The sequence below is a fragment of the Bacillus rossius genome, chromosome 2 (genome assembly GCF_032445375.1).
Source record: "Bacillus rossius redtenbacheri isolate Brsri chromosome 2, Brsri_v3, whole genome shotgun sequence".
NCBI lineage: Eukaryota > Metazoa > Arthropoda > Insecta > Phasmatodea > Bacillidae > Bacillus > Bacillus rossius.
The window spans coordinates 8,121,722-8,410,079 of record NC_086331.1 but is presented as its reverse complement, the minus strand read 5'-3'; the positions used below and the strand labels follow the sequence as shown (position 1 = coordinate 8,410,079).

Below are 288,358 nucleotides of genomic sequence, written 5' to 3'. Positions count from 1 at the left end.
TATAACACATAAGACAACATTAGTTCCATAGCAGTAAAAGTGTACTATAGTAAAATAATGAAGACGTGTTAGTGTAGTGCTCTTTGTTAAAAAAGTTCATAAGTGCTTATACCTTTTTATGTATCGTATTTCGTACTGGCCAAATACAGGAAGTATTTAAACAATGTATGTTAGGCTAGTTTTACACTTTGGTACAATGCAAACTTTCAAAATTGATATGCTGGTTAAGAGCTATTTACTGTATGAAGTATAAAAGTATATACTTCACAGCAGAAAAGGGATAAGTCCCATCACTATTAATTATTGTAAATGACTTATATCTATCATTGAAATGCATATTAGCCGAGAAATATATCACAATTCAAGTGTTCTTTAAGCCAGTAAATCTTGGTTCCCTAACTTTTAAAAATAAAAGAATTAATCAGTTTTTCTTTATTATCTCTAAAGTGAATTTTAGTGACTTAACCCCTTTCTGCAATGCCCGATTCATTTACCGGACACTTTTCAACCTGTACCGGACACACGGCAACCTGTGCCGGACACCTTACAACCTGTCCCGGACACCCTGCAATCTGTACGGACCCTGCAACCTATATCGGACACATTCAACCTATACTGGACACACTGAAACCTATATCGTACAGCCAGGGGTGGACGCATAGGGGCGATATATACCCTCCCTCTCCCCTTGGAGCTTATGAAAAAATTGTTAAATATCTGTGAAGACAGTATGTTATTGTGTGAGAAGTTGCGTTGTCTACGGCTTCTACTCTACGCCCACATGCCGGAGTGTAAATATCAATATTAATGTAGAGTTTTACTAAATACAGGTGTTCAAATTTTGGATAGTTTACATTTTATTTCAAACTTCCCCCCCCCCCTTCTCCTTAAACAAAAAAAAATTCCTGTATTCGCCACTGCAGACTTCTTTACAACCTGCTGGCATGGAGTCATGACACTACAACATATGTACATTGAAGTGAAACTTCTTACAGCCAGCAGTGCAAGTTGAGGTGATGACGCAGCAGAGCGTAACGAAAAGTGCAACACTCGGGAGTGGGGCGCTCTATGGTAGAAGAGGGGAAGGGATAGAATATTGAGTACCCCACTTCTCACTCTCGGGCAAACTTAGTGAATTGTCGCAAGAGACTTGAATTTTTCGTTACACTAGAAACTATAATGAATTTTGAAATAGTTTGGCTTCTTGGTTGTAGCCGTGTCCTTGGCGAATAATATACCGACGTTTCGGTTGAAATTGCAGTCGCCATCATCAGGGAGCAGTTACCTACTGAAGTAACTGATTCCTGATGATGGCGACAGCAATGTTGACCGAAACGTCAGTGAATTATTCGCCAAGGACGCGGCTACAACCCAGAAGCCAAGCTACTTCAGACAATAGCCGTGAAAGCCTGCGAACATTACTAACTGGCGACCGTTTTCCCAGTGAAGCGAAACAAGAGCGAAGCGAAACAAGAGAGAAGCGAAACAAGAGCGAAGCGAAACAAAAGAGAAGCGTAACAAGATCGAAGCAAAACAAGAGCGAAGCGAAACCAGGGGAAGCCTACAACTCACGTAGTTTCGGTTCCCTACCACGTTCGTGCAACTTCGGATTTATCTCAAAAATTGAAATTAAAAAAAAAATCGAAGGGTTAGGTTAGGTCAGGTCAGTCACAACATGCTTGTTTTCATTGGAAACTTCTGATTGAGCGGCTTAAGTGGCGTTTATACCAAAACGCAAAACTTCGGAAATCTTCGGAAATTCTTGCAGGGAACCGAAACTACGTGAGTTGTAGGCTTCCCCGAAACCAGAGCGAAGCGAAACAAGAGCGAAGCGAAACAAGAGCGAAGCGAAACAAGAGAGAAGCGAAACCAGAGCGAAGCGAAACAAAAGCAAAGCGAAACAAGAGCGAAGCGAAACAAGAGAGAAACGAATCCAGAGCGAAGCGAAACAAGAGCGAACCGAAACTAGAGCGAAGCGAATCAAGAGCGAAGCGAAACAAGAGCGTAGCGGAACAAGAGCGAAGAGAAACAAGAGCGAAGCGAAACAAGAGCGAAGCGAATCAAGAGCGAAGCGAAACAAGAGCGAAGCGTAACAAGAGCGAAGCGAAACAAGAGCCAGCGGCCAATCGGCGAGAGTGCGCGGCTGACGGACGCGCTGTTCGCGAAAAACACTGGCGCGTTTAATTATTTAAAACCCCGGGCGCGCATATTTGACGGCGCCAGGGTGGGACGGTGTCGTTAGCGCGCGAGCTACGAAGCGAAATGAATAAAACATCGCGCTGGCAGTCTCTCGCGTGCGAGAAAATATTTTGATGTCATTAGCATCAGATTGTGTGCCTGTGCAAAAGTGAATGACATTTTTTTTAATGTAATGAATTACATTTTATGCTTTCGGGAAAAAAAATTAATTAATCCCCCATTTCTTACCGTAACAGTATATGTTAATCCTAACGGACACGGAACAGTTCCAAAGCGGAAATACATTCGTGCAGTGTGTTGTGGGAACATATTATGAAAACTGTGGTCGTGTTTAATTTGGCAGATCTTGTACGCAAAATGGTCACGTGACCCATTTTGTCTAGATTTTTAATAGATTATATTACATGAAACTATTTTGGTTTTAGTTTCAAAGTGGAAGTTATTAAATCGTATAAGGGGAAAAAAAATGGCCAAATTTGGTCAAAACAGCCATTTTACCTCAAAGCTAAAATAATTTTAAATATTCCATCATTAATATTTTAGTCACCGCAATGGTCAGTGAATATAAGAAGCTCAGTTATGTTTTGTGGCAGTAAATCTTAATAGAAACGCAAGCGAGAAGTAATAACTGTATAAACTCTATAGGTAATCAAAAAACCCTCTGAGTTGGTACAAATAGGGCATTAGGCATTGAGTCCATTCCTTTATGCACGGACCATTTATACGGACTCTAGTGTCCAAGACATTGTGAGCATTGGACTGAAGTCCATTTAGCAAATATCAATTAAACCATCTTCAGATAACATATTTCAATGGCTAACTCAATTTTGTTAAATTGCATTTTTTTATGGACCCATTCATCTCGCTTCTTAACCTGAAGTGGTGCTCTGTAGCGCAGTGTTGCCATATCTCCCCGCTTTCATTTAACAATTGGAAAAATTGAAAAAAATAGAAAAAAATAAAACAAATTACTATATTAGATTCATAAAATTAATTAACCTGATAGAAAAAATAGATATGTGTTATAGCTTGCATGAATTCACGCTGATTAAGGCAATATACCTATTCTTGGAGCTAGATATAAGTATGAAAGTACCACATATAACCGAGCGAACAAATTATACTACAAATAATAAATACAGAAACTTATAATAGTTCACTAAGGATTTCCTGGACCCAGTATTTTTCTTCAGATACTGGTGGATCAAAAGAAAAGGGGGGGGGGGGCATAGTGGCATGCCCCCCTCACCCCAATAAACCTGAATAATTTTCTGATTTTCTCCAAATTACCTATCATAGTTTACAAAACTTACAAAAGTATTATTTTACTCCAGTGCTGTAGATAATAAGACGTTTTAAAACTACAAGTAAAATGTAATAAATATTTATATTTTAAATGTAATAAAATAGTATTAGAAAATTTAATTAGGCTCTGCCTTGACCATTAATCTGGTTCCGCAATTGTAGGAATTATTTTATCAAAATGTTTTGAGTTTCTGTACCTAAGAATAAAAGCTTTTGCTCGAAAATATTGCTGTCTATATTCTGTCCAGCAACGTTGAAGATAAGAATTTCGTTCTAAAAGCAAATTTTTTTCAAATAAGGGAAAGCACTGGGGAAAGTGTTGGTCCACTAACAATATCAGGATTTTGACTGGAAAACAAGCTGGTCAATGCTGGTTTACATTATCATTAAAGAATATTTACGTGCAAGTTAGAATTTTGAAATTGGCACCAGACAGACGTTAGATAAAATATACAGGAAGAGTCAGAATTTGACCGACAATCTCCGGTTTGGGGTTAATCAATAAGACATAACTTGAAAACATAGATGTATATGGCTTAGGTCTCATCGGTTTCTCAATTTGAAATTTTCTTTGAAATTGGAGCTGAAAAAATTGTTTATTGTAAAGAGTAGAGAAAGTAAGCGTCTGGGTAGTGTGTAATTGAACAAAGTTCTATAACCACTGCAAATCTTGTCTCTGTCGTAAAATTATTTCATTGAGATAATTTAACCCCTTTATTTTCCATACATTTTTCCTTATTTCAAAGGAAACAAAATCGGAAATGCACTGGTCAGATCGTCTGACTTATGTGTCGATGATCCAGGTGGTTTATTCACGTTGGTCGCGACGTTACAATGTGTCGTTACTCATTGATTATCGTTCATTTTGGACATTTACATATTTATAAATTCCCGCAACAGCATTACAAGCTATTTTTTCATAACGAGAGGGCTTGAAACTATCGAAACGAATATAGAATTTTATTTCTTCTTTGTAAATGAAATATAAAAGTGTTTTTTTTTGTACGTAACATTTCCACGGTGTCACTCACCCTCTAAAATCAAAAGAGAGAAAGGAAATCGAATAGTCCTAACTTGAAATAGTTACCTAGCAGGCACATTAAGTTCATCGTTACATCCACCTTACAAAATAGTTGTATCGATGACGTAATGACTCGATGAATGTAACCAGGTACGCAAATCTGTAGGATTCACAAGAGAAGGGTGGTGGGGCCACGGAAATCTGCAGAAAAAAAGGGGGGGGGATTTAGCCCGAGAGTTCTGCACGTGGGGTTACCCGACGCAAGTCATCTCTGGATATGGCACTTGTATGTTGTATGCTGCCCATATTTTGGTCCACGTGCATACAATGAGCAGAAAACTTTAAAATATACGGAACGTTTTCCCATGAGACATAGTTTTGATTGCAAGTGCAGACAGGCCCCACTCAGTGAGGGGCTTCTAGATATCGGAGGGGGGGGGGGGCTGGGGCACCCATTTTTCCCCTGGGATCTACGTCCAAGAATGTAAAGATAAACTTGGAACAAGAGGTTCGATTTCCGCTGGGGCAACATCCGGACTTATGCATGCGGATGTACTTTGTCGTTGGCCAAAAAGGTTTCCTAGGTGTGGTGGCCCCAACCCCTCCCTCCTTCACACAGAATGTACAACTCTAGGCCATTTCACACTCTCAGTTCGTGTCACCCTTCATTGAAGATGTGCACACGGAGCCACCAAGTCGGCGTCTGTTCACACTCGAAAGGTGATGCCTTGAGATTGTGATTCATCGAAGCAAATTAGACCTTTTATTGGACTTTAGTATACTTTTTAAATGTATTCTAAAAATTTGTTTAACCGCTGGATGTGTTCGGTTAAAAAGTGTTTCAGTGTTTTTACTCACTTGCTTGGTAGTAACAACGCGGTGACTGTGATACTGCACGCCCAAGAATTGCTTCAACAGCAAGAAGAAGCTACAGAGCTCTGAGAAATGTATTGACTCGAAATGAACTAACAAATTTTTCTGTAATAAGTAGACACCTGCAAATTTTCGCGTTATTTTTTGTGCCAAGTGTACAGAAGCGTGCATAAAAATGTAAATCTCAGGCTGCTTCCACATTTTACTTCATTCATGATTCGGTGGGATAATTTTTTGTTGTTTGTTATCGGCTTCTAGTCTATTAAGGAGTGTACTCCAATGATAGGAGTAATTCTGAGTACAAATATTTGTAGTTTAAACTATCACCAAAAAAAAAAAAACGTGAAATTGTGCAAAGAGTGATAAAAGTTAATAATGTTCGCAGGCTTTCACGGCCATTGTCTGAATTATTTTGGCTTCTGGGCTGTAGCCGTGTCCTTGTCGAATAAATCACTGACGTTTCGGTCGACATTGCAGTCAGCATCATCAGGGAGCAGTTACCTACTGCTCCCTGATGATGGTGACTGCAATGTCGATCGAAACATCGGTGAATCATTCGGCTACAACCCAGAAGCAAAGCTACTTCAGCGATAAAAGTTACATTTGGAAAATGATGCGAAGTGATGCCCGATCCTTGGAGCCGCCCGCGGTTAGCGCACCGAGGCGCTGACCTGGCAACACCGCTCTGCGACAGAGCGTGGTCGTGTTGGGAAGTGTGCTGGGGGAGGGGGGTTCTCCACCCTCGCAGACAGGCGCGGCGATGTGGACCCGGCGCTGAAGAGACCGGCGTCAAACCTGTTTCCCTGACGGAGCTGTCGCAACCGCGGTGAAAGCTTTGCGCGCACGTGTTGTAACGTTGTCATGTCGCTGCCGCGGCCGATGGCTTTTGAATAATCGGGCCGGCCAACGGTTCAACATAACTTCCCACCATCGAATGAAGAATTCAGCGTCGTCTGATGTCGAGGAGTCGTCCATCACCAACCACCACGAAGCAGAAGATCGTCTGGATCCAAAAAGAGAACACACGACTTTGTGTTTCGAGGAATGAGTCAGCAGGTTGTAAAAAAACTTTTCGGAGTATATATTACAATGTTTTTATGCAGGAGAGATTGTAGATTTCATTATAGAAGGGACTTTGTCCTGTATTTCACATATATGGATAGTGCCCATTTCTAGACAGATCTACATTTTAGTTACAATTTAGTGGTCTCCCATATGCTAAGAGCAAAAAGTACCTTGAAATTTCACTAGAAGTGGCAAATTTGTGCGTGAGTGAATGGGCTTAAACTGTTAACAGATAACACTAAGGACAACTATTGACTTGCACAATACCTGAACTGTTACAACTTCTATTACTTCAATCGCTCAAATCGTTGGATTAACTTACATGTATTACAAACATGTTACCTAAGTGGTTCTAGACATCATTTTTACACACTAAAAAATCCATACGCTGTACAGCATACAGACAATTAAATTTCCACTTGAATCTGTTGGGGAACATAAGTAAAAAGTTTCTAGTTTATAAATGGTTATTTCCAGTATTCTCAGAGAAAAATTACATTGATGGACCATTTCTGGGCTACTTTTACCTTCTCAGCAAAAAAGAAAACGACCCAAAAGAACTAATGATAATCATATATTTGTCTTACCTGCCAAGCCAGTTCCCTTAAAAAAGCTATATAAACACTCATTTGTAAGTCATGTTCAACATTTGATCCACGAGTGACAATGGTGAACATGTGGAAAACCAAGGTGACGACAGCTGTCACATAGTGTCATAGAGCAGCTGTATTATTGGGCTTTGTCGCACTTTTTTTTGTTTTCTGTTTATGCACGTGACGTGTATTCGTAAGTGGAGTTTGACCTGAGCTCGGTAAAAGGTCTTTAAGCAAGTACAGCAGAGTGTACAGTATCAGAGTTACAGTGTCACTGCTCACAGCTGGACACAATTCGTTGCAGTAATCTGCAACATGCACTCATTCGTGCCCACGAACAGCTTTGCTGTAATGTGTGGTGTGGGCCCGGGCAGGTTGCCACCACTAGCCCCAGGCTATACTCCACAAACGTGTGCAGAATCAAGTTGTTGTTCCGTGTTCATTGGCTGCAGCTACATTTCACCTTCTCTCCGGGTCGCACATGATTGGTCAGATGTTTCAATTCGTGTTTGCCGTTGGCTTCTGGTTCTTCAGGGTGTGTCAAGCATCACGTGATACAATGACAAGAGTTTTGAGTGTAGAAACCATTGCATTCTACGCTGCTGCCAAGTAATAACAAGAATTGTGCATATCTCTATTAATTTTTCTTGTGTAACTTAACAGCTAGCAGCCTCAGTAGAGCATTTATAATTTGCTTACCTATCACCTACAAGTTGAAACTCAGCCTACATCATTGCGTTATTAGATGAGTCGTAAACCCAGAAACTCTCTCTTCAAAGAGACTAATATTTAGAGGCCCGGAAATTTTGCGAATTCGTTTGGAGTCACACTAAAATTCATAGCCTTATGTTTGCTCCACCAATATTTACTTTTCCATTCGCAATAATATATAATAGTTCCTCCTGCTACATGGTCAAGGGTCTGGATTGTTGATTATTGACTGCCATCTTGGATTGTGACATATGACAGCCATATTGAATGATGACATCTTCATTGCACTATTTGTTATGGTCGCCATATTGAATTCTGACATAATGGCGGCCATCTTAGATAACCTTAACTTTGACCTTAACCCTGGCGGCCATATTGAATTCTAGAACTTTCCACCATCTTGGAATCTAGAACATTGCAATTTTAGTTACGACTGTAATCATGGATGTGTATGATGGCACTGTTGCACTTATCGTTGAGGCCACCAGTTTTAAATTTCATCAATATTTAGCTAGAAATTCTGAAAAAAATTAAAATTTATAAAAATATTAAATAATAAAATTTGAATAAGCAATCATTCCACCATTTTAAAAACTGTCTGCCATACTGAATCGATTATTTTTTTTAATTTAAAAAATCAGGAAATAGTTTGAATTTATAAAAAAAAATAATTTAATTAAATTTTGATAATAAAATGTATTACAAGTTACTGGGTTTAAAACCATGAGGTCATTCGATTAAATTTGATGAAGGGTACTTTCTCCAAGGAAGCCAACATCAGACTGACCCCTCACCACTAAAGCCAAGGTAGATATTACCTCAACTAGTACGATGTCATGGCAACCATATTTAGTCCGCAATTTTGTTTTCAGTAATCGATACAAGGAGCACTAGCGTCAGTTAGTACACATGCCATCTGCAAGAGGGCATTGTTGCCATATTAGTTTAGTTATTACCTGCTAGAGTGCAGTTTTATTTATTACCGGACATATTGTTAGCTGGCCACCATCTTGTAAATTCGTAAAAATTAAGCTATATATTAAAAAAAATCCAAAAATCATCAAATAATCACTTGTTAAAATAATGATTAATTCTATCATCTTGGTTCGAGCCTTGATCAATGCAAAAAAGCACATTTAATTACAATCACCATATAAAATGACAGGTTTAAGAAATAAAACAAAAATTACAAATATAAATTAATTGCATATTTTCTGCAAGTACAAAAAACAAACAAATCACTAGCATTTCTCGATTTCTACAGTCTTCTTAGAGTTCGAAGTGAGTCCTTTGCATGTTTTGAAATTCTTTCCAGGGCAGTTACACATGACAGTTGATTACCACACTTTTCACACAGTACAGAGTTCTCGTTTTCATTAAAAGAACAGTGTTATATTTCATGATACTCGCATGTTTTATGCATACAAAAATCTTTCCGCAGAATATGCAGTTTGATTCCGATGAATGCGCAACCAGTCTGTCCCAATTCATGATGTGTCTTTTTAATCTTCCATAGTGTATAAACCGACTACAACTTCTGTTGCACTGATATTTAATGCGTTCAGAGTTATTATTACAATTATGTAGTACATAATCAAAAATTTTCAAGTTTTTGATGCTGTCACAGTACGTATAGTCGGATGATGGAACACAATCATTTGTTGCCTCCTTGTTTGTTGATTTCGCTGCTGCTGAAGACACTACACGTATTAAAGTCTCCTCTAGTGCTGTCGGTAACGACAATACACCTTTAATTGGAATCTCTGTAGTTTTTTGCGCCGTTGCCATCAGAATATCCGTAGCTGTTGCTATCGGGATCGGCGTTGCCATCGACGTTGCTGCACCCAGGGTCCCCAACATTGATGAAAAAATTGTTATTGCTGTTATTGATGATGTTACCGATGTCATCGTGTTCGGTGTTAAAGATGGTAATAATGCCATCGAGGTCTTCAACTTTAAAGTTTGAGTATGGATCAACATTGATGAATAACTGTCCTCTTTCTTCCACAAAAAAAAAAAAAAGACGATCTGAGAGAAACAACCAAAGCAAGCTAGTTATACCTATATTCATACGCAACAGTCATGTGACATTGTGGAGTCAGTAAAATTTCAGTTTCCACCTTCACAGTATTTAGAATCGATTGCCAAACAGTCAGGGCATCGGTAAAACACACTACACTTTTCGCACTAGCCTACCAGCCTTGTAGCCTCGTAGTTAGTTGGAGCTTTGTAGACTTGCCTCCTTGTTAGCTTGTAGCCTTGTAGCTTCCTAGCCTTATAGAGAATGTCGTTGAAGCTGTTGAAGCCAATTACAGTTGGAGGCATTGTAGCCTACCGTAAATTGGCGTTTGTATTCTACCGAGATGAATGTTCGTGTGAATTTACATCGTTTTTGTTAAATACACATATTCATGTCTTTAGTATTGTATCTCTCAGATGAGATTGATTGTATCCTGCCAAGCTGAATTTTCGTACAAATGTGTGTCCTTTATGTCAAAAACGCTTCCTTTTTAATATACTTCCAAATGTGCTTATTTTTATTGTGCTTTCAAATGTGCTTCGTTTTTTGTTGTGGATAATTAAGTTTGTACTCAGGACATAATTGGCCTCTAGGTTCAGAGACTTCTGACCTAGACACCTGTTATTGAACATAACCTGATTAAAACTTTCGGCGAGATTCGACAAAAAATTCCTCTTGGTTCGAAGATGCTTAGTCACATGTCTGACTTTGTACATGACATGTTTGAAAGGTATTCCAAGTATAGAAATATTAGCCTCTGGCCAAACATATACTAGTGCCTGGCCAACCTCTCTGTCATGCCTGGCCACTGACTGTGCGTACCTTGCCACTAACTGACTTTTATCCTGATCAATCGACTGATCCGTCTGTACAACCCATCTGACTGACCTAGCCACAGACTGGAGGTGTCTAGCCAACAACTGGATGTGCCTGGCCAACAACAGGATTTGTCTGGCCACCTACTAAATTCGTCTGGCCACCAATTGGATGCATCTTACCACCTACTTGACGTGCGTTCCTGGTCCTTGTATATATGTGCGTGGCCACCGACTGGGCGTACCTTGCCACCAACTGGACTTTTATCCTGATCAATAGACTGATCCGTCTGTACAACCTATATGACTAGCCTAACCACAGACTGGAGGTGTCTAGCCAACAGCTGGATATGCCTGGCCAACAACAGGATTTGTCTGGCCACCTACTACATGCGTCTGGCCACACCAATTGGATGCATCTTACCACCTACTTGACGTGCGTTCCTGGTCCTTGTATAGATGTGCGTGGCCACCGACTGGGCGTACCTTGCCACCAACTGGACTTTTATCCTGATCAATCGACTGATATGTCTGTCCAATCCATCTGACGTACCTATCCACAGACTAGAGGTGTCTAGCCAACAACTGGATGTGCCTGGCCAAAAACAGGATGTGTCTGACCACCTACTTGATGTGTCTGAGTAGTATACGAAGGGGGCTCCAGGCACAGGTTTAGGGTTGAGGAGCTGGAACCGTGGTCAATTACCGATTGCTCTGACGTCACGGCGGCCATCTTGGATGGTTGTGACCTTGACCTTGAAATTTGACCTTCAAAATTCGCTAAAATTGTCCAAAATTTGTCCAAAATTCCTCAAAAATCACCAGAATTTCCATTTTTTTGGGAAAAAAATCCCGCCAAAAATTCTAAAAAAATTCCTGAATTCAAAAATTAGGATTCCGAAAATCCTCAAAAGTCGTTTTGCCTTAGAAACCACGAAAATTCCTAAAAGCGGCTCAAGCATCCTTAGAGCTAGCCGCTCTAAGCCGCCGAGGTTATGACCTTGAAAATTAGGATGTCATTACAGTTATCTTGGATTATGACGTCACCGTTGCAATTATCGTTACGCCCGCCATCTTTAACTTTTTTATTTATTATCCGATTTTAATGAAAAAAATTATAAAATTTATAAAAAAAAATAATTTAATAAAATATTAATAAATATATTTAAAAAATTTACTTCTACGACATGGAACTCGGAGTCCTCGGTTCGAACCCGGTGAGGGCAAAAAAAATAAAAATGGTGGCCAATCCTTCCCTCACAGTGGATGCTGGCAGACTGACCCCCACCACTTTCTACCATGCATATATATCGTCACCTAGTATGACGTCATGTACACCAACTTGTCTTCGTTTTCTGCAAGCCATCATTATTGTATCATCGGCTAGAGTGCGCTGACACCATGTTAGTTTAATTCTTACCCGCTAGAGTGCTGTAAGCATTTATTATTACTGTGACACCTGCCATCTTGAAATGTGGGCGCCATCTTGGAAATTCGTAATTTTATGCTAGAGATTCGGGAAAAATTTCAAAATTCACTAAATAAATTGGCAATAAATATAATGATTGATTCGATCGATTCCTGTCCTTGGTTCGATCCCTGGACGGTGAAAAACATTTAATTTTATATAAAAAATTATAATTTCAATAAACCATGAACAAAATTCTTAAAGTGACTTAAAATCAACTACTACCGTCATTCTATAAGCCATTACGACTACTATCTTGGATATTTAGATTTATTGACCCTTAAATTTATAAAAAAAAAATCAATCACTAATCCACCTATAGAATCGATACTTGGTTCGATCCCTGGGTGATACAAAACAACTATATTTTTAAAAAATTACCACAAAAGTGAGTGGTTTGAGAAAATTAAACACCACAAGTTCTTTTAAAAATCAAAAATTTTTAATACATAAATTCTACACTACTACAAGTACAAACAAAACACACACAAATTACTAAAGTTTTGCTCAACCTAAACAGACTCTGTACAAGATTTATTTCCACATTTAATCTTGTGCTGTTCAAGACACTGTATAGCTGTGAGTCCTGTTTTCCGCAGTCGATTAGCGAAATACTTAAAGCACATCTTACACACATAAATCTTATGTTGATGTTTTGTAACCTGGGGTCTCACAAGTCGGGAGAAGTTTTTGATTTAGCAGTAGTGTGCAGCACCGCTTTCATTTGTCACAAGCAACAAATTGAAATTATTTTTTTTTTCTTGTTTGGTTACCCGAATCGGACACACCTTATTATCCTCATTTAGCGCATACACATTAACTGAGACTTCAGGGTTATTTTTCTCAAAAACTTTTATTTGATTTAATGGTGGCGGATAGCACAGTCCATCAAAGTTGTACTTATTCTCCAAAGCATAATACCTCTTATCAACACGGTTTTGATGACTTCCTCCGACAAATCTTGCCAAAATACTCCATTTAAAACAAAACTGGTCCTTCAAGTTTTGACAATTGACTACTACTCTTTTGTTGACTATTGCCTTAGGTAAAGCAATAAATGAGGATGTCTGATGGTATGGAAGCATACTAGCACATGATTCTTTTCCTATGTACACAATCTTGTGACTATCCAGACTGTTACAATGCGAAAAAACCTTATCGCATTTGTCGCACTTATATGTCTCTCGAGAGATTGTCAGAGACCTACTGCAGGTTATTGATGCACCACAGTATTTGCATTTACGCAATGATCGCTCTTCATTAATTGAAGTTTTCAATGTTGCTGGCGAAACTTCAGCTGATGATGGAACAGCACGTATCGATGTCTCCTCTGCAGTCGGTACCGGGATCTCCATCAACATCGTTACTGCCATCGAGGTCCCCGCTGCTGCCGGTAAACAGTCTACCCCGGTCGACATTGGAGCAGTAACTAAATCTCACGAAACTTACTGAAGAGAGCAAGTCCGTACTGCACCGCGGCCAGAGGTAAACTGAGGGGCCACTCGTCTGAACCTCGCTTATATATACCCGCGGTCTACTGGAATAAGTACTACATGAGTCAAAATATTGTCTGTATTTAAAAATTTTTTATTAGGTACCTAAAAATCATAGGGAAAAAAACACACGAGTTCAAGTTTTACACATTTATTTATAAAAAGTACACAAATACATATTAGGTTAAGTAATCAAGCATTTTTGCAAGCAAAGTCTTTAATGACGCACGAACTGCCTCGTCGACTCCGGTTCCAACTGGTTCGCAGGCCACGGGATCAGGAACACAGGTTTCCAGCTGGTCATCTTCTGCGACGTCGACAACTCCGGCAAGACTTGGTCGATGTCGTCTGTGACCACGTCTGCGCCTGGGCTTTGGCTCAGTGATAGTTGGGACAGATTTACTGCCTGAACTTCGACGTCGAGACGTACGTTGTTTGACGTCTGCGTAGAATCATCACAGGTCGCAACAGGTTGCAACATGCTCATGTTTGGTGTTGCACGTGCAGTCGAGACGACTACCTTAGCGATGCTAGCAGGAAGAATTGTGTGTGGTCTCATGTGATAGACGGCACAGTTTTCAGGTTCGCAACAATCTAACAGCTGCTGAGTCAGTTCGTAGGACACAGGAAACTGCGCAAACCGCCAATGCTGAGCGCCTCCATCACAGGTTTCTGTATATGTACGTAGATACCCGGAATCCCAGTAGCTGTATTTGACACTGCTGAAGCTAGGTCTTACACTCACGTACACGTTAGCAGAATGAAACGTAAACATCGTCTTGCAGGTCGAACTACAACTGAAGGCACGTACGGATGTACGTCATTTATATATAAGCAGGCTCCTACTAACACTGTGTGTGCCATTTATGCATTAAGTGAGTTTGTACAGGCACAGACATGTTCAAACCTGTCGTTTGGCTGCTTAGCTTCGTATATTGTACTAAGCTTGCGCAGGGAAGGACAGCCGTAGTCGGTCTGTAGATCTACAATTTCAACAGGTGCTTCACACCACTTGCTCAGCCATTTCTTCTGTTCAGGTCCGGCAACGTAAATTATTTCGTTTTGAACTAGTAAATCTTCAATAGTGTTTTTCACTTGGTGGTACGGAATTTTTCCTTCGTCCCACTCTAGTCCGTGATAATATTTATATAGCCATTCGTTCGACCGTTTACTTTTTTCGTCTAGTAGTTTACAAGGATACGGAGGTCGGAAAGTGCGAGTTCGAGTTTTGTCTTCGGAGGTGACGCTTATTTCCTTGAGAACGAATCCATTTTGACTCTGGAAACCTTGCAGGTTGCAGTACATCTTGTCGCTAGCAATGCTCGGTCGTAACTAAATTATCATAGAAAACGAAACATAATTTATGTCAGAATTTTCACATGTTTGTCTCGACAATTGTACGATGCAAGCCGATCGTGAAGTATCAGACAAAAAGCATAGGTGTTTGGTGGAATATTTCCGCTAGTCGTTATCTCGATCCTACAGTCGATGATGATTGAATTTATTCGATCATCCTGTTTGGAAACGTCAAACACCATTAACGGAGCCTTGTTATTGAAACTGTCGGGACTCAGTATCGGTGACTGTCTACGCCCATAGTAAGCTTGCTGAAACTTGGCGTACATTTGATATGCGAGAAGAAATCTTCCACTTTCAAAATCCATGTTCGTGTCAACCTACGGATAACTTTAGCTGTTTAAAAATATTTTTACATTACGTATTTGACAATTATCGAATAAGGAGCGACTTACTCCTGCATTGAGCTGTCTTCCGGTCTGAAGCCCGACGATGATGTATCTTGGTTTTTCCGTAGCGAAGGTGGACTTTACTATCCAATTGATACGCTGACTATGAGGCAAGCCAGGATAAGTTTCCAGGCTCCAGGATCGGAATGGCACATCGAAGTTCTTGCCATTTTATATGTTCTTCAACATCTTGACTCGATCAACGGTGCTCACTTGGATGTGGGGCAGCATCCACTCGATAGACTGAAGTGTTAGCGAGACATCTTGAGGGTTTCCGGAACGGCGACAATTGCATTAATGTGCGTGTTGGCTAGAAGCAGTACGAGATCTTGTTTCGAATTAATGATTATATGCTTGTAGTCCTCAGCGAATCCAAGAAGTACGAACAGACGAACACAAACTTCGAACTTCCCTTCGGCATAAACTGGAAGCTTATATTCATCCTCGAGAGCCCAACCGACCATCTTTGCAGCAGACAGTTCATTTGTCGTGAGCGAAAGGTAATTTTTCATAGCAGATGTTACGCCTACATCTCTCGTCTGGTCTACCTCGACGCCATTGAGTACATATGATTTGCGCTCGATTAGGTGAAGAATACCATTGCAGGATACTGACGTCGTTGTCGGATGCGTACAATCAGCTTTTGTAAGCGTGCCTCTTATACGTAGAAATGACTGTGAAGGTAAAGTATAAATATCTTGGTGCTGTACAGCAATGCGTACTTCCGATGGTAGTGCGTACGGTCCGAGCAGGAAAGGCTGGTACTCGTGCAATTCCATTTTCGTAATGCTATCATCAAAAATGACCGGATCTTCCACGTTAAGGATTTCGTCTTCCATATTTATTCGGCACTTGTCCAATACTGAAAAGATACTTTATGTTGTCAGGTGTTAATGCACCGATGTCTGGTAGAGAACTGTTCTTATTCACGGTAATTCGATTTCTTTTATAACTGTTCGGTGTTACGAACTTTATGCCCATCGCTTCAAGTGCAGACGTAATGTAATTTCTTCGTCTTGAAAATTCACCAATCGTCCTCGCTGGTCAACGATTCTGACGACGACTTCGTGTGCGCACTTCACGACGACTGGAACGTAAATGATACTTTGCGGTACTTCGACCAGTTTATATCCTGGCGGGACCATTGGCGAAAACTCGTGCAGCATGTTGCTTAGTCTTCCTTTGAGATACGTTCCACTTGCCAAATTACAGTTTATTCTTATGACATTCACAGGCAAAATGTTTACTGCGCCCGTAGATTCGTACGTTCTTCCTGTATCATACACCTTTGATTCGAATCCGGGCATCGTACCTATGGACCCAGGTTTCGTAAAGTCGACATTTTCACTGCATGTAAGAATGATTTTTTTGATTGTTTGGATTTCCACGCAGTTGAAAGTCTACATCCTGTGGTAACATATGCCTGATGTAATTTGCAATGTCGTCAACTTCGTAAGAGCCAACAGGTAACTGTATTTCATGAGCGGTCACGTCGCTTTTCAGGAAGCATATCTTGCAATTTTCTTCGTCGATATGCGGTATTGCATTATACGTTTGAAATCTACGAGTCCGATACACCATTCTCCGTCTAAATCCAGAGGCGGGAAATGAACCGCCCGCAGCTCAGATGCGTGACCTGTCAAGGTAAGTGTTATCAACATGACTAATAAATTATCATCACTGCACAAACTTTAAGTAGCAATTTTTATTTGTCAGCTATTTTTTGTTTGTTAAAAAGCGAAGACACAAGTGTCCGCAGTTTGTTTGATCAGGCTTATGTTCGGTTTCGTAATTATAAAACAATGTATCGGTTCGGCCCAGGTACCGCCAAAGTTCTGGTGGAGGCCGTAAATTTCCAAAACTATCGTAGTACTCGGCCATTTTTCCAGTCTTTATGTACGTCACCCAGTGCGTGCCACGACCCAACGATGTATCTAAATTAATTATGGCGCACTCACGTGTCTTTGGCTTGCTGGGCAAAGTGTCTCGCATAAACACGCCGCGGAAATTTGGTATTTTCAGTTTGCGTGCGTACTTTATTAAATCTATGTTGGTGAGCGGTCGTTTCGGCAAAGAACTTAGGATTTTCGTTTCTTTTTCATGCCTCGGCCTGCCTTGTGAGGTTGCAAGTACAGTCCGGCGCCGTTTTTTTACCTATGGCAATGGCTTCCATGTTGGCATTGTGTCGCTGTGCTTCTTTTAACTGCTTGCGTTCATTCTTTGAAGTGTTGACTGCCCGCACTATACCGCTCGTTGCACCGATGAGGCCTACCGAGAGCACCCAGTGCAGGCAAAAGCAAAGGAAGAAATCCTCCTATAATCTTCTTTTCGAGAGTCTGTAATTTTTGCTTAGCTTTTTGCACGCCTGCACCAGTTTGCGTTTGGTCTTGCTTGAGTTAGTCTTTGACTTGATGGAGCTGGCTCGACGTGCACCCAGTCCTAATTCGGTCTTTGCCTTCATGATTTTGGAAACGCCCCAGGCCGCGATATTCTCTCCTAGTCTCGCGTTCGACGATTTACTTATATCTTCGGCTTCCTGTGCCAATATCTCATCAGCCCGGTGCCTGGATTCCAGATCCTTGCTGAGCGAGTAGGCGATATCGATTTTGTTTGCACTTTTCGTCAAGAGAATTAATATTCACGTCAACGCGAGCTAACCTTTTTGCTAGTTTAGTGCCGGGGCCGCAGAATCGGTAGCCGGGAATGTGTAGCTCGAATGGTAGATTGTTTATCAGCGAGTTCACGAGTCCTGCACCGATGTGTTTTTTGTTCTTACCTCTTCGAGTCATTCCGCACAACTGACTAGAAAGTATATAAATGTGTTTGATTTTATACAATTTCGTCAGTACAATGCAGGTCGTCAAGCAAGAAGTGTGTTTGCCCGTGCGCATTACGCAAGACGATGTATTTAGTGCGCGTGAATCACGACATGGCTTACTGTTGCCTTCTGCCATACGTTGCATAATGGCGGGTCCGTCCAACTGCGGCAAAACGTGCGTTCTGCTGACTTTACTGGAGGAACCAAACGGTCTTAGGTTCGAAAACGTTTACTTGTATTCCAAGTCGTTGCAACAGCCAAAGTACCAGCGCCTAGCTACAGTTCTGCAATCGGTGGATGGTCTGGAGTATTTTCCATCTAATGATAATGCGGATGTGGTACCTCCAAGCGAAACAAAAGCCAATTCCGTGTTTGTTTTCGACGATGTAATGTGCGAGAAACAAGGCATAATACAAGAGTACTTTTCCATGGGCAGACACTCCAAGGTAGACTGCGTTTACCTGTGTCAGATGTACAGTCGTATTCCAAAACATCTCCTACGAGACAACGCAAATGTCATAATACTTTTTCGCATGGACGAACTTAATTTACATCACGCTTATGATGTTCACGTAAACACCGATATGACATTCCAGGAATTCAAAGACGTGTGCTCCTTGTGTTGGAAAGAAGAACACGGATTCCTAGTTATAGTCAAAGACTGGCCTCTATATAAGGGCAGGTACAGACGAGGTTTCGATCAGATTATCGCCAAACATGAGTCATAGCATTTCAAAATTCGGTTGTAGCAGTCGAGACTTACGTACTGCTCTCAAGTCTCATGACGACGTTATCCGCAAATACATTTCGCTACTGGCTCAAAAAGTAGAAGGTGTGAAAAACGAATTACTATATTATCTCGTTGCCATCGACGGGCGTGTGGAAGTCTCGGATTCTCGCATTCGCGACATGATCGAAGTATCGAATGCATAAAGACGTGACGATTTGAAGACTTTTCAAAGTAGTCTGAAAGCGTCACTATCTCACTTGTCAACAAATTCAGATTTAGCCACACACAAGAAAGAAGTTTCTGCGAACGAATAAAACCGTATAAAAGGAGGTCTTGCAATATGTTTTCAGCCAATACAATGTCGGACCTGGCCAGTGACCTTCATCGAGCTATACAGTCTGTTCGTGAAAAAAGTCTACTTGCTAAACGAACCAGACTTGCACATGAAATGGAAAATGAGGAGATATTTAAACCAATCACTAGTCACCTCGACGAACTTAAAAACAAGGAAGAACCAGTCATCATTGTGAAGACAGAAGTTGAAGATGAAATGCCAACTGTAAAGAAGAGAAAGTATGAACCAGATCGAGAAGAAGAGGACTTAACAAGTACAGAGTCCACGCACAAGAAAAAAATACCGAAAAAGGGGCACCAAGTTAAATCAATGGTCCGGCCATACCTGATATCGTTTACGAGCCGGAATAATGACACGACCTACGGAGTGTACAGAAAACATAATAAGTGGTTCCTCGGTGCTAAAGAAATAGACTTTCTACCAGGAAATATCGTGCGCGTAGAAGAGTTCAAAACGCGCGGGACTCCGGGTCTGTACGAATTGCTGTTTCGCAGGGAGCCTAAAGGATATTCTCACAAAGACTTACAAAAGTACAAAAAACTGCTAGAGCTAACCAATGCACATTTTCGCGATAACGATCCAGAAAGTGGTGTATATAAAGATGAAGATCATGAAAAAATCGACATTCTCGCTAATCTCTTCAGTGAACTAACAATACATGGTAAAGGTTTAAAAAAGCTAGAAAGTGGTCAGATATTTGACTATGTATATTGGGACGACCCCAATGAATTAGTTTATCGTCTTAGAATTCTACATGCTTCGCTTAGTGTAGGAAACTATTCACACAACAACGAAATAGTCTCCATTCTTGAAGAACTGAGGGAATCCGGATAGCTACATACAATGAGTCAAACCGGAATCGCTGGCGAACTTCATGCTCTTGCTAGACGGAAATACCTTAGTCGCAAAGTCATAGTTCGCGGAATGGATGATTTATTCCAGGCGGACCTTGTTGAGAATACCGTATTCCCGATTGAAAAAAGGTTTCAAGTAGGTACATGTTGACAGTCATCGATGTTTATAGCAAGTTCACTTGGGCTAGACCTGTAAAATCAAAGACTGCAACTGAAGTAGCCAAGGCCATGGAAAATATTTTGCGGTATGGACGTGTACCATCACACCTGCAAACGGACGTCGGAAAAGAATTCTACAATGCAAGATTCAAGGCTTTGATGAAGAAGTTTGGCATCAAACACTACTCTACATTTAGAAACGTCAAAGCCTCCGTTGTCGAAAGGTTTAACAGAACTTTGCGTTCCAAGATGTGGCGGCAGTTCACGGCTAACGGAAATTACAAGAGGCTTGACATCTTGCCGAAACTAATAAGCGAGTATAATTCCACAGTGCATTATACCACGAAAATTAAGCCAAAGGACGTAAAGGACAATCGCCTGCTTCGAACAGTGTTTTCCAACACGAGGAAGAAAGATCCACGAAAGCTTAAAGCTAACGTCGGTGACATTGTGCGAATCTCCAAGCAGAAAGGTATCTTCGAGAAAGGTTTCACCGCGAACTGGAGTCCTGAACTTTTCCGTGTGACACATGTTTGTGAATCAGAGCCCAGGACCTACTACCTCGAAGATTTGGACCACATCCTATCCATGGCGGCTTCTATGCCGAAGAGATTCAGCCTACGTTGTATCCCGATACGTACTTGGTGGAGAAGATTATAAAACGAAGAAAAGGACGGTCCTACGTCAAGTGGTGGGGCTTTCCAACTCGCTTTAATTCGTGGGTGGCTGATGCAGAAATCGAGAAATCCACAAGACTTTAGTAATTTGTCTGTGTTTTTTTTTGTACTTGTAGTAGTGTATTGAATTTATGTAATACAATATATTTAAAAGAACTTGTGGAGTTTATTTTCTTAAACCACTCACTTTTGTGGTAATTTTTAAAAAATATAAATATCCAAGATGGTTGTCGTAATGGCTTATAGAATGACGGTAGTAGTTGATTTTAAGTCACTTTAAGAATTTTGTTCATGGCTTATTGAAATTATAATTTTCTATATAAAATTAAATTTTTTTCACCGTCCAGGGATCAAACCAAGGACAGGAATTAATCGAATAAATCAGTATATTTATTGCCAATTTATTTAATGAATTTTGAAATTTTTCCCGAATCTCTAGCATTAAAATTACGAATTTCCAAGATGGCGCCCACATTTCAAGATGGCGGGTGTCACAGTAATAATAAATGCTTACAGCACTCTAGCGGGTAAGTATTAAACTAACATGGTGTCAGCGCACTCTAGCCGATGATACAATGATGATGGTTTCCAGCAAACAAAGACAAGTTGGTGTACATGACGTCATACTAGGTGACGATATATATGCATGGTAAAAAGTGGTGGGGGTCAGTCTGCCAGCATCCACTGTGAGGGAAGGATCGGCCGCCATTTTTTTTTTGCCCTCACCGGGTTCGAACCGAGGACTCCGAGCTCCGTGTCGTAAAATTAAATTTTTTAAATATTTTTATAATATTTTATTAAATTAATTATTTATAAATTTTATAATTTTTTTCATTAAAATCGGATAATAAATAAAAACGTTAAAGATGGCGGGCGTAACGATAATTGCAACGGTGACGTCATAATACAAGATAACTGTCATGACATCCTAATTTTCAAGGTCATAACCTCGGCGGCTTAGAGCGGCTAGCTCTAAGGATGCTTAAGCCGCTTTTAGGAATTTTCGTGGTTTCTAAGACAAAACGACTTTTGAGGATTTTCGAAATCCTAATTTTTGAATTGAGGAATTTTTTGAGAATTTTTGGCAAGATTTTTTTTCCAAAAAAATGGAATTTTTGGCGATTTATGTGGAATTTTGGGCAAATTTTGGACAATTTTGGCGAATTTGTAATGTCAAATTTCAAGGTCAAGGTCAAAGGTCAAGGTCACAACCATCCAAGATGGCCGCCGTGACGTCAGAGCAATCGGTCATTGACCCCGGCTCCAGCTCCTCAACCCTGAACCCTGTGCCCGGAGCCCCATTCGTATACTACTCGTCTGGCCTCCCTCTGAATGAGCTTTGCCACCTACTGGACTTGCGTTCCTGGTCATTGAAAAAACGTGTTAGCCGGACCATCGAATATGTGCCTGGCCACTAAATATACGAGCTTGGTCACCGACTGGCGTACCTTATCACCAACCGGCTGTGTTAGCCTGACCAACCGATTGATGTGTCTGTCCAATTGACTGATTCGTATGGCCGCAGAGTGGAGGGTTCTAGCCAACAACTTGTCATGCCTGGCCACTGGTTGGACATGCCTTGCCACTGACTGGACATGGTTGCGTACAAAAGGATTGTGTCTGGCCGCCGATTACATGTCTGGCCACTGAATAGACATGCCGGGTTAATCGACTTTAAAGTAGAACTGCCCTGAAAACACATTCCTTGGCATGCATAAATACAATCTTCATTATCTAAGAAGGCTGCCGAAATGAGAAACGTTAGTAATATTATTTTTTTTTTGTACTTGTAGAATTTATATAATAATTTTTTTGTAATTTTTTGCTTTCATTACTTTAACCTGTCACTATAACGTTATTTTTTTTTTAATTTACAAGAATTTATATTCTTGTGTTGAACAAGGGTCGACCCAAACACTTTAAACCGTTAAGTAAATTGTTATTTAAAAAGTGATTCATTTGATAATTTTTGGAATATAATGCCAAATAACTATTTTAAATATATTAAATTTAAGATGGCTTCCCAGGTGGCCAACAAGATGGCGTATGCCACGATAATAAATACTACTTGCACTCTCCAGGAAAAAAAAATCAATATATCAGCATGGCCCTCTAGCAGATTATTCTATTATTCCTTCATATTTAAAAATTTAAAGTTTTAATATGTGTTTTATGTTTATATACCTTATTTAATTCTCGGTCTGGCAAATGTTTCGATGGCCGTGTGTTCGAAGGCGTGTGTTTTCCAACACAGAGATCCGTCCTGTCATGGTTATAAATTACTCTAATATACACATATAAAGACAACATATTTCGTAGTTGGCTTGGTAGCTACGCGGTCAAAGGCACAATGCTAATATCTAAAGGGTCACGGGTTTGAATCCGCCCTAAATCTAAAATATTTTTAACTTTTTAAAAATATTTTGAGGAACCTTCATAAGGTCTAATATAAAACTATTTGTACAAATAGGAGTAACCAATACTGCAAAATAAATGATAAATTATGACGTCTGGCGACCACAGTTAGCCTCGCAAGCGACACTAGCACAACCAGCGAACCAGGATTGGGGATGAAAAAGACGAATGTTAACGAAGATGGTCGATGAACTCCCGATCAAAGGCACCGAGAGGCGATCACGGCCGAACATATCCGAATCCTCACGACTGGCAAGCCACTAAGCCATCAAGCCATATTCCTTTATTAAATACATTGTTTTAGAACGTACCAAACTATTCTACTAATTTATTCATGAAAAAAATTAATAACATCACAGACTAACAAAGTGTGCTAACAGCGACGAGACAGTTTCAACAATAATAATTAATGCAAACAGAGCAAAAAACCTGCACAATGCAGCAAATATACGAACAAAACGATGAAAATAAACCAATATTATGAATTACACAACAAAAAAAACACCGCCAAACACAGTAAGTTTCCTATGAAAAAACTGTTGCAATTTTTTTTTGTCGAAGGAAATCCTTCTGTCGGTGTTTTCTGTAACATTATGTTTTATTTTTTGTTTCTTATGTTACGTTTATGTATTTTTCCCAGGACAAACATTGCAAAACTGCAATGGCGTATGTCCAAGAATTTGTATTAAATATTAACGTCCCATTGCATGAATCATTTAAGGAACAAGTGTTTATATGGCACTTCGAAGGGAACCGGTTTGACAGGCTGACAAATAAATGACTATCATTAGTTATTTTGGGTTGTTTTCTTCTCTGTAGCTAAGAAGGCAAAACTAGGCGAGGAATTTTCCGTCAATGTACTTTTACTCTGAAAATATTGGAAATAGCCAATTATGAACTAAAATTATTTTATTTTTGTTCCCCAACAGAATCACGTGGAAATGTTGAATTGTCTGTACGCTGTACAAACTATTGCTTTTTTGAGCGTGTATAAATTATTTCTTTGTAAATCACGTAATTTAATCCTCATATTTCAGTGATTCAACTCGTGCGATCTGAAAAACTGAACAGCCAATCTTGAAATATTTAACAAAAAAGACTGGGTGCCTATCTATGATGAGAAGGGACCGGAAAAATTCGTGGTTTTACTGACCTCCAGGATGGAATTTACAATCCACTGCACACTCGGACAAGTATATCTTGTTCATTGGCTGCTGACTTCTGAGACGTCTCAACTGGGTAACTTGTGGTTCGTTTACTCGTTTGTTGAAGGTCTGTCATTGGCCCATAGTCCTCCAACTTAAATTTGAGCCAATAGCAGAAACAGTACTAAGTTTTAATTATTTTAATTGTAGCGTATCATGAACGAATACGCGAATTTTTCCGGTCTCTAATAAGAGAAAAATATGCCTTATGACTAGAGACCTGCAAAATTCGCGGTTTCGATGGCTTTCAGGATAGACTGCACATACCCCTGTACTCTCGGGCAAATAACGCAAGTTCATTGGCTGCCGACTTGTAAATCGTCTCAGCTGGTTTGTCTGTGATTCGATCCTTCTTTGGTTGAGGGTTATTAACTGGTTGAGATTCGTCCAGATGAACAGTAAGCCAATAGCAAAATTATCTTAGAGGTATATGTGTTTAAATTCTAGCCTATCACTGAATGAATCCGCGAATTTTGCAGGTCTATACTTATGACTTATGAGCGTTTGCCATTCTACAAATTGTTTATTGATGTTAACGTAGGACTTACGTTGCATGGTTATAAGAACAATTGTTCACGAGACATTTGAAAAAAAAGGGTGCACAAATAAATATGTCCATGCCGAGGGCTTATATCTATGCCACGCCTTTTTTCTACCACATGAGGATTGCATTTTCAAAATTGCGACTACCAAAGACTCCGAAAGTTCCTGAAAACTTGTAGCAAATATTGTCTTCTTGGCAGAAAAAAATTAAAAATGTCATATTTAGTATATAATCCTATTTCACAATTTTTTATGAATCTGAATGTGTTTTATGCATTGAGTAGAGTACCAATGACTGTTCTGCCACACAATGCAGCATCAAATAGTTGCCTTCTGTAAGCTTTTAACTTTGACTTGACCTTTAATTTGACATCAATTGAAATTATATGAGTTTAGAAATGTATACCAGGTTTTTTTTTTTAATTCAAAAGCAATTAGTCAATTTTTTTTAGTTATTTAACGAAAATGGAATAATTGATCATTTTTGTGGAACTTTGACATTTGGCAGCTGCCTTCTTCAAAATAAACGCAGGCTACCAGAAAAAAGGTGTTAGTTTCAGCTTGGAAAAGGGGTTAGGACGCAGCGATTTAAAATCTTCATTTAATCGAGATTGATGCAGTAATTATATGTTCGGAAAACCGGTTTATTTATGTTCCCCTTGAGTGCGTTCGTGACATTTAGATGCAAAGTCCCTGTTTTTTTTTATCCCCCCACCCCTTCATAGAGTGTCTATAGGACTGACGAACCCACTTATTTAACATCAAGACGTAATTATAAAAAATATTAGTTAAATTTTATTGTACCCATTTTACTCTCATATTATTTAGTAATTGTTGGTACTTCAGTAGAATGTATCTATATATAATTAACTATACTTATATATTTTTTAAGAAAATAGGCATGCAATTGTAGTTTTAATAGATGTATTTTATAAAATTATATGAAGATAAAGTTGGCGAAAAGTCACGAAGGGGTTATAAATGTAAATAATTTTTTTAAAATTTATCATTAGTTTCCATTGATTTTTCACAGACTTAAAGACCAAGGATGTGAGATTGTTTACACTTATGTATGGAATTCTGTTCGTGATAACCTGTTTGGTGATTAATTATTCTTTTCTCTCTTCTTTTGTTTCGTATTCTGTCAGAGGAAGAACGGGAGATGACCATGGATAAATTCAGCACCGTTCAATGAACCATAATTGTGGAGCTTCACTTTGAAAATCAGAGGTTAATTTTCGGCCATCGCATCATCTCGAGAAACATAAACTGACCCTCCCGTTCACCTGAACTCACTCCGATGAACTTTTTTCTTTGGGGCTATTTGAATGACAAAGTTTACGTGGAAAAAAACCACAAACAATACAGCAGCTCAATGACAATATTCGTGCAGAAATGCGGACACAAACCAGAAATGATCGTCCCTGTCATTAAGGGCCCGCATCTGCGAAACCCATAATGGTGGACACGTACCGGAGATTGTATTCAGCATTCAAATGCAATCATTCACACATCCTTCATCTTTAAGTCTGTGGAAAATCAATGGAAACTAATGACAAATAAAAAAAAGGGGGTTGTCCGTAAAGTCGGTTTACGGACGATAATTTTACGTGATAACGTCATACGAAAACATTCATGAAAAATTGCATACATATTAATTTTCAAATATTAATTACAGTTTTTGCAAATTATATTTAAATATTATGTTTAAATATAATCACGAACAATTAGTTATAGAAATAAACTGTAATCAAATCAATGTCAATAAATGGTTAATTTGAAATGACGAAATTGGACAAATAAATCAAATTTTTTTAATTGCTGCTTTTAAAAAGCCCGCCTTAACCTGTTTGAAATTATAGAAGATTTTCTCGCACGGTGGTTGGCCAGTTCTTGCACGCTCGGCTCAGGCAGAACGTGACAATGAGTCATGCTTTTTCGTGAGTGCAGCAGGCGTTCATCGATTTATAAGACGTTTTCACGTCAAAAAATATTCACAGTTATAACACCTTCATGACTTTTAGCCCACCTTGCATAAGTTTATTTTTATTTAGGATTTTCCGTACCTTTCTCGACAAATTTGGAAAAAAAAAGGTAGTAGTATAGGAATGACGGTCCTGAAACAGGCTTCAGGCTGTGGTGCTGTGTGTCCTTTCCGCCATCTTGGATTGTGACGTCACGGCGGCCATCTTGGATGCAGCGTAACGGGACACAACGTAACGGGACACAACGTAACGGGACACAGCGTAACGGGACATAACATAACGGGACAAGTAGATCACGGCGGCCATCTTGGATCCGCCATCTTGGATCCGCCATTTTGGATGATGTCATTTTGTTTTCTCGAACATTCCGACATTTTGTTTTCCGCCATATTGGATGATGACGTCACCGTTGCAATTTCCGTTACGGCCGCCATCTTTAACTTTTTTATTTATTATCCGATTTTAATAAAAAAAATTTTTAAAAAAATTATAAAAAAATTTAAATAACATAAATTTAATAAAATATTTATAAAAAACAAACATTATCGACACGGAGCTCGGAGTCCTCGGTTCGAACCCGACGAGGTCAAAAAATTGAAAATGGCGACCGATCCTTCCCCCTGTGGTGGCTGCTGACAGACTGCCCCCCACCACTTTTTTCAAAGCATATATATCGACAGTGAGCATGACGTCATGTCCGCCATCTTGTCTTCGATGTTGGAAACCATCATCATTGTATCGGCGGCGAGAGTGCGCGCTGACGCCTAGTTAGTTTGATTCTTACCCGCTAGAGTGCAGTAATCATTTATTACTGTGACACCCGCCATCTTGAAATTTGGCCGCCATCTTGAAAATCCGTAATTTTAATGCTAGAGATTCGGGGAAAAGTTCAAAATTCATCAAAAAATTAACTTAATAGAATTCTGATTGAATAGATCGACTAAGGTCATTGGTTCGATCCCTGGCCGATACAAAACAACTTTAATTTAAAAAATACCACAAAAGTGACAGGATTGAGAAAATAAAAAACACCGCAAGTACTTTTAAAAACTTTTATTACATAAATTCAATACACTACTACAAGTACAAAAAATAATACACAGACATAGAACTAAAGTCTTGTGGATTTCTCGATTCAAACAGTCTTCTTATTGTATGGACTAAGTCCTTTACATGTTCGTAAATGTCTATTCAGTCTATCAGGTCGACATAATGGTACACCACAATTTTCACACAAAACCGAATTATCGACTTCATTAAAAGGACAGTGATATATTTCGTGTCGTTTTGCAATTTGAATATTTGCTAATGTTTTGTTACAAAATATACAGCTTGATTCTGATGAATGTACAGACAGTCTATCACAATTCCTGAGGTGACGTTTTAATCTTCCATAACGTTTAAACTTGCTTAAACACCTGTTGCACTGATATTTAATGCGTTCAGAATTATTATTACAATTGTGTATTACATAATCACGTAATTTCAAGTTTTTGATCTTGTCACAGTACGTACAGTTGGGCGATGGAACACTGTTGGATGCTCCTTCCTTTATCAATGACACTGGAACTGTTGACAACCATTGTAACACTGCTGTCATGTTAACTTCTGAAGCCGTTGAGGTCTGCTCTGCAGAAGATGTTGCACGCGTCGAAATCTCCTGCTGTGCGGAGAGAGCAGGTGTAGCTGTAGACGACGTAGTCATCATGGTCTGCACTGATGATGGTAGACCTTCGATCCAGGTCGGTGTTGATACTGGTAAAGACGCCATCGAGGTCTCAAGAACAGCTAGATACTGGTCTAATATTCAAGGCTGACTACCCGATGCGTTCATCACCGCAGCCAGAGACGGACTAAAGTTCATATCACCAGGGTCTCACTTATATATATATATTCTCATCAGCTGGTACAACACATGAGTCAAAACAATAACCATGTTCATTATACTTGCACTTAACTGTCTCGGAGCATTTTATATAATGACGATGTAAGCTGTCGAGGCGTGAAATTAGTTTATTACACTTATTGCACTGAAATTGTATTCGTTTCAGTAAATTATTCGGACAACTGCTTCTTTCATGTCTGCGAGCGCTTGAAGTTCTAGTAAATGATGCGACACAGTATTTGCACTGATTCGAAGTACGCTCTTCATTAATTGAAGTCTCCTCTGCAGTCGGTATCGAGATCTCCGCAGCTGTTGACAACGCAGGCATTGAGCTCTCCGGTGTCGTGGTCTCCTCTGCAGTCGGTATCGGAATCTCCGACTCCATCATCATTGCTGTCATCGAGGTCCCCGCTGCTGACGGTAAACAGTCTATCCCGGTCGACATTGGAGCAGTAACTACGAAATTTACTGAAGAGAGCAGGTCCGTACTGCACCGCGGCCAGAGGTATACTGAGGCTCCACTCGTCTGAACTTCGCTTATATACCCGCAGTCTACTGGAATACTACATTAGTCAAAATATCGTCTGTATTTAAAATTAATTTTTATTGGGTACCTAAAAATTGTAGAAATAAAAAACAAACACAAGTTCAGGTTTTACACATTTATTTATAAAAAAATTACACAAATACACATTAGGTTAAGGAATCAAGCATTTTCACAAGCAAAGTCTTTAATTCCGCACGAACTGACTCGTCGACTCCGGTTCCAACTGGTTCGCAGGCCACGGGATCAGGAACACAGGTTTCCAGCTGGTCATCTTCTGCGACGTCGTCAACTCCGACAAGACATGGTCGGTGACGTCTGTGACCACGTCTGCGCCTTGGCTCTACTGCAGTGCTAGTTGGGACAGATTCACTGCCTGAACTGCGACGACGAGACGCACACCGTTTGGACGTCTGCGTAGAAGCATCACAGGTAGCAACAGGTTGCAACACGCTCATGTTTGGTGTTACACGTGCAGACGAGGCGACTACCTCATCGATGCTAGCAGGAAGGATTGTGTGTGGTCTCATGTGATAGACGGCACAGTTTCCAGGTTCGCAACAGTCTAATAGCTGCTGGGTTGGTTCGTAGGACACAGGAAAGTGCGCAAACTGCCAATGCTGAGCGCCTCCATCACAGGTTTCTGTATATGTACGTAGATACCCGGAATCCCAGTAGCTGTACTCGACACTGCTGAAGCTAGGTCTTGCGCTCACGTACACGTTAGCAGGATGAAACGTAAACATCTTCTTGCAGGTCGAACGTCAACTGAAGACACGTACGTAGGTACGACATTTATATATGCAGACTCCTACTAACACTGTGTGTGCCATTTCTGCATTAACTGCGAGTTTGTACAGGCACAGACACGTTCAAACTTGTCACTTGGCTGCACATCGTATATTGCACTAAGCTTGCGCAGGGAAGGACAGCCATAGTCGGTCTGTAGGTCTTCAATTTCAACTGCTCCGTCATTACACAGATCTCGTAGCCATTTTTTCTGTTCAGGTCCGGCAACGTATATTGTTTCGTTTTGAACTAGTAAATCTTGAAGTGTGTTTTTCACTTGGTGGTATGGGATTTTTCCTTCGTCCCACTCTAGTCCGTGATAATATTTGCATAGCCATTCGTTCGAACGTTTACTTTTTTCGTCTAGTAGTTTCCAAGGATACGGAGGTCGGAAGCTGCGGGTTCGAGTCTTGTCTCCGGAGGTGACGGCAATTTCTTTGAGAACAAAGCCGTTTTGACTCTGGAAACCTTGCAGGTTGCAGTACATCTTGTCGCTAGCAATGCTCGATTGTAACTGAATTATTATCGCAAACGAAACAGAATTTAAGTCAGAATTTTCACAAGTTTGTCTCGACAATTGTATGATGCAAGCCGATCGTGAAGTATCAGACAAAAAGCATAAGTGTTTGGTGGAATATTTCCGCTAGTCGAAATCTCGATCCTACAGTCGATGATGTTTGAATTTAATCGATCATCCTGTTTGGAAACGTCAAACACCATTAACGGAGCCTTGTTCTTGAAACTGTCGGGACTCAGTATCGGTGACTGTCTCCGCCCATAGTAAGCTTGCTGAAACTTGGCATACATTTGATATGCGAGAAGAAATCTTCCACTTTCAAAGTCCATGTTCATATCAACGTACGGATAACTTTCGCTGTTTAAAAATATTTTTACATTACGTAATTGACAGTTATCGAATAAGGAACGACTTACTCCTGCATTGAGCTGTCTTCCGGTCTGAAGCCCGACGATGATGTATCTTGGTTTTTCCGTAGCGAAGCTGGACTTTACTATCCAATTGATACGCTGACTATGAGGCAAGCCAGGATAAGTTTCCAGGCTCCAGGATCGGAATGGCACATCGAAGTTCTTGCCATTTTCTATGTTCTTCAACATCTTGACTCGTTCAACGGTGCTCACTTGGATGTGGGGCAGCATCCACTCGATAGACTGTAGTGTTAGCGAGACATCTTGAGGGTTTTCTGCAGCGACGACAATTGCATTAATGTGCGTGTTGGCTAGAAGCAGTACGAGCTCTTGTTTCGAATTAATGATTATATGCTTGTAGTCCTCAGCGAATCCAAGAAGCATGGACAGAGGAACACAAACTTCGAACTTTCCTTCGGCATAAACCGGAAGCTTATATTCATCCTCGAGAGCCCAACCGGCCATCTTTGCAGCAGTCAGTTCATTTGGCGTGAGCGAAAGGTAATTTTTCATAGCAGATGTTATGCCTACATCTCTCGTCTGGTCTACCTCGACGCCATTGAGTACATATGTAACGCGCTCGATGAGGTGAAGAATACCATTGCAGGATATTGACGTCGTTGTCGGATGCGTACCATCCGCTTTTGTAAGCATGCCTCTTATACGTAGAAATGACTGTGAAGGTAAAGTACAAATATCTTGGTGCTGTACAGCAATGCGTACTTCCGATGGAAGTGCGTACGGTCCGAGCAGGAAAGGCTGGTACTCGTGCAATTCCATTTTCGTAATGCTGTCATCAAAAATGACCGGATCTTCCACGTTGAGGATTTCGTCTTCCATATTTATTCGGCACTTGTCCAATACTAAGAAGATACTTGATGTTGTCAGGTGTTAATGCACCGATGTCTGGTAGAGAACTGTTCTTATTCACGTCAATACGACTTCTTTTATAACTGTTCGGTGTTACGAACTTTATGCCCATCGCTTCAAGTGCAGCCGTAATGTAATTTCTTCGTCTTGAAAATTCACCAATCGTCCTCGCTGGTCAACGATTCTGACGACGACTTCGTGTGCGCACTTCACGACGACTGGAACGTAAATGATACTTTGCGGTACTTCGACCAGTTTATATCCTGGCGGGACCATCGGCGAATATTCGTGCAGCATGTTGCTTAGTCTTCCGTTTAGATACGTTCCACTTGCCAAATTACAGTTTATTCTTATGACATTCACAGGCAAAATGTTTACTGCACGCGTAGATTCGTACGTTCTTCCTGCATCATACACCTTTGATTCGAATCCTAACATCGAACCTATGGTCCCAGGTTTCGTAAAGTCGACAATTTCACTGCATGTTAGAATGCTTTTTTGAGTGTTTGGATTTCCACGCAGTTGAAAGTCTACATCCTGCGGTAACATATCCCTGATGTAATTTGCAATGTCGGCAATTTCGTAAGATCCAACAGGTAACTGTATTTCATGAGCGGTCCCATCGCTTTTCAGGAAGCAGATCTTGCAGTTTTCTTCGTCGATATTCGGTATGGCATTATACGTTTGAAAATCTACGAGTCCGATACACCATTCTCCGTCTAAATCCAGAGGCGGGAAATGAACCGCCCGCAGCTCAGATGCGTGACCTGTCAAGGTAAGTGTTATCGACATGACTAATAAATTATCATCTCTGCACAGCCTTTAAGTAGTAATTTTTATTTGTCAGCTAAATTATTTTTTTAGTTAAAAAGCGAAGACACAAGTGTCCGCAGTTTGTTTGATTAGGCCTCTGTTCCGTTTCGTAATTGTAGAACAGTGTAGTGGTCCGGCCCAGGTACCGCCTAAGTTCAGGCGGAGGTCTCAAATTACCGAAACTGTCGTAGTAAGTAGCTTTTTTTCCAGACTTTATATACGCTACCCAGTGCGTGCCGCGACCTGCAGTCGTGTCTAAATTAATTATGGCGCGTTCGTTGGTTTTTGGTTTGCTGGGTAAAGTGTCTCGCATAAACACGCCGCAGAAATTTGGTATTTTCAATTTGCGTGCGTACTTTATTAAATCTACGTTGGTGAGCGGTCGTTTCGGCAGAGAACTTAGGATTTTCGTTTCTTTTTCATGCCTCGGCCTGATTTGTGAGGACGTAAGTACAGGCCTGCGCCGTTTTTTTTACCCATGGCAATGGCTTCCATGCTTGCATTATGTCGCTGTGCTTCTTTTAACTGCTTTCGCTCATTCTTCGAAGTGTTGACTGCCCGCACTATACCGCTCGTTGCACCGATGAGACCGCCGAGAGCACCCAATGCAGGCAAAAGCAAAGGAAGAAATCCTCCTATCATCTTCTTGTCGAGAGTCTGTAATTTTTGCTTGACTTTTTGTATGCCTGCTCCAGTCTTGCGTTTGGTCTTGCGTGAGTTAGTCTTTGACTTGATGGAGCTGGCTTGACGAGCACCCAGTCCTAATTTCGTCTTTGCCTTCATGATTTTAGAGACGCCCCAGGCCGTGATTTTTTCTCCTAGACCCGCGTGCGTCGATTTACTTATTTCTTCAGCTTCCTGTGCCAATATCTCGTCGGCCCGGTGCCTGGATTCCAGATCCTTGCTGAGCGAGTAGGCAATATCGTGCTGCTTGCACTGATCGTCGAGAGAATTAATGCCCACGTCACCGCGAGCTAACCTTTTCGCTAGTTTAGTGCCGGGGCCGCAAAATCTGTATCCGGGAATGTGTAGCTCGAATGGCAGATTGTTTATCAGCGAGTTCACGAGTCCTGCACCACTGTGTTTTTTGTTCTTACCTCTTCGAGTCATTACGCGCAACTGACCAGAAAGTATAAATGTGTTTGATTTTATACAATTTATTTAGTACAATGCAGGTCGTCAAGCAAGATGTTTGTTTGCCCTTGCGCATTACGCAAAACGATGAAACTATCGGTCGCGAATCGCGACATGGCTTACTGTTGCCTTCTGCTGTACGATGCATAATGGCGGGACCGTCAAACTGTGGCAAGACGTGCGTTCTACTGAGTTTACTGGAGGAGCCAAACGGTCTTCGGTTCGAGAACGTTTACTTGTATTCCAAGTCGTTGCAACAGCCAAAGTACCAGCGCCTAGCAACTGTTCTATGCTCGGTGGAAGGACTGGAGTATTTTCCGTTTAGCGATAATACCGATGTGGTGTCTACCGACGAAGCAAAGCCTAATTCCGTGTTTGTGTTCGACGATGTAATGTGCGAGAAGCAGGGCATTATACAAGAGAACTTTTCCATGGGCAGGCACGCCAAGGTAGACTGCGTATACCTGTGTCAGACGTACAGTAGAATACCCAAACATCTCCTACGAGATAATGCGAATGTTATAGTGCTTTTTCGCATGGACGAACTTAATTTACGTCACGCCTACGACGACCACGTAAACACCGACATGTCGTTTCAGGAATTCAAAGACATGTGTTCCTTGTGTTGGAAAGACGAGCACGGATTCATAGTCATCGTAAAGGACTGGCCTCTATATAAGGGCAGGTACAGACGAGGTTTCGATCAGTTTATCGTCAAACATGAGTCATAGCATTTCGAAATTCGGTCGTAGCAGCAGACATACTGTATGCCCCGACTCTGATATCCACAAATATATTTCGCTACTGTCTCAAAAAGTAGAAAGTGTGAAAAACGAAATAATAGAGTATCTCGTTGCCATCGACCAGCGTGTGGAAGCCTCGGATTCTCGCATTCGCGACATGATTGAAGTATCGAATGCACAAAGACGTGACGATTTGAGGACTTTTCAAAGTAGTCTGAAAGCATCACTATCTCACTTGTCAACAAATTCAGATTTTGCCACACACAAGAAAGAAGTTTCTGCGAAGAAATAAAAAAGTATATAAGGAGGTCTTGCAATAAGTTTTTAGCCAGTACAATGTCGGACCTGGCCAGTGACCTTCATCGAGCTATACAGTCTGTTCGTGAAAAATATTTACTTGCTAGACGAACCAGACTTGCACGTGAGATGGAAAATGAGGAAATATTTAAACCAATCACTAGTCGCCTCGACGAACTTAAAAACAAGGAAGAACCAGCTATCATTGTGAAGACAGAAGTTGAAGATGAAATGCCAACAGTAAAGAAGAGAAAGTATGAACCAGATCGAGAAGAAGAAGACTTAACAAGTACAGAGACCATGCACAAGAAAAAAATACCGAAAAAGGGACATCAAGTGAATGCAATGGTCCGACCATACCTGATATCGTTTACGAGTCGGAATAATGACACGACCTACGGAGTGTACAGAAAACATAATAAGTGGTTCCTCGGTGCTAAAGAAATAGACTTTCTACCAGGAAATATCGTTCGCGTAGAAGAGTTCAAAACGCGCGGGACTCCGGGTCTGTACGAATTGCTGTTTCGCAGGGAGCCTAAAGGATATTCTCACAAAGACTTACAAGAGTACAAAAAACTGCTAGAGCTAACCAATGCACATTTTCGCGATAACGATCCAGATAGTGGTGTATATAAAGACGTAGATCATGAAAAAATCGACATTCTCGCTAATCTCTTCAGTGAACTAACAATACATGGCGAAGGTTTAAAAAAGCTAGAAAGTGGTCAGATATTTGACTATGTATATTGGGACGATCCTAATGAATTAGTTGATCGCCTTAGAATTCTACATGCTTCGCTTAGCGTAGGAAACTATTCGCACATCAACGAAATAGTCTCCATACTTGAAGAACTGAGGGAAGCCGGCTACATACAATGAGTCGAACCGGAATCGCTCACGAACTTCATGCTCCTGCTAGACGAAAATACCTTCGTCGCAAAGTCATAGTTCGTGGAATTGATGATTTATTCCAGGCGGACCTTGTTGAGATGATACCGTATTCCCGAATGAATAAAGGTTTCAAGTACATGTTGACAGTCATCGATGTTTATAGCAAGTTCGCTTGGGCTAGACCTGTCAAATCAAAGACTGCAACTGAAGTAGCCAAGGCCATGAACAATATTTTGCGTGATGGACGTGTACCGTCGCACCTGCAAACGGACCTCGGGAAAGAATTCTACAATGCAACCTTCAAGGCTTTGATGAAGAAGTATGGCATCAAACACTACTCTACATTTAGTAACGTCAAAGCCTCCGTTGTCGAAAGGTTTAACAGAACTTTGCGTTCCAAGATGTGGCGGCAGTTCACGGCTAACGGAAATTACAAGTGGCTTGACATCTTGCCGAAACTAATAAACGAGTATAATTCCGCGGTGCATTCTACCACGAAAATGAAGCCAAAGGACGTAAGGGACAATCGCCTGCTTCGAACAGTGTTTTCCAACATGAAGAAGAAAGATCCACGAAAGCGTAAAGCTAACGTCGGTGACATTGTGCGAATCTCCAAGCAGAAAGGTATCTTCGAGAAAGGTTTCACTGCGAACTGGAGTCCCGAACTTTTCCGTGTGACACATGTTCGTGAATCAGAGCCTAGGACCTACTACCTCGAAGATTTGGACCACAAACCTATCCGTGGCGGCTTCTATGCCGAAGAGATTCAGCCTACGTTGTATCCTGATATGTACTTGGTGGAGAAGATTATAAAACGAAGAAACGGACTGTCCTACGTCAAGTGGTGGGGCTTTCCACCTCGCTTTAATTCGTGGGTGGCAGATGCAGACATCGAGAAATCCACAAGACTTTAGTTCTATGTCTGTGTATTATTTTTTGTACTTGTAGTAGTGTATTGAATTTATGTAATAAAAGTTTTTAAAAGTACTTGCGGTGTTTTTTATTTTCTCAATCCTGTCACTTTTGTGGTATTTTTTAAATTAAAGTTGTTTTGTATCGGCCAGGGATCGAACCAATGACCTTAGTCGATCTATTCAATCAGAATTCTATTAAGTTAATTTTTTGATGAATTTTGAACTTTTCCCCGAATCTCTAGCATTTAAATTACGGATTTTCAAGATGGCGGCCAAATTTCAAGATGGTGGGTTTCACAGTAATAAATGATTACTGCACTCTAGCGGGTAAGAATCAAACTAACTAGGCGTCAGCGCGCACTCTCGCCGCCGATACAATGATGATGGTTTCCAACATCGAAGACAAGATGGCGGACATGACGTCATGCTCACTGTCGATATATATGCTTTGAAAAAAGTGGTGGGGGGCAGTCTGTCAGCAGCCACCACAGGGGGAAGGATCGGTCGCCATTTTTAATTTTTTGACCTCGTCGGGTTCGAACCGAGGGCTCCGAGCTCCGTGTCGATAATGTTTGTTTTTTATAAATATTTTATTAAATTTATGTTATTTAAATTTTTTTATAATTTTTTTAAAAATTTTTTTTATTAAAATCGGATAATAAATAAAAAGTTAAAGATGGCGGCCGTAACGGAAATTGCAACGGTGACGTCATCATCCAATATGGCGGAAAACAAAATGTCGGAATGTTCGAGAAAACAAAATGACATCATCCAAAATGGCGGATCCAAGATGGCGGATCCAAGATGGCGGATCCAAGATGGCCGCCGTGATCTACTTGTCCCGTTATGTTATGTCCCGTTACGCTGTGTCCCGTTACGTTATGTCCCGTTACGTTGTGTCCCGTTACGCTGCATCCAAGATGGCCGCCGTGACGTCACAATCCAAGATGGCGGAAAGGACACACAGCACCACAGCCTGAAGCCTGTTTCAGGACCGTCATTCCTATACTACTAAAGGTATTGAAAATGTTTGTAATTTTGGTAGTTGCGTTTCTAGAATATTAATTTATGACTAGGGACACCTGTATTTCGCGAATACATTTCCTGTCAAGGTATGTCACAAAACACTGTAGCTTTTTTTTAGAGTAATGGCTAGGGGCAGGCCTTTTTCGCGAAAAGATCTGCACACCTATTAGACTACAACAAGGTATACCCGCATCAGCGGTTTCTTCCTTGTGATTGGCGGCCGTCTGCGAGAGAAGTCGTTGCCTTGTTTTACCGAGCCATTCAAGACGCGTTTGCTTCCGCACTGAATTACTGTGATTGGTGTTGTTACAATGGACATGTACCTGGAAGAAACTCACCCAATCACGAAACACAGACGATGCTACAGTGTTTTAACTTTCAGCAGGTCTCAAAATATTTTCGCGAAATCTGCATGGCCCTAGTAATGGCGAATCGTGTGCGTGCAACAGTACGGTATCCACATTCCCATTGGCCCCGTCAAGTGCGGAATATCACCTCTCGCCGGCCACAGCCAATAACTACAAGAAAAAAACTACGGCGTTTTGCGATTTACGTAGACACGAAATGTATTCGCGAAATACAGGTGTCCCTATTTATGACTATTTAAATGCCAAGAGGTTTATGTATATTGGCAGGTCCAAGCCGTGGGTGCTGGGTGTAGAGCTTCATCTGGGTCAATGACCGGACCCCGGAGTCGACATCTTGGATGGCCTTGACCTTAACCTTGACCTATGGCCATGAACATTGAACCCTGAACCCAAAATCTGACATCTGCTGTGGAACTTGACACATCAGGTGTAATTTGTGACCCCAATTGCATTTTTATTCAAAAAACTAAAAAAAAAATTATAAAATTATTATAAAATGATTCAATTAAAAAAAGCACCATCGCCATCGAGTCCAGTGTCCTCGGTTTGAACCCAATTATGTCAATGTAATTTTAAAACTTAATAAAAATTTATAAAAAAATGTAAAAATACACAAAATATTTAAATAAAAAAAGAACATTCGTCACTGATTTCAGAGGAGCTGAGTTCGATTCTCGGTGAATCCAGGGTAAGGAGACACGACATGTCGCGGGTTCGAACCCCGAGTTCGAGTGTCCACAAATCGAGGTTTCACAAACAAGAAAAGGGCGGGAGTCGGCCACGTGACTCCACACTGCGTTCCGCCTGCGTCTGTGAGAGGATGGACTTGTGCAACGGGTCAAAGTTAGCAATCCCTGGTACTTGAATGAAGCATGTATTACAATAGATAATGCTCAGTATAAAAATACGCAACTTTCAGCAAAACAAGAGCGTCTAACACACACAATTACGTTAAGCGTGTTTCTAGCACCTTATACACATTTAAACGTCCTCATCACAAGACTGCTTACGAGTAAACCAGACCCACGAAAACATGGAACAGCAATCTAACGCCGTGTCACAAGAATCGTGAGCAATACTTGAAACGCAGTTAACTTGAGAGCGTTATAATTTCCATTACTTTCAGTTCCACGAACCTTTGCCTTAATGTAAGACGTGTAAAAACTCCTTTTAACGAACACGTGACTTGAAACGATAACCTTGTGTCTGACGAGTTGGGCATGCTTGTACTTAACATCAAAAAAATTGGTTGTCTATAAAGTCGGTTTACGGACGATAGTTTAAAGTGACAACGTCATAACAAAACATTAATGAAATGATTGCATACTTTTATGAATAAAATTGAATAATTATTTTTGAATTATCACTATTTTGTATGGATACAAAGGAGTGAAATGAAATCTACAAATTAATTGATAAATTTACTTTTATTTGCACTCATTAATTCAAATATGTTTATTACTTTAACGAAGAGATTGTTTTAACGATAACTTTTATACACAGAAGGAGTGAAATGAAATCTACAATTTAATTAATAAGTTTACTTTTATTTCCACTCATTAATTCAAATATGTTTATTACTTTAACGAACAGATTATTTTAACTATAACGTTTATACATGTTTGCTATTTAACTTCTTCCAATCTGTGTTATTCTGTTAAGGATAGGACGATGATAGGAAAAGTAGGAAACGAATGGGAGTGTTTCAAGTTTAATGTGCTTCGAAAAAGTCAAACCGATGGTTGTTCCAATCGAGTGGAAGATAGATGCGGCGCAAGCGTACAATGAGCGTAACGGGACAATGTGCGTAACGGGACAATGTGCGTAACGGGGCCATGTGCGTAACGGGACAATGTGCGTAACGGGACCTTTTTTCGTGCGTGCAGCCGGCTTTCATCGATTTATTGGACGTTGTCACGTCAAAAATCCACATGAGAAAAGCTTAACGCAGGCCACTGAATATCCAACAGTTAATCTGCAGCTGTTTACGACAACATTACACGCAATGAAGTTAAAACCCACTGTGTGTCTAGGAAAAATAGGTAATAAAGTACGTAAAACAATGAATACATTTAATTCGCTATGTCGACCACATCCCTGTTTACCCTGAACAAACGTAGTCCAAGACCAAAGCAACGACTAAAATCACCGCAACAGATGAAGCAATAAATTATAAGCTCACAAAGGCTTACAAACGTACTGGGCCATGCTAACCCACTCGTAAATTAGGCAAACAGGAAAACGACCTTAAATAAGCGAAGCAAATGCGTGTCAACAAGGGTCTCAACGCCCAAGCGTTCCAGACAGCCAACCGAGTAGTCCACAGCACAAAACTTACATTTCGGCCGGGGATGTTGGCGGTCAGCTAACAAAGAGCTGGCAAAGTTAACTTACGTGCGAGCCGAAACACCAAAAACTCATTGGCAAAGGTCACCAAGCTCGTAACCAGAGCAAGTGAAAATAAGCAAAGTCATCTTGGCACGACTAAATTAAAAGAGCAGTTAAACCCATCAGAAAAACTTGTCCAAGAGAACGGGTCAGAAAGAGAATTTATAAAACTGCAGCTCAAACTTAAAGACACGTACATTCCACAAAGTCGCCCTCATGATACAACAGCAGGTAAATTCAAATTTTATGCTTTATTCGAAGAAGAAAGCAGCTCATGGAACAGAACTCTAGTTAACACCAGTTTAAAATTAACATTATGTACAGGTGCGCAAAAATCTATTACCACCCTCCTCCCCTTCCCAAAAAAATTATGTAGGGGGATAAGGAGGGGAAATGTCTTTCGACCAAGCAAAATTTTCTAAGGCAAAGCATGGCGATTCAAATCCTGCAGGCCAAGGGTCCCACCACGGGCTTAACATTGAAATCACTATTTAAAAAAATCAATATTTACCGGGTGACAGACCCTTCCACCTCTGATACCAAGAAAAATATATTACTTCAGCCAATATGACGTCACAGCAGCCATTTTGATACGCCATGTTGGTATCTCTGGTTGTCGGCTACAGTATGCTGCCGCAATTTTTTTTTTTACCCGGACAAGTGCAGTAGGGTCAGACACAAAAATATCAGCTATTGCAGCGTCCGCCATTTTGTCGGCCATCTTAGCAGCCATATTGATAATTTGTAATTACCAACAAATAATTTTGTAGAAAAATTACCGAAAGTCATGAAAAAATACTGATTTTTTCAATCATTTACTGACTTTTATTTTGTCCTTCATGAGTGCTAAAATTAATTTAATTTTAATAATAATTACTAAAATTAATTTCTTCCATTAACTTTCGACAAACCTATTAATCATTCTCGCTACGAACTATGTTCAGGGCAGGTGCCCGACAAATGCAATATGTTACTGTCATTACAGCTACCATTTCGGACTGCCATATTTCATATTTATTTCGGTATTGAATATGGTGCAAATATTTAAAAAAAAAATATGTTCTTAATTAACGGAGGTTCATTAAAATTTTTAATAAATTAAATATGTTTACAGGAATGGAGATTCAAACCTGTGACCTTCAGCTTCCAGCTGACATCAAGGACACGAGGAAAACTGGAGTAAAGGACCTCTTGTAAGCGAACAACAAAATGCAATAATCTTTAATTTCTCGTATATTAAAAAAAAGCATTACATATTTACATTTAAACATATTGTCTATTATTTTGAATTTTTATTTTTTATTTTCAAAGTTGCTCGTTTAAAAACCATAAACATTTTTTAAGTAAATATTGTGTTAAAACTGTTTCAAGCTCGAGTAAAATCCACTTTTTGAATTTGAAATTTAGCGATCATTATAAAAAAATGAATATTATATACAACATATAAAATTATCATTTAGAAAAGGAACCAATAAAAATATTAATATCCCTATTTTAAGTCTAGACAAGATAATAAATCAAAAGTTTTTGTTTATTATCTTGTCTAGACTTAAATAACGAAGTTTAAAAGTATCCGACGAAACTAAGTAATTATGGCACTCACAAACCTTCCAATGAAATGCTCTATACAGTTTGAAAATTCTATAGGTACTGAAATTACAGCCATGCATTCGGAAGCATAATATTAGGATTATTAACGAGATTAAAAGTAAACCAATACTAATGTATCCTGTATGACCATTTGTTCTACTAAAAACATACATAAAATATGTTCCCGAATGTTCTTTGTCAATGCTAGTAATTTCAGACATTTTGTTAGATTCCTAGCTCCGGTACAACAGGAACTTTGTATTTTTGTCCCTGCTCATGCAGAAGATTGCCTACAAATACGAATACTTGAAAACCTTTTTCATGTAATATTTACTAAAAAAAAAGAAAAAAGAAAAAAAAATTGGTTGTCTTTAAAATCGGTTTACGGACGATAGTTTATCGTGACAACGTCATAACAAAACATTGATGAAATGATTGCATACTTTATGAATAAAATTGAATCATTTTTATTTTAATAATAAAAGAATAAATACTTGAAATTATACTAGTAATCAGATTTTTAAAATGCAAGAAAAATGAACCTTTATTGCCGAAATTGTTGTTGTAATAAGCAATGAAAACCACATTAACTTTTCACTTCACTTTATAAACAGTCGAGTGGAAGAGAGATAGATGCGGCGCAAGCGTACAATGAGCGTAAGGGGACACAGCGTAACGGAACAATGTGCGTAACGGGACACAGCGTAACGGAACAATGTGCGTAACGGGACACTTTTTCGTGCGTGCAGCCGGCGTTCATAGATTTATTAGACGTTGTCACGTCAAAAAAAAACAACCTAATTTCGAGCATGTGAGCCACAAAGTTTCAAAAGTGTCTCGAGGCCACACCGAGAGGTTGCCCGTGCAAGAGGACTTCAACTCACACGTGGGGTGTTGCGGGCTTGCAGAACGCTTCGCCTGCCAGCTGTTAGAACGAGGCACACAGTCCGACGCCCTTTGATATTGGAATGATAATACGCAATTAATATATTTTACACGTTAACCTAATTTCATGGCTGACATGCATCACCACATATTTTATCGCGCTCCAACCCGACACAATATACTGTTTTTATCGAATGAAACAATATTTATATTTAAATCTGAAGAAAAAAAAATTATGGCACATTCAGGCCACTAAAACAAGTATGGCATTGTCTGAAGTAGCTTGGCTTCTGGGTTGTAGCCATGTCCTTGGCGGATAATTCACCGACGTTTCGGTCGACATTGCAGTCGCCATCATCAGGGAGCAGTTACCTACTGTACTGTATTAATTGCTGTAACTGTGGGTAATTGCTCCCTGATGATGGTGACAGCAATGTCGACCGAAACGTCGGTGAAATATCCGCCAAGGACACGGCTACAACCCAGAAGCCAAGCTACTTAAGTATGGTATGACTTATCGTTATGAACCGAATCTGTGCTATTTCGTCTCATTTAGGGTCCTAAATGTTCGTGGTTGGTAAGGAGTCACCTTCATGAGACCTGCGTCGTGAGTGAGATCCTATACCCCGGAATCACTTAAGCTTGTTAGCACCGGTAATGAAGGTTCTTCGCCTCGGTTTATGCGCACAGCCGTGTGACACTGAACACTATCAAACTATCAGAACACATGCACGGACTCCACATTCAATGGGATTGTTCCATTGGTTTAGGTCAGTAAATTTTTGGCATGGCCTGGACCATACCCTTGGCTAACTTATTCTTTGTATGTAAATCACTACCTCGAATTTCTAACGTGCATTGTTTTATCGACGCCTCATAAATAATAATTAACAATCATAACTTGAACTTGAGTGGTTTGAAAGGTCATCCGTTGACCTACTTTGTTGGCAAGTGCAAGCGTTAGACATCGTGCAGCTTCAAACTCCCCACTGCGATTAGAAACCTTCCACCTGATTTAAATTAACTCATGAATTATTAATTACCCTTTGGGTTAGCTTGTATTTCAAGATTTTTATTTTTTTCAGAAATAACGATTGTTTTGTCAGTTACAGGGCGTAAAAATTTTAGTCGTTATACAGAATGTGTGGTGTTCCACACGGCATGGATCCAGATTAACGCATTGCACAAGATAATGGCACTAGCGACTAACATAATCGTTTCCGAGCCTATGTTCACTGCCATTAGTGCCTCCTCTTCATGTCCTCTACACGTATCCACAGTTCTAATGGGTGTTAGATACATTGTGAACACACAGACCAGAAAGAAAACCATACACTTTTGTGATGCATGTTATAAGTTAATTTAAGCCCTTGTAAATATATTAATATATATTTTTTCATTTAAAGCCTGAGCACAAATTAATTTGATACATGCAATGCAGGTATCAAAACAAGTTTTGATAGTGTTGCAACAAAAATCCGGAAAGAGCGACTGCCTGTACAACACAGCATGTGACGCCAACTGTTGCAAGAATCGGGACTACTTGCAACTATTTGCACAACGGGACTATATGCATGAGATAAATTAACTTTCGCTGCTGAATGGAGCTATTTTTGCCAGTTATAGCCTTGTAGACTCGTATCCTCATAGCCTGGTTACCTTGTAACCTCGTAGCCAGTTGGAGACTTTCTTCCAAATAAGCGTCCTTTTCGTTAATTGTGCTTCCTTTTTGTCGAATTTTTGTCCAAATTAGCATCATTTCCGTTAATTATTCTTCCGTTCTTAATGTGCTTCTTTCTTAATGCGCTTCTTAATGTGCTTCTTTTTTTAGTGTTCTTCCTTTTTTTGGATTTTGATTTGACTCGTGCATTATAGTAAATAGGTCTTGTTTTGACTAGCATATTATACGACCGGTCAGGGATATCTAAGCGAGTCCCAGAGACAGGACTTTCAGTTTACTGTCTACAACGGTTTAAGGATCACCTAGTTTGACTCGTCTGATACCTAAGCTATTCTCGAGCACTTGGCGACATCTCTATAAAGTCGAACTCGATGGAAGTTGTGCCATGAACGGATTGTGTGCCATCGACACAGCGGACCCTGGTGGCAGGGACGTCGATGGTAGTGGAGACCCCGACGTCAACGGAGACCCCGATGGCAGCGACGCCGATAGCAACGAAGAACTCGATGGAATGTGCATCATCGCCATCGACAACATTAGAGGAGTTTCCAACAGGTATGGTTCCACCAGTAGAAGAGAATTTAATACCTGCAGGGGAAACCTGGATGAGTGGTGTTTCGCCAGCGAAAGAGACTTCAATGGATGGTGATTCGTCAACAACTAACGAACATCCATGCCACTACTGTGACAAGATATTCTCGAAAAAAAACAGTTATGCTCGTCGAACGAAAAGAGAGAATGCGCTAAGAATCCTACTCGCAAATTCTTAAGATGTGAGAAATGCCATAGGCAGTTTGTCAGAAAAGATAATGTGAAAACGCTCTTGAAGACATGCAGAGGTCGAGCTGCATGACAGAAAGTAAAGATTTTCGCTGCAGCAATGATGCATCAGTGTGCATAAGAGTGCACCGGGAATTTGTTACGATTGCAGTAACACCAGCATCTGATTCGGGCCTGAAAGTTTCGTCCTCGTCGACAATACATCCTTGCGGCTACTGCGATGTGTCGTTCGAATTTTCCCATGATGCACGAAGACATGAGCGAAGTAAATGCACGAAGAATCCATCTCGTATGATGTTTCGCTGCGATAAGTGTCATGTTTGGATCTCACGTATTGATAGTTTGAGACGACACGCGAAAAACTGTAAAGGTGAAGTCCATTCGCCTACTGTGGAACTACCTGCAGACATTTAAACTCCTCGGTTTCGGTTGGAGACTTGTATGCTTATAAGATCCAATCAGATGGGCAGCAATCGATTGCGATGACGCCTGGACATGAAACTAAACACAATACTGTGCTCGGTGCATTACAGGTAAACGATAATGGATGCCAATTGGCGAAATCTGCGTTTCATGGAATGTTGAAAGACTATTATTATTTAAATACACTTAGTGAGTCAAAAAACATTTATACTTTTCTTGAAGATATCAAGCAGAACATTTTCAATCAACTTACTGATAAAGTTACAACGTATGGACCTTTAAAATATAATTTGTGACTTCACTTTGTATATGGTTAAACGTATCCGTGTGCTTTCAAGGGTATAAATGCTGCTCTTTACCTATTACTTGACGTGGAAGAGTCTGTTAAACACAGTTTCGAGAAAATCTTTCGTGAAGAGGAAGACTATATCAGTAAAGAATCTGGCTGGTCTCTGTCTTCATTTAACCATTTTAAGATGAGAATTAGTCATTTCAATACAATGAATAATTAAATCTTTGTTAGATTGCTAATTTTCGCATGTGTTCCTGTGGTAGAGTTGAATTTACATAATAAAATTTTTCTTTGTAATTTTTCTCTCGAACCTGTCACTTTATTTTGGTAATTTCAATTAAATTACTTTTTTCATAGATCAAGGATTGAGCCAAGAACCGAACCGAGCTGTCTAATCATCATTACTTTAACAAGCGATTTTGTGATGATTTTCGTAATTTTCTCCGAATATCTATCTTAAAAATTAAATATTTTCAAAATGGTGGCCAAAATATCAAAATGGTGGATGCCACAGTAATAAATGAATACTGCACTCTGGCGAGTAGTTGAACTAATATGGCGCAGTGCCCTCTAGGAGATGAAAACAATGTCGGCCGCAGCCTCCAGCAGACGAAAACAAGATGGCCGTCATGATCTCATACTGGCTGACATAATATCTGCCTTGGCATTAGTGGTGGGAGGTCAGTCTGCCGGTGGCTTGTGTGGAGGAAGGATCCGTCGCGATTTTTAATCGGTTGGCTTTGCCGGGTTCGAACCGTGGAATCTATGACGTAAGTACGATTTTTATCTAAAATTGTATTAAGTAATTTTTTCAAGATTTTAAAATTTTTTCGCGAATTTCTAGCTCAAATAGTACGGAATTTTAATATGGTGGAGGATTTTAAAATGGCGGAAAGTATTCTTATTATAATTTTTCAAACTAATTTTCTTTTATAATTTTAATATTTTCTCGTAAAATCGGTTAATATTTACGGATTTTCAATATGACGGCTATTAAGAAAAGTGCAACTATGGTGGCTTGATTTTAGGAGTAAGCCACTTTTAGGAATTTTCAAGTTGTTTTCATTTTTTCAGGAATTAAATGAGACATTTTCCCTCAAAATGGTAACTTTGCCCTCCAAAGAGGGAAAGCTTTAGGAATTTTGAGCAATTTTGAGGAAATTTGACACCAAGTTGGCTTCCGCGACGTCATCGGAGGTATAGGTTCCAAGACATCAGAATCCGCTCCCACATACCTCTCCCAGAACCCAGTGCCAATATGCCCAATAAGATACTACTCCTATTAAACTATGTGAATTTCAAATTCAAAACTTTCTTATTACCAGGCCTCGAGGGCGATCATGGAACTTGATAATCTTTTTTTTCTTTTTTTTTTTTTCGCAAATGTTAGTGGGTTGCATAGGCGAGAACTTGTTTGTGCCACGCCTGCGAGCACAACGGACTTACGTAATAGGTGGAGACCTGCAAAATTCGCGGATTCATTCGGTGATAGGCTAGAATTCAAACACATATAATTATATAATCAAATAATAACAGATAATTTTGCTATTGGCTTACTGTTCATCTGGACGAATCTCAACCAGTTATAAACCCTCAACCAAAGAAGGATCGAATCACAGACAAACCAGCTGAGACGACTTACAAGTCGGCAGCCAATGAACTTGCGTTATTTGCCCGAGTGTACAGGGGTATGTGCAGTCTATCCTGAAGGACATCTAAACCGCGAATTTTGCAGGTCTCGAGTCATAGGTGATGACTAGAGACCGGAAAAATTCGCGAATTCATTTCGCGATAGGCTAAAATACAAATAAGTTATACCTCAGTGCCGCCTCTGCTATTGGCTCACAGCTCACCTGGATGACTCTGGGCCAATGAGAAACACCTGACCAAAGCTTTATCGATTCACAGGCTGCTACGATGGGACGTCTCACAAGACATCAGCCAATGACAGTGTGACATTTGACCGAGTGTACGTAGAACTATGGAGTTCATCCTAGAGGTCATTGAACCCGCGAATTTTTCCGGTCCTTAATGATGACATTAAAGTACATAATTTAACGTTAATCTATTTAACGAGTACATCGAGTCAGTAGAAGAAATGACCACTTACTGCCACACTGGTTTGATTCGCCTAAGGGCTTCCCTGGACACTGAACCTAGCCTTTTGGTTAAATGCACGTAGATCGTTCTGATATAAAATTTTACGTGCGTTCTTAGGCGACTGTTACACTGTGTGAATCACGTTGTGTTACCAACCTGCTGTAACGATTTTTTTCGTTTATGAAGTTGGCTACCACGGCGAGTGCTTCGCGCAAATGAATGCAAGGACGAGTCAGCGCTCGCCATTAGCTGACGTCGCTGAGACTGAAGCTTAGAGACCACCAACATTATGTTAATTTAAAATTTAATATCGCATAAGGGCATGTATTATTTTCAAACTACATATTTTCCAGCAAACGTTTTACAGAAGAGTGGTTGCGAATAGAGCCTTTACGTTATTGGGTTTTGCAAACTGAGTAGTCCCATTTATGCTACCATACGTTTCTGTAAATGAAAGAGCATGTTCTTAACACTTGTTACAAATGTATTAAAACATTTTGATAAATTTTACGTATGCGCCAATGAATAGGGTGTTTCTACATTTCTGTACATATATTCTTGCAGTTAACTATCCAGGAAAATGGTTTTGATTTTTTTTTTTCTGTAAGCAAACCCTTTCGGCTAGATCGCATGGACATAGTGAGCTACTTAACCAAATTTATTTGGCCTGCTGATTTCGTGTTTGCCTGTGTAAATGGTGTGCAGTGTTTTTCTGTTAGCCGCCCGTGGAGACGCTTTTTTCTTGGCAATTGTGCTTTTCAAGCTATTTTAAGAAGTTCATTAAATTTGGTTTGGCCCACCGGGAGGTTAAAAAAACCAGCAAGTTGGCCCACAACGCGGCCCTGTCACTGCAGTAGCGCTGTAGCTTCTTGGTCCAGACCCTAGTGCAGTTGTAGTCTGACCAGCAAGCATGCGGGAGAAACAATTATTGTCGAGATCGAGACCTGTTTTTGACATAACAACGTCTAATAAATCGATGAACGCCAGCTGCACGCACGAAAAAGTGTCCCGTTACGCACATTGTTCCGTTACTCTGTGTCCCGTTACGCTCATTGTTCTGTTACGCTGTGTCCCGTTACACTCATTGTTCCATTACGCTGTGTTCCGTTACGCTGTCGGCGAGTGCAGTAATAATAGGTTATGTTAAAATTGACAAAAAAATTATGGTGATTCATATAATTGATGATAGATATTTGATTACATTTAATTTATATGAAAACTTGTTCATAATTATATTTAAAATTTATAGCTAAGTGCCCGTTTTAAAAATTAATTAGAAGTCATCTACACGTGAACTGTTTCGTCGACTGTTTATAAAGTGAAGTGAAAAGTTAATGTGGTTTTCATTGCTTATTACAACAACAATTTCGGTAATAAAGGTTCATTTTTCTTGCATTTTAAAAATCTGATTACTAGTATAATTTCAAGAATATATTCTTTTATTATTAAAATAAAAATGATTCAATTTTATTCACAAAAGTATGCAATCGTTTCATCAATATTTTTTTATGACGTTGTCACGTTAAACTATCATCCGTAAACCGACTTTACAGACAATCAATTTTGTAAAGCAGTTCTGGGCCCTACCGCTAGATAGTAGCTTTCATAATATATTGCTAACATACACAACTGAAATTTTTTTTTAGAAGTAATGCTTGAACTACTATCAGGCAAACAAACCAATGACAATTAGGTAATTTTCTTAATTTTGGTATCCACATATTTTGTGGTGTGACATACCAGAAAGTTTTTTATCTCCTACTCATTTATATAGAATATGACTTTTTTTATTACAAAACAACTTTTAGTGTTTTTCACACAGTTAATATCAACTTTACTAAGCAATTTGTCGTCAAGTAGATAAATTAACATTAGTAACTTAAAACTTTTGATTTTAACTTGTATCCCGAATTTTTGTGCTAGTATTTATGGGCCCACCCAACAGATGGCGTCACATGTCGCGCGAAAAATGGTTCCAGTTTCCATAGTAAGATTCGCACGTCCATATCTCCCTCCTTGTTCTATGCTAGTAAACAGGTGAGGCCAGGAAAAGAGCAGGTATTCGGGTGTCATTATTTCAAACTGGCATTTGGTTCCGGCAAAGGCTTTACGGTTGATTTTGATTTAATTATATTAGTGTGTATGAATCACAAAACCTTTCATTCCTGACTGTTTTAGTGCAAGAGTATGCTGTATGAATACCTATATTTTCGTGTTTTAATATAATTGCATTTGATATAGTAAAAAGACTATCATACAAATCAGCTTGAACGAAAAGCTACTGGCAGATTTACCTACGTGTAAGTACATTTATTCATTGTTTAACGTTTGTGAAACTGTAAGCAGATTAAAAATATTTGACGTTTGATATTATCTTAAACGGAGAATAAATCTGTAATAAGTAGCAGACTGTAGATATAAACTAGCTGCTGCTACCAATAGACTCTTCTTCTGGTGGATATTTGTGCTCGTTGTAGTCTTGATAATGGTCGTACTTAGTAGCTGAGAGAATTGCGAGAGCTCCGCCCAGTGAGACACAGCTGTTAGTAGAGGGAAACAGGTGGTTCCGCACCAAACCAGATCAGCCGCAGTTTCTGCAGCAGAACGACTCTGATTTAACAGTCGAGCATCTGGGACAATTCCACTGTAGCTATGGTGTGCAAGTGGTCTTGCACCAGAACATCGGTTTTTCACTGTAGGCCTGGGCACTTATGGAACTGACCGATTGTGACTCATCTGTGATTTTTCCGGGTACTGGAGACCATATTCGACTAACAGAGAAAATAACAGTTTGCCAAAAATTTATCAATTTTTATAGTAGTATCTAAAACTGAATACGAATTCATTTGTACAGTTTTACAGAATATAATAATATTGAGTAAATCACATTCACGTGGACTTATTGGAATACTTTTACTATTTAAATACTTACCTCTTGATCAAATCATCAGGATTTTTTCTACATAATAGTTTTGTGTGGTATGAGACTGCATTTTTTGCAATAGCATTGACTTGTTTAAGTAAATCTTTGGAATGGGAATTTATTACATCCTCTTCTGGAAAATGAATTGTAACATTACTAAAAAGTATTACATTAAGCATGGTATTTCTTGATTAACAGTTTTTTCATGTGGATGCATGAGGTTTGTAGAGTATTTAAGTGTCATTGTTTTGTTAATGGTTATATGCGCGGATGTATTGATGATGAATTGTGGGAAGACTGTTTCAACAGCTAAGGCCGGGCCAGATGGCGAAACCAAGAGCATTGTCGTGCGGACGACCCTAGGCTCGAGAGATTTATTTATTTACTGAATTAAAACCCAATACTGACAGTAGTTAAACAATTTATATTTCTTCATCTGACATCTAAGTCGCTGGAGTCCAAGTTACAGTGTACTTTCTCTCCCATCTGGGTGGAACTGCAAAGAGTAATACCAACATAAAATGTATTAAAAAAAGATAATTATCTTTAAATATTTGCTTTCTTTATTGAAAACATCTAAAAATTTTAAGATACTATTTAAAAAATTAATTAATCTTTTTATGAACCAGGTTCACTTTTGAATTGAATGACACATCCTTACAAATATTTTTTTACTGGATTAGAATGTAAGTAATCAATAATGCAGAATTCTAACCACAGAAAGATCATACTAACTAAAATCCTCTTTGTTTTTGAGAGTGTCTCATAAAATAACTTTGCTAAGTTTCGTTCGTATTCATAAATTTGCAATAATCATGAATTAATTTACTGGATTTAATCAATAGTTTATTGAAAGTTTTGTGTTTTTAACTGAAATTATTGTATAGTTATCAACAAATTTTTCAGTATAATTAAAATTACAGAAATGTTTACAATGTTACACTAAGATGTAGAAAAAACAACATCTCTTTAAGTTTAGAAATTAAAAACTAAAATTTGTTGATACCAAGTGTACCAATTGTAACTAAAAAAATTATAATCGATATTTATCACTGTGTCGTAATAGATAATTCTAATAATTTCGTAATATATATGATTAATAAAAACTATTAAGAATAAAAAGAAAAGAATTCTCTTTCAAAGTGATGACAAAACTTAAATGCAAAACACACTCAAATTTTATTTGAAAGTTCTTAAAATTATACGATACATGGTCCATAAAACATCAACCTGCATTCTGATATCATCAAACGACAACATAAAATTTACAAGAGCAATTATATACCATAAACTTCACATTGTTTAAATGCAATTTTTGGATTCGTGACATCTTCAGAGAGTGCTAAATTGATTGATCAATATTGCTTTCTAAGAAAAAAAAATGAGGTAACAATACATAGGTAAGACTTCAATACTAACAAATTTCCTAATATCCGATGTAATAAATTGGTTCTAGCATAATTACTATTTTAACAACTTCATTTATTCTTGGGAAATTAGTCCCGAAAATGTTTCCACATAAATTTTCCACCATATCCGTCATTTAATTTAAATACTCCCTTTAGTTAACTTAGAACATTTACATTTGATAAGCGAAAGATGTAATTAAAGAGCTAACATCAGAATTTCCACAATAGAGACATGTGTCTATTTCACAATTACTCTCCCTTTTGTCCATTGCAGAGTCATCGCTTGAAGTTCGGATCAAGAATGAGGTTATTTGGTAACCTCTCGTCAGAAACAGTACAGATGTTCCCCGGGGGAGACACGGCACACAGGGAAACACAGTCCACGTGACAGAGATCAGTCTGCTGGGGCGAGGAGTCGGCAGGTTACACGCTCACGTGCCTCTTCATGTGCAGCGAGAGGTGGTCGGAGCGCGAGAAGGCCCGCTCGCACAGGCGGCACTGGAAGGGCCGGTCGCCGGTGTGCTTGCGGTAGTGGCGCGTCAACTCGTCGGAGCGCGCGAACTTCCAGCCGCACCCCTTCCAGCCGCACTGGTAGGGCTTCTCGCCCGTGTGCGTGCGCAGGTGCGCCTTGAGGTGCGACGACTTGGTGTAGGTCTTGCCGCAGCCCGGCTGCGAGCAGGTGTGCGTGGTGAGCTTCTTGCGGCCGCAGCTGCGACGGCCGCGCTTCTGCCGGTGGTGGATGGGCGGCGGCGCGCAGTCCACCGCCCCCAGGAAGGCCGGGTGAGGGGGCGAGGCGCGCTGCTGCGGACAGAACAAGTCCACCAGGTTCGGCGACGACGGGGGAGTCATGATCTTGAGGGCGGGGGCGGGAGGTATCCTCTGGCGCGCGTCAGAGGCGGGCTGGGGAACCGCGCACTTGAAACAGTCCTGGTTCTCGGGGCTGGCCGGGGGAGATATCTGACCGTGGTTGTAGGCGACCTGCTGCTGCGCATGGGGACCCTCCATCACGACGGCCGGAGACTCTTCGTAGCCCGCCGGCAAGTCACCTAACCTCAGGTGCGAGTTGGAGAAGTCGCACGTGGGCAACGGGTCCATTTTCACGTTTTGAGGGATCTCGCCTTCGTTGTCGCACTTCTGGTTGAGCATTTGGGGAGCCGGCTGTGTGTAGAAACTGTGCTGTTCGGCCGCGAAGTTGATCAGCATGTCTAGATCGACGAACTCCTCTCCTTGGACGTTCAACTGTTGAGCCTCGGTGAATTCTGTGTAGCCTGGCGCGACCTCGTGCTGGGACGTCTCCATGCTGGACAGCTCTTCTTCCCTCTGCAGACTCCCGGACATGTACATGCTGACTGGCGAGGCCTGCGGCGGAGAAGGCTGGCTCATGAACATGCTCTCGATGTCTTGCCACATCTGTGAACACAACAGACACCCACGTCACATTGCTTTCGGCTCACCACCAACCTTCACAGGTCAACATGTCACTCAAGCAAATAGTTGGACAACCAGTGTGTTTTGCCATGTCAATTCTATTGAAATACGAACACCATCATTACAACATAGGCATTGAAGTGTAAATGTAGGCTAGCACAATGTAAAACAAACTTAGTTTATATGTACAACAGTGACCATATTTTTAGACACATGAACTTGTGGTTTATATAAATTTTGTTCCCCAAAATAACAATACGCCATTATGCAAACACGTATTAATCTTTTAAATGTGTTTCAAACTATGGCAATTGTTGCACTTATAAATATTGGTAATAAGATAATTAGTTCAAAATTTAAAAAAATCTATATTTTTAATCATTTTGTCAACTTATTGGTCAGTTTTCTCTACAGACACGGGTTTTAAGATTTTCAAAAGTCCATTGCCAAAATTTACACGATCACATCTACATCCATCAATTTACAAATAAGTAAATATTAGGTCTTCAGACGGTGGAAGATTCAAAGTATGGTGTTTTGCTATTACATTTAACTTTTACAACTGGCATCTGCCAAATTTACTTTCACCAAAGGAGTTAGTAAACTAACTCCTTTAGTTCTTTGAAATAAGTTACTATTTTCCATGTAGACGAATAACTCAGATATTTCTGCAAATATTTGTTATAAATAATTAAAACATTGTGTTATAAGACCAGACCTTGATGTTTTCAATCCATTGCCATCATAATTTATTCATAGGACATAAGTCACTGGTTGTTTAAATAACTGAATTCTAGATACAACCTGGAGACAGTTTAAAGAATAAAGTATTATGGCGAGCATGTTCTACATTGGACATTAGATTGTGCTCAGATTGTTTCACGATGCACCACCACCTAGTAGCACTAAGTATGTTTTGCAAACCCTTTTTAAATATAAGATGCCTCGATGCCTTTAGTACACTTCGGAACTTACTGTAATTTCTGCTGTGGCCTAGGCTAGAGGGGGGACGTGTGTTTAAGCAATAGCTGCTGTTTTATGAATATTTGAAAATTATGATGAAATGAAAATATTAATAAAGCTATCCTGCGCAATATTTTAAGGTATCAACTGAATTCACTAATATACCCATTACGAAACAGAAATTATAAATGCGTTGAAGTTTTACAAAATACTTATAAAAATATCTTAATTTTCAAACTATGGCACTGTAGTTTTGCTGTATGTCATGTGTTCGTTTTTGTTTTACATTATGTTTATATGATTTTGCTTAGTTTGTTCTTTTTATGGTAATCATGCTACCTGAACATTTTATTTCCTTAATATTTCTAACTTTGTAATTTTTAATTACAGTATGTTTGTATCGGATAGTAATATAACGTTTCAATGTGTTTTAGAAACGTTTTAAAGAAACGTAAATGTAACACCCAAATATGTTTGTATGTTTTAAATTATAATAAATATGATACTATTTACATCAAGACTTTAAACAAATAAACTAAAGAAAAATTGTTTCTTATAAACTGTTGATAATCTTTTGGGACTTCATAAATATATTTATTTTCATAATTGGTATTTTAAATAAGAAACTAGTATGGCACTAAATTGCAGAATGGTGTTGAGACTTAATTTTTACTTATGGTTGCCATATTTGTTACCCATTCATCTATGGGTGTCTTCGTTTGTCATGGAAATGGGGTGTAACTTTCTTTCAACCACGTCGGCCATGATGTAATGATCACATTTACCTCATTTATTTTATCCAACGGCTTTTAAGACATAATTATTTTTTCTGCCTCCTATTTGGTGAGTAATTGCCATAATTGCCCGAATATAACTGATCGTTTTGGCTCGGTGCAGATTTCGATGAGACTTAGGATACAAGTAGTTCAATCAAACGGTAAAATTGTCAAACCTATCAAAAAATGATGCCTCACGCGAAATTTACGAACAATTTTCTGTTAACTGAAAAAATTCAATACTTTGGTCGTACCCTTTTTTCACACGGTTTTATTCAGAAATCAATAGCATCAATGGTTTAATTTTCAAACAGAATATTTATAGTTGACTGAAAACCAAGCACAAATATGAATGTTTTCATAGTTTTAAAGATATATATTTAGCATCACTGCAATAAAAATAATCTCTAGTTCAAGGATATTACTTTATAGTTGTGCAAAAAAAATGATCGTCACCATATTTACAATAGTATTCAAGTGATTATATGATAAAGACCATGATGCTTTCCGCACTATAAATGGGACCATAGACTAAAAAAATATGAATATAGACCACTCACCCAAGCTGCGCAGTAGAAATGTTTTTAGTCCGTAATTGAAAGGGGTATCTGCCAATAGAACTTTCGAGATTGCGTGTGATGGGGGAAGCGGCTGGTACACTGTTGAGGTTATGTAATCTCGCGTACCGCTTTGTTTCACCAGATTTCCTTGCAGTTAGTGTTTAATGCTTCCTAACTGGTGAATTTCTGCATCTAATTACCTACGACTTGAATGGAGTTCAAGCAGAATTTCGTTTCGGGTCGTTGGGTCAAGAATTTGGGGGGGGGGGGGGAGAGAGGAGAAGAACCACTTTCCCGCTGTTTGTTTTCAATTTCTTTCCTTTAGTTGGTGGCAGAGATAGATTTTTTTAGGATTTCGGGCAGGAGAAGGGGGGGGGGTCATAACACCCAATACCCCTTCCCCATCCTTGCAGCTTTGCTACTTGATGTTTAAGGCCATGCATATTTCGCAAAAAGATTCCGAGACTAGCTGAAAGTTAAAACACTGTAGCATCGTCTGTGTTTCGTGATTGGGCGAGTTTCTTTCAGGTTCATGACGATTGTTAAAACACCAATCACAGTAATTCATTGCGGAACCATCAAATGCGTCCTGAGTGGCTCAGCCAAATAAGGCAACTTCTTTTTAGCAGACGGCCGCCAATCACAAGGAAGAAACCGCTGGTGCGCGTATACCTTGTTGCAGTCTAGTAGGCGTTCAGATTTATCCGCGAAAAATGCCTGCCCCTATTGATGTTGAATGATTTTAGCAAATCGAGAAGCACAGTTTCTGATTTTGACAGTTTGGTTGGCGAGTCGTGAGCCATCACGGAGAAGGCAATACGGCTGGGAGCTGCAGACCACTCTGAAACATGTGACTGTCGCGAGTTGGTGCCGGAACTCGAGAAGCCTAAGATGTCCATCAAGTTCTGTCCCTGCCCGAACACGCCCGAATATTCACATTCATCCAACCTCGGGATTTGTTTTATTTTTGCGCAGGAAAAATGAATTAAAATATTAAAAGTGGTCGGTTAGGTTAGCTACATTAAAACACTTTAAAACACTATGGACGGTTAGTTGGGTTAGTATAGCTACATTAAAATAAACAGAGAAATATAAATTAATATAAATAAAGCCGAGGTTGGCCGAAGGTGAATATTCGGGCGTGTTCGGGCAGGGACAGAACTTGATGGACATCTTAGGCTTCTCGCCGGAACACGGCCTCCCCGCACAGAAACAAAAGAGCGCGACCACAGCGCGCCGCGCGGCGGACACCCACACTGCCGCCACTTCCGGCTCGCGGAAGGTGAACCAGTTGGCAGCCGTGGGGGCAAGTCAGTCAGCGCCGTGGAACAAGGAGAGAGACACAGAACACCACGTGTTGTTGAACAACGACTGTTGCATTGGTTTGTAACCAACACTTCAACAATTCGTTCAATTAGTAGTAATTAAAATTCACCGGAAAGGAAATAGCAAACACTAATTGCATTGAAACTTGGAAGAACAAAGTGATTACATAAGGATTACATAACCTCAACAACGTACCAGCTACGCCCGCCATGACACCCACTCTTGACAGTCCTACTCATAGAACAAGGAGGGGTATGTAGAAGTGCGACTCTCACAGCGGAAAGTTAAACCATGTTTCGCGCGACATGTGAGCTCGGGATAGAAGTTAAAAACCAAAGTTTTAGGTTAATAATGTTAATTTATCTACTTGATGAGTAATTGCTAGAGACCTGTAAAATTCGCGATTTCAAATCCCTAAAGGATAAACTCCATGATCCTCTATGCACTCGTGCAAATTAAATCTTTTGATTAGTTACCGACTCGTAACACCTGTTGACTGGAATGATCGTGATTGGCTAATTCTTTTGTTAAAAATTTTTTCATTAGCCCAGAGTCCTTCAGATAAACTGTGGCCCAATCACTGAAGCAAAATAATGTCAAAAGTATTTGGACTCTATCCTATCGCGAAATGAAGCCGCAAATTTTACAGGTCTCTAGTAATTGCTTAGTAAAAGTGAATTCAACTGTGAGGAAAACACCTAAAGCTGTTATGTAATAAAAAAGGCATGTTCCATATAAATGAGTATGAGATACAAAAATGTCTGGTATGCCACACCCAAAATAAGTGTCTACCAAAATTAAGTGAATTAATTGTCACTCTGGTTTGTTTGCCTCATAATTAGAGACCCGTGAATTTCGCGGATTCGTTTCATGTTATGATAAAATTCAAATAATTATACCTTAGTGATGCTTCTGTCATTGGTTCTCTGTTAATCTGGAGGACTGAGGGCCAATTAGAGACCCTCACTCAATACAAGTGTCGAATCACAGGCCACCCAGTCGAGACGACTCACAAGTCAACAGCCAATGAACAGTTGGCATTTTCCCGAGTGTGTAGAGGATATTGGAGTCTATCCCGGAGGTCATTGAATCCGCGAAATTCAGGGGTCTCTACTCATAATAGTTTACACACTACTTCTCACAATCAATGTAGCTATGTTAGCAATATATAGGGACCGGAAAAATTCGCGGATTCAATGACCTCTAGGATAGCCTCCATTATCCTCTACATTTCTCAAGTAAACACGCGTGTTCATTGGGTACTAAATTTAGAGGCGTCTGCACTGGGTAGCTTGTGATTCGACGCTTCTTTGGTCGATAGTCTGTCATTGGCCCAGAGAGCTCCAGTTAAACTGCGAGCCAATAGCAGAACCAGCAGAATTGTACACATGTTTGAATTTCAGCCTATCACGAAATGAATTCGAGAATTTTTCCGGTCTCAAGCAATATACCTATTATGAATGCTACTATCTAGAGGTTGGGCCAGTCCCAGCAGCTCGAGTTACTCCCCCATGGTGGTTGTTGTTCGCGCCGCGCGGTTTGTACCGCGACCTTACGTCGAGGAACCTAACATTCATGGGAAGCCTTCTTTTCACAGACGAGAGAGCCAAACGCCCGATCGTGCATCTTCAGGTTTTTTTTTAGCTACATTATAAATACTTTAAAACATTGTGGACGGTTAATTTAGTTAGGATAGCTACATTAAAGATACTGTGAAATCATTTAAACGGTTTCCTAGCCCTGGATAGCTACATATTAAAAAAATATTTGCTAAGGAACCATAAAATGATTTTACAGTGTTTTGACGTGACAATGTCTAATAAATCGATGAACGCCGGCTGCACGCACGAAAAAGGATGACTCATTGTCCCGTTACACACAATGTCCCGTTACGCTGTGTCCCGTTACGCTGTGTCCCGTTACGCTCATTGTACGCTTGCGCCGCATCTATCTCTCTTCCACTCGATTGGAACAACCATCGATTTGACATTTTCGAGGCACGTTAAACTTGAAACACTCCCATTCGTTTCCTACTTTTCCTATCATCGTCCTATCCTTAACAGAATAACACAGATTGGAAGAAGTTAAATAGCAAACATGTATAAAAGTTATAGTTAAAATAATCTCTTCGTAAAAGTAATAAACATATTAGAATTAATGAGTGCAAATAAAAGTAAATTTATCAATTAAATTGTAGATTTCATTTCACTCCTTTTTATCCATACAAAATAGTGATAATTCGATAAAAATGATTCAATTTTATTTATAAAAGTATGCAATCATTTCATCAATGTTTTTTTATGACGTTGTCACGTTAAACTATCGTCCGTAAACCGACGTCGAACGTCCAACGTTCAGGGACTTCGACATTCATCCAATGGGGAGGGTCTCCATAAAATTTTACTGGTTCACCCTCTACTAAAAGGGGAAAGAGACATTCTTTTGCGCTGCAAGCAAGAAAACAACATAATTGTACTTGCGCATGCTCACATCTAAAACAGTTTGAAAAATATCTTTAATTGTGACCTTGAACCCAAACTCTACAACTCTCACAGTCGATACTATACAATTTTACAACTGGGACATTCTTTTATGGACATACGGTACTGTCTGATCAGTAGAGATTGGAAAAATTCTCGGATTCATTCGGTGATATGCTAGAATTCAAATACATATAATGATTTTGCTATTGGCTCACTGTTCATCTGGACGAAACTCAACCAGTTATAAACCCTCAACCAAAGAAGGAACGAATCACGGACAAACCAGCTGAGACGACTTAAAAGTCGGCAGCCAATGAACTTGCGTTATTTGCAGTCTATCCTGAAGGCCATCGAAAACGCGAATTTTGCAGGTCTCTAACCATAACTAGAGACCCGGAAAATTCGCGGGTTCATTTCGTGTTATGCTAAAATTCAAATAATTATACCTTAGTGCTGCTTCTGTCATTGGTTCTCTGTTAATCTGGAGGACTGAGGGCCAATTAGAGACCCTCACTCATAGAAATGTCGAATCACAGGCCACCCAGTCGAGACGACTCACAAGTCAACAGCCAATGAACAGTTGGCATTTGCCCGAGTGTGTAGAGGATATTGGAGTCTATCCTGGAGGTCATTGAATCCGCGAAATTCACGGGTGTCTAACCATAACCATAACTATAGACCTGCAAAATTCGCGGATTCATACGGTGATAGGCTAGAAATCAAACACATATACCTCTTAGATAATTTTGCTATTGGCTTACTGTTCATCTGGACGAATCTCAACCAGTTAAATACCCTTAACCAAAGAAGGAACAAATCACGGACAAACCAGCTGAGACGACTTACAAGTCGGCAGCCAATGAACTTGCGTTATTTGCAGTCTATCCTGAAGGCCATCGAAAACGCGAATTTTGCAGGTCTCTAACCATAACTAGAGACCCGGAAAATTCGCGGGTTCATTTCGTGTTATGCTAAAATGCAAATAATTATACCTCAGTGCTGCTTCTGTCATTGGTTCACTGTTAATCTGGAGGACTGAGGGCCAATTAGAGACCTTCACTCATAGAAGTGTATAATCACAGGCCACCCAGTCGAGACGACTCACAAGTCAACAGCCAATGAACAGTTGACATTTGCCCGAGTGTGTGGAGGATATTGGAGTCTATCCTGGAGGTCATTGAACCCGCGAATTTTCCGGGTCTCTAACCATAACCAATATGAATTCTAATATAAATAATAATAAAAGCTAATTTGTGCAGTCTTCATGTTTAAAATAATAACTGACCGATTATTTTATTGCTGCTTATTTACTACACGTCTTGCAGACCTTACTACAACCTTAACGTTTGTTTACACTTCAAATATTAGGGAATGTTGGTATACTTTAATATGTTGGACAGACGCAATTTCTGGTTAACACTGGTTGTCCTGAAGTGTTTTATATGCAGTTGCGTATGTCCAAAACATTTTATATAAAATAAATTTGAAATGGTGTTAATTTTTTTTGTGTTCCGTGTGTTTTAATTAACATAATTAAGTTTTGGTGTAAAGGTTCGGAAATGCACAAAATATTTTTTTTTATCACGCACGATTACGCATTACCGATAATTTAAATTTATTTTCATAGGAACGTTCCAGCTTTTAAGCCTGATAATGAACATTGTAATGTGTCATACTAATTTTTAAATACATTTGAGTTCTATATCCAACTTATATTTTATCTTCGTAAATTATTTTTACAGCCTTGATGTATTATAAGAACATATTGTTACGATTTCCTTGCGGGTTCGTAAGGATAGCCCAATTAATAGATTTTATTCCACACACAGTTTTATTTATTACCACTACTTGTCACTTACAATTAATCTTCTAAGATAGCAGATAATTAATTACATGTAAAGAAATGTCAATTCCCCAGTCACTCGTTTCACACACCTCGCTGGGCCGCACTTCCGGCGCAACTCTCGCCGCAGCACCCCTCGTGGGTCTCCGCCGCGGGACTCCGTCGCCGCACTCCGCCGCCGCCGTCACACCCTTCGCCGAGATCCCACTCGACGACTCGCTCGCAACTTCACTCGGGACTCCGCCGCGCCCGCGACTCTATCGCCCGGAAACTCCCGACTCCACTGATCTCACTCACTCCCTGCCCTGGAACCTTCGTCCAAGGACTTCGCCACTCTGCCGCACCCGCGGCACTATCGCCCGGAAACTCCGCCGCGGGAGAACTCCCCACTCCGACTCTCTCTCTGACTGACTCGAAGGTCGGCCCAACCTCCTTAAATAGCCCTTGGGTTCCCATCCAGAACAATCGGGCATGTCTCCGAGATATCGCGCGACCTTCGCCGTCGAAATGCCCAGAAACGCATCGTGAGTCCTCGAAGGACGCGGTGGCTGCTCTAAGAACGCCGATAAAGGCGTCTGAGTCATTTTATTCCGCAGTGCGGCCTCTTTTAAGTAACCCGATCTGAGGCAGGTGCGCGCTGCGACGGTCAGGATGTAGCGAGATAGTATGGCACGAGATACCAGGGAGAGGATGCGGGTGGAAGGGGGCGCAGACAGGCCGAACGAGTGCGGCGATGCCATGCACTGCAGCCAAGCGCGATCGTAACAATATAATGAAATTCGTACTCTGGTTATCAAATGTCCCGCATTAGGAGATAATCACTTCGGTGTGTGCTATTTCTGCATAATAGGTAGAGACCCGGAAAATTTGCGGGTTCAATGACCTCCAGGATAGACTCCAATATCCTCTGCACACTCCGGCAAATGCCAACTGTTTATTGGCTGCTGACTTGTGAGTCGTCTCGACTGAGTGTCTGTGATTCGACACTTCTATGAGTGAGGGTCTCTAATTGGCCCTCAGTCCTCCAGATTAACAGTTAACCAATGACAGAAGCAGCACCAAGGTATAATTATTTGAATTTTAGCATAACACGAAATGAACCCGCCAATTTTTCGGGTCTCTAATAATAGGCTACAACAAACTGTTAAAAAAATTTTAACTTTATGTTACGAAGATCGCTGGTTACAAACTATCCAGGGATCTTCATTAATTTACGGTTATCTTCTTTAGTTAACGGTTAATTATTTCAATCGGATTAAGCACGAATCCACAAGAATAATCTCGGTGTACCAACAAAAACATTCATAAACTCTTAAGTCCACAGCAAGAACTACCTTCTTCCTTACACCTGCATGGTTAACCTGTTTACAACAGAGCACGTAACTCCTAATTTGGAATACGCCGCAGCTTTTACGAAGATTCGACTATCTGAAAGTCCGTAAATTTACCGTATTTTCTTTACCTATTTGTAGGTACCGGAAAAATTCGCGGTTTCGATGGACTTCAGGATAGACTGCACATTCCCCTGTACACTCGGGCAAATAACGCAAGTTCATTGGCTGCTGACTTGTAAGTCGTCTCAGCTGGTTTGTCCGTGATTCGTTCCTTCTTTGGTTGAGGGTTTATAACTGGTTGAGATTCGTCCAGATGGAACAGTGAGCCAATAGCAAAATCATTATAAAGGTATATGTATTTGTTTTCTAGCCTATCGCCGAATGAATCTGCAAATTTTTCCAGTCTCTACCTATTTGTAATACGCGCACTCCTGCGAATGTGTTGTTTTTTGGACATCCGTGAAGAAGCGCTAAAGGCGACCCCTGCATGATCATCAACTGCGCAGTAGCCCTTAAGCACGAGGCAGTGAGGGTCACGCAGTCTTCTCGTCTAACCGTGTGCACCAGATACTTTAGGCGGGTGCCTCGTGGTTCATTTGTTGGTTGGTTTGAAACAAAGTTCAATGTGGTTTCGTAGATATTCAGCTGAAAGGTTTGAAGATGCAGCAGTGTTAACATACCCATACTGGCTTTGTTGGGAAGGGAGGGGGGGGGGGGGGCCTTAGAATAAATAATTATCAAGCGGCAGTTGTCTTGAAAGTACGCATACTTCGTAACCTAAAGTTTAATTTTTTTTTGTTTTACTTTTCGTGTGAAAACGGATTGTGAGTAGGCCTACGTTCATGATTTTCTGTACATTACTGAACTGCATAGATTTCACAGTTCAAATTTACGTCAGGTATGTGACCTAGTAAATAGTGTTCAGAAGTTAGAAATAAATAAATTCATACCTGAGAATCGTTTAAGATTGTATAGTATCTCCAAAATTGTAGGGGAAGTGTTTAAAAAATTTAATAAAATGACTGGAGGTATATTAAAAATACGATTGTAAAATATTAATTCAATCATTTTTAAAAATAAATAAATAAATACTGAGTATTCAATATTAATATGAACATGTGTATAAAATTAAATATTTAATTTAGTAAAATAATAGAGATAAATATGAATTAATTATGAAAATATATAAATATGATGATTTTTTATCCTAACTTATTAATTTTATAGTCTATTAAATAACAACGTAATAATTTATAATTTATAATGCAAATAAATTATAGATACAGGAACATAACCTCACAAACATTCCCATGAAAACTGCAAGGAGACTACTAAACCTTCCATAAATACATCCTGCCAGTGACAATGGAAGCTTACAAGTAACCTTACATTGTTATACATAGAGGAACATAACCTCACTTATATGAATATACTTGTAAATACACTTGAAAAAGTTTATAACCACAATTTATATCACTAATATTCAAAATAAATTTAAAAATTTTAATTATATAAACCAGTCCTCAATATAAATTATTAAAGTATATTGTTTAAAAGAACACACACATATATATTATTTGTATGTAGACTTTTTCATCCTGTCAATTTTTGTCGCATGCGGCGCGTGAATTGTAAAAATTCATTGCAATATTTTTTTTCATAACGCGCCTAAGGAAGTAAACGTAACCTCGTGTTACTGTTGAAAATACACTTTAAAGGGTTTACAAACACAACTTCTACCACTAATACTCTCAATAAAAAAATGTTTTTAGTGATATGGACCAGTATTCAATATAATCACTAAAGTATAATTTTTATTTGTATTTCGTTGCATCGTGCACGCGCATCGTAAAAATTCACTCTCATCATATTTTCATACCGCATCTAAAAAATTATAACTTAAAAAAAATCAACATTTACATATTTTTATCATACAATAATTGTGCAGCTGTATAATTGGCAGTAAACAGGAAAACCTAGAAAATATACAGAGCAACACACAACTGCTACGAATGTATCTCAGGCCTCAATCAATAAAACACTGGTCTGCAATCACACAACTGATTCGTCAGCAAGCTTAAAGGTCACTTGTTCACAGTCTCAAACATGAATCTGACGTAATGCAGGACGATTTATTGCCCTGTATTTTGCCTTTTTACTTTGCCGAGTCGTTAGGCGGGTGGAATAAGAAGCCTTAGCTTGTACCAAGAATATTAATTATTTCACTATCCATGCCCGATCCAGATGTTACTTCACGAATATGTTGCTTCTAATAGCTAAGATCAAAAGTGTACTATGCAACTCACATACATCACAAGTACGGAGTTTAATTCCAATAATTTTCCAACCCATAATTCCAGCACTTTCTATTCACCTAAGAACAATTAGATTTTATGACGGTCATAAAATTTGCTAAAAAAATGAATGAAATTAAACGTACCTTGTACTTACTTATTGGTAGCAACTAAAACAAAACTGCTCAGATTTTCTCTACGTCTAAATGTGCGCATTGAAACCAAAATATTACAATAATTTATCAACTCAGAAGAAATTTAAAAAAACTCGAAACTCGATACGTTTGTACTTTACGAATGTTTAACGGCAGGATATTTTACTTATCACAAATAAGAGTAGACCCACAATGCAGTAATATTAACAAAAGCTTATCACCTTCTTCAATATAAAGGCAATGTTTAACTTAATAGTAGTGGAGTCATAATAACGTAGTCTCTTCTCATACCAAATATTTTTATTTAATTCGCAACGGATTTTGAAGTAAGTTTGCACAGTACAAACTGCTTCTGAAAGAATGCAAAAACCTTTTCAAAATGACTTCCAGAATTTTTTTTTTTTTTCATAAAATTACTCATATTTATTGCACACAGTTGCACAGATATATTCATATAAGCGGTTTAGATCATACCCAATCAGTCGCCATTGGTGAAAGAGTTTTTTTTTCCACTACATAACTGATACTAAAAATAATGTGTATCTCATGGGTAGCAGCACATCAGTCGCGTGGGCTAACACCTGACAACCTCCGACTGCGTAGGGAGGCGGTCGGAAAGTGTGTCAATGCGTGGCATGGTCGAAGCATATAGGCAGCAACATAGTAATAAATTACTTAGATTTAGGTATAGGCTGGCTGGAAGCCTGGCGGGAAACGACAAAATGTCGCCCCCGAAACAACCAGCGCCACCCAAACTAAAGCGGACAACAATGTCCAAGCTCCCGCCCCTTGCTTGGTAGTGTATTTCTACTCTGTCCAACTCTTCTTCCGGAACCATCCTTCTGTTTCCTGCAATCAACCTGATTGTCATTAATGCATGAAATTTTGCATCCCGCATGTAAGTGCCCAGGGTTTTCCCTGTGTCTATGCAGGTTTTACCTAGGCCCGGGCCCAACTTATCTAGTTTTTAGTATAGTATAGTCAGTGAGGGAAGTTAGTCATGGCGCCAATCGCTGCCATGGCTGGCCAATCCCCTCCTAGCACATGATGCATGCTCCCTCTCCAGCATGGCTTAAAACCTGCATGATTAGAGCGTATAGGCTTCGGCCTGAGACGCACTTAGAGGCTTTCCCTAACCCGGTCCCCTCCCAAACACACTTAGTTTTTGGTTAGGTTAGGAAAAAATTAAAAACAAATCACCTGATGAAACGATAAAGCATTTTAGGCGCGACCGATAGATACATACCGCAAATCGAAGTGACTTTAAATGAAGCTGTAAGTGGCGCAGTAACGTAAATAATTACTAGGGGAAATGGGAGTAAATATCCTCGAGTAACCTCCCTGTTCAAAACCGCTACAACAAAATACCCAACAATGTTAAAACCAAGGCTTGATCCCGCTGTGAACCAAAAAGCGGATTTGTTTCTGTGGGAGTCGAGTAATCTGAACCCTACAATCGCGTTAGTGGTATTCCTAACTTTCCTTCCGGTGACCCACGGCTTGATAACATATCCATGAAACAAGAGCACAATTCTTATTACACGTTATTTTAGTTAGCTGTCGAATTATTCCCATGCCGTAGTTTCTTTCTCGCCGGTGCCATGGAGAATGTTATCCAACTTAGAAATAGAAAAAAAATTGGTTGTCTGTAAAGTCGGTTTACGGACGATAGTTTAACGTGATGTCATAACAAAACATTGATGAAATGATTACATACTTTATTAATAAAATTTAATCTTTTATATTTTAATAATAAAAGAATAAATACTAGAAATTATACTACTAATCAGATTTTATAAATGCAAGAATAATTAACATTTATTGCCTAAATTGTTGTTGTAATAAGCAATGAAAACCACATTAACTTTTCACTTCACTTTATAAACAGTCGAGTGGAAGAGCGATAAACGCTGCGCAAGCGTACAATGAGCGTAATGGGACACAGCGTAACGGAACAATGTGGGTAACGGGACACTTGTTCGTGCGTGCAGCCGGCGTTCATCGATTTATTAGAAGTTTTCACGTCAAAATCTATTGGATGTAATTTTGTGAATGTAAAAAAAAAAAATAGGCAGTCATAGGGACTGCCGACAGAAGTGAAAACTAAAAAATTTGTTTTTAAATGTGTAATATGAATATGACATTATTTCTACGCGAAATGTACGTAAGAAAATAATTTTGGTATTATATCAGTACGATGTCAGCATGATATCATTTATCATTACATCATTATTTAGTCACAAAAGATGTCAGTGGTATGTCAAAATTACGTAAAAATTCATTACCTAGCTATGACTTAACCAGTGATGTCATACCTAGGTCATGTGTTCACTGGAAAATGCACAGTATACACAAATTAAACTTTTCACGTGGTCAATTTAATTTCACTTACTGCTACTACAGCATGTGGGTGACGCGAACTCAAAAATTTTACCCATCCAAAAAAGAGTCCAACACGCACATGATACAGTCGAGTGTATACAATGTATTAGTGTATATAAGCGTATACATGTACACAGGCCGCTGCGATTCGCCAGTCTGGCGCAACACGTCACTAGCATGTCGGTGACGCGAACCCATCAGTTTTGCCCCCTACCGAAAATCTCTCAACGCGGCTAAAGAAGTTTTCACTTCAAAAATATCCATCATTACTAGAGACCCGACAAATTCGCGGGTTCAATGACCTCCAGGACAGACTCCAATATCCTCTACACACTCGGGCAAATGCCAACTGTTCATTGGCTGTTGACTTGTGAGTCGTCTCGACTGGGTGGCCTGTGATTCGACACTTCTATGAGTGAGGGTCTCTAATTGGCCCTCAGTCCTGCAGATTAACAGTGAATCAATGACAGAAGCAGCACTAAGGTATAATTATTTGAATTTTAGCATAACACGAAATAAACCCGCGAATTTTTCGGATCTCTACCAATCACATGAAGTCAGTGCGAAATCAAACGCGTCCTGAGTGGCTCGGTAAAACAAGGCGACGACTTCTCTCGCAGACGGCCGCCAATCACAAAGAAGAAACCGCTGGTGCGGGTTTACATTGTTGAAGTCTAGTAGACTTTCAGGTTTTTTCGCGAAAAATGCATGGCCCTACGACATACCTCACGCCAGCTGCAGAGGTTGTCAGTGGTCCGGACGAGACTACCGAAACTTAACTGTAACGGTCCCTTCGGAATGGTGGACAGTAATAATTGACGTACCGAGACGTGGTCACGGGCGCTGTAGTTCCCAGCCCGGTTGCCCCTGATGGTTCACTCGCTCCTACATGTCCCAGACATGAGCCCGTGGTAGCGCGGCCTTGAGCTCCAAGGACTCGCGACCGTTAGACGCCTCGCTCGCGCGTCAGACTAGCTGTGCCGCGAGCGGCTCGCAGTTGTCTGCAGCGGTGTAGCAGCTTCGCTCCGGCGGCAAACGACAATCACGGTAAAATCATTTTTGACGTGACAACGTCTGATAAATCGATGAACGCCGGCTGCACCCACGAAATAGTATCCCGTTACGCACTCTGTCCCGTTACGATGTGTCCCGTTATGCTCATTGTACGCTTGCGCCGCATCTATCTCTCTTCCACTCGATTGTAACAACCATCGATTTGACTTTTTCGAGGAACATTAAACTTGAAACACTCCCATTCGTTTCCTTCTTTTCCTATCATCGTCCTATCCTTAACAGAATAACATAGATTGGAAGAAGTTGTATAGCAAACATGTATATACGTAGGGGCATGCAAATTTCGCGAAAAGATTTCGGGACTAGATGAAAGTTAAAACACTGTAGCATCGTCTGTGTTTCGTGATTGGGTGAGTTTCTCCCAGATACATTTCGATTGTAACAACACCAATCTCACTGATTCAGTGTGGAAGTAAACGCATCCTGAGTGGCTCCATCAAATAAGCAACGACTTTTCTCGCAGACGGCCGCCAATCACAAGGAAGAAACCACAGGTGCGGGTATACCTTGTTGCAGTCTAATAAGTGTTCAGATCTTTTCGCGAAAAAAACCTGCCCCTATACATACGTTATAGTTAGAGACCGGAAAAATTCGCGGTTTCATTTCGCGATAGGCTAGAATCCAAATGTCTTTAACTTTTGGCTGCTTCAGTGATTGGATTACAGGTTGTCTGAAGGACTCTGAGCCAATGAATAATCCTCAACGAAATCAGTATCGAATGAAAAGCATTTTTGTTAATAGGTGTCACGAGTCAGTAGCCAACGGGCAGATGTAATTTGCCCGAGTGCATAGAGGATCTTGGAGTCTATCCTGTAAGTCATTGAATTTGCGAATTTTTCCGGTCCCTAGTTATAGTTAAAATATTCTCTTCGTTAAAGAAATAAACATATTTGAATTAATGAGTGCCAATAAAAGTAAATTTATCAATTAAACTGTAGATTTCATTTCACTCCTTTGTAGCCATACAAAATAGAGATAAATCAATTAAAATGATTCAATTTCATTCATAAAAGTATGCAATCATTTCATCAATGTTTTGTTATGACGTTACGTTAAACTATCGTCCGTAAATCGACTTTACAGACAGCCAATTTTTTTTTTTTTTTTAACGTTTTGACAAAAGACTCAACAGGCTGTGTTCCGTTCCATGTCATTATTTTATCTCTACTTTTGACATGGTTAAACTTGTTGACTTGTTTAATGGCCGAACTTAAAAAATAAATAATATATTGTTCGCACTGTTTGCATAGTTAGGTGGCGGGGTTGAAAGTCTAACAGTTATGTGCAGTATGGATAAGAGGAATCAAATAATATTAATAACTGAATTTTTTTGGGTTTAAAGGCAATGCTAGTGGCCACACGCGTGGTATGGTTTCCATTATTTCATAAAAAAATAAGTATTTAATTTTATTTTGCCTTTAAAAATCATAAAAATTCTGATTGTTATAAAAGGCTAGGAAAAATTAAATATATTTTTTTTCTGAAAGAAGTCCAACCAATTACAGTAAAATTTTCTTGAAGCCTATAAAGTTCCAGTTTATTTTTATTTCATTTCATTCTTTTTAAACACACTACACCAAAACGTTAATAATTCAAATTTGGCAGATAATTATGCATAAAATATGCTCGATATATATACTTTTTCTTTTTGTAGAGGTTCAGCCACTCATTAAGATGGCAATTTTAACCCTGTGGACTGAAATATAAGATAATAACCTGGAACGGGACACTACCTAACGCACACTCACGTACAAAGGTTCTATTAGACGAATAAACACAGCACACTCGCTGTGATTCAGGGTCTTGGGATCTCGCCAGCATGAGTGGAAACCGGTAGTTGTGTCGGACCCGGTAAAAAAAAATACGTTTACAGCCTTACGTAAGTCTCTTTATAGAACATGCGCTGTTTATATACAGGCTGCCCATAAAATAATTTTACAGTTTCAATGGTTTATTACCACTGTTTAATTTACACTATTCAGATCAAATGATACTTCAAATTGAAGGTAAACTAATTTTTTTTTACAAATGTTCAATATGTGCACCTTTAGGTATAGGCTACGGTACACATCAAATCTAAAGTCAAATTCTACCCACACTTTGGTTAACACGTCTGGAGTAAATGAAGCAATAGCTAGGGACCAGAAAAATTCGCGGGTTCAATGACCTCTAGGATGAACTCCATAGTTCTACGTACACTCGGTCAAATGTCACCCACTCATTGGCTGCTATCTTGTGAGACGTCCCATCGTAGCAGCCTGTGATTCGATAAAGCTTTGGTCGGGTGTTTCTCATTGGCCCAGAGTCATCCAGGTGAGTTGTGAGCCAACAGCAGAGGCGGCACTGAGGTATAACTCTTTGTATTTTAGCCTTTCGCGAAATAAATTCGTGAATTTTTCCGGTCTCTAGCCAATAGCTAGGGGCAGGAATTTTTTGCGATAAAACCTGAACGTCTACTAGACTGCAAAAAGGTATACCCGCACCTGTGGTTTCTTCCTTGTGATTGGCGGCCGTCTGCGAGAGAAGTCGTTGCCTTGTTTTACCGAGCCACTCAGGACGCGTTTACTTCCGCACTGACTTGTTGTGATTGGTGTTGCAACAATTGACATGTACCTGAAAGAAACTAACCCAATCAAGGAACACAGACGGTGCTACATTGTTTTGTTTTTTTTTCAGCTGGTCTCGGAATCTTTTCGCGAAATATGCATGTCCCTACCAATAGCCGCCTGTGTACATGTATACACATATATACACTAATACATTGTATATACTCGACTGTATTATGTGCGTGTTGGACTCTTTTTTGTATGGGTAAAATCTTGTGAGTTCCCATCACCGACATGCTGTAGTAGCAGTAAGTGAAGTTAATTTGACCACGTGAATACATTACCTAGGTCTGAAAACACTGGTAAGTCATAGCTAGAGACCCGTGTAATTCGCGGGTTCAATGACCTCCAGGATAGACTCCAATATCCTCTACACACTCGGGCAAATGCCAACTGTTCATTGGCTGTTGACTTGTGAGTCGTCTCGACTGGGTGGCATGTGATTCGACACTTCTATGATTGACGGTCTCTAATTGGCCCTCAGTCCTGCAGATTATCAGTGAACCAATGACAGAAGCAACACTAAGGTATAATTATTTGAATTTTAGCATAACACGAAATGAACTCGCGAATTTCACGGGTCTCTAGTCATAGCTAGAGACCTGTAAAAGTCGCGATTTCAAATCCCTAAAGGATAGACTCCATGATCCTCTATGCACTCGTGCAAATTAAATCTGCTGATTGGTTACCGACTCGTAACACCTGTTGACTGGAATGATCGTGATTCGCTAATTCTTCTGTTAAAGATTTTTTCATTAGCTCAGAGTCCTTCCGATAAACTGTGGCCCAATCACTGAAGCAAAATAATGTCAAAAGTATTTGGACTCTATCCTATCGCGAAATGAAGCCGCGAATTTTACAGGTCTCTAGTCATAGCTAGGTGATGAATTTTTACTTAATATTGACATACCACTGACATCTGTTGTGACTAAAAAAGATGTAAGGATAAATGATATCATGCTGACATCGTACTGATGTAATACCAAAATTATTTTATGTCGTACATTTGACGCAGAAATGATGTCATATTACACATTTAAAAACAAAGTTTTAAGTTTTCAATTCTGTTGCCAGTCCCCATGACTGGCTATTTTTTTTTTCTTTCTCAAGTTTTCGAGCTGGCCCTTAGCCCTAGAAGTCTTATCACGAATCCAACAGGTTGTCATGATACTACATATGCTCAAAGCATGGCTTACTTTTAAATGACTTTAAACCTCGGTGATGTCTATTGGCTGCTGCAAAACGCAAATTCGGTTTTTAAGATTGAATTTTATGCGTGTAGTAATATTATCGCGACTTTTTTATTTTTTAGTTATACTTCTTTAGGCTTTTTATGAAAAAAATGATAAGTGAATTTTTTACAATGCGCGCACATCATGCAGCGAAATTTCCACAGGATGAAAAGAAAAAAAAGGCACATACAAATAAAAATTATATTTGTACTTTTAAATTCTATACTTTAGTGATTGATATTGAATACTGGTCCATATCTATTTTCAAATGTATATGTGTAAGTGAGGTTAGTTATGCTTCTTTTTTTTTGTTGTATGTGCCAAGGTAAACCACACGGCCATAAAGTAATACTTGCTGACGCGCATGCGAAAGTTACGTTGAAGCTAAGAAGTTTGAGCTATGTAAATACCGACCGTATTTATAACACCACTCTTGTCATTTTATTATTTTATTTCTATTAATTATTTGTATGCTAAATTAAGTTAGTTTTTTTTTTACTACGCCGAGTAAGTTTAAATCTTAACGCAAGTACATAAGCACACACACCTTTAACTTTCGTGTGAAGCCTCGTCTACAACGACTTCATCATAGACGAATCTGCTAACACTTTCGAAGACGGGCATCATTACAGAAACCTTAAACTTCAGTGTTCTTTAAGGTTTGCTTGAAGTTATTTCTGGAGACTGTTCTCAGGCCATTGCTAGAGACCCGGAAAATTCGCGGGTTCATTTCGTGTTATGCTAAAATTCAAATAATTATATCTTAGTGCTGCTTCTGTCATTGGTTCACTGTTAATCTGGAGGACTGAGGGCCAATTAAAGACCCTCACTCATAGAAGTGTCGAATCACAGGCCACCCAGTCGAGACGACTCACAAGTCAGCAGCCAATGAACAGTTGACATTTGCCCGAGTGTGTAGAGAATATTGGAGTCTATCCTGGAGGTCATTGAACCCGCGAATTTTCCGGGTCTCTAGCCATTGCTAGGGACCTGAAAAATTCGCGGTTTCGATTACCTTCAGGATAGTCTACACAGTCCTCTGTATATATACTCGGGCAAATGACGCCAGTTCGTTGGCTGCTGACTTGTGAGTCGTCTCAACTGGTTTGCCCGTGATTCGTTACTTCTTTGGTTGAGGGTTTCTCATTGGCCCAGAGTCGCCCAGACGAACAGTGAGCCAATAGCAAAAGCAGCTTAACGGTATATTTGTATGAATTTCAGACTATCGCGAAATGAATCTGCGAATTTTACCGGTCTCTAGCCCTTGCATGGGCGTGGCCAGACAGTTGAGCCATTCTCCACCCAGGAGAGTCAGCTTGGGATGCAGCTGGCAGACAAAATGGACCTTATGGTCAGCTGGTGGGTTTTCTTGGAGTACTCCCTCTGCCCCACAGCGGCAGGTCTACCACTGGCTACACTCCACCGAATCTTTGAACCGGTGTGATCCACCCGTTAGCTGGTTACATGTTCGGGAAGCCAGGCTTACTCTTATATGAAGTGGGTATGATTCATTGATAGGGGCAGGCATTTTTCGCGAAAAAACCTGAACGTCTACTAGAATGCAGCAAGGTGTACCCGCACCAGCGGTTTCTTCCTTGTGATTGGCGGCCGTCTGCGAGAGAAGTCGTCGCCTTGTTTCACCGAGCCACTCAGGACGCGTTTGATACCGCACTGACTTCATGTGATTGGTGTTGTGACAATCGACATGTACCTGAAATGAACACACCCAGTAACGGAACACAGACGGCGCTACAGTGTTTTGACTTTCAGCTAGTCTCGGAATCTTTTCGCGAAATATGCATGCCCCTATTCATTGATAGAAGCTACCGTGGAGATGGTACTGTAATTAAGTTTCTCCTGTGCATGTTAAATTATTTCTCTTCTGGCTTACGAGACCTGGGAGATTCGTGGGATAATTCGAAGTTAAGTTATAGTTCAAACACTTGCTGCTTTCTAAAATTGGTTCGCATTTTAATACGAGCAAAGTTTGAAGAGGTTGAATCACATTTAGTCCACTCAAGACTAAAATGGCTTTTCGTGAGGACAGAAGCCAATGAACATGACACTGAGGTTCGAGCATGTAAACATGTCAGCATCAAGCATAGCTGGAGGCATGCATTTTTCGCGATAAGTAGAGACCTGCAAAATTCGCGGATTCATTCGGTGATAGGCTAGAATTCAAACACATATACCTCTTAGATAATTTTGCTATTGGCTTACTGTTCATCTGGACGAATCTCTACCAGTTATAAACCCTCAACTAAAGAAGGATCGAATCACAGACAAAACAGCTGAGACGACTTACAAGTCGGTAGCCAATGAACTTGCGTTATTTGCCCGAGTGTACAGGGGTATGTGCAGTCTATCCTGAAGGCCATCGAAACCGCGAATTTTGCAGGTCTCTAACGATAAGATTTCGAGACTAGCTGAGTTGTTAAACATTGTTGCGTTGTCTGTGTTTCGTGATTGGTTGAGTTTCTCTCGAAAAAATGTCTACCGTTGGCACACGCAAACCCGTCTTGAATGAACCGATCAAATGGGACCGCCAATCCAAAAAAGAAAAGGCTGGCACGGGCATACATTAGCAGTCTAATGATCTTTCATATATTTTTGTGAAAAAATACCTGCCCCTACCAATAGCTATAGAAATATGAGGATATAAGTGTTTTAAGTACATACAACCTCTTACCAAATGAACACAAAAAATCATCATGTAATCTATGATCATTATCAACTCGCGTAAATAATAACGTCCATTGGGGACTCTTTATCGCTATTAATTTAGTTGCCTTCTTATAAGAGTGGTTCGCCAACATTACTAGACACTTGCAATTTTCGTGTTATTTTTCAGTATCATGCTATACTCCAAGCACATGCATTGGTAGATGTCTTATTTATTGGCTGCTGCTTAGTACCTCATCCTCAAGGAGTTGACGAAATAAACATGCTTAGAGACAGTTTAATTACGCGGAATAGTTTGACTGCTTGTCAGACGTTAACATGATGGGAACATGTGCGCAAAGTTTCTCCCTTGATTGGTTAGGCTTCGGAACAATGAAGATACATTAGCTGCACTGTTAAACGTCGGGGATCGGTTTGAAAATTGCTGAAATATGTTAAAGAAAAAGGAGCTACAGTGTTATGACAAATATCTTGACCCGAAAAACTTTTGGCGAAATTCAACAGTCTTTTCGAGTGATTCACCGACAATGTGTGATTACTGTACAGTAGTCTGCAGATATAGTAAGACGGATGTGGCAGGTTCATGCAGTAGTGTATCGATTGAAGTGGGTGTATCGGTTGCAGAGTGCTGCACTGCCAGCAACACTGGCTGCGTCAGGAGTGTTCTCAGTGGAGGGCAGTGTCGGATTGCAAGTGTCGGATGGCGGTATATTCTGGCTTGCAAGGCTAGAGCACTCAAAGGCCTGCCTGCTATGCTGGAGCGGCATCTGTACACACGACCCCGTTCTTCAAGTCAAGTGGTAGAGTAGTTCGAGATCACAGCGTAACGAAAACAGAAAAGCACATCGTCCAGGAGTTATGGACTCTTCGATATTAAAAGGAGTGTGTGTGTGTGTGTGTGTGTAGGGAAGGGGCCTTGTGGAGAATAAAAAAAAAATAGTGCGTGGAGTCCCTCCGCGCGGAAGAAGTGAAACTTCGTAATGTGGAAATGAAAATAGGAAGGGGTAGAAATTGATTTTTAGTGAAATCATATTGTATCAAATCAAACTAAAACAATAAATCACGAAATCATTCAACGATAAAAGCTGTTTATTTAATCAAGCGGACGGGTTCGCCCCATGGAGAAAATTGACGCGGCGAGACCTCGTGGACATAGAGAAATGACACACACTCACTATTTATGTGTCTATGAAACATTATTTTTTCTGCACTCTAAATTGTAATATACAAAAAGGGTATTGAAAATTGAAACAAATATGGCGACACTACAAACTGTCAGGATCTTTATTTTTATTATCTTTGAAAGATTTGTGCAATGAGAGTGCATGACTTGATGTAAGTTTTTGGACATACGCCATTGCTAGCAATGGCGTATGTCCAAAAACTTACATCAAGTCATCTTTATTTTTTTCTTACTCTCTACTTAGTTCCTTACTCTCGCTCTGTCTCTTTCTATTCCCCCTCCCCAGGAGCGTTAAACGTTTAACGCAACCTTGTTGGAAGTCGCATTAGAAGTTTCACTTCAATTATAAAGCAAAGATTGAACAACTGCAAAACCTCTTGGAGATTTTTCATCATAAAGGTTGTTTTACTATTTTTGACATACAAGGTGAACTTCCGTTACGTTCCTACCTACTTTATTGAATGGGATTCTACGTATCATAGTTTAGAAATAAAATTACTTGCCTCGATGAAATGTTTCCACTATACCACACTTGCATACTTGCACACTCGTGTACTTGCACGCATTCTCACACACTCACTCACATGTGCACTTGTAGTTAAAATTGCACACTTGTGGACGTGGTTCAAACATTTGTGTGCACTAGAAATTCACCATCCTTCCGTCTGCGAAGTTTCACTTTTTACGTCATGGAGGCCGCGTGCCCATATTTTATTTAACTATAAATTTAACCAAAAATAGTTCCACCCCCTCCCCTCTTGTGTGACCGGATCATCGGTTTTTGATACGCCCCATGTGATTCTGGGTGTGGAAAATATTTTGCTTATGAGCTGCTGAAATTCATAAGCTAATCATACTAGACGTTGAACAGAAAGCATTGACTGTGAATAGCTGAACAGCTCTCGAGTACATGAACGGAAATGATGGAGCGGATGAAGTCTGAGCTTGAAACTGAAGACGCGAAATACATAGTAGATATAGACTTATTCTGATTTTTATAGATTTACTTCCTTTGATATACATGCTATTATAATCATTAATAGTTGTGAGGATGAGGGATTTGTATAGTAAAACCAAAGCACCATATCTTATAGCAGGTGCTTTTGCTACTTTGGTATTGCTTGCATCTGGGACACTCGCTGTTGCCCCTTTATGTCGAGTTCTTGTCTTCAGTTGCAGCCTCTAATGTTGCTGCTAATTGAATACTAAAATGGTGAAATGGTAGGTTATCTGGGCATCTGCGCATCATTAGGGATCTCTAAGGATACTAGACTGACAGTGTGGTCGTTAGACCAAGGCCCTAGAAGTGATTATTTCGGTTCCCAGGATATGCGAGGGAATGTTTCAGATCATAAACTTATTTTTTTGTGGTTATTCCTTGTTAGAACTGCGGGTGGTGAGAGTAAAACATTCAGACCTCACGTCTGGTTCTCTCTACAGATATCCACCGTCGCAACTATTCGTTGGGTTTAAACACGACTTTAAATTGCCCTGAGCTTCATTTTTATGACAACGCCTTCTTTTGCAAGACGCATCACTAGGGACACCTGTATTTCGCGAATACATTTCGTGTCAACGTATTTCACAAAATACTGTAGCTTTTCTCCTGTGGTTATTGGCCGAGGTCGGTGAGAGGTGTCGTCCCGCTCTTGACGGAGCCAATGAGAATGTGGTCACCGTACTGCTGCACCCTCACAATTTGCCATGACGAGAGACCGGAAAAATTCGCGAATTCATTTCGCGATAGGCTAAAATACAAATAGTTATACCTCAGTGCTGCCTCTGCTATTGGTTCACAACTCTGCTGGATGACTCTGGGCCAATGAGAAACACTCAACCAAAGCTTTATCGAATCACAGGCTGCTACGCTGGAACGTCTCACAAGACAGCAGCCAATGAGTGGGTGGCATTTGACCGAGTGTATACGTAGAACTATGGAGTTCATCCTACAGGTCATTGAACCCGCGAATTTTTCCGGTCCCTAGCCATGACTAGGGGCATGCGTTTTTCGCGAAATAATCTGGTCACTCGTTAGACTGCAACAAGGTATGCCATTGTTCCCTTGTGATTGGCTGCCATTTGCGAGAGAAGACATCGCCCTGTCTGGCCGGGCCATTCAAAACGTGTTTGCTTCAGCACTGGATGGCTGTGATTGGTGCGCCGACAGTAGACATACACCTGAAATAAACCCAGCCAACCACGAGTAACAGAATATGCTACAGAGTTTTAACACACAGCTGGTCGGAATATCTTTTTCGCGAAAATTACATGGTCCTAGCCCTGACTCTTAGAAAAAGCTACAGTGTTTTGTGAAATACCTTGACATGAAATGAAATCGCGAAATACAGGTGTCCCTACGCATCACCTCCAGTGCAATCTGCATAACTTGGAGGCCCTACTAGTTTGTCGTCGGGATGTCCTCTCGGTTGAAGCCCGTTCTTCTCTGGCAGTGACACAGCCTCACTGGTTCTCGCTGCGCCTCTGGCCCATCTCATCCAGGGTCTGACAGGTCAGCAGTGCTTCACTCATCGATGTGACAACACTGTCGCGAGTTACAGCAAACTCGCGGACGTAGATGAAGTGTTCTTCGTAACTTCAGATAACTGGACCTTCGCAAGAAACTGCGGCGTGTTTCAACTTCTGAATTCTGTTTCTCCGTATGGATCGTGTAAACACACTCAAAACATGAGAGTCTTAACCAGTTTATGAATGGTTTTTATGAACCAAGATTAATCTGGCGGGTTCGCGTTCAAGGTGGGTGAACTTTGTAACCAAAAAGTTACGAAGATAACGATACATTTATGAAGAACTCTGGATAATTTGGAACAAATTAAAATGGAAAATTTTAATAGTAAACAAAGTTGATGACTTGAGGCGAGACCGCCCAGCCTCCGAAAGAATGCGGTAAGTCTCGGGCAACTATCGGCAACCAGAGATCTGGGAATTTCACGTTTTTGTGGGAACATTTAAAAGTTTTTTATCACCACGGTGCATAATAGAGTTTCAGTCACTTTTGCTTGTGATGAGAATGTGTTTATAGAGGCAACGTTGTTAACAAATATTCAAATGTTATGAGTTCATTAGTTTTAAATTGTCATTAAACACCGGGTAAATGAGAAGAAATTGTTATTGTTTTCCATTAATTTTCTACCGTGATTAATGTTGATTCATGTGTAAATAGTTAATGCTGCGGACAATCTATAGAGACCATAATAGGCAAACTAATATCTAGGGTTGTGAAATAAAGTCAGTTTCCAAATCTTTTCGAGAAATATCACTACTCTTCTGAAAATGAAAATGAAAACTAAAGTATTGTTTCCCGCCTGAGGAAGACTCTACATGAATTGTATGGAGCTGACACTCATATTATGAGCCATGGTCTTATATAACGGCAAGGACCTTTTTTTTTTGTTTTTTTTGTTTGCACGTACATTGGCAATCCTATCGTTTAACTATAACATTTAAATACACGCATGCAAGTTTGGCAAATTTAATGACACGCAGTCTAATATTCAAATAATTGTGTTTAGTTCTGCAAATGCAGTTAAAATTAATTTACATAATTGTACTTGGTTTGACTCCAAGAGTGAGGCATAGTAAAATAACACGACATCATATTGCCAAAAAGCCAGCTAGCAGAATAACCCTCTTTAGCACAATAAAGGGTTATAAATAGAGAAGTGTATTTCACAGGTAAAATTTACTTTTAGGCCCCAACATATTGCGTTCGAATTTGTAATGTTATATTATGTACTGGAAACTATAGTGAGGTTAGTTATACCTCAGTTTGGAGAAGCAATGAGAACTAAGTTGCTGTACCATGCTGTATAATTCTTTTCTTCGTGGCAAAGAAAATTTTTTAATAATTATTATTGTTCAAATTAAATAAAAACAACATTAAATCGACAATTGTATTAATGAGTAAGCTGATTATTTCTGGTTATATATTGTTTGATGTATATTGGTTCATTAATTTGAGGTCAGAAGTTTAGCTCGTAACACAAAATGTTATATATTGCATTTCTACATTACGTCTTAAAATTCCCCCCCCCCCCCCCCCCCCGCTATTTTAATGACATTGCAATCTTGCTATTACTAGTCCTATGTATGAGTAAGTCTAAAGTGTTTTTTTACACTGTAAAATATTTGTGTGTGTATTATGAGGAAAAAGTTTGGGAAATAATTTCGAAATGATTTTCTGTACAACTGCAAGGAAAATAAAATAAATTTTGTAACACATTTATGTGGGACTAACAAAACTTATTAAATACCTAAATTTCTATCATAATTAAGAAGACTACAATATTTTTCACGTTATTATAAACCATTAATTTTTTACCTGCCACAGGAACGAACAGTACAATTTTCGCTGTTGTGGAAATATTTTGGCAACTGTTTTCCAAAGAATTTCTTTGCCAAATCACCAAAATAAATGTAAAGCGTATTTCAAACAACCACCAAAAGATTTCTCTAAACATTATTTTCTCTATTATTGCTCATGTTTATACTTGAGTCCGAATTGAATATTTTACTTTAAGGAACGTGTGTATTCATTACAGAGCAACATTTTATACTAAACATAAAAATAAACAATTACTAACACGGACGTTGAGCTCGCCGAAGACACGAAATAAGCAATAACTCAATAGTTATGCTCCGCTGAGCTCTATACCTTTATAATATTGCCAGTCTTAAAACTCAGTAACTGCTGTTTCTGCCGCTGTATTTTGAAAAGAAAAAAAACTGAACGTGTTCTTGCGCAGTTTCTTCACCACCAATCAAGCAAGCTTTATAAATAAAACATTCGCTGCTCCTACCACAGCAAGATGGCTGCCGAGCAGAGAACTACTCTCCGCTCGGCTTCGAATCAAGGTCACCGGAGTAAGTGAGCAGGTTTCACTGCGAGATCTTGACACTGGAAATAATGCTTTTTTTTTCTTTCTTCATGAGAGACCAATAATTTTCAAATTTGTGTGTGTGTGTGTGTGTGTGTGTAACACATGTAAAGTAATTGCAATGAAATAAAAAAAAATTAAAAGTTGTTTATGCGGCTATTTGAAAACATTTTCCTCTCTCGTTAATGCCAACAGCTACGAGTATATTTGTTATTCATGGAGCTGCGGACGTGAAGTAATTCCAGTTCGCAAACCGACCGAGTGCTCTTCTGTCTGGCAGCAGGAGAAGGGGAGGGGGATGGCCAAACACACATTTTTACAGTCCACGTTAAGCCGCAGCCAATCAGTGTGCGCCATCAGTAGAGACCTGCAAAATTCGCGGATTCATTGACCTCTTGGATAGACCCCACAATCCTTTAAATATTCGCGGAAATGACACCTGTTCATTGGCTACTGACGCGTGAGACGTCTCAACTAGGCTGTCCGTAATTCGGCACTTTCGTGGTTTAGTGTTTCCCATTGGCTCACAGTTCCCCGGGTAAAATGTGGGCCAATCGCAGAAGCGGTACGAAGGTATAGTTGTTTTGATGCTAGCCTATCGCGAAATGAATCCGCATATTTTGCATGTCTCTAGCCATCAGTCTGTCGCTGCTCCCTTACAGAAATTTTGGAACATGAACCGCACTCACAATTCTGCTTTGCTAAATAGGACAATGCGCTTTTCGCGAAAAGATTTCCAGACCAGCTGTATGTTAAAACTTTGTAGCATTGTCTGTGTATGGTGGTTGACTGGGTTTATTTCAGGCACATGCCTACTGTCAGCGCACCAATCACCGCCAGCCAGTGCGGAAGCAAACTCGTCCTGAATGGCCCGGTCAAACAGGGCAATGGCTTCTCTTGCAGACGGCCGTCAATCACAAGGAAAAAATCGCTAGCGCGGGCATACCTCATTGCAGTCTAATGACCGATGAAATTTTTTTTGCAAAAAATACAGGGCCTCTAGGTATAGAGCACCACGATTCACGTTAACTCAAAATCAGCTGGAATACGTTACACATTCGAGCGACATTTCATAAAGCACCGCATCACTGCTTTAAACTTGGCGTGTAGAAACGCGATGACAAGAAATGTCTAATAGATTGATATACAGTTAATACTGTCTATTAGTAGGGGCAGGCAATTTTCGCGAAAAAAAAAATCTGAAGGCCTATTACTGTAAACTGCAACAAGGTATACCCGCACCAGCGGTTTCTTCCTTGTGATTGGCGGCCGTCTGCGAGAGAAGTCGTTGTCTTATTTGACCGAGCCACTCAGGACGCGTTTGATTCCGCACTGAATTACTGTGATTGGTATTGTAGCAATCAAAATGTACCTGAACTAAACTCACCCAATCCTAAACACAGACGATGCTACAGTATTTTAACTTTCAGCGGGACTAGAAACTTTTTCGCGAAATGTGCATGCCCCTATCTACTGGGACCGGAAAAATTTGCGGATTCAGTGACCTCTAGGATAGCCTCCATTATCCTCTGCACATCTCAAGCAAACACGCGTGCTCATTGGTTACTAAATTGTGAGGCGTCTCCACTGGGTAGCTTGTGTTTCGACGCTTCTTTTGTCGATAGTCTCTCATTGGCCCAAAAAGCTCCATTTAAACTGCGAGCCAATAGCAGAACCAGCAGAATTGTACACATGTTTGAATTTCAGCCTATCACGAAATGAATCCGCGAATTTTTCCGGTCTCTACCAATCTATTAGTAGAGACACGTAAAATTCGCGGGTTCATTTCGTGTTATGCTAAAATTCAAATAATTATACCTTAGTTTTGCTTCTGTCATTGGTTCACTGTTAATCTGGAGGACTGAGGGCCAATTAGAGATCCTCACTCATAGAAGTGTCGAATCACAGGCCACCCAGTCGAGACGACTCACAAGTCAGCAGCCAATGAACAGGTGTCATTTCCGCGAGTATTTAAAGGACTGTGGAGTCTATCCTAGAGGTCAATGAATCCGCGAATTTTGCAGGTCTCTAGTTATCGCGGATTCATTTAGTCGCAAGCTAGAATGCAAACCTCCACACTGTCGCACTGTGTTCATGATTGGCTCGCAGTTGTTTGGACACGCCCCTCTACGACCGTGAGCCAATGATGCCCAGCTAGGAGAGAAGTAAGCGAATCAGGTAGTGCCAAATAATAAGGATAAAAATGTTCTCGCTAAGAAATCAACCAATGGGAAAGTAAACATGGGTCGAGCACACCTATAACTTTGAATTCTATCCTCAGGCCAGAAGAATCCGCGAATTTTCCGGGTCTCTAGTTATCGCTAAACGACGGTTCCCACGTGCGTGTCGAGGTACCTCGTGTCCAGTAGGACTGTTCCGTTCAACGCGCGCTTTTGTGGAGGACAGACCTGCTACCACGGAGAGCTGCTCATGATGGTGTTGATTCAACGCAGGAGACCGGACGCTTCAACGCGAGTGATGTGTCCGCCTTCAACGCGTACTCTGACGCGCATGTGTACCAGGCCTTACATTCACAGCTGTATTGTATTTCACACCAAGGAAAATAACCCCTCTTCGTACTTTGTGAAGAGCGAGAGCCGAGAAATAACACTACTGTAGCTACGGCTGTGTGGCTTGTAATTGCCCTTTGGCGATGGTGGGCAAGATATTCCCGCCAATTAGGCCCAATTTCCCTGGCGGAGATCAAGGACGTTTTTATCTAGTTGGAATATAATATCGTAATGTTATCTACCATGTACGTTTTACTACATGTCTCGATGTTTTCAGATAATTGTGTTAAAATATTTAAATTTAAATTTACCCTTTTGTAAAACAATTTTTTATCGGAATTAAGAACTAAACCATGAACAAAATATTAGAAAATTATACAGTTTTATTCTTGAAATGGAAATTTTCTATCACTTGTACACAACATTTTTTTGTTACTTTTAGACGCATTTATATACGTATTTAAAATAACGTGACGGCATGCATTAAAAAAGTATATCTATTTTAAAATAAGCCACTTTATTTAGATAAAATATTTCTTCAAAATTGGTTCACTATAAAATTTATTTATTTATTTTTTAATCATAGATGAAAATTTGGCCTAAACCACCTCTAGTAAACTCCTAAATTCTCAAACACTAAACGTAAAGGAAACCTAAACAGACTTTAATTTTACACAACGCTGGTACTACGTTGATAAATGTCGTAAATACAATTTATCATTAATAATTAAAAAAAATTGGTTGTCGGTTAAGTCGGTTTACGGAAGAAAGTTTAACGTGACAACGTCATAACAAAACATTGATGAAATAATTGCATACTTTTATAAATAAAATTGAATCATTTTTATTCAATTATCACTACTTTGTATGGATACAAAGAAGGAGTGAAATGAAATCTACAATTTACTTGAGAAATTAATTTTATTTGCACTCATTAACTCAAATATAATAGTATGTAAATGTATTATCTGGGACAGGCTTCAGGCTGTAGAGCCTGTGGAGCCGACCGCCATCTTGGATTGTGACGTCACGGCGGCCATTTTTGACTCAAAATTCCTCAAAATTCCTCAAAATTGACTCAAAATGACTCAAAATTTCCCGTTTTAAGAAAAAATTTCCCGTTTTCGAGGGAAAAATCCCAGCGGCTAGAAATGTCCTAGAAGAGGCTTAAGCATCCTTAACTCAAGCCTCAGTTAAGCCTCTATCAGGATGTGAATTTGACCTTTGACATTGACCCCGGCGGCCATTTTGGATCCGCCATCTTGGGTGACGTAATTTTGTTTTCTCGAACATTCCGGCATTGTGTTATCCGACATTTTGAATTATGATGTCAACATTGCAATTTCCGTTACGCCCGCCATCTTTAACTTTTTTATATATTAACCGATTTTAATGAAAAAAAATTAAAATTCATAAAAAAATCCATTTAATAAAATTTTTATAAAAATATTTTAAAAAACATACTTTTACGACACGGAGTTCGGAGTCCTCGGTTCGAACCCGATGGGTGCAAAAAAATTAAAAATGGCGACCGATCCTTCCCCCCGCGGTGGGTGCTGGCATACTGACTCCCACCACTTTTTTTTTTCAAAACATATATATCGTCACCTAGTATGACGTCATATCCGCCATCTTGTCTTCGTTGCTAGAGACCACCATCTTGTTTTCACCCGCTAGAGTGCGCTGACGTCATGTTAGTTTAGTTCTTATCCGCTAGAGTGCAGTAATCATTTATTACTGTGACACCCGCCATCTTTAAATTTGGATGCCATCTTGAAAATCCGTAATTATTTAGCTAGAAATTCGGGAAAAGTTCCAAAATTAATTAAATAAATCACTCATTAATTTACATATTGATTTGATCCGCTCCTATCCTTGGTTCGATACCCGTTCGATGCAATAATGTTTAATTTTATGTAAAAAATAATAATTTCAATAAACCATGTTCTTTAAATCCTCTACTACCATCATCCTATCAGACATCAAGACCACCATATTGGAAATTCATAATTTTATTGCTAGAGATTCGGGAAAAAATTTAAAAATAATTAAAAAAATTAACTAATCGAATTAAATAATAAAAAATCCTTAAAACCACCGTTGCACTTTTTCGTGACGGTAACCATCTTGAAATCACCCACTGGAGGACACCAACTTGTATTCGTCCGCTAGAGTGTGCTGATACCATGTTGGTATAATTATCTGGTCACCATACCTTTGTCCTCAACTGTTGACATTGAACTTTGACCTTGACCTTGAAATTTGACCTTGACCTTGAAATTTGACCTTGACCTTGAAATTTGACCATGACATTGAAATTTGACTTTGTCCTTGAAATTTGACTTTGTCCTTGTCGACCATCATGGATCCGACATTTTATGTTCAGTACATGCTACCAGGAGCTACCACCTGCCAGAGTACTCCATCTTGTGTGTGTACTTGTATTATGGAGTACATTTCCATCTGGATAATTTTATTCTAACCCGCTACAGTGCAGTAATCATTTATTACCGAGGTGCCCCCAGCCATCTTGAAATTCGACCGCCATCTTGAAATCATGTAATAATGTAGCTAGAAAAGCGTGAAAAAATCCAAAATTCATTAAATAAATCACTCATTAACTTACATATTGATTCGATTCACTTCAGTCCTTGGTTCGATCCCTGAATGATGCAAAACATTTAATTTTATATAAAAAATAATAATTTCAATAAACCATGTTCAAAATTCTTAAAGAGACTTTAAATCCTCTACTACCATCATCCTATCAGACATCAAGACCACCATATTGGAAATTCATAATTGTAATGCTAGAGATACGTGAAAAAGTTCAAAATTCATTAAATAAATTTGTAATCTATATACTGATTGATTAAATCGACTAAGGTCCTTGGTTCGATCCCTGGCCGATACAAATCAACTTTAATTTTAAAAAAAGTACCAGAAAAGTGTAAGGTTCGAGAAATAAAACACCTCAAAGTCTTTTACAAACATAATATTTATCACACAATTTCTATCATACTACAGAATCACTTGCGAAAGCCAGCAATCTTATAAACATTTAGCCCTGCATAGACGTGCATCGACTACTTCTTAGCTCCAAATGGCTCCAAATGCTCCAAACAGCCTTCAAATGGCTCCAACAGCTCCAACAACCTACAAATGCTTGACAGCTCCAAATGGCTCCAAATGCTTCAAAAGGCTCCAAATGCTCCAACAGCTCCAAAAAAAAAGGCTCCAAATGCTCCAATAACCACCAAATGCTTAAAACAGCTCCAAATGGCTCCAAATGCTCCAAACAGCCTCCAAATGCTTGACAGCCTCCAAATGCTTGGCAGCTCCAAATGGCTCCAAATGCTCCAAACGGCTCCAAATGCTCCTAATATCTCCAAATGGCTCCAAATGCTCCAAACGGCTCCAAATGCTCCAAATGTCTCCAAATGGCTCCAAATGCTCCAAACGGCTCCAAATTTTCCAAACGGCCTCCAAATGCTTGACAGCTCCAAATGCTCCAAATGGCTCCAAATGCTCCAAATGGCTCCAACAGCTCCAAAAGGCTCTAAATGCTTCAAAAGGCTCCAATTGTTCCAAGAGCTCCATCTTCAATTGATTCCAACTGATTCCAATTACTTTTCTTATCGAACTTGGCATGATTACTAACATGTCTTTATTAGTATACATTTTGACTGGCAGTGGTAACGTATTTTGCACCTTTAAGTTATAAGTTTTATTTAGAAATCGGATTTCGATAAATGGTAGATACTATTTGGAAAGAAAATATATTAATTTATCTTCAAGTTTATATACATACATTTAATTTAAGCCATTATTGTATGTAGCCAGCTTCCCTCAGTTCTTTGAGTATGAAGGATATTTCTTTAATGTTCGAATAGTTTCCTGCACAAAGCGATCCATGTAGTAGTCGTAGCCTGTCAACCAATATGTTAGGATCTTCCCATGAGGTATAATCAAACTCTTCTGCTGCGTTCATCATCCTTGCATGTTTATAATAAATATTATTATCTCTGGTGTCTATCGTTTTAACACCAACCTCAAGGTCACTTTCGTCATCGTGCCAGTGATTATCACAAGCTTGATCAGGATAATTTATTTTATTACGACGTTTCCATCGTTTTGGTCTCAAACCACCATCACAGTCTTCGCTCTTGCATGCTTTTGGTGCTTCAGCACAGTACTCAATCATGTCAGCCTTAGATGTGTCAGCACAGTCTTCGTTCACGCCAGTTTCTGATGTGTCACCACAGTCTTCAATCATGTCAGCACCACAAACTTGATCAGGATAATTTATTTTATTACGTCGTTTCCATCGTTTTGGTCTCAGACCGCCATCACAGTCTTCGATCTTGCCTGCTTTAGGTGCTTCAGTACAGTACTGAATCATGTCAGCCTCAGATGTGTCACCACAATCTTCAATCATGCTCGCTTCAGATGATTCATCAAAGTCTTCGACCTTGTAAGCTTCAGATGGTTCTCCATCTTTCTCATTTTCATGGAGACGACTAGATATTGGAGTAAATATATTTTCATTTCTAATGTGGTTACAACTTCCTTCGTTTGTTTTAAATTTTAAATTATTATCTTGATCTAGATCAGTAATTTTAGCATTAGCTTTTTCGCCTTCGTTCCTCTTCCGCGATGTTGTAGCCCAGTCTTCGTTATCTTTATTCATCTTAATTGTACAGGTCTTGTAATGTCTATCCAAGTAATATCTTCTACCAAAGGATTTCTGACACTGACTGCAATGAAATGGTTTTTGACAAGGACCCAAATTACACTCGCTTCTCTCATGTCGTTTAGCATTCTTTCTCAAAGTAAACACCTTGCTACAGTATCTACAGTGATGACGTTTCGATACAGCGTCAGATCCTAAATCGGAATTCATATTAGTTACCGAGACTAATGCCAGATGCAAACTAAGAGTTTTAAATTAGATATATTACTTAAATAGAATTTTTTAATTATTTCATCAGCGAGAATTAATTTATCTCATTCAAAGGTACTTGTTGCAAGTAGTTCTGCTTTTCAACAACAGATGTCGCCACATGTTACTTGCAGGTAAATAATATTTAGTTCTTTTATGCGGGATGCGGGATGCTCACTAACGATCGAAATAGAACGATGGCTTCGCTAGACTCCAAGGAGAAGGAAGTTCGTCCATCCTGTTAGTGCTTCTTAGATTTCTCAGAAATTATTTGACTGAGTAATGATATTTTTTTTAAATTTCCGCCTGATAAAAATATTACAAGTAATGATTGAGTAGCAGAAGTTCACTAATTATATGCAACCTTGAATAAGAAATGACATGCTTCATTAAGTAAAAAAATCCTTCATGCAGAGATAAATTCCTCATCAGTAACCAGAAGCACTCGGAGAAAACCATCAGATGTCTAGTCAGGAATAATCAGAAGCACCCAGTGAAAACCATCAAAATATTGTCAAGAATAATCAGGAGCACACGGAGAAATCCACCATAATACTGTCAAGAATAAACGGGAGCACACGGAGAAAACCGCCATAATATTGACAAGAATAATCGGAAGCACACGGAGAAAACCGCCACAAGTTTTCTTTGATATCATAAAATTTCAGGAAAAAATAAAAATAAAAAATAAAAATAAATTAATAAAAAATTTAAAAAAATAAAATAAAAATATACATAAAATTCTGGCTTGTACTAGAACTATATCTTTGCTCAACAATAAGAAGTTCACAAGCTAGCAGAATCTGTTTATGTATTTTTTTATTTTATTTTATTAAATTTTTTATTAATTTATTTTTATTTTTTATTATTATTTTTTCCTGAAATTTTATGATATCAAAGAAAACTTGTGGCGGTTTTCTCCGTGTGCTTCCGATTATTCTTGTCAATATTATGGCGGTTTTCTCCGTGTGCTCCCGTTTATTCTTGACAGTATTATGGTGGATTTCTCCGTGTGCTCCTGATTATTCTTGATAATATTTTGATGGTTTTCACTGGGTGCTTCTGATTATTCCTGACTAGACATCTGATGGTTTTCTCCGAGTGCTTCTGGTTACTGATGAGGAATTTATCTCTGCATGAAGGATTTTTTTACTTAATGAAGCATGTCATTTTTTATTCAAGGTTGCATATAATTAGTGAACTTCTGCTACTCAATCATTACTTGTAATATTTTTATCAGGCGGAAATTTAAAAAAAAATATCATTACTCAGTCAAATAATTTCTGAGAAATCTAAGAAGCACTAACAGGATGGACGAACTTCCTTCTCCTTGGAGTCTAGCGAAGCCATCGTTCTATTTCGATCGTTAGTGAGCATCCCGCATCCCGCATAAAAGAACTAAATATTATTTACCTGCAAGTAACATGTGGCGACATCTGTTGTTGAAAAGCAGAACTACTTGCAACAAGTACCTTTGAATGAGATAAATTAATTCTCGCTGATGAAATAATTAAAAAATTCTATTTAAGTAATATATCTAATTTAAAACTCTTAGTTTGCATCTGGCATTAGTCTCGGTAACTAATATGAATTCCGATTTAGGATCTGACGCTGTATCGAAACGTCATCACTGTAGATACTGTAGCAAGGTGTTTACTTTGAGAAAGAATGCTAAACGACATGAGAGAAGCGAGTGTAATTTGGGTCCTTGTCAAAAACCATTTCATTGCAGTCAGTGTCAGAAATCCTTTGGTAGAAGATATTACTTGGATAGACATTACAAGACCTGTACAATTAAGATGAATAAAGATAACGAAGACTGGGCTACAACATCGCGGAAGAGGAACGAAGGCGAAAAAGCTAATGCTAAAATTACTGATCTAGATCAAGATAATAATTTAAAATTTAAAACAAACGAAGGAAGTTGTAACCACATTAGAAATGAAAATATATTTACTCCAATATCTAGTCGTCTCCATGAAAATGAGAAAGATGGAGAACCATCTGAAGCTTACAAGGTCGAAGACTTTGATGAATCATCTGAAGCGAGCATGATTGAAGATTGTGGTGACACATCTGAGGCTGACATGATTCAGTACTGTACTGAAGCACCTAAAGCAGGCAAGATCGAAGACTGTGATGGCGGTCTGAGACCAAAACGATGGAAACGACGTAATAAAATAAATTATCCTGATCAAGTTTGTGGTGCTGACATGATTGAAGACTGTGGTGACACATCAGAAACTGGCGTGAACGAAGACTGTGCTGACACATCTAAGGCTGACATGATTGAGTACTGTGCTGAAGCACCAAAAGCATGCAAGAGCGAAGACTGTGATGGTGGTTTGAGACCAAAACGATGGAAACGTCGTAATAAAATAAATTATCCTGATCAAGCTTGTGATAATCACTGGCACGATGACGAAAGTGACCTTGAGGTTGGTGTTAAAACGATAGACACCAGAGATAATAATATTTATTATAAACATGCAAGGATGATGAACGCAGCAGAAGAGTTTGATTATACCTCATGGGAAGATCCTAACATATTGGTTGACAGGCTACGACTACTACATGGATCGCTTTGTGCAGGAAACTATTCGAACATTAAAGAAATATCCTTCATACTCAAAGAACTGAGGGAAGCTGGCTACATACAATAATGGCTTAAATTAAATGTATGTATATAAACTTGAAGATAAATTAATATATTTTCTTTCCAAATAGTATCTACCATTTATCGAAATCCGATTTCTAAATAAAACTTATAACTTAAAGGTGCAAAATACGTTACCACTGCCAGTCAAAATGTATACTAATAAAGACATGTTAGTAATCATGCCAAGTTCGATAAGAAAAGTAATTGGAATCAGTTGGAATCAATTGAAGATGGAGCTCTTGGAACAATTGGAGCCTTTTGAAGCATTTAGAGCCTTTTGGAGCTGTTGGAGCCATTTGGAGCATTTGGAGCCATTTGGAGCATTTGGAGCTGTCAAGCATTTGGAGGCCGTTTGGAACATTTGGAGCCGTTTGGAGCATTTGGAGCCATTTGGAGACATTTGGAGCATTTGGAGCCGTTTGGAGCATTTGGAGCCATTTGGAGACATTAGGAGCATTTGGAGCCGTTTGGAGCATTTGGAGCCATTTGGAGCTGCCAAGCATTTGGAGGCTGTCAAGCATTTGGAGGCCGTTTGGAGCATTTGGAGCCATTTGGAGCTGTTTTAAGCATTTGGTGGTTATTGGAGCATTTGGAGCCTTTTTTTTTTGGAGCTGTTGGAGCATTTGGAGCCTTTTGAAGCATTTGGAGCCATTTGGAGCTGTCAAGCATTTGTAGGTTGTTGGAGCTGTTGGAGCCATTTGAAGGCTGTTTGGAGCATTTGGAGCCATTTGAAGCTAAGAAGTAGTCGATGCACGTCTATGCAGGGCTAAATGTTTATAAGATTGCTGGCTTTCGCAAGTGATTCTGTAGTATGATAGAAATTGTGTGATAAATATTATGTTTGTAAAAGACTTTGAGGTGTTTTATTTCTCGAACCTTACACTTTTCTGGTACTTTTTTTAGAATTAAAGTTGATTTGTATCGGCCAGGGATCGAACCAAGGACCTTAGTCGATTTAATCAATCAGTATATAGATTACAAATTTATTTAATGAATTTTGAACTTTTTCACGAATCTCTAGCATTACAATTATGAATTTCCAATATGGTGGTCTTGATGTCTGATAGGATGATGGTAGTAGAGGATTTAAAGTCTCTTTAAGAATTTTGAACATGGTTTTTGAAATTATTATTTTTTATATAAAATTAAATGTTTTGCATCATTCAGGGATCGAACCAAGGACTGAAGTGAATCGAATCAATATGTAAGTTAATGAGTGATTTATTTAATGAATTTTGGATTTTTTCACGCTTTTCTAGCTACATTATTACATGATTTCAAGATGGCGGTCGAATTTCAAGATGGCTGGGGGCACCTCGGTAATAAATGATTACTGCACTGTAGCGGGTTAGAATAAAATTATCCAGATGGAAATGTACTCCATAATACAAGTACACACACAAGATGGAGTACTCTGGCAGGTGGTAGCTCCTGGTAGCATGTACTGAACATAAAATGTCGGATCCATGATGGTCGACAAGGACAAAGTCAAATTTCAAGGACAAAGTCAAATTTCAATGTCATGGTCAAATTTCAAGGTCAAGGTCAAATTTCAAGGTCAAGGTCAAATTTCAAGGTCAAGGTCAAAGGTCAAGGTCAAAGGTAAAAGTTCAAGGTCAAATTTCAAGGTCAAGGTCAAAGTTCAATGTCAACAGTTGAGGACAAAGGTATGATGACCAGATAATTATACCAACATGGTATCAGCACACTCTAGTGGACGAATACAAGATGGTGTCCTCCAGTGGGTGATTTCAAGATGGTGACGTCACGAAAAAGTGCAACGGTGGTTTTAAGGATTTTTTATTATTTAATTCGATTAGTTAATTTTTTTAATGATTTTTAAATTTTTTCCCGAATCTCTAGCATTAAAATTATGAATTTCCAATATGGTGGTCTGGATGTCTGATAGGATGATGGTAGTAGAGGATTTAAAGAACATGGTTTATTGAAATTATTATTTTTTACATAAAATTAAACATTTTTGCATCGAACGGGTATCGAACCAAGGATAGGAGCGGATTAAATCAATATGTAAATTAATGAGTGATTTATTTAATTAATTTTGGAACTTTTCCCGAATTTCTAGCTAAATAATTACGGATTTTCAAGATGGCGTCCAAATTTAAAGATGGCGGGTGTCACAGTAATAAATGATTACTGCACTCTAGCGGATAAGAACTAAACTAACATGACGTCAGCGCACTCTAGCGGGTGAAAACAAGATGGTGGTCTCCAGCAACGAAGACAAGATGGCGGATATGACGTCATACTAGGTGACGATATATATGTTTTGAAAAAAAAAAGTGGTGGGAGTCAGTATGCCAGCACCCACCGCGGGGGGAAGGATCGGTCGCCATTTTTAATTTTTTTTGCACCTATCGGGTTCGAACCAAGGACTCCGAACTCCGTGTCGTAAAAGTATGTTTTTTAAAATATTTTTATAAAAATTTTATTAAATGGATTTTTTTATGAATTTTAAATTTTTTCCATTAAAATCTGTTAATATATAAAAAAGTTAAAGATGGCGGGCGTAACGGAAATTGCAATGTTGACGTCATAATTCAAAATGTCGGATAACACAATGCCGGAATGTTCGAGAAAACAAAATTACGTCATCCAAGATGGCGGATCCAAAATGGCCGCCGGGGTCAAGGTCAAAGGTCAAGGTCACATCCTGATAGAGGCTTAACTGAGGCATGAGTTAAGGATGCTTAAGCCTCTTCTAGGACATTTCTAGCCGCTGGGATTTTTACAGAATAAAACGGGAAATTTTCCCTCGAAACGGGAATTTTTCCCTCGAAAACGGGAAATTTTTTCTTAAAATGGGAAATTTTGAGTCATTTTGAGTAAATTTTGAGGAATTTTGAGGAATTTTGAGTCAAAAATGGCCGCCGTGACGTCACAATCCAAGATGGCGGTCGGCTCCACAGGCTCCACAGCCTGAAGCCTGTCCCAGAAAATACATTTACATACTACTAAATATGTTTATTACTTTAACGAAGAGATTATTTTAACTATAACTTTTATACATGTTTGCTATTTAACTTCTTTCAATCTGTTTTATTCTGTTAAGGATAGGACGATGATAGGAAAAGTAGGAAACGAATGGAAGTGTTTCAAGTTTAATGTGCCTCGAAAAAGTCAAATCGATGGTTGTTCCAATCGAGCGGAAGAGAGATAGATGCGGCGCAAGCGTACAATGAGCGTAACGGGACACAGCGTAACGAAACAATGTGCGTAACGGGACAATGTGTGTAACGGGACACTTTCTCGTACGTGCAGCCGGCGTTCATCGATTTATTAGATCATGTCACGTCAAGAAATCTCTGAAAATTATAATTTGTATGTACTTTTTCAAACAAAATTAATATAATTCTAGTTTAAAATTATTTTTCAAAAGAGTAATTTCCCTCTACTAACCTAATTGACAATTTTTTCGTCCGTTTTTGACGCCTATCGTCTTCGGTCGTTTCACGCCCTTCATTAAACCGTTTAAACCACTCAAAAACTTTGTGTGCGGGATAAACATTCATTCCCGTAGACTTATTTCAACATTTCATAAGCTTCTGTGCCAGTTTTCCCTAGTTTCACAAGAAACTTGTGGTTAACCCGTTGCTCGGTCTGACCACTTGGCATTTTACCGACGCGTCACTAGTGCGTAGACTAATTCAATCAACTGCTACAGTCAAACTGGGTGCCCTGCTGGCTTGTATAGCGAGCTCAGGGTGGGGGAAGGACCATCAGACACTGTCGTGTTCAAACAGGTCGCGGCACGCTCGCATTTTGCTGGGAGCAGCATCAGTCTGGTTATCTAACAACCACACCTCGTATAATAAATGTAAACGTGTTTTGTCCGAGTGTGCCGCTATAACTCCAGAAACCCGCCCGCTCAGCCCCATGAAGGTTGTATGTAGAGACCGGAAAAATTCGCGGATTCTTTTCGTTATACGTAGGGAGACCTGTATTTCGCGATTTCATTTCATGTCAAGGTATTTCACAAAACACTGTAGCTTTTACTAAGAGTCATGGCTAGAGACCCGTAAAATTCGCGGGTTCAATAACCTACAGGATAGACTCCAATATCCTCCACAAACTCGGGTAAATGCCAACTGTTCATTGGTTGCTGACTTATGAGTCGTCTCGACTGGGTGGCCTGCGATTTGACACTTCTATGAGTGAGGGTCTCTAATTGGCCCTCAGTCCTCCAGATTAACAGTGAACCAATGACAGAAGCAAAACTAAGGTATAAATATTTGAATTTTAGCATAACACGAAATGAACCCGCGAATTTTCCGGGTCTCTAGTTATACGTTAAATTTCAAATATGTATACCTTGGTACTGATTCTACTATTGGCTCGCTGTTAATCTGGAGGACTACGGGCCAATGGGAGACCATCAATAAACGAGTAAACGAATCAAAAGTTACCCAGTTGAGACGTCTCAGAAGTCAGCAGCCAATGAACAAGTGATACTTGCCAGAGTGTGCAGAGGATTGTGGTTTTCATCCTGGAGGGCGATGAAACCACGAATTTTTCCGGTGCCTAGGTATATGGTATGGTAGCCCTCCATACCTTAGCCATGAAGAGGGTTTCGATTTGGAACTTCATGTGTTGGGTTCGAAGATATGAGTATCAAAAGAGGACATCGCACCAATGGACTTCTTATGTCAAGTTAGAGTAACAGCTGGGAATCGAGTGCCGAAGTGACCGAGACTGACCACAATGTTTCTGAATGTTCTAGAATGTTCGATGATGGTGGAGAATTTTTCAGAATCTTCTATAATGTTATATAATCTTCCAGAAGGTTCGATAATGGTATAGAAATGTCTAGAATGTTATAGAATGTTGGATAATTTTCAATAATATTCCAGAATGTTATAGAATGTTCTGGACCTTCGACAAGACTTCGTGTTCCGGAATGTTCTCGAATGTCCAGGAAACCAGGTAACGGAAGTCCAGAATATTTTGGAACATTCTCGGATGTTCCATTATCCTGTAGTGGTCGGGATACTTTCCAGCTCTGAAGGTTATATAAAGGTGATGGCGAGACGCATGCGTCAGTATACTTTTGGAAATCGATAAGAGCGGATCAAGGAAAAGTGAAAGTGATAGAAAGGTAAATAAATATAGCCCTAAGTGATTTTTTTTAAATGTTATTAGTGAAAGTGAATTGCTTAAGGTAGCTGAGTGGTATGGAGGATATGGTGGTTGAAGCAGTCAACCTCGGATATTATGATACATTTTATATAAAGTGTTCTAAAAATGTTCTGAATCTCCTATAATGTTCGGGTGAGTGGGCCTACGAGTTGACCAACGGTCACCGAACAGCTACCACCCACCACCCGTCATTGAATGTATCAGAATGTTCTCGAATGTACTAGGATAAACCGGCCACTGAAAACCTGCTACCGACCACCGACCATCAAACACACGTCATTCAATGCAATACAATGAGTGAGAATGTAATAAAACGAACTGGACCAGAATGAACTGCACAGGAAGAAAAATCTAGCGAAGCGCGGTGTCCTCAGCTAGTCGCTCATAAATAGGGACTGGGAAATTCCGCGGGTTCAGTGACCTCCAGGTTATACTTAACAGTAATTTACATATCAGATAGAATATTTTTTTGACGTGACAACGTTTAATAAATCGATGAACGCCGGCTCCACGCACGAAAACGTGTCCCGTTACGCTGTGTCCCGTTGCGTTCATTGTACGCTTGCGCCGCATCTATCTCTCTTCCACTCGACTGTTCATAAAGTGAAGTGAAAAGTTAATGTGGTTTTCATTGCTTATTAGGTTATTACAACAACAATTTCGGCAATAAAGGTTAATTATTCTTGCATTTTAAAAATCTGATTACTAGTATAATTTCAAGTATTTATTCTTTTATTATTAAAATTAAAATGATTCAATTTTATTCATAAAAGTATGCAATCATTTCATCTTTTTTTTAATGACGTTATCACGTTAAACTATTGTCCGTAAACCGACTTTACAGACATCAAATTTTTCATTGGTTGATGACATTGAGTTTCCTCAAAAATGTTACGTGCCAACTGACCATTCCTTTTGTCGCTGACCTACCATTGAATTTAAGCTCTCTACGGAATGTGGTAGCCTACAGCCTCAAATTTAAAATCACAGAAAATACAGTCATCTAAAATACTGTTAACTAAACATGCTACCTCATCAATTCGAAAAATTTTCATTTCCCTACATCGTGAATCAGTGAACTAAAGCCATTTAAGGAAAAGTTATAAATTCACAGCTTTAAAAATATGTTTGACCTAAATATTTTGATTGGGAGCAGTTTTAAATTCAGCCACGATAGTGGTTTGAAAACAGCTTTTAATTTAATCGGCAGAGGCACCAAAATGTCGTTTTTTTTTTTTTTTTTGTTCCAGGTAGATAAATGTAATTGAAGCACACATACATCTGCCTTACTGAAAATTCTTGGCTTACAGAACCTTTGTCACGCCCTGCGCACCCTTGATCCATAGGGGCATGCATATTTCGCGAAAAGATTCCGAGACTAGCTGAAAGTCAAAACAATGTAGCACCGTGTGTGTTCCGTGATTGGGTGAGGTTCTTTCAGCTACATATCGATTGTCACAACACCAATCACATGAAGTCAGTGCGGAATCAAACGCGTCCTGAGTGGCTCGGTAAAACCAGGCGACGACTTCTCTCGCAGACGGCCGCCAATCACAAGGAAGAAATCGCTGGTGCGGGTATACCTTGTTGCAGTCTAGTAGACGTTCAGGTTTTTCCGCAAAAAATAACTGCCCCTACTGATCCAGTAATAACGAAGAAGAAGAAGAAGAAGAAGAAGAAGAAGAAGAAGTATTGAACCAATGAAGTGCAACCTGCTCCTAAGCCCTTGACCTTGCCTTTAGAAACTGACCTTGCTGTCAACCAGTGAGCTCGACTTACGAAAACAACAGCTGAGATCAAGAACCCACCAAATGACCGTGGCGGAGGTGAACGCTGAAATTACGGGGGGGTTCTACTGTTTGCCCTACAAACATCGGCGCTAGTGTCGCACGCGGCAGAAAACATTGATCACCGGCGGCGAAACCTCTCCACAACAACCGTACACACAGGGGTTCTCGGCAGCTCCAATGACGAGCGCCCATTGGTGGAGGCGAGTGCCAAGGTCGGCTGGCTGTCGGCTCAACCCGCTTCCCCTCCCCCCCTCACCCAGCAACGCTGCGCATGGACCGTGTTCCGTTACTCGCTCGCAGGCATTGGCGTCGGTGTAGGGTTGCCACTCGTGCCCGGATTCAAGGGTACGGCAGTTTCCCGGGGACGCACCGCAACGCCGAAATACCACAACGCCGAACGTACAATAACGCCGAAAACCATAACGCCGAATGCCAAATTGACTACAAAGCCGACAGCTAGAAAACTGCTGTGTACCACAACATGGGCGTCGCAAGGATATATATTTTTGGGGGGGACTTCAATTACTTTATTTGTTGAGGAATATCCATCCCCTGGAAAAAAATCCCCGGGAAAATTTGGGATTTGAAGGTGCAAAAAGGTGGTTTTTAGGCATTTTTCTTTCCTAAATTTTCTAATTATAGTTGGTTGCAATATATAATTTTTTTTTATAAAAAATATTTTCAGAGAACAAATTTGTAAAAACACAGTTAACATATCTGCTGGTGCTATATCCACACAAAATCATTAATTTAAACATCAGGAGAAACTACGAAACTACGAAACTAAATATATTATTGGAGGGGACGAAATTGAAGACTTTTATTGTTGGGGGGGGGGGACGTGTCCCCCCGTCCCCCCCTGTTGCGACGCCCATGACCACAACGCCGAATTACCACAACGCCGAAATACACAAACGCCGAAAAATGTCATTGCACTACTGCCACAAAGGTTAGGATAGGTAAGGTTAGGTTTGGTTAGGCTAGGTTAGGCTAGCCTATTTTTCATTTTGCTCCTGTATCCCCCCCCCCTCCCCGCAGCAAAATGTTTCGGCGTTACTGTATTTCGGCGTTGTGATACACAGCAGTTTTCTAGCTGTCGACGTTGCGGTCAATTTGGCATTCGGCGTTATGGTATTCGGCGTAATTGTACGTTCGGCGTTGTGGTATTTCGGCGTTGTAGTATCGACCCCAGTTTCCCTGGTCGTTATCCCCCGAATATCCCGGATATTACAATGTTGGAAATTACAGCAAGTTTCCGGACCTTTTGAACGACGAATTCAACCTAAATAAACGAAGTTATCTTTGTAATTTAAAATAACTGTGTCCTTCGTAGAAATTGCCGCTGTAATTGAACTCCCGAGTTTCATTTATCGTTCTGAACAAAGGTAAAAACACGCGTGGACGAATTAAGGGTGTTCTTGCTGTATACTTAACCTTTTTTTGAAAGTTTTGCTAGTATACCAAGTGAATACTTTTGTGTTCATGTTCTAAACAAGTGAAATCAGTGTTCGTAAATTCAAGATGATGTTTGTAAATTCACGAAGATACCTGGGTAATTTTTAACCAGCGTTATTCGTAAATATAAGGTGAATTTTTTTTAACAGTGTGGATTCAAGTATTAAAATTTAACTTGCATAGTAAAATATGAGCTTATAATTCCGGCCATTAAGTAATCGCCGTCAATTTACGCAATGACCTTAATTCTAAAAGGGTATTTTTATGGCGCACCACCACACTGTAATGTTCTTTGTAAGTGGAACTAAAATTATCATGTAAAATTACAGCTGTTTGTAAATTTTCACCTTTACATGAAAGCAACTGTATCGCTTCAAAAAAATTGGTTGTCTGTAAAGTCGGTTTACGGACGATAGATTAACGTGACAACACCATAACAAAACATTGATGAAATGATTGCATACCTTATGAATAAAATAGAATCATTTTGATTTTAATAATAAAAGAATAAATATTTGAAATTATACTAGTAATCAGATTGTTAAAATGCAAGAATAATTAACCTTTATTGACGAAATTGTTGTAATAAGCAAAGAAAACCACATTAAATTTCACTTCACTTTATAAACAGTCGAGTGGAAGAGAGATAGATGCGGCGCAAGCGTACAATGAACGTAACGGGACACTTTTTCGTGCGTGTAGCCGGCGTTCATCGATTTATTAGACGTAACGTCAAAATGTTCGCATCACTTACAGGATTCGCATCGGATTCTTGCCCGGGCATTAATGCTTTGTGTTGTTCCAGTTCCTTCAATAGTTGAAGTTATTTGTAATCCGTTCCCTGTATAGCTATCCAGCATTAACTGCGCGCATTAAAAATCACGATAAAAAAAAAGGTCATTTGTTTTGTATTCGATTACCTTTCACATGGTTAAAAAAATATATTATTGTATTAAACATCAATCAACACTTAAAAAATTTTCTTAAGCAAGACTATAAATATATTCAGTATTATTAGAGACCCGAAAAATTAGCGGGTTAGATGACCTCCAGGATAGACACCAATATCCTCTACACACTCGGGCAAATGCCAACTGTTCATTGGCTGCTGACTTGTGAATCGTCTCGACTGGGTGGCCTGTAATTCGACACTTCTATGAGTGAGGGTCTCTAATTGGCCCTCAGTCCAGATTAACAGTGAACCAATGACAGAAGCAGCACTAAGGTATAATTATTTGAATTTTAGCATAACACGAAATGAACTTGCGAATTTTACGGGTCTCTAAGTATTGTTTATAAAAACGAATTTCATAAATGCCAAAATAACCATAGAAATGTGTTGTAAAAATTTACAGTAGTTTTCTTGTAGTATTACAAACTATTTATTTGCAACTGATTTCGAAAGGAATCGTTTTTAAAAATACAGAAAAAAATTTCTTCTGTGTCCAGTGCTGCTACTTGGTGGTAGGGGCAGGCATTTTTCGCGAATAACTCTGAACGCCTATTAGGCTGCAACAAGGTACACCCGCGCCAGAAGTTTCTTCCTTGTGATTGGCGGCCGCCTGCGAGAGAAGTAGTTGCCTCATTTGGCTGAGCCACTCAGGACGCATTTGCTGCCGCAATGAATTACTGTGATTGGCGTTTTAACAATCGACATATACCTGAAAGAAACTCACCCAATCATGAAACACAGACGATGCTACAGTGTTTTAACTTTCAGCTAGTCTCGGAATCTTTTCGCGAAATATGCATGGCCCTACTTGATGGGCATTATTACAAAATTTGCAGCGCTGTCACAGCTTTTGGCTTTGCTACAGAAGCATAACTGCATTATTTCTCAACGTAAGTATTTTTTTATGAAACCTTTAGAGATTCTAAAAAGTCTAAAATTATTAGGTAAATAAAAAAAGGACTTGTACATTTGGAAATAGTAAAAATTCCTTTATTAATCGCAATACTTGTATGAATTATGAATTTTCTAAAGGTTTTTGTAATTTGACGTAAACTTAACAATCATGATGGGACACTGTTACACATATTTGTTGGGGAACGTTTACACATTATGCTAACTCACCGCGGCATTTTTCTTGCCTCTTATACCGTTTGCTAAACGTTTAACAGACAATAAAAAAAATTTCATTTCACCAAGTTGATAAGCATGTGTATTTAAATATACTAGGCATACACTGGTCGCTCTGATAAGACTAGATAGAGTTTGCTAGATAGAGAATGGCAAATAGTTAGGGCCATGCATATTTTGCGAAAAGATTTCGAGACTAGATGAAAGTTAAAACACTTAAGCACCGCCTGTGTTTCATGATTGGGTGAGTTTCTCCCAGGTACATATCGATTGGAACAACACCAATCACAGTAGTTCAGTGCGGAAGAAATCGCGCCATGAGTGGCTCGGTCAAATAAGGCAACGACTTCTCTCGCAGACGGCCGCCAATCACAAGGAAGAAACCACAGGCGCGGGTATGCATTGTTGCAGTCTAATAAGTGTTCAGATCTTTTCGCGAAAAAAGCCTACCCCTATCGATGTTGAAACATCTTAGCTCTCGCTACCTATACGTACTGTTCGTGATAATATTTCAAGATTAGTTGAAATTCAAAACACTGTAGTAATGTACGTGTTTCGTGATTGGGTGTGTGGTTTTTTTTTTTTTTAGTTAAGTATCTTCTGTCAGCACACCTATCAACAGTAGTTCAGTGCGGAAGAAAACGCGTCCTGAGTGGCTCGGTGAAACAAGGCGACGACTTCTCTCGCAGACGGCCGCCAATCACAAGGAAGAAACCGCTGGTGCGGGTATACCTTGTTGCAGTCTAGTAGACGTTCAGGGTTTTTTTTTCGCGAAAAGTTCTTGCACCTAGCTATACGGCATTTAGTAGAATAATTTCGTGAAAACAAAACGGAAGTCGATGGACGGAAATGTGACACAAAGATGGCGGACCCACGTGTATGACATAAACCTGTATTAAGTCACTTTCGTAAATATTAGGGGACATACCAAACGTATTCGTGTGCTACATGAAACTGTACTATAGTGAAACTACCCTGGAATATATCTGGTAAACTAATATATTCATAATGAAAAGTAATCACAAGCTTTAAAATAACTTAGAAAACCTGCATTACAATTATTAGTTCATTACAAAGCATTTTTACTTTTAAATTCCCAAAAGGCTTACTTACACAACGTTGGAGAGACAGCTTTTTAACCTCAAGGGGCGAAGTGAAATCTTGTCACTGGGATTATTTTTCTGCATTTATTAATAACATTATAATATAATAATGTGGAATAAGATCAACAATGATTAGAGCCACGGAATTTTTGCGGATTCATTTCCCGATATGCTAGAATAAAATAATTGTATTTTAATGCAACTTCTGCCATTGGTTCGCTGTTAACCTGGAGGACTGTGGGCCAATTATAGACCCTCAGTCAAAGCAGTATCGAATCACGAGTCTCCCAATTGAGACGCCTCACAAGTCAGCAGCCAATGAAAAGGCGACGTTTGCCCGAGTGTTCACAGGATCGTGGAGTCTAGCCTGGAGGTCATCGAACCCACGAATTTTTCCAGTCCCTACTAATAATGAATGTAATGTTCTAATAATAGGTAGAGACCCGTGAATTTCGCGGATTCATTTCATGTTATGCTAAAATTCAAATAATTATACCTTAGTGCTGCTTCTGTCATTGGTTCTCTGTTAATCTGGAGGACCGAGGGCCAATTAGAAACCCTCTCTCATAGAAATTTTGAATCACAGGCCACCCAGTCGAGACGACTCACAAGTCAACAGCCAATGAACAGTTGGCATTTGCCCGAGTGTGTAGAGGATATTGGAATCTATCCTGGAGGTCATTGAATCCGCGAAATTCACGGGTCTCTAATAATAGGCTACTTTATTTCTGTGTATACAGCATGTGTGGAGACCTGTAAAATTCGCGGATTCATTTCGCGATAGGATAGAGTCCAAATACTTTTCACATTATTTTGCTTCAGTGATTGGGCCACAGTTTATCTGAAGGACTCTCGGCCAATGAAAAATCTTTAACAGAAGAATTAGCGAATCACGATCATTCCAGTCAACAGGTGTTACGAGTCGGTAACCAATCAGCAGATGTAATTTGCACGAGTGCGTAGAGGATCATGGAGTCTATCCTTTAGGGATTTGAAATCGCGAATTTTACAGGTCTCTAAGCATGTGTCTAAATTCGACTGACAAACATCAGTTACAGGTTCAAAACGAAAAAAATGTGTAGAGTACTTATATATGACTAATAGCTAGAGACCTGCAAAATTCGCGGTTTCGATGGCCTTCAGGGTAGACTGCACGTACCCATGTACACTCGGGCAAATAACGCAAGTTCATTCGCTGCCGGCTTTTAAGTCGTCTCAGCTGGTTTGTCTGTGATTCGATCCTTCTTTGGTTGAGGGTTTATAACTGGTTGAGATTCGTCCAGATGAACAGTAAGCCAATAGAAAAATTATCTTAGAGGTATATGTGTTTGAATTCTAGCCTATTATCGAATGAATCCGCGAATTTTGCAGGTCTCTACTAATGGCCTAAAGTGGTTCCCCAGACTTGTATAAGTATTTGAAGTTAGTGCTGAACAACAATTTTTTTTGTTCATTCTTGGTATTCTAGAATGACGGCATATTTGGCGGAAACATGCCATTAATTTGCAAAGCTGTAAAACCACTGCCATAAAATCAAACTGCTCAAAGTTGCACTCAATGGAATGCATGCCAGCTAAGTAATGAAAGCGCGTCATTAATAAACAGGTTTTTTAACTGCGAGAGTGAGTGAGCACGCGAGACTATATCCAGACACCCGGTACGTCTGCTATACTGCCGGCGAAAGTTATGAACGTCACACGCCTGGAAAACCCCAACTACAGTGATTTGATTACATGCTAACACTTTAATAAAAAAATAAGTTTGTGGGTCATTCGGATATCAAATCTTTTTTTTTCTGAAACATAGTAATTCATAGAGACCCGGAAATTTCGCGGATTTATTTAGTCGCAAGCTAGAATGCAAACCTTCACACTCTCGCACTGTGTTCATGATTGTACCGCAGTTATTTGGACACGCCCCTCTACGACCGTGATCCAATGATGCACAGTTAGGAGAGAAGTAAGCGAATCAGGTAGTGCCAAATAACAAGGATAAAAATGTCCTCGCTAAGAAATCAACCAATGGGAAAGTAAACATGGGTCGAGCACACCTATAACTTTAAATTCTATCCTGAGGCCAGAAGTATCCGCGAAATTTCGGGGTCTCTACTTATGACTGAGTTCATGGATGAGGAAGAAAGATCTTTCAGGACAGGATGATCCAACACACAGCTGGTCTGGAAATCTTTTCGTGGGAATCTTTCAGCTGTAGCTGGCGGAATCTCTGAAGTCACGCGTGTGTGTCCGTCGGTAAAGGCCTGGGGCTGGGAACTGCTCCGGTGAGTATGACGTCCTAGCATGCGTGGCCGCCGAGGTCCTTGGATGACAGGCAGTTCCGTAAGTACCACATTCCAGTGTCGCCCGAGTGCTCGGGACTGGCTGGAACCCATCCGCCCGAAGCAACAATCAGGATCGCTTGCAGAGACGCGGCCACTGTCCAGCCCAGAACCTACTTATAGTTCAACAACGCCATCCATTTCACGACTGTCCGCCAAAACTTTCACACGTGGATTCCCTAAACGCTAATAGTTCGGGACGGACATTTTTCGCGAAAATATCTGAATACTTATTAGACTGCAACAAGGTATACCCGGACCTGTGGTTTCTTCCTTGTGTTTGGCGGCTGTCTGCGAGAGAAGTCGTCGCCTTGTTTTACCGAGCCACTCAGGACGCGTTTACTTCCGCACTGAGTCACTGTGATTGGTGTTGTTACAATCGATATGTACCTGGGAGGAACTCACCCAATCACGAAACACAAACGGTGAAACAGTGTTTTAACTTTCATCTAGTCTCGAAATCTTTTCGCGAAATCTGCATGCCCTTACGAATGGTTAAGAAATGAAGCCATTTCAGTTAATTATGTGATGCAAGGAAAAATCAAATATGAACGCCATATGAAAGAAATAACATAAACAGCTTGCAAAATAATTTAAAAAATTGGCATATAAATGAAAGTATTTAAAAATTAACGCCACTTTTCACTTATTCTTCATTGTTGCCTCAGCATCCCTTGCCGTACCTAAATCTGAATCACTAACACTTCTAATCCATTCAGGCTTTAGTTGTTGCTGTTTAACCCCCCCCCCCCCCAAAAAAAATACTTAAGGGTCGCAGGGGAATAGTATACAGCGACAAGACAACCTTGTTTTCCACAATTGTGATTATCATTCAATCAAACACACTTTACAGTTGCACATTTTGAGAAGAAGGTAGTAAAAATTATCTTCCACTTCCTTTGGGTATGAAGTCCTTTTCGTGAAACAAACATAACAGGGGTATTAATTATTTTTCGATAACAATAACGTGTTATTATTAGATACATTTCTTTACTGAGGGCCTTATCTTAAAAGAGGCCGTCAACTATATTACAAGAAACGATTTCTCAGCCTATAGCATAATGACATAAATCTAGGTTTTCAACTTTGCCATCCATCATCTTTACTCGTCATGGTTAGAGACCCGTGAATTTCGCGGATTCAATGACCTCCAGGATATACTCCAATATCCTCTACACACTCGGGCAAATGCCAACTGTTCATTGGCTGTTGACTTGTGAGTGGTCTCGACTGGGTGGCCTGTGATTCGACATTTCTATGAGTGAGGGTCTCTAATTGGCCCTCAGTCCTCCAGATTAACAGAGAACCAATGACAGAAGCAGCACTAAGGTATAATTATTTGAATTTTAGAATAACACGAAATGAATCCGCGAAATTCACGGGTATCTAGTCATGGTATAACAATCATGAGCTAAATTCACTTCTTCGACGAGATGTACTTTAAGATATTCAAAAGGCCTAAAGTACTAACAATATAAATTGTTATTTAATGAACCATTCTATATTAAATTCCTTGAAACGTGAGACTTATCTTCAAATCTAACTTGAAATGATGATAGTGTGCACTCTGAATTTCACGAGAGGGCTCCTGGTCTCCTGTGGCCTGACCTTGCCTTATTCTCCACCGAAGGGTGCGGTTGGCATCCATACTTCTTTTGAGCAGGAATAAGTTTCAATTCTTTGCAAAACAAAACCTTAGCATTTCTACTTATCGTACCCAGGTTGTCCAAAGAGACGTAATCCGTATTCTTTCTGTCTCCTGACATCATCATACTTCGATGTTAAATATAATAAAGATATTTATCTCTATTTTAAATACTATTAAAAGACTGACAATTTTGTTCTTAGTCTATGTGTTTAGCCATTACAGTGATTTATAGAGACCTGTAAAATTCGCGATTTCAAAACCCTAAAGGATAGACTCCATGATCATCTATGCACTCGTGCAAATTACATCTGCTGATTGGTTACCGACTCGTAACACCTGTTGACTGGAATGATCGTGATTCGCTAATTCTTCTGTTAAATATTTTTGATTGGCCCAGAGTCCTTCAGATAAACTGTGGCCCAATCACTGAAGCAAAATAATGTTAAAAGTATTTGGACTCTATCCTATCGCGAAATAAATCCGCGAATTTTACAGGTCTCTAGTGATTGAGTTATGGAGACATGTGCAGACATTTCATTTTCCAATAATTCTCTGTGCCACCATATTATATTATATTTTGAAATAATAACATAAAGATAAAGGCATTATCGATAATTAATGCGCAAGATGATCGTTTAAAGAGACCTGAAAAATTCCTATATCAATACAGTATCAGGTTGAAATACAAATACATGTCTGTACTCTATTGATAGTTGCTTTTCCATTGGCTTTTATTTTGTGGTACACGTAAAGGTCTTATTGGAGGGCTGTTTTCTACTTGGTTACTATAGGGTATTATTATAACTGTTAGTAATTGGCTATTAGTCCTACAGGCACATGACAAAAAATACTAGGTACCGGAAAAAAATCGCGGGTTCAATGACCTCTAGGATGAACTCCATAGTTATACGTACACTCGGTCAAATGCCACCCACTCATTGGCTGCTGTCTTGTGAGACGTCCCAACGTAGCAGCCTGTGATTCGATAAAGCTTTGGTTGGGTGTTTCTCATTGGCCCAGAGTAATCCAGGTGAGTTGTGAGCCAATATCAGAGGCAGCACTGAGGTATAACTATTTTATTTTAGCCTATCGCGAAATGAATTCGCGAATTTTTCCGGTCTCTATGTATTATTATAACTGATAGTAATTGGCTATTATTCCTACAGGCACATGACCAAATAACTGTTACCAAATCATTAACTTAACGCAAAACAAAATTGCTATCGAATGAATCCGTGACGTCGTCATCACCACTGACTAAGTTTTTAAAATGGCCAGCCGTCTAAATGGTAACGCAACTTTTCCAAGTCCATAACTGAGATAATGAAAGCACCAACACTAACAGCGCCTGTGTAACACCCAGGTGGTTGCCGTAGAAAACGAGTTTCCGTGCATTACTATTCATTAGTTTGCTCGCCAGTTTCTCTTGCCAGCTCGAGTATCTCGAGATCGTTATTGCGCCTCTCAGGGGCACAACCAATGAGCGAATTATATTTTAATCGCGAGCAATCAAGCTACTTTTGCATCAGCCTTGATATTATTGAACTACCGTGCAAACCTATTTTTTTGACGTGATAACGTCTTATAAATCGATGAACGCCGGCTGCACGCACGAAAAATTGTCACGTTCCGCCTGAGCCGAGCGTGCAAAAAACCGGCCAAACACCGTGCGAGAAAATCTTCTATAATATCAAACAGGTTAAGGCGGACTTTTTAACTAATTGTTCGTGATTATATTTAAACAAATTATTTAAATTAAATTTGCAAAAACTGTAAATAATATTTGAAAAATAAAAAAGTATGCAATTTTTCATCAATGTTTTCTTATGACGTTATCGCGTAAAATTATCGTCCGTAAACCGACTTAACAGACAACCAAAACAGAAAAAAAAAAACATAGCTTCTACCCACCCGAATTTTTTTTTCTGTTTAAACTAAAACCCCTTCTTACATTTACATAAAGAACGCAATGAACACATGGCATTGCTTCGAGTGCACACAGGTTGTTGATCACACTACATCTTTCACTCTTTTTGTTGGCTTCAACAACCAGTTATTTTTCCATCACTTCATTTTTTAATTAATATTTTTTTCTACTTGAGATCATTAAGTCAGATAAAGGTAATGATTGATTTTGTTTTATACTAGAATCACGGATTGTTAGAAAAATATCTTATACACATGTTTTGAAAAATACTAGGCAATTTAAGTGTTTTAATTCTGACCAATTATTTAAAAAAAAACACTGACATATTTTTTTTAATGTAGCTAGTGGGTACTAGCTGCGAGTGAAGTTAAAATTTCCCCTTGTCTAAACACATCTGAAAAATCTTCGTAAATTAATTCAGTGCAAGGCTAAATTTAATTTTAAGGTATGAATTGCTCTCTAGTTGAACTGCATTTTATACAACAGGCACGGGGGAAATTGCAGCTTGTAATTAAAACTCAACAACAGGAGCACTCAACTGTACGTGATCCTGTTTGGTGTAAAAATTGTAAAACTCTCTCCGGCAGTGACGAACGAACTATTCATTCAAAATATTTAATTTCTAGGTTTTTAATTGCCCACCGAAAAGTTTGAATACACACGAACATTTCATATCATATGGCATTGATGTGTAAGTGGATTTAGACAGTCACTGCTGCTGCTATTTACGTAAACTACTATTTATCATTTGACCAGCTGCGAAGAGGCGAGATACTTTGACAATGATATGCCGTTATTTATGTGCAAGTGTAGGTCATAAATAGAGACCCGTAAAATTCGCGGGGTCAATGACCTCCAGGATAGACTCCAATATCCTCTACACACTCGGGCAAATGCCAACTGTTCATTGGCTGCTGACTTGTGAGTCGTCTCGACTGGGTGGCCTGTGATTCGACACTTCTATGAGTGAGGGTCTCTAATTGGCCCTCAGTCCTCCAGATTAACAGTGAACCAGTGGTAGAAGCAGCACTAAGGTATAATTATTTGAATTTTAGCATAACACGAAATGAACCCGCGAATTTTTCGGGTCTCTAGTCATAAACAAAGATAAATTTTGTTCCTCAATAGAATAAAACCATGCAACTAGTTTTGGAAATGTTTACTTAAGAAATGCTGCTTACGTAAGTCAACAATGAAATAAACCCACGAGTTGTATCTTTTTTAAAATTATTTTTGACAAGTAGGTAAAAAAACATAGTTCTTTCTAGGGATGCACGTAACTCGAAGATATTTTATGTAAGATAGGATATTTTAACATGAAAAGTTTCTGGTCGTAATATCTTTTTACTGCTTAAATATTTTATGACTTTATGGAGATCAATATTTTTACAGCACAGTTCACATATGTGCGCAAGAATCATGGCCGTATGTTCAGAGAAGCCGGACTATTACCAACCCAACCAAAACGGTTAATATATTCTGTCCTACATGCCAGCCTATAATGAAATAAACGTGAAATGTATGCAAAAGTGAAATATATTCATGCAACTACCTTTTACTCCATAAATTAAACCTCTAGTTATAACACTGGAAAAAATTTGGCAAAGCGCAAGAAGTGTCAAATCTGGAACATTTTCGCATAAATGAACGCGAGAAATAAATCACGCGTTTTTTGGAGTCGCGTGGGAGAACTCGCTTGGAAAGTGTGCGGCCGAAGTGCCTCAGAGCACAGAACAGACAGAGACACAGAAGCAGAATGAACAAGCACCCATCGAGATGCAGACGGAGGTCAGTGGCTCCACTGCAGTTGTGAAGTGTCTCGCATGTAGTGGTCAAGGGGCACTTGCTGCGCGTGGTGTTGTCGCCCTTATTGCGCTTTCCCCAAAGCCTAGGCATTGCACGCGTGGCACGGCTCCATAGAGTCAGGCCCCTTCAGAACAATCCTTCTGTTTAACATGTACTATGGTTTTAATGCTATGTAGTGCTAGAGCCTTAGTTTTGTACGGGATTCGAAGACCGTGGGGAACTGTCGCAAAGATGAGAAGCTGCAAGTATAGTCTCTGCTAACAATAAATGATCCCACGTGACCGCAAGGAACCCGCCTATGCTTCAGCTACGCAAACAGAAGACTCACGAAGAGGCGGACACCCCAGCACAGAGTACAGCCAGCATGAGCGAAGAAGACATTGATTGGGCTTGGAGGTATTTTTGTTGAGGTTCGCCTGGAAACACGGCACACACACGAACATTCTGACCGAAGTGTGGCCTACTTTCAGGCGTCTCTGCTCTCGGCCGTGATCTTTATGCGACTGGTTGAACTTGAATCGTTTAAATTACGGCTTCTTCGTGTGATTGGATTACAAGTTGTTTGAACTTTCCTGGATGCTTCTGAATATGTAATTATTTGATGTATCGTTTCCTTCGATAATTTTCTAAAATAGTTAAGAAAATGTATAGCCTTGGGAGTATCGTATATGAACTCAACTACAAAAATTGTCCAAAAATTATCCATTTAATAAAAGTCTTTTAATTGAATCGGATTTCAATAATTAAATGCGTGAATTACCTATAACTATGGACACTTGTATTTCGCGAATACATTTCGTGTCAAGGTATTTCACAAAATACTGTAGCTTTTCTCCTGTGGTTATTGGCTGAGGTCGGTGAGAGGTGTCGTCCCGCTCTTGACGGGGCCAATGAGAATGTGGTCACCGTACTGCTGCACCCTCACAATTTGCCATGACTCTTAGAAAAAGCTACAGTGTTTTGTGAAATACCTTGACATGAAATGAAATCGTGAAATACAGGTGTCCCTACCAAAAACGAAATTAATTAAAGGAAAGAACTGAAATGTGTGGAAATGTTTCCTAACTGTACATAGAAAAGTGAAACTACCGAAATAATATGAAAATGTCTCATGTAAGTATGTTAATCGTTTACTTTAAAATGTGAAACAAGACACTGCTGAAAACCCTTTAAGTTGGACAAAACACGACGAAAGGGTTTGCGCGCCAGTTCAATGCCTGCGCGTGCATAGAGGCGACGGGGCCATCGCTTCATGTGTCAGTCTCGCCCTTGTCGCTCGCTTTGCCCCGGGCCTTCTCAAGACTGTCTTTAGGTTTCTGAACAGACGGCTGTGAAACAGTGAAATGGTATAGTCTGCATTTTTTTCATCGCCATGTGTGTTATAATTGTGAGCATCCATTGTAAATATACGTTATTGAAGGCAAATTCATGTATCATATTTTAGCTGGCAAATCACTTGTCGGAAGCAAAGATGGCAGCACCAGCGCTTGACGGCATATTTTCACACTTGTTTACTACCCCAATCGGATGCTTATACGCATTCTTATGCAATCACATACTTGTACACTCGCCCGTAAGCTCGTATATTTGCAAACTTGCACGCGTGTTTCTTATTGTGTTCCCTTTTAATATTTTGAAGTTAGGTGCAGTATGAAAAAAAAATGGGAGTGAATTTTCACAATGCGCACGCACCACGCAACGGAATTTTCACAGGATGAAAAAAAGGATTTACAAAGTATACAAAGAATTATGGGCTTTTAGTTAATGATATAGAATACTGGTCCATATCAAAAAAATATTTATTGCGAATACTAGTGATATAAATAGTGTTTACAACATTTTTTAAGTGTATTTTTAAGTGTATTTATGTAAGTTGATTTGCTTTATAAATTATTACATTATTATTGAATAAATAATTAAAATAAATAAATTAGAATAACCATTCAACAATATATTCATTTTCTATAATAATTCAAGTTTATCTGAATTATTTTACTAAAAATATAATATATTTAATCATGTGTTAAAAATAATATTGAATACTCAGAAATCTTTTTTAATTTTTTTAATTTAAATGATTTTATACTTTACAAGTCGTATTTATGTACATTACCACTCCAGTTATTTTATGATTTTTCTATTAATTATTTGCATGCAAAATTAAGTTAGTTTTTATCAGTCCAAGTATGTATAACTTATAACGCGCGTACCCATTTTTTAAAATTATTTAGTTCTTAAGTTTCAATTTTAACGTGTAAGGTGGCACTGCACAAAATTTTTTAAACTTAGAAATTAACCTGAAATATAGAATTTTCTGCCCAGCCTGTTCTATATCGCTGACGCATTAACACATTTTTGGGTTTTCCTCATCACTTGAACATCTCTAAAACATTAATTTCTTTATCAGAGTGTTTTTATTTGTCCTTTGCGAATATTTACCTGCCGGAAAATTACAATGGACATTGACGATTAATGATTGTGACCCAAGGAAATTATTTGTAACCTCATTAGCGTATAACCGCACCAGAGTAAACAACTAGTATCAACTAGTGACTGCAGTTATATTAGTGACTCATAAATTAATAACCGTAGGGAAAGCACATTCGATTTACAATCAATACTTGTCCATGTTACGTTGTCTACGACAGAACATAAAAAATAATTTTTTTTCTCTGCAATTACAAATCCGGCCTACTACTGCTTTTCAGTTAGAATTGATTTGAACTTTCCTAAACGTATTCCACAAAGATTAGATTTATTAACAGTTGTATGAACTACATATTTTTGAAACTGTTTCACTAAGACTGACTGCAGCTGTCGGTATTCAGTTTCCTGCAAGGAAGTGGAGGTTAGTTTTTCATTCCACTCGAACGTGGCAGAGGTTCGAGTCTAGGCTTAAACAGCCAGGTTAGATAATTTTTATTTTCAAATTTCAAATATTTTCAATACGAACGCATTGTCCAGCCATGGAAACACTGAAAATAAACTTCTAGCTAGTGACCCTGACGATATTAGTCATTCAAAAATATTGACTGAATATTTGCTTGTACTTTCTGACAAATAGCAGACACCGTTTAGATGATTTCTGGCGTAAGAATTTACAACAAAAAACTCTTCAAATCTTATGTAGTGAAACATGATAAGAATTGCAATGAAACGAGTACGATGACATGGAAATTAAATAACACATCATGGCGGATAACTTGTGAACACATTGGAAATACTTGGCTACTGACTCATATATCATGAATGATGTAATACGTCAAATGCCGCCTTAAAGGTTTTTTTTAATTACCATAGAATAATTTGTATAAATTTTTAATGTAAAATTTTCTGTGGTGCCTTGAAAATAACTTTGTGTGGACCGTTATATAATTGACCATTGTTAGCTAAATTCAATCATCTCACAAAAAGAGTTTTGGGTACCTACAATATTATCTCGTTGTAAGCACTTAACCTTTTAGCAAGGGTTGATTCCCAAAAATTATTTTATGGATACCACAAATCTCGTCATTGCGAATACGGATAGTGTTTAAGGAAAACTTTTGGTAACAACTCGTTAAGCAGAAAATCGTAAACTCGTTTCCTACTGCTCCGGTTGAGTAATGTTTTCACTAAAAAAAAGTATCCATTAGCTCTTCCAATAACGGTTTGGAAAAAATTTTTTTTTAGTAATAATAAATATTGAAATAAATATCAAAATTATTTTCTGTCAGGCAATACTTAAAGTATAGCTATTGTTTTGCTATTTCACTTGATGTGACAAATGCTTTTTTTTTCGAATTTTCAGGTTGAGTCCTTTATCGCTGCAGCCTTAATCAGAATATACTTTCATTTAAAAGCTACATTCAGTTAAAAACTATTCATGAAAGTGTGTCCGAATTCTTTCGACGCTAACATAACCTGGTGTAACAACAAAGATTTTTTTTCGGCAGTCGTTTGTTTGCGTTTAAAAATGTTTCATTCTTTGTTCAGGTAATTTTAAGTTTTTACTTATTCAAGTTAGACTGTCGTGACGGTTTTACCGAACTACAGCGCCACAGTCTCCAGACACAAGGCTGCATGAAGCTTATGAGCGAATCGTCCTTTCGCGAAAGACCGCATCGGCGATTCTGCAAGTATCCTTCCATCTATTTGCAAGACCATTAACATATCTGAGATCCTTCAAGATGCACTTTTTAATAATAATTTGGGCTAAAGGGTGCTCTAAGGAGGTCTTCGCGAACAGCTAGTGGCTTTTACAGTTGAAAAAAATGGAATTATATCCATTGTAGTTAAGCAAGGGCTAAATTTCTTAAAAAAGAAGCAAAGACTCTGTGTTCAAAACTTCATTTTGCTACTATACAACTCCCTTAAGTGGATTTTGGATAACATTTCTATTATACCAGATCGTATGCTCAAGGTAGGTGGTACTCAAAGTTAATAATTAGATATTTGGTTTCATTCCCTAAATTTAATAGCAATACTCTAAAAATTATTATTTTAACTTTACGAATATTGAATAAACAAAGATATTATTTTTGCCAAGCCTTAGCTAACTCAGTCAGAGTGGTTTCCTCTGGGGTTGTACAAGTGGAGATAAAGAAACTAAAAGAAGACATGAAACAAATGGCAATCATGCGGGTATCAAACTACTACTCATCCTTACTAGTAATCGATTGATTATTTAATATTTGATTATAAACAAAGGGCCCTTCACTAGTGCAATAATGATGATATTGGAGTAAGACTTCAGTTTAAATAATTATAAATAGTAAAAATTTACAGTTCTACATATCTCAACCAATTGATCAACCTCATAGAAGGTCTTTTATATAACCAGTCCTTTGGTAGAGTGATCTCTATATTAATACCTGGAAACTTATACCGATGTAAGCAGTACACGAACACCAGATGGAACACTCCTGTAACACTTCATCGTACCTATGATGGCACAGTACTACCAGTAGTCGTCTGGTAGCTTCATCAATTCAACATTCATTCCGTATCTGACTCCGGCACCATTCTTCACGTCGCTGAATTATAAAGTTTGTCTTCAAGGATTTCTACAAATCCCAACTTCCCAAGCTATTTCAACAACTTACAATCCAGCAATTTTACCTCTAGTCACATCTATAACTTCATAAAATAAAATTATAATTCAAGTTTTTAAATTATTTTATATTCTCTACTTTTTATTTATTTTCTTTTTTTTAAAAACAACCAAACAACAACCAGAGATAAAACAAAACTAAACCACACGTTAAAACTCTTACATGACATTTCGTATGAAAGCTTAGAGAAAAACAAACATATTCCTTGAATTTAAATCGTTCATTACTCCTTGCTATTAAGAGTAACTTTACCTTTATACTACCAAAAATATCAAGACAAATTGTGTCTGTAGTTACATTTCTACGGTATTTATGTTGTTTAGAGCCAGCAAGGGTACTGAAGAGACTGTGATGACACAACACTAAACAAATATTTGCAACGTGGCGTGACGAGACAACTGCATTAGTCATGTTTTTTTTTTGCAGACCACAGAAAACTAGCAGCACCGTGCGATAATACGTGAACAAATCTGTCTAATCATAGTCACTTTTCACTGCTTGTCAAAACCAATCCAGGTTCCTACAAGAAATAATTCAATTTGTTTTTAAGTCCATTGAAGTATGACCAACGAAGAAACATTGATTAACATTAATATCATTCACAAAGGTGATTCATTAGCGCGCAACCTACAATTTGACGTTGTCGCTGACGGCATAGGGCAAGCATCGTGTTTCTCGGCGCTACTTTGGGGAAATCATTTTGTCAGTTTCCTGACCACGCTGTGTGAAACCCGGGTTCGTATTTGGCGCAATGGTACGCATTTCCGTCGAGTGGCCCACGGCAACCTCAATCTGCGCGTGAGGAGTCATGCGAGTAAACATCACCAGTGAGTCAACCTCGACAGTGAGTCAACAAAGCCAGTGACTCAACCTCGCCAGTGAGTCAACCTCGCCAGTTAGTCAACTCCGCCAGTGAGTCAACCTATACAATAAGTCACCCACCGCCAATGACTTAACCTCGCCAGTGACTCAACCTAGACAGTGAGTAAACCTCTCCAGTGAGTCAACACAGCCAGTGACTCAACCACTACAGTGAGTCAACCTCGCCAGTGAGTCAACACAGCCAGTGACTCAACCTCTACAGTGAGTCAACCTCGCCAGTGAGTCAACCTCGATAGTAAGTCAACCTCGCCAGTAAGTCAACACATACAGTGACTCAACCTCGACAGTGAGTCAACCTTACCAGTGAGTCAACCCCACTAGTAAGTCAACATCGCCAGTAAGTCAACCTCGCCCCAGTAAGTCAACCTCGCCAGTGACTCAACCTGGCCAGCGACTCAACCTGGCCAGTGACTCAACCTGGCCAGAAAATCAACCCCTCCAGTAAGTCAACCTCGCCAGTAAGTCAACCTCGCCCCAGTAAGTCAACCTCGCCAGTGACTCAACCTGGCCAGTGACTCAACCTGGCCAGTGACTCAACCTGGCCAGCAAGTCAACCCCTCCAGTAAGTCAACCTCGCCAGTAAGTCAACCTCGCCCCAGTAAGTCAACCTCGCCAGTAAGTCAATCTCACCAGTGACTCAACCTGGCCAGTGACTCATCCTCGCCAGTGAGTCAACCTCGCATGTGAGTCAATCTCGCCAGCGAGTAAACCTCGCTAGTTAGTCAACCTCGCCAGTAAGTCAACCTCGCCCCAGTAAGTCAACCTCGCCAGTAAGACAACCTGGACAGTGACTCAACCTCGCCAGTGACTCAACCTCGCCAGTGAGTCAACCTGGCCAGTGACTCAACCTGGCCAGCAAGTCAACCCCTCCAGTAAGTCAACCTCGCCAGTAAGTCAACCTCGCCCCAGTAAGTCAACCTCGCCAGTAAGTCAACCTCGCCAGTGAGTCAACCTGGCCAGTGACTCAACCTGGCTAGTGACTCAACCTGGCCAGTGACTCAACCTGGCCATTGACAACCTGGCCAGTGACTCAACCTCGCCAGTGAGTCAACCTCGCCACATAACCTCTATCACAAAAACTCATTTCATGTTTCTTGGCTGCCAAAATCGTAACAAATTTTAGAAATTTGAAATGCCAGGTAAAATTAATGAATATTTTCTGAAAGAAATTGAAACCATTTCTTGAAGTAGCCAGTGGCATTGCAGTTAAACCTAAGAAAAATCTCATTTCACCAAAAAAAAAAAATTAAATTCTCCTTATTTGTACAACTCAAAAACGTTAAAAATGAAACTTTTGCAGCTTATTATGCAAAAAGTATGCGCTGTATATATTTTTCATTTCTTGAAAGTTAAACAATTGAAAGAGTCTGCAAGTTGATCAGTAATTAATCTATACTAATCTATACTAATATTATAAAGCTGAAGAGTTTGTTTGTTTGTTTGAACGCGCTAACCTCAGGAACCACTGGTCCGATTTGAAAAATTATTTCAGTGTTGGATAGCACATTTATCGAGGAAGGCTATAGGCTATAATATATTATCAATAACATTAGGGATCCTTACTAAAAGTCCAATTTAGAATCAAATGCGTTGGAGGGGGTTAGATACAACATGCAGTACATGTACGAAGTGTGTGTTGACAATGCCGCAGGCGCTAGAAGTTTATTTCCTATTGCCTATTAACATTGTTGCCACACACTTGATGCCTTATCATTCTTAATTTTACCATACAATTAAAAAACACCCGTGTGATATTAACAACGAAGCAATCAGTACCCTCATAAGAGTTCAATTAGTATTTAAATACTTTTTATCACTTTAAATCGCAAACCTAAACTATTGTTTTTTTTCCTCTCTCTGTGTTTAATTTGTTTTAGATTGCCCTTTTTTTTCAAGTATATATATTTTACAGACTTGAAACTTCACTGTAATGTTCCTTATGTTACGCAGGATGACATTTTCCGAAAATTAGATCCCATGGGTGGTTAAAACCAGGCAACAGTGGGAACTTTGTCTGCATGAGAAAAGGATTTCGCATTGTTCATGCCTTCTGCGTCTCCATGGCAACGGGCATCGCGCGGCAGTAGCGTACCCACAAGGAGGGGCATGTATAATGAGCGGCGCAAGAGTGATCTGCCTGTAGACTGCAGTAGCGAAGTACGGGTACATCAGTTGTACGTTGCGTGCACGAGTCGGGAAACCATCGGTGCTATTCATTTTCTCTCCGGTACATTATACAGCATTGTAATAAATTTTCACTGAATTTTTTTTATTTACCATTACTGTAAATGGGAGATGTGGCTTAATTTTTTTCCATTAGTATAGCCGTGCGAAGCCGGGTCAAGCAAATAGTATAAATATAAAAATCATCACCTGAAATGGGAGGCACCCCCATAATATGTCTCCCGCGCACCGAGGGGGTCGTTACCACAACGCCGAAATACCACAACGCCGAACGTACAATAACGCCGAATGCAAAATTGACCGCGAAGCCGACAGCTAGAAAACTGCTGTGTACCACAACGCCGAAATACAGTAACGCCGAAAAATGTTGCTGCGGGGAAGGGGGGCCACAGGAGCAAAATGAAAAACAACTGAATGAATGTGTGTGCTAACCTTACCTAACCTAACCTTTGTGGCAGTCCTGCAATGGCATTTTTCGGCGTTAATGTATTTTGGCGTTGTGGTACACAGCAGTTTTCTAGCTGTCGGCGTTGTAGTCAATATGGCATTCGGCGTTATGGTTTTCGGCGTTATTGTACGTTCGGCGTTGTGATGCGTCCCCCGCACCGAGGCATGCGCACGGAGCAGGTAACGGAACAAAGGCGCAGCTGGCATGCGGACAGAGCGGGAGCAAGGTCGCTCCGCCGCTGCGGTAGGCCGTCAAGGTCACGTGGTGCGAGGGAGGGGAGGGGACTGGGAGAGGGGAGGCAGTGACCCCCCACCACTCACGGACATTTCCACACCGACTGTACCGCCCCAAGCGGCCAGAGCGCGCGGCAACGGAATTAATGCGTCCGACGCGGAGGAGAGAGATTGCGGAACGACCAGATATTTTCACCTTCGACGGCGGTGATTTCCGTCCGCAACGTCACACGGGCCACTGCCTGAGCCGACTCTTGTCCGAGAGTCACCGCCTACCGACGTCAATGTCGGCCACGTGAACTGGGCAGTTCGTTCTTTTGAAATAAATTATAGTTAGAGACCCGGAAAATTCGCGGGTTCAATGACCTCCAGGATAGACTCCAATATCATCTACACACTCGGGCAAATGCTAACTGTTCATTGGCTGCTGACTTGTGAGTCGTCTCGACTGGGTGGCCTGTGATTCGACACTTCTATGAGTGAGGGTCTCTAATTGGCTCTCAGTCCTCCAGATTAACAGTGAACCAATGACAGAAGCAGCACTAAGGTATAATTATTTGAATTTTTGCATCACACGAAATGAATCCGTGAAATTCACGGGTTTCTTATTATAGTTATAGACCGTTAAAAAACGCGAATTTATTTCGCGATAGACTAAAATACAAATAGTTATACCTCAGTGCCGTCTATGCTATTGGCTCACAACTCACCTGGATGACTCTGGGCCAATGAGAAACACCTGACCAAAGCTTTATCGAATCACAGGCTGCTACGATGGGACGTCTCACAAGACAGCAGCCAATGCGTGGGTGACATTTGACCGAGTGTACGTAGAACTATGGAGTTCATCCTAGAGGTCATTGAACCCGCGAATTTTTCCGGTCCCTAATTATGGTACGGACACAAATGCTGGCCAGAGCGAGGACAATAACCATAGCCAGGAGAGCAAAAAAAGGGGGGAGGGTTGTCTGTAACGTCGGTTTACGGACGATAATTTTACATGATAACGTCATAAGAAAACATTGATTAAAAATTAGATACTTTTTTAACTTTCAAATATTATTTACAGTTCTTGCAAATTTAATTTAAATAATTTGTTTAAATATAACCACGAACAATTAGTTAAAAGAGCCCGCCTTAACCTGTTTGATATTATAGAAGATTTTCTCGCACGGTGCTTGGCCGGTTCTTGCACGCTCGGCTCAGGCGGAACGTGACAATTTTTCGTGCGTGCAGCCGGCGTTCCACGATTTATAAGACGTTATCGCGTCAAAAACAGTTATGTGGTAAGTTGTTTGATTTGAACAGGGACACCACCTCAGTGACGTTATCAGAATGGTATTTTAGAGCTATTACTGCTTTATACAATCAAGCGGACGTTAAAATTGTCAAACGCAAGCTCCACACATTGCAGAACCTTGGTTGGTTCACTCTCATGAAGGCTCAACTCCGGGCAAATTTTAAAAATTAACTCTTTCAAAGAAATGTTTTTAAGTCAACATGAAACTTCTATTTCAACGCTGGCTAAGCTAAACTATCTTAAGAAATATTGAATATTTTCCAGATTAATTATCTTCTGGTCAGTTTTTTTAACGTGAAAACACGTTTAAAATGCTTCCATGGTATGATTTACCCAGAGTTTGCAATAAAACGCTTTTGCTGTCGCAAAAAAACAAAAAAATTAAGATATCTTATGACTCAGGGGGTTGTATCACCAAGTTTTGTATATATTCTGAAAACCGACCACTGTACGTTAGTCTACTGTTAGTGCACTTACGCCATCGCGCGCCTACGTCATTCAGCCGGGTGCAGGGGGGGGGGGGGGGGAAGGCGGTTGTAAAACAAACTCAAAATTAGAATAAGCCTTAAAACCGGAACGGAAAAGGTTACACGAATTTTTCGTGCTCTGAAACATTTATCCAAGCAGAGAAATAAAGAAATGGCCTTGATTTAAGCTTTTGGACATACGCCATTGCTAAGCACATGTTCAGAGAAATATGCATACCGGGTCCATACCGGAAATCGATATTATCTTTGAAAGATTTGTGCAATGGGAGTGCATGACTTTATGTAAGCTTTTGAACATACGCCATTAGCTAGAGACCCGTGAGTTTCGCGGATTCAATGACCTCCAGGATAGACTCCTATATCCTCTACACACTCGGGCAAATGCCAACTGTTCATTGGCTGCTGACCTGTGAGTCGTCTCGACTGGGTGGCCTGTGATTCGACATTTCTATGAGTGAGGGTCTCTAATTGGCCCTCAGTCCTCCAGATTAACAGAGAACCAATGACAGAAGCAGCACTAAGGTATAATTATTTGAATTTTAGCATAACACGAAATGAATCCGCGAAATTCACGGGTCTCTAGCCATTACTAAGCACATGTGCTTAGCAATGGCGTATGTCCAAAAGCTTACATCAAGTCATGCACTCCCATTGCACAAATCTTTCAAAGATAATAAAGAAGTTGCCGAGTGGAAAGTAGTGCCGGGTGGCAGTTTACAAAACGTTCTGAAACTGCTTGTTTCAGTAACGCCGGGCGGTCGCAGAGGCGGAGGGACAGGGTTCGAGCCCTCGTGCCGGTGCAAGAGCGCCAGGACTACCAACAGAGCGTGCGAGGCGCCTTCTTGAGCGCCGCAGACGTGAAGCTGCGAGCGCTGCCGCTTCGACCAGCGCAGAGGCTGGGGTGGATCTGTATCACTAGCGGCGGGCATTTTCCGCGAAAAAAAAATCTGAACGTCTACCAGACTGCAGCAAGGTTTACCCGCACCAGCGGTTTCTTCCTTGTGATTGGCGGCCGTCTGCGAGAGAAGTCGTCGCCTTGTTTTACCGAGCCACTCAGGACGCGTTTGATTCCGCACTGACTTCATGTGATTGGTGTTGTGACAATCGACATGTACCTGAAGGGGACCCACCCGATCACGGTACACAGACGGTGCTACATTGTTTTGACTTTCAGCTAGTCACGGAATCTTTTCGCGAGATATGCGTAGAGACCTAAGAAATTCGCGGATTCAATGACCTTTAGTATATCCTCCATTATCCTATGAATTTCTCAAGCAAACACGCGTGTTCATTGGGTGCTAACTTGTGAGGCAGCTCCACTGGGTAGCTTGTGATTCGACACTTCTTTGGTCAATAGTTAGGGCCATGCATATTTCGCGAAAAGATTCCCAGACTAGCTGAAAGTTAAAACACTGTAGCATCGTATGTGTTCCGTGATTGGGTGAGTTTCTCTCAGCTGCATGTCGATTGTTACAACACCAATCACATGAAGTCAGTGCGGAATCAAACGCGTCCTGAGTGGCTCGGTGAAACAAGGCGACGACTTCTCTCGCAGACGGCCGCCAATCACAAGGAAGAAACCGCTGGTGCGGGTATACCTTGTTGCATTCTAGTAGACCTTCAGGTTTTTTCGCGAAAAATGCCTGCCCCTATCAATAGTCTGTCATTGGCCCAGAGAGCTCCAGTTAAACTGGAAGCCAATAGCAGAACCAGCAGAATTGTTCGCATGTTTGAATTTCAGCCTATCACGAAATGAATCCGCGAATTTTTCCGGTCTCTAGATATGCGTGGCTCCGGTTATTGTCTTCGTGCGATAACACGCACGTGTGTGTATCGGCTGGCGACCACAGGCACCCACAGAAGCCCCCTCGTGCTAACCTACTTACGGTAAGCCCAGCTGTGCGGGCCGGGAACTTTCTAATGCTCCTTGTTGTAATTTTCTTAAAATTTACGACCCGGCAGAACAAGGGCCAGATATCGGTGTGTGATAATTATCTTGCGTAAATAGTCCTGCGGCCTCGCGTCTTTTACTAAGCGATTGGAATCTCAATTTTTCCCTGCGCATTTTCTCAAGGCGATAAACGGCTGGTAAAATTGGGGTTTTATGTCACGCTGCCTGTAACACGTAGGCTTTGTACGCTGATGACTGGGGAACTAACTCTTTACCTACCACCACGTTTTTCAACATTTTAAGTGAGTCACGTGTTACTTACCGAAAAATCAGTTTATCATTTTCTAAAGACCAAGGTTCACATGTGGCCCAAAGAAGTGAACGTCGCTGTAAATCAACATAGCAACAGCTGAATATAATCAGTTGCTTGAGACGGCAAAACGTGACATTTTCGATGATCTATGAGCAGCTAGTAGATATCTCAAATTGTGTTCGCTCGAGCGGCCAAAGGTTTTCCATTGGCTGTTGCCGCAGTGACGACAGTTTCTCACGCTTGCATGAGTTGGGCTCCCTGAAGTAAAGGGTTTGTTGTTAGATCATATTTGCACTGTTTCATAAGTGATACATAGAGACCCGGAAATTTCGCGGATTCATTTAGTCGCAGGCTAGAATGCAAACCTCCACACTCTCGCACTGTGTTCATGATTGGCTCGCAGTTGTTTGGACACGCCCGTCTACGACCGCGAGCCAATGACGCCCTGCTAGGAGAGAAGTAAGCGAATCAGATAGTGCCAAATAACAAGGATAAAAATGTTCTATATAAGAAATCAACCAATGTGAAAGTAAACCTTTGTCGATGTCGAGCACACCTATAACTTTGAATTCTATCCTGAGGCCAGAAGAATCCGCGAAATTTCCGGGTCTCTAGTGATAGATTATAGCTAGAGACCGGAAAAATTCGCGGTTGCGATGGCCTTCAGGATAGACTGCACATACCCCTGTACACTCGGGAAAATAACGCAAGTTCATTGGCTGCCGACTTGTAAGTCGTCTCAGCTTGTTTGTCTGTGATTCGATCCTTCTTTGGTTGAGGGTTTATAACTGGTTGAGATTCATCCAGAAGAACAGTAAGCCAATAGCAAAATTATCTAAGAGGTATATGTGTTTGAATTGTAACCTATCACCGAATGAATCCGCGAATTTTGCAGGTCTCTACAACGAAAAGAACTTTTGATAGTTTGGAGTCCAGTGAGGTAGCAGTCTGTTATATTCCGTGAGTTTTCAGTAGTATTCCAACGCAGTACTTCCACACTTGTTTGCAAAAATCGTGGGCAGACTTACAGCAAGTTATGTAATTTTTCCTCAATGAGGCATAACATTTCTGAACTTGCTCCACTTAAACTAATCGCGACACAGACACGGACCACCATCATTAAGCAAGAGCTAGGCTTGTTAGCGATTCTTGGCTTCACACATATACGCGATCACACGGTGTTTTGCTGCTAAGCTACTGGGTTGGTGGAGAGTTGTTTCCAATCGAGTAGGCGCTACTGAATGATCCGGTTCTGTACATTAGTTTAATTACTGGTTCAGGGTCCTCCGCTACAGGATGTGCAAAAAATTGTGGCTCCATCTCAGAAACTCGCCCATAAATAGAGACCGGAAAAATTCGCGGATTCATTTCGCGATAGGCTGAAATTCAAACATGTGAACAATTCTGCTGGTTCTGCTATTGGCTCGCAATTTAACTGGAGCTCTCTGGGCCTTTGACAGACTATTGACCAAAAAAGTGTCGAATCACAAGCTACCCAGTGGAGCTGCAATGAACACGCGTGTTTGCTTGAGAAATACAGATGATAAGGGAGGTTATACTAGAGGTCATTGAATCCGCGAATTTCTCAGGTCTCTACCCATAAATGCAAGCGTTCTAACGCCTAACCTGCTATAAAATGAACTCATATTGGTTTTAACTATACAATTATAAATTAAGAATAAATGCATGAAACAATTGAGATTATACAACTTGCTGAGCAGGGTATTTATACACGCAGGCGTTCATAAAAACCTAATGCTTTACAATTGCGCTAAAACATGATTTTCTTAATTAACGATTTTTCTGGTGACCACCACATCGCACGCATATTTCGCTCCCAAGACGCCATGGGTGCCGGCAAACCCAGTAACGCAACCATTTTATTTTCCTAAAGAGTTTAATCGAACGACGTTTTAAAAACGTGCGAATTCTAAAAATTAAATCTCGATACGTAACCGTGAGAGATTCAACATACACAAGAGCTGCTGCATCACACCGAGTCCATACGCTTGGAACTGGTAGCACCTGTCACCGAAATGATTGCCTTGGTTGTCATTTAAAACATGGATTTGCACTTTCCAGAATACTCTGTTTGACTCAAATTTTTATTAATGATTTTTATATTTCAATTTAACTAACATTTAAAAGTCTGCAGCAGCAGAAGATGGGATGAACAACAGATCAGACGTAAGTCACAATATAGGTAACCCTGTTATATGGGATGATTCTTCAACAGAAGGTGGTCAAGAAACCAGCAACGATAGTGATGGTCAAAGATCCCAGTGGCTGCTTCAATGACAGGCTTATTTCTCTCATAGGAGATTATGATGAAATTATCCTTGTGTTTGAAACATCCAAGAGAGATTCTCTGAAGGGTGCTACCAGGGATAAAAGAAAGCAAGGAAAAGCATTAATTCAGTATCAGATCAGAGATGACACATTCATTAAACACATTCCAATGAACATGTTGCTTTGAAAGACAAAACAAAGGCTGACCTGACAAACTATCTTGCTGCAAAGACTAAAAATAAAAAAAGAATCATTACAAAAACTTATCATCGTTTGTTTTTCAGGGCATACCAGGAGCAACAAAGGGTTACGTTTTGACCACAACAATCATGATGAAGCAGCCAAACTGTTGATCTAACAGGCTGTTCTGGCATCACAACTAAACCCACCGGATGTACGGATGGTTTTCTTCTCCCCAGTTACCGATGTCATAGTGTCAGTTATATCTAACTATGACCTCTTGCTGAAGAATACACTGGTTTCAATGGTCACTCGAGTTATCGCGATACAGCCAATAAAGAGAGCCCCCAGGCCCAGAAAATGCATCTATGCGTTAATCGGCGCTGACAACACTGGAAGGTTCTCTCGTATAGGCAAAGCAACCTGACTGCAAGCTCTCATGGATGCAACTTCAGATGCTATCAGGTCTCAGAAGATGCTTTCAACAAGCCAGAAGCGAACAGAAACTATGTTCTCAACTTTTGCTAGCTTCGTATGTGCAGCTTACTCCCCCAAAAGTATTTATGTCAACAATGTCAGCCAACTGCGAGTGCATCTATTTGGAAAACAAGCTACCTCCTACACTTGGAGCTCTAAAACTACATTTCCTCAGAGTCCACATCCAAGCCAGAGTGAGGGAACAGGTAAACATTGCTTTGCTGGATCCTCAGTTTTATCCCATTCAGAATGGCTATCATAGAGAGTTGGATGGCCAGCTGAAACCAACCATAACATATGTTTAGGGGCATGCAGATTTCGTGAAAAGATTTCGGGACTAGATGAAAGTTAAAACACTGTAGCATCGTCTGTGTTTCGTGATTGCGAGAGTTTCACCCAGGTGCATATCGATTGTAACAACACCAATCACAGTGATTCAGTGCGGAAGTAAACGCGTCCTGAGTGGCTCGGTCAAATAAGGCAATGACTTATCTCTCAGACGGCTGCCAATCACAAGGAAGAAACCACAGGTGCGGGTATACCTTGTTGCAGTCTAATAAGTGTTCAGAGCTTTTGGCGAAAAAAGCCTGCCCCTATACATGTTCTAACAGCTCCAAAGGCAATAATCGAGATGGTTATTTGTCAATTCAAAAATGATGTTCTTCTGTAAGGTGTTCTTGCAGAACAAATAACTTATCACTCAACAATATTTGACAGTGTGGCAGTGAGTGTATGAATGATGAGGACACACAGTCCCAGTATGAAACTAATGATGAAAATAAGAGTGATTATATTTAAGGTCTCTCTATTTGCTACAAAATTAAGAACACTAAACACTATTTTGTTCGTGTCAGGTAATTCGTCTAAACAGCAATTTGAAACAAAATAATCAAAATAATTTGCAGTTTAATCTAGATTATTTATATGTTTTTAATTGCATTCCTTGGCACTCAAAATTTATGTTTACCTGAAGATTATATTTTTATGTTATTTAGAATCTGAGGTATGAACGAAATGGGTTTTCACTTCAGCCAGTTTGTATAATCCAAAATGGTGGCCTCTTAGGACTCGTAGCAAATATACTATAGCTAGGGCCATGTGATTTTCGCGAAAAGATTTTCGGACCAGCTGTGTGCTAAAACTCTACAGCATTTTCTGTGTCTCGTGGTTGACTGGGTTTATTCCAGGTGCATGTCTACTGTCGGCGCACCAATCACAGCCACCCAGTGCGGAAGCAAACTCGTCCTGAATGGCCCGGCCAGACAGGGCGATGGCATCTCTCGCAGACGGCCACCAATCACAAGGGAACAATGGCATACCTTGTTGCAGTCCAACGAGCGAGCAGATTATTTCGCGAAAAACGCATGCCCCTAACTATAGCATTTACATAAATGTACATTATTGAAGTCCTTGGTAGATGTCGTCACTGTGGCGTCATACTCATGTATTGAGGGTCGGGGTTTGAGTGCCAGCTCACAGAAATACGTGTATAGTTCGTGTTCACTTAACCCCAGTCATCTTAAACCTTGGCGGAACCGTCGCACAAGCCTCTGTGCACAAAAGTGCGACGCAATTTCCTTTGATTACCTTAACTTTAACCAGCGTCCCGGATGACAAATGTCATTGTTTTAGACCTGGCGTATAAACAACGCAAGATACACAATTTTCAGCAACTGCATTTTAGAGTATTGGTTTATAACTTACGCAAGGCGCAGTAACGCACGCAAGTAATGTTCAACTTCCAACTTTCTCGCGTTTTGGCTTGTGTTTTCGACGGTCATATTTGAAGATAAATGTTCCGAAACCGTTTAGAGACGCATTAGTTATGTGCATGGAAGCCCACAATATTGGTTTTTACTACATACATCATGATTACACTTGTTAAACTTTCATACTAGGAAAAACAACTTATGAATCAAATTATTGTCAGTTGGTTTTGTTTTAACGACACGTATAAAATATCAACGCAAGCCAGTGTAGTATTATTTGACGTGATATCGTCTTATTAATTGATGGACACCAGCTGCACGCACGAAAAATTGTCACGTTCCGTCTGAGCCTAACGTGCAAGAACCAGCCAACCACCGTGCGAGAAAATCTTCTATAATATCAAACAGGTTAAGGCGGGCTTTTCTAACTAATTGTTCGTGAGTATATTCAAACAAATTATTTAAATTAAATTTGAAAAAACCGTAAAAAGTATTTGAAAATTAAAAAGTATACAATTTTTCTTCAATGATATCTTATGACGTTAACGCGTAAAATTATCGTCCGTAAACCGACTTTACAGACAACCCCCCATTTTTTTCCCTTGTTGTTTTACAATTTGAAGTTAGAGGGTTGGTGACGTCTTGCGTGCTTGAGCTAGGGACTGGAAAAATTCGCGGTTTCAGTGACCACTAGGATAGACTCCGCGCTTCTCTATTTAAGTACTCGGGCAACTATCACCTGGTCATTGGCTACCGACTCGGGACACATGTTTACTGCGATTCTTATGATTCGATACTTCTTTTGTTGAGTGTTTGCCATTGGCTCAGAGTCCTTCAGGTGAAATGCGGTCCAATCACTGACGCAGCATTAAGCTAAACGAGTTTGGATTCCAACCTGTCTCAAAAGGAAACCGTACGGAAAGGCATTTTTCGCGAAAAAAAACTGAACGTCTACTAGACTGCAACAAGGTGTACACGCACCTGTGGTTACTTCCTTGCGATTGGCGGTCATCTGCGAGAGAAGTCGTCGCCTTGTTTCACCGAGCCACTCAGGACGCGTTTGATTCCGCACTGACTTCATGTGATTGGTGTTGTGACAATCGACGTGTACCTGATAGAAACTCACCCAATCACGGAACACAGACGGTGCTACATTGTTTCGAATTTAAGCTGGTCTCGGAAACGTTTCGCGAAATATGCATGCCCCTAGGAATCCACGAATTTTTCCGGTCTCTAGCTCGAGCTGCTGCGTGGCTTACAAACCCGGCCTCGACATTCCCGGTGACCTCGAAGCGGGCGGGAGACGTGGACTGACCCAGAGGTCTGCCTCGCCGCGGGGGTCAGCGGTGTCGAAGCCGGCGTGAACCCGCGACCTCGCGAGCCGCGCAGGCACCCGCAGGTCTGCGATAAAGAAACAGCGCGTAAGAACCAGGGGCCTGGCCCTTTCGACCGCCAGGCGAAGCTCGTGCCGGAGCCTGCTCGAGGTGACTCATCACTAGGGACCCGGAAAAATTCGCGAATTCATTTCGCGATAGGCTAAAATACAAATCGTTATACCTCAGTGCCCTCTCTGCTATTGGCTCACAACTCACCTGGATGACTCTGGGCCAATGAGAAACACCTGACCAAAGCTTTTTTGAATCACAGGATGCTACGCTTGAACGTCTCACAAGACAGCAGCCAATGAGTGGGTGGATTTTACTGAGTGTACGTTGAACTATGGAGTTCATCCTAGAGGTCATTGAACCCGCAATTTTTCCGGTCTTGGCTTCGCACCAGGTCGGAGCATGTAGCAGAGACACAGGAACCCTGAGTGTTGATGAGGACTTGGCTTCGCACCAGGTAGGAGCGTGCTGCGGAGACACAGGAACACCGAGTGTTGATGAGGCCTTGGCTCCGCACCAGGTTGAAGCATGTAGCAGAGACACAGGAACCCCGAGTGTTGATGCCTTGGCTCCGCACCAGGTTAAGCATGTAGCAGAGACACAGGAACCCTGAGTGTTGATGAGGACTTGGCTTCGCACCAGGTCGGAGCGTGCTGCGGAGACACAGGAACCCCGAGTGTTGATGAGGCCTTGGCTCCGCACCAGGTTAAGCATGTAGCAGAGACACAGGAACCCTGAGTGTTGATGAGGACTTGGCTTCGCACCAGGTCGGAGCGTGCTGCGGAGACACAGGAACCCCGAGTGTTGATAAGGCCTTGGCTCCGCACCAGGTTGAAGCATGTAGCAGAGACACAGGAACCCCGAGTGTTGATGAGGCCTTGGCTCCGCACCAGGTTGAAGCATGTAGCAGAGACACAGGAACCCCGAGTGTTGATGAGGCCTTGGCTCCGCACCAGGTTGAAGCATGTAGCAGAGACACAGGAACCCCGAGTGTTGATGAGGCCTTGGCTCCGCACCAGGTTGAAGCATGTAGCAGAGACACAGGAACCCCGAGTGTTGATGAGGCCTTGACTCCGCACCAGGTTGAAGCATGTAGCAGAGACACAGGAACCCCGAGTGTTGATGAGGCCTTGGCTCCGCACCAGGTTGAAGCATGTAGCAGAGACACAGGAACCCCGAGTGTTGATGAGGCCTTGGCTCCGCACCAGGTTGAAGCATGTAGCAGAGACACAGGAACCCCGAGTGTTGATGAGGCCTTGGCTCCGCACCAGGTTGAAGCATGTAGCAGAGACACAGGAACCCCGAGTGTTGATGAGGCCTTGGCTCCGCACCAGGTTGAAGCATGTAGCAGAGACACAGGAACCCCGAGTGTTGATGAGGCCTTGGCTCCGCACCAGGTTGAAGCATGTAGCAGAGACACAGGAACCCCGAGTGTTGATGAGGCCTTGGCTCCACACCAGGTTGAAGCATGTAGCAGAGACACAGGAACCCCGAGTGTTGATGAGGCCTTGGCTCCGCACCAGGTTGAAGCATGTAGCAGAGACACAGGAACCCCGAGTGTTGATGAGGCCTTGGCTCCGCACCAGGTTGAAGCATGTAGCAGAGACACAGGAACCCCGAGTGTTGATGAGGACTTGGCTCCGCACCAGGTCGGAGCATGCAGCAGAGACACAGGAACCCCGAGTGTTGATGAGGCCTTGGCTCCGCACCAGGTTAAGCATGTAGCAGAGACACAGGAACCCCGAGTGTTGATGAGGCCTTGGCTCCGCACCAGGTTGAAGCATGTAGCAGAGACACAGGAACCCCGAGTGTTGATGAGGCCTTGGCTCCGCACCAGGTTGAAGCATGTAGCAGAGACACAGGAACCCCGAGTGTTGATGAGGCCTTGGCTCCGCACCAGGTTGAAGCATGTAGCAGAGACACAGGAACCCCGAGTGTTGATGAGGCCTTGGCTCCGCACCAGGTTGAAGCATGTAGCAGAGACACAGGAACCCCGAGTGTTGATGAGGACTTGGCTCCGCACCAGGTCGGAGCATGCAGCAGAGACACAGGAACCCCGAGTGTTGATGAGGCCTTGGCTCCGCACCAGGTTGAAGCATGTAGCAGAGACACAGGAACCCCGAGTGTTGATGAGGACTTGGCTCCGCACCAGGTCGGAGCATGCAGCAGAGACACAGGAACCCCGAGTGTTGATGAGGCCTTGGCTCCGCACCAGGTTGAAGCATGTAGCAGAGACACAGGAACCCCGAGTGTTGATGAGGCCTTGGCTTCGCACCAGGTCGGAGCATGTAGCAGAGACACAGGAACCCCGAGTGTTGATGAGGCCTTGGCTCCGCACCAGGTCGGAGCATGCAGCAGAGACACAGGAACCCCGAGTGTTGATGAGGCCTTGGCTCCGCACCAGGTTGAAGCATGTAGCAGAGACACAGGAACCCCGAGTGTTGATGAGGCCTTGGCTCCGCACCAGGTCGGAGCATGCAGCAGAGACACAGGAACCCCGAGTGTTGATGAGGCCTTGGCTCCGCACCAGGTCGGAGCATGCAGCAGAGACACAGGAACCCCGAGTGTTGATGAGGCCTTGGCTCCGCACCTGGTCGGAGCGTGCTGCGGAGACGTAGGAACCGGAAGCAGGCCGCAGCAACCCGTTGGCCTCGCGTAACGCCCGCCTGGGGGCCAGTTGCGTTGACATGCGACGGCTCGGACCCGCGAGGACATACTCCTAGTCTTCGTGGCAGTGTTCTCTGGATTTCCTTAACTTCTGATACACAAACATTCCACGCAATGTAACTGATGATAAATATGTTTTAGTTTTAGTGAAATCCTGCACTTGAAGGTTGTTATAGTAGAGGTTTTTATTTTGCTATTTGTGTGGTCTTGCTAATACCACACTGTTATTCATTTTCATCTTTAATTATTCAATTGTTCATGGATCTTCATAAATTTACGGACACTGAGTATACTTTATTTTTACATGATTCCAAAGAACATTAATGGTGTATCAACAAACCTTTCGAAATCTTGTTAATAACACTTCTATTTTGTCCACTTTTTTTTATAATGAAACATACAACTTGGAAATCAAAATACTGCATACTTTCTAAGGAATTGCTGTTATTTGAAATTACGCAGAACTCTTCGATTATTTGAGGTTATTTCTTCGTTGAAAAATCCGTAAATTGACTGTAATTTCTAACAGTGCAGGATGAACGCCACAGTTTTGCGCGCAATCAGATCCAAGTAATTTGTCCAATGGTCACTGTCGGGCGGTGGTTGTAGGCGTTTGAATCGCCTTCACAACTAAAAAGTAACTCAAACGGTTTTAGATAAGCGCGTGCGAAAATACTGCTTTCTTGTTTTCTCGCTTGCAGCGCGAAAGAATGGCTCTTCCCCCAATTAGTTGAGGGTGAATCTGTAAACGTTATTTGGCAACAGGTTGGAGCCCATCCCCATTGGAATCTCTTTAAGAGAATGGTTGAACTTCAAAGTCCCTGACCGTTGGATCGGTCGTAATGGTCAAGATGACAGATTTCTTTCTCGCTGGCCTCCACGTTTACTTGACATAACGCCATGCGATTTTTTTTTTCCTTTGGGGATCTATAAAGGATCGTGTCTACGTTTCGCCGTTGATTTGAGACACAGAATTGAAGACGTTATCGGTTCCATTGTTCCGGTCGTGTTAACCAAAGTGTGGGAAGAATTGGCAAGTGCCGTATAGCTAAAGGTGCACATATTGAACAATTATAAAAAAGAAGTTGTCTGTAAAGTCGGTTTACGGACGATAATTTTACGTGATAACGTCATAAGAAAAAATTTATGAAAAATTGCATACTTTTTTTTAATCTTCAAATATTATTTACAGTTTTTGCAGATTTAATTTAAATAATTTGTTTAAATATAATCACGAACAATTAGTTAAAAAATCCCGCCTTAACTTGTTTGATATTATGGAAGATTTTCTCGCACGGTACTTGGCCGGTTCTTGCACGCTCGGCTCAGGCGGAACGTGTAAATTTTTCGTGCGTGCAGCCGGCGTTCATCGATTTATGAGACGTTATCACGTCAAAAAAAATGTAGGTTATGTTACCTTCATTTTGATTGAAGTGTTGTGATGTACCATTGAAGTTGGGACGTTCTTCTCGGACTAGAATAGGTACTGGGATAGGTTGAAAGGTTCGGTTTGATTGGCCGAGGCTGGGTTCCGCGCGGGGCCTGGTCCAGTGGCCGCGCCGGACCGCTGGGAACAGGATCCATTGTGGCGAGCTGCCACAAGGCGAGCGCCGGCACCGTTGCGTTCCCAAGGCCAAGGACGATGACGTCACCAGCCGACAGACACCTCGCACTCTGAGCCAGGCCTGCCGAGCCGTCATACTCTGCCACCAACACCGACACTGGTGCACGCGGAGTAACAGTCCTGCAGTTCATTCGGACTTCTTTGGGCGAGACGGGAGTAGAATTTCAAGGCCAAACTCCAAAACAACCTTTTTTTTCGTGAAAAATTGTGTGGTGAAACGTCTGTGACGCTAAAAGTACAGAGAATATCTACTTGGCCAAAGCGATATGAAGAGAGCACTATGCTATGTACGTTTCTGGGCTCGTTTTCGTTCTCCTCTCTTTGTGCGATGATTCGTCCCCCGCAAAAATGAATATATAACCGAGAGAGAGAGAGAGATGAACGAAATAATAAGACAGAGAGTGTGTGCATGCGCTTGTTTCATAAAATGGATATAAGTATAATATGCAGTCAGCTGTGAATTCCTTGAATTTTATATTTGCTACCAGCGCGTTAGCGTGTCTCTTTGTTCAACCAGCAGCGTAGAGTGTGCTGTTGAGACAGTCCCTGCATTTACCGCATAGATAGCGCTACCTGTAATGAATTTCTTATTTCTTTAGAGATTTGGCATGTTCCAAATGGCATAATTGTTTGAAGAAACAGTAACACAAACAGTTTTTCATCATGGTGTAAGTATTTCGACATTGAGTAAAATTTATTGTTAATTATTCATTAGTAGAAAATTGTCATCTCTCTTTCTCTTCCTCTCTGCCATTTTAATCCTTACAATCTACTTAAGAGTCGAGGTTTGAATTGCCAGAGAAGTTTACTTTTCTCAAGTGTACTGAGTTACATATGCTCTTTTTTTTTTTGACGTTTTATTTATCTGTAGTAACGTTGGGAGATTGAAGAAAAACAAACTAATTTCGTCTAGTTTCCTGTCCTTGTAGCATAACATACACAGTGCGTATCAAACTCACGCAAAATTCACGAAAATTCCTGTCACTGAATGAGAATCCTTGCAGCTAGCACACCGGTCACTGTCATCACGCCCCGTTGCCTTATTCGTTTCGCCAAAATTTAATAAGCATTCTGTTTCTTATATTTAACAGTAACAACGTTGTGAAAGTTATGTCAATTTGAAACTGTATGCAACAAAATACTAGGTGTCTTAATAATAAGTAAAATTCAATAGCTTGAAAAGGGCATATTGCACCAACCAGTCATACTTTGTCTTTGAGTGAAAATATTGTTTTCCAAATACACAAAAATCGCTATTTAGCATCTTTAAATATTTAATAGTTCCACAACTATTTAGCTTCACGTTATTTAAATGAATCATGCGATGAGGAATTTCGATTTGATACAATTTTTTGGACATACTCCATTGCAGTTTTTGCACTGTTCGTCGTGAAAGAAACGCAAGATTACAAAATAAGGAATAGGAAACGTGCCGTGTTCGTCGGTGTTGTCGTCGTTGTGTGGTCCATAATAAAAGTTTATTTTCATCGCTGTGTTCGTATGTTTGTTGTCTGTCTGCATTTACTGTTATCACATTTGTCCAAAGGAGCAATGATTCAGAAGCAACCCAGTTGAGACGTCTCACAAGTACCAATGAGCAGGTGACATTTGCCCGGGCAGAGAAGGTCATTCAACACGCGAATTTTTCCAGTCCCTAGTGATGTGTCTTTCATCAAAATATTTTGCAAATATTCACCTTACCAAAAGTTAGTTATGTAGGCACGACGAAACTATTTACCTTGTCATAAATGTAGAAGTTTCGAGATTACCGGAAAATAATTTTGTTTTCACCTTAAACCAGTTCCCGCGTGAATAGTTGCAAAACATTTGGCAGCGCAGACTTCCTTTCAGTGATAAACTCCACAGTGTTGTTGGAAAGTATGCCTTCGGTTAACTTAATTCAACTAAACATCACTTCCTGTAAAGATAGTTGATTTCTCTCAAGGATCTTGTCGTGATAAAGTGCATAGCTTAGTCGGGTGAGCGGTGAACTGAGATTGTGAAGCAGGGATTGGTTCACAATATGAATACTCGTGGCGCAAGCTGAGAAGTGTGCTCGTAATGTACGTCAGCGAAACTAACCCATGTTTGTTTCATGGAGGCTGCTCACTAGGGGCATGCATAGGGGAAGGCATTTTTCGCGAAAAGATCTGAACACCCATTAGAATGCAACAAGGTATACCTTACCTGTGGTTTCTTCCTTGTGATTGGCGGCCGTCTGCGAGAGAAGTCGTTGCCTTATTTGACCGAGCCACTCAGGATGCGTTTACTTCCGCACTGAATCACTGTGATTGGTGTTGTTACACTCAATATATACCTGGGAGAAATTCGCCTAATCACGGAACACAGACGATGCTATAGTGTTTTAACTTTCATCTAGTCGCGAAATCTTTTCGCGAAATCTGCATGGCCCTAGGCATGCATATTTCGCGAAAAGATTCCGAGACTAGCTGAAAGTCAAAACAATGTAGCACCGTCTGTGTTCCGTGATTGGGTGAGTTTCTTTCAGGTCTTACATGTCGATTGTTACAACACCAATCACATTAGGTCAGTGCGGAATCAAACGCGTCCTTATTGGCTCGGTAAAACAAGGCGACGACTTGTCTCGCAGACGGCCGCCAATCACAAGGAAGAAACCGCTGGTGCGGGTATACCTTGTTGCAGTCTAGTAGGAATTCAGATTTTGTCGCGAAAACTGTCTGCCCCTATTGAGGACGTGTTTATTAAGCACAAACATTAGCTTGTGTTTTACTTTGTGTTTGTTTCAAAGGTTATGTTAAATATTTTAATAGGTAGTGACTGGTGAATTGCTTCGAACTTAGGCTTACTTATAATTCATTTGCTGTTGTGTATAAAATAGTTAATCGGTATTAGTTGATTTATTTTAGTTGGCAATTAACTATCCAAAATTTATTGAGTTCCGTATAGTTTCTCATATTACTACTTTTATATTATGTTTGTGTAAAGCAAAAGCATGAAAATCTTTATGAGAAGTATTTTTCGGGTTTTTTATCACTTACTTTGGTAAAAATTTGAAGCGTGGGATTTATTTTTGTGGACATTTTTGATTGCAGAATATTATTTAATAATTCTGTTCATTTTTAGAAAGTTCAGCTCTGTAAATTCTTCCATGTTAAAATACGGTGACAACACGTTGGGAAAAAAAACTAGTTGATTAAAAGTTTGAATATCATATTCTGTGAAAAGTTTAGAAAGTGTTCTTTACCTTTATATCATAGTTTCATAATTAACTAAAGAAAACTTTGCCCACAATATTCACGAAGTTGGGTGGGCCCAAAAATATTATTCCACCATCACGGACAAAGTTAGGAGATTCCCAGGACCTAGATTATGTGTGTTATCGCTGGGAATCCCATCAAATAAATATGTAACAAAGTATTTTTTCTTTACTGAAATCAAATAAAAAGGGTTTTTCTTAAACTGTTTCAATTAAAAATTCATACTGAAAACATTCTGCTTAGCTTTTAGGTTTTAAAGGGGACAAAATATAAGATTGATAATACTAGTATGAATATACTCGTATCAATACTTTTTTAAATTATGAAAATGATTCAATTATATCAAATATATTTCCGAGAACATTTCTCTTACACCAGTGACGGAGCTCTTACAAGCTGTAGTTTTAACTTATAGTTAAATTACGCTAGTTGCGTTTGAAGCAATTTAATAAAGACAAACAAAAGCTATCCATTCACCTATGATTCTAATGTTTTTGAATTAGATTTAAGTGTGAAAATTATTTGTATGATTTGATGCACAAAACTGTTACATGCCTGTTTCATAATCGAGAAACAGTTGTGTGAAAATTGTTTAAAATCAATTTTAATTTTAATATTACATGCAAAAATAACAACAAAACAGTTAGCAAAGTACACAAAGCACCTATTATAACATGCAAGATGATGTTTTTGTGGTTATGAATAGTAATATCGTTTTACAATCACATTTATCTAAAATAATTGCCTATATATTAATGTTTAATTTTCGTTGTTTCTTCAAGATAAAAAAATAATTTTCACTATAATGTAATGTTTACATTAATGTTCTCCGAAGACATTTACTGAATAGTGTTGTTTATATATTAATCTTTAATGTGTGTTTTTCCTTTCAGGTAGCAAATTAATTTTAGCATAAAGTTCAATTTTATTTAAATCTACTTTTTCCATAATACAAAATGAGTCTCCAAAATTTTGAATGATGGGAGGAAACAAGGTATATAACACATAGGAAAAAAGAATATTATATTTACCTAGGAATCAAATAATTTGGATATGCAGTGAAGTTGCACTCTAAAGAAACACGTTTACTGCGTATGCAAGAACGGCTAAGAATTGAGAAAAATGAGATAAGTCAAGAAATAAATTTTTTCGCCCTGATTAGGTTATTGATGTTTTGTAAGAAGCATGCAACCACGGAGGTGAAGTGTTTGCTGCGGAGAGAAACTCTCGTGTCACGTGATATGCCTTGCGCGCAGACAGGAGAAGGGTCTACTGGGGTTTCTTCTGTGTTATATATAGAGACCTGAAAAATTCGCGGGTTCATTTCGTGTTATGCTAAAATTCAAATAATTATACCTTAGTGCGGCACCTGCCATTGGTTCGCTGTTAATCTGGAGGACTGAGGGCCAATTAGAGACCCTTACTCATACAAGTGTCGAATCACAGGCCACCCAGTCGAGACGACTCACAAGTCAGCAGCCAATGAACAGTTGGCATTTGCCCGAGTGTGTAGAGGATATTGGAGTCTATCCTGGAGGTCATTGAACCCGCGAATTTTCCGGGTCTCTATTCATAAGTAGGGGTAGGCAATTTTCGCAAAAAAAAAACCGAATGCCTATTAGACTGCAACAAGGTATACCCGCGCCACCGGTTTATTCATTATGTTTGGCGGCCGTCTGCAAGGGAATTCGTTGACTTATTTGACTAAGCCACTCCGGACGCGTTTACTTCCGCGCTGAATTACCGTGATTGGTGTTGTAACAATCGATGTGTACCTGAAACAAACTCACCCGATCAATAGAGACCTGCAAAATTCGCGGATTCATTCGGTAATAGGCTAGAATCCAAACACATATACCTCTTAGATAATTTTTCTATTGGCTTACTGATCATTTGGAAGAATCTCAACCAGTTATAAACCCTCAACCAAAGAAGGATCTAATCACAGACAAACCATCTGAGATGACTTACAAGTCGGCAGCTAATGAACTTGCGTTATTTTCCCGAGTGTACAGGGGTTTGTGCAGTCTATCCTGAAGGCCATTGAAACCGCGAATTTTGCAGGTCTTTAATTATTATGCGTTTACTTGTGTAAATTTGTGTGTTTATGACGTGTAAAATAAGGTCCGTTTGAAATCCTTTGAAATAACCATGCTGGTATTTATGATTAAAATAATTTTAAGCTGGTCAGGCTGTGTGAATAAAACCATCAACCCCTGTGAATCGCAAACTTTTCGTTGTCTTTGGCAAAGGCGCTCATAGCCACGCCGGATTGATAGAGACGTCGTCGACTGCCAAGGGAGAAACGACTAGCGCAACTTGTAGCTTCACGCATGCACGGGGCACTGGTTGGAGAACTGGCAACATGTTCCGCTGACGCTTCGCTGCTGATGTGATCAGAAGGCAAACCGGGGGAGCCCACGCAGTCACGTCCTGCTGATCAGCGCGAGCCACTCAACTGTGGAGGCACGCCGACATGACATATGTGCCACTCCGCGTAGCATCACCCCCGAGCCATCGCGTCGAGTATGTGGTGGGTGTCGCCGACATGTTCTTCTTGGCGGACACACGACTGAAAGGCTAGCGGAAACAACCCAAAATAAGACTTTAGTAGGGGCATTCATATTTCGCGAAACGATTTCGAGACAAGCTGAAAGTCAAAACAATGTAGCACCGTCTGTGTTCCGTGATTGGGCGAGTTTCTCTCAGGTACATGTCGATTGTCACAACACCAATCACATGAAGTCAGTGCGGAATCAAACGCGTCCTGAGTGGCTCGGTGAAACAAGGCGACGACTTCTCTCGCAGACGGACGCCAATCACAAGGAAGAAATCGCTGGTGAGGGTATACCTTGTTGCAGTCTAGTAGACGATCAGGGTTTTTCGCGAAAAATGCCTGCCCCTAGACTTTAGTTGCCATCATCAAGGAAGAATTATGGGTAGGGACTAGAGACCTGCAAAATTCGCGGTTTCGATGGCCTTCAGGATAGACTGCACATACTCCTGTACACTCGGGAAAATAACGCAAGTTCATTGGCTGCCGACTTGTAAGTCGTCTCAGCTGGTTTGTCTGTGATTCGATCCTTCTTTGGTTGAGGGTTTATAACTGGTTAAGATTCGTCCACATGAACAGTAAGCCAATAGCAAAATTATCTAAGAGGTATATGTGTTTGAATTCTAGCCTATCAACGAATGAATCCGCGAATTTTGCAGGTCTCTAGTAGGGACCGGATAAATTCAAGGTTTCACTCCCGCCAGGATGGCATCCACAATCCTCTAGGTATCACTTGCTCATTGGCTGCTGACTTTAGATACGTCTCAACTGGGTACCTCGTGATTCGTTTACGCGTTTATTGAAGATCTCTATTTGGGCCATAGTCCTTCAGATATACGGTGAACTAATAGAAACAGTACCAAGGTATAAATATTTTCATGTTAACATAGCATGAAACTTATCCACAAATTTTTTTTCGTACTCTAATCATGCGTTACTAATAAATTTTTTGTTGCTTAACTATCTTCGGCTAAGTTTTCAGACATATTGATTAGAATGTAAAAAATTTCATTTTTCTAGTTTAACCACTTATCCTTAGTTTTATTCAATACAGCCTTTCTGTCCCCAAAAATTTGTGGGTTTTTTTCTCATCCAGAGCATGTAGTAAATCGTATGAGGGCTAGACGAATCAGTGACAATTCCTCGAACATAACCGGTTCGCGTGTTTATTACATGCTAATTATCTCCTGCTAGAATAGCATATACTCCCCTGTCGGGGCAGAACCGTTTTGCTGTGGGCTTCTAATCCATCGGAAAATGGATACGCAAAAACATCGCGGCCCGGAGTTGTTTGGAAAGGAACTATTATGAGAGGCTGAGGCAACACATCCCAACATAATTACCACCCACTTACCTCCCCCCTTAACAATTCAGCTAACCTATGATTGACTCGAAAAAGACCACCCATCCTGAGAGTGTCACAAGGCACTTATCCCAGTCTATCACATCTCTGGGACCCTTCAAACAACCCAGACAGTCTGCGATCCGACCAAGACATATCCAGCCTCAACCATCTGTCGCGGTGCTGTGTCACCACAAACCGCATACGTCAATCAACTGAATGAGGACTTCTTTAGACGTTCTCCGAGCGATAAGAGCTACTAAATGGCAGTGCGTTATTTCACCAGGTGACCCTGAGCCGATAGAGGGAACCTCAGCAGGGACTCCCGGAATCAACAGTGGGTCGTCCCGCACTACTGCCAAAATTCTTCAGCGCACTTGTGGGCTTGTGCTGTCTGTTGGTCCCAGAGCTAACACCGTAGCTGCCCCGGCTCAGTACACAGCCCCTGTGAATACCCCACCGGCTCCAGTTACAAGTCCTGGAACTTCCAGAGCAGGAGCTGTGCCCAGACTAGCCGACACCATCACGCCATGGGATCTGCACAGTGAGCCGAGTCCTCTGAGACCTGATGGCCTGAGGGCCCAGCAGTGCTGATACCCCTCTGGCCTTTTCCTGCAGAGAGGGCCTTCCCCAACATCTGAGGATGTCGAAGGTCGAGCACTCTCCGGCGGAGCTCGCTAATTACTAATCAGTGATAAAAGAGTACGGCTGTTTTGTGTAAATAAAACGAGTCAAAGAATCAAACCCAGTGCAGGAGATAAAATCAAACATTCTAGATGTCAGCAAATGTCTAAACAATGCGTACAGCAACATACACAATTTCCTCGGGAGAAAATTTCAAGATTTTTAACGACTTCGATGGATACACTTTGTCGCTATTTGAAACATTTCTATCATTATCGCCTCTGGTCAGCGCAAGAAGATCGTTCTGTGTTTAACTCAGCCAATGAGAGAACATACTGCAGTATACAATGTGTGTGGTATGTCCAAATTTCCTTTGACCACATAAGTAAGAATAAATAACAGTGTAATACATAGGTAACGACTTTTTGCAGGACATTTCTACATCAAATCATAATAATTAAATATGTTTTGAATTCTCACCAAAGCGTTAAGTTTACTTAGGCCGAGTTTATAAACTACGCAATGAATACGATGTCGCAATAACGCAACACATAAACAATGCAAGGAAATCACGGTCGTATATAAAGCACGGATGTCGCAATACTTTGCAACTATATTATCTTAAACTTTAAAACATTATAAATCCAATTTCTTCCCTAGTATTCGTTTGTAAATGCATATATATTGTGAGAACATGGAATTGTAAATAATTTGATTTTAAACTGTTATTTTCTTTCACTGTGTGAAAGTTTAACAAGTGAAAACGTGACGTATATTGCAAAAACAACATCGTGGCCTACTAAACACATAACTTCTGCGTCTTTTAATGCTTTTGGAACACTCCACTCCAAATCTGGAAGGCGGGAAACCAAGCCGAAACGCAAAAAGTTTAAAGTTGGCCGATGTTCTCGTTGCGTTTTTGCGTGTTGCATTATTTATTAACGAGTATTTAAAAACGGCATTGTTGAAATATTTGCGTGTTGCTTTCTTGAATAGTTTATAAACCTGTTCTTAAACCAGATTTATGGTAGCCATAAACACGTTAATCAACACATACCCGACCTAAAATATACATATATTTTTGACAACATAATAATTATGAAGTGTCCACGAAGTGTCTTATTATTATAGAATTTTCGCGGATTATTTTGGTAGTAATGTATACAGATAATTATATATACCTTTGCACTACATTAATTATTGGATGACTATTGTTCGGACACCCCCCTCCACAACTGTGGGCCAGTGACTACCAGCCAGCAGTAGAGTGGACGAATAACATCCACACACTCCAAAGAAGGGGAGGGTCTACAGTGAGAAACCAGCCAATAGAGAAGCATAAGTGGGTGGAGAATAAATTGGAATAAATAGCCTGACACCAAGAGAATCTGGGAAATTTTCAGGTCTATACTTTTTTGTTATCAGTAGGGGCATGCATATGTCGCGAAAAGATTCCGAGACCAGCTGAAAGTCGAAACAATGTAGCACCGTCTGTGTTCCGTGATTGAGTGGGTTTCTTTCAGGTACATATCAATTGTTACAAAACACCAATCACATGAAGTCAGTGCGGAATCAAACGCGTCCTGAGTGGCTCGGTAAAACAAGGCAACGACTTCTCTCGCAGACGGCCGCCAATCACAAGGAAGAAACCGCTGGTGCGGGTATACCTTGTTGCAGTCTAGTAGATGTTCAGGCTAGAGATTGGTGACTTTTTCTGTTTACCCGGGCAAATGTCACCTGCTTATTGGTACTTGTGAGACGTCTCAATTGGTTGCCTGTGAATCGTTGCTTCTTTGAACAAATGTGTCCAATTGGCCCAGTGACATCCAGATGAACTGTGAGCCAATAGCAGTCGCAGCACAACAGTATAAGCATTTGAATTTAAGCCTATCGTGACTTTAGTCGTCGCTAGTAAACTAAAAAATTACCGGTGAATATCAAAGACGGGGCTACATGGAGGTAACTATTGTTTGCGCGTGAACTCGAGCGACTCCCGGGTGACGTCACGGGGTGGTTGGGCGAGGCAGCGGCGGGAGGGATTGAAGCGTCGCCTGTCAGTCATTGCGCTCGCAACTTTCTCCCGCGCCTGGACCACGCCGCAGTCTTGTCTGGTCCGGACACAGAACAGCTGGCATTACAGAAGACCGCGCAGGCGACGGTCCTCAGCCGCGGCGTCAAAGTGGAACTTTCTCCGCGGCCTCTGGGGCAGGGAGTGGCGATGCCCCATGGGTAGGGCCATGAAAATTTCGCGAAAACATCCCGAGAGTAGCTGGAAGTTAAAACAATGTAGCACCGTCTGTTTTTCGTGATTGGGTGAGTTACTTTGAGGTGCATGTCGATTGTTAAAAAAACCAATCACTAGAGACCTGCAAAATTCGCGGTTTCGATGGCCTTCAGGATAGACTGCACATACCCCTGTACACTCGGGAAAATAACGCAAGTTCATTGGCTGCCGACTTGTAAGTCGTCTCAGCTGGTTTGTCTGTGATTCGATCCTTTTTTGGTTGAGGGTTTATAACTGGTTGAGATTCGTCCAGATGAACAGTAAGCCAATAGAAAAATTATCTAAGAGGTATATGTGTTTGAATTCTAGCCTATCACCGAATGAATCCGCGAATTTTGCAGGTCTCTACCAATCACACTAATTCAGTGTGGAAGCAAACTCGTCTTTAGTGGCTCGTGCAAACAAGGCAACGACTTCTCTCGCAGACGGCCGCCAATTACAAGGAAGAAACCGCTGGTGTGGGTATACCTTGTTGCAGTCTAGTAGGCGTTCAGATTTTTTCGCGAAAATTTCTCGCCCCTACCCATGGGTAGACCTGCAAAATTCGCGGTTTCGATGGCCTTCAGGATAGACTGCACATACCCCTGTACACTCGGGAAAATAACGCAAGTTCATTGGCTGCCGACTTGTAAGTCGTCTCAGCTGGTATGTCTGTGATTCGATCCTTCTTTGGTTGAGGGTTTATAACTAGGGGCAGGAAAATTTCGCGAAAAAATCTGAACGCCTACTAGACTGCAACAAGGTATACCCAAACCAGCGGTTTATTCCTTGTGATTGGCGGCCGTCTGCGAGAGAAGTCGTTGCCTTGTTTGCACGAGCCACTGAAGACGAGTTTGCTTCCACACTGAATTAGTGTGATTGGTTGTTCTAACAATCGACATGCACCTCAAAGTAACTCACCCAATCACGAAACACAGACCATGCTACAGTGTTTTAACTTCCAGCTACTCTCGTGATCTTTTAGCGAAATTTTCATGGCCCTATTTATAACTGGTTGAGATTCGTCCAGATGAACAGTAAGTCAATAGAAAAATCATCTAAGAGGTATATGTGTTTGAATTCTAGCCTATCACCGAATGAATCCGCCAATTTTGCAGGTCTCTACGGCCATGGAAAGTGAAGAACAAGGAAAATTGCAACTCTCAGTTGCGGGAAGTCGCGATGGAGGAGTCAGTTGGGGAAGGTAACAGCGAATGAAGTAGCAGGTTCTTTATCGCCATGCTTGGTGCAATGTATTGTGATCGCAATCCAATCAACTGCCGGAAATAGACCATACGTGGGCACTCGGAAACTTGCACGCATTATCACACACGCTCCTAGCAGGGCCTCGCTCTAGGCATTTTCTTTTCTGCGGCCCTTTTTGTCTAGTTTCTCTGAGGAAATTGAGGACATTACTGAGAACAGGAAAATTATCGTTTTTATTCGCATCTAATATTAAATTCCGATCAATAAATTTCGATTTCAATTGAGTTTTCATGAATTTACACAATAGACACCTTCAAAGATTTTATTGCCTCGTATAATCACGCGATTTCACCGAAATTTTATGGTTAGGATTAATAAAACTAACCGGAGTGTAATTTTGCTGGATAGGATATGAAAAATTTCTTAGGATAAAACGTAATTTTCAAGAGTTTATTATAAAAAAATTCCCTGTCTTTTTATTTTTAACTAAGTACCTGAAAGGCCCTCTCCATAATATTAGAACCCGAAAAAGTCAATTCCCCAGGGCCCCGCAAAGTCTGTCTGTACACTTGTACACGTGTTTCAAATGATTGTGTAGTCCTGCACGTTTCCTATCTCTCTGTCTGCCAAGTTTCACTTCTCACCAACATGGCGGCTACACACCCATTTATTTTTAAATGTGTTGACTTACTAACGTGTCATCGAACACGAAGTCCTTTGAGACAAACAAACACTGTACAAGTCAAGGAAACTTGGTAAGGTATCAGCAATGGCCTTGTAAGACACTTTCCCAGCTTTTGCCTGGAGTGATTCAGGGGAAAAACCGATATCAGAATGACCGTACTGTCTCACTACACTCAAAATAATATTTTTACTTTTACTAGGATAGTCTTTGTAAACAAAGCTGCCGACGATATCCTTGTGAAATTGCAAGGTAGAACTTTGTACCATTTGCAATTTTACAAAGCTCTGCCTTGCAGTTTTACAAGTGATATCGTTGATAACTGAGTTTCCATAGATTTTCCTTGTAAAATGTACAGAAAAATTTTATATCGTAATGAGACTACAGAGTTTTTCCACTGCACCTCGTAGAACTGATTAGTTGCTTTACTTTCTCGAAACTGTGCCCCTGAAAAGTGAGAAAAAATTTATGGTTTTAATAACATTTGATCGAGGAGTGAGTGGATAAATTTTTTTTATTGAGACAACTAGATACAGATTTTATTCTGCATCATCAGATGGATCTTAGTTGGGTTAACACAAAATGGGTGCGTTCAGTACGAATTATTTTATTCTTGGTAACAATGCACTCGTTCTGGGTATGACATTCTTATACTGGAGGTAAATTTTTGCTTGCCTCGTAAAGATATATATTTTTATACATATTATTTTACTTGGCGAAACGCATAAATCTGGTCGGGAAGTAAATTTGGGTTTACCCAACAGAGCTGCGTTTTCCAACATAAATACGAATTTTTTTAGTTTAAAAGAATCTACTTAAATGCAGATAACAATTAATCCAAAGAGACATGCTGTCACAGCAATAAGGCATTCGTTTCACCGTACATGAACAAATACTTATACGGCACAAAAACCACTTTCCTCTGTTATGCTCACGCAGAGTAACTTAACCCCACAAGGTCTTCGAGAGCTTACTAAGCGAGAAGTAAGCAACGGACACATATTCAACGTCACGAAAATATCGCCCAGTATAAAGTCTACAAAACGGAGATGTCGCCTGACAGCCAATGACACGACAGAGAATAAAGGCCTCAGTGCCACGCCTCTCTTGAATACTGAGTCACAACTCACTTCTTCTTGTGTGCATGGAAATGATACGTGTGACTCACTCAGCAGTATAATGAAGTGAGCACTCTGTACTCTGTTAGATTTAAAGGATTATTGAAATTCTCCAACCCGCACCCTCTTCAACTGTACGAAACTCAATGAAATATTTGTAACTACTAACAACACTATTACCCCATTAAGAGGCACTTGAAAGTGGCGCCTATTTACAATATGAATGGCGTAGTTTTTAAAAGTTCAAACAACTGACTTTTCCATATTCATTTTTAAGGCAATATTGACGTGATAACGTCTTACGAATCGATTAGCGCCGTCTGCACGCAAGAAAAAGCATGACTCATTATCACGTTCCGCCTGAGCCGAGCCTGCAAGAACCGGCCAACCACCGTGCGAAAAAAATCTTCAATAATATCAAACAGGTAAAGACGGGCTTTTTAAAAGCAGCAATTTAATAAATTTTATTTTTTTGTCCAATTTCGTCATTTCAATTTAACAATTTATTGACATTGATTTGATTTCAGTTTATTTCTATAACTAATTGTTCGTGATTATATTTAAACAAATTGTTTAACTTAAATTTGCAAAAACTGTAAATAATATTTGAAAATTAAAAAGTATGCAATTTTTCATCAATGTTTTCTTATGACGTTATCACGTAAAAGTATCGTCCGTAAACCGACTTTACAGACAACCCCCGTCCTTTTTTTAATGTATTACATCCTGTTAGAAAATGGTGACTTTAATAAGTTTCTACTTCTCCCCGACGAGGGTTGGTTAACAATTAGCTGCAGAAGCAGTCATTGTATGATTTAATACAATTTCTTGGACAAACTTCATTGCAGTTATGCATTTTGTCATTGAAAAAAGTCAAGAACGCAAATTAAGAAATAAAATTGAAAACCTAATCCCACAGAGAACAATCCTAAATCAGCTATGTCAAACAGACAAACCCAACAATGAACATACATCTGAAGTAGTTTCTACTTCAAACACTAATATCAAGTGCAAAATTATGTGTCACGATAACTGATAACGTAAATAGATTTTTCCACAGAAACGGTTTATGCCACGACTTTTAATGTTTCCGCGCATAAGTTTTACTGGTGCGAACTTCACAACTGACATGGGACGAATATTTTTTGAGCTTTGGCGGAGAAGAATGCTATGTGCAGCTTTGGTAGAGTCTGTCCTCGAACCTCAAAGCTGGAAAAAATATTGGCATTTTCCATATATTTAAAAAAAAAAAAAAAAATGTGGCGTGGCCAGTACGTACGTCAGAGCGATACTTACATTTCAATATTGCTATTTAAAGATAGAAGTAAGCAATAAATAACAGTATACAAAAAAACTTACAATGTGTCTATTCAAATTTCCACAATCCTAATTTAATTATATCTTTGACGGAAAAATCTTTGTCGTTTCCAGCCTAACATAAATGCAGAACTGTAGCGTCACTTCACAAAAGTTTTTTCCAGGTACTGACGAGTGGGGCGCTCAATATCTCTCCCCCTCTCCGCAAATCAAGCACCCAACTCATGGTCGTTGCAACTTTCGTTACTCTCTGATGAGTCATCGCTTCTACTTACCCTGCTGGCTGGAAAGAAGTTTCACCTCAACAAAAAAAATACTGAGAGCAGATTTTTTCCCTGGTGGACTGTGTTACCAGGAATAGATTTAAGTAAAAATTGCTGTTTTTTTTTTGTGTAGGTAATGCTTGGATTTGAGCCAGCTGCTACCTATGTGAGCTTGCGCTGGGAGTGGCTGTTGGGAAATGAGGTCGCAGAGTATCTGCGGAATGCCATCCTGTCGGAGCGGAAGTAGTCGCACCATGAGTAGACTCGCCACGTGCAGAACAAACGCCTGTCCACGTCTGGTGAGCAAGCCTGTGTACAATATAACTTGGAGGATGGGTCTGCAAGCGTGGCTCACCTAGATATCTGGGAAGCCTGTTGATGTGGCATGAAAGCTTTACGGAGGAAATAGGTATTAGCTAGAGACCTGCAAAATTCGCGGTTTCGTTGGCCTTCAGGATAGACTGCACGTACCCCTGTACACTCGGGCAAATAACGCAAGTTCATTGGCTGCCGACTTGTAAATCGTCTCAGCTGGTTTGTCTGTGATTCGATCCTTCTTTGGTTGAGGGTTTATAACTGGTTGAGATTCGTCCAGATGAATAGTAAGCCAATAGCAAAATTATCTAAGAGGTATATGTGTTTGAATTCTAGCCTATCACCGAATGAATCCGCGAATTTTGGCAGGTCTCTAGGTATTACAGCTAGAGCCAAGATTTTATGGTTCATATTTCAAAAAATTTCGTTTTAAAAAACTTAAGTCTTATTTTATATAGCTTTTATTTTTATAACGTTTAACATGTCTCTAGTATCGTATTTAGATAAAACAATCACTCAAATTGCGCATAAATTACATTTTATATATTATTGCTGCTACATAATTTTACACAACATTTTATCGGTTATCCATTGTGATTGCGTGGTTTTAAATTATTTTTGGTGCTGACATAGTTTCAAAATTTTATTTAAACTTTTGTTGTTTTATTCATACAATGCTATTAATATGAATGCAAAAAATTAATATGCAATGTTCCTTATGCAAAACCTTGTTATATATTAAATATTGATTGTTTTTATTTACTTAACATTTTTCACTATTTTTTTTTTTGCTTTATACTTTTCTAATATTCTTAAAAACACGCACACCCTCGAAACTAAATAAATTTTCTACATAGCACACAATTTGCTTAAACTATCAAAATAAACGTCCAAACGGAAGGTTTGCGAATGGCATTTTACATATCAAATGACAAAATCATGTATTTCAAGTGAATTTCGTTGAATTTCTTGTTTTGCTTTGCATTTAGTTGGGTTAAGGGTGTAATGATATACTTTTGTGTTAAAAGTTTTTTTTTTTTGTTTTATCACCTTATAATCTTTTCTCTAAATATTACATATTCATATTGTTATTGTACTTGTGATCTTTTTGGGCTTGTGCTTATACTTGTGCATGAGCTTGAGCTGGTACTTGTGATTGTGCTTGTGGTTGTGCTTGTGCATGTGCTTGTAATTGTGCTTGTACTCGGGCTTATGCTTGTACTTGTGCTGTAATTGTGCTTGGGCTTGGGCTTGTGCTTGTACTTCGGTTGTGCTTGTGGTTGTGCTTGTACTTTTGCTTGCAATTGTGCTTGCGCTTCGGTTGTGCTTGTGGTTTTGCTTGTACTTGTGCTTGCAATTGTGCTTGTGCTTCGGTTGTGCTTGTGGTTGTGCTTGTACTTTTGCTTGTACTTGTGCTTGTGCTTGTACGTGTGCTTGTGCTTGTACGTGTGCTTGTGCTCGGGCTTGTGGTTGTGCTTGTGGTTGTGCTTGTACTTTTACTTGTGCTTGTGGTTGTGCTTGTACTTTTGCTTGTGCTTGTGCTTGTACGTGTCTTGTGCTCGGGCTTGTGGTTGTGCTTGTACTTTTACTTGTGCTTGTACTTGTGCTTGCAATTGTGCTTGTGCTTGTACTTGTGCTTGGGCTTGTGCTACACCACGCGGGCACCCAGCACCAAGGCCACTCGTCCCGCAGCACCAGCTGGCCTTGGTGCGTGCACGAGGAAACACGCACTGGGAACTACTTACGCCGATTCAAGCGGGTATTTCCCTCACGATACGATAGCTTTCCCTGTCAGCTTTTCCCCCGAGAGCTGGGATTGCATGCAGCTGCGCGCTCTTACCAGGCGCCTGGTGTTTGGCGAGATGCTGCAATACAGTTGCTCTAGCAGGGACACGGCTAGCGGGAGGTCCCTCCCTCCCCGGATTTAGAACACAGGCCGAGACAGAGCGACTTAGCTATGAGGTTACAGAGAAGTTATTGGTAAAGGATTGAGGGCTACAAAGGGATGAGAGGGCTACAATAATGTATTTCCTCCCCCTTGCAACCCAATACGTCTTATACACAGAAACGGCCGGAATTGTGTTTCCAAGTATTCTATACGTAATGCCCGTTTGCACACGTGTTACTGTGAGCATGTCTTCTATACCAACTGGACATGTTCTTTTCATGTATTTAATAACATTAATATGTAGATGTATTTATGACTTTTTTTAACGAAATAAATATGCTCTTGATTTATGAACAAATTATTAAAAACGATTAAATAAAAAAGAAAAAAAACTAAAATTGTTCAGTAACCATTTCTCAAGCAAATTCATTACTTAAAACTATGTGTCCAAACCTTGGAGTTCTGAAAGTGTTCTATTTCTTGAGATTTTAGTGTGACAATATTTTTTTCTTTTAAAATAAATTATAACGGAAACTCACTCATAAGAATTTATATAATGATTAGAGAACCGTGAATTTCGCGGATTCATTTCGTGTTATGCTAAAATTCAAATAATTATACCTCAGTGCTGCTTCTGTCATTGGTTCTCTGTTAATATGGAGGACTGAGGGCCAATTAGAGACCCTCACTCATAGAAATATCGAATCACAGGTCACCCAGTTGAGACGACTCACAAGTCAACAGCCAATGAACAGTTGGCATTTGCCCGAGTGTGTAGAGGATATAGGAGTCTATCCTGGAGGTCATTGAATACGCGAAATTCACGGGTCTCTAATAATGATTATACGGAACCCCCTCCTTCATAATGTCCTGGCTCCAGTATCTCGGTGGTCCAACATGACGCTTCCTTGACTCACATGGCAGGACTAGAATCCAGTAACATTCTATAAAAAAAAAACATCGCTCAGTCACTGGTCAGAAGGTGAAACGAAACAGCAGCCAATGAGTAGGGCCATGTATTTTTTGCGAAAAAGATTTCTAGACAAGTTTTGTGTTAAAACACTGTAGCATCGTCTGTGTTCCGTGATTGGTCGAGTTTCTTTACGTTGCATGTCTACTGTCGGTCCGCAAATCACAGTCGTGCATTGCGGAAGCCAACACGTCCTGACTGGCCCGGCCAAACAGGGCGATGGCTTCTCTGGCAGGTGGCAGCCAATCGCAAGGAAACAATCGCTAAGGTTGACATACAATTTTGCAGTTTTATAAGCGATCATATTTATTCGCGAAAAATACCTGCCCCTGTCAATGAGTATAGACCAGGAAATTTCACACGTGCATTTGGTGTCAGGCCAAAATTCACATACACTCTACCCACATATGCTTCTCTATTGGTTGGTTTCCTAATGTAGAACCTCCCCTTCTTTGGAACGGTTCGATGTGATTCGGCTAATCTACTGGTCCACAGTTGTAGAGGGTAGCATGCAAACAATTATTGTGACCCAATCAACAAAGCAGTGACAATGTGTGCATATTTAAAGTTACATTGCGACCAAAGGATTTCGCTGAATTTCCGTGTCTCTACCAAAGAACGAATTAACCCACTTGACTATACGCAACTTTTTTGGAGTGTTTCATCCCAACAGAAACTGAAAAAGAAGCGATTTGTTTGGGCCTCTAGGTGTTAAAAAAGTGTTTTAGATTACCAGCTAGAAGAATATCTTAGCATCGTGTGGTCACCAATAAGTAGAGACCTGTAAAATTCGCGGATTCACTTCCCGATAGGATAGAGTCCAAATACTTTTGACATTACTTTGCTTCAGTGATTGGGCCACAGTTTATCTGAAGGACTCTGGGCCAATGAAAAATCTTTAACAGAAGAATTAGCGAATCACGATCATTCCAGTCAACAGGTGTTACGAGTCGGTAACCAATCAGCAGATGTAATTTGCACGAGTGCACAGAGGATCATGGAGTCTATCCTTTAGGGATTTGAAATCGCGAATTTTACAGGTCTCTACCAATAAGTGGGGACTGGAAAAATTCGCCGGTTCATTGTCTTCCAGGATGGACTCTAGTTATATGTACACTCGCGCGGATCACCCACGCATCAGCTGCTGTCCTGTGGGACGACCCAACGTAGCAGCCTGTATTTGGTTGTTTCTCATTGGTAGAGACCCGACAAATTCGCGGGTTCAATGACCTCCAGGATGGACTCCAATATCCTCTACATACTCGGGCAAATGCCAACTGTTCATTGGCTCCTGACTTGTGAGTCGTCTCGACTGGGTGGCCTGTGATTCGACACTTCTATGAGTGAAAGTCTCTAATTGGTCCTCAGTCCTCCAGATTAACAGTGAACCAATGACAGAAGCAGCACTAAGGTATAATTATTTGAATTTCAGCATAACACGAAATGAGACCCGCGAATTTTACGGGTCTCTACTCATTGGGCCAGAGTCCTACAGATGAGTTGTCAGCAGGGCCAGGCATTTTTCGCGAAAAAACCGGAACGTCTACTAGACTGCAACAAGGTATACCTGCACCAGTGTTTTCTTCCTTGTGATTGGCGGCCGTCTGCGAGAGAAGTCGTCGCCATGTTTTACCGAGCCACTCAGGACGCGTTTGATTCCGCACTGACTTCATGTGATTGGTGTTGTAACATTTGACGTGTACCTGAAAGAAACCCACCCAATCGCGGAACAGATACGGTGCTACATTGTTTTGACTGTCAGCTAGTCTCGGAATTTCTTCGCAAAATATGCATGCCTCTATGTAGTTGTCAGCCAACAGCAGAGGTAGCACTTTTACTGCAATTCGTTATCGTTTGTTTGTTTGCCCGTATAACTATTGGAATTTTAGCCCAATGCGATGTGAATCCGGGTATTTTTCTCTACCAATTAATAGAGACCTGTAAAATTCGCGGATTCATTTCGCGATAGGATAGAGTACACATACTTTGGACATTATTTTGCTTCAGTGGTTGGGCCACAGTTTATCTGAAGGACTCTGGGCCAATGAAAAATCTTTAACAGAATAATTAGCGAATCACGATCATTCCAGTCTACAGGTGTTACGAGTCGGTAACCAATCAGCAGATGTAATTTGCACGAGTGCATAGAGGATCATGGAGTCTATCCAATAGGGATTTGAAATCGCGAATTTTACAGGTCTCTACGTAATAATCATTTTTGGGGGGGCTGTGAGTTTTCGTTAATATGGTTATTTGTTGATTACCTCAATCAAATTTAAACTGCTGTATAGTTTCGTTTGTGTTTCTTGAATGTTAACATTTTTATTTTGTCATGTGTTGACTGCTCGCAAGTGAATAACCGTGAATGCCTGTTGGTAACATCTGGTTGGGAATGCTCCAGACTAAAGCTATCCATCAGCTGTTAAGTGCATTGGCATCGGAGGCACAGCCAGGGCATTCTGCCTCTGACGAGCTTTCATTTGCGTTGGTTCTGCGATCGTATCGCGGGGTTAAGTGGAGCGCCATTCCACTCAAGTTCATAATCTTGCTGGCAATTGTGTACCTGAGTTACGTTCAGAGTTTTGCGGGACTCTGTATACCTATAGTCTATACCTAGTATATCAAATGGATAGAGACCTGCAAAATTCGCGGTTTCGATGGCCTTCAGGATAGACTGCACATACTCCTGTACACTCGGGCAAATAACGCAAGTTCATTGGCTGCCGACTTGTAAGTCGTCTCAGCTGGTTTGTTTGTGATTCGATCCTTCTTTGGTTGAGGGTTTATACCTGGTTGAGATTCGTCCAGATGAACAGTAAGCCAATAGCAAAATCATCTAAGAGGTATATGTGTTTAAATTCTAGCCTATCACCGAATGAATCCGCGATTTTCGCAGGTCTCTACAAATGAATTTACTGCAATTCGTTATCGTTTGTTTTGTTCGCCCGTTTTTCTGGGTTGCCTGTGGCTTGTTAACTCACCATTGCAACACATACTGTTTCGTCATTTGAGATATTGTGATCAAACCAATTCAATTATGCAATTTACTCAAATCAAAAATTTATTTTGGTATAATTAACGACGTTAGTAAAATTTCCAAATAGAATATACAAAATATAGTTATTTACATAAAAGTATTATCGAAAATTTTTGATAATAGTTGCAGTGGTTTTTCAATTACTCTATCGGAAACATTATTTTATGGTTCAAGGAATAAAAATAGTATCATTCAGAAATGGAAAATTCCCAAAATATAAAAAAAAAATGTAGTTATTCACAGTAAATGATTCTTGAAAAGTTTTTAAAATATTTATGATTATTTTTCATTTTCTCTCTTGAAAATATTATTTTATACTTTAAGGTATAATAAAGACTATCATCAGGTAATCTGTTTACGCATCTGTAAATGTATTTTATAGTTATCGTTTTACGATCATCGAATTAAAGTATCGCACCAACGATTAAATCTTCCAAATTTTGAACATCCTAAAAAAATACAACACCGAATACTTATTTTTCATCGCCAATTGCCTACTGAGCTGCAATAAAATGTGCATACATGCATTTTTTATACTAAATATATGAATTACACATACTCAGTCCCAATGTATGTGAATAAAATAATTACTTTCTCATCGAATTTGGTATTTGGTGAGAAATTACGGACATAAGTCATTGCATGCAATTAGTAGAGACCTGCAAAATTCGCGGTTTCGATGGCCTTCAGGATAGACTGCACATACCCCTGTACACTCGGGCAAATAACGCAAGTTCATTGGCTACCGACTTGTAAGTCGTCTCAGCTGTTTTGTCTGTGATTCGATCCTTCTTTAGTTGAGGGTTTATAACTGGTAGAGATTCGTCCAGATGAACAGTAAGCCAATAGCAAAATTATCTAAGAGGTATATGTGTTTGAATTCTAGCCTATCACCGAATGAATCCGCGAATTTTGCAGGTCTCTAGCAATTAGTTAAAGATTGTCAAATAAAATACGTAAATATCTACAGAACATAGAAAACAAAACAATATTAGGTACTATCGAAAACAAGAAAATGAACAACAAACAGGATTCCAAAAAAATAATAAATTCAGTAAACCAAGTACTAACACCAACACGGAAATGAGCTAAGCGATTAATCAAATGTTCAAAACAACAAGGACTGACAACAGACTAACAGCTCTGAAATTACAACGGAGACAGAACGACGAACACAGCAGTGAAATACTTGATATTTACAACACAACAAAGACCACACAGGTCATCTCAGAGGGCTTATTACGACGAAAAAATTATGACGTTTCGGAAACGTAGATTCGTCTTCAACAACAGGCAATGAGAAAACTAAGAAGACTATGTTGTCCGCGATAGACCAGGGCATTGAAATTTTATTTATTATTTTTCGCCAGCTTCACACACTACCTGCAAAATTCGCGGATTCATTCGGTGATAGGCTAGAATTCAAACACATATACCTCTTAGATAATTTTTCTATTGGCTAACTGTTCATATGGACGAATCTCAACCAGTTATAAATAGGGGCAGTAAATTTTCGCGAAAAAATCTGAACGCCTACTAGACTGCAACAAGGTATACCCACACCAGCGGTTTCTTTCTTGTGATTGGCGGCCGTCTGCGAGAGAAGTCGTTGCCTTGTTTACACGAGCCACTAAGGACGAGTTTGCTTCCACACTGAATTAGTGTGATTGGTTGCTGTAACAATCGACATGCACCTCAAAGTAACTCACCCAATCACGAAACACAGACGATGCTACAGTGTTTTAACTTCCAGCTAATCTCGGGACCTTTTAGCGAAAGTTTCATGGCCCTACCGATAAGGCATGCATCATGCTTTCTGAGAACCAGACTGATATAAGCAGTCAGTAAGGAAATCAAAGTCGATCGGTTATCATTCTAATCTATTTTTAAAAAAAAAATTATTTCACGAATTGACGTTATAAGTATTATTTAATCATGATTCAGTAATGCATTAATGAAAATTACTTATTTACTAGGATAAAAAGTAATATTCGCAAGGAAATAATAATTGTAAGTAATATTATTATCAAATAAAGCTAGTGATTTATGGTTATTGGCTCTTGTTATCAGTATTACTTGTGAACCTACAACGTTTTTGTACAGAGAAAGTAGTCTGGTAGTGAGATAAATTGCTACTCTTTTTTTTCTGAAATAAAATTTTAGGGTCCTGTTGAAGTACTCTATCATGCTGTATCACTATGCAGACCACCCTGAATAAACAGTTTCTTGGCCGCAAAGAAATGGTTTAGTCAATGTACTACCTACCAAACATGTTTTGATGACTAATATTTTTTTGTGAATTTAACAAGTGCTTGTGTTGAGACTTCAAAAATATTTTACTGTCTTCACAAAACATTTGGTAGGTATGTAGTTCCTTGACACAATACTTACCTGTTTGCCGTCCCCCCCAAAAAAAATGCTTTATATTTTTTTTATTGGAGAGTCTAACATAAACAAGACAAATGGTATATTAAAATCAAAACGAGAAAATTTATTCTTCATTAATTTTTAAGTACACCCCTCGCGTCGTTCGTTTAAAGCTGCCGGGTGTGCAAAAAAAATTGTAGTTTGAAGCTAGTTCTTGCCAAGGTCGTATCACATTAAAGTCCGGTAATGTAATGTCGGACGAGTGTCTTGGAAACAAGAACTAGAGGAAAACACGAAGTTTATCGCTAATGCCCTGGAGTGTTGCCAACTACCACTTTTTCTTTAGCATTCATGCAAGCGTGGGTACGCATATGGGGTCCAGTAATCTTCGGTGGCGATAAACAAACCTCACAGGTAGGCCTATATAATTTACATTCACAGTGTGAGTCGGAATTCAACCTATTAACTTAGGTTGTAGGTTCATCACGAAGATTATAAGTTGAAAACATATATCATTTACGATCTTAAGTGTTTCTACGGCTGCTTGCTATACGCCATTTAAGCTGAAGCTGAACGACATTTTAATTGGAAATAATTCTAGACCGGAAAAATTCGCAGATTCATTTCGCGATAGTCTGAAATTCATACACATATACTTTTAAGCTTCTTTTGCCATTAGCTCACTGTTAGTCTGGGCGACTCTGGGCCAATGAATAGAGACATGCAAAATTCGCGGATTCATTTCGCGATAGGCTAGCATCAAAACAACTATACCTTAGTACCGCTTCTGTGATTGGCCCACATATTATCCGGGGAACTGTGAGCCAATGGGAAACACTAAACCAAGAAAGTGCCGAATTACGAACAGCCTAAATAAGACGTCTCACGCGTCAGTAGCCAATGAACAGGTGTCATTTCTGCGAGTATTTAAAGGACTGTGGAGTCTATCCTAGAGGTCAATGAATCCGCGAATTTTGCAGGTCTCTACCAATAATAAACACTCAACCAAAGAAGTAGGTAACGATCACGGGCAAACCAGTTCAGACGACTCACAAGTCAGCAGCCAACGAACTGGCGTTATTTGCCCGAGTGTACAGAGGACTGTGTAGACTATCCTGAAGGTCATCGAAACCGCGAATTTTTCAGGTCTCTAGAAATAATAAAGAATATTCTTAACATGGGATACCAAATTACTAGAGACCTGAGAAATTCGCGGATTCAATGACCTCTTGTATAGCCTCCATTATCCTCTGCATTTCTCAAGCAAACACGCGTGTTCATTGGGTGCTAACTTGTGAGGCAGCTCCACTGGGTAGCTTGTGATTCGACACTTCTTTGGTCAATAGTCTGTCATTGGCCCAGAGAGCTCCAGTTAAACTGCGAGCCAATAGCAGAACCAGCAGAATTGTTCACATGTTTGAATTTCAGCCTATCGCGAAATGAATCCACGAATTTTTCCGGTCTCTAAAAATTACTGTATATTGTTTTTTTAAACAGTTTTTATAAATAAAGTTCTTCAGCTCCAACTTCAGGCGCGTGTATCAGTCTTGGGAAGCACTTCAAAACAACGATCATCAGTTGAGGCATGCATTTTTCGCGGGGAAAAAAAACCTGTACGTCTACTAGACTGCAACAAGGTGTACCCACACCAGCAGTTTCTTCCTTGTGATTGGCGGCCGTCTTCAAGAGAGGTCGTCGCCTTGTTTTACCGAGTCGCTCAGGACGCGTTTGATTCCGCAATGACTTAATGTGATTGGTGTAATTTTAAGTTACAATTCTCATTACAATACAAGTAAAAAAATAAAGTTGTATATTAGGTATATAACTTTGGAGTATGCCTTATATATAGAGTCCCGGAAATTTCGCGGATTCCTCTGGCCTCAGGATAGAATTCAATGTTGTAGGTGTGCTCGACCCATGTTTACTTTCACATTGGTTGATTTCTTAGCGAGAACATTTTTATCCTTGTTATTTGGCACTACCTGATTCGCTTACTTCTCTCCTAGCTGGACATCGTTGGCTCACGGTCGTAGAGGGGCGTGTCCAGATAACTGCGGTCCAATCATGAACACAGTGCGACAGTGTGGAGGTTTGCATTCTAGCTTGCGACTAAATGAATCCGCGAAATTTCCGTGGCTCTACTTATATATAGAACTCTTTTTTTTTTCTTTACCACCTAATGGCTCGCTTCTTTTGTTATTTTATTATATTTGTATAAAACTGTTGATAAATTTTATTTGCTTTTCGGTGAAAGTCGACTATAACTCTATGGAACATTTTCGGTTATGCAGAACCATTGATTAACACAGAAAAATACTACAGTAACATTTCCAAACCCTAAATATGGTTTAGGTTAAAGTCCAACACGCTCAGCTATGTAAAAATTAAATCTTGCAACTGAAATTTTACACCATTTATGATCAATTATAGTAAAATTCCATCGCTAACTTTTTATTGACTTCATACCACCAGCTGATAGCCTACATACAAATAATGGCGCGGCCTCCCCCCCCCCCCCCCCAAAAAAAAAAATAGACTCGATAACTTGCCATGGTCTCGTGTTATGGGACCGGAAAAATTCGCGGGTTCAAAGACCTGTAGGATGAACTCCATAGTTCTACGTACACTCGGTCAAATGCCACCCACTCATTGGCTGCTGTCTTGTGAGACGTTCCAGTGTAGCAGCCTATGATTCGATAAATCTTTGGATGGTTATTTCTCATTGGCCCAGAGTCATCCAGGTGAGTTGTGAACAAATAGCTGAGGCAGCACTGAGGTAAAACGTTTTGCATTTTAGCCTATCGCGAAATGAATTCGCGAATTTTTCCGGTCTCTAGTTATGAAACGCTCTAATGTGTTTATAGTGAACATATATTTACAATTTTCTATCACATATATGATTGGAAAAATTATTTTAACACATCGCGTTTTTAAACAGGTAAATGTGAAATTGTTGACCGTCATAAACTGAGAATTCAAACGTGTAAACCTGTTATGTAAAGAAATAAGTTCTCTTATATAAGGCAGTCTTAAAAAAAGCCAATCTGGAGCAAATATTAAGCGTCTGTAAAAACTTCAAAGAAGAAACGAGATAATGGGACAAAATTACTAGTTGGTGTGGGTTAAATGCAAAACTTTATTATATATAAACTTGTTAAGCGTTGGAAATTCGGGAAAGTCTAGTTTTTTTAGAGAAAAAACTAACATCAAACACTCCCGTCAATATGTTTCTCCTTGAAATGGGTCTCAAAATTTTGATTTGATGTGAAAAACTCATCGAAAAAAAAATGTATTCTGTGGTCGAAACTCGATGATTTTGGATTAGCAACTTCATAATCCAAATATTTTGTGGAGACAAAAAAAAGGTTTTTGTATTTGTGGCAATAATTAACGTGTGTGAAAACAGTATTTTACAACTAAATAATAGTTTTGCTGTCACTCAAAGGTAAATATGGTTTGTTGTAACCACAGGGCATATTTCGCGAAAATATTCCGAGACCAGCTGAAAGTCAAAACAATGTAGCACCGTCTGTGTTCCGTGATTGGGTGAGTTTCTTTCAGCTTACATGTCGGTTGTCACAACACCAATCATTAGAGACCTGCAAAATTTGCGGTTTCGATGGCCTTCAGGATAGACTGCACATACTCCTATACACTCGGGCAAATAACGCAAGTTCATTGGCTGCCGACTTGTAAGTCGTCTCAGCTAGTTTGTCTGTGATTCGATCCTTCTTCGGTTGAGGGTTTATAACTGGTTGAGTTTCGTCCAGATGAACAGTAAGCCAATAGCAAAATTATCTAAGAGGTATATGTGTTTGAATTCTAGCCTATCACCGAATGAATACGCGAATTTTGCAGGTCTCTACCAATCACATTAGGTCAGTGTGGAATCAAACGCGTCCTTAGTGGCTCGGTGAAACAAGGCGACGACTTCTCTCGCAGACGGCCGCCAATCACAAGGAAGAAACCACAGGTGCGGGTATACCTTGCTGCATTCTAGTGGACGTTCAGGGTTTTTTTTCGCGAAAAATGCCTGCCCCTATTTATAACTAGAGACCTGTAAAATTCGCGGATTCATTTCGCGATAGGATACAGTCCAAATTATTTTGACATTAATTTGCTTTAGTGATTCTGATTATGCCACAGTTTATCTGAATGACTCTGGGCCAATAAAAAATCTTTAACAGAAGAATTAGCGAATCACGATCATTCCTGTCAACAGGTGTTACGAGTCGGTAACCAATCAGCAGATGTCATTTGCACGAGTGCATAGAGGATCATGGAGTCTATTCTTTAGGGATTTGAAATCGCGAATTTTTCCGGGACTCTATTTATAACCAGTGAATTGAAGGTGGAAAACTTGACAGTGTACACAGAGAGCTAGCGGTCACTTGAAGTCAGGAAATGACTGCCAGGACGCAGGTCCCGTGGCTGGGATGCAAGGCGGGGTGCGCGCAGTGGCCGCAGGGGTCGCGTGGTCTGCAGGACGGACGACAGCCGCCAGAGGCGCGTGATCTCCCAGCTGTGCGCAAGGTCACGTGGTGGTCGCCGTATTCCCGGGGCGGGGACGCACCTCAACGCCGAAATACCACAACGCCGAACGTACAATAACGCCGAAAGCCAAATTGACTACAACGCCGACAGCTAGAAAACGGCTGTGTACCACAACGCCAAAATACCACAACGCCGAACGTACAATAACGCCGAAAACAATAACGCCGAATGCCAAATTGACTATAACGCCGACAGATATAAAACGTCTGTGTACCACAACGCCGAAATACCACAACGCCGAACGTACAATAACGCCGAAAACCATAACGCCGAAAGCCAAATTGACTACAACGCCGACAGCTAGAAAACTGCTGTGTACCACAACGCCGAATTACCACAACACCCAAATACACATTAACGCCGAAAAATGTCATTGCAGGACTGCTACAAAGGTTAGGTTAGGTAAGGCTAGGTTAGGTTAGGCTAGGTTAGGCTAGCCTAGGTTATTTAAGGTTGCGGTATTTCGGCGTTAAGATACATTATGAAACACACACACACACATTCATTCAGTTGTTTTTCATTTTGCTCCTGAGGCCCCCCCTCCCCGCGGCAACATTTTTCGGCGTTACTGTATTTCAGCGTTGTGGTACACAGCAGTTTTCTAGCTGTCGGTGTTGCGGTCAATTTGGCATTCAGCGTTATGGTTTTTGGCGTTATGGTTTTCGGTGTTATTGTTAGAGACCCGGAATTTCGCGGATTCATTTAGTCGCAAGCTAGAATGAAAACCTCCATACTCTCGCACTGTGTTCATGATTGTCTCGCAGTTGTTTGGACACGCCCCTCTACGACCGTGAACCAATGATGCCCAGCAAGGAGAGAAGTAAGCGAATCAGATAGTGCCAAATAACAAGGATAAAAATGTTCTCGCTAAGAAATCAACCAATGGGAAAGTAAACATGGGTCGAGCACACCTATAACTTTGAATTCTATCCTGAGGCCAGAAGAATCCGCGAAATTTCCGGGTCTCTAGTTATTGTATGTTCGGCGTTGTGGTAACGACCCTTCCCGGGCCACTCTCTGAGCCCGCAAGGTGGATTTGAAACACCTGTATGTCTGCCGCACAGCCTTGGGCCAGGAACTACTAGCAGCACGCAATTTTTTTCCGCAAAAAAATAAAGAACTGAATGCTAGAGACCGGGAAAAAAAATCAGCTGATTGATAGGGGCAGGCCTTTTTCGCGGAAACAAAAACTGAACATCAACTAGACTGCAACAAGGTATACGGCCCCAGCGGTTTCTTCCTTGTGATTGGCGGCCGTCTGCGAGAGAAGTCGTCGCCTTGTTTCACCGAGCCATTCAGGACGCGTTTTATTCCGCATTGACTTAATGTGATTGCTGATTGGTGTTGTAACAATCGACATGTACCTGAAAGAAACTCACCCAATCACGGAACACAGACGGTGCTACATTGTTTTGATTTCAGCTGGTCTAGGAATTTTTTTTTCGCGAAATTTGCATGCTCCTAATTATCGTGAATCTTCTCATTCAAAATCTTTAGAGATAATCTTTTGGTCGATTCTGAATTTGCATTTTTACCTCTGCAGAAACATTTCGAAAGCCTACACTGACAAATGATTGTAGTTATTGGATAAAAAATTATTTTCCGCTGTGAATATTGTCGGTAGAGATTTTTGCAAAAGCTACTAGAGAAGATTACAATATATATATTCTTTTTTTCATTGAGGCTACTGTTATTTATGAATATACCGACAGGCAAACCTCGTGCATTCATAAAAAATAAGCAGCCTAAAGAATGTTTGTTTCGCTTTTACGATTACCGTCATTATAGCTTGTTTGACAGCGCCTAAGGAAACGTAAGTAAATGAATAATTTAAAACAAACAAAGCACTTAATTGCAACGAACACAGTCAGGGTAAAATATTATTTAACGCTTAGGGCCATGTATTTGTGTATACGTTTTGCGAAAATATTTCTAGACCAGCTATGTGTTAACACTTTTTAGCAATGTTTGTGTTTCATGGTTGGCTGGAGTTTTTTTTTTTCAGGTACATGCCCACTGTCAACACACCAATCACAGCCACCCAGTGCGGAAACACACGCGTCCTGATTGGCCCGGCCTAACAGGTCAATGGCGTCTCATGCAGACGGCCGCCAATCACAAGGAAACAATCGCAAGCCCTCCATGCCTCATCGCTAGAGACCGGAAAAATTTGCGCATTATTTTCGTTATACCTTAAATTTCAAATATGTATACCTTGGTACTGATTCTACTATTGGCTCGCTGTTAACCTGGAGGTTTACGGGCCAATAGGAGACCTTCAACAAACGAGTAAACGAATCACAAGTTACCCAGTTGAGACGTCTCAGAAGTCAGCAGCCAATGAACAAGTGATACTAGCCCGAGTGTGCAGAGGATTGTGGATTCCATCCTGGAGGGTGATGAAACCACGAATTTTTCCGGTGCTACTTATCGCAGTTTTTTTTTTCGCAAAAAAAAATATAGCCATAAGAATGTGGCAGCATTTAACGGACTAAGCAAACAGGTACAGGACGAGGATGATGGAAAAGCGAGCAAGCCACGACGAATGTCCTCGGGCAAGATTCCGTGATAGCTTTCTTGGTCGCGTGCAATAACGGAATATCCCGTGAAAGTTTATTTTCGTGAACGTTTTGTGTCCAGTCGCGAGAAATTATCTGTGGCCAGAAACCGGAAAAATCATCGGTTTAGTCGCCATCCAAGATGGAATCCACAATCCTTTGCACACTAGGGCAAGGATCACTTGTTCATTGGCTGCTGACTTCTGAGACGTGATTACGTAGTTTACTCGTTCGATGACGGTCACCCATTGGCCCGTAGTCCTCCAGATTAACAGCGAGCCAATAGCAGAATCAGTACCGAGGTATAAATATTTAAATTTTAGCGTATCACGAAAAGAATTCGTGAGTTTTTCCCGATCTTTGTCTATACTGTTAAGATGTGTGTACTTCTAACAAATAAAATACTAGGAAACTCAGTTTTCAATGATATCGCTTGTAAAACTTCAATGTAGATGTCTGTAAAATTGCAAATGGTACAAAGCTTTGCCTTGTAATTTTACAAGTGATTTCTATGGCATCTGAGTGTCCAATAACTATTATTGTAAACGTACATAAATGTTTTTAAGGGTCGGGTCTTTGGGAGTTTTCCTAAAAGGTGAACATTTTTATCAGTCTCAGGAGAACATTGGCATTGCTTTTTTTTACAATTCTGGACAGACATTTTAAACATCACCAGAGAGATTACATTTTGGCGGACTTTATTTTAGGCTTTGTAACCTGTTTTTTTTTATGTATTCTATAGTTAATCGATGCTTCAGAAAGTTATACACATAAATTGCATTAAGAATCACCACAGACTCATTCCTGTAGCTAGCCTAAGTAATCCGCGAGACTGCATTACTTCAAAAACACCCGCCGAAACGTAAAAGCAGAATTCTTAGCTATGGTCGTTATAGAATCCCCAGTCCAAAACATGTGAGAAACCTCTTCGACCTGGAATTTAACCTGTAGATTTATTTTTAATCCGTGTAGCGTAAAAGATATAAATTTATTGATTTATATTTGAATTTTTTTTTGCACTCTAGTTATCAGAATATTTTTTTGTAAATCTACAAATATATTAGTGTAAGGAGTGTGCATAAAATATATTAATACGGAACTACTAACTTTCCTGAGAAGCAAGTGTTCTGGTCTGGTCTCCTAAAAGAATTTTTTAGAAAATGTACTGAAATTGTGAAATTTTACTTGTAGCAATTTGGAATAATAATTTAGCTAGCAAAATTACAAAATAATTTTTGTTCGATATTTTTAATTTGTTATAGTCATATATAAAGACAGCTCTTAAGGAGGAGTTTAAATATAATTGTATTCCTTAAAAAAATAGCTCAGTATACCGCAAAAATAAAAAAGTCAAATTAAAACGGCTCGTTTTATTTGCCTCTTTGATTAAATTTTTTTTTAAAGTTACATTTTATCTTTAAGAATTTAAAATATCTTCAAAATACACAACTACAAGCTATACATGGAAGTAAATAAAAAGTAAATGCCGGAATAACGCCGAAATAAACAGTAAAATCGAAGAGCCTTGAGCCATAATACATATCCAGTTAGGTGACATGGGTCTTTCTTTTCCGATTCGGCCGTTATCTGGTGGTTAGCTCGACCGCGAGCTGACAGGCGCGCATCTGTCCGGCGCAGGGACCACGCCCTCGCTTCTGTTGCCGGGACGACGCGGTATAAATGGGCCTTCCCTCTCCGCCGTAAAGATCACCCTTCCCCGTCACCATTCCCCAATCCCTCCCACTTCCACTGCTATTAGCGCGTAGCGGCGCTCAGCACGCGAGCCCGCCTCGCGACGAGCGACGGAGACAGCCGAAGTAGCGGCGGCAGCACGCGGGCCCGCCTCGCGATGAGCGACGGAGACAGCCGAAGTAGCGGCGCTCAGATCTTTTTTTTTCTTTCCTAACCTAACTAAAACTAAGTGTATTTTGGAGGGGTCCGGGTTAGGGAGGGACCTAGGTGCGTCTCAGGCCGAAGCCTATATGCCTAGTCATGCTGGGATTAGCCATGCAAGGAGAGGGTCGCATGCATCATGTGCTAGGAGGGGATTGGCCAGCCATGGCAGCGATTGGCGCCATGACTAACTCCTCTCACTCTTAAATCTAGACTATAACTAGAGATAGGTTGGGCCCAGGTAAAACCTGCATAGACACAGGGAAAACCCTGGGCACATTCATGCGGGATGCAAATTGGCATGCATTACGTGTAGGAATTTACAGGAGACAGAGGATGGTCTGGATGAAGTGTTGGACAGAGTAGAAAAGAGTCTACCATGCGGGGGTTGGGCACTTGGACTCATGGTCCGCTTTTCCAGTTGTTCAGTACTGGATTTAGTGACCAGGGACGCAAGCGCCCCAAGCGGCGCTCAGCACGCGAGCCAGCCTCACGACGAGCGACGGAGGCAGCCGAAGTAGCGGCGGCAGCACGCGAGCCCGCCTCGCGACGAGCGACGGAGACATAGACTAAGGGTTTCCCCCCTTTTGTTTTGTTAACCCAGCGCTCTTAGCATACGCCTTACCGCCCTGGGGCCCCCACGGGCGTGGATGCGGATACGCCGCATACGCAACCAGGAAGAGCGTTAGAGCTTTTGGCTATGCAAAGGGACTGAGGCTACCCATCTCAGTTTATGCACCACCTCCGGCCCCCTACTCCACTCAGCTAACCAGCAAGTTGGATGCTCCCTTGCCCTCTGGAGTATCACTTCTGGCGCCTACCCCGGTCTCCCGCCTCACACTGGGACTCCTCAATCACCCAGCGAACCCGCGGTCCGGTGGAGGCCTACCCAACCTCTGCCAGCTGTCCAGGCTGGTTACCGGAGCTGTCCTCGTCGCTCACAACGTCGGTACTTCAATGGGCTAGGGAACCCTGATACCTGCCCCTAAAGCACTCGGGGCACCACTCCCAAGTACGAGTCCTACCTCACCAAGAATCCTGGGCCATAAGAAAACCTCAGCGGGGAACCATTCAAACATGATGGATTATTCCCGTACTACGACCAACTTTTGGTCTCGTCGGCAGACTGTTCGCCGGTAGTTTGACCAGACCACCGCGCTTCAGAGTGCAGCCACGAGGTGTCCTCGTCGCCTCGGAAAACCTTCCGACCCGCCGTACCTCGGCCCGGCGGGTTTACAGCCGATTAAGGCCCGGATGTGACCACACTCGTCAGGCGACGACCGCCGTCAACCCCAGCTGGAAAATGGCAACTACAGTGCCCAGGCAGGAGGCACCTGGGGGTTTCCTCAGTACCTCCACCGACTACAAGGCTAAAGGGGAAACCTCGCCGTGCAGTTTACAGCCCGTTTTTAGGCCCGGTCGCCCGACACCGCAACCACCATACCCAGTCGAACTCCTTTACCATGGGGCCTGATCCATTCACTATGGGGCCCTTTGGGACCGATGCACCGAGGCTCGGCCGTCGAACCCCCCGGAAAGGTTTCTATCGCATCTGCTGTTGCCCCCAGATTCAGCCCTTTCACCATTTCCGGTCTCATACATGCAATTGAGGATGCACTGTGGCAGAGTTAGACCCGGCAGCGCCCTCTTTAGTTAGAGAGGTGCTATGACCAGAGGTTGAGGAAACCCTCCCAACATAGTCACCACGATCCTCCCCCAACAGCGGTGCCAACGTGGAGGCAGAGGGTTGCCACTTGGTGTGGAGAGGCTATATAATCGCGTCACACACCCTTTCCGTGGACTTGATGGTTCATGTCTCGGATACTAGAACCGGCAACAGTTCCGACACCTCAAACGACAATCGCCTTCCTATCAGCCGTGGATACCTTAGAGCAGGCAGAGGAGACCTCGGGGTTGCCTGAGTCTCCTCACCGACTACAAGGCTAAAGGGGAAACCTCGCCGTGCAGTTTACAGCCCGTTTTTAGGCCCGGGTGCCTGCTCTCCAGCCCGCAGCCAGAAAGGCCAAGTCCACTCCCAGCCGAAGTAGCGGCGGCAGCACGCGAGCCCGCCTCACGACGAGCGACGGAGGCATGTTTTCGGAGGCCCGAAGGCCAACGCACCCTCCTTCCGCCCCTCCCAAATGTGCGCCCTTTAAGGGTAGATTGGGAGTCTGCTTTCATATCTGTATAGTCCAGGGCCCCTTCCTACTGAAACTACCAGATCCAGAAAACATGTCCCCTCCACCACTATGGAACCCATAGTGGCTTCTTAGGAACCTGTAGACTGAAATCCCCACATGGGGCTATATGCAGGTAAGGGTTCAAGTCAGGCGCATTCACAGTCCAGAAAATCCAACACCATAATATATATATATATATATAAGTCCATTATATGTCCTTTATATGCCATTATATATTGATATATGTCCATTACATGTTATTTATATATTGATTATATTCCTTATATTGATTATATCCATTATATATACCCATATACATATTACTGGACATGCTTCAGCACCTGCTACCCATCAGTCATCCAGGTATTGCCATAGATTGAGGACCATCCACTGAGGCCAGGTCCCCATTAGGGCCCTGACTAACCAGTGGGTAGTCAATGATCATGTGCGTGCCTTATCCAGGAGTACATAATCCAAGTATCTCAGTAGTAGTTGAATACTACTCCGCTGACAGTTGCAAGGGAGAATGCTCACGGAGCCAGTGGCCCAACTTCATCTGCCACTTGAAGTCTCACTATGACTCTCCGAGCAAATTCACGGAAGAGAACCCAACTCTCTTTCCGTGCCACCACATTTGCAAGGTCGTAGTCACACCCAATCAGACCCAGGTGGAACTTCAGCTGTTCACGAAGATCCTCAACTTTTTCGCAATCATGCAGCACATGCCTGACATCATCCACTGTGTGGCAAAGCCCACATAGCGGATTCTCTGCTAGACCAAATTGGTGTAGTTTGGCCTTGAAGTTTCCATGCCCAGTTAGAAGTTGAACCGTGGCCCGCGTCAGTTCTATATGTTTGCACTGAAGTCGATCTTGTACATTCGGGAAGATCTCATAGGTATGCCTACCTTTTTCACTTGCTTCCCACTTGCGCTGCCACTGCCCCATGGTCACTTCTCTGAGCCTTATGTGGTCCTCCGGCCTGAGGGTGCCCGCAGCTTTCAGGGCAGCAAGCTGCCCTTTTTCAGCCACGAGCAGATCCAGTGGGATCACCCCAGCGAGAACCTGCAGAGCGTCATTGGATACGGTACGGTAGGCCCCGGTAACCGCAAGAAGGGCAGCACGCTGCGCCGACTGCAGTTTCCTCCTCATATGTACCAGTCCTGAACGATGCCACCATGCAACTGCACTGTAAGTCATGATTGGGATGAACACCCCTCTATACAGACATGCCAGCGTAGGCGACGATAGGCCCCGGTTGGTCGGGGACAATCCTCGGAGGCGATGAAACATCACCACAGCCTTTTGGGAAACGTACTCTAAATGCTTAGCAAATAAGAGCCGATCATCCAGTAAGACTCCCAGATACTTATGAGTGGTGGTAAATTTCAGGCGCTCACCCCCCAGGCTCACTTGTGGGTAGTGAGCCCAGGCTCCGCTAAACTTGCCCTTTAACATCATACATCAGGACTTTCCCGATGAGAACCGAAGTTTCACCGAGTCAGCCCAGGATGAAATCTGCACCAAGATCTCATTACACCGCCACTCAAGAGCAGCTCTGGAACAACCTGAGACGAGAATAAGTCCATCATTAGCATACCCAAAGATCTCGCAACCCTCAGGCAGCCGGATCCGGAGGAATCCATCGAACAGTATGTTCCACAACAAGGGACCAAGCACGGAGCCCTGGGGGGAGCCCTTTGACAAAGTCTTTTCTACTTCCGCATTCCGCAATTCCACCACAGCTATGCGGTTGCGAAAGTATTCACACAACAAGGAGTAGAGGTTCTGAGGACACTCCAGCTCTCTCAGCCGGCTGAGGATCCCCGGCCACCACGCTGTGTCAAAGGCACTGGCGATGTCCAGGAATATCCCCATCAGGTATTTTTCCGTACATCGCCCCACACTGCTGAGGAGGTCATGCAGAGCGGTTTCCGTTCCAACACCCGATCGAAAGCCGTACTGACGGATGTGCAATCCCCCCACTTGCTCAAGGTGGTGGGTAAGCCGCCTGTTAACTAACTTTTCGAGAACTTTCCCCAGGACTGGCAGTAGTGTGAGAGGCCGGTATGATTTTGCATTAGCCGGGTCCTTCCCATCACCTTTGTATAGGGCTCTAAAGATGCCCTTTTTCCAGGTCTTCGGAAATTTTCCCTCAGCGAGGGATTTATTGTATAACTGCAATAGTTTTTCTGAAATCCTGGGGTAGACTCTCTTAAGTATTTCTGCCGTTATTTTATCGTGACCAGGGGCTTTTTTGTTTTTCATACTATTGACTGCATCCGTAAGCTCTTCCCTGTTAAAGGGAGGCGTGTCCTCCGCATGGTATGGTTCTAAGATGTTCATTCTGGTGTGCGTATGCGAGTTGCTCTCTCCGACAAGGGAGTTGTCAGGGAGAAGCATTCCCATCATCTCGACAGAACTCTCCACTTTATCCGTGCTGAACTGGTTACCTATGTTCAATCCATGCATCGCACTGGCCACTCGCCGTCTCTGAGCAGCTATTCTGTATACTATTCCCCAGGGGTCCCTGTTACCTTCAGTTTCCACAAAACTTCTCCATGACTCCAGTCTGACTTCCCTAACTCGGTGGTTATATTCATGGCGGAGCTGACGATACCGCCGCGAACCTTCCTCACGATCTGCTCCTTGCAGAGAGGACAGCCGACACCTAGCTGCCCTCAATCGTTTACGTGCACCTTCAAGTTCGCTTGACCACCAGGGATTACCAACGCGGTTATTTTTGCGTTTCCTCAGCACAGCTTCTGAAGTCTCCTGTATTATCTTTGTAATTGCTTGTGCTCTCACATCGACTGAGTCAGATTCCAGCCTCTCCTGATACACCTGCACCTTCTGCAGGAGTACTTCATCAAATTGTTTCCAATTTGTGTCCTTATGAATGTAACAGGTCCTAGGGACAGTATCAGTAGCGATATTAGTAGGAAAAAGGTATACATAGAATTGAATCATTCTATGATCACTTGAGGTATGGTCTGTTACCTCCCAATTTGTAATCACTCCCCAGGCATGTTCCGTGCATGCTGTAACATCAATAAATGTCTCGCTTCCTTGGGCCGAGACATATGTGGCCATCCTCCCAGGCTGGTTTACGATATGCATACCATGTGCCAAGAGAAACCTGTCTACCTCCTCTCCATTCCGATCTACTACAGGTGAGTGCCACAACTCTGATTTAGCATTGGCATCTGCACATAGTATTACTCGCTTATTTCCGATACTTCTAAGTATCCTATCCCAGTGGTCCAGGTGAACTTGGACATCGTCTGAAAACTTGAAGTAGGAGGAGACCAGGTATATCTCTTCTCGTGCAGACCCAGTCAACTGCACCACTATATGATATTTACCCGAGAGGTGGCCACATACCAGCATATCTAAGGATTCATTCCAGACTATTATCGCTGCCTGGGGGTGTTCTCCTATAAATACCTTTCTTCCTGTCAGGCCTGGCAGATTTCCGCCTACAGAGTACGGCTCCTGCACCAACGCAATGTCAATCTTATTTTCACGGCATACAGCTTCAAGCTCAGCCGAGACAACCGAAGAACCCCGCATATTAAGTTGTGCACACCTAACCATAATCTATGCGAGAAGCCTCTAAGGCGGTCATCTTGACCAGAGTTGGGCATGTGCGGGCAGTAACCTCATGATCAAGATCAGTGAGGTTCTCTCGCTTACAGTTGGCACAGCAAACCCTCGTGGCCTCGCACTGCTTATTAGAGTGCCCTTCCTTTCCACATCGACCACATGTTTGCGCCTGCTTGCAACTACCGGAAAGATGTCCATATCTCTGACATTTATAACACCTCAGTGGGCTCAGAAAATCTGCAACCCTACAAGAGGTGTAACCCAGATAGATCCTTCCCATAGAGATCATAGTACGTCTAGTTCCTGGATTGCATTGTACAACCAGATGGACCTCCTCTTTTTTCCTGTCTCCAATCATCCTCCTGATTTTGAAGTTCCGCTTAAATTCCTCACAGGTGCCATCAGCTGCGCTACAATTCTTACTATAGATTGTTTCAGCCACAGCTTCATTAGCCAGGTTTCTTGGCACATCATAAATTATGACCGAAGGAAGAAGCTTCCTTGGTTCATGTACTCGCACTTCAGAGGAATCCTTGAGCACAGTTCTTATGTGCTTCAGTGTGGCATCATCTCCGGCTTCTACCAGCACTCCACCTTTGGCGACCGGCCTAATCGCCTTTATCTTGACATCTTTTTTGGTTTTATCCAAACCACCAACCAAGGCTGCTTTGGTTGTTTTGCTTGGTGCAAGTGTGTCCACCGGATAGACTACCAACACTTTCTTGACAGGTTGGATGGGAACAGGTCCAGCAGAGGTCTTAACAACTCGGGACGATCCTGGTTGTGATACATTCATCCCCCGGGCTGCAGCTGCATATGAGTGCTGCTGCACAACTGGAGCCTCAACACATGCCTCACTCCTGCCTTCAAGACGGCCTGCCAGGAAGATGTTTGTATGGACCATGCGATGTATGATCATCTGGAGTACTTCAACCCTGCGACGGAGGCAGCCGAAGTAGCGGCGCTCAGCACGCGAGCCCGCCTCGCGACGAGCGACGGAGACAGCCGAAGTAGCGGCGGCAGCACGCGAGCCCGCCTCACGACGAGCGACGGAGGCAGCCGAATTAGCGGCGCTCAGCACGCGAGCCCGCCTCGCGACGAGCGACGGAGACAGCCGAATTAGCGGCGCTCAGCACGCGAGCCCGCCTCGCGACGAGCGACGGAGACAGCCGAAGTAGCGGCGGCAGCACGCGAGCCCGCCTCGCGACGAGCGACGGAGACAGCCGAAGTAGCGGCGCTCAGCACGCGAGGGAAAGCCTTCTTTATACAGACGAGAGAGCCAAACGCCCGATCGTGCATCTTCGGTTTTTTTTGTTCATTGTAAATAAATATGGTGGTGTTGATGAAAGGAAAGACCATAAACAAGGCAACGGTATTTATTTGTAATTGTTTTTAGAGGAGTGCCTGTGAATGTTTATTTTGGACTACTCATGATAACTAATGGTCAATTAGGTTAGGTTAGATACATTATAAATACTTTAAAACATTTTGGACGGTTGATTTGGTTAGGATAGCTACATTAAATATACTGTGAAATCATGTAAACGGTTTATTTATAATGTAGCTAACCTATGATGTATGTTAATGAATAATTTTAAGAATGACATCTTATAAATTAAACCCGCACATTTGGAGAATAAATGCCCGAGAATTTTTTTTCCCCAAATAAATACACTTGTTGTGGTACGGGTAAAAAAGCGAGTATGAACTTCGGGAACTTCGGGTGTGGCTCTCTCGTCTGTGAAAAGAAGGCTTCCCGCACGCGAGCCCGCCTCGCGACGAGAGACGGAGACAGATATATTTCGACCTTGCGGCCAGCATATTCTCTACGTTCCCCTCCCAATATGCGCCCTTGAAGGGTAGTGTGGGAGTAACTTCCAGTTCAGTTTAAAATCATTCCAGAGCTTTTATAGTACAGAACTGTTAGGGATCACTCCCTATTATTGATTGGGATGGTATTAGAGCTTTTGGAGACGACCATGGCAGGGGTCCCAAACCAGCATAGATGCCCCCTCAAACACCTCTACCATACTCAGCTGACCAGACAGTTGGCTGTGTCCTGTGCCCTCAGACTTTCTCAGCACTGCTGGCGCCTTCCCCAATCTCCCACATCACACTGGGACCACTAAAAACACCCAGTGAACCCGTGGTCCGGTGGAGGCCTAGCTGTCCAGGCTAATACCGGAGCTGTGTCGTCGCTCACCACGTCGACTCCGCACCAGGCTAGGGAACCCTTGGAGCCTGCTACAAGCGATCGGAGCACCACTACCAAGTACGAGTCCTACCCAATCAGAATCCAGGGCCTTGGAGATAACCTCAGCGGGACACCATTCAATCTTTCATGGATTCTTCCCGTACTACTGCCAACTTGGCATTGATTCGGCAGACTGTTCGCCAGTTGCTAACCGACTGCCACTCTTCCGAGTTACTCCACAGGATCTGCTCGTCTCCTCGGATTACCCTCCGACCTGCCGTACCTCGGCCCGACAGATTTACAGCCGATTAAGGCCCGGAAGTGCCTGAACTCATCCGGCGGCGATCGCAGGAAGCCCTGACTAGAATGACACCACAGAGCGGTGCGTATACAGGAGAGCCTCGGGGATCCCTCGGTACCTCCCCCGACCTCTGAACTAGGGGAACATATCACACCTAGTCGAGCGGTTTACAGCTCTTTTTTAAGCCCGGGTGCACGCAACACCACAGCGCCATACTCAGTCCTTACATTACCATAGGCCTGATCCATTCACTATGGGGTCCTTTGGAGCCGAAACGCCGGGGTTCGGCAGTCGAACCCCCCAGAAAGGTTTCAGTCGCATCTGCTGTTGCCTGCAGATTCAGCTAATCCACCATTTCTGGTCCCATACATGCAATTGAGGATGCACTGCAGCAGGGTTACGCCCGGCATTGTCCTCTTCAGTTAAGGCGATGCTATGACCAGAGGTTGAGGCTACCCATCCCAACATGGTCACCACGATTCGCCCCCAGCAGCGGTGCCCATGTGGAGGCAGAGGATTGCCACTTGGTGCGGAGAGGCTATATATTCGCATCCTTGCACCCTTTCCGCGAACCTGTTGGATCATGTCTAGGATACTAGAACCGGCAACAGCTCTGACACCTCAGACGACAATCACCTTTCCCGCAGGGTCAGGTCCACTCCCGCTGAGCGACGGAGACAGCCGAAGTAGCGGCGGCAGCACGCGAATAGACTCAGCCGTGAGTCAAGACCTCGTTCCTAGTCAGGCCAGGACCCTACTCAATTTAAAGGGAGGAGGTTAGTGGCCCACGGTTTTGGGAACCTCGTTTTTAAACAACACCTAGCAAAACGGAACTCAGTCAATGCTATTCTAGCCATAAATTAACAAAAACACTTGTCAAAATCCAAATAACCTTTAAGCTGATTATGATAAATCAAGACCCGAGCAAAATTGGCCCACTGCCTGTAAACAAATGAAACTCAGCAATCTCCTCCCCCCACCCCTTCGAAGGGCTGGAAATCCCACGCAATCATAGTAACTTATCACCGCCTAAGCATCTCGAGATTAAAAATTAACCTTACACAGTCACTTTGCATCAGGGCCATTTTAACTCACACACCTCTACGGAGCTGCTAGCCATGTTTCCTAAACCCCTTAAAAATCGGAAAAGTAAAATTAGGATTATCCCTGGAGGTTGTGGGCTGCAGTCCGCAACCTGGTGCTCCTAGCGGACCCTGGGATCGATGCCAAGTTCGAGCATTCGGCCCCCGGGGCCACCATGGCGATAGGGACGTCGCTGTCAGCCGGGCAGAAGTGACTGCCTGGGATTGCTTCATGAAGCAACTGATCTGAGCCACGTGAGCAGACCCCCGCAGGGCGAGCACGGTTCTTTTAAGGGCAGCCTTCTTTTCACAGACGAGAGAGCCAAAACCCGAAGTTCCCCGAAGTTCATGTTTTTTTTCCGTATCTTTAATGTAGCTTTCCTAACCAAATCAACCATCCACAATGTTTTAAAGTATTTATAATGTAGGTAACCTAACCTAATTGACCATAAGTATCCTTTTATCAACACCGCCCTATTTATTTACAATGAACCAAAAAAAACCGAAGATGCACGATCGGGCGTTTTGCTCTCTCGTATGTGAACAAAAGGCTGCCATTCTTTTAAGGCCCGTCACAATTGCAATGTCCTAACCTGTGTCCGATGGACACCGATCACTGAATGGTCCAAGTGACTCTCTGACGTCATGCGTGGTGTGGGCGATGGTCCGAATCTCCCTGGTCCGAATACATTGGTCAACTTGACCTTTTTCCCACCTTCATCTGTGTTCTTTGGTAGCATAGAATAATGAACACTTATGCTATCTGTTTCTGGCTCTTGCTTCAAAAGGTAAACAGAAAATAACGAATATTTATTAAATTTTACTTTTGCTTTACAAAATATTAATGTTATTGACCTCCCACAAATTTCACTTAGCTGTGTAAATATTTACAAAGCATGAAAATAGTAAACAAAAACAATAGAAAAACAAATGTTTTGGCGCTCTATATATACTGCGCTCTGGTGACCACTTTATAAATCAGTAGATTCGGACATCGGACATCGCAATTGTAGACTTGGCTGTTTTCCGTGTGACAATGTGACGTCATTCACATTATGATAAGGATACGGTCCGCCCACAGACTCCGAATGATGTAGACGGGCCTTCATATGACCCGTCTAAAGCATTTCTGAGCGTAGTTTGGAGGAAAAAACATTAAATTTGACGAGAATATATTATTTAACACTTTTTAACACAGTTAAATGAAAGAAAGACACGTGGTCGGCTGTATGACGGCGTTACGTGAACGTCGTATGTACGTCGTTTGACGCCGTAACGAAAGACGACTTTCAATCCATGCTCGCTGTTAGTGGCGAAGAGTCAAACTGATGCCACGTCGTCCTTATGACCGGAGAGAGAGAGAGAGAAAGAGAACCATTCGAGTGACGGAGACAGACACCGTGTAATTCCTAGGGACCGGAAAAATTCGCGAATTCTTTTCATTATACGTTAAGTTTCAAATATTTATACCTTGGTACTGATTCTACTATTGGCTCGCTGTTAATCTGGTGGACTACGGGCCAATGGGAGACCTTCAATAAACGAGTAAACGAATCACAAGATACCCATTTGAGACGTCTCAGAAGTCAGCAGCCAATGAACAAGTGATACTTGCCGAGTGAGCACAGGATTGTGGAGTCCATCCTGGAGGGCAATGAAACAGCGAATTTTTCCGGTGCCTACTAATTCCGAAAGCGAATACTCCTACGCAATTCATGCATATCCTTGCATCCTGCATGTCTGTGCCCAGGGTTTTCCCTCTGCCTATGCGGGTTATACCTGGGCCCATCTTAGCATAGTTTGAATTTATATTTAAGATTGAGTAGTTAGTTAGTCATGGCTAGAGACCCGGAAAATTCGCGGGTTCAATGACCTCCAGGATAGACTACAATATCCTCTACACACTCGGGCAAATGCCAACTGTTCATTGGCTGCTGAATTGTGAGTCGTCTCGGCTGGGTGGTCTGTGATTCGACACTTCTATGAGTGAGGGTCTCTAATTGGCCCACAGTCCTCCATATTAACAGTGAACCAATGACAGAAGCAGCACTAAGGTATAATTATTTGAATTTTAACATAACACGAAATAACCCCCGAATTTTACGGGTCTCTAGTCATGGCATCGATAACTGAATGGCTGACCAATCCCCGCACAAAGCACAGGCTGCATGCGACCCTCTCCCTGCATGGCTAATCCCAGCACGACTAGGCGTATAGGCTTCGGCCTGAGACTCACCTAGGTCCCTTCATGACCCGGATCCCTCCTACAAATACATATGGCCATGTATATTTCGCGAAAAGCTTCCCAGACCAGCTGAAAGTTAAAACACTGTAGCATCGTCTGTGTTTCATGACTGGGTGAGTTTCTTTCAGGTACATGTCGATTGTTACAACACCAATCACAGTAATTCAGCGCGGAAGTAAACGCGTCCTGAGTGGCTCGGTCAAATAAGGCGACGACTTCTCTCGCAGACGGCCGCCAATCACAAGGAAGAAATCGCTGGTGCGGGTACACCTTGTTGCAGTCTAGTAGACGTTAGGGTTTAATCGCGAAAAATTCCTGCCCCTATGCATGCCCCTAGCCACGGGGCACTTGCTGGTTGACGCAGCTCGCGGCGAAGTGTGTCACTGTGTCAGGCTGTGTCAGGCTGTGTCGAAGAGCGAGGTCTGGCCTGCTGCCGACACGGATCGCTCACGGCCGGTGTCAGACATGTCGGGAAATGGCCTGCGGCTGGGTTGGCAGCACGTCAGTTTAAAGAAACCCGCCCGACGTCCAATAATGAGCTGTCAGTCAGTAGCCACGCCGTCGGAGATGTTGGAAAGATACCCCGAGACCGTTAGCTGGTCCACCCGCCGAAACTACGCCATTCCGTGCGTCCGTGAGTCCCGTCGCTAAAAACAGAGCCCAGACATTTTTAATTTTTAAATCAGCTGTCAACATCGCGTGTACAACTTTTTAATGACCACAAACCACAATCCACTGTTTGAACAGTTCCTGGTACTTTTACGGAAAAGTTCTGATAAAAATTTCTCAAGAGACCTACGATAAGCTACAAAAAATAATCTGTGTAATTTATAAAAATTTTCGTAATTTTTTTTTAAATTATTTAATTGGGTTTTGGGTTTTAGTAATCATAATTTAGACGAATAATGATGTTTTTTTGAGAATAAAACTAATTCACAGTTTATAACCAAATAAGTAGTGTGGTTGGTTGTCTTGCTTCAACGATGACGATTTAAGGAAATCAGAGGGCTTTGTTCCAGTCACACACGTGAGTAGATTAAAAAAAATATATATATGGACAGTATTATTCACAACCAAAGTTGAATTATATTTCTTATCAACTGCTTCACAGATTGCTTCTAAGCGTGACTCGCTCCTTGGCATGAAACAAAACCAATTCATAATTATTAGCAGGGCCCGTCTAGGGGGGGGGGGGGCAAAAGGGGCATTGCCCCGGGCCTCACATTCTAGGGGGCCTCAAATTTTATTAAAAATATATATTATTATTTAAAGTGAATTCCATTTTATACCTGGCGTAATAATTTGTCTTTAAATTTAGATACCTATTTATTTTGTTTTGTAAAGCATGATTCCACAATAAAAGCACACCGTGCTGTAACTTGTATGGTTTTATTTATAACTACTGAGTAAGTCACCGACTTCGACGCCGGTCGCCGATAACTACTGTGGTGCGGACAAAGCGAGCGGATTCATTACATACCACAACAGCGATTGTGGCGCTACGGGTGCTATTGTTCGATTCGAGAGGTCGGTTAATGTATTGTGTGATTCGTTTTAGTTCCAACAGATGTCATGTAATTAAATACGCGTAAAACTTCTTTATGTAAGATTGACGAACAACAATCAATATCCCTGTTTTAATCTATTTGTGCAACTAAATATATTTTTAGTGAGATTTTAAAGCTATTAATTTTGTTTTTGCAGTAATGATTTCATTTCTTTTAATGATTTTGTTGGTTCATGAATCATACGAACTTGTTTATGATGTTCATGTTGGTAGTTGTGTTCAACAATAGAGAAGTCCATCAGGCGGGAATAATGTAAACAGACCTTGAAACTACACCAGAGTTTTAGTTTGATAATAATTGCTAATTGGTTGTGTTTTATAATAATGTCACAAAATGAGTGTACGTAAATTTGATAGTGGTGCTTCCAAACGTAAAGCAAAAAGAAGAGAACAAGAAGAAATAAACAAACTTCCAAAACTTACAGCTTTCTTCACAAAGAACCATGAACCTCCTCAAACACTAGAACCATGTGATTGTGATGGTAAGTTGCCTTTGACTTTACCACTTTCAAGCTCTGATAAAATTAAATAAAACACAGAAGTAACTAAAATAGATAATTGTAATCCCATTAACACAACTCCAGAAATCCCCATAACTTCTAGAAACTGTGCTAGGACTGAAAGAAGTGTAGAGTTTGATAGTGGTGTTAATAGAAGAAATCCAGCAAGATCCTGCGGCATGGCCTGGCAATATCACTGACGAAATGATTAGTTATTGTGTTGATAAGGGGCCGGACTTTTTTTAGTAATAATGATGGAGACTACACAGCTTCTGCTAGGCAATATCCAAATTGTACTCGTAAACTAACAACATCTGCATTTGTGAGAGTTCTTGAAAATGGAGAGCGACAGGAGAAAAAATGTTTATTGTACTTTAAATGTACGGGAAATGTGTTTTGCTTTGCTTGCAAACTTTTCAGTAATTGTACACTATCTAAATTTATAAATGGTTTTTCTAATTGGAAGAAAACAGAAGAAAAATTGAGGGAGCATGAAAACAGTATTGAACACAAAGCATGTTCCTTAAAATGGGTTTCAAGAAAAAATAAGAAAATGTCAATTTCATCACATTTAGATGCACAAGTGACTACTGAGACAAATTACTGGAAGAATGTTCTTGTTAGAGTAGTGGCAGTTGTAAAATTTTTGTGCAGTCGTGGTCTTCCTTTTCGTCGTGATAATCAGATGCTTGGATCACCTCATAATGGTAATTACCTAGGAATTTTGGAACTCTTTGCTCAGTTTGATCCTTTTATACAGGAACATTTAAGGATACATGGGAACAAAGGAAAAGGTCATGTATCGTATCTTTCTTCCGATATATGTGAAGAATTCATTGAGCTAATGGGTAACGAAGTTCGGAAACACATGCTAAATGAGATTAGACAGGCCAAAATTATTCACTGATAGTTGATTATATACCTGATGTTTCCCATACAGATCAGTTATCTTTTGTATTTAGATACTGCCTTAACGGTAACATTTTGGAAAGGATTTGTGTTTCATTCCAATTTACAGACACACAGGAAGAAATTTAAGCGAAGTTGTAACCTGTACTCTAAAAGACAACACCATTGATATCCATGATTTCCGAGGTCAGAGCTATAATAATGCAGCCAACATGTCAGGAAAATAGGAGGGCCTACAAGCGCACATTGAATCAATAAACAGTTCTGTGCTGTATGTTCCGTATTCAGCACATTCAGTAAACTTAGTAGGAAAAAACAGTGTTGGTGAATGTATTCATTCAACAAAACTGTTTCTGTTTTTAGAAATGCTGTACTCATTTTTCGCTGCTTCCACTCACAGGTGGTCAGTTCTTGAAGGAGTTATTTCGGAAAGCACAGGAAATAGCGGAAAGCCAAAAATCACTGTCAAGAGCTTGTCGGAAACAAGGTGGTCATGCAGAGAAGATGCATTGAAAATTCTCGTCAATCATTATGGTGAGATTTTCCGTGCATTTAATGATATGTTCAACGACAAAAATGAAACGCAAGTCACAAGGATGGAAGCGAACTCCCTCATGAAGAAAATGCAATATTTAGAATTTGCTTTTATGACCGTATTTTGGTACGACATTATGGAAAGATTCGGTGCAGTAACCAAGCATCGACAGAAGCCTGGACTCGATGTCATAACTGGTCATCAACTGATGAATTCTTTGAAAGATTTTGTTTCCGATTTGCGAAATAATTTTGATGAAATTGAAGTTAAAGCAACACAACTAAGCAACCATGTGTTACAAATTTTTGTAGATACTAGATCTTCCAAAAATAAAAAGTTTTTGGATGGAAAAGACGAACTTTCAACTGTTGTAACATCCCGCGAGAATTTCAGAATTTCCACATTTCTATTCATTGCTGATAAGCTCCGCATGGAACTGGAGAAGAGAGCTGCTTCCTACAAAGATATTGCCTCAACATTAGGGTTTCTTTGTATCTTAACTACAGCAAGTGAAGATGAACTAAAATCTAGTGCGACCGAGTTTGTCAGAAAATACAGAAAGGATCTGCAACCTCTTATTACAAATGAATTATTACACTTATCATCATTTCTCAGAGAGCAACAAGTTGAAGTCAGTGTTACATCATTCACTCCACAAAAGGTTTTGCAGCACTTATACAACAGTGATATAATTGATGTATTTCCAAATGTAGCAATAGCACTGCGCTTGTATTTGACACTAACAATCACAAACTGTGAAAGTGAAAGATCATTTTAAAAACTGTCAGTTCTGAAGAATCAATTCCGATCTACCATGTCACAAGAGAGATTAAACTCGTTAGCGGTGATTTCTACAGAACATGATCTTGTGAACAGCATTTCATTTGATGGACTCATTAACTTATTTGCTGCTAAAAAGGCAAGGAAGAAGTTTATTGCAAAGTGAGGTAATAAATATGTAATTTTGTTTAGTCGGGATCTGCAACTCATAAAATTGTGTAGACTTTCGTAAATGAAGCAGAGAAATATTGGGGGTGGGTGTTGGCTATGAAATATTACTCCATTTCAACTAGAAAATTTTTTGTTATACATTATTTTGTTTTCCCTGCATAAATATGTTTCATATTTCTGCGTATACAGGCTGCATTCCATTATGGTACTTCTTGTCCTTTTTTATGTTAGTTATTACATACATACATGTCAATGCAAATATGAGTTTTTCATATCTGAAAATTATCACTACAATAAAAAATATTGTTGCCCCAGGCCTCGCATTCTCATAAAACGGCCCTCATTATTAGCCACTGTTTTACAACACCAGAAGAAACGACGGTAAGCATAATTTAACCCAAGCGTTTTTATAAGGTTACACGTTTAAAATAGCAATTTATTTAAACACGGGATAGTGTATGTCGTTGTTTCAGGAAAAGAATCTAATTATGATACAGTCAAAAATCAATATTTAAAAGAGAAGAACAAGTACATAATTTTAAACAGTATATTACACCTTACTTAAATATCAAATAAATCTATTCATCAGTTAAATTGTTCAGCCAAAGATTGGCATAATTTTGTTTGAAACTAATTATTTTTTTTCCCTTGTTGTGGAGGGTGGTGTTGAGCTCCAAGACCGCACGTGGCAGCTCAGTGATTCCCCGCCAAGTGCGAGCGGAAGCATAGAGTCGTCTAGAACTATAGAGCGTCAGTTCCCGCTGCGGGAGAGAGACTCGTTGCGCGAGCAGCCAGCACTGGGTCCCGCGCGACTCTACTGCCGGTACGGCCGGTCATAGGAACGACGATATATCGATACATCGGAAATATCGTTATTTGAAAATACCGACAATTTTCAATTGATATTTCAGTGATTTTTTTTATATCGTGATTTTTTTCCGATGATAAAAAATTTGAGTAAAATAATATTTTTCAAGTAAAAATACAACTTCATTAAAACTATCTGTAAATAAATTGGGGTGAAAAAATAATAAAAATGGTGGACCAAATGCTTCGGAAAGGAAAATTGCTATTTTTAATTATTTAATAAAAAAAAATATTATTTATTGGTCATCATTATTTTTTTACATGTTTGTTTGCTTCTTTTTGCATAACATATTCAGAAGTCTATAACAGTAACAATCCATAAAAATTACTTATAAGTTAAAAACAAATTTGGGGAGAAATTCTATCGAAACATAATAAGAAGGTATAATAAAATAATTTAAAAAGTAAAAATTAGTTGTATTTACTTTTAACAGGAAGAGATAATCTTGTGTTAGTAAATCCTTTATATTAGCTTATACAACTCAAGAACTCAATACAACACACATTTAAATAATAATTTTATGATAAGTAATGTACGAGTAAAAATGTTTGCATATTATTTCACAGTTATATCGTAAATATAGATGTTTTCAGACCGATATTTTATCGGCACCGAAATCATTCAAGCGATATATCGAAAGAACGCTGTATCGATGTGTTCAAAAGTTTTGCCATCCGTAGGCAATGCACGGCTGACGCAGCTCATGCTTTTCATGAGTGGCGCGAGTTTTCTCCCCTTCTGGCCGGCGCGGTGGTGCACGGATTGGTGTTTATTGTTGTAGTGGCCTGCCTCGTCGGAATACTGCTGCATCGTCGGTGAGCCGTCACTCCAGGCACAGCACATCTTCAAACCGTCACTCGGTCCTCGACGAGCCGCGAACCCAACCGTCATTCCCGCCAGATGTTCCAACAAAACCCAGCTTCTCATCAACAGCTGAACCCTTGTCTTGCAACCCCCACAACAGGACGCGCGCGACTCTGTGCTCGCTGTGTACACAAGATGGCGTCATCTGCCCGCCCGGCAAGTGACTAGAACGTTCTGGAACCAACTCCCCTCTCCGCGAAGCTTCCCCCCTCTTCCAGCCGCGCGGCAGGCCGGAATGCTGCCTTCACATTGCTGGACTCAGTGTCGTTGCCAATCAACGCGCAGAGTGCACTCTCCGTGTCCGTTCACTGACTCGCGCCACGCCGCTCGCTCGGCGAGTACGCGGGCTCAAAACTGTAGGGAACCGGGCATTTAATGGAGAAAATTGAAGGTATTTTTTTTCAAATATTACCTAATAATTCTTATCATCAGAAATATATGGAAACAAACATTTTACATTTTGACAGGACATTGCTTGCGTTTATAAACTACGCCAGGACGCAACACACAACCAACGCACAAAAATCATTATCGTTTACAAAGCTCGGACGTCGCATGTCGTCACTTCAACTTGAATTTGCAGAACAGTGAATTTAAAATGTCAATAATTTCATTTAAAAAGTGTCTATTTTCTTTCACTGTTGAAAAACTTGTTGAGTGAAAATCTTATGCAAAAAAAATGGGTGCGTGGCCACCACACGCGTTAGAAGCGAAACTTCACACTTCGAAAATCATCTTGAACGATATGAAACAATATTCAGTAATCAGCTTAAGTGTTAAAAAAAATATACAATAAAAACCCAATCAAGATTCAAATTTTATTGTTACAAAAATGTCAACGAAATACCTGTTAAGAGTATTTCAATTGACTCCCTGTCCATTATCAATCTCCACACTTCTGTGCGTTGTTCTTTTCGTGACACTCTAATTAATTATCTCCTAGATTTACCATACTGCTTGAAAAGCCTTTTCAATTTTTAAAATAAGTAATCGTATTTTCACATTAACTTCTGAATCTTCAAATGTTTTCGGAAAACTTTATTTCAAATGTTGAAGGCAAAAAACACATGCTGAAACGACTCTAGAAGTTAATGATCGGCCAATGCTTGCGTTGCGTTTTCGCGTCTTGCGTGATTTGCATACGGATATTTAAAAGCTCGAAAATGAAAAATTTCGCAGGTTTCGTTCATCGCGTAGTTTGTAAACCAGGAATAGCTCTGGACTAGAGACCTGTAAAATTCGCGATTTCAAATCCCTAAAGGATAGACTCCATGATCCTCTATGCACTCGTGCAAATTAGATCTGCTGATTGGTTACCGACTCGTAACACCTGTTGACTGGCATTATCGTGATTCGCTAATTCTTCTGTTAAAGATTTTTCATTGGCCCAGATTCCTTCAGATAAACTGTGGCCCAATCACTGAAGCAAAATAATGTCAAAATTACTTGGACTCTATCCTATCGCGTAATGAATCCGCGAATTTTACAGGTCTCTACTCTGGACATATGCCCCGGTGTGGTCTCGATGCAGTTGGCTGTCCTGTCCGCCAGCTCTGCACACACGGCCGGACCACGAGACCGCTCCGACCTGATAAACCCGTCGCGCTATTGGCCGGTCCGCCTCGACACCGGCGGGAGCCATGGCGAATAACATCGCGAGCAGAGTCCCTGGAGCTACTGCGCGACACTCCACTGAGGTAACAGAAGCTCGCGTCATCCCGAATCAGGGAATTCAGGCTGCTACTCGACAATGGCACACACCTGCAGTTAGTGGTATTAATCTGGTACTTTTCCGGACCCTTCCTTGCCTGATTATCAAACATAAAAATACTTTCAACAGGAATATCAAATGTAAGAATGTGAAATGTCACTCGCCAGAAACCAGGAATCACTGCACTGAACTAAAAACCGACAGTAGCGATATGTTCTGAGTGAACTAGCAGCATCGGCAGCGCAGTAAAGCAGCGACCTGGCAGCCAAGGCAAACAACCGGAATCTACCCGGAAAAAGCTGAATGCGATCAGCTGACTTGGTGTCGAATTACGGAATGCCGGAATAATGATGTTTGCACTGTAGTAAAGAAATGACCCAGAATTTCCCCGCAGTGATTATAGGTATATTATTACTTGTTCGGACTTTTAATTCGTGTCGACGTAGATGCGAGTTCAGTGTGTTACCACTACGTCAGTTCGCTCCTTCGGTGGGTGGACGTAGTGTGATGAACAAAACATACTTCTCATCGAGTCACTGGCTAGCAAAAATGTATTGCATCTTCCAGCACTTGGAGCCTGCCACAAAAAGATGCCGTGAAATGCAGGGAGATCTGAAAAACATCCAAGTCTAGGTGGGTTTTGTGATATAGATCAGGCACCAGAGGGAGGAGGCACAGATAATTTACCCTCCGCGAGTGAACGTTGTAATAGTAATGCATGCTCCCTTAGTCGTTGGGAGAAACTATTGAAGGGTAGATTTGTTCAAACGATAGATTTCAGGTTATACAGGCGGTCGGCTGTGCCTTAATCGGGAGAGGTGTCTGGGTGAAGACATAAGGCGACATTATTGGTAGGTAAACAGTTATCATGATCCTTCGTAAAGGTGCAGTACCTTACATTCCTTACGAAGACGTTTCGAGATTGTCTGGTTCTTAACAAACCAGCTTCGTCGTTAATATAACATATTAAGTAGACATGATTACTTATTGAGGAAATGTTTCGTGCCTAGATAGTTTGCAAAATAATGTAATAAAAATTATCCTACTGTAAGAGATGGAAGAAGCGTTAGTACATAGAGGCATGTATTTTTCCGAAAAATCTGAACTCTCATTAGACTGCTAAGGTATGACTACGCCAGTAGTTTCTTCTCTATAGAAGTAAAATCCACTTCAAACTCTATAAAAGACAGCATAACTCAATTTCAGGAAAATAACCCTGGGTACATCAGCAACAATAAAAAGCATAGATGATGAAATCCTGGAGCTTATGAATGAAAGAAGGAAATATAAAATGAAAGATCCCATTAAATACAAAAACCTGTACAACGAAATACATACAAAATGAAGAGCAGCAAGGCATTCAGAACGCATTTGCTTTCACACTGAAAGACTGTAAATGTTGTGCCTGCTGAGAGAAACTCCAACAGTCACAAAACACAGACATCACAACAATGTTTCAACGCACAGCAAGTCTCCAATCTCATTGCGAAAAAGGTGTGCTCCTATAAAATACTTATGGCGAAGTTCTCATCAGACAGTTCATCAGCGTTCTGCGACAACAGATTCGTTTTCATTGGCCCAAAGAAGAGAGCGCGTGGCTTTATTCGACGATCGCTGCCAGAAAGGAAAGAAATGATGCAGACGTGAACAAAGTGTACTGCAGTCAGAAGCTCCCACGATAAGGTAGCTCTGTATCTCGTCAATGAAGAGGTCATTACAGGCAGACACATTACACTACAAGTCAAGGAAACTGCGACTGGAACCATACCATCAGCTGCCTGCAGTGATCTCACGAGACTATGGAAAACCGACAGGAAAGCATTAGTGTTAGTGAGGTGGGACGCTCTCTGGCGCTTCTAGAGCGGTATCATATCCAAGAGCAATGCTGTGGACTGGCGCGCAGTCTTCTAGTCCTGCATAGGGAAACTGTGAAATATGAGCGATAGCCTACATTATATGGCGGAGAAATGAAGACAAAGTTGTAATGCAGGGCCCTTGAGTGCTTTCAAGAATCTGTAGAGGATGTTTCGTGTCTACAAATGATTCTGGAAACACGCATTTTATCCCTTCTTCTCTCCTAAAAATACAGTTTCGGAACGAAGTAGGGAAACAACAGGCGCCACTCGGATATCTTGAACAGTTTTCAAATTGCGTGGTTTTTCTTGTGTGCCCAAGTAGGTGGGCGGGGCCTTGAGGTGACGAGACATCGAAGACCAGCTAAACTTGAGTGGTCTCCGAGCCCCCTGGAAGCGACCCAGTGCTCACAGCGAGTCAATACGGGGGTTGGACTTGAACCGTCAGCCTGGCGCCTGCAGTGATGGCGACCTTGGGCGGCTCGCGTCTCGAGTTCCAGCGCGAGAGACCGCACTGCCGGTGCCAGCGACGCCGACCGGTCCAAGAACCACATTTTCTCATGCAGACTGGGAAAAAGAAACTGGGCAAGAGAAAACATTACTGGTGGGATCGACCAGTATTGAGGTGTTTTTAAAAGTTAAAACAAGTTATTGTATTGAACTTCTATGACTAGGGACACCTGTATTTCGCGAATACATTTCGTGTCAAAGAATTTCACAAAATACTGTAGCTTTTCTCCTGTGGCTATTGGCCGAGGTCGGTGAGAGGTGTCGCCCCGCTCTTGACGGGGCCAATGAGAATGTGGTCACCGTACTGCTGCACCCTCACAATTTGCCATGGCTCTTAGAAAAAGCTACAGTGTTTTGTGAAATACCGTGACATGAAATGAAATCGCGAAATCCAGGTGTCCCTATCTATGACTTTTTGAACAAGCTATGCGACTGTCATCACGATGGTGTGAAAGCGCTGTTCATAATAAAAATAATAATGATCATCGGCCTTCACTTCCATTGACTGAAGTTGCTAGGCTTCTGGGTCCCAACCGAGTCGAAGGCGAAGATTTCACTGACTTCGCAGTCGGTAACTGCTGCCCTGAAGATAGAGACTGCAAGGTCGACCGAAAGGTCGGTGAAATTTTCGCCTTCGGCGTGGCTATTACCCAGAAGCAAAGAAACTTTATAATGGACATACTTTTCTTTTTCTTACACTTTTTTTTTCTTAAAAAGGTACGCAGATTAATTTTTACAGTCATTTTTCTAGTTACTAAGAGTATTTTAAAATTTTAAATATATTCTTGATAATTCGCTTCTATTAACTCAAAAGGCGCGAAGGGACAAAAGAAAGCGAATGGTAATTTTAGCTAATGGTTATGACAAACGGTTAAATAATATTGCAAAAATTTCCGGGGTTGTGTATATTATGTTCCAAAAGTGAAAGTTTATTAATCTGCGATCAGGCGGCTGTCTGATCAAGTCCGGTACTCGATACAGTCAGCAGCTTAGCGGGTGAACTTTCTCCTTCGAGCACGGAGAGACGAAAAAAATGCGTGAGCTCAGTTCGCCTCAACCTGTACTTGAAACACGTGTACCTCCTGCGTGCTTTTGCTAGTGAAACTTTGTGTGTTCACCTCCGAGAGAAACATGAGTCGTAACCAACTCCGAATTGGAAAATGCATAATAGAACCATTCGGAGTCCAAATGATCGAGAAATTGTTTCTTAACAAAGGCAGTGATTACGTGACTTCCGATTGGAGCAAATTTTCGCTCGCTGCGGCAGCTTCAAAACTGTGTCACGCACGACATGATGAATTTTTAATTTTATCCGCCATTGCTTTTATTTAAGGGGTATTTCTAAAAAAAATGTTATCTCCATACCACCCAAGCATTTTCTGTTCTGCCACACAATAATTTCCAAACGATATTACTTAGTGTAATATCATGTGTATAAAAATGCGCGAAAGTCTTCGTAAGAATCGTCAATTGCGTGAATTATTTAACTCCCATGATGTTGCCAATATTTGTGGAATAACAACAATTGCAAAGGATGTATCGAGTAACAGTTTTATAAATATTTCAGTAATGACAAAAACCTAAAACAAATTAATATGACGTGGAGACCGAGCCTTAAGAAGGCTGGCGAAATTAAAGCTAGTTATTGTAATATTGCTGCCCAACCGGCTACGCATTTTTGTATAAAGATCTAGCTAATCGAACTGATCTAGATGATCTAGATTATATAGCTGATATAGATGATATAGCTGATATAACTGATGTAGATGTCCTAGCTGATATAGCTGACCTAGATAATCTAGATTATCTAGCTTATCTAGATGATCTAGCTTATCTAGCTGATTAAGCTGATCTAAATAATCTAGATGATCTAGCTGATCTAGATGACATACTGATCTAGCTGATCTAGTGCTTCTATCTGATCTAGTTGAACATCTGACCTAGCTGATCTGGTTGATCAGCTGAGCTATCTGATCTACCTGATCTAGCTGATCTAGCTGATATAGCTGAGCTAGCTGATCTAGTTGATCTATTATATCTAACTATCTAACTATTTAGATGATATAGCTGAGCTGGCTGAGCTAGCTTATTATCTAGCTTATCTAGATGATCTAGCTTATCTAGCTGATTAAGCTGATCTAAATAATCTAGATGATCTAGCTGATCTAGATGACATACTGATCTAGCTGATCTAGTGCTTCTATCTGATCTAGTTGAACATCTGACCTAGCTGATCTGGTTGATCAGCTGAGCTATCTGATCTACCTGATCTAGCTGATCTAGCTGATATAGCTGAGCTAGCTGATCTAGTTGATCTATTATATCTAACTATCTAACTATTTAGATGATATAGCTGAGCTGGCTGAGCTAGCTTATCCCGTTGATCTAGCTAATCTGTTTGATCTAGCTCAGCTAGCTGATCTAGATAATCTAGCTCATAAAGCTGATCTAGTTGAACAGCTGATATAGCTGATCTATTTGATCTAGGTGATCTAGTTTATCAGCTGAGCTAGCTGATCTACATGATCTAGCTAATCAATCTGATTTTGTTGATCAGCTGAGCTAGCTGATCTAGTTGATAAACTGAGCTATTTTAGTTACCTGGTCTAGTTGATCAAGTTGATCATCTGAGCTAGATTATCTAGCTGATCTAGATTTTCTGGATGATATAGCTGATCTAGCTTATCTTGATGATATAAGTGATTCAGCTGACGTAGCTGATCTAGCTGCTTTAGCTGAGCTATCTGATATAGCTGAGCTATATGATATAGCTGATCTAGTTGAGCTAGTTGATCTAGCTAGTCTTGCTGATCTAGATGAAATAGCTGATCGAGCTGATCTTGATATAGCTGATCTAGCTGAGCTATCTGATCTAGCTGATCTAGTTTAGCTAGCTGATCTAGCTGATCTTGTTGATCTAGCTGATTTAGCTATTCTAGCTTATCTAGCCTATCTAGCTGATATAGTTGATCAGCTGAGCTAGCTGATCTAATTTTTAGCTGAGTTAGCTGATCTACCTAATCTATCTGATGGAGCTGATCTAGCTGATCTAGCTGAGCTATGTGATCTGGTTGATCTAGTTTAGCTAGATGATCTAGCTGAGCTAGATGATCTAGCTGAGCTAGTTGATCTTGCTGATCTAGCTGATTCAGGTGATCTTGCTGATCCAGCTGATTCAGGTGATCTTGCTGATCCAATTTCGTCACAGAACATTCTTATGCTTACAGCTCCGTTAACATCTGTGAATTAATGGAAACTAATGTAATGTTGTATCTATAACTGATAACTCACCGAAAACCAAGGGAAAAGTCAATTCACTCATTTTTATACCTTTTCTTTGCAAATGTTTGTCTATATTACAGAACATTAGGGTTTTTGAAAATAAAACGTAGCTTAAGTCTATTGGGAATAATGTAGCTTTTCAACAACGAAATATGTTTTAAAATAGGTCCAAATATTTTTGAGTCTATGCACTACAAATATATAATAAACACATTCTCCCTTAGTATAATTAGCATGGATTAAGGTAAAGGTTTGAGTCCAACATCAGGAATAGTTTCTTTATGATAAGTCATTTCATAAATAATCTCTATTAACCCCTTAGGCATAAGCCGGAGATTTAAAAATCTTACACGATAAGATTAATTAATCAAAATACCTAGAAAAGTACGTATTAATAGAGACCAGAATTCGCACGGTCCTTCGGTTATGTGCTAGAATTCAAACAATTTCACCTATGTGCTATTTTACTATTTGTTCACATTTGAAGTATCAAATCACTGATTATCAAGTTGAGAAGTCCTTCAAGTCTGTCACCGACATGAACATGAACATTTTTCCGAGTATGCTGAAGACACTGGGGTCCATCCTAAATGTCCATGAAACAGCGAAGTTTTCTATTCTTTACTTATTAGTAGGGACTGGAAAAATCCGTGAACATTTTCTTCCGGGCTCTACACGAGAGGATTCACTACATCAACAGGAAATCACAACTAGACTGCTGAATAAACTTAAATAAAACAATAATAAACAGTCTTGTGAAATTTCGATCTATAAATAAACTGTCCAACTGATGTAGAAGAGAGCTGTGTTCCATTACCAGGGACTTGCAGAATCGTAAAACTGCCAACAGAGTAGACGTTAACTGGTTTAATAAATTCTAAAAGCAGGGACTGGGAAAACTCTCGGGTTCATTGACCTCTGGGGTAGACTCAGGAGTTCTCTGTTTACCCGGGAAAATGCCACCTGCTCATTGGCTACTGACTCGTGAGATGTCTAAACTGGGTTGCCTGTGGATCGTTGCTTCTTTGGAAAAATGTGTCCAATTGGCCCAGTGACATCCAGATGAACTGTGAGCCAATAGCAGAAACAGCACAACAGTATAAGTATTTGAATTTAAGCCTATCGCGAAATGAAACTGCGAAATTTACCTGTCTATTCGACAAGGGAATTACTACTTTGGCAAGCCCTGCAAGACCAGAAGTCAATAACAAATTTGCGCAAAATGTGTGACACAGTTATGTGTGACCAGCCACACGGTTCTAAGTTACGTGGTTTGGCGTTGTGTGTTTCAAAGTTAGGTGTTTCTAAGTTACGACAGTTGTGTGTTTCTTAGTAATGATAGTTCTAAGTTACGAAGTTTCTAAATTTTGTGTTTCTGCGTTATGTGTTTCTGAATGTTGATCGATCTAACTTATGGCGGTTCTACATTATGTGGATATTTTCGAGAATTCTAAGTTATGACTGTTCTAAGTTTTGTGTTTCTAAATTGTGTGTAGATCCACTGTGTGCTGCCGCGGACTGGCATCGGGCTGGCAGTTGCGTCTCTGCGCGGTTGTCTGCTCTGCGCCCGGACCCAGTCCGCGCGGACGCAGATAATGCCAGCGATCGGCAGGTCGGCAACTGGTTTGACGGCCCGTTGTTCTGTTACACACACACACTCTCTCTCTCACTCACTCACTCTCACTGACTCTCTCTCTCTCTCTCCCGGGGTGTGCGCTGCCTGTCACGTCACGAGGCCAGACACTCGCAGGCACCACCTACTCGGTTCAGACTCTGCGAGCAATTCTCTTGAAACCCATTCCTCACAACACTTACTAAATGTAGCTTTACATATCTCACAGCAGCCCACTTTTGATTTTCCGATGGATCTAAAAAAGGATTATTTTTTTAAGCATGTGTGAATTGTTCAAAAAATTAATAGAGACCGGAAAAATTCGCGAATTCGTTTCGCGATAGGCTAAAATACAAATAGTTATACCTCAGTGCTGCCTCTTCTATTGGCTCACAACTCACCTGGATGACTCTGGGCCCAATGACAAACACCTGACCAAAGCTTTATCGAATCACAGGCTGCTACGATGGGACGTCTCACAAGACAGCAGCCAATGAGTGGGTGACATTTGACTGAGTGTACGTAGAACTATAGAGTTCATCCTAGAGGTCATTGAACCCGCGAATTTTTCTGGTCCCTAAAAATTAATAATAAAGCAATGTCATCGTTTTTAAATCTTGAGATAGACGTGAAATTTGTAAAATAATGTTTACTTATTTTAAAGTCGAGAGCAGCACGAGGACATAAGAACTGGTCATGTGATTGACGCTTTCTCCAAGCGCGCTAATGTCAGGCGAGCAGTTCTCTGATTGGTCGCACACCTGAGAGCATATGTTACTGGTTGGTTTTTTGTTGCGAGGTTTGTTGGTTTTTTAATTAAATATACTCATATATGTTTTATTTAATTTAATACATTTTTTAACTAATAATATTTTTATGGTTGACAGTAAAGTTGATTCCTTTAGTTTCCTTTTACTTGGGTGTTTTTCCTGTTTGAGTGGAGAAGCAATGCCCCACAGTATTTTACGACTGCTGTCACAGTCATGTTGGCAAGTCTAGATTTTTGAGTTTCAAATTTCTTTTACGTTGCTGTTGAGCGTGTTGGAAGGGCTCGGCCAGTTTCTCCAGTTTGCATGCATCTCGTCTTCAGCACACACTTTCGTCTGTGCTGTGATGCATTTCAGACACTCCTTCCACCTGAATTCTCTGCGCTATCTATGCATTCACACGTTTGCCATCGGCTTATTTGGCCTTGGTTTTTCTGTGTTTTTTGCAGTCATTTTTCTTGTACATCATTTTTTTTGTATACAGTATAAACCATAAATGTTGTCAGTATGTCCATTAATAGTGACCGTAAAAATTCGCGGTTTCACTGACCTCCAGGATGGAATCCACAATCCTCTGCACACTCGGGCTAGTATCACTTGTTCATTGGCTGCAGACTTCTGAGACGTCTCAACTGGGGAACTTGTGATTCGTTTACTCGTTTGTTGAACATCTCACTTTGGCCCGTAGTCCTCCAGATTATCTGTGAGCCAATATCAGAAACTGTACCAAAGTACCTTCAACAAAACGAGTAAACGAATCACAAGTTACCCGGTTGAGACTCTAACAAGTGATACTTGCCCAAATGTGCAGAGGGTTGTGGATTCCATCCTGGAGGTCAGTGAAACAGCGAATTTTTCCGGTGCCTAGTTGTGGGCTAAATCGGACCAAAGGGGCACAAATAGGTAGAGACTGGAAAAATTCAAGGTTTCAATAATCTCTAGGATAGACTCCACAATCCTCTATGTACTAGGACAAATTGCACCTGCTCATTGGATAATGGCTCGTGACACGCGTTACCTGGGATGCTTGTGATTTGATTCTTCTTTTGTTGAAGGTTTTTCACTGGCTTAGAGACATTCAGGTAAACGGTGGTCCAATCACTGACTCACAATGAAGGTGAACGAGTTTGGAGTCTAGCCTACCGCGAAATGAATCCGCGAATTTTTCCGGTCTCTACAAATAGGGACGTTTACGTAAAAACATAAATGTCATTTTAACTCCATTTATATAACATGTATCGTATACGTTTAAAGGTATTTTTTTAGGGTCATGCATTTTTCGCGACTATGTTTCGAGATTAGCTTTGCGGTAAAATATTGTTGCTTTATTTGTGTTTCGTGATTGGCTGAGATTCACTCAAGTAGATGTCTGCAACTAGCACGCATTCAGTGCGAAAGCAAACGCGTTCTGAATGGCCCGGCCAAACATTGCAGTTGCTTCTCTTGGAGACGACCGCCAATCGTAAAAAAGAGCACGCTGGCGCCGGCATACCATTTTGCAGTCTAATAATTGATGAGGTCTTTTCACGAAAAAAAAAGTCCTTAGTTAATATAAATCGTAGGAAATGTACCGCAAAGTTTGCTCAAAATAAATTTTTGTTACAAACAACCATTACTGCAAGAAGTGGAAAAATAGGTGTTCACGGACAAAAATATGTTGGACTCCTTTAGTATGTTCACTATCGAACCCGTTCGAACTTGCAAACCTTCTGAATATTATCTCAAACTTTTGTTCAAAACCAATTTTATCATGGTTTCCCACCTTGTCGAGGACAGTGAAATGATTATCTGAGTATAAAGTCAATTGATACAGGAGTCTAGAAACCTTTTCACGAGAAAACTTAAGAACTGTTTCATGCTATAGAGAAGCTACCAGTGCAATTTTTTTTACGTAAGACAGGAGAAAATTGTATGTATTAGCATGTCATTTATACATTCGACACAATAATAACTTTTTATAGGTGGGTTACAAGATTTAAGAAATCATAAATAAGACTGCAGGTTTTTGAATAGTAAATTTTCTCTCACTCATTTTGGCAAGTATTTGACAACCAGGAAATATTTCATAAACGTAACCGTTTTACAGGCGAAATGTGACAGGAAATTGTCAGACAGACGACAAGACATTTTTCCGTATCTGTTGACACTGTGAAATCTGTTCCTCATATAACTTACACGTGTACAAAATTGGCGTTGCAATAATGACAAATTTTTTATATTTGTTTCATAAAAATTTTGAGCTGACAGGAAAATTTCGACAAATATGTCACTTATTAACTTATACATACTATTCTACGAAGTACGCGTTTGACACTGCTTGTTAACATATTTAAGCATTTTTATATATTGAATGACAATAATTGATAAGTAGGGCCAATGATTTTTGCCAAAAATATTTCTACACAAGCTGTGTGTTAAAACGCTGTAGCATCATCTGTGTTTCCTGATTGGTTGAGTTTATTTGTGGTGCATTCACTTTCGGTTCACGAATCACAGCAATTCTGTGCTGAAGCAAACGAGTTCTGAATGGCCTGGTCAAATAAGACGATGACTTCGTTTGGAAACGGCACCCAATCAAAAAGCAGAAATTACTTACGCATGAATACCGTATTGCAGTCTAGTAAACGAACAGATTGTTTCGCGAAAAATTACTGCCCCTAGTGATGGACAACCATTACTGACCCTAGTGATAGGCAACCCTTACTGCCTCTAGTGATATGCAACCATTCCTGCCCCTAGTGATATGCGACCATTAATCTGCCCCTAGAGATAGGCAACCATTACTGCCCCTAGTGATAGGCAACCATTACTGCCCCTAGTGATACGCAACCATTACTGCCCCTAGTGATAGGCAACCATTACTCTGCCCCTAGTGATAGGCAACCATTACTCTGCCTCTAGTGATAGGTAACAATTACTGCCCCTAGTGATAGGCAACCAATACTCTGCCCCTAGTGATAGGCAACCATTACTGCCCCTTGTGATGGGTAGAGACCCGTGAAATTCGCGGGTTCAATGACCTCCAGGATAGACTCCAATATCCTCTATACACTCGGGCAAATGCCAACTGTTCATTGGCTGCTGACTTGTTAGTCGTCTCGACTGGGTGGCCTGTGATTCGACACTTCTATGAGTGAGGGTCTCTAATTGGCCCTCAGTCCTCCAGATTAACAGTGAACCAATTACATAAGCAACACTAAGGTATAATTATTTGAATTTTAGCATAACACGAAATGAACCCGCGAATTTCACGGGTCTCTAGTGATGGGTAACTATAACTGCCCCTAGTGATACGCAAGCTATACTGCCCTCATTGATACGCAACCATTCATACATAATCAGTTTTTGTTATATGTAGATACATGCAAAATTCGCGGATTTTTTCGCGATAGGCTAGCATCAAAACAACAATACCTTCTTACCGCTTCTGCGATTGGCCCACATTTTATCCGGGAAACTGTGAGCCAATGGGAAACACTAAACCAAGAAAGTGCCGAATTACGGACAGCCTAGTTGAGACGTCTCACGCGTCAGTAGCCAATAAAAAGGTGACATTTCCGCGAGTATTTAAAGGACTGTGGAGTCTATCCTAGAGGTCAATAAATCCGCGAATTTTTCAGGTCTCTAGTTATATGTGTATCCTTCCTAGAAGGTACGGGTCTAAATTCCACCTACAAACTTCGGCTGCAGGGTCATCAAAACAAAATAATTTGAAAACCTCCATACGACTTATGGTTAGGGGCAGGCATATTTCGCGAAAAGATTCCGAGACCAGCTGAAAGTCAAAACAATGCAGCACTCTGTGTTCCGTGATTGGGTGAGTTTCTTTCAGGTACATGTCGATTGTAACAACACCAATCACAGTGATTCAGTGCAGAAGTAAACGCGTCCAGAGTGGCTCGGTAAAACAAGACCACGACTTCTCTCATAGATGGTCGCCAATCACAAGGAAGAAACCGCTGGTGCGGGTACGCCTTGTTGCAATCTAATAAGTGTTCAGATCTTTTCGCGAAATATGCCTGCCCCTACTTATGGTCTAAAGTGCTTCCCAAGGCTAATATAGCTCTTTGAAGTCGGGGCTGAAAAAAACATTTAATGTAAATAATAGAGAAAGTACTTAAAATGGAAGACTGGGCGTCTGGATTGTGTCTGAATGATTTTGCTTGCTGTATAAAAATTATATCATTTAAGAATTGGTAGTAACCCGTTTATTTTAAGCATAATTTTTGTGGCGTGTTACTGCCACCAAATATTCAATGAAATAACTTCGCTGCAGCGACGAAAATCTCGGTGGTTTTAGAACTTCATTCGTAGGGGCAGGCATTTTCGCGAAAACATCTGAACACTTATTAGACTGCAACAAGGTATGACCGCACCTGTGGTTTCTTCCTTGTGATTGGCGAACGTCGGCGAGAGAAGTCGTTGCATTTTTTTTGACGGAGCCACACAGGACGCGTTTACTTCCACACTGAATCACTGTAATTGGTGTTATTACGATCAATATGTAGCTGGGAGAAACACGCCCAATCACGAAACACAGACGATGCTATAGTGTTTTAACTGTCATCTAGTCTCGAAATCTTTTCGGGAAATCTGCATGGCCTTATTCATTCGATGTGATCGGCCTCTCTACTGCTGACTGGTTGTCCCTGGCCCTCGGTCGTGGAGGGGAGTGTCCGAACAATCGTGAACCAATCAGCAAAACAATGCTAAGGTAAACATGTTTGCAATCTCCCTTGCGACATTTAGAATTCGCGAAATTTCCGGGGTCTCTTACTATGGTCCAGCCACTTCAGAACGCAGAAACTCACATATGTTTGCAGGAAAAGCTGGTGGTATAATATTTATACCTAAGGGCATGCAGATTTCGCGGAAAGATTTCGAGACTAGAGGAAAGTTAAAACACTGTTTACCGTCTGTGTTTCGTGATTGGGTGAGTTTCTTCCAGGTACATATCGATTGTAACAACACCAACCACAGTGATTCAGTGCGGAAGTAAACGCGTTCTGAGTGGCTCGGTCGGATAAGGCGACGACTTCTTTCGCAGGCGGCCGCCAATCACAAGGACGAAACCATAGGTGCGGGTATACCTTGTTGCAGTCTAATAAGTGTTCAGATCTTTTCGCGAAAAATGCCTGCCCTTATTTATACAACAGAAAGGTAGGTTCTATCGGCGACCTGTAAGCTCAACTGAACTTTGCTTGTAGAGCTAATTTCATTTGTTGAGTTTGTAGTGCCCTTGAAAAATAATTCGTTTTCACTGTAGATTTATTAGAGTGTATAAGTGGCAGCAACTTGTTTCCAAGAAATCACTCGGTAAAGTTACATTTGACAGTTTGGACTAATTTTCTCAAATTTCCTGTCTCGCGTGTACCTGCGTATAGCGTAAAAACAATTTTGCGCTATATGTTTATTTACACAATATTTACAGAAGTACAGTGGTTCATGAACTGTATGAGAAAAAATCAAATTTATAAAAAGTACGTTTTCTGGCTGATTAAATTGTGTGTTATTCCTTCACTGTTAACAAATTTCACCTTCAGTTAAGGTAAAACGTTATCTAGGGATCTTCGTAAACTTTCAGACGTATTCGTAAATTTACGGGGACTTATTTAACTTACTATCAACGTGAACTTTCAGGGATCAACATACAGTATCAACATTACCTTCAACAACACCTTAAGTCTACAATAAACACTCATCTGCCTTCCACATGCATGTTTACACAGTTTACTACGAAACATTAACTCAGAATACAGAGTCTGTAACAACAAAGTATCCTTTGTTTGTTTGAGTATCCTTCTTCGTGGAAATACTGAAATTTCACTGTAATTTATAACGGTGTGACACTGAGCAGAAAAATAGTTGACCAAAAAAACTTTCCCAATTGCAAAGTTCTCACACACAAATATTCACTAAATACAATAATTTTTTTAAAAAGTATTAATAACAAGAAATAAATAATATTCTTATTCTTTACAGAATTATAACCACAACTATGGTAAAGATTTGCCGTGTTTGCTGTGTTTCCTACGAATAATATACGACAAAACTCTTCACAAGCATTTCGAAGTTTTTATTTGTTCTCGTCTGCAAGAATCATTCAAAGAACACAAGAATTTCATTAAGATACTCAGGCGTGCTGTCAATGAACGCATGCTCTTGCAAGAAGAAATAATCTACTTCCACTTAACTCTGCAACAATGAATACAGAAGTGTTTCCTTAGTAATATGCCGTATTGTGCACGCGGCCAAAGTGAACAGTTTGTTTAGTTAAGACCGTAGAATAATATTTTGCTCGTTCTTGTGTGGTGGCCTTACAAACGCTTGCATAGTCAAATTCAAGTACTACACATGAGTATACAATCAGTACCTGCAAAGAAACTCTGTAGAAGCGGTGTGTCTGACTAGACAACAAATTAGCACAGTTCATAAGGTTGATTAATTAAAGTCGTGTGCGAATTCGCCGGAAGTACGAATACTTACATGTGTTTGTCCCCGGAAGTGACATCACTAAGTGCAAGCGAATTGGAAGTAATTCTGCGGTTGTGAAAGTAAACAAATATTTGAACTTTCGCGTTCTTCCATGTCAACAAACGTGCAAAATTAGCGGTTTCGATGGCCTTCAGGATAGACTGCACATACCCCTGCATACTCGGGCAAATAACGCAAGTTCATTGGCTGCCGACTTGTAAGTAGCTGGTTTGTCTGTGATTCGAGCCTTCTTTGGTTGAGGGTTTAGTTGAGATTCGTCCAGATGAACAGTAAGCCAATAGAAAAATTATCTAAGAGGTATATGTGTTTGAATTCTAGCCTATCACCGAATGAATCCGCGAATTTTGCAGGTCTCTAGTTATAAGTATAGACCCGGAAATTTCACGGATTCATCTGGCCTTACAGTAGAATTCAAAGTCATAAGTGTGCTCACATAGTATTTTTTTGTTTTTTCTTGCTTATTACCACTACTTGATTCGCGCTACTTCTATCCTAGTTGGACATCGTTGGCTCCCGATCGTAGAGGGGCGTGTCCAAAAAACTGCGGTCCAATCATGAACACAGTGCGAGAGTGTGAAGGTCTGCATTCCAACGTGCAACTTAATGAATGCGCGAAATTTCTCTATCTCTAGCTATGATTTTGAAAGGAGGTTTGTAGGTTATATTTAATTGAAATCTTTAGCCATTTAAAGATTATAAAATTATTTTTTTAAATATTTTACCTGTAATAATATATATTTTATGATAATATTAATATTTTATCAGTAGGGGCAGGCATTTTTCGTGAAAAAACCTGAACGTCTACTAGACTGCAACAAGGTATATCCGCACCAGAGGGTTCTTCCTTGTGATTGGCGGCCGTCTGCGAGAGAAGTCGCCGCCTTGTTTTACCGAGCCACTCAGGACGCGTTTGATTCCGCACTGACTTCATGTTATTGGTGTTGTAACAATCGACATGTATCTGAAAGAAACCCACCCAATCACGGAACACAGACGGTGCTACAGTGTTGTGACTTTTAGCTGGTCTCGGAATATTTTCGCGAAGTATGCATGCCCCTATTTATCAGGTTTATGAGAAATGATTTAAATAAAAAAAAACTTATACCGACCGTAACATACGAAACAAAGATAGAATATTAAGTTTCTTGCTATAAATTAATGTTTTAGTAAATGAATGTAAAAATTTAGTTTCGTAAGTACCACGTATTTTTCGCAAATAGATTTCCAGACCATCAGTGTGTGGAAATTGTTGTTTTGTGGTTACCTGGGTTTTATTTCAATTGCATGTATAATGTCAGCACATCAATCACAGCCATCCAATAAGGAAGCAAACACGTCCTGAATGGCCCGGCGGAACAGGGCAATGGCTTCTCTTGCAGACGGCCGCCAATCACAAGGAAACAATCTCTAGCTTAAGCATACCTTACTGCAGTCTGACGACTTTTTATCGTGAAAAATACATGTGCTTAACAACTATCACATTAAATATTTTCTGGGAATAAATTTATCTATTGAAAAATATATAGGCTTATATATGTAGGGGCATGCAAATTTCGCGAAAAGATTCCGAGACCAGCTGAATGTCAAAACAATGTAGCACCATCTGTGTTCCGTGATTGGGTGAGTTTATTTTAGGTACATGTCTATTGTTACAACACCAATCACTAGAGACCTGTAAAATGCACGATTTCAAATCCCTAAAGGATAGACTCCATGATCCTCTATGCACTCGTGCAAATTACATCTGGTGATTGGTTACCGACTCGTAACACTTGTTGACTGGAATGATCGTGATTCGCTAATTCTTCTTTTAAAGATTTTTCATTAGCCTAGAGTCCTTCAGATAAACTGTGGCCCAATCACTGAAGCAAAATAATGTCAAAAGTATTTGGACTCTATCCTATCGCTAGAGACCCGTAAATTTCGCGGGTTCAATGACCTCCAGGATAGACTCCAATATCCTCTACACACTCGGGCAAATGCCAACTGTTCATTGGCTGCTGACTTGTGAGTCGTCTCGACTGGGTGGCCTGTGATTCGACACTTCCATGAGTGAGGGTCTCTAATTGGCCCTCAGTCCTCCAGATTAACAGTGAACCAATGACAGAAGCAGCTCTAAGGTATAATTATTTAGATTTCAGCATAACACGAAATGAACCCGCGAATTTTACGGGTCTAAAAATTATCACTGCCAAGGCTTAGTTTCACACACAATGTTGATTTATTACGTTTTCTCTACATTACTATAAATATTCTCTAAATATAAATATTTCTCTAATTATAACGCTGTACCTCTATTGCATTAGTTGTTCCGTCACAATTATTTTCAATGATTTTTTACTAACTGTAATAAAACGGATATAAAACGTCACGCAAACGTTTGTTATCAACATCATTTTAGCAACTCATAAAATTAATAAGAATTATGTTTTTCCAAAACCGTAGAAATCTGAGTATTTATTAGGGCTTTGGAAAATACTAAGTTTTTTTCATGATGTACTAAAAATAAAGCTTTCGAAGACGAAGAATACATATGAAAGGATAATCCAAAACTGTAAACAACATTATTTCATGCTTTCAGTGCATTCTAGGACTAACATAAAAATTTGTCTTCAAATTCATTAAAAAACATTTAGTAATAAATTATTCGGTAACAAAAACATTTTATAAACTGTTAAATAACAATATATTATGAATTGATTTAAAATCATGTCTGAAAACACCAAACATTATAAATAAAATAATTTAGTACACTTCGCCCTTAAGAATTTAACGTTGTTTCGTATCAATCCACCGCAATCATGACAGTCTGTCTGTTAGGAATGGCCGAATGGGATATTTAGTCTTCGATATCCAACCCTATATAGCTCTTAGTTTAAAATCTGTAAAGTTTAGGAATCCAACAATACATTTCATGTTGAGAAGTAACTGCCGAAGAAACCTCACATGTCTCGCAGTCAATTAACGGAACATCACATTTTTTTAAAGCGTTTTATGCTTACGTAGCCAATGTATGGGGGCAGGCATTTTTCGCTAAATAACTGGAACGTCTACTAGACTTCAACAAGGTATACCCTCACCAGCGGTTTCTTGTGATTGGCGGCCATCTGCGAGAGAAGTCGTCGCCTTGTTTCACCGAGCCACTCGGGACTAGTTTGATTCCGCACTGACTTCATGTGATTGGTGTTGTAACAATTGACATGTACCTGAAAGAAACCCACCCAATCACGGAACACAGACGGTGCTACATTGTTTTGACTTTCAGCTGGTCTCGGAATCATTTTCGCCAAACATGCTTGCCCCTAGGAATGTATTAGTAGAGGCATGCATATTTCGCGAAAAGATTCCGAGACTAGCTGGCTGTCAAAACAATGTAGCACCATCTGTGTTCCGTGATTGGGTGTGTTTATTTCAGTTACATGCCGATTGTGACAACACCAATCACATTAAGGCAGTGCGGAATCAAACGCGTCCTGAGTGGCTCGGTGAAACAAGGCGACGACTTCTCTCGCAGACGGCCGCCAATCACAAGGAAGAAACCGCTGGTGCGGGTATACCTTGTTGCAGTCTAGTAGACGTTCAGGTTTTTTTTCCGCGAAAAATGCCTGCCCCTAGAGAAATAAGACTGCAAACATGTAAACATTAGCGTTTCTTTGACTATTGGACTAAAAATTATTTCGAATCTATCCTGTACGACTGGGGGCTAGATTTCTCCCAGCCAGCTGTAGAGAGACCGGATCAAGTCGACCAATCTATAGAAGGTAAGGTTTCGCAGTGAGAAATCAGCCAATAGAAAAGTTAATGTGGGCATAGTATATGTCGGGCGGTAAATTTTAGCCGGAAGCTAAATGAATGCGCGAAATTTCCAAGTTCCCACGTATAAAACTATACATTTTTACAATACGTATATTGCGTTAATGGTTGCATATATGCATTAGTGGCTTAAAAATCTTTATTCGTATCTGAAACATGGTGCCATTTCGTATCGGAATTTCTGATGTAGGTACGGGTAGACGTTTTGTTGATAAACGTGTATGACCATTAATTCACATGGACAGTATGCGGTAATAAGTGAAATTGAACACACTTAATAATGTCGAAAATCTACTAAACAGTCGATAAAGATTAATATTTTAATTAACTTGCTGAATTTATGTAAATCTTGTTCCGCTCGACCTTGTGGAACTCGCTGAGTGCCCATTGGTCAAACGGCTTTTTTTTTTTTTTTTTTAGAAACGTTTCCAAGAATTACACCCAAGCCGTATGTGAAACTTTAAAAAATGAAATAACAGATACTAGCGACAGTATTTGAAAACCGTTATTAGCTATGGCCTTGACAGATAATTGTGTACGTATTTCAACGCCAAGAATGGGATAACTTCAGAAACCAGTTTATGTGCACAATGGAATCTGGGAAACGTAAAAAATATCGGTTATTTTAGAACACAATTGCGCATGTATAAATTATCTAAATTTTAAAAAAAGGAAGATCAAGTAAAATCTTTATTGAAATTATCATTCACAGGTAGAGTTTATTCATAATTGTAAACCAGGCGCACTTAACGTAACTCTTCATAGTTAAATTTTCAACGTATTCTTTCCGACTTAATATCACCGTCAAATGCCAAACATCATTAAAATACTCGTATTAATATTTGCGAACGAAATTTAAATGCGATAAAAAAATGCAACAACTACATTAATTCTTCAATAGCTTATGTATTAACAATCGTGAGTAATATTTAGCGCTAAAAATTTCATTTTTCTGGTCATTTTATACCAAAAGCAAACCACATTTAGTGGAAAAAGAAGCGTGACATAAGAAAAAATAAATAAAATTAATAAAAACGCGTGACATTTCATGTAATATAAATATAACCAAATTTAATTATAAAATGATATTTTTCTTATTGCATAAGTATCCTGTGGTGTTACAGGAAGATAGAGTCGGGTCAAATATTTAAGGTTATCAGGAGATGTCCAAATAGATTGTAGACCTTCTACAAGAACATAAACCTGATTTTATATATTTTCAGTAGTTTTATTTAAAATATCATATTAATATAATATAAATATGTCAGTTGGAAATATTATTTAATTTTTGACGTGACAACGTCTAATAAATCGATGAACGCCGGCTGCAGGCACGAAAAAGTGTCCCGTTACGCACATTGTCCCGTTACGCACATTGTCCCGTTACGCTGTGCCCCGTTACGCTCATTGTACGCTTGCGCCGCATCTATCTCTCTTCCACTCGATTTGAACAACCATCGATTTGACTTTTTCGAGGGACATTAAACTTGTAACACTCCCATTCGTTTCCTACTTTACCTATCATCGTCCTATCCTTAACAGAATAACACAGATTGGAAGAAGTTAAATAGCAAACATGTATAAAAGTTAGAGTTAAAATAATCTCTTCGTTAAAGTAATAAACGTATTTGAATTAATGAGTGCAAATAAAAGTAAATTAATCAATTATTTTTGTAGATTTCATTTCACCTCTTTCTTTGCATCCATACAAAATAGTGATAATTCAATAAAAATGATTCAATTTTATTCATAAAAGTGTGCAATAATTTCATCAATGTTTTGTTATGACGTTGTCACGTTAAACTATCGTCCGTAAACCGACTTTACAGACAGCTATTTTTTTTTTTGTTATTTTTGCCACTCCCGAAAAAAAATAAACATATTTTCCTACCACCCGGTGTTGGACACGCGACAGAGCCAACAGTGGCAGAAGGGGCAGCAGGAATCACTCACCTCGGGGAACATCTCCGAGGACTCGGGACAGCCCCTGAGCACCGAACACAGCACCGAACTCGCCAGCGACATGGTGCAGCGCGCGCTGGCAGGCCGGCGCGACGCCCTAGCTCCCCGCAGCACGTGTAGACGCCGGGCGCCGCGACGCTCGACGCAGCCCAGGGCGCACGCGCGCAGCTACTTCCCTCGGCCTGTGCGCACTGCCGGGCTGCGGCTCTGCACAATCCGCCGGCTGCTCTCATTGGACTACTTCTTTCCGATACCTGTGCTGGCCGGTCCCCCTCCTGGGCACTCCCCTCCCCCCTCCACACCTCATTGAACCAGCCGTCGTGCGTCTGTTGCCACAGCGCATGGTCTGCACGCCCACACGTCCTGCGTGCCTGCACTCCTCGTCCAGCAGTGGACCACCAACCACAGCACGCTCATTGCTAGGCAGCGTGGTCTGCACGCCCACACGTCCTGCGTGCCTGTAATCCTCGTCCAGCAGTGGACCGCCAGCCAGAGCACGCTCATTGCTAGGCAGCGTGGTCTGCACGCCCACACGTACTGCGTGCCTGTAATCCTCGTCCAGCAGTGGACCGCCAGCCAGAGCACGCTCATTGCTAGGGAGCGTGGTCTGCACGCCCACACGTCCTGCGTGCCTGTAATCCTCGTCCAGCAGTGGACCGCCAGCCAGAGCACGCTCATTGCTAGGCAGCGTGGTCTGCACGCCCACACGTACTGCGTGCCTGTAATCCTCGTCCAGCAGTGGACCGCCAGCCAGAGCACGCTCATTGCTAGGCAGCGTGGTCTGCACGCCCACACGTACTGCGTGCCTGTAATCCTCGTCCAGCAGTGGACCGCCAGCCAGAGCACGCTCATTGCTAGGGAGCGTGGTCTGCACGCCCACACGTCCTGCGTGCCTGTAATCCTCGTCCAGCAGTGGACCGCCAGCCAGAGCACGCTCATTGCTAGGCAGCGTGGTCTGCACGCCCACACGTACTGCGTGCCTGTAATCCTCGTCCAGCAGTGGACCGCCAGCCAGAGCACGCTCATTGCTAGGGAGCGTGGTCTGCACGCCCACACGTCCTGCGTGCCTGTAATCCTCGTCCAGCAGTGGACCGCCAGCCAGAGCACGCTCATTGCTAGGCAGCGTGGTCTGCACGCCCACACGTCCTGCGTGCCTGTAATCCTCGTCCAGCAGTGGACCGCCAGCCAGAGCACGCTCATTGCTAGGCAGCGTGGTCTGCACGCCCACACGTCCTGCGTGTCTGTAATCATCGTCCAGCAGTGGACCGCCAGCCAGAGCACGCTCATTGCTAGGCAGCGTGGTCTGCACGCCCACACGTACTGCGTGCCTGTAATCCTCGTCCAGCAGTGGACCGCCAGCCACAGCACGCTCATTGCTAGGCAGCGTGGTCTGCACGCCCACACGTCCTGCGTGTCTGTAATCATCGTCCAGCAGTGGACCGCCAGCCACAGCACGCTCATTGCTAGGCAGCGTGGTCTGCACGCCCACACGTCCTGCGTGTCTGTAATCATCGTCCAGCAGTGGACCGCCAGCCAGAGCACGCTCATTGCTAGGCAGCGTGGTCTGCACGCCCACACGTCCTGCGTGTCTGTAATCATCGTCCAGCAGTGGACCGCCAGCCAGAGCACGCTCATTGCTAGGCAGCGTGGTCTGCACGCCCACACGTCCTGCGTGTCTGTAATCATCGTCCAGCAGTGGACCGCCAGCCAGAGCACGCTCATTGCTAGGCAGCGTGGTCTGCACGCCCACACGTACTGCGTGCCTGTAATCCTCGTCCAGCAGTGGACCGCCAGCCAGAGCACGCTCATTGCTAGGGAGCGTGGTCTGCACGCCCACACGTCCTGCGTGCCTGTAATCCTCGTCCAGCAGTGGACCGCCAGCCAGAGCACGCTCATTGCTAGGCAGCGTGTTCTGCACGCCCACACGTCCTGCGTGCCTGTAATCCTCGTCCAGCAGTGGACCGCCAGCCAGAGCATGCTCATTGCTAGGCAGCGTGGTCTGCACGCCCACACGTCCTGCGTGCCTGTAATCCTCGTCCAGCAGTGGACCGCCAGCCAGAGCACGCTCATTGCTAGGCAGCGTGGTCTGCACGCCCACACGTCCTGCGTGCCTGTAATCCTCGTTCAGCAGTGGACCGCCAGCCAGAGCACGCTCATTGCTAGGCAGCGTGGTCTGCACGCCCACACGTCCTGCGTGCCTGTAATCCTCGTTCAGCAGTGGACCGCCAGCCAGAGCACGCTCATTGCTAGGGAGCGTTTTCTGCATGCCCACACGTCCTGCGCACATGAACTCCTCGTCCAGCAGTGGACATATTATTTATAAGTAATTTTTTTCTTTCAGGCCATTACCTTTAATTCACACTTTTCACCGTCGGTTTCAAGCTTTATTAATTCGTTTGTTATGTTTTATATATTTCTTATTTTTTTTTTGTTATGTCTATATATTTTAAAGTAATTGGTTTTTATTGTTTCTCTGGCAGTATTTGTGGGAAATTTAGTTTTCCATGTAGGACAAACGACGCAAGTAGTGTACAAATGTGGCTACTGGTTTGCCCTTTGTTGTGGGTGTGGTGGTGTTTCTGGCGTACGCCATCTTTGATTTTAACGTCACGGAGGCCATTTTGGACTCAATAATGTCTCAAAACTGATTCAAAATTTCCAAATATTTCCCATTTTCGAGGGAAAAATTCTTGTTTTGAAGGAAAATTTCCCTTTTTTGTACTTAAAAATGCCAACGGCTTGAAATGTCCATACTGAGGCTTAATAGTACATATTTATACAGCCTCCGATAAGCTTCTGACGACGTCATGTATTATGATATAACTGTTGCAAATTTTCGTTACTGCTACCATCTTAAATTTCCGTAATTATTATAAGATTTTAATTGGTTGAATTTTAAAATTCATTGAATTAAAGTTATTACAACATCTTGGATTCTAGATCTTTGCACTTTTCGTTACAGCCGCCATCTTGGAAATATGTATTTTTTATGCTAGAAAATCGGGAAAAATTCTAAAATTAAAAAAAAACTTATCAATTTTTAATGAAATATTATTTAATAGTGCATTTACGTCATGGAACTCGGAGACCTCAGTTCGAACCCGGCGAGAGAAAATTAAAAAATTACATCAGTTCCTTCCTTCACGGAAGCCACCGCCAGACTGAGCTCCCACCACTAATTCTAGGGTATATATACATCGCCAGCTAGTATGAGATCATGTGCGCTATCTTGCTTTCGTCTGCTGGAGTCCACCATCTTTATTTTGTATGATAGAATGCGCTACCATCGTGTTACTTTATTTTTTACCTGATAGAGTGCAGTAATCATTTATTATAACTGTGGCACCGCCATCTTGAAATTCGGATGCCATCTTCGAATTTCGTAATTATTAGCTATAAATTCGGTAAAAGTTCCAAAAATCATCAAAAAAATCACTCATTAATTTACTGATCGACTCATGTCCATGGTTCTATACTTGGTCAATGCAAATATTTTAATTTTATGTAAAAAATACTTATTTAATAAATAATGTTCAAAATCCGAAAAGTAGCCTAAGTTCCTAATGAACCAGCCTTCAGTAAATTTTTATGTCCGTCATCTTGGACCTAATTATAAAGCTAGAAATTCGGAAAAAAAAATCCAAAAATCATCAAAAAAATCACACACTAATATAATGATTGAATCAATCTATTCCTGTCCTTGGTTCAATCCTTGATCAATGCAAAAATATAAATTCAGTTAAAAGCATATTATTTAATTAAAATTATCTTAAAGGTCACAGGTTCGAGAAATAAAGCAACATAAATTCAAATAAAAAATGTATTACATAAATTCTTCAAATACAAACAAATAAATTTAGTAGCGTTTCTCGATTTCTAAAGTCTTCTTTCAAGGCGAAGCGAGTCCTTTGCATGCCTTGTCATGTGTTTTTCATTCAGTTATAAATAACAGTTGATTAACCTATCATTAGGGGCATGCAGATTTCGCGAAAATATTTCGAGACTAGACGAAAGTTACAACACTGTAGCACCGTTTGTGTTTCGTGATTGGGTAAGTTCTCCCAGGTATATATCGATTGTAACAATACCAATCACAGTGAGTCAGTGCGGAAGTAAACGCGTCCTGAGTGGCTCGGTCAAATAAGGCAACGACTTCTCTCGCAGACGGCCGCCAATCACAAGGAAGAAACTACAGGTGCGGGTATACCTTGTTGCAGTCTAATAAGTGTTCAGAAATTTTCGCGAAAAATACCTGCCCCTACCTATCATGTCTATTCAGTATCCAGGCACGTAATAGGCGGGCAGGCACATTGAGTCCGTGGGCAGGCACGTATTTGGCGGTCAGGTACGTCCAGTAGGTGGCAAGGCATGTATATTCGGTGGTCAGGCATGTATTTAGCGTACAACCATATTCAGGCTGTTGGCTAGACACGTTCAGTTAGTGGTCAGGCACATCCAGTCGGTGACCAGGCATGTATATTCGGTGGCCAGAAAAGCACATCCAGTAGGTGAAAAGACGTATCCAGTTGGAAGTTAAGCCTTTCCATTCAATAGCCAAGATGGCGGTCAAAATGTCATCATCAGCTTACTGGCGGCTGGTAGATAAGGAATTTAAGTCACTGTTGGGAATTTTTGCCATATATTATTAAATTTTTTTTTTTTACCTCGAATAAACAAATTTCATGACGCAATAATCGAACCGAGGACAGGATTCATCGAATCAATTAGTAAATTAATAAACGATTTTTTTTGTCGAAATTTAGGTTTTTTACCCGAATTTCTAACTTTATAGTTACAAAATTTCAAGATGGTGGCCAAGACGGCCGATAAGGTGGTGGACGTTGTTTTGCCGACAGTTTGGTAATAAATACTACCATTGCATTTTAGCGTGTAAAAATTAAACTTATATGATGGCAGCGCATTCTAGCAGACGAAAATATGACGGCTGTCATGATATCATACTGGATCATGTAATATATTACTTGACATTAGTGTTCGGAGGTCAGATTTCCGGTGGCTTCCATGGAGCAAGGATCTGTTGCCATTTTTAATTGAACGACATAAGGGTTTTTAACCAAGGACTCCATGACGTATGTGTTTTTTATTAAAATTTCAATAAATTTTTATTTTAAAAATTTTTCCCGAATTTCTAGCATAAAAATTACTGATTTTTAAGATGGCGACTTTAACGAAAATTGCAATGGTGATATTATAATTTTCATTTTTTATTATAATTTTATTAAATTAATATTTTGCAAATTTTAAAATTTTACGAATTCCTGCCTTAATATTTACGGATTTTATAGATGGCGAACGGAGCGTCATCCAAGATGGCGGTCTGGATCCAGTTCATGGTCAAATCTCTTCAGAAGTCTATTGGGTACTTGTAAATCTGTAATCTATGGGGACATTTCTTGTCACTGGCAATTTTTCGGGGGAATAAAACGGGAAATTTTCTCTCCAAACCGGAATTTTTCCCTCGAAATAAGAAAATTCAATTTTTTTCTGATTTTTGAGATTTTAATTTTGGAGAAATTTTGGCAATTTTTGGCAAATTTTGAATGCCAAAGTCAAAGGTCGAAGGTCAAGGTAATCCAAGATGGCCGCCTTGACGTCACAATCCAGGATTGCGGTCGTCACCTCTCAGCACCTCCTGGGGAATACTGGCTCGTTTTATCCCTTTTATATACTACTCTTGTCACTACGGACAGCTTATTATTTTGAAGTCCTTGGTTGTATCCGAATACATATGGATGCTCCTATAGCACACACATCCCTACAGCCTTTATCAAATGCACCTGCAATCTACCGTAGGCTACGCATTTCTAACGGATGGATAGTACCCGAATTATTTTACTGCTAACACCACCACCTGTTGTCAGTTGGTCGAACTAATGTTTGTTCACGTAGCCATTTTGAGTCTCGATATCTATGAATATGCAGCGAAACGTAAATAACAACGTTCAAGCTAAAACAAATTTTATGTAGCGTGGATGTTATGTATGTTAGCAATTGAAATAAAAATAGTGTTATGTATCCAAAATTATAAAATATATATACTTATAGTGAACGCTATAATTTAAAATTCACCTTTCGGTAATTTTTATTAACATTGTAGTTTGAGTTATTACTTACGCTTGTAACGTTTTCAAAAAATCGTTTGCCAAAAATCGAAATTAATATTATACACAAACACCAAAAAAAGCACTATTCCGAAGCTACTGGACGTAGGGACGCAACAGTGGATGCGAGTGTCACCTCCCTGGAAACCTCGACTTTAGTGGGCGGATGTAGAGATGCATCTGAATCCCTTGTGAGGATTCGGAAGCAATGCAAAGATGGCCTAATCCACTACGATGCACTTCTATTGGATCCCTTGGCTAAATGATCCATGGGGCTGGTATTCGTATGCAGCTCTTGTCTCTACGAGGCAAGCTGTTCGCAGGTACAGTGAGGTAGAGATTCAGGCTGGGTTCCCAATTGCTAGGGACCTGAAAAATTCGCGGTTTCGATGACCTTCAGAATAGTCTACGCAGTCCTCTTTATACTCGGGCAAATAACGCCAGTTCGTTGGCTGCTGACTTGTGAGTCGCCTCAACTGGTTTGCCCGTGATTCGTTACTTCTTTGGTTGAGGGTTTCTCATTGGCCCAGAGTCGCCCAGATGAACAGTGAGGCAATAGCAAAAGCAGCTTAAAGGTATATGTGTATGAATTTCAGACTATCGCGAAATGAATCTGCGAATTGTTCCGGTCTCTAGTGATTCGTACGTTCGTCAGCGCGAGACAGCGCGAGACAGCGAGAGAGGTGCCGGTAGAGCGAAGAAGAAACCTGGGGCCACGACCGTTAAATGATTTTAAAAATATTAATAAGGTTTTATTAACGTACTAAGGTTGTTTTCGTTGATGATGTTAAGATAGGGATATCGGTTTAACTTATAATCGCGATATTTACCTACATAAATACCCTTATATTTCGCGAAAAGATTCCGAGACCAGCTGAAAGTCAAAACAATGTAGCACCGTCTGTGTTCCGTGATTGGGTGGGTTTCTCCCAGGTACATATGGATTGTAACAACACCAATCACAGTGATTCAGTGTGGTAGTAAACGCGTGCTGAGCGGCTCGGTAAAACAAGGCGACGACTTCTCTCGCAGACGGCCGCCAATCACAAGGAAGAAACCGCTGGTGCGGGTATACCTTGTTGCAGTCTAGTAGACGTTCAGGTTTTATCGCGAAAAATGCCTACCCCTAATTATAGAACAATATACTCAAATGTCCTTATTTTAAAGTGGTAGCTATGTATACCGCAAATGTATATGTAGGTACACCCTTTGATTAACTAGTGTCTTTAAAGATTTAAATGTTACATCCAAACACACATGGGCACACAAATATGAACATAAATGTTTAGTATTTGAACATAAATGTTTACCGAAGTCCAGCCGATATCTTTACATGTAAGGCACTACACATTATTTAATCTTTATGTTTCCTATGTAAAATTTAAAATACATCAGACTGACGCGTGTGGTATATGACATTGAACGAATGCGATTTAAATAAACCGGACACCAAACCTGACGGTGAAACATTTATTGATTTACACCGAGGAGCAGCCATCAACATATTGGTACAGTTATGGACAATCAAATTTTGACACTGTGGACAGTGCCGTAGCCAGGATATTGTGAAGGAGGGGGGATTAGTATAAGCATTGTAACATTTTTATGAGGTTTCATTATATTTGTATTTTAAAAGAAATTTGATTTTCACACTCAAATCAGGGAATATCGGGTGGTTAGGACTCCAATGTTACACGTATAATTTTTAAGTAATGAGTTTACTTCAGAAAAGAAAACTTAAAATTTTATACTTAGATGTTTGTTTACATGTTGGTTTTTTTTTTTACTTTGTCCTTAATTCAGTTGTTTGATTACAATTTTGTATAAACATACTTGCTTATGGCAACACTTACGAAAACCTGCACTAAAAATAGACTACTTGGAAACACAATTCTTACCTCAGCTGTGTATGAGGCATATCTGGCTATAATCAGGAGAAAATACATTATTGAAGCCCACTAAGGATTACAATCATTCTTCCACAATAATATATCCGTAACCTTACTTAGCTAAGTTGCTGTAATTTTCCTATTGTGACTTAACTTGTTTTTTCTTCTTTTAAATTCTGTAAAAAAGGGTGCGGACCATCGGACCACCCCCTAGCTGCGTCCATGCTGTGGATGTGCAGGTGTCGAGCCCCTAGTCTTAGAAGCAGACGATCCTCACACCATAAAAGAACGTAGAAGTTGTTGACAGAAGGCAGCGTGTGCGGCATCAGGGTTATGGGAAAACAAGCAGTTTGAGTATGGTCATTATCTGTGTCATCCAATGTGCACCCAACCGTTATATGGTCTTTTTAATCACCGTGCGGGACTATTGGCTTCAATTGCGAGTCAAATACTTGCAGAGCCCAGGTCCCCGTTAGCTAAATAAAATGAAAAAAAAAATTAATATATGTTTTATGGCGAAGTCAAAGTTTATAATTTTCGCCCTGTTAAAATGCCATCATCATAATCTACTGCTTCCAGTTTCCTCCATCTTCATCTGTTCCTCAGCCACTCCTCATCCTTCACTCTATTCCAGTCTTCTTCCTCTCCTGCATCGTTTAACTATCTGCTCTTCCCACCTCCTCCTTGGTCTTTCTTGGGGCCTTCTTTCTGTGCACTCCAACACCAATGTTTTCCTAGGCAAGCTCCCTTTTACCATCCTCTGTACAAGGCCATAGTTTCTCATGCCTGCCTTTTCCATGATCTCATCCAAGTCCGGTCCTGCTGTTCAAACTTTAATGCTGTTGATACTTGACATGGCGGAGGCCAGTCTGGTCCCAAAGGCGGTTGTGCCTGCCACAGCCCCACCAAGACGTCTGCAGAGCGCTCCGCCGCGCAGGCAATGTGCTCAGGGCTGCTCAGGCAGAACACAAGTGTGTCGTCGGGAATGGGCCTCGAGACTGGAGGAAGTGCAGTGTTGCCCTCGTATAGGGCGTAGCCAGGGGGGGGGGTTAGGGGTTCTAACCCCCCCCCCCCCTTAGACCATATTTTTTTCTCATCTGAAAGCAGGTTAGCTAAAAGCCTGGGTGTCTTACTGCTATCACCGGCCACTGCACTGGAGGGGAAGAGTAAGCGAGCCCTACCGATTCTCCTTCCCTTCCCCTAACCCTGTCGCGAGCAGAAGCTGTAAGGTTGTGACACCGTGACGGGTCCCAAGCTTTCAAATATCTTACACCTACTGTATTTAATCAGCGCGGTAATTATAAGCAGGTGGTGACTGGTAAACTCTTCAAACTAAAGCTAATTGTATCCAGGAATAGGCCAGTTCTGCCGAAACCCAACCATTTTTATTCTTTTTTTTTTTTGTATTGTCGAGCTTCGAGCATGATTTATGATTTTGAGTGGACATGGAAAAGGCAATTTGATTGATTAAAATATCTTTAATTAATTTCTTACTTCATCACTCAAACAATTTTTTTTTAATTAATAATATTTTTACCATTACAATATTAAGTACCGAAAACTGCTCAAATAGCACTATTTTACACCTTAAAATCCCAATTTTTCCGGGGGAGGACCTCCGGACCCCCCGCTTTAATAGGGGGGGGGGGGGAACCATGCTTCTTAACCCCCCCCCCCCCCCCATACACAAATCCTGGCTACGCTACTGCCCGTACGCCATTCAATCCAGTGCTTCAATGTTTTCTCAATGTATGCTTGGTTGCTCCGAAGAAATGCATGTGGTTCATTACGCGTGTACATGCAGAATTGCAAAATGTTTATTGTTATTTTCTTCTATAGATGCTATAAGGTTACAAGGCCACATGTGTAGCCAGATTGAACATTCGATTATGTGTCATAGTAAATCTGAGGAACACATATAAAGGAGACTACCCAAGAAGTCAAGTTATTCATTGAGAACTAGTGAAACCTTCCTTCTCATTCTTCCGTTAGGGAGCATCATGGCAACTAAAGTAAAATAAAAATTAACTTTATATTATTCGAACAGCAAGAGGCGAATTCCGCTGTTAAGAAGCGGAACTACTTGGAACATGTATTATTTTTTAATGGAAAATTAACTCTGGCTGATGAAATGTTTAAAATCCTATTCAAGTTTTTGTTTTAATTTAAAACATTCACTCGGAGGTAAGCGCTCAACGCGTACGGTAGCGGCAGCTTCGAGCTTTGTTCTCTCTCTCTCTGTCTGTCCCTCTCTCTGTCTGTCCATCTCTCTCTCTCTCCCTCTGTCTGTCTCTCTCTCTCTGCCTCTCTCTCTATCCCCCTCTCTCCCTCTCTCTGTCCTACTCTCTCTCTATCTCTCGATAGTGCTTCGTGGCGGCCGTGTAGTAAATCGTTCGATCATTTTATTAACCCTCATAAAACAAGTATTAATGATTTAATTCAGTAGCATGTGTGTTTGCTCTGGTTTTTTTTTTTTTTTTTTTTTTGCTCAGATAAAAACCAATAATAAAAATATATTGCGATTAAATTAAAGGAATATGCTTTAATAATTTCTCAGGATTAAATCTTAAATCTTATGAGTATATGCAATTTTAATGTGTATTTGATAGTGAATTCCTTTGCGTTCATTTTGTAGAAGTATAATTTTTTTTTTTATTTTGACTCTATTCATTTTTCAATGTGTTGTGTATTATTGTTTGGCTATCCGTGTCTACACTTCACATTTGATAATTTTTCTCCCTTATTTCTTTTCTATATTTATGTTGTTTACATTTGTATTTGTTTTATAATTGAATAGTGCCAGCCTTTTTTGGACTATGTCTGTTGGCCGGCACTTAGTAATTAGTAAGTGTATAAATAAATAATATAAAATAAAGAAACTCTCGTTATGCTTCTGGTATTAGTCGCAACAGCTGATATGGATTCTGAATTGTCGCCTGCAGCTGTATTGAAAGGTCACCGGTGTACTTACTGCAGCAAGGAGTTTACCTTGAGAATAAATTCTAAGCGTCACGAGAGGGGCGAGTGTATTTAGGGTCTTTAGCAAAAATCATTTAGTTGCGGACAGCGACAAAAAATCATTCAGTCGGAGAAATATCTTGAGTAGTATGTTTTGGGGGCTCCGGAAACTGGCTTCTGGGTGTGGTGCCTGTGGTGTCGACCGCCATATTGGATTGTGACGTCACGGCGGCCATCTTGGATTAGTGTGACCTTGACCTTGACCTTTAATTTGACCTCCAAAATTTGCCAACATTTGCCCAAAATTCCTCAAAATTCCTCAACAATCTTCAAAATTTCCAATTTTTTGGAAAAAAATTCCGCCAAAAAATCTGAAAAATTTTGATAAATTAAAAATTTCTCGTTTCGAGGGAAAAATTGCCGTTTCGAGGGAAAATTTCCCGTGTTTAGTCCTTAAAAATCCCAGCGGCTAGAAATGTCCATATATAGGCTTAAGCATCCATGTCTACAGCCTCCGATAAGCCTCTGACGTCATCATGGATAATGACGTCACCGTTGCAATTATCTTTACGGCCGCCATCTTGAAAATCTTTATTTATTACCCGATTTTAATGAAAAAAAATTTAAAATTTATAAATAAATTCAATTATTAAATTTGAATAAAAACTATTTTAAAAATTTACATTTACGACATGGAGCTCGGAGTCCTTGGTTCGAACCCGATGAGGGCAAAAAAAAGAGATGGCGACCGATCCTTCCCCCGTGGTGGGTGCTGGCAGACTGACCCTCACCACTTTGTTCATAGTATATATATCGTCAGGTAACATGATGTCATGTCCGCCATCTTGTCTTCGTTTGCAGGAAGCCATCATCATTGTATCGTCGGCTAGATTGCGCTGACGCCATGTTAGTTTAATTATTATCCGCTAGATTGCAGTAATCATTTATTATTACTGTGACACCCTCCATCTAGTCATTTGGGGCGCCATCTTGAAAATCCGTAATTTTAATGCTAGAGATGCGGGAAAAAGTTCAAAATTCATCAAATAAATTGGCAATAAATATAATGATTGATTAGATCGACTAAGGTCCTTGGTTCGATCCCTGGCCGATGCAAAACATTTAATTTTATATAAAAAATAATAATTTCAATAAATCATGATCAAAATCCTAAAAGAGGCTTAAAATAAACTACTACCATCGTTCTATAAGCCATTACGACCATCATCTTGGATATTTGTAATTATTGTCTCTTAAATTTATAAAAAAATCAATCTTTAATCTACCTATAGAATCGATACTTGGTTCGATCCCTGAATAATACAAAACAACTTTAATTTAAAAAAATAGTGGCAGGTTCGAGAAAATAAAAACACAGCAAGTTCTTTAAAAAAAAAATATTACATAAATTCTATTCTACTACTACAAGTACAAAAAAATACACAGACAAATTACTAAAGTCTTGAGGATTTCTCGATTTCGGCATCTGCCACCCATGAATTAAAGCGAGGTGGAAAGCCCCACCACTTGATGTAGGACCGCCCATTTCTTCGTTTTATAATCTTCTCCACCAAGTACGTATCGGGATACAGCGTAGGCTGAATCTCTTCGACATAGAAGCCGCCATGGATAGGTTTGTGGTCCAAATCTTCGAGGTAGTAGGTCCTAGGCTCTGATTCACGAACATGTGTCACACGGAAAAGTTCAGGACTCCAGTTCGCAGTGAAACCTTTCTCGAAGATACCTTTCTGCTTGGAGATTCGCACAATGTCACCGACGTTAGCTTTACGCTTTTGTGGATCTTTCTTCTTCGTGTTGGAAAACACTGTTTGAAGTAGGCGATTGTCCGTTACGTCCTTTGGCTTCATTTTCGTGGTAGAATACACCGTGGAATTATACTCGCTTATTAGTTTCGGCAAGATGTCAAGCCACTTGTAATTTCCGTTAGCCGTGAACTGCCGCCACATCTTGGAACGCAAAGTTCTGTTAAACCTTTCGACAACGGAGGCTTTGACGTTACTAAATGTAGAGTAGTGTCTGATGCCATACTTCTTCATCAAGGCCTTGAAGGTTGCATTGTAGAATTCTTTCCCGAGGTCCGTTTGCAGGTGCGACGGTACACGTCCATCACGCAAAATACTGTCCATGACCTTGACTACTTCAGTTGCAGTCTTTGATTTGACAGGTCTAGCCCAAGCGAACTTGCTATAAACATCGATGACTGTCAACATGTACTTGAAACCTTTATTCAATCGTGAATACGGTATCATCTCAACAAGGCCCGTCTGGAATAAATCATCAATTCCACGAACTATGACTTTGCGACGAAGGTATTTTCGTCTAGCAGGAGCATGAAGTTCGCGAGCGATTCCGGTTCGACTCATTGTATGTAGCCGGCTTCCCTCAGTTCTTCAAGTATGGAGACTATTTCGTTGATGTACGTATAGTTTCCTACACTAAGCGAAGCATGTAGAATTCTAAGACGATCAACTAATTCATTGGGGTCGTCCCAATATACATAGTCAAATATCTGACCACTTTCTAGATTTTTTAAACCTTCTCCATGTATTGTTAGTTCACTGAAGAGATTAGCGAGAATGTCGATTTTTTCATGATCTTCGTCTTTATATATACCACTATCTGGATCGTTATCGCGAAAATGTGCATTGGTTAGCTCTAGCAGTTTTTTGTACTCTTGTAAGTCTTTGTGAGAATATCCTTTTGGCTCCCTGCGAAACAGCAATTCGTACACACCCAGAGTCCCGCGCGTTTTGAACTCTTCTACGCGCACGATATTTCCTGGTAGAAAGTCTATTTCTTTAGCACCGAGGAACCACTTATTATGTTTTCTGTACACTCCGTAGGTCGTGTCATTATTCCGGCTCGTAAACGATATCAGGTATGGTCGGACCATTGCATTAACTTTGTGCCCCTTTTTCGGTATTTTTTTCTTGTGCATGGACTCTGTACTCGTTAAGTCCTCTTCTTCTCGATCTGGTTCACACTTTCTCTTCTTTACAGTTGCCATTTCATCTTAAACTTCTGTCTTCACAATGATGGCTGGTTCTTCCTTGTTTTTAAGTTCGTCGAGGCGACTAGTTATTGGTTTAAATATCTCCTCATTTTCCATCTCACGTGCAAGTCTGGTTCATCTAGCAAGTAAATATTTTTCACGAACAGACTGTATAGCTCGATGAAGGTCACTGGCCATGTCCGACATTGTACTGGCTGGAAACATATTGCAAGACATCCTTTTATACTTTTTTATTTGTTCACAGAAACTTCTTTCTTGTGTTTGGCTAAATCTGAATTTGTTGACAAGTGAGATAGTGATGCTTTCAGACTACTTTGAAAAGTTCTCAAATCGTCACGTCTTTGTGCATTCGATACTTCAATCATGTCGCGAATGCGAGAATCCGAGGCTTCCACACGCTGGTCGATGGCAACGAGATAATCTAGTAATTCGTCTTTTGCGCGTTTTAGTTCTTGGCCGAGTAGCGAAATGTATTTGCGGATAACATCATCATGCGACTTGAGAGCAGTACGTAAGTCTCGACTGCTGCGTCCAAATTTGGAGATGCTATGACTCATTTTCGACGATAAACTGATCGAAACCTCGTCAGTACCTGCCCTTATATAGAGGCCAGTCTTTGGCTATAACTAGGAATCCGTGTTCGTCTTTCCAACACAAGGAGCACATGTCTTTGAATTCCTGGAATGTCATGTCGGTGTTTACGTGATCGTCATAAGCGTGACGTAAATTAAGTTCGTCCATGCGAAAAAGCACTATTACATTTGCGTTGTCTCGTAGGAGATGTTTTGGAATACTACTGTACGTCTGACACAGGTAAACGCAGTCTACCTTGGAGTGTCTGCCCATGGAAAAGTACTCTTGTATTATGCCTTGCTTCTCGCACATTACATCGTCGAAAACAAACACGGAATTGGCTTTTGTTTCGCTTGGAGGTACCACATCTGCATTATCATTAAATGGAAAATACTCCAGACCATCCACCAATTGTAGAACCGTAGCTAGGCGCTGGTACTTTGGCTGTTGCAACGACTTGGAATACAAGTAAACTTTTCGAACCTAAGTCCGTTTAATTCCTCCAGTAAACTCAGCAGAACGCACGTTTTGCCGCAGTTGGACGGACCCGCCATTATGCAACGTATGGCAGAAGGCAACAGTAAGCCATGTCGTGATTCACGCGCACTAAATACATCGTCTTGCGTAACGTGCACGGGCAAACACACTTCTTGCTTGACGACTTGCATTGTACTGACGAAATTGTATAAAATCAAACACATTTATACTTTCTGGTCAGTTGTGCGGAATGACTCGAAGAGGTAAGAACAAAAAACACATCGGTGCAGGACTCGTGAACTCGCTGATAAACAATCTGCTATTCGAGCTACACATTCCCGGCTACAGATTCTGCGGCCCCGGCACTAAACTAGCGAAAAGGTTAGCTCGCGGTGACGTGGGCATTAATTCTCTCGACGAAAAGTGCAAGCAGCACGATATCGCATATTCATTAAGCAAGGATCTGGAATCCAGACACCGGGCCGACGAGATATTGGCACAGGAAGCCGAAGATATAAGTAAATCGTCGAACGCGGGACTAGGAGAGAAAATCGCAGCCTGGGGCGTTTCCAAAATCATGAAGGCAAAGACCAAATTAGGACTGGGTGCTCGTCGAGCCAGCTCCATCAAGTCAAAGACTAACTCACGCAAGACCAAACGCAAGACTGGTGCAGGCGTGCAAAAAGCCAAGCAAAAATTACAGACTCTCAACAAGAATATTAAAGGAGGATTTCTTCCTTTGCTTTTGCCTGCATTGGGTGCTCTCGGCGGCCTCATCGGTGCAACGAGCGGTATAGTGCGGGCAGCCAACACTTCGAAGAATGAGCGCAAGCAGTTAAAAGAAGCACAGCGACACAATGCCAGCATGGAAACCATTGCCATGGGTAAAAAAAACGGCGCAGGACTCTACTTGCAACCTCACAAATCAGGTCGAGGCATGAGAAAGAAACGAATGAAAAAATCTTAAGTTCTTTGCCGAAACGTCCGCTCACCAATATAGATTTGATCAAGTACGTTCGAAAACTGAAAATACCAAATTTCCGAGGCATGTTTATGCGAGACACTTTACCCAGCAAGCCAAAGACACGTGAGCGCGCCATAATTAATTTAGATACGTCAGCGGGTCGCGGTACGCACTGGGTGGCATATGTAAAGACTGGAAAAATGGCCCAGTACTACGATAGTTTTGGAAATTTACGGCCTCCGCCAGAACTGCGACAGTACCTGGGTCGAACCACTACGTTGTTTTACAATTACGAAATGGAACAGAGGCCTAATCAAACAAACTGCGGACACTTGTGTCTTCGCTTTTTAACAAACAAAAATTAGCTGACAAATAAACATTGCTACTTAAAGTTTGTGCAGTGATGATAATTTATTAGTCATGTCGATAACACTTACCTTGACAGGTCACGCATCTGAGCTGCGGGCGGTTCATTTCCCGCCTCTGGATTTAGACGGAGAATGGTGTATCAGACTCGTAGATTTTCAAACGTATAATGCCATACCGAATTTCGACGAAGAAAATTGCAAGATCTGCTTCCTGAAAAGCGATGGGACCGCTCATGGAATACAGTTACCTGTTGGCTCTTACGAAATTGACGACATTGCAAATTACATCAGGGATATGTTACCACAGGATGTAGACTTTCAACTGCGTGGAAATCCAAACACTCAAAAAAAGCATTCTAACATGCAGTGAAAATGTCGACTTTACGAAACCTGGGACCATAGGTACGATGCTCGGATTCGAATCAGAGGTGTATGATACAGGAAGAACGTACGACTCTACACGCACAGTAAACATTTTGCCTGTGAATGACATCAGAATAAACTGTAATTTGGCAAGTGGAACGTATCTCAACGGAAGACTAAGCAACATTCTGCACGAGTTTTCGCCGATGGTCCCGCCAGGATATAAACTGGTCGAAGTACCGCAAAGTATCATTTACGTTCCAGTCGTCGTGAAGTGTGCACGCGAAGTCGTCGTCAGAATCGTTGACCAGCGAGGGCAATTGGTGAATTTTCAAGACGAAGAAATTACATTACGTCTGCACTTGAAGCGATGGGCATAAAGCTCGTAACACCGAACATTTATAAAAGAAATCGTATTGGCGTGAATAAGAACAGTTCTCTACCAGACATCGGTGCATTAACACCTGACAACATAAAGTATCTTTTTAGTATTGGACAAGTGCCGAATAAATATAGAAGACGAAATCCTCAACGTGGAAGATCCGGTCATTTTTGATGACAGCATTACAAAAATGGAATTGCACGAGTACCAGCCTTTCCTGCTCGGACCGTACGCACTACCATGAGAAGTACGCATTGCTGTACAGCACCAAGATATCTGTACTTTACCTTCGCAGTCATTTTTACGTATAATAGGCACGCTGACAAAAGCGGATGGTACGCACCCGACAACAACGTCAATATCCTGCAATGGTATTCTTCACCTAATCGAGCACATTACATATGTACTCAATAGCGTCGAGGTAGACCAGACGAGAGATGTAGGCATAACATCTTGTTATGATTCAACTTTAAGATGGATCTCAATTCTTGACTATTCCAAGACAGGGTGATAGGGGGCTCAAGACTAACAATGAAAGACAATTCAATATAGAGACTTGATTTACTGTCACGTACTATTATAGAGTTAGCGGTCACCAAATTAGACAATAATCAGGGAGCCTCGCTACCACACCTCGGCAGGTTCCTTACCCGCGCTGTGCTGGGTCGCGCTCGCGGCAGGATCTCGACGACGGACTGCGGCGGCCGAGGACCACGGCGCTCCGTGGTTCAGATGTCCCGACTTCAGCCGTCCAGTCGCCGGTGACCAGAAGAAGCCCCTCCTCGACGGTGGCTGTCGTTTATATCCTTCTGTCCGCGTCCGTGTTGATGTTCCGTGTTGTCCCCTTTTCTCTCGCAGCGGCGGTCGGCCTTCGGCGACCCGCGTCGCTGTTTCGCTGGCGGTGTTGAAATTGCTGACACCTCGTGTTTGACTCAGGGCGAGCCTCGAAGCCGCTTGCCAGAGTGCTCAGAGCGAGTCATAACACTCTGCTATGAAAAATTACCTTTCGCTCACGCCAAATGAACTGTCTGCTGCAAAGATGGCCGGTTGGGCTCTCGAGGATGAATATAAGCTTCCGGTTTATGCCGAAGGGAAGTTCGAAGTTTGTGTTCCTCTGCCCATGCTTCTTGGATTCGCTGAGGACTACAAGCATATAATCATTAATTCGAAACAAGAGCTCGTACTGCTTCTAGCCAACACGCACATTAATGCAATTGTAGCCGCTGCAGAAAACCCTCAAGATGTCTCGCTAACACTACAGTCTATCGAGTGGATGCTGCCCTACATCCAAGTGAGCACCGTTGATCGAGTCAAGATGTTGAAGAACATAGAAAATGGCAAGAACTTCGATGTGCCATTCCGATCCTGGAGCCTGGAAACATATCCTGGCTTGCCTCATAGTCAGCGTATCAATTGGATAGTAAAGTCCAGCTTCGCTACGGAAAAACCAAGATACATCATCGTCGGGCTTCAGACCGGAAGACAGCTCAATGCAGGAGTAAGTCGCTCCGTATTCGATAACTGTCAAATACGTAATGTAAAAATATTTTTAAACAGCGAAATTTATCCGTACATTGACATGAACATGGATTTTAAAAGTGGAAGATTTCTTTTCGCATATCAAATGTACGCCAAGTTTCAGCAAGCTTACTATGGGCGGAGGCAGTAACCGATACTGAGCCCCGACAGTTTCAAGAACAAGGCTCCGTTAATGGTGTTTGACGTTTCCAAACAGGATAATCGAATAAATTCAAACATCATCGACTGTAGGATCGATATAACGACTAGCGGAAATATTCCACCAAACACCTACGCTTTTTGTCTCATACTTCACGATCGGCTTGCATCGTACAATTGTCGAGACAAACTTGTGAAAATTCTGTCATAAATACTGTTTCGTTTTCGATGATAATTTAGTTACTACCGAGCATTGCTAGCGACAAGATGTACTGCAACCTGCAAGGTTTCCAGAGTCAAAATGGATTCGTGCTCAAGGAAATTAGCGTCACCTCCGGAGACAAGACACGAACTCGCACTTTCCGACCTCCGTATCCTTGTAAACTACTAGACGAAAAAAGTAAACGGTCGAACGAATGGCTATATAAATATTATCACGGACTAGAGTGGGACGAAGGAAAAATTCCGTACCACCAAGTGAAAAACACTATTGAAGATTTACTAGTTCAAAACGAAATAATCTACGTTGCCGGACCTGAACAGAATAAATGGCTGAGCAAGTTGTGTGATGCGTCAGTTGTAATTGTAGACCTACAGACCGACTACGGCTGTCCTTCCCTGCGCAAGCTTAGTACAATATACGACGTGCAGCCACGTGATAAATTTGAACGTGTCTGTGCCTGTACAAACTCGCAGTTAATGCAGAAATGGCACACACAGTGTTAGTAGAAGCCTGCATATATAAATGGTGTACATCCGTACGTGCCTTCAGTTGATGTTCGACCTGCAAGAAGATGTTTACGTTTCATCCTGCTAACGTGTACGTGAGCGTAAGACCTAGCTTCAGCAGTGTCGAGTACAGCTACTGGGATTCCGGGTATCTACGTACATATACAGAAACCTGTGATGGAGTCGATCAGCATTGGCGGTTTGCGCACTTTCCTGTGTCCTACGAACCGACTCAGCAGCTGTTAGATTGTTGCGAACCTGGAAACTGTGCCGTCTATCACATGAGACCACACACAATCCTTCCAGCTAGTATCGCTGAGGTAGTCGCCTCATCTGCACGTGCGACACCAAACATGAGTGTGTTGCAACCTGTTGCGACCTGTGATGCTTCTACGCAGACGTCCAAACGATGTGCGTCTCGTCGTCGAAGTTCAAGCAGTGAATCTGTCCCAACTAGCACTGAGCCAAAGCCCAGGCGCAGACGTGGTCACAGACGTCATCGACCATCTCTTGTCGGAGTTGTCGACGTCGCAGAAGATGACCAGCTGGAAACTTGTGTTCCTGATCCCGTGACCTGCGAACCAGTTGGAACCGGAGTAGACGAGGCAGTTGGAACTGGAGTCAACGAGGCAGTGCGTGCGGCATTAAAGACATTGCTTGTGAAAATGCTTGATTCCTTAACCTAATATGTATTTGTGTAATTTTTATAAATAAATGTGTAAAGCTTGAACTTGTGTGTTTTTTACTTCTATAATTTTTAAGTACCTATTAAAAATTATTTCTAAATACAGGCAATAATTTGACTCATGTAGTATACCAGTAGACCGCGGGTATATAAGCGAGGTTCTGACGACTGGACCCTCAGTTCACCTCTGGCTACGGTGCAGTACGGACCGGCTCTCTTCAGTAAGTTTCGTGAGATTTAGTTACTGCTCCAATGTCGACCGGGATAGACCGTTTACCGTCAGCAGCGGGGACCTCGATGGCAGCAAGTTAAGTGCGAGTATAATGAACATGGTTATTGTTTTGACTCATGTGTTGTACCAGCTAATGAGAATATATAAGTGAGACCTTGGTGATATGAACTTTAGTCCGTCTCCGGCTGCAGTGATGAACGGATCGGATAGTTAGACTTGTTTAACATAATAGACCAGTATCTAGCTATTCTTGAGAACTCGATGGCATCATACCACTAAATACACCAACCTGGATCGAAGGTCTACCATCAACAGTGCACAGCTCGATGACAACGTCGTCTAAAGCTACACCTACTCTCTCAGCACAACAGGGGATTTTGACGCGTGCAACATCTTCCGCAGATCAGAGCTCAAAGGGTTCAGAATTTAACATTTCAGCAGTGTTACAATGGTTGTCAACAGTGCCAGTGTCATTGCTGAAGGAAGGAGCATCCAACTGTGTTCCATCACCCAACTGCACGTACTGTGAGAAGATCAAAAACTTGAAATTACGGGATTATGTAATACACAATTGTAATAATAACTCTGAACGCATTAAATATCAGTGCAACAGATGTTTAAGCAAGTTTATACGCTATGGAAGTTTAAAACGGCACCTCAGGAATTGTGATAGACTGGCTGTACATTCATCAGAAACAAGCTGTATATTTTGTAACAAAACATTAGCAAATATTCAAAGTGCACAACGACATTAAATATATCACTGTCCTTTCAATGAAGTCGATAATTCGTCTTTGTGTGAAAATTCTGGTGTACCAATATGTCGACCTAATAAATTGAATAGACATTGACGGACATGTAAGGGACTTACTTCGTCAATTAAGAAGACTGTTTGGATGGAGAAATCCTCAATACTTTAGTAATTTGTCTGTGTATTTTTTTGTACTTGTAGTAGTAGAATAGAATTTATGTACGTAATAAATTTTTTTAATAGAACTTGCTGTGTTTTTATTTTCTCAAACCAGCCACTATTTTTTTTAATTAAAGTTGTTTTGTATCATCCAGGGATCGAACCAAGTATCGATTCTATAGGTAGATTAAAGATTGATTTTTTTATAAATTTAAGAGACAATAAATACAAATATCCAAGATGATGGTCGTAATGGCTTATAGAACGATGGTAGTAGTTTATTTTAAGCCTCTTTTAGGATTTTGATCATGATTTATTGAAATTATTATTTTTTATATAAAATTAAATGTTTTGCATCGGCCAGGGATCGAACCAAGGACCTTAGTCGATCTAATCAATCATTATATTTATTGCCAATTTATTTGATGAATTTTGAACTTTTTCCCGCATCTCTAGCATTAAAATTACGGATTTTCAAGATGGCGCCCCAAATGACAAGATGGAGGGTGTCACAGTAATAATAAATGATTACTGCAATCTAGCGGATAATAATTAAACTATCATGGCGTCAGCGCACTCTAGCCGACGATACAATGATGATGGCTTCCTGCAAATGAAGACAAGATGGCGGACATGACATCATGTTACCTGACGATATATATACTATGAACAAAGTGGTGAGGGTCAGTCTGCCAGCACCCACCACGGGGGAAGGATCGGTCGCCATCTTTTTTTTTTGCCCTCATCGGGTTCGAACCGAGGACTCCGAGCTCCATGTCGTAAATGTAAATTTTTAAAATAGTTTTTATTCAAATTTAATAATTGAATTTATTTATAAATTTTAAAATTTTTTTTCATTAAAATCGGGTAATAAATAAATATTTTCAAGATGGCGGCCGTAAAGATAATTGCAACGGTGACGTCATTATCCATGATGAAGTCAGAGGCTTATCGGAGGCTGTAGACATAGATGCTTAAGCCTATATATGGACATTTCTAGCCGCTGGGTTTTTAAGGACTAAAAACGGGAAGTTTTCCCTCGAAACGGTAATTTTTCCCTCGAAACGAGAAATTTTTAATTTATCAAAATTTTTCAGATTTTTTGGCGGAATTTTTTTCCTAAAAATTGGAAATTTTGAAGATTGTTGAGGAATTTTGAGGAATTTTGGGCAAATTTTGGCAAATTTTGGAGGTCAAATTCAAGGTCAAGGTCAAGGTCACACTAATCCAAGATGGCCGCCGTGACGTCACAATCCAATATGGCGGTCGACACCACAGGCACCACACCCAGAAGCCAGTTTCCGGAGCCCCCAAAACATACTACTAATATATGTACAACAAAGCTGACTAATTAGAGCCTGGGTGAGTCTGCAACACCAAAGAAGTGGAATGAAGGCCAAATATTTTAAATATATATATATATATCCGTAGCTGAGTTTACATATTTCAAATTCTTACTTCGACACAACTCGAGCAAATAAATTAGAAATGCATTACTTCAAAAATTAAACTGCATCGTTTCGCTTAAAAATAAATGCTTTGCTATTTCCATTGAAACCAGCATGTTAATATTGCTACGAACGCGAGAGACCAGACCGCGATGCCAGGTTCGGAGCTGGCTGGCGGCCTTGCACGGCCACGTGTCGCCACTGACGTAAGGCATGCCACGTGCGCCTGGCCGGATTACAAGGGTCATCGGTACCCTCTCTCCTCTCCGCTCCCCTCGCATCGCTGAGCGGCCTTGGGAATTCCGCGGGCTGTGGCGTGAGCGAGCGACGCTATTCTCGACGCTTCGGGCGTCTGGTCGGCCCGGGTTGACGCGACTCGCCCCAGCTGCTCTCGTCAGTTCTAGAAGGGCGCCACATACTACTTAAGCAGCGACGCCAGCCTCCGTGGGAGTTTCTTGGGCGACAGAGTTCCGTGACGAGTTTTTAAGGCGACGAGTCCCGTGACAGTGAGTGCCGAGAGTGCCGCAGGTGCGGCGAGAGTTAATGTGCGCCGTTTTCGTTAAATGCAAAATTGTCAAGTCTGTAGTCGGGACTGAATATTTAATGGATCAAAAAAATTCTAAAATTGCTTTTCAGTCATTCAGTCTTGTAGGCATGTATCCTTGTAGCTAGATGTAGACAAATTCCGTTGTATCCAAATGCCTTTATAGCCAGATGTAGCCAAATAATGTTGTAGCCAAAAGCTGTTGTAGCCAAATGCCATTGTAGCCATAAGCTGTTGTAGTCAAATGCAATATTGTAGCCATTATGTAGTCAAATGCCATTGTAGCCATATGTAGCCAAATGCCATTGGAGCAGTTGGAGCAGTTGGAGCTACTGAAGTCAGAAAGAGCTGTTACCTATTTTATCCTGCGATCGTCTCCTACCAATAAGATCTTATCCTACCGATTGTATCCTACTGATGTGATTGTATCCTGCCGTATCCTGAGATTGTATCTTACCAAATTGAATGTTCTTCCAAATGTGCGTCCTATTTTAAAATGTACTTCCAAATGTACGTCCTTTTTAAAATGTACTTCCAAATGTTCGTCATTTTCATTATTGTAAGTACTTCTAAACGTTGCGTCCTTTTCGTTGAATGTGCGTCCAAATTGCATACTTTTTGTTTAATATGTGTTTTTGTGTGGATGTGCGTCCTTTGTTGATTGTGCATCCTTTTCTTTTACCTTGTGTACATTTTGTCAAAGGTGCGCCCTTTTTTAGAAAGTGATTCCAAATATGCATCCTGTTTGTTGACTGTGTGTCCAAATGTGCTTCCTTTTTTTGTATGTTTGTCCTTTTTGTTCGATGTTTGTCCAACCACATGTCCTAGATGACGAATGTGTGTCTTTTACGTTAAATATGCTTAGTCAAGGCTATAGAAATAAAAATTTAATGTACCTCTTGGTCTTGTAGTAAGCGTAAAACATTTTTTCAGGATTCTTGGTTCTATTGTAAGCGTAAAACATGTTTAGTTGTTTGGCCTGTTTTCTTGTAATCGATTATATCCATAATTTAGGTCTGGCAGTTTGGCCAGTTTGACCTTTAATGGTCATGGCTTGTTTGAAAGGAATGCTATGTATCCAAAAATAAAGCCTCGTGAATCGGAGACACTTAGCCAATATGCATGTAGTTGGCACTATAATATTAAAAAAAAGGGTACGGAATATGGCTTTCATTGTAGGCTTAGGGATATCAAGTAACATATTTATTCAGCCGGGCAGGACTCTTTCTTTGCAGTGAAGATAATTAATTAAATAGGTAAATAAAGCATCAATTACTTTCTGCATCTACCAAGCTTGACTGAAGCGGGTGCTTAATGGACAGCACTATCACGTGCAAGTTGGGAAGTGATGTCAAACACCACAAACATATTTACATTTCTCTGCCAGTCCGTCTTGCTGTGGTTTACAAATATATAAAGTACCATGGTTACTTATGCAATCTGTGTGACTGCACAAAACAAAACTAAATACATAAATACACTAGCACATCAACACTTAAACGTATCATGCTGGCGGTGTTTCGTCGGCAAAAGCATATCATTAATGTGGCACGTGACAGACAGTTCAGGGATCAGAGATTTTATACTGTCCAGGGCAGAACGATGACAAAACTTGCGTACAATAACCTGTGGAAAATATCTCGTTTAAATCACATTAATCCAATATCACAGAGATCTCGTAATTGTACCACAAGATTGGAATATCTTAAAAACATACAAGTTTTTTTCTAAAATTAAGTTCTAATATTAATAATAAAATCTCACATAAAATCTCGTTTCTGTCTTATGATATGACATGTGTTGTGGCTTCGCCCCTTAAGTGACTGTCACCAGCGCTACGTACTTGTGTGGCGGATGTCCAACCCCACAGGCGCACCACTTAAAGAAACGCCCCCCCCCCCCCCCCCCCGCAACCAAGAGTCGTTCAGTGTATGGGGTAACCACGTGACTGGGGAGTGGTCACGTGACTTCTCACAAGACCTTCCTCCCCTCCAGCCATCCAGACTGAAGTGGGAGTAACCACGAGGTTCTAGATGGTCCGAGAATAGAGGAGAAGGTAGCCCGATGGATATTTGAACCACCAACCTCGGCACTTAAGAGGCAGAACAACATCAGCGCTGCCCTGCCGCAATGAAGACCTGCCGCCGCTCTGCCTGGCCGCCGAGAAGACCGTCACTATGCCCGAATGAACTACGAACGCCGGTATTGGACCTAGGCTCTGCGAAGGGTAAGCTGGACTTAGTTATTTTTCATCGTCAGTCGGACTTAGCTCAATTCGCAAAGAGCAACGCTGGAGCACTACGAGATCGTCAGCGACTAAGTGCCAAAGGTAACCAACAACGAGTCGAGTGTCGAAGTTGTGGAGGAGGGCACTTGGTAACAGCGAGTCCGAGACAGAGTCGGACAAGAGCAGACGTTTACAGACACTCGTATTTTTAAGGATATGTTTATTCGTGTAACTGCAGGGTAATCACGAGAGGGCAATGATACGGTCAAGTGCATGTATGTGACGTCCTTAAAACAGTGTGGTCAGATCGAGGCAGGCATGCCAAGGCAGTGTGTGACAATTCCCGAGCTAGACTTTTGTACACCTGATTTGACGCTCACATCGAGTTGGGGTGTTCATGCGGTCCAAAGCCCATCCCGGAGCAAGTTACTGTTTGGACAGGTGTAAACATGGCGACAGTCCGGCAAAGGGGGTTCGTTGCCTGTCCTTCGCACCTCTCTTCGCTGTCGTCAAGGGAACTTCAGGTTCCTGGACAACAGTGCACCAACGAAGTCCATCCATGCCATCGTGGGGAAGAAGGGCGCTGGATGGCCGGTGTGCAACATTCAGTGATGACTCGGCGAGCGACGCCCGGGACAGGACGACCCACCAAGTGTTGAGGCGAGTGTCCGGCCATATTGGACCCGGTAGCACGAGGGGTCTATATAAATATTTCTGTAGGCCATAAGGCAGACTTGGACTTAAAATATGACGTAAAATATTTTGAATTTCCAAGTCTTTTTGACGACTAATAATGAATTATGATGGCATTTTATGTATTATTGTAATTGCTAACAGTGAGATGCATGGTTGTTTTTCAAAGTGGTTAGCAGGTCTGCATTGCTGAACACGCCATAATGAATTTCGTTTTGTTGATCAACATTATGTACTTTTAGTTTCGTTAAAGTTTCACTGTGGATTAAATTGAATTAGGTACTAATAGTAATATTACAGTGGTCTGTAGTACCGTAATTTTTAGTAACCGACTTGCAAAAAACTCTTGAATTTTATAAGTCTCAAGAAAAAAGAGGTTTTGAAAATTGTGTTATGTTCAGGGAAAGTGAATAAACGTATTAAAATACATTTCCCTCTCTTACATTATGACATACAGAAGATTGAACTTTCCTTTCTTGTATGCTATGCTGTTTTCGTTTTTAATCTAAAACCCCCTAACCATTAATTTTGATTTCTATAACTGCGAAAGAAGATTCAAAATGCTAGGTATTCTGTGTTAAATATTTATTTTCTACTAAAAATAAAATGATCCTGGCATGTAGTAAACATTTTGTAGTGAAGAGTAATTTTTTTTGTAAAAACATTCAGCGATGCATATAACTTATTTTCCGTCATATTTTCTGCTTATTATCAAAGGGAGTCTCGCGATACTTAACATTGTGTACCAGTAGTTTACAATATTAGTTTTTTTGGTTAGGTTAGTTACGTTATTGGTAGCATTAAAATTGTGAGAACAGTTGGATATGTTAGTTTAGCAATATTAAAAGTAGATACTCTTAAATTGAGTGGATAGTTTGTTGGATTAGTGAGTTACATTAAAAATTATTTAAAATGGTGTGAAAGTTTGGTTAGGTAATCTACATTAATTATTACAATTGTTGCTAACCTAAACCCATTTTGACTATTTCACTGTATTTCTAATGTAGCGAACTTAACCACTCGTTAAAATGGCAAACCTTTAGAAGTACTGGAAGTCCTCTAGCAAAATGATTGGAAAACACTTCAGGAATTAAACACTAATGCATTTTGGAATAAAGAATCATTAACCCTGTGACTTGTTGTTTATTTTAATAAATAATTTTGGAAAATCGTCTTAATCACGCATAAGAGAATATAAAGAATCACTTTTGTACTCGTTTAAAAAACTGTACCTATTATGATTGTGCTATACTAAAAGAAATGTATGTTTTACTCTATTAATGTTCATAGGTTTTTATTTGTTTGAAAAATTAGTTATTCGTTCTTTTATGCCAAAGTTGGCATTACTTACGAATATGTGGCAGTCTAAAATACTGTTTTGCTTGTTTTATATAGGTTTACTGTTTTAAATTTATGCAAATACAAACATAATAACACATATTTCATGTTCCTTGATTCAATGCATTGCATATGAAAGGTTAGTGTACTAATACGACTACTCCCCTTCTGCTATGGTAATCCCGCTTCAATTCCATGGTGAATGAATATCAGTTTTCAATTGTAGAAAAAATGGTGGACATTACTGTTAACCTCTAGGCATTCTTAATCCCTACACCTACCTAATTTTTACCTTCTCATTAGAGATCTTAAGTCTTTCCACTCTTCAAGTTATCGATAGCTACCTATTGGCTCTTTGTTAAGAATTCTGCCATTGGGATATGCCCTACTCTGGGAATACAAGGAGCCTATAAGAAAATTATTTTATGGAAATGTTAGTCTGCAATAAAGATACACATTGATGCCGAGTGCTGGTGTCTCTCTAGTTGCACTGGCCGTTAGGCCTAATCGGTGCCTCAGCCAGGTATTTGCGAACGAACACGCTCCCAGCACAGTGCAGTGAAACAAATCAAATGGTCCCCACTGTCGATACATCGATAGCTGCCAGCACGGCTACCGACCAGTGAATGTGTGTATTCTTTCGCTGATTGCCTAATGTGGTATGTATCCTTCCACCACTCACCCGACTGAAATAATATTTAAACTTTTTTAAGAAACCATTGTATGTCAATAGCCATTGCTTGTAAAAAGATAATTATTTTTCACAGTCCGAAAGGATTCTAAATCCTATCCTGATTTATCTTCTGTTCTCTGTGTCTTTGCATGCGAAACACGACCCCAAGTGGCACTGTGCCTCCCAAGGCCGCGGCAGTAGTTCACCTAGCACCAAGGTCGAATGTGTTCGAGCACCATGAAGCATTCATCGCCTTGTCATCTCTGAGCTATTTGAAATAGAGTAAGTATGTGGGTCTCAGGGTTCAGTTCGGCCACGTGAACGGAGGCAGAGGTGTGCTGACTGAAAGAATCCCTGGGTTTTTCAGGCTACCCTAGATGCCATATTAAATTAAAAGACGAATACACTGACAAATTACAGAGGTTTATTATCACTGGCACAAGGTACACGGTGCTGTCGTACTCCTGGCCATTTCTATTTTCAGATATCCATCTCCGCACTAACGCAGCCCCTTCTAGTGGCAGCACTGATTCTGTTGCCTGTGGAGGTCCCTTACCGACGAGTGATGCAGCGGAAGTTCCTGCATGGCACGAAGTCTCTGATGCTAATATTAATGTAAATACATGACACTCCGACAATATACTTAAGACACAGTTGTCGTTGTGCTACCCGTGCACATGATGAGCAATACTATATCGACATGACGGATGTTTCCCCTACATGCCCTACATGCGCGATAAAGCTGCTCCCGGGTAGCGTGGAGGCTACCCGCCTGTGTCAGCTCCCAACTGTGACTGCTTCACTCCCCAGCTCCGGGCCGGAGGGAGACGCTAACTCCCGCCAAAAAGCACAGAGCGCAGGAAAACAGAAGCGGCCAGTTTTACAACATAGTCGCACATTGAACAATTTATGTGTATGGGAAACATAATCAAAGCAGTTACAAGTTTAAGTTTGTGCCTGGAAAGAAATGCATGAACCCTTTTGCGTAGTTTGGCAGAAGCACCTTGCCACACCCGGCGGAGTGATAGGGCCAACGTGGCCGGTAGCGGCACTATCTTCGTAGCGTTTGCGCACTGCTCAACTCGGCACTCCGTTGCGCCCACGGGCGCGTTTATTGCACACACTTCTGGGCAGGTGTTGAGGAGCACTGGCTGGTGGCGTCAATATGATTCGCACACAATCCGTCAAAATTTCTACAACACAGTAATAAACCATTACACTTGTATACATAGAGTCATGTGTTAAGTACATGAATGTTTCTTAATTCATAGTTCATAATTTTCAATCGTTAACCAGTTTAAACTTAAACATCTGTTTTCGCTCAGATTTATGCTGTACTACTGTGTTTGCTTTAAATTAGTATCATGTCGATGGAAAAGTTCATTGAAGAACTACGAAAAAATAAATTATTATGGAATAAATTGATAGAAGAATATAGAAGGAAAGATATGTGTGATAATATCTGGGATTTGATTTCATAGGAGGTTATTAAGAAAATAATAATTGTTGGTATAAATTGACGTGTACTGGCAACAGCGTCCAGTGCTGGAGTAGGGTAAGATGGGGTGAAAGACCCCTCTGGGCGTAGTGCGCTCACACGTTGTCGCCGAACAGCTCCTGTAGGCGGGTAGTGCCCAATGCTGAGAGGGGCTATTGAGGGGAGGGGTCCGGTAAGGCACGAGGAAGAAGTATCAGTCGGAGCCCTAGAGCGAGCTCCCGAAGGCTGCTCCAAGGGGGTGGAGAGGTAGGAGTCCTAGAGCGGGCTCCCAAGGGCCACACGAGGAGGAGGAAGCAATAAACTAAATTCCAAATTCCTGCTTTTTCCCCCCAGATTTTCTTGAGGTAGGGATCTCTGGCTAGTTACACTTATACCTAGGTTAAATACAACTTCTCCACACAATGGTTACTGATACATGCGATACACATTATACAACAGGTCATCAGTTGTCTCCCCAGTAACCCGCAATAAAGAAAACTATTTAGTTATTACGAACACATAGCACTGACAAGCATCTTACACGGTACATTAATTATAAAACATATACGCACTGTAATAAATGTCTAAAATGCTTAATGCCATCTAGGTTTGGGTTGCGGTACCACTCGTCACCTATACCCCAAGGCTTGCATAGAGAAGCCTGTGGGATTCTGCTTGCTTTGAGAGGCGGCCATGTTGGTTTCAGAGGGAGGACCATGTAGCACTTGTACCAGGAGGCCGAGGCCAAATGCAGCACATGACAAAATTCTTATTGTTCTTAATTTTCAGTTTATTTCCTTGACGATTAATTGTTAAATAATTTTATCGTCATGCAATCATTGTTTATCGCCCCTTTAAGCAAATATTCAATTTTTCTTCTTCTAAAATGTGTTCCCTATAATTGTGATTTTTCTTCTCGATTTTATTATTGATGAGAAATAAAATGCTATCAAGCTGAGTTGTATTTATTCTAAAATAATAAATAAGTTTGGTTTCGTCCTTAGGTACCTTATTAATCAAATAATGAAATTCTCCGAATTATTTTCCTTTTGAATTGACTTCCTTAAACTTTGTTTAACGTTTACATACTGCGAGAGCCAGCAGAATATTATCATCGTTGGAATCGTCACTTAAATCCCGTGGAATACGTCTCTCTGACATCGCGAACTAGACGATCCTGTTTGGCCACCTGGCGCAGCGAACTAGCGAACATGGCGTAGCTTTCTGTGTACACGTAAATTTTGGGAAGCCTAAGATGTACATCAAGTTGTGTCCCTGCCCGGACACGCCCGAATATCACCTTCGGTCAACCTAGGGTTTATTTATATATATATAATTATATATATTTATATTTCTCTGTTTATTTTAATGTATGTATACTAACCTAACTAACCGTCCATAGTGTTTTAAAGTGTTTTAATGTAGCTAACCTAACCGACCACTTTTAATATTTGAATTCATTTTTCCTGCGCAAAAATAAAACAAACCCCGAGGTTGGCCGAAGGTGAATATTCGGGTATGTTCGGGCAGGGACAGAACTTGATGGACATCTTAGGCTTCTCGTAAATTTTTGCTGTTAAAGCTTGTGGCTGTGAAAGTAACGTAGGCCAAGTAGAGGCATGGGGAAGGAATGTTTTGTAAACGGCGTTAGGTGTAAGTGAAGTTTTGTAAAAAATGTTGAAAAATATTGTCAGTAAATTCTCTGATCGGGTGAGAAAAATCTTTCATGTTTCATAATCTATAAATTTCATCAATTTTTTGAAATGTTATTTTTTCTTGATATTTAATATTTATAATTTCTCAGGGCAAGGAGCACCCAACTTCGTCGGAAAATGACTTGAGTAAGGTACCAGAGGGATTCATATGTCCCAAATGTTTGGGGTCTTTTTCAAGTTCAGAACTCCTTCAGTCTCACTATCAAAATCAACATGAAGGTAGGTTGAAACTAGTCCCGAAGTTGTGGACCATTGTTTTTATGGCGCTATCATAACCAATTTTGCAGAAGGCTAATGGAGAAGGTAAATGTTGAAAGTGGTAACTCTAAAGAAAGCCACCTAAAAAAAAAAAAAATTAAAAAGAAATTGTACTGCCTAATGCTTTAAAATCTTTTTCTTAATTTTATTATTTCAATTCTGTTATGTCATGAGGATAGTTGGGAGGAGTCTAGATCCCTATAACATAGAAAAATTGATGATGTCTTCAACATGGTGGCGATGACATCATTACCACCCCTACATTCTTATGGGACAAGCAATTAAATATGGGTTTTTTGGGTGGAAAATATTCATATGCTTGTTTTCTACAAACCCAGTTTCTCTATCAAACTGTTGGGTATTGTATTCTATACTACAGCCCTTCCTATTCTAGTATAGAACACAATACCAAATTAATATTTTCCATGGTATTGTTTTTTATACTTCAGTTTTACCTACTCTAGTGTAGGACACGATACCAAAGTAATATTTTCTATGGTATCGTGTTATATACTGCAGTCCTACCTATTCAAGCATAGAGCACGATACAGAAGATACATTTCCTACGGCATCGTATTATACACCATAATCCTGCCCGGTTTATTATATTTTGTGATACCACATTTTATAATTTAATTTTAGAACATGTTACGGAAAATATATTCCGTACACTAATTTACTTTCCTCAACAACAATATGTTTTGCAAAACAAGCGTGTGAATCTTCCCAATCCAAAACACCCATTCCTGCACTTATGCTGAAGAATGTAAAGGTGGTAATTACTTGAGCACAACATTTTTGCTGACTTCATCAATATCCGTAATATTTCATGATTTAATTGCATATGGTCATTCTATATCCAACCGACCAAAAATTTATCATTTTCGACCTGACCATTTTAGATTTTTATGAAACTGAAAGGAATCATTCTCCATAATTATACAAATAAGAAAATATTTTCAAATTTTTTTATCTCATTGCGTTTTTGTGTAATTAATTTTCAAAGTTGTGATAAATCATAATTTTTTGGCTCACCTATACATTTTCAATCTCAAATTTCTCAAGTAGTATAAGACTTAGAGAGCTGATTGCCCCCACATTTTAAAGAGCAACTTACAAGGTTTAATTTGATATACCTACTAGGTACTTGCCTATGTTGGGTGAAAACAAACTTTTTTTTTAAATATCAAAAATTTCTTTTTGAAGGAATTTTTGAGATAGTGTTTTTTTAAAATTTTGAGAACATCATATGTTTTTTCAGATATTATATAAAAGGAATCCTGAAATTTTTAGAGTGAGATCTCAATGGGATCAGGAGTTACAGAAAAACAGGTTTTGTTCATGTATGTAATACTGGATTATAATTCTTGATTTTGTGTTTTTAAAGGTACATAAGAGTAGGTTCTGAGTTGTAAATCCAATTATATAGTTAAAAATAATGTATGGTCAAACTAAAGAAGGAAAGATAAGCATTACTGTATTTCCTTGTGAATGTTTTATTACCGTGAACTTACAAAGAAACCTGTTCAGACTTGTTTATTCGTGTTACTGCAGGTGTGTTTGGCTTATCCCCACTCCTTCAATTTTAGCTCAGTTTCCCATTAGCTCTCAGTGAGTGAACAGTGGAGTAGGCCTAGCTGTCGGTGAACTTGGGAGTTATTTTATATGAACGTGTGATTTTATAAAGTTATTATTTTGTTGGAAGTGAAATAAGTTTCAATTGATTAACATATTTAGACCTTAGCACAGAATATAGAATCATGCAAAACAAAAGTACAGTTAGTTAAATTTCAAATCTAATTAATTAGTAAAAGACATATTATTATGTAGCCCATATTTATTAATTTTGATAATTTATATTGTTCTGATTTTAGTTATTAACCATTTTAATAGTACATTATTTAATAAATACTATATGATTTGTAAAAAAATGGATGAACCTGGTACCTAAAAACTTTTGTCGGTTTATTGTTGTAATCCATTTAGGAAACCTCGTCATGGTTATTATAAGAAAAACTTATGATTTGTAAATGCAAACATTTTAAGTTGTGATTCCAATTTATGTAAGGGTGACAAAATATGTGATGGGTGTCGTAAAGCTCTACTAAAACTTCCAGCTATTTTAACCAATTCAGAAGACTATATTTCTGATAACTCTGAACTACAAGATGTTTTGTATGTTTCTGAAGAAGTAGGTCAAAATACATTGTCAACTCCAGAGAAATTAGAGGCAATTGATGCTCTGAATAAAAGTAATGCTATAGAAGGAACTCCAATTAACAAAAAGGTTTATATGAGAAAACATATCCAGAAGAGAAAATTAAAAAACGTGACTGAAGTTTTTCGAACCAAAGTATTTAAGTCCAAGTAGCCTTGACTTTGTAAAAAATCATGACAGTGAAATAATTCAACAATTGAAAGAAAAGTTTAATGCTACACTATAGACAGAAGTTTTAAAATGCAGATTTTAGCAACACTTCCAAAAGTTGGATTCTATAAAAAAATTGAAATTGAATTTGGAGTCTCAAATGATTAATTATACTTACAGGAATAAGTGCTTCACATAGTTTTGTAAAAAAATTTGTTGTTAGAACAATAGCCTTTACAATCCTTATAACCTTGTTTCAAACACATGAAATAATATTAATTATTATCAAACTTATCTTATTGCTAATATTACTGAGCCATGCTGAAAAAAAATGAGCAAAAGTAATGTATTTGTCATATTCTTACCAACAGTTGGGGAACTTTTATGGTGGTCATGACATACACAAAAATACGTAGGCTAATGTAGTCACTGCAAGTATGCGGGCACTGCTTTTCGATTGGCACCACCTGAAGGGAAGAACCGCAACAGGTCGGCACTGCCCGCAGTTAGTCAACATTCACAAGCAACTATTACCACATACTTGCAGGGTTACAACAGACAATACAAATATTAAAATAACTAAGATGCTAATACAAAGAGCAGACAAACATAATTACTATTACATAGGTCATTCAATAAGCAACGAGACAAATCAATGTAGATCAAAAATGGTTTATTTAATCCAAATAAAATTTTACCTATTTTTCAACATAATCCCACCCAAACACTTATACACTTGTCCCATCTTTCCCGTAAGTTGCATATGCCCCTGCCACATTTGCACCTGAATCTTGACTTCTTCGTTGGAGCCAAATTTTTTACAGCATGAAGCTTCCTTAAGGGGACCAAGCATATGAAAGTCTGAGGGGGTGAGATCTGGACTGTAAGGAGGGTGTGGAAGAATCTCCCAGCCCAGTTTTGGATTGCATTCTTGCGTTATCTGTGCTGTATGCGACCGTGCATTGTCGTGAAGCAAAATCACACCCTTTTTTTAAAAGTCCACGACGTTTAGTGCGAATTGCAGGCATTAATTTGGTTTCCAGCATATTAGTGTAATAGAGACTTGATTGTTCATTTGTCTTCAAGGAAATTGCATAAAATAGGGCCTTGTGAGTCCCAGAAAAGTGTATGCATCACTTTACCAGCAGATGGCTAGGTCTTGAATATTTTCTGTGTTGGAGAACTTGTGTGTTTCCACTCAAGGCTTTGTCTCTTCGATTCAAACTCACATTAGTGAATCCATGTCTCATCGCCCATTACAAATCTTTCAAAAAAGCTTCTTTCTCAGTGGATATTGTGCTTTTAACTGTTTACTAATTTGAAGCCTCGTTTCTTTGTGGGTGTCCGTAAGTTGTCTCGGCATTCCTCATGCAGGTTTTCGTGTATTGCAGTTTATTTTGAATGATTTTATAGACAGTTCCAACACTTGAAGACACTTTTGCAGCTGTAATTTCAACAGTGATTCTTCTGTTGTCTTGGATTATCGCGTCAATGTGAGATTCAAAGTAGGAAGTGGCAACTTCGACTGGTTGGCTACTTCGCTGCTCATCACCGATACTTTTGTGGCCACTTTAAAATTTTTCTACCCACTTGTAAATGTTTGAACGGTTTAAACAATTGTTCCCATACACTTTTAACATCCGTGCATGGATATCACTACCTTTAACAACTTCCACGACTAAAAATCTAATCACGGCACATTGTTCTTCCATGGTGCAATTCTTAATCAGACTTGACTTCTTGAACTGACTGATTTATAGGTTATGTTTACAAAATCTTATTGAACAGCTGATCAGAAGTCATTGCAAGTATGCCAACTTTAACTTTTGAAAGTTTCTCATTTCTTAAATTGTTTTTGAGCTACATCAATTTGTCTTGTTACTTATTTAATGACCCTCGTACCAGTGTAAATAATCCTTAATGTAACATAGAAGAAACATATAATTATATAACATAAGATTTACAGTTTAGTATATGGATAATAATAATTTTTATATAATGAGTGGCTTTATTACATATAAATAAGATTACTATTATTTATAAAAAATGTATCTTTTAAAATTATTATATTGATAGTTACTTGTGATATATAACTGAATTAAAGAACCAAAAAACTATATTATTTATTAAAATTGGAGATTGTTCTATAAATAATATAATTTTTATTATTGACTGTACATAATGAGGACAGTAATTGACTATGGAATTGGGGAATTCTCAAGCTCAGAATTATCAAGAAAATATTTACAATTTATTTTAGAGCTATAACAGTCATAAACAAAAAGTGAATCAAAGTATGCTATGTGTTCAGAATGGGAAACTAAAATAGGTTGAAGAAAACATTTTTAAGTTATTAGTTTAATTATTTAGCTTTGTATAGTTCCAATTTTATCATTATCAGATATGTTGATATTGTTCAAAATTTCTAAACAGTATTCTAATTTCAATATAACTAATGCTAATTAAAATACACCAATCCCTCACTTAGTCTGACTAATGCGTTCCTGAAAATGTTCTTATTATGCGGAAAGGTATATTCTGAAGCTTTGTCAAGGCTAATTTACTTAAAATGTTCCAAACTGTGTAGGGAAATATTGTTTACGTAATATAAATGTTTAGAATAACACTCAATGATAAATATGTCACACCATTTATCTTCATAAGCCTACCATCAAATACTTTGTACTACAAATACGACACCCTGCAACGGGAGAGAGTTATCGTGAGTTGGCTGGTTGACTTGCCTGCCCGGGCGTGACCTTCAACTCACATCGCGTACCTTTCCGCGAATTTTCTAAACCAGCCTTCACTGGCAGTGAAACTGATATTATTGTCAGGATATTTCCATTTTAATTTTTCAAAAATTAAAGTCCTTATTCATGTATCACCTCTTGGTTCACACCAATCCTGTCAGGCCCAAGATAATTTTTCATCGCACCATTCATTTAACAATCTTTTCCATGTGAATCATTTGTTCATTTCTGTTCTGGTATCTAATGTCAAATATATTTCCACTAGTACAACCAACGTTTGATAGAGTCCTTAATTTGTACAATTGTGCACACAGTTGACTTGCTTAAAACTATAGTGCTACCAAAATAAGCATGGCCTTCATGACATTCTGCATGCCGTAATACTTCTAGTTTTGTGTCAAGTACTTGAACACGATGCATTATGCTCACACTCTGAAGACAAGATTCCACTATGATTCTAACTGCAGGTGCTTGCGCACATACAGGTATAAGCAGATGAATGGACAGACATTGCTTTGTGTTTTCATGCAAGTTCCCTGCCACTAGCTATACTGAAGTGCATTACGGCCCGGAAAGTAGCCGGGCGAACAATAGTACGGCAAGGTGGCATGTATGCAGTCTTAAAAATATTTGGACCTTTACACTCCATAGCCACAACTGAAGTTGCCATAGCTGTTGTTTGTACAACAACCAATACCATAGTCAGACCTGCGCGTACATCTCTTCCCCCCTTGTATAGCTTACTGTATGCCACGGTACATCTGTTGTTTACCCAGTTGAAGCAGACTTTGTGGCATCATGCCCTAATTTTGTTTTGACTTTGGTGGTTTCATTTTAACTGAAATTTACAAAACGTGCTTTTTAAGACTGGGGCAGTAAAATTATCATCGCGCTAAATTAATTTACACAATATGATGACTTGTTAAGTGTGGGATTGGTGAATAAGAATGGAATTTGAATTTGTAGCAGAAATAATTGTGTATTTAATTAAGGCTAGGGTTCTACTAGAACTAGAAACTAAATAATCTGCATGTTGGTGATATAATTTAGAATCCAAAATGTTGCCAACTTCTTTCATAGTTGGAGTTTAAGAAATTAGAGTGTTATCAAATTTATAATAATACTTAATTGGATGATGTTTTCGGTGAAACATATTGTCTTTAGATTTATTTTTGTTGAGAGAAACAAAGTTAAGTTTGCAGCAATTATTAGTTTCAGTAATGTCCTGTTTGAAGTAGGACACAATTATTAGGGGTAATAATTTTTCTATAAATTTTGAAGATAGTCTGCAATCTAGTCTGCAAACAATACACGAGTAGTGTGATTAAGAATCTGCGTGATATCATTAATAAATGTACTGAAGATGGATGGTACAACACATCTCCCTGAAGGACTCAGAACTAACATTCAATTAAGAAGAGTTATGATTGTTAATTCATACAAAAACATATAATTTTGAGATGATTAGAGAACCAATTCACTAGAGAACCAATTCACTTAGATAACTTTCCAAGTAATATAAAAATGATTAACAGTATCAAATGCTTTAGCTAATTCAAAATAGCAAATTACCTTTTACTGTTAGTAACTTTATTATAAATAGGAAAATAGGATTAATGAAAGTAATTAGATCGATAGAAGTAGTATGAGAAAGTACTACGAAAATTTAATGGATTTTTTTTTGGTAAAGTGCAAGATGTAAATATTTTTTCTGAGCTAACTGCATGTATCACATTTGTGCAGAAATATAACTATTAATTAGAATATCTGACATCTGACTGTTATAATTTGATTGTTCTGTGTTGAACTTGTGTTTTCTTGCTAAATCAATTGATTCTACAATTATGTTCGCAAGCAAAGAAAACAAAGGCTTCATGGTGCGTAATATTTATACAATCTGAAGTAATGTTTCTGTCAGTTGGAGAGGAATTTAAATTTTATTTGAAAAGAATCAAGGGCTCTTTCTTAAACACACATTGGTTTTTTGTTGTAGAGATTGCATCAGAGTCTCCAAGTCCAGTGACACTTCAGAACTATTCAGCCTTCTATGATGACTCGGCAGTCGAATTAGAAGTTGAGGTATTAACTAATTTCTGCTTTTTGTTTTATTCTTCAGTAAGCATTTGAGGCTTTCACACTAATTGAACTTTTTTTTTCTCTGCAGGCAAATGGTGGAAGTTGTGGAGCGGTTCCCCCAGATGCTGATGGTAAAGTGTATTATTTGCTTTTGAAAACATTTTATTTGCAGTGAACAAGTAGAAAACATTTTGTTTTTCTAAAAAGTTGAACCTTGTTTTTAAACTTTTCTACTAATGTAAAAATTACGTAAAATCCCCGAATTTATTTATTATTTTTAAGGAAAATTTATTAACTTTACTAGCACAAAAAATTATGTAAAAGCAGGAATGTGTTATAATTAATGTTTTAGTTAAAGAAGTTTTACTTTATGTATGAGTCTTGTTGTTTGATTACTCAATTTTTTGTATTTTAATGTTCTGTAACTAACTCTTTTTATGTAGTATTTGCTTCAAGATGTAAAGTGTTTTTATTACAAAATTATATCTTAATTTGCTGGTGTTTTAACTTAAGAATGAATGAACCATAAAAACTAGCTTTAGAAGTATCATAAGTGAATGAATAAGAATTAGTAAATTTTGGAAAGCATCAGTCATTAAAGTATTGTAGTTTTTGACAAGATATTATACTTGCACCAATTGACTTTTAAAAAAATGCAATATTTGTGTTTTCAAAAAAAAAGTATTGTAATTTCTTAAGTTTTCTTTAGGTCCATTTCTAGTAGAAGATTTTGTGAACAATTGGATAGTTACAACGTGGCTTATTTTTAATGTTCCTTATATATAGAAGGAATGATTTGAAAGTGTTTGAAGGTAGGCATTTACTTATAAGTTTGCATTGTGTAACTTAGTTCTGCCTGTACTATGAAACTAAGTACCTAAGTCTTGGGTAGCACAGGCTCCAGATGAACAATTCTCTAGTCAGGCACTTACTAGAAATGAAAACCAACCGAATGGTATGCTTTTAACTCAGTACATCATTAGTTATGCAAAACGGCATCCATACACAGGCAGCTATGACTCTGGAGGTAGCATGCAGTTTACAGAGGAGTCGATACAGCCTGGACTTTTGCCATGGCCACTCGCATAGATAATGAGATGTCAGGTAAAATGACAAGCCACAGCCTCTTTCAGTTGATGATAATACGTTAGTGGCCAGTATGTTTCCATTATTGAATTTGTTGGTAAAATGAACTACTCTGGCAGTGAAATGCTTGAAGAAAAACCACGTAGACTCATGTTCTTTCTGTATCAGTTCCAGCTTATATTATTCTTGCTTCGACTTTCTACCTAACGTTTTTATAGGTTGCTAAATAGAATCACAATTTTTGTGAAACTGTTTTTCTTTCAATCAGAATATTTTTTGCTTATTTTATGTCAAAATCGCATGTTGTATTACCCAACAATTTACTTTATCAAATTAAATAATCTAAAAAGTTACTTGCTGAGTTGAAAATGATGCACAAAGCCTTCTGCAAAAACTTTGTGAACTTATCTACACAGGCTCACAGAGTGCATTGGGCTTCTCTTTGATGCACATCTCGATGCAGAGATTGAGTGTGTGCTCACTGGTTCACAAGCATGGGGGCGTGATGATGGGACAATAGGGCCGGTATTCCAAGTCACAAAAATAAGGGTTCAGGTGTTGCATATGCTCCACCTGTACCCTAACAATATTCCAAGTGCACGATAGGACTCGGTCTGTCCCTTATTTTTAGGGCACGGATATTGGTGTCCTATCCATTGCCGATCTGTTGCCCAAATTCCAGGCATGTGCAAAGCTCACTTTTTAATTGTTTTCGTCCAGATGGCGGACCCGCGTTTCCCGCTATTAACTCGTATGTATTCAAATTTGTCAGTATCTGGGGACGTACCAAATGTATTGGTATGCCAAATGAAACTTAATGGTGGTGAAATTATTCTGAAATACATTTTGTACATGTTAATGGTTATAAAAAAATAATCGTAACATAAAAAGTACTTGCGGGAATCAGATTAACACCATTTAATTTGTGTGGCGATGCTGCTGTCTCCAGGATTTTGGCCGTAGCAAATGTGTTAATAGTTGCCAAACCTCTGTGTAGGGCACTGTTTATTAAAACATTTGCTTTTCTGTTCCCAAACTGGGATTCGGTTTTGTACATGTTCTGGAATACGACCTGGGATTTGGGTTACGGTTATAGCCAAACAAGGCAGTGCTTATTCGCTACCTTACCCAATAATCCTGTAATATTGGCCTAAGAGCATTGAAAATAGTGCAGGTATTTTCCTTTGCACATCTTGAGAGTTCCTTATGTGGTAATAAATTGTTCATTGCATGAATTACAAGCTAAATTGAGAAACAGATAGTTATATCTATGTGGTTAATATTCTCTGAAGCTTACAATATGTATAAGTCATGAACCATGTGTACTTAGTGGCTGCAGTTGCAGTGGGAAGGGGAAACTAAGGTGCCGCTGTCTTCACACCCTCGTCTCCGCGATCAAAGTGAAGGACCGCCATATCACTGCCACAGGTCAGATGTCCGTGACAAAACAACCAAGGGTGTAATGGACTCCAAATCTTTTTTAGCACCAACTCTGTGATCTGAAATTAAATGTATGAGTTTGACCATCAACCCTCGCCTTTCCTCAAGCGGTAGATTCCTTGTGCGTAGACTCAGGAGAGTGTTCACCCAGACAGGTTTGAGCAATGGTAGGTATACCAGGAATTGTAAGAGGGGCATTGTGTTGGACTGCACCTCTCTAGGGGAAGTGTCTGTTGGTCAAACCCGCCAAAGTAAACAGTACCAGGCTCTCTTCCCTCTAGCTGGTGAGAAGGCATTCCTTCAAAGATGATGAAAAGTAATTTTTAAACTATTTTTGTTGTTATTATGGCTATTAAAATATATATGTGTGTGTGCATGTCAAACAGATGAAATTTCATTTAATTTTACCAAAAAATTATAAAATAAATTAATTTAGCTCTGAAAGTCGGACTTAGGCCTTTCAAGAAATGCTGGTTAGCAAACATGTAGGGTCCCAGGTCATTGAACCAATCCGTCCCCAAATGGCAATGTGCAAGGAGTGGTAAGGACTCTGGAATCAGCCATGGAGTCTATTGAATGATCATGGGACTGTGGCCTTTGTAAAGCCCCGGCACTAACTTAATTTTACACTCTCGTGGGTTTATGCTTGCCCAAGATGAGTGGCATGACCTTAGAAGGCTTGGAGCAGAAATAAAAAAATACTGTTGTCTATTTTCTTTATATTAAAGTACTATCATAAATACACAACCTATGACTGCAAAAATTTGAACATAATAACTACAAGTATATCTTATAAATGAAAATTGACCCTCGAACCTTATTGAACTCTAACGTTCTCGCAGCCAATCTCTGCAAAGTTTGCCATGAATTTAGCCGGGATAACTTCAGAGTAAACAATGTGTCTGCACCCAAAAATAAAATAATTAAAGGGCAGTTTACAGCTAGTTGCATAATTGCTTGGTCTCGCAAAAAAAAAACTTATACATGCCAATATTATTTTTAATATTGTTATTTCACCATCCGATAAAAACAATGGTGTATGTAATTTGCTAAGAATTCTCAGTTATCAGCATGTACTGTACATCTGTAAAATAGTGTTGCGTTTATTCATAAACTATGTTGATTCAGATTCTCATGTTTTAGATTGGTGTCTTTGATTTAAATTTTGAATATAAAAAATTTCATAGTCTCCCTTTTTCTGATGTACTTGAGATATAAACACCTTTATTTTCTTACAACTGTAATTTCAATATATGTTTGTTGATTTACAATTACAAATAATAATATATAGCTGCATCATAAGTTCAGTTTACCAGAAAGCTCCAATAAATAAACTTGCATTTTCTAGTGTTTGTTGTCCAATAATATTAAAAATTTATTTTATTTTAAAAAATTTGTTTTAATAAATAAATGTAATGTTTTATAAATTTGCTATTTTTTTTTAGTATTACAGTAGTAAAAGAAGGTTGTTTCAATGTCAGTTGTAGTAGCAAAATATTTCTATGAAATTTGAAAATTAGTGTTGATTAATGTAGAGTTCGAAGCTTTTAAATGAATTAAATAAATTTTCAATTAATTGCCTGGACTCCCTTTTGGTTGAGAAAAACCCTGATTACACAGCAAAACCTCTTAATTATTTAGAAATCCCAATTACAAATAATCCTAGTTGAAGATATCAACAAATGAATTTTGATGACATAAACAAATGAATTTTGATTACTTATTAAATTAATAGAATAGTCATCATAAGTTAAAATTTTTGCTGCATGGGGAATCAAAGAGCATCATTTTCAAATCCAATGGATTCTGAATCCATTTATTGCTTTGTAACTAACCCAAAATTACTTTAAAATAAATGCTACAAGTAGGTGTGTCACAAATGGTCTACATCTCGTAATATACTCTTATATACTTAAATCAATTTTTTTTGTATGGATGTAGTGTAGTTAATACATTTACCAGATGTCGTCCTTACATTAGTAAACTAGTATTGTAGGGTTTGAGAGTTAAAGAAGTTATGAATTTTTTTGGTTGGCATCACCTGTTTTCCAAACAACAGTAGTTTTATCACAAATAATATTTTCCCCATCACTACCCAAGATAGCACATCGTAATAAAATAAAATATTTCATAGTTTTGATACATCTACTAGGCCCTATCACATTGGTCTTTTAACAAGTCTTGAACTTATCCATTTTATTGTCTGTCTTTTTTAACCACTCAGAAAATGCTTAATCTAGCCTCTCACACCTGTCAGTTAAGATGTGAATACAATATCTGGTGAGCAGTAACATAAAAATAATACGACATAATTTCTGCCACCAGGGCATACTAACCAAGGTTGATTCAGCCAGCCCTTAATGAAGAACAAAATAAATTAGAGTGAAAGTGTACCATAATAAGATGACATCAATATTACCACCTTTTTATTAGGGGTCATAGGTGCTAGTAATACGTGGAAAAATGGCATGAAATGATACATTGAAATGTAGAAATGATGAAATACAATGGTGAAAAAAGTTAAGTGTGTTAACAGTAACATCGCCTTATTGTTTATGTGCCGTACTTATGAATATTTTGACTCATATCCATCAAAGTTCAAATAGGCAGCAGTGGGAGGTTTTCGGTGTAAGTTTCATGACCTTAGAGACCCAATAAAATTTAATTATTGCATTTTCCATTGTGATTAATGTCATGTGATGTGTTGATATGTGGTTGAAAATTATATATTCTGTTTAAACTTAATTTGAAAAATAATTTTATTTTCTATCTTTTCAGCCATACTTTCACTGGATGAGAATGAACTGAGGAAAAGATTGGCATCAGTGATTCAAAGCAATGGTGTGAAGGATCAGAAAATTAAAATGCTTGAATCTCGAGCAAATCAGTTGACACAGGACTACACAACATTAAAATCTCACAATGAGAAAGAAAGGGCAGTGCAGAATGCATTGCAAGAGCGTATCAAAGTTTTAGAGGCCCAGCTAGCTCAGAGGTTAGTTACTGGTTTAATCTATGTTTCTGTGCTTAATGAAAGTAATCCATCTTACTTTAAGGTTTCTTATTAATCACTGATGTTTTTTTTGTCAGGAGCATTTTCTATATCTTTAGTAAATTGGTGATACTAGTTCTACTCATTTTAGTAGAATGAATATTATAACACAATTTGTATATGGATCCTAAATTAAGGCTGTGTGTGTTACACTTAAGTAGTCCCTCTATGCTGTAGTTAGTAAGTGCTATCATTGTACCAAAAATAGTTCTATTAGTTTTTAATCTAAACTTTAAGCACTTGTCTGACTGTTGTGACTTGATTCATTTCAGGCAACAAATATTGTTGTTGTTAGTTTTCTTGCACCATACTTTTCTTACAAAGTGCAATGTTCAGGTGGATTTTCTCTTAATTTGCCTTTAAATTGTGCATGCAATTTGTGTCAACTCATAAGAGATAAAATTGAACCGTTAAAAAAAAATGTAGTCAAGTGAATTAATTTAGAAAACTTCAATCATGTGTGTTTCTTAGGGGAAAAAAATAATTTTTAAATTGCATTTGTTTTTGTTGGATTTCTCGTGAAGTTAATGGTTTTTCAAACGTAAAATAAACACAAAACAGAGTAAAAAATTTTGTCTTTTTTTGTTTCTCCCTCAAAGGTGTTCCTTATTGACATGTTAAGGTGCTGAATTAACGTAGTAAGTAACACTGTTTGTCCAAGAAGTCAATATTCCTTTTTATTGTGTGAATAATTCTGAAACTAATACCTTAATTTATCCACAGTTATTTGGAATTATGATATAATGATCGCAAAAAACAATTGATTTACATTTTTATGTTGTAAACAGCATATTAAAAATAAACATATTAAAGAAATCAAACGTTGCATGTATAGTAACAACAGTACTGACATCAAAATAGACAGGACATGAAATAAATAATCCTGACCAATACAACCCAAAATTTCTGAATTGTTATACATAATATTAGTACCTCATTAGCGTTTCTTTGTTTCTGAAATGGAAGAATAAAAATGTTTATTATATTCACTATCCTTTTATTCATAGTAGTAGTTGTTTACTAAAAAAAAATTCTTTGGTTTTAATTTTTGTTGGTCAAAAATTTCTAAATTTGCTCAGAAAGAAGTGTTGTATCATGTCTAACTTATATTATATTAGTCATTATACCAATAATATATCAAATAGACAAACATAACAACTCACAAAAAATCTTAACTCTGTTATAATTCTAGGAGTTGAACAGGACAAAATTAAGTTTTTTAATTGGATACGTAAGTGCCAGTGCTGCCACAATTACAAACCGGATAAAATGTATGCCATTTATTGTATGCGACTTAATTTAATGTGAATCAGTCAGTTTGTTTGATCAATCAGATGTGAATTAAAGGGTTCCTCATTAGTGTTTTGCTTATCAGGTTTTTTTAAGATAATATTGAAACATTGTTTAAAAGATTAACAACACATTTACTGAAGAAATAAAGTACATAAATTAGTTAAGGATTTAGTGTAAAACTATTTAATCCTTCAGAGTTTTTTTTTTTTCAACTTCTTTTTAGGGTCGTCAGAGGCCGTTACCACTAAGGCATCACACTCACGTGGCTAGGGTCGTAGGTTCCATTTCAACTCAGGGGGGTTAACTGAATAGACAGAATATGGTCACTATAAAATGTGTGGTTGAGAAATGCCTTCAAAAATTAATTTTTTATTTTAAATAAAACATAGAATTTCCTTAAATATAATGACTTAAATAAAAAGGTAATTTCACAAACATTCTTAGTTCAGAATTTGTGGAATGCTGTATTAACGATGTGGCGTATTGAGTATAATTGTAAAATATAATTTGGAATAATTTTTGACAGTGTTGGAATTATCTTGAAATAACCATGGCTACCATGTGAACATGTGCAGAAATGTGCCTGTGTGTGTTTTGTGCATTTGAAACTGAGGTTATAATTTTCAACACCCATACTTTGCAGCTATGCAGTTTTTAATTTTTGAAACAAAAGATAAAGCATGTTAACGTAGTGGTTTTGTTGTACCGTATTACAAAATAGTTAATCTTATAAATGTATGGTGAATATTTCAGCAACAAACAACTATAAAAAAATTAAAGTTGCCAACATTTACTTTCGAAAACTTAACAACTTTTAGGTTTGTTAGGTTGCTTATGAATACCATACAGTTCGCTGATTTCCATAGAAAATAAGAGGGTTAGTTATAGCATTGAGGTGCGACTTGTTATCTTTCTTGCTTTGTGATTCCGACTACCTGGCCCCACTCACGTTATGAGCATTGCGTCAGTACCCGGCACATTTTCACGAACTGCTTTATCAGCCCCGCTTAGTAACTTCTGTTGAGTGATCAGATCACTCGCCTACAGTCGAAGGAACATGCAAACGGGAAACGATGCGGACGTTGCAGAGTGTCAGTGGGTTTTTTCAGGGTACCTACTTCTGTTTCCCCAACCCATTCACTCCGCCAATAATCCTTTGTCATCTTAACACTCGTCGTCGTCTGCCTAGCCGTGTGACGTAAACCTTATCATACATACATATATACACACATACCCGCACGTGTATTTCTCGTCCTATTTTGTTTATTTAGTTTTCTAGTTTTCCTAAGTTCTGCACTGATTTATTTCAAATTTGAAAATATAATTTTATTTGGTTAAATAAAGTTATGTAAAAATGCTTATTTGCTGAGTGATATAATTAATTGTTTTTCTGTCCATTACTATAAAATTTCAGTATTTAAAGTGAGTATTTTTGTGTGCATATAGGTGAGGCTTATATGAATTGCCAACTAATATTGATTTATTTGTACAAGTTTTGGTTAATTATTTGGCAATACAAATTCATTTTGTGTGAGTTTGGTTGATTAGTACTGGAGCCCTATTTTAACATTGAATTGTGGTTTTCACAATAATTTACTAAGGATTTAATACTTCAGATATTTTTGATTTTCTGGTGCATTTGTGCATTTGGTACTTACTTAGTACGTACATTAATTGATTTGATGAATAGTTGAGACAGTTTTGATTCATATAAATATTCAGATACATTTATCTTATAGTTTTTATTTTGTAATTAAAAGATTTCTTTTTATTTCCATATTTTGTCAAGCTTTGAACAAAATTCAGTTATAAATTCAAATATTTTGCCCCACTCAACTTTACGAAATGTTTAAGAACGTGGTTCACAACCAAAATTCGAATTCCGAAAGATTGGGCTTGATTTTTTTCAGCCTACATTCAGCCGGCTTACTTAGAAATAAAAATTGCTGGAAAATATGGGCTAGTCTGTCGGGCAAACAACATTTTGTTGGACTAAAGTTTTCTTGGTACATATTGTGTGTGTTAGTGTTTTTTGTCTTATAGAGTGTGTTGGTAGTGCTGACTCACATTTGGGATATTTTGGGTTTTATCTTAGTTAAATGGACTGGAAACTGTTCTCTCCCGCAAGTCTGTGGGCTGTTTGTTAATATTAGGGATGGGTCGGTACCGGTTCTTGGTTCTCGGTTCCTACGGTTCTCAGCATTTTAACCGGCACTGAGAACCGCAGCTAAAATGTCGGTGCCGGTACCGGTACTGGCAGTATAGCAAAACCCTTTACGAAAATAGTCCTTCACTATAACTTAACTGCAGCATGAAATGGCTCATCTCACTTCAAATTCATATATGAATTATTTTTTTAGACTTCCGTGTAATAATATTCATCTCTAAGTATAAAATAAATTACACGTGAAAATATTTAATGTTCTCGCCACATCTGTAAACAATGTACGTTTCACAATCAAAACATAACAGTTGAAGGTGCCATAGATGTAGTTCATAGATGTGTGCAACTCTATAACGTGCCTCAGAAAAGATGTGAGAACATAAAGAAGCCATGTTTGTTTCAATTTGTTTTTAAAAATAGGCAGTTAATTGAGTCGTTGACACGTAAGTAAGGGTGACTGGTGTATTGCAAATTCCACAGAATATTTGTTTAATAGAATTAATGATTGATTAAAAATTTTCCGTAATAATTTTCGGCATTATAAAATTTTATGCATTTTTTTGTGCAGTGCTTTGGTATGTAAGTTCACTGCATCTGCAGCCATCTAGTGTAATGGCTAGTAACTTTCTCTTTTAGACAAACGGGATTTTTTTGAAGGGGGAAGTTTATTTTTTTTTTTATATATAGTAAAGTGGTGTATGGATGTGTAGAAGTATTTTACTATTGGCTGGTCAAACAAAATGCTCATTGATACTTGTAAAGTACAATTATTCTGGCCAAATAGAGCAAATTGTGTAAGAAATGGCATCAGAATTGTGGCAGTAATTTACTGTTGACTGTGCAAACAAACTGAATTCAATGTAGGCAATAAGTTTGATGGACAATTTAATATTTTAATTCTTTGAAAGTTCACCATCATTGTATTTATTTCCATTATTGTAATATTTTCTTTTTATTCCTATGTTTTAAAGGAGGGTGTATGTAGATTTCTTGAAGTAATTACTAGATTAATATAGTAAATTTTATTTTTATTAAGGTTGGCGTGTTTACTGTAGCTTGAAAACTATACTAAACCTTTTAATTTACTTTGATAGCCTCTTTAAAGACTGAAACATTATTCCAATGCATTTCTTTGTAAGTATACAATAAAAAACATTGAGGACAGATCAATACAAACAAATTATTATTTTCAGTGTTATAAACAGTAAATTGTTGAAGATGTAAGTCTGGACACATGCTTTTTAGTGCTTTTTTGTAGCCAAAACAATAAATATTTTATTACTTAAAACACCTTATAAATAATGTGTGAATAATATTTATTTTATTTTTTTAAGTCAGAACCGAGGAATCGAGAACCGAGAACCGATTTTTAAGAACCGGCACCGAACCGAGAAAAAACAGGAATTGACCCATCACTAGTTAATATGTCTTGTCCAGTGTGTTGCGGTTCGTTTAATGAAATAAAAAGATTTTCTTTCTTTTTCATTCGAGAGTTTTATTGTCCGAAAGACGAAACAACCACATCCAATCACGTTCAATGTTTTGCTCACGCATTCAATTCGTACATCCGCCTGTCGAGTATTGCTCGCAGCTCTGGCGATGTTACTTAACGAAAATTAACGTAGGTTAAGTCCTTCATTTCTACATATTTTGTGAGAAGCCACCGAACGCGCCCTCCTGGTGCAGCGGTCGACAGACGACTGACGAGATCATGGCATTGTGTCCTTCACGCAGGGAGGGCAGTCACATGACCTCACCGACCAATCACACACACGCTTCATTCACACTACAAATCACAAGCCAATAGGAATACGCGACATACATTGAAAACAGTTTTTTATACACAGAGCCAGGGACTTTACATTCTCGTTCTCTCTCCCACACCGTGAGACAGCAGTTATCACTCAGTTCCCACGACCAGTGGGGAATCCCAGCTTTTGTCTCTGTTGGCAGGGAATCCCAGTGTCTGTCTCACTTGCACTTACAGGCCTCTTATGCCTCTCTCTTTCTACACATCATCCCAGACACAGTCCCTTGTTCTAGAATCATTATGCAACATCTGTATCCTAATAAAAACTTAATATATAATTATAATACAATATTCAAATTTAAATAAATAATAGAAAAAACTCATTACACGTAATATTAGGTAAATATAAGTAGCAAAACAAAGTTGAAAGGATGATAGAAAAAACATGATTATTAAATAATTATAAATTTAGAATAAAATATACTGGCAACCCAACCCATTCTTAGTAACAATTGTTATTAGTAGAAAAGGCTTGTATACTCCAATGCTACAAGTGGTAGTGTTGAGGTACAGTGTGTTGAAACCAGTCGCTGCCTAGGGCCAGCCTGGACGATGCAACGGCCCTGAGACATGGCTTGATCCAGGTCCAGCAAGCCATGGATCAGATGGCTCTGGATCGGGAGCGCGAGCGCGACGAGTACAAAGAAAAGTTGCAGTGCCTGCAGGACACTGTGAATCAAGAAGCTAACCAGATAGCGCACGACAAGGAAAAACTCTCGAGGTAATACAGCAGTTACTGTTAGTGCTGCCACCAGTTCAAACAGCGACAAGCTTCTTTGAGTTTTTTAAATAATAAAAAGACCCATGAAAATTTCTGTCGAAACTAAGTGTTGCATTACCACCCAGCAAAAAATATTTTCAAATACCGTAAACTCCCTATTATCCGCGGGCGGATGATCCGCGGTGTGGATTATACTCGCACGCTATGAAAAAATACAGCACATATGTAAATCTGTACTTTATTACAACTTAGCAAATTTTAACTCTACTGACGAGTGTATTGTGTGCAGTATACAGTAAAACGCCACAGGCCCTCTCAGAACTTAAGCAGTAGGCTGGCATGCGTTGCTATTTTTGTCTGTCGCGCTTTGTTTCTAGTTGTATGGTTGAGCACTTTTATGTTTACATTACTGAAATGTATTGTATGTTAATTATTCAGTAAAATACTAACATTTTAGCATCATTTAAAAATTTTTTTACTATTAATTGTAACTTTTACTGTACATAAATTTTTAGAATTGTAAGTTTAAATTAATGTTTCTTTTTTGTTTCCCATTTTCGGCTCTTTTGCTGATTATTCGTGATTTTCACTATCCGCGGTGGCCCTGCCACTTAATTTCACGGATAATCGGGAGTGACTTGATGTAAGCTTTTGGACATACGTCATTGCTATGCATAGCAATGGCGTATGTCCAAAAGCTTACATCAAGTCATGCACTCCCATTGCACAAATCTTTCAAAGATAATATAATTCTATTGATTTAGTTGTTTTATTGAGCATGTAAATACAGGCTTCGGAGTGCTTAAAAATTTTATTGTCGGGAAATATTCTGCGAACTAACATAGGTTATAAAATTAAATATTTTTATCGCATAACCATGTGTGCTGGTACTTTTGCCAAGCGAAAGGAATTTACTTAGGTTGATTTTCTTTGGAGTATTTTATTCATCATAACATATCTAGGTTGAACTACACAAAACATTAAGCAAAGTCACTAGCTTGTAAAGCTTTAAAACATATTTTGCAGGATTTCCATTTTTTGGTTGCCTTTAGTGCAGTTTATTCACCCAGCCTGTAACAGGTAAAATATGGTCGAAGATTGGTGTGTTAAACATTAGTGAATGTGTTCTTCTGTTACAAAATTTAATATAAAGTGACTATAATCCCTGACTTTATGTTATTGATGTGATATTGCATTGTCTTTTATTTTAAACTTTCATGCCTTTGAGGTGTTTTGCTTTGTTTTTATTTTCCAATAGCATTTATATTTAATTAATAGACAAACGAATCATTAATGATACATAATTTTATTTTAATTTTAATGCATCTTGGATATTTTACCATGTATTTTATCATCTTAAAGACATTTTTATGCATTGTAATCTGCATCATTAAAACTTGTCACTGGTATTTTGGAATCTTACATTTTATCTCCTAGGGTGTTGTAAAGAACTTTCTGCCAACAGTTGATCATCATTTTATTCCTGATATTACTTTGTTCATACCATAATTCCATTTCAAGAAGAACATTTGCTATTATAAAATATATCACTTATTTTGCTACCAATTCCTATTCAATTCTTTCTCTTTACTTGGCATTAATTTGATCTAAATTAGAATACTGTTCAACTATCTGGAATGACATTGGGTCGACTGATATTGAGAAACTAGAAAATTTACAAAACAAATTGTCTCAACTAATAATTCAAAGAGGTTTTCCGCATCCCAATCTTATTCCTCTAGCAGACCGTAGAGCCTATTTGGACTATCTTTTTGTTCATAAAATTCATAACTATAAAATTAAATGTAGCTATATTCTCAATAACACCGGATTGAGAATCCCCCAATTAAATTCTCACCTCTTTTCTAGTTTATGTACTATCTATAACAAGAATGATGTTATTTATAGACTCATTACAAACTATAATAGACAGAACACCAAGTAAAATTCTCATTATTACTAATATTTTATATATCTTATATAATTGTACTTTAAATTAATTCCTAAATGTTGTGCCCACCGTTGGAGCCTTGTGCTGTTGGTGTGGCATGTTACAAATCAAATAAATAAATAAAAATAAATTTAAATCCACAATTTTTATTGAATTTGGAAAACAATAATAAATAGAATAAATAGTGTTTTCAAGTATTTAAAAAAATATATGTCCCTTTTTCAAAAACATAGAGCCTCATTTAATGTGTACCTTTGCAAGAAGTCTGACACAATGTGCTCATGATAGTTGATGTGTTTACAGGGTGGTTGAAGAATACCGGCAGCTGCAACACAAACTGAAAGCTTTCCAAGAGAGAACTGTCAATGCACAACAGCTGATTAACACTAACCAGTTTTCTTCCTACGAGCATGCTCTTCGCCGTGTTAACATCCAACTGGAGTGGTTGAAATCTGCAAGCAAGGATGCACTTGTCATCAAGTAAGTTGCATCTGTGTTGAGCTTCAAGTGTGATTTCACAAAACAAAAATCCTGTTTAGATGTTGCTGTGATTATTAAATTTTTAATATGTTTTAAAACAAATCAATTTTTCGTTGTACATGAAAAATTGTATTTTCAAAATTAAATTTAATTGTAGGTTTGTTCACATACTGCTATTCATTACCAAAACAAAGTTGAAACAACAGTTAGAAAATGTAAGTGAAAATAAAAAAATGAAAATTATAAATGAAAAATGTTTTCATAATTATAAAAAAAAATTTCAATTAAATGTTACATAAGAAATATATCATGTAATTGATACACATGCTACTTGGTAAATTCATCAGTTACATGTAGAAAAAATGTATAAATAATTACAAAGTAAATAACCTTGTTATTTATGAAATAATGTTTTCAGATTGCATGTGTCATACACAGACAACACAAGAAATATGGTGAATCATTAAGGAAATACGAGGGTTATTTTTTTTTCAACCTCCAATCTGCTGTAATAAAAAAACGGGAATGAATTGGGAAATTATTTTAATGTCAAAAGAAACTTACATCTTTACTCTATTTTTTCCACATAATCACCGTGCAGATTGAGGCATTTGTCATACCGATGCACCAGCTTTCCAGTACCCTCTGCATAAAATGATGCCTCCTGCCTATTCAGCCACGTTTTAACAGTGCCCTGCAGTGTGATTACAGTTTCATTTCTCCATGGCATGCCCATTAATTGATACCCTAATCGCTCGTACACGAATCGACACGTCTCGTAGTGTTTACCCCCTTCCACCAACCATGTGGAGCGGCCAACTCACACCTCAGTTGTGTTTGATCACCCTCCTTACAGTCCGGATTTGGCACCGAGTGACTATCACCTTTTCCCCACGTTGAAAAAGTGGCTTGGAGGACGACGCTTCAACACCAATGATGAACTGCAGAGCAATGTTAAAACGTGGCTGAATAGGCAGGAGGCATCATTTTATGCAGAGGGTATTGGAAAGCTGGTGCATCGGTACGACAAATGCCTCAATCTGCACGGTGATTATGTGGAAAAATAGAGTAAAGATGTAGGTTTTTTTGACATTTAAATAATTTCCCAATTCATTCCCGTTTTTTTATTACAGCCGATCGGAGGTTGAAAAAAAATAACCCTCGTAATACACATTACTTTTGTGTTTCTGTGATTTTGTGTTGGATGCAAAAATTTATTAGGTTATCAAACTGAAAGTAAAATCTAAAGATAGTGGTTTGCTATGTAAACACTATGTTCTTCGAGAAGAAATGAGTGTCGTTATAAATGTAGAGTAAATGTTTTTGTAAAAATAGATGTATACGGAACTTGACCAACAAATTCACAGAAGCTTTAAAGTCAGCCTTTTATAGGAATCAAACTTTATGAAGTGATTTATTGAACAAAACCTTAAAAACAGCTCTGTGATTTTACTGAAAGGTTGTGTAAATTTTGTTATTGCTGTGCACTTTGCATGCTATTCTGCATATTACCTTTAATTTAATGATAAAAAATCATTTCCCGGAGTCAATAAACATTTTACCCAATGTTTCAATAATAGTTTCAGGGAGCTGAAAGAGCTAAAAGCACTGCTGGCAAGAGGGAACCAGGAGATTACGTCTGCAGAAGATGATGACGAACTAGAGCCAGATTTTACTGCGAGTTATGAAGAATCAGTGATGACAGCACCTGAACAAGTTCCAGTCTTGCAGGAAGATTCTGAGCCGGTATGTCCCACACGCGGTTTTATTTCCGCAGCTTGTTGCTTGTAATATACAGTGTGTACATTTTCCTCAGGGCAGCATTCAAGGTTTGGAAAGACAAATTGTACAACTCGATTGTCGTCATTAGAATAGTTTCCAAGCAACAATGAAAGACTGAGGGAAAGTGAACCTGCTTAGCACCCATTAAGCAACTTTTTTTTTTCTTTTGCCATAACCAATGCATTATTTTCCACACCTACATTTTATAATTTTCATACCCAGTGATGACAGTAACAAATTACAAATAATTGCAATACCAATAACAATTTCTGTATAAGTAAATTTTACTTGTAATTCTTTCAAATTCCTAGTAATTTGTGATATGATAAATTGTACAGAATTTCCACTGACCGTAATTTGAAACAAGTCGGTGCAAAACTGGAAAAGTCGAGGATATTTTTCAATGCTCAGGGAAATTTTTGAGATAAGCTGGTTTCTGCATAGCAATGGTTTCTTCAATAGCCATTCGTTATAAAAAATGAGTTTAGCTGTATCATTTTCAAATTTGTGTTTGTATATTATTGTATCTACCCAAATAATCCACATACAATTTTTCTTAAAATGTGTGTTGAAAAAGCACAGTACGCTGCTTATGCAAACTTAACTCTGCATGGCAACGCTGCATAGCACAAGTTCCATTAAACTCCAGGGTTGGTTAACCTGCTGTTGCTTAATGGACAATGGACATCTTGCATGGGGTTTGAAAGTGCATGTTTTATATGAGAAAGATGTTGCAATGCTTTCTGAAGGGTTGCGGTTATGATTGTCTGTGGTGGCTGGAAAACCCAAAAATGATTAAAATTGATGAGGAAGTGGGAAATCATGTTATGGGAAGAGAATCAATTGTATATGTGACGTGACTGGAGGGAAAATATAAGATTTGATTTTGAATGACGGTGGTAATGCATTTTTTTTTTTTTTTTCGAGGATAGAATTTGTTGCCTGTGCTTCTTCAGCAGTTTCCATTTTGTTTTGTTTACAATGTACCATTGATTTCGCCAAAATGTTAATGGCTCTTCACTGTAGTAAACAACAGCTTCGGTTGGTATAATAATAATTTTTCATCATGACCATTTTATCCTTGCATCACTGTAAACAAATTATCATTCACAGCTAAGCCATAAATAAAATATTTATTGCATGATATGTGTAGGGAAGTGTATTTACAATTTACATTTAGAATTTTAATGGAAATATTGAAACTTTGAACAGTATTCTTGTGACAGAAATACAGTGCTGAAAAAAAAAAAACTGGCAGAAGTCAAAAAGAGTACTGAGAATGCTATATTATTTTTACAGAAAACTTTCAAGCATGCCCCCCCCCCCCCCCCCCACATGGGTGGGGCTGGGTGGACCCCTGAGTCCAGGGCCCGGGTTTATTTTCCTCTCATTGTGTGAAATAAATATACATACTCGCTGTGGTTATTCTAAAGTAAAATAATTTTATAAATAAAGCTTAGTTTGGACTTTTAAAATAGTAACCATAATTTTACCCTGTAAAAAACATTAAAAAAAAAGTGTGTAGGTAAGAAATAACCATGCAATCATAATGTAGCACGTGACTAAAATTGTTGGAGGGGGGGGGGGGGTGCATTTCCAATCCTTGGTCCAGGGCTCATAATCGAATGTGGAGGCCATGCTTTTAAGGCAACTTATAATTTGGTATAATTAAGCAAGTCAGAAAATAAAAAAAAAATTATTAGAAATTCAAAATATGAATCTAAGGTCTTGTTCTTAAGTTTTGTGCGAGGCAAATTTTAGACGACAAATATTTTTGGTTATGGTGTAAATATCTGGGGTGTGAGGCTTATTTGGTAGCGCTGCTTAGGTAATTCTAAAGGAGAGTCTTTTTTTTTAGAAAAAAAAAATCATAAACTCCAAATAACCTTATTTTTACTTCCTGGCATGCTTTGAAATCATTCTCTAAGACAAGTAATATAACAAGTGGTGAGGTTAGGTTTCATATTACAAATACTGTGATAGTGTTTGAACAATTGGTTGGGAGTTACCAAAATAAAAGTATCAACTCAAACCAACCGAAATCATTAATATTTTATAGTTTTTTTTAATGAAGCTAACTACATACTTTTAACACAGTTTAATGGTATATCTAATGTAGGTAATGTAACCTAAACAACCATCGATTCTAGTAGGTATTAAACTAACCAACCAGTCTCACAATTTTACTCTTGTTTACTATACCTAACTTAACTCTTTCAATGGTCAATTACTGATAAGGTAATTTCACAATGCCTTCTTAAATAATGATTGAAAACAGGGAGTAATATAAAGCATTTGGTAATTTTTATTATAATTTTTATGGAAAAGTGTGTCTCGTTTAGAGTTAGGCCGCGGCTTATTTTGGTATCTTTATTGTATACTACGACTCATTTTGGTTACATATAAAATTTCATAATGTTTTTAATCTCAGTGAGTTTTGTACACGGATAGTAAACAACTGAAGATACATATTATCACATTTATATTGCCCTACATTCAATAAAATTAAGTTTGAAATATGTTTACTCATTTCCCTGTTGAATACACACAGTTTAAAAAAAGAACACTCATTAATTTTTACAAGTGAAGTAGCGTAACACTTAAAAATTATAGCCAGGGAAAATTTTAATCAGGTAAGGAAAAACCTAGAAAAGTCTGGGAATTTAATTTGATATTTTGTGCTGCCACCCTGTTGTAATTATCTCAATTTGTATAATATTTTAGATACCGAACTGATTAAGTGTTATTGACTCTGTGTACATATAAACTATGCTGCATCGTTATATTTTATGTACCTCCCTTCTCAGAGCTCTGCCAACACCGAAAATCCTGCCATCGACTGGGTATTAAGTGTAAATGTTGGTAACAGTGCAAAACACACGTAATCCCTGCTGCCGATGATTTAGCAAGAGTGAAAGTATCTTCAAATAAAGGAAAAAGTAATGGCAGTTGCATTGTTCAAAGATCTTTTTTATATTAACAATATTTATTCCTATTCGTCTCAAAAGTAACATAAACACCACTTGGATTATATTCCACCAATAGGCAGCAACACCAACCACATTACCTTCAGTGCCTATCTTATTTAATGCCCAGCTGGGTGAAAAAATAAATAATACTCTGATCAAATAACAATATGTATTACCTACATTACAGAACAGCTTACTTAACCTTAGCCCAAAACACTAATAACACCACAATTACAAGTAGTTACAAAATACTTAATAACCTAACTCAGTCTTTATACTCAGTTTGATCTTATATAGTTATTTTTTATGAAAATATCAAAATGTCCACAAAAAAAATGGTTATCACTGTCCTTGCTCCTTACTAAAACCAAAATAAATGTTAGTTTGTATCACCCAGAATAACTCCGGTTATCATCCATTTATCACTGCAAATGGTTGCATTAACTTGCGCACAACTCCGGTGGGATCATTTAGCTACGACGAAAAAGTCGGTTATATGTCTCAGCAGATACCATAAATAATTACCACTCAAGCTAATATGCTGCTTGTGATACTTCGTCGCCTAATACTCGCTTCCAGAAACATTGTATAACCAATGCGATTATGTAAAAGTTCATAGCGCTTAAACAACCGCTGCAAGTGTAACCTGAATGTAGTACTGTCACACAGTCAAATAAGCCGAGGCTGTTACGGCGTGGAAGCTACTTTACTAAGTAGCAAACACTATCACACTTTACCGCATTAAAGTTCTACAATCATTCCCCGGGGGTTAAGTACTGTTATTGCATATTCCCGGGCCGTGGAAACCCATAAGGACTGGATCAAGTAACTTGCTGCTTGGCGCGGCGCTGTAAGCTCTCCGCAATCGTCAGCAGTCTCGGTCGTAGGTCCATGCTACCGCCACGCCAAACAGCCAACTGCGAACTCGTTCTCTCGGCTTCGTTATTCCCGGCCGTGCCGTGGTGGTGTCTCGTGCCAGCCCCACCACTTTCTTCCGTCGCCGACCCATCTTCGAGTGCCCCGAGCAGTCAAGTCCACACTCGTCCACCAGTCATTCTTCTTCACTTTCAGCAAACAGGAGCACCAACAGTCTGAGCACGCATTTCCCTCGTGCGCTCATTACTCAACTAAAATCCCTATTCGTTTCGCACTGGGATGGTTAATAACTATTGTGTTCAAAAATAAATTGTATTTAAACTCAGTGTATTTAAATTACAAAAAGTAACACATGTAACAACCAAAAACTAAATATTAAATAGAGCCAACTTTAATTAACCAAATTAAAGATAAAGGAAATTAAGTGTAGGAGTGCTAGAAAGTGAGGTACCAGGCACCTCAATGTGTTTGCTCAGTTTGCTGTGTTGTTTTTTTTTAGTGAATGAAAAGTGTACACAGTGTTGATAGAAAAATTTAACTAGTTCATTCCAGCTTCATTCTCCTAAACTACAGTGACTTTATTCAAACAAAATAAACTGATGTTTTTACAGAAATATTATATACTTATGAACTTATGATAATTTCTTTCAAGTCTGTGTAGGAAATTCTAAAAATGTTTTGAGGAGTGCATAGTGTGGTGTTTGAAAATAGTGTGCACAGTTTAATTTCGCAAGTGCGTATGAGTTGTTTAAGGATTATTAATCTGGAAAGTTCAATACACTGGCTTCAAGCACAAAAAGTGTAAATTGAAGCAGTGTGCTGTCTTGAATTTGTTTTAATGATTACAGTTTTTCTATGTCTGAGTAGTGAATAAACTTTTTCTTGAATTCTTAGTGTATTGTGTGTATGTTTTATAGGATACAATGCCACTTACAGAAGAACTGTCAGTTGAGAGTTCTAAAGAGCCTCAGAAATTAATTGAAGAAGGGGAGAGATTAATTGCTTTAGAAAAGGTTAGTTGTAATATAAATCTACTACATCTTTCTACTACATGTTTAATTTAAGTAAACTGATCCCTTTTAAAACTGCAGTTTAAAATTAATGTATAGCTCATTAAGTTCTTAAACTCCTATTGTATAATTTGTCATCATTTCATATAATTCTGACCAATACAGATACCAACTTTTAATTCTTCACTAGGCTACTTGGTTTGGAGATGAGTTCAGTCTGAAGGTTTGCAGTGCTTTATTTGTTTCCTTTAAGTCTGTAAGTATTTTTCTGTGAATTTTTATTAATTTTTCTTCTTTAAATGTTGACTAGTTGTTGTTCAACCTTATAGTAATCCAGATGCAATTTTAAACATCTTCTGGTCTATGATTTTATAACCACACTTATTATTTCAATAGTTCAGTAAGATTTGTCGAGTGCTCTTTAGTGCTTTCGGTAAAACCCACTATTCAACACATAATTAGTTACCTCCGACTTCCACAAGGTTAGTGTACTCAAAATGTGTTGACTGGCCAAAGGCTTCTGCAGTGCTGTGAGTTGTTTGTGTGAAGTCATCACCCACAGTTTGTGAGCACTCCTAGCAAAATTGTACAACAAAATGAAAATAAATTTAAACACATTTTATAACTGAGGGATTTTAGTAGTAGACAGTACTCATAGCTTTGTGTTTTCACTAGGCTATTTACGTAAAGCAAGTAGTACATTTTCTCAAAGCAGTCAACATAGTTTATTGACGTGATAAAGTCTTATAAATCGATGAACGCCGGCTGCACGCACGAAAAATTGTCACGTTCTGCCTGAGCCGAGCGTGCAAGAACCGGCCAACTACCGTGCGAGAAAATCTTCTATAATATCAAACAGGTTAAGGTGGGCTATTTAACTAATTGTTCGTGATTATATTTAAACAAATTATTTAAATCAATTTTGCAAAAACTGTAAATAATATTTGAAAATTAAAAAGTATGCAATTTTTCATCGATGTTTTCTTATGACGTTATCACGTAAAATTATTGTCCGTAAACTGACTTTACAGACACCCCCCCCCCCCCTTTTTTTTTTTTCAGGTAGAAATTTGTTCTAAATGTGAGTCATTTGAGGATTATTGCCTGAATAAGGTTGTTGAAATTATTTGCTTGAGATATTCTTTGCAGGAAAATAATGCTCTGGAGTGTCGCAACAAGGAGTTGGAAAGAGAAAGGGCTCTTCATAGTGAAGATGCTCAGCGGATGAAAGAGAAAATCTCTGACGTGGAAGAGAAACTGAAGCAGTTGAGCTTCCAGCTGGCTCGTTCGTGTAGTGAAGAGGAAATACTAAAAAATAATATGGCAAAATTGCAGCAGGTTGGTGCTCATAATCATCTCAATTTTTTTTTCTTTCAGTTTTATTTGTTGTAATACTAATACATAGGGACACCTGTATTTCGCGAATACATTTCGTGTCAAGATATTTCACAAAATACTGTAGCTTTTCTCCTGTGGTTATTGGCTGAGGTCGGTGAGAGGTGTCGTCCCGCTCTTGACGGGGCCAATGAGAATGTGGTCACCGTACTGCTGCACCCTCACAATTTGCCATGACTCTTAGAAAAAGCTACAGTGTTTTGTGAAATACCTTGACATGAAATGAAATCGCGAAATACAGGTGTCCCTACTAATACAGTGCCAGATTGAGTCATAAATAGAAATCTCTTTGTCGACTTATCAATTTGGTTTTGTGCTAGAGTAAATTTTTTTAGTCCTCAGAATGTGCTGTATGATATAATTTCACCACTTTAAAAATTATTTTGCTGATTTTTGTCAAAGTATATGTGTAAAATTCATATTGAATTCCATGATTTGAATGGAGAATTGAGAAATCAAATTCAGGATGGTTGGACCGTGGTTTAAACAAGGGTCTTCGGGAATGCACGTCCAGTGTCTTAATGAGATGCACCTCCTTACTCCATTTTTCATCTTTTTAGTAAGTGGTCCTGGCAGTTTGGTGCATTTTCATCTTCTTACGCAATATTCAGTAGTTAAAATGTAACCACCTCATATTTTGCTTTGTAAATACCATGTTTTTTTTATTCCTCCATATTAAGAATTTGCACTGCAGCAAACCTAACTCTGTCCCCATTTCACTTATAACACAGTGCCTCCCAGTCAAGGACACGTTGGGAAGAATAAAGATATCTGACCTTCATCACCAGACAACCACTTTCTATGCTAAGTGTGTTTGTATTCAATTAATTACACAAAAGTTTTTGTGGGGACAATCGGGGACAAAGTGAAAATGTCTGTTATTAATAACACTTAATTCCTATTTAGACAAAATTGTGACTAGGCAGTTAATATTTATTTATTATTTCGCCTTTTCTTAAATGGTAAAAAATTACATTTTCGTATACTACCTAGTTGGAAGATAATAAGTCGTTCATTTTTTTTTACAATGCTAAACATTGGGGGCATTATGCAGTAGACTCGCGATTATCTGGGGTAATTACTGGCAAGGGGTCCATGGATAACCGAAAAACACCGCTAAAGCAATGTCCAGAAAAAACTGAATTCTTTTTAATCCTGACTATCTAGACAAGGACTGTTAACATTCGTCCCTCAAAGTAATGCCCAAATTCATTCCAGTTAAACAGAGCGCTAATCAAAACCACACTAATCACTTGCATTTTTTCCATAAGAGAGTATTTTTATCAAAATAATTTGTTTTCCAAAAAGGTAAGTGTGATTGCTGAACACCATTTTAATCAAGACACTACTTCCATTAAAATTAATTTACAGTACTAATACGTGTATAAATACATTAGAAATACATTTAAATAAATGTTGAATAACATTTAGAAATTAAACAACCTACAATTCAATTAAATTCACGTACAGCATTGTTTACATAATAGGGCTTGGGCATAACATTTTTTTTTGTATGTAGGCACCACCAAAATTTCTGAGTTACAAAATAATAATGTTATATATAGGAGATATATTTCAGTTTGAATAAGATTTAAAAATCATAAACGTAACGTTTTCTATTATTAGAAAGATTATTTAACCTATTAACGTAATTCTCGAGATTGTTTACTAAATGTGTGTCTGCCATGATTGGCCTCTAGCGCATTCTAGTGGCTCAAGTTAAACTATCCCTGACCGCTTCTGGCTTTTCTCTCCAGTTCCAGAGCTGCTTTTGACATGCAGGCTGGCGGAATATAAACGTTTGCTGAACACTTGGGCGTCGTCGGAATAAATTATGCAATGAAGAAAGCGAATAGCTATTGAGGAAAAGCAAAATATTGTTTGTTGATTTGTTACATTAATAATTTGTTGCATTACTATTTCATTGCATTATATTGAAAGCTACCCAAGTATTTTTTTTTATGGTTTATGAAAGTGGAATATGACATGGTTAATCCGCAAACCGGATAATCAGCACCCGGATAATCGGGAGTCTATTGTGTATCTCTTTTAAGGTTTTGTTACTAATTTTACACGTGCAATAGCTTCCACACAATAATTTGACATCTAGACCACTATGTTATGCATGAGACATGGCCTGTTAAGACCAGAAAGTTCTTTGATTACAGCCTACACACTTAAAAAAATTAACTTAAAACTGTTTCACCCATCTTAATCACCTGGGACTTAACACCTGGAACCTTGTGACTTTAGCACCTTTAACCATGGACATAGTTGGCCGTATTGAGGAAGGCAGTGTATGTACAAGTACAGGATGTTTAGTAAAGGTTTTAATTGTGATGAAAGTGTACTGCCATCTCTTCCCCTAGACACTTTTACACACATTAGGTTATGTGGCACGAACTATTATTTTGAAAACATAAGAGAGGTAAAGTTCCCTGTCATATTCATATTTATATTCAGGTGCATGAATGCCAAATGACCTGAAATGTACAATTACCGTTAAAGGTACCATTTTAACATAAGGTTATTAAAATAATTAAACGGGTGCAAAGATACAACAGAATGATTCTTATACCAAGTCCACATACATTTACCTTTAACATGGACCAGGCCACCAATGACTTTCAACATTAAGCAGTGAAACATTGTAACGAATAAAGCAGAATGACCGTAAACCAGACTTGTGAAAAGTCCATTTACATTCACGTTAAACATTAGCAAGGCCACCACTGATCAGTAACATTAAACACAGTTGAAAGGATAAGGGCCAACATGCCAAATACCAAAGCTGGTGAAGACATTGGGGCCAACAAAGTCACGACCGTAAATAAAGTTGCCTACTGAAGGCCCAACTAATACAACAAAGCAAAGGCAAGAGGCACTAGCAATGTTATCACTACAGCTTGAAGCTGGAATGCCACAAATAGTACACAAGCAGCCCTGGCTGTCTGTTCCGGGTAACGGAAACAACTCCCTTAATGCCAAACTTAATTTTGACAGGAATGACCAAAAGGCAATGTACTGCAATAAAGGCAGTTGTCTCTCAGCTGACGACACTCTCTGCCCCAAGCAAGTGAGGGCACGAGAGACAAGGCACGCCGAATTAGGTACACTTGCTCGTAGCCATCGCCATATTCCTCGGTGCCGGTGAGAACCTGCCGAGCCCAGCCACAAAACCAATAGCGTTCGCTCCAAGCGCTGGCGTCACCTTCTGGGGTGAGGGCGGGGGGCAAACATGTCGCTAGCCAGAAGGGGAATAGCAGCGCATGACAAGTTGTCTACACGTGGAATCCACAAGAGCAGCAACACTGCTCAACAAAATATGTAATTTGTGACAGTGTAAATGTGTAGAATATAAAAGAAAAAATTGTATTACATTATTTTATTAGTTGGTGCGATGTTGCGTGTGTTAAATAACCTGTGTGAAATCACTTAATAGTTTCTGTCTTTATGTTACTTTTTATTCAGGAGAAAGATGCTTTTCAAGTTCGCACCAAAGAATTGGAGACATTGTGTGCACAGCAGTGTGAAGATGTTGCACTGTCGAACAGTAAAATATGTGATTTGGAAGAGGAATTGAAAAAGTTGAACTCTGAGTTGTCCCATTCCAGTGAAGAGAAATCTTTGTTAGAAATTAATTTGAAAAATTTGCAGGATGTAAGTAAAATGTTTCAGTACCATTTTCTGATTAGGTATTTTCCCCCAGCAGATAAAGAATTTTATAGAGCTTGACTATCATTATGGAATTTATTTTTAATCAAAATGAGTTTATTTATTTTAGATCCACAAAGTGTATTGTGGGTCTGTATCATGTAATCATTGAACTATAAAATAAACTCTTATTCTGTACAAGTGTATGTTTTTTTTTCATTTACTAGGAAAAAAAACTTCTTGAAGAAGATTTTAGAGCGTTGCAAGAAAAATATGTCTCTCAAGAAGAACAAATTAGATATTTGGGTGTTCAAAGAACTTCTGTAGAAACAAGTCTTTTTGAGCTGCAGAAATCGTTTACTGATCTAGAAGTGGAAAAAGCCAATCTAAAGAAGTCATTAAGTGAAGAGATTACATTATTAAATGACCAAAAGTCTCAACTGAAACATGTAAGTATACTTAGCTCTAGTAAAAGTGATTGATTGTGTTTTGTTTGTTCATTTGCTTCTGGATTCAAGTCTGGAATAGTCTTAATGTACAAAATATTTTAATTTTGTTTTGCAGGAGCTGGAAGAAGTTTCAGGCAGGGAAAAGGAAGCATTGGAAAGACTTGTAACTCAGGAGAAAGCTTATAAATTAAAACTTGAAACACTCACAAAAGAAAAGGAAGAGGTTGAATCAAATCATAAAGATTTAGAGCAGAAGTTATTATTGGAGGAAGAGCTGAAAAATGATATGAAGAAAAAAATTGTAAGGACAATTAGATTAATCAAAACTGTTTTGTTGAGAGTTCAGTCTGAGTAATTTATATGAGAAGGTTTTTGCATGTGTGTTTTTAAATACAGAGTCATTTGCTGTATTTGAAACTAAATCAGTCTGAGGAATTTTATGTGATAAAGTTTTTGCATGTGTGTTTTGAAATACAGAGTTCTTTAGCTGTATTTGAAACTAAATCAGTCTGAGGAATTTTATGTGATAAAGTTTTTGCATGTGTGTTTTGAAATACAGAGTCATTTAGCTGTATTTGAAACTAAATCAGTCTGAGGAATTTTATGTGATAAAGTTTTTGCATGTGTGTTTTGAAATACAGGGTCCTTTAGCTGTATTTGAAACTAAATCAGTCTGAGGAATTTTATGTGATAAAGTTTTTGCATGTGTGTTTTGAAATACAGAGTCCTTTAGCTGTGTTTGAAATTAAATTGTGCATTCAAATTTGTTGATAATTATTAAAACTTATTTTAATTTCTTAATGCTTAAATAACATTTAGTCAATCAAATCCTGGAATCAATCCTTACCATAGGCATAGGCCATGGCTGATTCATCCCTCAAGTTCCTTGACTCATGTTGAAGTTGGCCTCGTTCTCTAAAAACCTTGTAACATACAAACCTCTGGCTAGTTCAAAATTGGTGTTGAAAAAATAACATTTCTTGAACATAAACTGATTTTTACTGTTTTTATTTATCCTTTACAAAAATTCACCAGTCACAGCGGCCGTCATCTTCCGACTACGAAAACGAATGCGTGTCGAAAATACAAACTAGGGGCACAAAACATCTGCCATAACTCCAAACACAAATTTACGGTTCGTGGCTGCAGACAGTTGAAAATTATATACCGTTCCCAAGTGAATCTTGTGGGTGCTTGCAACTCTCAGTACAAGGCGAAGGACTCAATCCTCGAAACAGTGTTGTTAGGTATCGTCATTATGGGCTGTTACCAATGACTGTGGCCAAAATTTCCAATTAAAAGTCCTGAAATCCAAAAAAGGTTGAATATAAAGGATAGAGCCGTAACCACAGCTGCTAAATTCTTTGCCTCTGCATTCTTTGTTAAACCTGAGCCACCGCCTGACACGTGAGTTGTTGGTAAATTCGTACAAATGCTCACTAATTCCATGGCTGGCCTGCTCTTCAGGGGAAGATGAGGGTGCACATGTGACTCAATTTCCAACCAATAACAAAAATGCAAAGAAAGAAAAAAAATTAGCCAATCATGGGCACATACCAACAAGCAACTTGACCAACTCACGAGTCTTTCTTCTGCACCTGCACTGTCTGTCTCTTTCTCTCACAATTACGTAACTGATAAAACTATTTTATCAGCCAGAGTTTTCTAGAAGAACAATCCCTGTATCAACACTTTTACAATTTACTAATCAAAGAAATATAACAAATAATTCTTTAAAAAACATAACCACTTAAATAAATAACAGGTAAAAATAACTTTAACTGGCTTATTCACTATAAAGCAAGAAAATGATAATAAATACCATTAAATACCATGAAATAATATTAATTATGATAATGAAAAACATGGCAAACACACAAATACTTCTAAAAACAAATCACTGTTATTTACATGATATCAAAAAACCTCACCAAGTGTTAAATATGATTAGACATGAATGTGTATATATGTATACGAAAGACTAAAAAAAAACTAAAAGATGTATGAATAACACGGCCAGCCTACTTTAGCATGGTGTCATGATTGCTTGTCGACATTGGAAGTGAAAGATATTATTTTAACGAATGGAGAGAAAGTCCCTAATGTTCTATTTATGAATTAAAGCTTTTATATTGCAATGAGTTTACAATGTTTTCCCCCCAAGTAAAGAAATCTAACTTTGGTTAGTATAGTGTTATGGATAACTGTAGATGATTGTGATCTAAACTTAAAATAATTTACAGCATTTTTAGTATATTAGTGTTAGGCAATTTGCGTAAACATTGTCAGCTTACTGGCCGGAAAATACAAAATTGTGGCAAGAATCAGTTTATGTGAATCAATTGTACATCCAAATTATCGACAGTTCTTATCACCTACCATTCGAAATATGATATGATTCATTATTTGATACAATTTCTCCTTACAGCTTTAGAATAGACAGTTCCGATTCTAGGTAGAATCAGTAAATCCAAGCATTGAAGAATCGACATGCCCATCTCTATTAAATACTCAACTCAAGCGTAAAAAATTGTGTATTTTTTATTTCCCCTCTGCATTCTAATACAGCTTTCATTGAAGATTTGTGTTTAGCAACAAACACTCCCAATTATCATCAGTTTTTGTGATAATTTATTTTCATGTGTTAAAAGCTACTATATTTAATTTATCTTAATTTATTTTTATTTCTAGGATGAAGTTAAAAACACTATCACAAATTTGGAATGTCAGTTAGAGGAGCAGAAAAAATCTCTTCGTCAAGAAGTGGATGAAAAGGAGACAGCATTGGAAGCATTACAGGCAGCTTTAGATGAAGTTGCTGGTGATAAATTAGGTATTTTGATCATTTGTTCATTAGATTTTCTTAGTGAAAGTGTTGAAATAACAGAGTTGCTGGAAAGTCAAGTGGATCATAATTTCATTACGTAATAATTTTATGTTTAGTGGTGTGTACGGTCAAATGTGTCTTTGACTGTGGGAGTTCATAAGGTGTCACACTGATTTGGCAAGAAGTTAGACTACTAATAGTATTACTCAGAATTTGAACCCAGTGGCATTTGCATGTGTTCCTGTGCGTAAACGTATATATTAGAGATGAACAAGCCTGCAAGTTTTTTGGTCAAGTCGAGTCCACACTTGACAATTTTGTAGTTGAGTAGAGTCGATTCCTTAAAAAATTTAGTTGAGTTTGAGCAGTTGCAGTAATTTTAGAAACTTATTTCATGTTGTACCATTTTCATCATACTGAAGTTCATATATATCTTTAATGAGCTAGCTATTTGTGTCACGTGAATCAGCAGTGATGATGATGATGAGTCATTTTACCCAGTACTGGGTGTCACGAGCATGGGCAACATCACAGTGATGATAGCAGTGACATCCCTATGCTTGCCGAGGCAAGATGATTCCACAGTGGTTTGCCAATTTTTTTTTTCCTAACCTAACTAAAACTAAGTGTAGTTGTTTGGGAGGGGTTTGGGTTAGGGAATACTCCAGGTGCCCAAAGCTTATACGCCTAGTCATGCTGGGTTTCAGCCGTGCAGAAAGGGTAGCATGTGTCATGTGCTTTGTGCGGGGATTGGCCAGCCATGGCAGCGATTGATGCCATGACTTACTCCAATATCTTAGATCTAGACTATAACTAGTTGAGTTAGGCCCAGGTAAAACCTGCTTTCATGTGAGGTTAAACAGTGCGAGCATTAAGCAGGCAGGTTCAGTACCGGACAAGAAGGATGGTCCAGGAAGAAGAGTTGCTCGGGGCAGAAAGTTTCAGCCATGCTGGGGTCGGGAGCTACTGGTGTTTGTGCGCGTCTGTATTCGTACCAGTGGTGCAGATGCCCCTGGCAGTTAGCAACTTCATTCTCCGCTCTGCGGCTGCCAGTCAGGACGTGTGCTTGAAACTACGTAAAGGTAGACGGTGTTGAGGGCAAGTGAATAATACTTATTGTAAGTTAAATTACATCAATTAACGCGAACTGGCGCATCGGGTCTCATTCCAGAAGGGATAGCGCAGCAGGTCGCCTGTCGGCAGTTAACGAAACAATCAAATCCGTCATTGCATAACCCTAGCTCCTGGCGAGTTAGTTAAGTTTTAAAATAAAAGCCTAACTGCAAGTTGTTGCATCGGGACACTCTCAAGAAGGGATAGAGCTGCAGTTGACCTGTCGCCAGTAGGCGGTCGGTCAGTTAGACAAATTATCCAGTCCTTCATCACGAGGCCCTAGCCTCAACCTTGACGCATTTATGAGTTACGATGTTTTACGAGCTTAAGAATAGCTTAATCTATGTTTATGAACTGCCAGCATACTTGTATTAAGTGTGTCAATTATGTGCGTGCACTGCCCAGAGTCCAGTAGGGGGGGGTGGGCTCGGCTTGTGGGAGCTGCTGCGTTGTGATTGGCCGAAGGCTTGGCCAACTGCGGTGCACTAGGACCATTTTAGGGCGTCTGTATTTCTGTATTTCATCGGGATCATAATTACCGAGAGACAAAATTAATGGGTTTTGATGAGTTTCGCATTTCTAATAAAATTTTGTTGTGTTTCGAACATAGAAATTGTGTAAAGTTTCTGTGTTCGTTCCACGATGCAGTGCCTCTACTAGACAGTTATCTGGGGGCGTCTGTAGCGATTCTAATACATCTATTTGAATTTGTTGCAGTTGCCTATACAGGGGCAGTGTAAGTGATTATTGGTCCGATGAGGGCTATGTAGAGCAGCAGTCCATTTTGAAACACCTGCTCATCAATGGGTAGATTGTACACATTCTGACATGTGCCTGTCTTCTCTTTGAGCCAGTCTATGTGTACGCCACAGTAGTTTTCTGTCAACTAAAACGCTGAGGTATTTCGCAACGTCTTTATGGGGAATTTGTTTGTTTAATAAAGTTAATTGTGACCTGTGCCTGGCTGGTGGGAGGTGTTTACGATTAAACACCACGGCCTCTGATTTTGTGTTGTTGATTTTAACACACCAGGTAGTGCACCATTACAGGAAAATTAGTACTTTTAACGACTGCTCATTATTACAACATGATATTAATAAAATCAATACTTGGTGCTTACACAATTTAGTTAAACTTAGCAAGGATAAAACTAAGATAATATCCTGTACGTGGAAATATTACCCAGTTGAGTATGGCTATAACTTGTTAAACTCTCAAATCATCAGAACTACATTAATAAAAGATCGTGGAATCTTCCTAGACTCCAAAGTTATTTTTTAATAAGCATGTTAACTGTCTATATTCTACTACCTGAAGAACTTGGACCCTTATAAAATTCATCAATTTTTATGCTTCTAATTCAGATTCTATTCTTTCCCTCTATTTTTATTTAATTAGATATAAACAAGAATATTGCTCTATCATTTGGAAAAATACAATTGAAAGCATTCAAAATAAAATAATTGAATTAATTAATCTAAAGAGATTTCCTTATTCTATCCTTACATCTCTCTTTAGTTCGTAGAGACTATAATGACTCACTCTTTATTCAAAATTGCTACAACTCTAAAATTCAATGTAAGTTTATCTTTGAAAATTCTTGATTGACAGTACCACAATTCAATATTCATTTAAGATCTACTTTATGCACAATTAATAATAAAAATGACCTTATGTATAGACTGATTTATAATTCCAATAAATTCTATTGGATGAATGGATTAAATTTCTAATTTTGCAATCTAGTTAATAACTTAGTAAATAGTTATAACAGAAATTTGTTCTTCTCTTTTTTTGTTTATTATTTTGTGTTGTGTGTACTTAATAATGTTTGTGTTATTATTGTATTGTTTGGCAAACACAATAACTTATACACATTCATTACTCATTCAATAGCATTGTTTGAGTTTGTTTAACATAATTTCTACTGTTGCCCACTAACTAGCTATAATAGTCCACTTAGCTAGTGCTCTAATGGTATTCTGTAATCTTTAAATAGCCTGTGCTTATTCCAGGCCATAGTAATTATATGCATGCTGCAAGTTTAACGCCTTAATTTACAAAAATTTTAATTGTTTTAAATATGGCTTGAACCAACCAGTTATCCTTCTAAATTCAGAATATAATTTTGGAGACATTGTTTTCAGTAAAAGTGAAAGACGATTCAGTACAGTGCTTCATAGATTTTCAGTTAACTTTTGCCAAAGGTTAGATGTAATAAAAAAATACTAGTGGATAAGTATCTATAAAAAAACTGTTAAAACCTCTAGTTTTATGTGATACTTTTATGATTAATTTTCTTAACTGATTACAAAAAATATAATTATAACTACACTGTGTCAACAGATCAGAAAAGCTACAAAATGGAAACAAAATAGAAGGATTGGTTTTAAAAGTCTTGAAATTAACAGTATTATTGCTGGAAGTCATAAAACTTTAATTGCCAGAAGCCTTGGCTAACTTGCATTGTTTAGCTTTCTAACATAAAAATTGCTGTGTTCCTGCAAATAGTAGATGTATTTCTTACTATGTTTAAACATTTCTTATTATATATCAAAATGACTTTGTGATATAAAAAAGTTTTAAGAAAATTGTTTTGAAAGATCCTGAAAAAGTTTTGGTATTGGAATTTTGTAGACATGACACTATTGTACCAATTTTTATCACTCATTCAAAAGTAAACGAGTTAATTTAATATTTATGTTCTCTGTTTCTGAAACACATTTTTCAGTTATTTTCATTTAAAAAGAAAATTATTTAATTTTGTGTTTATTTGATTAACAATAGAAATATTTATTTTTAAATCTTGATTGCTACAGAAAATGTAAATGTTCTCAGTACTGTTGACAAAATGAAAAGTTTCTGAACTGAATGAATGGCTGCATGTAAATCTGGGTTTACGATTGAAAATTAAGAATTAGTCGTATACTTGAACATATGACTTGTATACTAGTGGAATGGCTTATAATTGTCGTGTAGGAATTTGGAGGGGTCATGTGTGAACCATATGATGACATAAGACTTAAAAGAGATGGTTATATTTTATATTTTTCCCTAAGAATTTGGTGGAAGATTTGGTATTAATTGTTTGATGAGTCATTTTTATAATTATCTTTATTCGTGTTTTTGTGATAATCCCCTGTTGCCTGGTGCGACTTCCACATTGCAAGAGCATTTGGGATAAAACCTTTTTCGCCACCTGCGTGAATCATTATTCATCTTTGACCCTTCGCGACAGGCACTAGTAAACCATTTTAGGACATGTCACTCCACATTTTATTTTTTACATGAGACAATGATATGTAGGACTCATCCATGTATATAATTGTGCGTTCATCGTTTCTATATTGACTCATACTCTTGAGATATTCTATACGTTTTTGCCGAATATCTGATTTTTCTATTAAATGTAAGCGCTGCGATTTGGTTTTCTGCCAACTAGATCCTAGCTTCTTCGAAGTCGTCCTTAAGGTTGTATTGCTACCATGGTAATTTATGTCATTCTTTAGTTTACGTCGTACAGTTTCGACAGTCGGCACACGTTTTTCAAGTAAGTAAAAATTGTACACAGTACATCGTACCACAGCTTCATCAAAGGTGTCAAGTTCGTGTTTACATGTTTTCTTTCGCTTCTTGTTGGGCGTCTCGAAAGATGTTCCTTCACCAGCTTCATTCCTCTTAGCCTCCCTTTTAATTTTTTGTACAGTCTTGCGAGACACACCCGTCGCCTTAGCTGTTCTCAGCTGTGCTTTCTCTAGTGAAATGGAGGGTTCCTGCAATCGCGCTTCATTTTCCATAAACTGCATAATGTTATAGACAATTTCCCGTGCCTGCGAGTGCAATTTTTTACTCTTAACTTTTGACAACACTGGAGGCATTTTATGCATAAAGTTGTACTTTACTGAAGTACTGCACTAGATATGTAACACTGGCTCTGAACAAAAGTGATACACTACATGCACACAAACCTCAGATCCAAACTGTAAACGAAAACGTTTAGAAAGTACCACGGATGTGTTAACGAACGTATTCGTCGGATTTCACCAAAGAACTAAGTTTTCACTCTGTGCAGTAGCGTGTAGCCCCTGTTATCAAGTAACGCATTATCGCTCGCCGTGCCACGTCTGCCTTCCCCAATGTCGTGACTCACATACACACATCCATTTACTAACCGTCACCCAGGCTCGGAGTTATGTTGCGTCTACTGTACATGACCTAGTATTTATATTTTAAAGTTAAATATCCTCGATTCTGAATTGCGTATGGATTCTGGGTGATGAGCTGAAAAGTTGCAATTTTTAGGTTCAATCGTAGCCATGTGTCTGTTTATCAAGTACATGGGTGAATAACGAATTTCACCATGAATAAAATTGTTAGCTAAACAAATTATTAATCAACAACAATTATAAACAGAAATCCATTATGAAATTCAGACAACACCTACGAATACAAAAATTCAACTTAAATAACATGGCTGCTTTCTTGTCTGTTTTTATTGGCGGGAATTAATGACCACTAATTCAATCATAAACCCACCTTTAGTTTATGACTGTGTCCTGTTACAATGAAAATCTTTAAAAAGTTTCTCAAGGGACTTAAATAAATTTTTGAAAAGTCAATTCATGTATGTTTAAAGATGCAGGTCAAATTTATCAGAACTTTTTACAGTGAAATTTCATTACAATGTACCTTAAATATCCCACAGTTTTGTGCTTAGTGATGAAAGTACTTTATACCGAAATGTAACTAAATGTAAAACCTCTATTTTAAGAATTTGAAAATATATACTTAAAGGTGAGAAATTATTTGAAGTGATGTCCTTTGTATTTAGGTTCCACTCTAGGCAAAAATGCTTAACAGGGGTCATAAGTTTAGGATATATACTGTGTTTCTAAGTTAGAGTAGCATATATTATATTTTATCTAAAAAAAAAAAAAAAAGTCATAGGATTATTATCAACACAAAATTAAATCTTTTAAATAAGCATGTATGATAATCAGTTTTTTAGTTTGTAGAATTTGAATATAGAATTTGAATAATAAGAATGATAGCTAGAATCCCACTAACAATTTTTTTTACACATCATGTTTTAACTTCTGGAAAATTAGACAAATAATATAAAGTGAAATGTTGATCAGGTTAGTAATTACATGGAAAATTTTTCTTAAAATATTTAAATTATCAAATAAAAACATTGGGTTTTTAGTTATGCAGCTAACCTATCTTAACCTAACCTAACATAACCTAACCTAACCGAACCAAACCGAACCGAACCAACCAACATTTCATTTCAGTTGCTGTTCGCCTTATTTTCCAGAACCTGCTACTCTACATGTTGATCCAGAAAATTTTTGTGAACAGCAATATACCGTAAAATACCATGAATATTTTGTTTAATGCTGTATTCCCAAATAAAACTTTCTCATATTTATGTATTGAAACCCTAGTAATTCACAAATTTTCATTGTAAATGCAGTAAAGTAAATTGTTTTTTTTTTGGTTTGGGAATATTATAAACACAATTTCTGCTAATTTCATCTGGAATTTTAAACCATTATTTAAATTTTTATATATATTTTTGAATCGCAACATCTGTTACTGTGTCACATGATGTTATATCAGTTGTAACTACTGTAGTTATAACTAATACGTTTACTTCTTTTAATAACCACTACAATGGATTTTCCGTGTTTTGTGGTGTTGTAGCCCATGGTTGTTGATCCCCCCCCCCCCCCCTGGCCCTCTCTAGTGCATGTGTGCAATATTTGGAATGACAAATATGACTTTTTTTAATACAGGGTTCCCGCAGACAGGGAAAACCGGGAAAACCTGGAAAACTCAGGGAAATGGACATGTTCAACTGGGACAGGGAAAAAACAGGGAAATTTCTGATTAAATTTATCTTCAATTTTTTTTCTCCTCTGCATTGATATTTACGTTTCTTTAGGCATCATTAGTGATATTCCTCAGCCTTAACAAAAGCTTTCTGGGCGATTGTTTATATTTTTAGTTGCTTAAAGCATTAAGTCCGTCAAATGACAAAAAGTTAAACAAAGCTCCCCTCCTCTCATGAAAATCAAATTACTTTATTTGTAGCGATCTTATTTGGGTAACAAACAGCTATTGGTGCGCCTGTTCCTCCGTTCTCTACTCCTCCCTACGAATACAACCAATGTAAACAGCTATTGGCTTGGCTGGTTAGCCAAGTTTCACGTCTCCCTACAATTATACCAATAGCGATAATAGACGTTAGGCTGTTACATGACTAGTACGTTTCCCCACTATTTTTATGATTACGTGTCATCAATGTAAGCAAAAACATTGCGTGGTGTGTTATGTGTTAATTGTATTGTTTTTAAAGATGTCCAAGTTTAACCCCTCTTGGTTAGACGGCAAACTTTTTTCAAATTGGCAGTCGTAGTTACGTCGTGTTGATGGAAAAGAGAACAACGCTCGTTGCATATTGTGCCGGAAAATTTTTTCGTTGAGTACAATGGGAAGGCAAGCCATCAAAAGTCACGAAGAAGGAAAATACCACAAGCAGTTGCTTACGAAACGTGTGAGGTCAGCGAGCATTACGACATTCCTACCCCAGCCATAAATAGTAGACTAAGTCGACGTGCGCAAATATTACATGTACCAGCAGGACACAATTAGGCCTAGGCCTATGTCCCACATATCCAAATCAATGTGACCGAAGCCCCTTCTCCTGGTACAAGTAAGGTTGGACAGATTAGTAAACTATGTTTTCGTTCAGACACTGACGTAAAAAGTGCAGAAATTCTTTGGGCATTGCATGTTGTAGCGAAAGGTATTATGCACCATATTTTCATCACAAACTTAGTGACGAAGTGCGATTTGCTACCCAGATCGTGGTATGTTTTGATGAATCCTTCAATCGCATTGCAAAGCAGCAACAGATGGACATTGCAGTGCGCTTATGGGATGTAAATCGAAACAAGGTTATTACTAGATACTGGAACTCCTCATTTTTGGGTCACTCTACTGCTGCTGATCTTGTGGTAGGATTTAAAGAAGGTCTTGAAAATATCGAGTTATCTAAGATTATACAAGTATCTATGGATGGGCCCAATGTGAATAGGTCATTCCTAAAAAAAGTTGAAAGCTGAAACGAAGTGCTGTGAAGAGGATCCAGAGATGTTGGATTTAGGTTCTTGTGGCCTCCATGTTATTCATGTTGCCTTTCAATCAGGCTGTCGCAAAGCAGGTTGGGATGTAATGTTATTTTTGAAGTCCTTGTACAATGTTTTTAAGGATTCGCCTGCACGTCGATCTGATTTCACACGAACTACTGACTGTAGTTTACTTCCTCGCAAATTCTGTAATTGCTGCTGGTTAGAGAATGTACCAGTTTGCGAGACAGTTATCAAAATGTTTCCGCACATCAACACTTTTTTAAGTCTTCTGAGTTACCTTCAGAAAGTTAAGGAATGCTTACTGGACCCACTTCTTCTTGCTAAGCTTCACTTCTTTTGGACAATAGCATACACATTGGAGCCATTTTTAAAAAAATTCCAGACTTGTAAACCAATGGTACCATTTTTACATGAAGCCGTAGAAGATTTGGTGAGGATATTGATGGGGCGATTTATTAAATCAGACATTTTAAAATGTGCTACCACTGCATACAAGCTGACACAGGTTGATTTAGAAGATGTAAATAATGGAATCAAATTGTCACATTTGAATATTGGTTTGGCTGCAAAGCACAAATTGAATGTCTCTCGTGTAAATGAAATACAGAATCAAAAATTCCAGCTACAAAGCAAAACGTTCATGGTTTTTACTGTAAAAAAAAATTGTGAAGCGAAGTCCTATCAAGTATGAAATGGTAAAATCGGCTTCTTGTTTGGACCCAAGGAAACTGAATAGTAAACAAGAAGAATGCAGGTCAGACATGGATACTTGTCTTCAAATGCTTATGTCTGCCAAGCATACCACTGCACTCCAATCAGAACGAGCTAGTCTGCAGTTCACTAAATTTATTTGTGAGGTAGAACAAGATAAACTTAAATCATTTAATATGGAGAAACACAGCTTGGATACATTTTATGCCTAACTTTTAAGTGGCAAAGATGCGTTTAGAGATATATGGACTGTGGTTAAGATTTTTTTAATACTGTCCCATGGCAATGCCTTTGTAGAGTCAGGATTTTCTGTAAATAAAGACATGCTTGTCGAACATCTACATGAAGAGTCACTGATTGCCTTGAGAAGAGTATATGATGGTATATGTGATGCTGGTGGGGAAGAAGCTGTGCATGTTGACCAAACAATGGTTAGTTATGCCAGATCATCTTGTTCTAAATATAGGAGTGCCCTGGAGCAAAAATGTGAAAAAGACAAGAAATTAGGTGTAGAGAAGGTTGCTAAAGAAGAAAAGAAACGAAAGTCAGAAGAACTAAAGGTAGAATACACAGTGCTGTTACTGGATAATAATCCATGTGAGTACATACCTGTATCATATTAAGAGCAATAGTTACAATCTAACAAATTATTTTCATATTTAGTCGACTAACACCAATTTGTAGTATTGCCTAGGCTTAAGTTTGTGAATGTATTTAGAGGGTTTTTGTTCATTGAACGTGCTGTGTATCATTATTCAAAATGGCTGCCAAGATATGTTACAGTTATATAATATTTTATGATATACCTAAGTCATTTTTATTAGACAGGAAAAACAGGGAAAACTCAGGGAAATCGGGTGGAAGAAGTGTGTGGGAACCCTGTAATAGTTTGCACAATATTTCCGCTACTGTTTAGCAAGACAGTAGTAAAAAAATTTTGAATACTTGTTGCATGTTTAAAATGTTGTTTATTGTTCTTGTCCCATTAAAACATTAAAAAAAGATTTTCATCTCACAGAAATGTCCTAACCTCAATAGTGAACGTTGCTATGTGACAAACTCATGAGGTATGCCATGTCGAATATTCGTTATTTTCAAGGTCGAATCAAATATGAATAGTTTATTATTCAAATATTCATTACTGTGAACCTTAAAAAATAACATAGTATGCATGAAGTGATGATCCAAAAGTTAGGTTCTGTTCTGATCGTGAACTTGGAAAAACTCTTCTATGGAAGGCCAGCAGCCTGCAACTTTGTTTCTAGAGTTGGCATCAAGTTCGGTTGTGAATGGTTGCCAACTCTGGAACCCGGTGATATTCACAATCGGAGAAAATGATCGGCCCAGGTACGAGCAAGCCGGATACCAGAGCTCGCACATTTTTGCACAGCACAGACTTTAGGCCATGCGCGAAGTCTGTGCTTGCTGGGTGACGACGCTGGGGTCCGTGGTTCAGACCTCTCCAGGGTGTGATGGACCTTGGACAGATTCTTAGTACTCATCTGTTTAATCACCCTGACGTGTTATGAATGCCCTGTTTGCAGCGTTGGAGGCTCAGATAGAAACCCTGCAGACGGAGCAGAAGACCCTGCTGGAGAGGTGCTACGCGAGCACGGCAGAAGCAGAGCAGTTGCGACGGACGCACGTCGAGGCGTGTCGGTCGCAGGAAGAAGTGCAGGCGGCTCTGCAAGAGTTGGGACGGGAGAACCAAACACTTCAGGTGAGCGACTTTTTTCCCTTGTCGTGATGACACGCGCAGCACATACTTTGTTGTGACTTGGTTGACTGGTTTTTTGAGATGTGTATCCGACCGATCTTTTATTGTAATGTATGCATATTTAATGTATTAGGGGTCGTCCATTAATCACGTGATGTTTTTTTAGCAAATTTTTAACCCCCCCTCCCCCCTAGTGACTTCTGGTGAGGTTTTAGACTCCCCCCCCCCCCCCCAATAAATCACATGTATTTTTTTGGTACAAAATATTTTTAAAAATTTCATAATATTATCTTTAAATATAGGTATAGTCTAATTTAATTCTGGAAAATTAAGCACAGTGATAAAAATGTCCAGACACATTAAGGTTGCAGGTTTATTCTCACTGGCATAAAAATAATAAAGGAAAGGCTTATATGTGATTTACGCATGTATTTGGCGCCAAAATCACAGTCTTACTGGCAACTGGCAAGCCGAGCTGGGTGGTTCATGTTGCGGCGGGCGGGGATATTGTTGCCTGGCTACGGCGAGTCAAGGTCACGCGTCGCTTTTCTGTTAAGTGGAAATTGGGCGAAAAAATAAATACACATGATATTTCTCTACACCCCCTTCCCCCCTTGTGATATTTCGTGAATTTTCCCGACTCCCCCTCCCCCCCTTCCCTTTCGAGCCTCACGTGATTAATGGACAATCCCTTATATGGTATTGTACTCAATCTTGTTGATTAAAAATACCTGAAAAAGTCCAGGCTTCCTTTTTTAAGCATCGGGTTTTTACCCACAGTTCAGTGGCCTTTTGAACAAGGGACCCGATAGCCCATTAGGCTGCTTTCATTTGGTGAAGGGTGACTGGGAGTGATGCCCTTCAATAGACCAGTTACAGAATGCGAAAACAGGGGAGACAGGGGCGCACGGAGAAAACCCACTCACCATCACAGCTTCTGCCATGTTCCTCGCTTGCAGAACGACGGGACTTGATGAGGATCAAACTCAAAGCACTTTGTTGGGATTCCAGGGTGCTACCAGAGCCCCTTAGTTTTGCTGTTTGTTATTTGAATGAACTATTGGAGAAATGAAATGATTCTGCATAGTGGCAAAAAGTGAATGATGTTTTTTCTGCATTCATGTCTCTTACTTAATCAATTTTGTATTTAATAATAATTATTTTTTAATGTTGTGTTTGCTACAGATGAAGATGGACAAACTACTGGGGCGTAAATGGGCTGAAGACTCGGAAGTTACGAACTGCCTGAAATGTGAAAAAGAATTTTCTTTGATCGTCAGAAAGCATCATTGCCGTAATTGCTTCAAAATTTTTTGCAACGAGTGTTCTTCAAGAGTCACAGCAATTGAAATGAACAAGAAGCCTGTTCGAGTGTGTGATCTGTGTTACAGTGAACTTGCGCACAAATAGCATGTGCAACTCTAAACTTGTTTGATGTGGCCTTACTGCTGTCCATTTAAAGTTTATGAATCTAGTCATGTTTTAACTTCTTCGTTTTTTTTTTTTTTTTTTTTTTTTTTTGCCACGGCAGCTGTGTTTGCATTTATACAAGAGGGAATCCATTTGGAAATTTAAGTGCCAACATACCATCGATGCGGGTGACTTTGTACCACTTAAGGCATGTTTACATGTATTTATAGAACCTAATTTATTTAAAACTTATTTATTAAATACGTGTATGGAAGTATTTTTAATGTGCTTTCTTTAGCAATATAGAACTTAATTTTCTGTGTAGTTTTAGAAAATTAAAAAATAGTAATGTTGTGGTACAAAGTCACCTACATGTGTTGGGTGACTTTGTACCGTGTTGGTAATTGTCGCATAAATAGTGTTGTATTGAGAACAGTTGTACAGCAGGTGAATTTGTTCCACTTTAAATATTAACTCCACACACAATATTAATGTTTTGGTTTAATTTGACTTCAATTATATTAACAAATTACATACTAAAACATTGAGAGCAAACTAAAAATGTCTTGAATAGGTGTTAAAACTTTTTTTTTTTAGTTTAACACTACACAGACCAATGCTGGCTCAAAATTAAGTTTTCGATGGAAAAAAGGCCTCTTTTTGATACTTGCCGCACACAAGACATGTTCACACGATCAATCACTGCACTAATGTCATAAAATATTTCGTCTTTATCTTCAGGCCATTTCCAATATCCTTGCCCTGCCCTTTTCATACAAGAGACTTTAAGTTCTTTCTTTTGCCTGTTTATCTCAGTGATCCTCCCTGGATAAAATGTCCCTTCATAGTCTACAACAACAAATTCATTTACACTGTAGAGATCACCCTTAGATTGTGTTTTATTTTTCAAAGTTTGGATTGAACTGCTGGAACATGGCTGTTCTGTGAAGCTGTCAAACTCTTCAGCAGATTCATCAGGTGTATCATCAAATATGAGTTCACAGTTACCTGCTTCAGAGTCTGAACTAGAACTGTCCTGAGTATGACTTGCCTTTCTTGGTGCAAATTTCTTTCTTAAACACTTTCCTTTCACACTTTTGGAGGACTTCTTCTTCAGTGCAGATTCTTCCAGATATTGTGCCACCTCCTCACTGCTAATACTTTTCCCAGGTTCTACTGGAAGTCGTTTCCGTGAAGTAGACTTCGGCGATGTGAAATTCTCAGTGATGTGTTTAATGTATTCTTGAAAAGCTTGTCCAACACCATCAGAAATATTCAGGTCATTTAGTCCAAACTCCGGTAGGCTACCAATGGGCTGCCGACGATCCGTGGGGTAAATTCCAGTTTTCCTGAAACCAGCACGTACATTATCTGATGCTTTTGGAGCATTTGCTTTAAGCAACTCATGCAACAACTCAGGAAATGCTTGCTTTGTTACAGTAGTGTACTTCTTTCCTTCCTTGGTTTGTTTCCATGAGTGAAGAAGCTTTCTCCAATGGCTTTTTAATGGACTGAAAAAGGAAACATCAAAAGGTTGTAGTATATGTGTGCTATTGGGAGGTAGGCAGATAAATTTTGTTTTGACTTTGTCACATTGCCGCAAAACATACAAACTGATGTGTGATGTAAGGTTATCACATATTATAACTTTCTGTCCATCTTTCTTTTTTAACTCTGGGTAGAGAACAGTGTCAAACCAATTTTCAAAGGTGGCTTGTTCAAACCAACCACTCTTTGAAGCAGCATATCTGGTTCCGGGTGGGCCACCTTGAGTCCATGTTACCAAAGGTTGAGTTCCTTTATACACTACATATGGTGGTAGCACTTCTCCATTAGCAGTACCACAAAAC

At 39.7% G+C, this 288,358-nt stretch overlaps 2 protein-coding genes across 3 annotated transcripts; one reads left to right on the top strand and one right to left on the bottom strand.

Moving 5' to 3' along the window:
* Positions 1-51,716: 51,716 nt before the first annotated feature.
* Positions 51,717-206,745, bottom strand: LOC134529073 (Krueppel-like factor 4). The gene is made up of 2 exons (XM_063362782.1): positions 206,500-206,745; positions 51,717-54,131 (listed from the first exon to the last, which is right to left on the bottom strand). Exons 1-2 carry the CDS (start codon positions 206,569-206,571, stop codon positions 53,145-53,147), a joined length of 1,059 nt encoding a protein of 352 aa, XP_063218852.1. The 5' UTR covers positions 206,572-206,745; the 3' UTR covers positions 51,717-53,144.
* Positions 206,746-237,778: 31,033 nt separating this feature from the next.
* On the top strand, positions 237,779-287,038 carry LOC134529072 (early endosome antigen 1-like). 2 transcript variants are annotated; one of them, XM_063362780.1, is made up of 16 exons: positions 237,779-237,981; positions 238,076-238,205; positions 245,359-245,444; positions 245,530-245,572; positions 250,746-250,962; positions 256,825-257,007; positions 259,262-259,438; positions 261,019-261,184; positions 265,983-266,078; positions 267,225-267,413; positions 270,942-271,130; positions 271,352-271,573; positions 271,689-271,874; positions 274,265-274,406; positions 284,926-285,101; positions 286,284-287,038. In XM_063362780.1, the coding sequence occupies exons 1-16, from the start codon at positions 237,946-237,948 to the stop codon at positions 286,506-286,508; spliced, it is 2,463 nt and encodes an 820-aa protein (XP_063218850.1). In that variant the 5' UTR covers positions 237,779-237,945; the 3' UTR covers positions 286,509-287,038. The 2 variants fall into 2 exon arrangements, with proteins under 2 accessions (XP_063218850.1, XP_063218851.1); XM_063362781.1 differs by lacking the exons at positions 237,779-237,981; positions 238,076-238,205; positions 245,359-245,444; positions 245,530-245,572 and adding an exon at positions 245,971-247,955.
* Positions 287,039-288,358: the final 1,320 nt, after the last annotated feature.

Excerpts from the sequence above, each read along its gene's own strand:
- LOC134529073 (XM_063362782.1), bottom strand. The coding sequence starts at position 206,571 with ATGTCGCTGGCGAGTTCGGTGCTGTGTTCGGTGCTCAGGGGCTGTCCC. Across the intron at positions 54,132-206,499 it reads CCTCGGAGATGTTCCCCGAG|ATGTGGCAAGACATCGAGAG; the intron begins GTGAGTGATTCC and ends TTGTGTTCACAG.
- LOC134529072 (XM_063362780.1), top strand. The coding sequence starts at position 237,946 with ATGTTGAAAAATATTGTCAGTAAATTCTCTGATCGG. Across the intron at positions 237,982-238,075 it reads TCAGTAAATTCTCTGATCGG|GGCAAGGAGCACCCAACTTC; the intron begins GTGAGAAAAATC and ends ATAATTTCTCAG. Across the intron at positions 266,079-267,224 it reads GATTAATTGCTTTAGAAAAG|GAAAATAATGCTCTGGAGTG; the intron begins GTTAGTTGTAAT and ends TATTCTTTGCAG.